Source organism: Chanodichthys erythropterus, chromosome 6 (genome assembly GCF_024489055.1).
Source record: "Chanodichthys erythropterus isolate Z2021 chromosome 6, ASM2448905v1, whole genome shotgun sequence".
NCBI lineage: Eukaryota > Metazoa > Chordata > Actinopteri > Cypriniformes > Xenocyprididae > Chanodichthys > Chanodichthys erythropterus.
The window spans coordinates 31,320,328-31,557,197 of NC_090226.1; the positions used below are offsets into that span (position 1 = coordinate 31,320,328).

General features: G+C 36.9%; 8 protein-coding genes across 17 annotated transcripts; 6 read left to right on the forward strand and 2 right to left on the reverse strand.

Annotated features, from left to right (window-relative positions):
• The first annotated feature begins 6,050 nt into the window (after positions 1–6,050).
• camk2n1 (calcium/calmodulin dependent protein kinase II inhibitor 1) lies at positions 6,051–7,747 on the forward strand. The gene is made up of 2 exons (XM_067387491.1): positions 6,051–6,462; positions 6,799–7,747. Exons 1-2 carry the CDS (start codon positions 6,294–6,296, stop codon positions 6,861–6,863), a joined length of 234 nt encoding a protein of 77 aa, XP_067243592.1. The 5' UTR covers positions 6,051–6,293; the 3' UTR covers positions 6,864–7,747.
• Positions 7,748–21,745: 13,998 nt separating this feature from the next.
• ddx19b (DEAD-box helicase 19b) lies at positions 21,746–36,190 on the forward strand. Its single transcript, XM_067387492.1, has 12 exons — positions 21,746–21,974; positions 22,179–22,233; positions 22,349–22,396; positions 22,509–22,644; positions 26,057–26,149; positions 26,236–26,338; positions 26,426–26,540; positions 26,986–27,163; positions 30,379–30,616; positions 31,796–31,958; positions 32,047–32,238; positions 34,162–36,190. The coding sequence occupies exons 1-12, from the start codon at positions 21,918–21,920 to the stop codon at positions 34,221–34,223; spliced, it is 1,440 nt and encodes a 479-aa protein (XP_067243593.1). The 5' UTR covers positions 21,746–21,917; the 3' UTR covers positions 34,224–36,190.
• A 3,978-nt stretch (positions 36,191–40,168) lies between these two features.
• On the reverse strand, positions 40,169–67,792 carry pusl1 (pseudouridine synthase like 1). 2 transcript variants are annotated; one of them, XM_067387494.1, is made up of 7 exons: positions 67,567–67,792; positions 67,407–67,464; positions 64,958–65,145; positions 55,254–55,403; positions 51,999–52,169; positions 40,487–40,518; positions 40,169–40,308 (listed from the first exon to the last, which is right to left on the reverse strand). In XM_067387494.1, the coding sequence occupies exons 1-7, from the start codon at positions 67,623–67,625 to the stop codon at positions 40,265–40,267; spliced, it is 702 nt and encodes a 233-aa protein (XP_067243595.1). In that variant the 5' UTR covers positions 67,626–67,792; the 3' UTR covers positions 40,169–40,264. The 2 variants fall into 2 exon arrangements, with proteins under 2 accessions (XP_067243595.1, XP_067243594.1); XM_067387493.1 differs by having other exon boundaries at positions 40,237–40,518.
• A 4,053-nt stretch (positions 67,793–71,845) lies between these two features.
• acap3b (ArfGAP with coiled-coil, ankyrin repeat and PH domains 3b) lies at positions 71,846–176,309 on the forward strand. The gene is made up of 24 exons (XM_067388616.1): positions 71,846–72,011; positions 122,686–122,743; positions 127,339–127,458; positions 127,570–127,623; positions 141,213–141,271; positions 141,381–141,564; positions 144,691–144,735; positions 144,817–144,912; positions 146,638–146,712; positions 147,861–147,872; positions 161,269–161,381; positions 161,462–161,513; positions 161,979–162,079; positions 162,157–162,268; positions 163,682–163,890; positions 167,393–167,462; positions 168,414–168,508; positions 168,665–168,879; positions 169,002–169,097; positions 169,959–170,051; positions 170,135–170,355; positions 171,565–171,674; positions 173,542–173,652; positions 173,762–176,309. Exons 1-24 carry the CDS (start codon positions 71,965–71,967, stop codon positions 173,907–173,909), a joined length of 2,496 nt encoding a protein of 831 aa, XP_067244717.1. The 5' UTR covers positions 71,846–71,964; the 3' UTR covers positions 173,910–176,309.
• Positions 176,310–186,000: 9,691 nt separating this feature from the next.
• Positions 186,001–193,193, forward strand: LOC137021229 (ubiquitin-conjugating enzyme E2 J2-like). Of its 2 annotated transcripts, XM_067387495.1 has the most exons (7): positions 186,001–186,110; positions 186,358–186,488; positions 186,694–186,734; positions 186,862–186,964; positions 187,056–187,194; positions 190,756–190,836; positions 190,917–193,193. In XM_067387495.1, the coding sequence occupies exons 2-7, from the start codon at positions 186,358–186,360 to the stop codon at positions 191,193–191,195; spliced, it is 774 nt and encodes a 257-aa protein (XP_067243596.1). In that variant the 5' UTR covers positions 186,001–186,110; the 3' UTR covers positions 191,196–193,193. The 2 variants fall into 2 exon arrangements, with proteins under 2 accessions (XP_067243596.1, XP_067243597.1); XM_067387496.1 differs by lacking the exon at positions 190,756–190,836.
• A 2,796-nt stretch (positions 193,194–195,989) lies between these two features.
• hipk1b (homeodomain interacting protein kinase 1b) lies at positions 195,990–213,900 on the forward strand. 7 transcript variants are annotated; one of them, XM_067388619.1, is made up of 17 exons: positions 196,745–196,827; positions 199,829–199,891; positions 200,682–201,321; positions 202,475–202,848; positions 203,006–203,129; positions 204,692–204,811; positions 204,927–205,013; positions 205,097–205,281; positions 205,367–205,704; positions 206,799–206,917; positions 207,168–207,302; positions 208,516–208,676; positions 210,063–210,215; positions 210,444–210,587; positions 211,305–211,516; positions 211,707–211,840; positions 212,423–213,900. In XM_067388619.1, the coding sequence occupies exons 2-17, from the start codon at positions 199,887–199,889 to the stop codon at positions 212,816–212,818; spliced, it is 3,327 nt and encodes a 1,108-aa protein (XP_067244720.1). In that variant the 5' UTR covers positions 196,745–196,827; positions 199,829–199,886; the 3' UTR covers positions 212,819–213,900. The 7 variants fall into 7 exon arrangements, with proteins under 7 accessions (XP_067244718.1, XP_067244722.1, XP_067244719.1 ...); XM_067388617.1 differs by lacking the exons at positions 196,745–196,827; positions 199,829–199,891 and adding an exon at positions 195,990–196,297 and having other exon boundaries at positions 200,633–201,321; XM_067388621.1 differs by lacking the exons at positions 196,745–196,827; positions 199,829–199,891 and adding an exon at positions 195,990–196,297 and having other exon boundaries at positions 200,633–201,321; positions 211,377–211,516.
• A 6,833-nt stretch (positions 213,901–220,733) lies between these two features.
• Positions 220,734–226,801, forward strand: b3galt6 (UDP-Gal:betaGal beta 1,3-galactosyltransferase polypeptide 6). 2 transcript variants are annotated; one of them, XM_067387497.1, is made up of 2 exons: positions 220,734–220,999; positions 225,153–226,801. In XM_067387497.1, exon 2 carries the CDS (start codon positions 225,160–225,162, stop codon positions 226,162–226,164), a length of 1,005 nt encoding a protein of 334 aa, XP_067243598.1. In that variant the 5' UTR covers positions 220,734–220,999; positions 225,153–225,159; the 3' UTR covers positions 226,165–226,801. The 2 variants fall into 2 exon arrangements, with proteins under 2 accessions (XP_067243598.1, XP_067243599.1); XM_067387498.1 differs by lacking the exon at positions 220,734–220,999 and adding an exon at positions 223,054–224,015.
• Positions 226,802–229,937: 3,136 nt separating this feature from the next.
• Positions 229,938–233,601, reverse strand: si:ch211-160o17.6 (protein FAM107B). Its single transcript, XM_067387561.1, has 4 exons — positions 233,577–233,601; positions 233,323–233,467; positions 230,745–230,889; positions 229,938–230,039 (listed from the first exon to the last, which is right to left on the reverse strand). The coding sequence occupies exons 1-4, from the start codon at positions 233,599–233,601 to the stop codon at positions 229,938–229,940; spliced, it is 417 nt and encodes a 138-aa protein (XP_067243662.1).
• Between the last annotated feature and the right edge of the window lie 3,269 nt (positions 233,602–236,870).

The window sequence follows — 236,870 nt, forward strand, 5'->3', positions numbered from 1 at the left end:
TATATATATATATATATATATATATATATATATATATATATGTATATATATATATATATATATATATATATATATATATATATATATATATATATATATTGATATATATATATATATATATTGATATATATATTGATAATATATATATATATATTGATATATATATATATATATATTGATATATATATATATATATATATATATTGATATAGTTTGGGTTTTTTACTGTTTGTTCAGTTTAAAACATGTAATAATTAATGTTTTTTTTATGGATTTACATATTTTAATATTGAACGTATAGGGCTGGGACAAGAGTCAAATAAATCATTACATAAAAAAAAAAAAACTTTCTATTCATCAAATAATCCTAAATGAAAAGTATCACAGTTTCCACAAAAGTGTTAAGCAGCACAGCTGTTTTCAACATTGATAATAATCAGAAATGTTTCTTGGGCAGCAAATGAAAATTAAATTAGAATGATTTCTGAAGGAACATGTGACACTGAAGACTGGAGTAATGATGCTGAAAATTCATCTTTGATCAGTAATAAATTACATTTTTTACAATATATTCAAATACAAAACAGTAATTGATGTAACGGTAATTGAAATTGTAATAATATTTCACAAAACTGTTTTATTGCATTTTTGATAAAACACTCAAAAAAATTATTGTTGGATTTTCTTAAAAAAGCAGTGTCGTGTGGTTTCACACAGCTATATTGAGTAATTTGTACAAATAACAATTTAGTTGTATGAACAAAATAAATTTAAGTAAAGCTGACAAAATGTATTTGTTTATTTGAATTCGTCACTGTTACATAATATTTATATGTGCAGTTTACTTAATACATAAGATGAACACATTTATTATTTTGATTTATATATATTAGCTATTTGCTCTACAAAATGCACTCAAATATGACTCATTGAACAAACTCAATTTAATTGAGAGCAAACATTTCAATTTCCAACATAACAACATCTTTCCCTTTAGTGAAAAACACATAAAATAACTTTTTAATCCCTAAATTTACTCTCCTAATGCAAAGTATGCTGGGAACTATGGATCCACTGCCCAGTTAGTTATGTCAACATTAATTTGTGCGTTTCACTCAGCAATGTTAAGTTGACTGAACAAACACTTAAGTATAGCTGACAATACTCATTTTTAGTAGAAACAACTCAAGTTAAATTAAGTTCATGTAGTTACATGAGTTTTTAAGTATTGTTTGAGTGAAACTAACAACAGTGAAAGTTCATTTTTTGAGTGAATAAATGGTGCTTTAGTAAGCAGAGACTTCTTTCAAAAACAATAACAAATCTTACCGACCCCAAATTTTTAAATAGTAGTATAAAGTTGAAAAAACACTCATAAATGGAAGCAAATTAATCTAAATGTAATGTGAAGGCCTCTTAAAACTACTACAAACACAGTTCCTATCATTATGAGTGTTGTAAAAAACTTGTGATGTTGTGAAAACTGATCAGTACCTTTGAATATCAGCTAGTCCCTCTTTAAAATGCTTATTTGCTTGGGATTTATCCCAAAACGTTTCACCAAAAGATATTAAATGCAGAAAAATTGCCTTTGTTTAGCTCAAATGTTGTGAACAGGAAGCTATAAAAGGTTTTGACGTTGTACTGTACACGCAACAAAGGATGTTTGCACATTTAATAGGACCGGGTGTGTCCGCAATTTCTCTTCTCTGGAGGTTGCATTAGTTCCAGGAGCTTTTGGTTTCACTGCCTGCACATGACACCACATGTAAGATGATCACCGCATGACAGGCCCCATGTGAACCACACACAATCATCCACAGCAGTTATCTGTGTATCATATGAATGCATCCAAATGCTCAGTTTCATAATAATAACTTTTATGGATCTGGGGGCATCATTCATTACTTACATAATTAAAAACAATAGGTAACATTAAGCGTAAAGGTTAAACCAACCAACAATAAGGTCATATGGGAAGAGTGATGTTATTGAAGGGGCTGCTAACATGTTTGGCATAAAATGAATAGTGTTTCATGGGAAATAACGTGCAGAACAGCACGTTCCCACAGGGGAAAGCATATGCCACACAAAAATGAGCAAATACTAAAGAACAATGGGTAATTTCACGTGTCAGACTCCATCTGATAAAATATTTAGCATGTGCAGAACTTGTGACTGATGTGATAATTATTGAATATGACTTTTTCTTATAAGCTGACCAATATTAATTTTATTATGTGCAATGTACCATAAAAATATTTTGGGTCTACGGTTGTGATGGTTTTTTTATTATTATTATTATCAATATAAAGTTATTTGAAATCTTTCTGTGATGGACTGGCCATCTGTCCAGGGTGCTTTCCCCTGCCTCTTTCCTAGGAAACTGGGATAGGCTCCAGCCCTATAACTTAGAAGGTCGTATAAGGAATAAAGAGAGAAGATATATTTCAAATCTTAATGTGGTTATTGAGGTTTACATTGGTAACACTTCATTTCGATAGTCCACATTCTAACTACAAGTAACTTTGCAACTACATTTATAAATACATTAGTGTATTAGTAGACTGTCTGCTTAAATGTTAGTTCACCCAAAAATGAAAATTCGGTAACACTTTAGAATACTGATCCTTCATTAATGAATAACTACACAGGAACAAATGAGTAATGCATTATTAACACTCTAGTAAACTACTATTAACTAACAAGAAACTCTGATTAATGAATTAGTAAGTAATAGTGCTCAGTTGAACATGGTAGTTCATTATTAGCTAAACAGTAATACTGTTTTTCATTCCTCCCAGAGAGGATCATAATTAACATGAATGATGCATAATGTATAATTAATTCTTAAGAAAAGGTCATGGTTAACCACTAGTAATGACTGAAGTATTACCAAATCATTTAGAAGGAATTCTTTGGATCAGTATTCTGAAGTGAGAAACATGATAATTCTCTAGTAACTGCTGGAGTCATTGTAAACTTTTGAGGTTTTTGTACAGTAATTCCTTATGATATATTTAGTAACACTTAAGTAATTACTAATGGGTTACCACGATCTTCACTTTAGAATACTGATCCAAATAATTAGTGGTTCCTTTAGAATGATGTAGTAACACTTGAGTCATCACTATCCAGTACTTTACAAAAACCTCAAAGGTTTACAATGACTCCAGCAGTTATTAGAGAGTTATCATGTTTCTCACTTCAGAATACTGATCCAAATAATTAGTAATTCCTTCTGAAGGATTTGATAATACTTCAGTCATTACTAGTGGGTTACCATGATCTTCACTTTAGAATTAATTATACATTATGCATTATTCACATTAATTATGAACCTGTTTATAGTAGTTCTTAATAGTTCTCTGGGAGGTATGAAAAAACAGTAGTTACTGATTAGTTAATAGTGAACCACTGCACCTTCAACTGAAGCACTATCACTTACTAATTCATTCATCAGAGTTTCTTGTTAGTTAATAGTAGTTACTAGAGTGTTAATAATGTATTACTCGTTTGTTCCTGTGCAGTGAAGGATCAGTTACCGAAAATGCTGTCATTTATTACTCAACCTCATGTTGTTCCGCACCCGTAACACCTTCGTTCATCTTCAGAACACAAATTAAGATATTTTTGCTGAAATCCGATGGCTCAGTGAGGCCTGCATTGACAGCAATAACACTCCCTTTTTCAATGCCCAGAAAGCTACTAAAGACATATTTAAAACAGTTCATGTGACTACAATGGTTCAACTTTTATATTATAAAGCGACAAGAATTCTGTGCACCAAAAAAACAAAATAACGACTTTATTCAACAATATCTAGTGATGGGCGATTTCAAAACACTGCTTCATGAAGCTTCAAAGCTTTACGAATCTTTGTTTCGAATCAGTGGTTCAGAGCGCCAAAATCACATGATTTCAGTAAACGAGGCTTCGAGTGAAGCAGTGTTTTGAACTCACTCATCACTAGATATTGTCGAATAAAGTCATTATTTTGTTTTTGAAGATGTTCATCAAGGTCTTACGGGTGTGGAACGTCATGAGGGTGAGTAATTAATGACAGAATTTTCATTTTTATGTGACCTAAAACACTTTAATATCTGCTGACACTTTATTTTGATGCTTCCCAACAGACATTATACTGACTGTAACTTTCTAACTATATGTCAACTTACCCTAACAGTCTACTAATACTCTGAGAGTTAGTTGACATGTAGTTACTGCAGTACTAAGGATATTGCAGTATTTCTTCTAAATGATTTATCCATGTACATCAATATTGTTTTTAAATGAATGTGCCTCGTGATCTTTAATCAAAGTAACTTCCCTTCCCTCTTGCAGCGTCATCTCTTCTGTTCTCTGATGATGTGTTTACTGGCATGAGGGCGGGGCAACCTGTCACTCACATCTGATCCACCAATACCACAACCACCCAATCAATTCCCCATGAACAAAATCAAGTCCCATCCTACATTTTTCTTGTTCGAGAAGGCGTTTCACTTACAATAGGGAAGAAAAGACCAGCGCAACTTCCGTTTCATGCCGACTTTAAAAGGGAATATGAGATGCATCCTGCATCTTTTGATACTGACGTCACAGACTGCGATTCCAGTCACAATCTAAGAACCAGTTGAGAATCACAGCTGTAGTCTGTCAACACATCATTTCCAAGCACACTAAGCCTGTCTTCTTCATCTTTCCTCTTGATATTGAACTATATGAAGCCTAAGCGTTCAAATGACCTCTCTGGAAAGAAATAGGCTGGTTTTAGAAAACCAAGAACTGAACTGTGTTCACCATTTCAGCTTTTCAGATCAGACAGAACAGAACAAAATGGCCTCTCATTCACAGATGGGAGGAAGCAGTGCATCTCGCTTCCATCCTGCTGGATGGATATTTCTGCAGTGGTCTGACAATGAAGCTGCTCAATCCTGGAAAGGTTATGACTGTGCCCAGTGCAGAAGATTATACTCTCAAAATCTTGGACAGAGGAACAAACCCCCTCAGCTCATATCCAGATTGTGCCAGTATGACTGCAGCATCATTCCAGCTTCTGATATTACAAAATAAAAACTTATGCACAGAGGGGGGAAAAACATCCCACATTGCTTTCTCTTGTGATTTGCAGACGTTTTAATATTATATTCTGTTTATTCAGGCTTTGACCGAAAAGCGTGTAATAAGGATGAAATAAGAACAGGCTCTTTCTACAACTAAGATATGAGGTCTTACAAAATGTAGATGACTCGCAATGCTATTAAACGGAGTCATTTAATCCCACTGGTGATTGATTTACACAATCATGTGCCTTAACCCTTTAACGGTTTTCTTAACATTTTGGTAGCAGATTAAAAATGTGAAACACTGTCAATCAGGCCTATCATAGATAGATAGATAGATAGATAGATAGATAGATAGATAGATAGATAGATAGATAGATAGATAGATAGATAGATAGATAGATAGATAGATAGATAGATAGATTTTTTTCCCTAATCTTGGTGGCTCTTGACTTTATTCTGAGGGTGTTTTTTTTGTCCATGATATATTAAGTTTTTGTTTTTAGCAGTTTTGTTATTCTATTCAAAATTCATTCATAAAAACATTATATTTGGGAAACATATGTTTGAAAAAGTTGATGATGATGATTTTGGTATTCAAGGTGAGAGTTATTTGATGGTTACGCCACATGACAATTTTAGAGTCATTATTACATCAGCAATTTTGTAAAGATCATTTTCTATAAACTTTGTCTCAAAATGTAAAATCAACATAGAAATATTCTAGTAAACTAGAATTAAATAATAAAAGATCATCTTTATTTGTCAGTGACACGTTGGAGGCATCTTGTTCCATGGACAAATAGCTTGGAAATTTCCCAAGATTAACATTGGCGATAGCTGCACTGAAAGAGCTGGAGAGGAAGCCCGCGCCTCAGTGACGTTCATTCTCCATCAGGGATCTTTGTTTTGCATCGTTTCCCAATTTGCATTTGTTTCTCAGGTTTTCCATACGACGCTCCAGCCGCCGAAAAGCCCCGAGCGCGCAAAGGCGCATTCCTCCGCGAGCGTCCACTCACATTTCGAGAATTCCAACATTGGGAAATTTGGGATAGTTGAAGCGGGCGCGAGCTGAAAGGAGGAAATTACATGTATTCGCCCCGCGTCCCAGACATCCACTCGCGGAGACACGTGCGATAGAGGTAAACAGCCGAAGGATTCGCTCGACAAAATTCACCTCGCGCTATCGATTCGGCTGAACATACAGTAGCCGCGGTTAGTTCATACAGCATGTCGGATGTGTTACCGTATAACGAGGATAAAATGACTCATTATGGCAACGACGGGGACGAGGAACACCTTTCCTTCACCTGCCGCCTTCAAGACACCAACAACTTTTTCGGTGGCAACCAGAATAAACGACCACCAAAGCTCGGGCAGATCGGGAGAAGCAAAAGAGGTAACGGACAAAGCCTTTGTTTATTACACAAACAAATGGCGCAGATGATGCGAAATTCCATGTTGTGCTTCTCGATTATGCCTTTACGCACGAAATGTGGCGAAAATGATGTGTCAGACGATTTCACGTGCAGTATAATCAGTTTTCTGGCGCTTAAACGCTTCGGTTCTCGATAGACAGCGATTGTGATACAGTGATGTATTGCGCCATTTCTGTTGTATTAAAATTCATGGCAACATGGAATCTCCATCTTTGTGCCAGTGCATAGCGTGAGACAATAGCTGATCTGTGAGTTGGTCTCTCATCATCAACCCTTGTGTCTCTGTTCACTAACAGTCATTGAAGAAGAAAACGATGGCGAAGCACTGGACAAGAGCACAGAGAAATCCTCGTCGGCGTGAACGGACCCAAAGACTCTTAACCTCTCTGATGTGTTTATCCAAAGACATTGTGAAGAGGCTCTCTCTCTCCCATCTGGCGACAAGCACTCCACACATTCTCCTCTCCCTAACTCCATTGTCCAGGGTTTACAGTGTGACGGGGCAGCGGACTGAACCGGTGGTCCGGAAGAATGGCCCAGGGGGGGCTTGAAGGAATACTGTGTTTTCCAAACTATACTCCGAGATATGTGCAATGACAGGGTTTCGGTCTCATTAAAGAGATCGGGCTCTACTTCTTTCTTTCTTTTTGATTCTAATGAAGCAATTCGATAGACTGAGCGAATGGTACCATTAACATCAAACCAGTATCTTCCCGCTTAACCCAGTAGCCTACTGGTGGTGTTAATGGTATACTAGCAATGTCAACCTCTTCTTCCACAGTGGACCTCCAAAGAGGTTTCACTATGTATGTAAAAAAAAAAGAAAAGAAAAAAAAAAGAGAAGCTATTTATTAAATCTTTGGATACATATTTTGCAGTGTTGAAGGTTGAGCAAACGTTTTATATAGTAGACCGATGACGAGAAGTGACTTTTGCTTTGGATAAATGTTTTGTATGTAGCTTAACTGTGATTCTCGTGATCTGCTTCGTTTCATTTCATTCACTTGTTCAATCTGGAATGTCAGTTTCAAGACAGTAACCTTATTATCGTAAAGTATATTTACTGTAGATGTGCCAAATTATCCTGAGAGAAACATATACTTCTGTGCTTTCTTCACGTGCACAGGTTTATTAATATTCGGTGGTCATGTTTACAGGGCTCTTTCATACTTGTGATGTATTCTAGTCATGCATGACGAACCTCAAGACCTTAAGAACGTCTTCTTGAATATAACGTATTTATCTCACAGAACATTTCTACAAAATATCTGTTATAATAAAGATTTTGAGAAACATTCAAAGAGACACCGTTTTTTTTTCCCCCTGACACATATCTAATGCTCCGTTTAGCACACTGAATTTTGTGCGTGTGCACAAATCCAGGGGACGTGACATTTCCGCCTCTGTCACAAGCTTTAAATGATTCATGGTTCGGGATTAGCATTGTCAAAGCGCACCATCTAAAAATCCAGTCCGCTGAGATCAGGAGGAATCACGTGGCGTGTCAGAGCAAATATTATCTGCAAACTGTACGAGTGAGTTTCCCAGAGCTTCTCCTGCCAGTCTGGAGGTAACGCTGTTAAAAACACTGGCTGGATGGGCTGCCATGGCAACTGATTCACCTCCCCTGAAATTTCCATTGTGTCCACTAGGGAAACCACAGCAGAGGATCTGACAGTGTGGATGAATATTACATCAGTCCATATGAATTGTTTGGCTGCATTCATAAGTTGTTTTGTATGTGGCACGATTTAAAACAAAAGTAAGTTACCTGGTTGCCTTCGAATTTTGAGTTCATTGAAATTAAAAAATAGAGTTAATACAATGAAGGCGATTGGTTTAATCAACAGAAACTCAAAATATCATGTTATCTGAACTACATTAACTAGTTGATTTGACAAAAGAACATCATTTACAAGTGCCTTTTACCTATTCAGCACGTTATGCCAAAATTATAAACCATCCTAAAAAAAAGGCATTCAGCTGGAGATAGAGACATTTCCTCAAAAGCAAACAGCAGTCTGAGGTTCTGCTATGAATTGGTGCGTTCAGATTGTGACATCATCATGCGTTCCAAAAAAAAAGGTGCCAAGCACCAGGGAACACCGTAGCATGAGGATCTCAGCCGAATAACGTTAGCTCACGTCAGAACGCATTATGTAATTCACAAGGGAGGTTGGCAGTGTGCGGTGACACAGTCTGCTGGTGCTGTGTTTGGTAGAGACATGCAAATAATCTGGCTCCTGCTGCAATTTGCATTTGGCTTCTATGTTTTGCTTTTGTTTCAACGGGGGCTTCGGCTTTGGGTTTCGTGGGAGCGCCCCGGATGAAGACAGTATGACTGCAGAGGGCTACATGATCAGAACAGGGAAATTTTGTGGTGGGATTGGAAATGAACTACGGAAGGTTTCTGGAATTCCAAGACTCGGTTGCTGTAATTAGTCGAGCATGAAAATAACTATTTGGAATGTTTGTTTTGCTGACGTAGTTTTTTCTGAGGGTGAAACCGAATTTCTCTCTTTTTTTTTTTTCATGCTAATGGAAGTATTTTATTTACCTTGTTTGTTGTCCGTTGCCGTGGCGCTGACCAGTGCTAATCAGTCAGTGTCTAACCACTACAGTCAAAGTCCTCAAAATAAAATAATGACATTAATAAATTATTTATTAAAACAATAATTTAATAAAAACAACTAATTTGGAAATAATTGAATGAATAAATGATAAAATAAGTGAATAATTGCACGTAATTTTACACACACACATATACAGATATATGTACAGTGCTCAGCGTAAATGAGTACACCCCCTTTGAAAAGTAACATTTTAAACAATATCTCAATGAACACAAAAACAATTTCCAAAATGTTGACAAGACTAAGTTTAATATAACATCTATTTAACTTATACACTGCAAAAAATGCTGTTCTTACTTAGAATTTTTGTCTTGTTTTTAGTCAAAATATCTTAAATCAAAATTGAGTACTTTTTTCCTTAAAACAAGCAAAATAATCTGCCAATGGGGTAAGCAAAATAATCTTTGTCCAAACTGAAAACAAGATTATATAGCTTATTCTTGGTTTTAAATGATTATTTTGCTTACCCCATTGGCAGATTATTTTACTTGTTTTAAGGAAAGACTTACTTAATTTTGACTTATTTTTCCTGAAAACAAGACATAATTTTTACTTGTCAAGAAAATGCGTCTTGATTTAAGAACTTTAAGATATTTTGACTAGAAACAAAACAAAAAATCTAAGAACAGCATTTTTTGCAGTGTAACATGAAGGTAAGGTTAATAATATAACTTAGATTACACATTTTTCAGTTTTACTCAAATTAGGGTGATGCAAAAATGAGTACACCCCACTTCAAAAACTACTACATCTAGTACTTTGTACGGCCTCCATGATTTTCAATGGCAGCACCAAGTCTTCTAGACATGGAATGAACAAGTTGGCGACATTTTGCAACATCTATCTTTTTCCATTCTTCAAGAATGACTTCTTTTAGAGACTGGATGCTGGATGTAGAGTGATGCTCCACTTGTCTCTTCAGAATTCCCAATAGGTGTTCGATTGGGTTCAGATCAGGAGCCACTGAAGCACTTTCACACGGTTCTTCTTCAGAAATCCAACTGTGGCCTTAGATGTGTGTTTAGGATCACTGTCATGTTGGAAGTGCACGACGACCAAGGACAGAGTGATGGTAGCATCTTCTCTTTCAGTATAGAGCAGTACATGTGTGAATTCATGAAGCCGTCAATGAAATGCAGCTCCCCGACACCAGCAGCACTCGTGCAGCCCCACATAAGGACACTGACACCACCATGGTTCACTGTAGGCAGCATGCATTTTTCTTTGTATTCCTCACCTTTGCAATGCCATACAGTTTTGAAGCCATCAGTTGCTAAAAGCTTTATCTTGGTCTCATCACTCCAGAGTATAGAGTCCCAGTAGTCTTCATCTTTGTCAGCATGGGCCCTGGCAAACTCTAGGCGGGCTTTTTTGTGCCTGGGCTTTAGGAGAGGCTTCTTTCATGGACGGCACCCATACATGCCATTCCTCTGCAGTGTACGCCGTATTGTGTCATGGGAAATAGTCACCCCAGTTTGGCTTTCTGCTTCTTTAGATAACTGCAGTGAACTTGCATGCCGATTTTCTTCAACCCTGCTCATCAGAAGACGCTTCTGTCGTGGTGTTAACTTCCATGGACGACCTGGGCGTCTCTGTGAGATGGTTGCAGTTCCATCTTTTTAAAATTTTTGTACCACTTTTGCTACAGTATTCTGACTGATAAGTAAAGCTTTGCTGATCTTCTTGTAGCTTTCACCATTCTGGTGTAAAGAAATTATTTTCTTTCTCAGGTCTTGTGACATTTCTCTTCCATGTGGTGCCATTGCTGACAGCATGAAATGGGAAGGGGTTTTAACACCCTTTTATAGTCAACTGACTGCTGGACACCTGTGTAATGAATAATTAGACTCACCTGTGGTTGAATTCTTGTTAAATTAGACATTTGTAGTCTAAAATTTAGCTTTGCTGCAGAGACTTTCAGTGGAGTGTACTCATTTTTGCACCACCCTAATTTGAGTAAAACTGAACATTTTGTTCTCTAAGTTATATTATTAACCCTACTTTCATGTTATAAGATAAACAGATGTTATATTAAACTTAGTCTTGTCAACATTTTGGAAATTGTTTTTGTGTTCATTGAGATTTTGTTTAAAATGTTACTTTTCAAAGGGGGTGTACTCATTTACGCTGAGCACTGTATGTGTATGTGTATGTGTATGTGTGTGTGGTACATACATGCTGTTTTAACCATTTCATGTTTTAACCATTTCATAATATTACCTAATACTGCATTTACATCATTGTTATATCATTAAATCATACAATATATTATACTTGTTAAATGACTGACATCATTAGCCGTGTGCAGTCTGTCTTATCAAACTGATCAAGACGATCTGCTGGTTTTAACTGTAGATCAGTGGTACTGGAAGTTGCAGTGGATTGTTTGGAGGATGGTTGTTATTTTGTTGGGAGTCTGAGTCAGAGAGGCTCACTCAGTATGTACACCATGAACACCAGAAGGCTACATACACTGTTGGCTGACTGGACTGTTTCCATGGTTACCATTACAGGTTTTTGCTCTCTTTGCTACTGCAAAGTCGTCAGTGGGAAGTGTACGAGAATGTTTCAGAGAGTGATTTTTGGTGCAGAGGCTTCAAAAGAAAGCATTCGGATGGCTTTGTAACAATTGAAGTACGCAGTATTTTCGAATATGAATAAAGCCCTTAGCCCTCTGTGGAAATCTTTCGGTCTTGGCAACCGACAGTCTCTGGAAATGAAAATATGATGGCTAATATGATGTAACGGAGCTACAGCTGCTAATTAAAGTATCAAAAATCATACTGCGTTCCACTGATTGGCTTTCCATGGAGGATGATGTAACCCTATAGTTCAGAGGTTCTGAGGGAAACAATTTCAAATGCACCAGCTAAACGCACACCATTAACAAACAGAAGCAGAAGCAAAGCCTCTCGATACTAGAGGTCACTTCACAAGCTATTACGTGGAGATCGTTTTCAGGATGGAACAGAGTGGCTGCTTTGTCTCTGGGTGGCATGGAGCGACTGTGTAAAAGCCCTGGGCAACATGGCTGGTAACTGTGTAAGTCAAGCTCTTGAATAAAATATGTTGGCCCAGATGGAAATCCACCATTGGTCACTGGATTAGACCAACAAGTCTAAAAGACTTTGTCCCAAACAAACTGTTAGGACATTGATTAATTCACGTCCTGGTGGCAGGATTTGAAATAAAGCACCTGAAGCATTAAAACTTCATTTAGGATGGTGAATCAAAGCACAAAGCCCCTTCTGTTGTATTACTTCCCCTCATATTGAGTCCTTCAAATAAAAAACATTTCAGATTATCATGTTTATACTGTAGATAAGGTAAATCATTCCCGTACATCTTTTTTTTCTAGATGAAAGGGCACCAAATAGCTATTGAGTATCAGTAGGCCTATTATAAAGAAACTAATGTATTATTAAGAATGTAATAAGGCAGTACTGGGAACATGTTATTGGAGAATGATTGCCGGTCTACAAACACAATAAAGTACTCACCTTTGGTCATTCCAGTCAGAGCTCTGTACATGATGTTTGCCTCACTTACACTGGCAAAACGAGTCAATGTCTGCATATCAATGTTCTTTTTGCAGTTTTATTCAACTAGCACGGCTGTTAGACATGTCCCTTTAGGGGCTCCGCAAAAACATGGTGATGGAAAAATATGAGATGGGAGGAACTATATTTCAATGCTCACAAACATTTTGCATTCCCCTGAGAAACTCGCAGAATTTTGCATTCGCTCGCAGTTTCTTGGGGGAACACAAACATTTTGAGAGAGAGCAAAAGCATTGAAATATAATTTTTCCTTCACAATGTCCCTTTAGAGGCTCGATACTTTCTTTAGAATGACACGTCAAAAGTTAAGGCTTATGCTTTTTGCTGCAGGGATCATTTGGATGTATGTGTTGGCACTATAAGTGCCAAGTTAAGGCCTGTTCACACCAAGAAAGATAACTATATTAGCGTTCACACCAATGCACAATAACTTTCGTGATTATTATAAGATTGCACAGCGGTTATGTCATCTGTCACTTTAATTGCTCAAGCTCAGTAAAGCAGGACGGATTCTGATTGGCTGTCAGTATTTCTATCGTTCATCAGCTGCAAAAGATTGCTGTGAAAGTGATGCAACGATATCTGTGTCATTATCATTATAGTTGTGTTGTAGACTGTGACGAGCAGGGCGGGCGAGAGCCGTGAGGGAACGGCGCGAGGCCGGTGACGCGAGTGATAATGAGCGTCACCTGCGAGGCGTGCCGGCCTCGAGTCTCTCACGGAGGAGCTCCGGAGGCATAAAAGGAGGAGCGACATCAGTGAAGGACGAGAGAGGACCAGGCCTGGACTTTATTTTATGTTTTATTATGTTTATGTGGCCGGCAGACGTCCGCGAGGGTCTGCCGGCATTACTTTCGTTTTGTTTGTTTATTTTATATTAAAGTTTTGTTGAATGTTCGCCGGTTCCCGCCTCCTTCTTCCCACATCTACTAACCTTGTTACATAGACATATTCTCATAGAATTGGCCCTTCTCCAGGAGTTTGATTGACAGGCCATCTAACCAGTCATAACGCCGAATCCGCCATTTTGTCTGACAAAGCAGTCAGGGGAGTTAGGAGATTAACTTAGGTGGACTTGAACTTGAAAAATGGTGTGTACTGATGTCTTTTCGCAATTTAAACAACATTCCTTATTATGTTCATTCATGTTTATTTGATGCTATAAATTAACTAATAGGAAGAGTGTTTTTGCAAGCTTAGGCAAGCTTTGGGACATACTACTTGCGTCTGTCACTGTTTAAATTGCCCTGTCAATCATCTTGTCACAGTTAAAATCCTCCACATTCCACATTTAATTTAATTTAATACCATTTCGGAGAGAAATGTATGTTGATCTGTCAGTTGTGGGTCTTTCATGCTCTCCTCATGTGTTTGCACTTTTGGCTAAAGTTGGCTAATGTATCTTTACATGAGTTTACAATGTTGTTGCAGATGAAATATAATGTGGATAACATTGACTAAATATCTTTTTGCCAGGTTAGATACTGACTATTAACAGAGTCCCTTTCAGGTAAGTCATTTCTCTCAGCGGCCATCTTTGAAACGCCTCTCCGGCAGCTATTCTCCTAAGGTCCTCACCAAGCTTAAGATTAAAAAATTGAAATCACCAATGAAATGTGACAACTGTATTATAAATGTGGTTTCTTATGCTTACATACAAATTTTTCAGGTTGGAGCAGCCAATACGCAGTCCTAAGTGTGCGTCTCAGAACAGTTTCTATAGCAACCGGAGCTTCTAATGGCAGCTGCAGTGATGCGATGACTTTACCAAACAGCAATTGGCTCTTTTATTTAAAAGGCGGTACTTATTGCATGCTGCACTTTCTTCCATTCATAATAATACGAGTGCATCATCTTTAAAATAATAATTTCAACATACTTTTGATTTGGGACATACTAATTCTAATTTTGAATACTATTTAGGACGGATAGCATGCGATGCAGCATTAGTCACCTGTTCACTGATTGAAGATAGGGAGATGGGGTGAGCAGGGATGATGTTTTTTTGTTGTTGTTGACCACAAAACCTTATAACATCAAGAAATATCAGTCTGTGCAATAAAGGAAAGCAATCAAAGTCCCTGTCTTAGTCTCTCAGCGGCTTTTAGCAAGGACAGCTTAGCTATAATAGTTTATCGTTAAAGTTACCGTCCTTGTTGTGAAAAGCTCTTTATTCCATAAAATAAAATTGCATCCCACCTATTACATGGCTACTCAAATAAATATGCGGACATGAAATATTGATTTGAGTTTATCACAAAACATTCACTATTAATAAAAGTCCAGTACAGCATAGGATACAAAGTAATCAGTACAATAGTAACAATACAAATACTGCAACAATTTTACAGTAAAATAATATTATAAAGTCATTTTCACAACCATACAGCTATACTGTCGCAGCTATGTTTCTATCCAAAGTTGCAAATTTAACTTGTGAAAATAGATAATAAATTAATATTAAAAAATTATATAATTAGGCTACTACAACATATCCAGTCACACTTTTTGAAAAATCTTGAAGATTTTGTTGATGTTTTCCATGAAGAATTGAAGTCACTTCCTATTCAAAAATGATGTTTAAAAATTTTGCATCATCCATCCAAACACATGCCCTTTTTTGAGCCATTTATATAATTACATTATAGGCCCTATTTTAACGATCTAAGCTCATGGTCTGAAGCGCATGGCGCAGGTGCGCTTAGGGTGTGTCCGAATCTACTTTTGCTAGTTTAATGGTGGGAAAAATGGTCGGCTCGACCGGCGCATGGTCTAAAAGGGTTGTCCCTATTCTCTTAATGAGTCAAGGGTGTGTTTTGGGTGTAACATGAAATAATCCAATCAGAGTCTCATCTCCCATTCCCTTTAAAAGCCAGTTGCGCTCATGCTATGGTGGATTTGCTATTTATGTGGCAGAATTTGCAAGCAGAAAAACTGAAAGCTTCTCTAGCGAGAAAACGCAAGGCGTGCGAACAGACCATCTACGGGACAAGCTGGATTCCACCAAATCATTTTATCTTTATGCACACAATAATAATCTTTTACATTGTAATCCTTTTATTTTTAATATTTGGCATGTTTGTGTGTGTAACAGCAGAGCGTACACACGTTGTGCACCCGCCTCTAGGCGCATAGTAACACATTTTTGTTGGTCAATGGTGCAGTCGTTTTCAGTTGCCTCAAAATAGCAACACGCCAACAATGCACCTGAACACACCTCGTTTTCAGACCAGCACACCCATGGGTGCACAGATGGGCGTGAGTGCATTTGCTATTTAAACAACGTGGTGCAGGACATGAAAATGAAAACTGCCTCAGGCTGAAACTAGCAGAAACACTTGCATCGCGCTTGGCGCCGCATTGCACCAGGTGTATGATAGGGCCCTATCTTTTGAGGCAAATTCACATCTAAATATGTGGGGGGGAACATCACTTGTGACAAAAGTGATGGTCACCACCTGCAGTTGTATTGCTGCATTCATACCATGTCTTAATTACCGTAATTTCAAGACATCACATGACGTTCTGCTCGGAGCTGTTCATGCCCTTGGACTTAGAATTATGCATTTCTATGGCAACACTATCAATGCGTAAATGAACCTGGTCAGGTGGTATACGTCAAGGCTTTCAGAAATTTCCCAGTTTACAAGTTGTAATTACGAATTCTATGAGGGCGTGAACGCTTTTTACAAGTTGGAATCTCGTAATTACAGTAAATAGGACATGGCATGAATGCACCTTATGTTTCAGTTACTCAGATAAGCGAATTGATATACAGCACAACTATGAACACAGGCGAATATTAGGAATTATCTGTATAAACAAGTAAAAAATCTATAAAGTTATAAACAAATATAAAACATTCCATGTTATCTTAGGGTGTTTTAAAGTGGATGTCACCATGGAAAATGGTTGAGCATTTCAGCTTGCTAGGAAGAAAAGGTGAAAATAGAAACTTAAAGATTGTGTATTGCTGTTGTAGCGTATGTTCAGTTTTCTCTACTGTTCATGTTTTACCTGCATGCCTGAGTTCTTATTTACTTTCCTTGATTGTTATTAGTCCCTCACAACTCTTTCTGTTCAGTTTGATTATGTTCCCCATGTATTTAAGCCCTGTGTTTCAATCCTTTGTCCGGTATCGTTGATGTTTATGTGGTTGTGTATCTTTACTCCTTGTGATTCTCCTAAATGGATTTTGATTAAAGACTGTGGATATTCCTTTCATTGTGCACTTCATTACAGCCACATCCATGACAGCTGTATACATGTTGTCAACTGTATCTGAGAACAATTATATTTTTGGTGAACTGAATACTATGTCTGTAGTGAAGGTGCATTTTGTAATCTTTCTATCTTTAGTTGCCATGGACACTTGCAAAGTTCGTCATTATGAATAGCAAAGATGAAGGTTTTCCCTCTTTCCTACAGTTACGAATACTTTTGGGAGGAAAAAGATGCCTCGTGACACAAACTGATGTAATCTTCAGACACAAGCAGAGCAGCCCTCAGTCAGCCTATTCAACAAGAGAACAAACCAGAATCAATTACTCATTAAACTAACAAGAGATCCAGACCACAGTTAAAAGCTGACGGTCACAGTCTTGATAGTGAAACAGTGAAATAGCCAATAATCAATATGAGAGCTTGTATGTGTAGATCCAGATAAATAAATAAAATTACATATTTTTAAAATTGCATCACAGTAATAACGCTGCATAAATTTGGTTTCAATTATTAGATGATCAGTGGTTTCCATTTATTTGAGTGAATAAAATATTAAATTTTAAATAAAATTTAATTTTTTGTGCTTTTTAGTAATATTTTACAACAATGTTAGCAATAAATGTGTAAATACAGTAAATGGAGTGAATAAATAGCCTATATTTTTGTTTCTCATGAAATGTTTGAACACATAATTACACTGAAGAAATGATTTTTGCCGCTTGTTCAAATTACTTGATTAAAATGAGCTAAAGCAACACAGTTGCTACATATTGTTTGATTGTGTTCAAATTGAAGTTTACTTAATCTGTTTGTGTTGGGATTACATGAATAATTTGTGTTGCATTAACTGAAACTGTGCTTGTTGGTTACCAGCATGCTTTGCATATGACTGAATCAAGAGAGAGTAAATGTTGAAATTAAGTGTTGTGTTTTTGAGCAAGATGAGAAAAGGGGAGACTTGATAATGTGTAATCGTGTTTAATATTATGTTGTAATTATTAGAACCATTTAAATTACAATTATATTGTGGAGAAGAGTGGAGCATTTGCTTAGGCTGTGGACTGCACAGCTCCTGTCATGACAGCTTTGTTGAGGCAGCATTAAATTCTTAGAATTTAAAATGATAACGTGTGCTAATACTAACTAAAAGTTTGTTTAGCTAGTACAGTCCTAAAATTTGGTTGTGAAACAAAAATAAATTAAATTTGGTGAATGAATATGTGAAATTGAATTACTGAGTAATGTCATGGAACAGATTATGTTTGTTTAACTTAATTGAATTATGTGGGAAAGATTAAGTCATGTAAATCCAACACACCCTTTTCAGTGTAGAGCCTCATCACTTGAATTCATAGTCTAGATATTCATCTTTTGTGCTCTACAGAAGAAAGTCTAACAGACAGAGCAGAACAATAGACAGTCCCCCCACCCCCTTTTATTAAAAAAATGTGTGTGTGTGTGTGTGTGTGTGTGTGTGTGTATATATATATATATATATATATATATATATATATATATATATATATATATATAAATAATGTCTCATTTTGTACTTTTCTTCTGTCACTGAGAACTGGCTGTATGTGAGAATGTTTCAGAGGTGTGGGGCAGCATCTACAGGCAACATAGAGAATTACTGATACCAAAACTTGCTCTTGTATTGCAACATTTGGGAGACGGATCTAAAGAACACACTGTAATTTAAAAATATACAGGTCTTCACAGCAATATATAAAAAAGAGACATTTAAATATAAAATAAAATATTAAAATAGTGAATTTTCATACTGCTATTTCATGCATTCTGACTTATTTACACTGTTAAAGAGTTACATTCTCATGCTAAACATGGCCAAAGTTTCAAAGTGTTGGACGTATGACGGAGTATTTCTGTGCCAAATACACTCCTTCCAGATTTGGATAAGTTTTGGAAAGTTTTTTCCAAGTATGGCCCTTTATTATGTAATAAAGGGCGGAACACCTTGTACGGGCACTTCTCCTTGATAAGCGTGCACACACACATCACCCAGACAAGAGCAAGAGCACGCCCATCAACGCGCTTCGTTTGGATTACGGAAGCCAAGAGAGTTTTCAACAATGTTTTTGGTTGTTAGGGAAAAATGAAAATGAAAATTCTGTCATTTATTACTCACCCTCATGTCATTCCACACCCGTAAGACCTTTGTTCATCTACAGATTTTAGTTGAAATCCGATGGCTCCGTGAGGCCTGCATAGGGAGCAATGCCATTTCCTCTCTCAAGATTCATTAATGTACTAAAAACATATTTAAATCAGTTCATGTGAGGTCAGTAGTTCAACATTAATATAAAGTGACGAGAATATTTTTGGTGCGCCAAAAAAAACCAAAATAACGACTTATATAGTGATGGCCGATTTCAAAACAATGAAACAGCTGATCATATCTGTACAGGGCGAGGTTTTATTTCTCATCTCCATAATTATATCTAGTAGTAAAGCTAATGCAAGGGCTAGAAATCAATTAATCCTTTGCTAATACTTCCTCATCATTGTGGAGAGCACAGTTCATGGTTGCATAGCAACAACAGATGCCACGGGAGCGCAAGTGCTTGTGGAAAGGAGGAGAAAGCCACGCAGCCGCGCTTTCCACACGTTTTTAGACGTTACATGTGAATGGACCCAGAGTCCCTTTATGTCAAGTCATTTCACTCGGCGGCCATCTTTGAAACGCCTTTCGGGCATCCGAGAGCAGCTTCTATCTCTTTGAATGGGGAAACATCAAAATCTCCAAAGCTGTTTGCCAAGCTTTCGATTAAATTTCATATTTGAAATCATTAATGAAATCAGAAAACAACTGTCTCATAAATTTTGTTTCTAAATGCTCGAATCATGACAAAAAAACAAACAAAAAAACAAACTGTATTATTCAGGCTGGATCAAGCTAATGCGCATGCGCAGTCCTAAATGTGCGTCTCTTGTGTCTCGTTTCAGAGGCTCGCGTCTGACTGTTTCTATACACGGCAAAATTCCCAGAGTTAAATCAACTCTGCTCAGAGTATATATGGTCCCTCTCTAAATAGTGTTAAAGTAACACTGAAGCAGAGTTAAAGTAATGAGATAATTAAGCAGTTAGTAGGGCTGTGACTTTCACGAGTTCGTTTCCTCATAAAATCTTTAAGCTAATAAGGTTAAGCGTATTTGGCTTACTGTCCGCCGTGGAGGGGTTCGTGGAGGGGTGTTCATTACTAATGCACAATCATTACTTAATCATTGCTTAATTATCTTATTAAATTTAACCCTGCTTCAGTGTTATTTTAACTCTATTTAGAGAGGGACCATATATACTCTGAGCAGAGTTGATTTAACTCTGGGGATTTTGCTGTGTAGGAACCAGAGCTTCTAACGGCTGCTGAAGTGGTTCAATGACTTTACCAATCAGTGATTGGCTCTTATTTAGAAGGTGGGACTTATTCAAAACAATACGAGTGACGCGTCTTGTGTTATTCTATAGTCTTTGACAGACCCTAAAACATGTCAAAACTCCACAAAGTACAACAAGCGTATCAATGAGAACACTAGTTTGAACAACATACACACCGGGGCATTTGACTTTTATCACATTTTTGACATTGTTTGCAATCGTAATGCAACAAGCCGGTCTATGGGACATAGATTAAGCCTTAAATAAAAGGGTTATTGAGCTGTTTCTGTCATTTACAATAAAAGAACCCACACAGTAAGAGGAAATAAAAAAGAATAAAAAATCATTTACAATAAATCATTAATCATTTATACTAAATACTGCATTGTTTATGAGGAAAAAAAAAGAATTGTCCAAAGGTGTAGTTTGATGACGCCATGTTTGAGCGTGGAATCTTGGGACAAGTGATCTTCATCTCAACGGACGGTGCAAAAGAATCAGGATAGGACTCGGGAAGAAATCATGTTCATGGATGAGATTATTAATGTTACTGTAGTATGAAGCAGAGCAGGGCGAGTGTTGTGGAGCTGAACGAGGAGCTGGAGCGATTGCACAACACATGCCTCATAAGCAGCTGAACTTTTATTATGCCATAGTCGCCGGCGCCGCTTCCGCTTTTCTGGTCATGAGTATGAGGTAAAGCAGCTCTGTTTATCATATTAGATACATTTGAGTGTGTTGAAAATGTTATAACGTTACTCTGTGCGTTCACTCGGTGGCTGCTGTGAGACACTGTTACACACTGCAGTAAGAAACATAGATTTTAGAATATCATATTAAATACTGGATGTCTTGTGTTGATAAATGGCATGCAGCCTACAACTGTTAACAAAAATAAAGCTGCATCTGATTATGCTGTGTTAACTACTTGACAAAATAGTGTTTTTCTCTGAGGCATGGTAAAGCATGGTACTCGCAAAAAAACAAGAAAACGGATTTAAAGAATAAGACAACAATTAGTTTTCTCTCTAGAAATATATCAAAACTCTTTCCTTGTCCCCTTGTCTATTTAAACCCTTGTTCCATTGTCTATTAAAACGTGTAACATTTTAAATCGCCTTTGGTGTTTCTATGGTTTCTACAAAATAAAACTGGAAACTGAGGGTAACGCCGGTATGATGCAATTGACAGGCGACTCCTCACACGTCCCGGAGCCTTGGTTAAAATTGCAATTTTATCACCATTTTCAAATTATTAGAAACATTTGGGATACTGTAAGAACTCAAGTGAACAAAATATATAACACTGTCCTAATGGTTTTTGGATATTTTACTGCCTAAATATTACATATTGCACCTTTAACCGTACAAGCGGAACGTTTAATAGGAACCAAGTACACACGAGCCAGTTTCCGCCCGGAGGTGTGAGTGTCGCACCCCATAAGAAGCAAGTGCCGCCACACGCCATTGTATGAATTTGTTGCGTTCAATACTTTTTGTTTAGTTTTATAAAGGATTTATATAGTTAGATTTAACAGTCCACTGTTAAATCATTAGCTCCCGCTTTTAAGAAAAAACATTTTATTTACAAGTAAGGACATGGCAACAGATTCGTGGGCCCAGGCTGTCGATGAACAAGAAGCCGCAGCGGAGTCGGTGGGTTTAAACCTCAAACTGACAGACTAATGATAAGAAACTGAATACTTTAATCAAAGATTTTACGAAGCACAATAATTCACTCGGTTGTTTAACACTGACGTTATATTTTTGATCCTTCAACTTTAAATCTGTTGTGTCGCAGTAACCGTTCAAAGCTTGCTAATTTGCTATTCTAAAAAGTCATATCACTTTAATTTACAGATAAGCAACCTGCAAATAAATGAAAAAGATGAAAAGCCGAAAGCTGAGGCAAATGGTGAGAATGCTTAAAGTCTTGTAACAGTTATACGTTAAGTGTGATTTGTGTGTATTGCGGTTGCTGATTCCTATGATGAATGTTGTTGTTTTTCCTCCTTTCCTTTATTAATAAGGGGCAAAGACAGAAGGAAACGGCAATAAGACAGAGGAGGATGATAAAGGTGAAGATTTACGACATATTACACATCTCATGGCCACAGTCTGTTTTCACAGTGGTTTGAGCATGTATGCATTCTCTGCATGAGAGTTGACTGAAACTGATCTGAATTGCAGAGGACAAGGCAGCACAGTCACTGCTGAATAAACTGATCCGCAGTAATCTAGTCAACACGACCAATCAAGTTGAAGTCCTCCAGAGGGATCCGAGCTCTCCGCTATACTCCGTCAAGTCATTTGAAGAGCTACGATTGTGAGTTTCAGTTTTTACACCTTCCTGATTGTATTATAGCTTTAATGTGTGTCAGACTCAGGTAATATAATAACTATATATAATATTTATTGAACAAAGATATTTTTGGAAAAACACAGATCTACTCTAAGGGTGTGTACACACTTGTAGTTCGCTTCTCTTGATTCTTTTGGTCTGGTCCAAAAACAGAAAATGATACATTTTAGGGATACTAATGGTTATTTGACGATCGATTAAAGGGTTAGTTCACCCAAAAATTAAATTCTGTCATTAATTACTCACACCTGTAAGACCTTTGTTCATTTTCAGAACACAAATTAAGATATTTTTGATGAAATCCGAGAGCTCTCGGTCTCCTCCATAGACAGCAATTTAAAGGGTTGGCTTACCCAAAAATGAATTTCTGTCATTAATTACTCACCCTCGTGTCGTTCCAGACCTTCATATGACCTTCGTTCATCTTCGAAATACAAATTAAGATATTTGATGAAATTCAAGGTTTTGTTTTATCCCCATAGAAAGCAATGTAATTATCACATTCAAGGTCCAGAAAGGTAGAAAAGACTAGGGCTTCACTATTAATAAAAAAAAAAAATCACAATATCTATTCATATACACATGCGATCTTTCTAAATGACGGTGATTCCCTTGCATGTATTTCCCTATGTTCAGATCACGCTGCATTCACGTGTTCACTTATTTACTCTACAACAATCCAAGATGCTATATCAGTCAAATTTATTGGTCACACTCACACAGTGTAAAACAAAACGCGTATTAATTCACCTATCAGGACAGAGATTAGCGAATGATTCAGTCATAAATCCCAATCACTTCTTTCCTCTTCCTCATTTACTGCGTTACGCTGTTACTCACATCCTTGTTTCCTTTTGTTTTGAGAAGCTGAGGTAAATAATTGTTGCTTTCAGTATGGCTCTAAAAGGCACACAAAATTATATTCAAACTCACATTAACCTTTATAGGGTCTTTGGGGTCTTTTTAGACCCCAAACGACGTTTGTTCAAATAAAAAAAAAAAATTCTCTTTGTCCAAATGACATGAAACGTTGTACCGTTGTTAACACTTTCTAGATCTACAAAGAAAAAAAAAATCGGAGTGATAGCTTGTTTTTATGTTAGTGTAAAAAACACTCAGGGTCTTCGGGGTCTCCACAGACCCCAGGCAATAAAATGTAATTTTGTTATAAAATAACTGATTTTTAAAAAACAATTTTACTGTTTATTAATGTTTTTACTTCATATTTGTGCAGTTTTTGGAGGATTTCTCGTATCTTTTAAATTTATATAAATAAATAAATACATATTTTTACAAAAACAGCTTTTTATGTAAAATTCACTTTATAAAAGACCCACATTTCTAACTTTCATTCATGGGGATAACATGGATAATTTGACATGGTTTAGTGTAAGATTTTTGCCCATCTTTTGGAAAATGCAGTTTTAAAAGTAAAAAAAATCACTTTTACCAGTAGATGGCTGCAGAGCTCCACTATTTGCTATGTTATTTGACTAACTGAAAGACATCTTTTCATAAGTTTTTTTTGTTGTTGTTGTTGTTGGAAATCACAATTATAACAATAAAAATTACTTTTTTGTCAAAGTTTAGCATTTTTTGTACTGAAAAAAATAAATTTTTCCAAAATGTTGATTTTGAGGATGAATTCTCAGTCTCATCATAATGTAACAATATTGAAAAATTATTTTTTTCATTACAAAAAATACTAAACTTTGACAAAGTACCCTTTATTGATATAATTGTGATTTCATAATATTTAGATATGAATCCAACTGAAAAAAACTTGAAAATATGTCTTTCAGTCAGTCAGATAGCACATAGCATATAGTGGAGCTCTGCAGCCATCTACTGGTAAAAATGAGTTTTTTTTTACTTTTAAAACTGCATTTTCCAAGAGATGGACAAAAATACTTCACTTGTATCAAAATATTCACATAAAAACAAATCCTATGTGCATAAATGTGTTTTGTTGTACCACCGCTGGTGGTAGCAGTTAGTCACGCTAACCAGTACAGCACCTATGCACCGTAGTTACGTTTTTGAACATTTTACTTTAGTTGACAATATTAATTGCAAGATTTGTGATTGTTTTAAAATACAACAAAGAGCACCATTTATCAAATGATCATAATCACATTGATTCATTTTATAATCCTGCTAGCCGTTTATTTACATGTAAACTAAAACAAACCCTTTTCATTCGGATGAGAAAGCTGGTGTTTTGAGCATTTGCACATACTGTCATACTGGTGACTGTCATTGCAGTATATGCATCTTGCAATATTAAGGTTAATGATTAATCGTTAAATTTATCGTTAATTAAAACAACGATCGTTCATGGGAATGATCGTAAATTGAAATCCCTCATACATTTAGTCCTGATTCGCATTTAGTAATTTTTAACACCAAGCCTAAAGATACAAAAAAAGTTTTATGATGTATATTTTGCGATTAAAGGCAGGAACACACCAAGCGGACGGTCGGCCGTCAGGCAGTTTTCTCAGTGTGTTCTGCACCGTCATCTGAAGTTGGTCCTCGTCTGCTTTTTTCGGCCGATTCGACATGTTGAATTGGCGTCTGAGCTCATCCGTCAGTCAGGCCATCTGATCATTCTGATTGGCTGTTCAGCTGCTGCCACCTGCTGGTACGGAAAGGCATTTCATCTTACGCAGGCGCAGAACGGACGTGCTACTTGGCCGTCGGCTGTCGAGTGTCCGTTTGGTGTGTCAGGGCAACTTTGGAGCCAGAACCTGCAGATGTGAGCCAACCCCACAGTCTGCTTTCGTCGACATCGGCTTGGTGTGTTCCTGCCTTAACATCCAAAGCAATGCTGTGCTCGGCTAAATTTGCGTTAATATGATTGTATTTTTACCTGGTGAGAATTAATGAAGAGCTTAGAAAATGTGTAAAGGAAGGAGTCAAAATTGGGCGATCGGCTGCAAGATGATTGTTTCCAATGCCTGTACTGAACTGTAATAGGCTATGTAACTCCAATGATAAGAACCATGTATTCTCGGGCATTCTGTCCTTTTTAGGGTCTCATCTTGTGACATCACGTCATTTTTTTTTTTGTTTGTTTTGATGTCTTTGGTACGTGTACATATTTCAGTCAAACCTCACCAGAGTTTGCTTGAAAGAGGACAGAGACCCACATTTTCAGGGCTCTCAGTCCGCTTGTTGGTGCACAGCAGGGTTCGGATGACGGTGTTCACACTGGTTCAAATGAATCGCACTAACAGAGCATTTGCATCAGAATTTGTTTTAATCAAACCAATCTTCCAAGTGTGAACATCTATGGGTGGTGCGTTTGTCTTGTTTGGCCTGCCCGTTCAATTTATTATTGTATTTTTAACGTTTTCCTTGCTTTGTTTCCCAGGAAACCTCAGCTGTTGCAAGGAGTGTATGCCATGGGTTTCAACAGACCCTCCAAAATCCAGGAGACTGCATTGCCCATGATGCTTGCAGAACCGTAAGCTCTTCATTTACTCTTTTCCTTCCATGTAAATCCATTCTAATGAGAGCAGAGATTGAACACAACACATTCATCTCCTCCAGTCCACAGAATCTCATCGCTCAGTCTCAGTCAGGCACGGGTAAAACGGCTGCCTTTGTGCTGGCAATGTTAAGTCACGTGGACCCTGAAAACAAATGGCCTCAGGTATGAAATGCATCAGAATCTGTGGATGAAATGCATGCTAATAATTGTGCTGTTTTAGTGTTAATATCACGGTTTCTCTTTGCCCAGTGTCTGTGTGTGTCCCCCACATATGAGCTGGCCCTGCAGACCGGCAAGGTCATTGAGCAGATGGGGAAATTTTACCCTGAAGTCCAATTAGTGTATGCCATCAGAGGAAACAAATGTAAGTGCTTTTGTTTTAGGAATTAAGGTTTCTCTTTAATATCACTTTATCTGGATTATGTACACTACTTCATATTTTCTACAAATTGTCACATTACACATTGTCCTACAAGGATTTTGCACTAACAATCCTCAATGTAAAAGTAATATTATTAAAAAAAATTTATGCAAATGCCCCCCCCCCAAAATCCATGATTCATTCTTTCCAAATATATTCAAATCATTTAGCTGAAAAGTCCTGTGTCTTAAGAGATATATATATATATATATATATAACAAAATAAAATATTGCATTTTTCTTCAATATCATGCAGCCCTACTCCATGATGTCACTGTCAAAGGATAACTACATATTTATTACTTTAGATTAGCATGTAATGGTTAATATAGGCAGGTGTGACTGTGTAATTGTGCATGTTGTTGAGCCGTGTGTTTGTTTGGTCCAGTGGAGCGGGGAACAAAACTACAGGAACAGATTGTGATTGGCACGCCTGGTACTGTTTTGGATTGGTGCCAAAAGCTTAAATTCATCGACCCCAAGAAGATCAAGGTTTTTGTCCTGGATGAGGCTGATGTCATGATTGCTACACAGGGCCATCAAGACCAGAGCATTCGTATCCAGAGGTACGTGATTTTCCCTCCAGTTGGGAAGGGAGCAGAAGCAGTGCCGCATTGTTTCGGCGCTGGGTCTATTTTTGCTGTGCTGCTAACGCTCAATTAACATGAAAGCACACTTTTGATAAACAAAATAAATATGATTTCACATAAAAAGTGCTCAAAATGTACAGAATAAGCCTGTCTAGTGTGTTTTAACAATTTGAGTATGTCAGAAAAGAAAATTAAGAATCAAAAATATTTATAGATTTAAGCATTTAATTGGTATAATTATTCAGTTTGGGTTGAAGTATGGTGTATTATAAAAAACTAAAACTAAACTAGCTGGAAAATGATATATAAACATTTTTTTAGTTAGAGACAGATAGGCTATATAGGCAGCGATACCCAAATCAAACACAAGTTTGTGGTCTTTTTTTCGCAGAGTTTGCCATCTTGTAAATGTGTACACGTGGCAGATGTAAACCCAAAGCTTACCTCATTCATGTGCAGCAATATGACACAAGGCTTCTTGTTTGTTCGTTTTATTTATTTACGTTTACATGAGAATGTTGTACACCTCCACATGTTAATAAACTTTCAAGACTATAAAGTTTATAAATGACCAACTTATAAATACATATTTATAGCTGTCTTTGGAAACAAATGCTCACTTTGTTGCTTGGAGCTGCTGCTGTGGCATTGTACAAACGCTTCCAGTGTGAATATTCGCGCGTCGCAGCAGCTGCAGTTCAGGCTTTAGTTGCGCTCACACATGCGGTGTAAAACCGGCGTGAGACTACACTGACTTTCTTCAACCCTCTATGCACACATTGGCAATATAATCACCATTGGCTGATAAGATTGAACTGACGTACTGAAATCAAAATGCAAAAGTCTAAAATGATGAGTAGTTCCAAAAGAACATCATTATGCTTACGCATTGTGTATTAAGCCTGTGTATTCTGTCCAGTCAAATGGTCGTGTTCTAGTGTAAAGCAATTAAAGTGTTAGAAACATTCTTAGCTTTTACTTTAGTCACTGGTGAGTGAAATCTAACAATTTATTAGCCAATGGTTAATGGCATTAAGTTGCAAATTCAGGTGATTTACTCAATACATTTTATTTTCAGCCAATTTGTAATTTTTAAAGATGTATGCTGTTTGTGATACTCGCACATCAGCATGTCTCAACAGGCTACTTTCAATAAAAGGTCCAAATATCAGGAATACTTTTGCTACATGTCATGAGTAAGCAACTGAGTAACTAATGCTGTATAGAGTGAACACAACCATCCAACGTATCTGCACCGGATGCATTTTTTGACATGTGCCACAAGTTTGAGTCTGTCTACACTGGACACATCAAAGTAAACTCTATAAACTGATACATTTGTTTTATCTGAATGGGTGCATGATGACGATGATGTTGAAGTGTCCAATGTAGTGCGTTGCCTCACAATGCCCGTTTACTTTGACGTGTTTGGCTTGTTTGATCTGTGAAGCTCTAAATGCAGTGAATTTTGGCTTGCACTTCAGTAAACCTGAAGCTTAATGTCTTTTCCCATATATCATGTCATTCATTTCTCACAGTGGCTAAACGCCCTCTGGCTCCACTTGCTACGGTAGCTAATCCCCAAACTTGTTATCCACCTTATGCCTGACAAGAATGCAGTGTTTTGAATAATGGCTGGCACTTCCGGTTTAGGCAACTTCAATTCAAAACGAATTAAATCACTTCAAATCATAAGGTTGCAAATAAAGCTTATGTCAATTTTCTTATGTTTTATTTTCAGACATCTTGAGAATAAATGTAACACTTGGTGTTTTAACGTGACGTTATAACAAGAATATCTATGGCAAGAGCTCTTTTCAGCCGCTGCTTTCTTTTCCTCATGATTTTTTTTTTTTCGCCTTTGCATTCTGCTATAATAGTATGAAAAAGGACAACATACTGCACATTTATGGTCTGTTCTCTCAATTTAATTTACGATTATCCCATTAATAACTGGAATGCACGAAGAATCTCTAATTTTCCTCCTCAAATCCTCGCATCTCTTTCTAGGTTTGTTTTCATGGGTAAATATTATCTGTCAAAATAATGGAAAATACTTTGAAATAGTATCACGCAATGCTGAAGTTAATGAACATTTTTGACTGAGGCAACGTATGTTACATAATACAGATATATATATATATATATATATATATATATATATATATATATATATATATATATATATATATATATATATATATATATATATATATATATATATATATATATATATATATATATATATATATATATATATATATATATATATATATATATATTATATATGTTACTGCTGTGGAAAGAATCGTGCTTTTGGGGTTATTCATGGTCTGTTGAAAGTACCTTGTTGATGCTTTACACTTTTAAATGTCCTTTTAATGTTTGATGGTTGAAGGGTGAGCAGAAGATTGTCATCTCATTGTACCCAGTTTTAAAAAACCCATTGCATTCATAGAGCGAGCCTTTCACTGATTGTAACCGAAGTTACACCCATAATTTGCCCAAAGCATCCTGGGTAGTGCTGCCAATTTAGCGATTTTTTTTGTCACTAGATTTAGCGAATTCCCCGCCCCTTTTTTGAGTTTTTTTTTTTAAATTTATTTATTTTTTATTCAAAAGCCTAGTGACAAATCAAGTAACTTATCTAGATTCCGCGACTCGCCCACTGATCTATATTTAATATAGATCAGTGGACTCGCCAGTATGACGTCATCTAGCAACATTTAGCGACCAGTTTTAGCTACTTTCATCTGAAAGCAATTGGCAGCACTGGTCAGGGGGCGTAGGAATAAGGTGGATTGGTTGATAGAGATTGACGGATTGCAGTGGGCTGCTTTCAATGATTATATGGTGCCTGGGAGGCTCAGTGTTTACACTTTTGGGGAGATAAACCCATGATTGGCATACTAATAGTCAATGAACAATAAACTGTGTAAAATGAATGTATTTTTACATTTTATTTTTTTTACAAATGTCACCTTTTTAATTCATAGTATTTCATAAGGTGCCTGACTTCTCGTCTCCGCTGTAAATATTATTTAACAGATTGAATTTGTCAACTAAGGATGTTGTTTTTTCTATATATATTTTTCATTTTCTACACTTTATCTTCCAATTGTTCAGAGCATTAGGTAAGAAATTTGTTTTTTAAACTGCATTAAGTGTTACAACCTCTTTTATTTTTATAGGATGCTTCCTAAAACTTGCCAGATGCTCCTGTTCTCCGCTACATTTGAAGAAACTGTGTGGAATTTTGCGAAGAGGATTGTTCCTGACCCCAACATCATTAAACTTAAGCGTGAAGAGGAGACTCTGGACACTATCAAGCAATACTATGTCATTTGCAACAGCAAGGAGGAGAAATTCCAGGCTTTGTGCAACATCTACGGAGCCATTACTATTGCACAGGCCATGATCTTCTGCCATGTAAGTACAATATCATTTGCAGATATTGGGGCTTTAACTTATTTTTAAAGCACAGAAAGCAGGCCTAACTAACGTACTACATAGTAGGGGTGTGATGAGATCTCGCAAGACTAAAATGTGATGAGATTTCTCGTCGAGGCGAAAAGTAGTCTCGTGATATTGCCATGACAGAGTGTTAGGATGATTAGGAAAGAATATGCCACCGCTACATTTACATTACATCTTCACTGTCATTTTACTTTGTATTTAAATAAATCATTTAATTCAGTTGGATAACTGTCGCCACACTCCATATTCACAGAGTACGCGCAATCGCGAAAGTGAAAGTAAACGCAAGCGCATTCAAATGTGATTTCAATACCCCGCATTTTGAAAGCGGCTCCCTGATGAATACAGATATCTCTCAATATGAAAGCTATTTCAGGCTCAGTGTAGTTGTAACCATCTCTTAGCTCTGTATGAAAGAAAAATTTGGTCTTATTTGCACTTTGAATATTGAGAGAGTGCGATTATGGTTGCACTTAGTTTTCTCTTAATCTTAAGCGCAAACAATAAGGTTTCATTTGTTAACATTAGTTAATGCACTGTGAACTATCATGAACTAACAATGAATGACTATTTTTATTAACTAACATAAACAAAGATTAATAAATACTGTAGCAAATATATTGCTGTTAGTTGATGTTGGTTAATACATTAATGTTAATAAATGAGACCTTATTGTAAAGTGTTACCATTTTTATTCATACTGTTTTTATTTCTATGATCAGTTTGTGGAAAGGAGTTCAGTTAGGAGGTCAAAAGTTGTAGAAGCTCATAAATCATGTACAGTAAGGTCTGAAGAGACTGAAATCATACAGAAGAGAAGTCAGTCAGTTGAGTTCGTGGCAAAACCTTTTACAGTACTTGAGTATTGTTTTCTTTTACTGCATATGATATTTCATACTCAAAGTAGAACTGAAATGACATTCATTACAAGATGATTAGTTAAAACTTTTCAAATACACCTAGTCATGTCATGTATTTCGCCATTGAGAATTTCTTAAACATAGTGTGTAAAAATCTTGCCTCGTCTAGTGAACTCAATCTCGAGTCTCGTCTCGTCTTGTGAGATGCCCATCTCTTCACACCACTACTACATAGTATTTCTGAGTTTAACCATGTGATTTGCCATCACAGACCAGGAAAACAGCTGGATGGCTGGCAGGAGAACTGTCCAGAGAAGGCCACCAGGTGGCGCTGCTCAGCGGAGAGATGCAGGTGGAACAGAGGGCAGCGGTCATCGAACGTTTCCGTGATGGCAAGGAGAAAGTCCTTGTTACCACTAATGTCTGTGCTAGAGGTGAATGTCGTTTTACCCATTATACAATGCCCAGCTCATCTTTAGTTCAAGTTTAGCAGATTTTGCCTAATTGCTTCTTTTCTACTAGGTATCGACGTGGAGCAAGTTTCAGTTGTCATCAACTTCGATCTGCCAGTGGACAAGGATGGCAACCCTGACAATGAAACATATTTACACAGAATCGGGCGTACTGGGAGATTCGGCAAGAGGGGGTTGGCGATCAACATGGTGGACAGCAGGTTTAGCATGAACATCCTCAACCGCATCCAGGAGCACTTCAGTAAGTGAACCTTCACTTCCCATGAGTTACCAATCCAAGAAATGTCCAGGACTAAGTGTTATCGGCAGAGTCTGGGACATTCGGTTGATGTCCCTCACTTTGTAAAATACAAAAATCATGTTTTTAATAATTCATAATGGGTTAGTCTGTGTATGAGGCAAGCCAATGGAATAAATTAAAAACATACTTGTTTTTGAAAGTATAGCCAAAACACGTTCTACACATTAACACAAGCCTGATATCATAGTCCCTTACTAACCTGACGTTGTATCCAAATTTTTTGTAAATATTTTCTTTATGAAATGTTTTAATATTAATTTAACAGTATCGATTAACAAAAATGAGCTGCAAAGTTGTTTTTAGAAGCTGTTAAGCATAGTGATCGACCGATATTGATTTTTTTTTTTATTACCGATACCGATTATTTGCATGTTTATGTACCCGATAACCGATATGCAGAACCGATATTTATTTACTGTTATACTTCTGTTTTTGACAATTATTACAACACAAATGAGCTGAATAAACCATTTTATTTATAACAATCACTCCCTCCTTGCATACAAAAAAAAAAAAAAACTTTACTGAATAATATTAGCTGGAATATATAACATTGTCAGGAAAGTAACAAACAAAACAGCATACATCATTGCATTTTCCAACTAGTGTTATGTTTTGTCAGTCTAGATCATGAAATGCTTTCTGACAAAGTGCTGTAACTTATCTATGCATTTACACAAAACTATAACCGCGATCGCGTGTGGAGATAGTAAATAATTTCCACAGAGCTGCATTTATTTAGATTTGTATTAACTAAATAATGGTTATGTAGTAAATCAAAGATTATATAATCTAATAAAGTTAAACAGCACTTGTCAGTTGGCATTTTATGATCTAAATTTAATCTAACGTTAAATCATGAAATGCCAACTGACAAAGTGCTGTTTGACTATAACTTAATCAACCGCGATCGCACATGGAGATAATAAATAATTAATTTCCACAAAGCGGTAGGCTATATTTATGTGTATTAGCGAAATAATTATGTAGTAAATGATAATATAATCTAGAGTACTTAAACAAGATAATCTTGTCAAAAGTTTCATTCAGTGGCCGTGCTTAATACAACAGATAGAGAATTAAATTCAAGGCTTTTATTTTCAACATGCACTCATTCATGTCTGTTTTATTTAATTCATGTAAAGTTACGTCTTTATTGGGGCAGGACATGACGAATTACACTACGTGACTCAATGAGTTCGTCTCAATTGTTTAGAAACAAGCTGCATAAATTAACTATATCAGGAATTTATGTCTCAGATCTCATTTGTGCATGTCTGTTATGTTAAATAAAGTTGATTCATTAAAGCAAACCAAGTAGAACATATACTTTACCTTTACCATAGTTGTTGTTGACTGATCTCCTCAGACGGAGGAAGTCTCAAAACGGCCACAAGATGGTGCCGTAAATTGGCGAATCCGATATTACAAAACCGATACCCGATTATGGAAAAATGCTTAAATATCGGGAAAAATATCGGTAAACCGATACATCGGTCGATCACTAGTTAAGCAAGGAAGCATTGCATTGATCAGAAGTGACAGATTTATTGTATTATAAAAGATTTCTATTTCAAATAAATGCTGTTCTTTTGAACAAAAAAATCACTTGCTTTTCCCCCAACATTGATGATGATGATCAATGTTTCTTGAGCACCAAATCAGCATTTTAGAATGATTTCAGCTTTGCCATCACATGAATAAAACACATTTTTACAATATATTAAAATAGAAAAGTTTGCATTCATATTCATTTGTATGCTGATAACTTTTGGCTCAGGACCTTTCCATTCATGAATTTATATCCGTGCTTTTATATATTGCCATGTTCTCATGGTTGATTTCGAATATCTTTTATTACAGATAAGAAAATCGAGAAGCTGGACACAGATGATTTGGATGAAATTGAGAAAATCGCTAACTGAGCGGCCGTCTTTGTTCTTCTAAAAGGACTGTGCTCACTCACGCTACATTTTAATTCAGAGGCTGGAATCAGAGCTGTGCCAGAGAGGATGTTTACATGTGCAGCAGTTTTATCTCAGATGGTGTTTTTAATTGTTTCACTCTTTGTACTTCTTAATAAAGTCTGAATGTGTAGTCTTAACGTCACGTGTAGGAGAATGCTACAGCAGCGATCTGGGATTGACACAAGGAATATGCCTTTCAATATTAACAATTTCATCATGCACCTTTTAAATTGACTTTTAAACAGCTTGCCTTCACACCAAGTGTGCAAGAAATTACATTGACTGTTATATTGATTCTTAATGGGGGATTCCAAACCAAGGACTCATTTGCTGATGGATTTTTTTTTTTTTTTTCTTTAAAATGAAAGTATGCATGGTTCTATATGTCATGAAAAACGAGCATTTTCGGTCAAGTATATTTGTTTTATGAAACTGGGTGCAGCTACATTTGATTTTGTGACACTCCAAACTAGGAGTCAAAATGCAGGGTTTATTTAATAATATGAGAGATTGCTGTTATTGTGTTGTTCATCAATACTCAATACCTCACGAAGTAAAACATTTCTACTGAAAGGATGCTGGCTGTTATTGGCTTTGAATTAAAAAGAAATAAGTTGCCAAAGTCCTTTTATTAGTATAAAATCATGTAAAAGCCAAAGATTTGTGCCTCTATTGGATTCGTCAGTACTCGATTTAACGTGGAATAATGCAAACTGGTCTATTCATTGTATTGAAATAATGCCATGTATATTTAATAAGTACAAAGAGTGAAATAGTATATTCAACAGATGCAGTGTAATGAAAGCAGATATGTCATGGCAGAAGCGTTATTTGTGTTCCCAGTAACAGACTGTACTGAATTGTAAAAACGATCAGGTTTAAGTACACAAATGCAACTGAATTTGTAACCGCAGAAGGCTGTGCCACATTCCCATTTGCAGCCGCCTTAAAAATGTAAAAGGCAGATGTGAACGCATCTACAATCTCACTGTATTCTTCAGGGTATCCATAGCAAATGATCATTTTATATTATGGAACATTTTAATTTAACCACTCTAAACTCAACCGACACTGCACTCAGCTCCATTATATATGCATTATATACGTATATTTTATTCGTTGGCATGAGGTTGGGGTAAAGTGTGTCAGTCGAACCCTATCTTTGAAGGGAAGACGTTTAGATGATAAAATACTGGATCAATCAATACATCTTCTGATGCCTTGTTCATTTGTCTGTTTGGTTCAAGCTGTCAATCATACTTGACCTGTTACAATAATGCTAAATAGAGGATTTTATTTTTTTGGCACTTGTTCTTGTAAACCACGTTGATGTGAAGTCTGATTAAATGAAAGGACTGTGTAGAAAACTATAATTGATCTGGTGTTGCATCAGATAATAAATGGACTTGTCTATTATCAAACACATTCCTGCATAATCATTGCTACTTTCTTTTAAGTAACTGAAATACCCATAATGCTTGAGGACAATTCATTGATGATGTTTCCAACCTCATCACCACAAAGCTGGTCACAGTGATTTGTGTCATTCACCTCAATGAAGATGTTTTTGTAACATTCATTTAGTATCATTTGTCATTCTGTCTGTTATTACATGAAAAATGTTTCTAAGATATTTTTGGTTTTCAACAAACATGCACTTACAGCTGACAAATCAGCCATTTGAAATGATTAATTTCCGTATTTCACCTTAACTGAATGTTGATGACAAAAAAGTATGTATCGCTTTGGAAGTTTAGGAACTCTGTGTTTGGAGCAGATCAGTGACTGTCTGGATGTTACAGGATGAGGAATGCTTGCTGCGGATCTTGATAAAACTGTTTAACAAATCCAGCAACACTCGGGTTTGCTGCATTTGTGCTGATGCTGATGTTTGAATGATGTGTTGTACAATAAAAATATCAATCTAAGCATCTTTGACTTTTTATAATTTGTTTTATTTTATATATGTATGTATGTATACATATATATATATATATATATATACATACATACATATATAAAGGATAACATTTGTTATATATTTATAATATAGAGCCATAAAGATATATTGAAGAAGAAAACAAACTGTTTTGGTTGCCATCAACTTTGTATGAACAAAAAAAATACAGAGACATTTCTCAAATTATCTTTTTTGTTCCACAGAAGAAAGTCAGTCATATGGGTTTGACACAACATGTGGTAGAGTAAATGATGACATAATTTTCCTTTTTGTGTGAACGTACCATTTAATACCCATGTAAAACCCATTAATGTCATGGCATTATTTAATTGTAATTGCAGTGTAAATGCATTGATGCCTCTGAGCTGCAATAAATGGTCTGTAAAAATATCAATATAAAAATACAAATACCCAATCAGATGCAACTTATGAAAAAATGAAAAGAAATTGTAGCCTTAAAGTTTGTGAAATCAAATTCTGTTAATTCATCAAATAAAACATTTCTAAAGCTACTTTTTGCTTTTTGTAAATTTGCTTTTCTTATTTGACAATAATGACTGTAAATTGTCTTTTGGGGGTATTTTCCCTGTCAAATTTGATGCAATATATGTGTGTGTATATATATATATATATGGTCAGTCTAATCTAAAGACCTTTGTGACGTTAAATTGCGAAGATCTAGAGTTTTCACTGAAGGGCGTGTCCGTGGCGGCCTGACAAATTTTGATGTTTTCGCCATGAAAAAGGAAGTTGTTGTAACTCAGACAAACAATGTCGGATCTGCCCCAAACTTCACATGCTTTATTAGAGTCCTGACCTGAAGACATCTACATAACAATATTCAGTTACAGTCATAGCGCCACCTGCAGGCAACAGGAAATGACATGTTTTACACTGTGATTAACTCCTCATAGAGATTTAACCAGATCAACATCAAATGTTGTCAGTCTAATCTCAAGACCTTAGCGAATCAAATAAATATCAAAGATCTTGAGGTAATTCAGCAAGTGAACATTTTGTCATCAAAGTTGATGTGTTAGAAGCAGGAAAAATGGGCAAGTGCAACGTTTTTAAGTGAGTTTGACAAGGGCCAAATTGTGATGCTAGACGACTGGGTCAGAGCATCTCCAAAACTGCAGCTCTTGTGGGGTGTTCCTGGTCTGCAGTGGTCAGTATTTATCAAAAGTGGTCCAAGGAAGGAACAGTGGTGAGCTGGTGACAGGGGCGGCACATGGGGAGTGAAGGCTGGGCCATGTGGTCCGATCTATCAGACGAGCTACTGTAGCTCAAATTGTTGTTAATGCTGGTTCTGTTAATGCTGGATGCTGCTGAGACCAGTCAATGGAAGGGAAGCGAGGTCACAGATTTAATTAATATTTGGGGTGACAGCTCTATTCAGGCCAAACTCGAGGGCTCTTATCGGAACCGGGCGGTTTAAGAAAACATTTCCAGCGAAATGGCCGAGCGTGGTTACAGACGATCCTGGCTCCAATGCCAGCGAAAAATAAAAAGCCTCCGAGCCAAATAAAAGGAGGTTAAAGCCTGGAACAAACGAAGTGGCCGTCTACTTCCGCAAACAACGAGTGACATCGTTGACCGTTGCGTACTCTTCTGCGCATGCGGGTCACTTTTGGGTCATTTCACGTTCACACAGGAGATCACAAAAGGTCGCATTTAATTGAAAATGTGAACGGCCTTGCAAAAAAATCGAATTTTTTCAAAAAATCGGAATTGAGCATTAAGCCCTGCAGTGTGAACGTAGCGTCAGTGTCAGCTTGTATAACAGTGTAAATCAGCTGTCACCTCAAAATAACTCAACACACAGCCATTAATGTCTAAACCGCTGGCAACAAAACACCCCTATGTGAAAATGTCCAAATTGGGCCCAAATAGCCATTTCCTCCCCCCGGTGTCATGTGACTCATTAGTGTTACAAGGTCTCAGGTGTGAATGGGGAGCAGGTGTGTTAAATTTGGTGTTATCGCTCTCACTCTCTCATACTGGTCACTGGAAGTTCAACATGGCACCTCATGGCAAAGAACCCTCTGAGGATCTGAAAAAAAGAACTGTTGCTCTACATAAAGATGGAGTAGGCTATAAGAAGGTTTCCAAGACCCTGAAACTGAGCTGCAGCACGGTGGCCAAGACCATACAGCGGTTTAACAGGACAGGTTCCACTCAGAACAGGCCTCGCTATGGTCGACCAAAGAAGACGAGTGCACATGCTCAGCGTCATATCCAGAGGTTGTGTTTGGGAAATAGACATATGAGTGCTGCCAGCATTGCTGCAGAGGTTGAAGGGCTGGGGTTCAGCCTGTCAGGGCTCAGACCATACACCGCACACTGCATGGCTGTCGTCCCAGAAGGAAGCCTCTTCTAAAGATGATGCACAAGAAAGCCTGCAAACAGTTTGCAGAGGACAAGCAGACTTACAGAAAAAGCAGGATTACTGGAACCATGTCCTGTGGTCTGATGAGACCAAGATAAACTTATTTGGTTTAGATGGTGTCAAGCGTGTGTGGCGGCAACCAGGTGAGGAGTACAAAGACAAGTATGTCTTGCCTACAGTCAAGCATGGTGGTGGGAGTGTCATGGTCTGGGCCTACATGAGTGCTGCCGGCACTGGGAGCTACAGTTCATTGGGGGAACCATGAATGCCAACATGTACTGTGAGATACTGAAGCACAGCATGATCCCCTCCCTTCAGAGACTGGGCCGCAGGGCAGTATTCCAACATGATAATGACCCCAAACACACCTCCAAGACGACCACTGCCTTGCTAAAGAAGCTGAGAGTAAAAGTGATGGACTGGCCAAGCATGTCTCCAGACCTAAACCCTATTGAGGGTGAACTCCATGCCCAAGAGGGTCAAGGCAGTGCTGGAAATAATGGCCACATAAAATATTGACACTTTGAGCCCAATATGGACATTTTCACATAGGGGTTTACTCACTTTTGTGACCAGTGGTTTAGACATTAATGGCTGTGTGTTGAATTATTTTGAGGGGACAGGAAATTTACACTGTTATACAAGCTGTACACTCACTACTTTACATTGTAGCAAAGTGTAATTTCTTCAGTGTACTCACTTATGTGAGATACTGTATATATATGTGTGTGTGTGCGTTTCATATCTTTCCATCACTCACATCATATATGTTTCACTTCAATCCCTTCATCCAGGAATGTATAACTATGAATGTATGTATAACTTTAACAGGTTTTAAACAGGCAAGTGTTGGAGAAAAGTAATAAAAACAATACTTTAATACTTTTATTAATTTTTTTTTTATTTAAATAATTTTATTACTGTTCAGCCATCCAAGATCTGTAAGAAAAAAAGTATACACACATTTAATACTGATGTACAATACAGGATCTTGTGAAGGAAATGAATACTGTCAGAATGCGTGTGGTGCATACTGCACGCTATACACTGTATACTGTTTAAAAATAGTACTAAATATACTATATTATACTACTATTTATATATAGTATATAAAAAAAGCATGCAACAATATACATTTCAAACAGCAGTATGCTACACTGGTCACATGACATCATGTTGCATGTTTAATTTAGAGAGTGCAGTCCACATATCTTCACAGAATAAAATAAAAACATTATTTTGCATTTTTAATTCAATTTGATGTAAAAATGTCTTAACTTTCTTCAGTTTGATCAAATCATGAGTCACAAAAGTTATTGAAAATAAAAAAAAATGAGATTAAAAAAAGTACATTAGTCCTATGTATAAAATTAGTTGACCTTTTCAACACCCTTGGTTCCAGAAGAACTGGTTGAATAGTTCCGGGTAGTCTAAAATTTGCATACTATGCTCAATTTACATATATACATACTACACAAAGATTGAGTAGTGTGGTTGTCAAACATTATATATGTATAATGCCAGTTCTTACCTGTTTCTCTGTACTGTACATTGGTCAGAAACAGGCCGTGGGCTGGGGCGGTCAGGTTATTTGGGAATGCCAATGAATCACGTGCCTTTAGAAGCTCTTGAATCTGACTAACAGACAGTCTACCCTGACCAACAGCAACCAGCGCCCCAGTCATCCTCCGCACCTGTGAGGGGAAACGTCACATTTTTCATCATCAGACACATTCTTTCAAACTGGTTAAATAAAATAGTGCAGAGTTACACATTTAACACTAGGAGGCAGACATCCCATAAAGCAACATAACCATCATGTTCATGGGGAAACAAAGCCAGTACTTACTTGTCTGTATAAAAAAGACCTACTTTTAAAGGTGAGCTCCCAGAACTGAATATCTCTGAAAGAAAACAGACAAAAATAAAAAATGTTTTGCATTTTCAACATTCTTTAGTGTGTAATGTTGCTGTTTCAGCATGAAAAAGGTCTGTGATATTACAAAGCACAAAGTCCTTCATATATATCAGTAAGCGCTGTTACTTTAAGCTTTTTTTAAACCACTCTATCTACATATGGCTACACAAGATGCCTCCACAACATGAACAAATTTCCATGTGTGCAGTCAAAGAACAACACATTCATGGGTGAAGACTAAAGACGTGACCTCTTTTGGGTTGTCTCCCTCACTCAAGGAATTATTTCTGTTTAGTTGTTACAGTATTTCTCCCATTTAATGTGACTGCTATTTTGCCAAGCTGCCTGTAACAAAAAAACAACTGGAGATGCAGCAGGAGCACTGGAGCGGTCAGGCTAGATAACATCTCAAGCAGAGCAGCCAATATTTACTGCTGGGGAGGTTAAATGTTACATACTGGCTTTTTTAACAGGAAAAAAAATTATAGTGGAAAATTCACGATGAGATTTGTTTGGAATGACTTCATAGAAATGCTGAATGAGGTCGTCTGGCTCTCATTTAATCACGGCTTTGAATGAACAAACAGGCAGCGTGCGTTACATGAACAGAGATAAGCATACGACACCAACGCAAACCTCAAAGGAAGCACATGTGAGTCTAATATATAAGCTTGCATTTCTAAACAAGGACTGTGCTCAGTAGAATAAAAGCTAACTGATTACTATACTGCACTACATTTTTGAAATGATGTATGTGAAACAGTATGCAATGATAAACATGGCATCACATTTTTAAAGAATTTCCATTGACTCTTCCAGTTGTGTGACGACTGAACGATATAAAAAATTACTTTAGAAATTACACTCATAAAAATGAGTTCAGAACCGAAATTAAAGTGAACAACGTCTTCTTTAACACTGTAGTTGTAGCTGAGGCCTGGAAGTAGGGATGGGAGAAAAGAAGCTTTTCAAAGCTTTGAATCAATTGAACCAATTGCTTTGCAAAACGATTTACTGGGCCCTATCATACACCTGGCGCAATGCGGCACCAGGCGTGACACAAGTGTTTTTTGCTAGTTTCAGCCTGCCGCAGTTATCATTTTCACGTTCTGCACCACATTGTTTAAACAGCAAATGCATTTGCACCAATTTGTGTGGCCATGAAAACGCTGGTCTGAAAACGAGGTGTGTTGAGGTGCATTGTTGGCATGTTGCTATTTTGAGACAACTGAAAACGACTGCAAAATTTTTTTGCAGAATTTATTTATTTTTGTTATTTAAAGGGTGCGTTAGTACTATGCACCTATAGGCAGGTGCACAACGCGCATAAACTCTGCTTATTACACACACGCAGGGATGCACAGCAGCACACAACCATGCCAAATATTAAAAATAAAAGGATTACAAAAAGATTGTAAGAATGTAAAAGATTATTATTGTGTTCATAAAGATAAAAATGCTTTGGTGGAATCCGGCTTGTCCCGCAGATGGTCTGCTCGCATGGTTTAACCTCGCGCACGAGCAGATCCATTTCCTCGCTAGTGAAGCGTTAAGTTTTTCCGCTTGCAAATTCCGCCATGTAAAAAGCAAATCCGCCACGCCATGGCACGAATGCAACTGGCTTTTAAAGGGAATAGGAGATGAGACTCTGATTGGTTTATTGTCCGTTATGCCCAAAACACACCCATGACTCATTAAGAGAATAGGTACAACCCTTTTAGACCATCCGCCGAGCACGCCGATCATTTTTCTCGTCGTCAAACTAGCAAAAATGGATTTGGACATGCCCTAAGTGCATTTAGATCGTTAAAATAGGGTCCACTGTTTTGAAGCGTTGGAAACACGCTGGTGACGCCTGCTGGTCAAAGTGTAAATGCAACAAAAACTCAAGCCAAAAATGCGTAAAAAAGCTTTTACAAAACCATTGCAAATGTTTTATTTAAAGTATAATCTATCTGATGCAATTAACTAATCATCTAATACCATTAAATATTAAGGGCCCTATTTTAACGATCTGAAACGCAAGTGTCAAAGCGCGAAGCGCAAGTTACTTTGTGGGCGGGTCTCGGCGCTGTTGCTATTTTCCCGGCGGGATAAATGGCTCTTGCGCCCGGCGCAAATCTAAAATGGGTTGGTCTGAAGTAGCTTCATTATTCATAGGTGTGGTTTGGGCGTAACGTGAAATAAACCAATCAGAGCGTCATCCAACATTCCCTTTAAAAGCAGGTGCGCAAGTTCCATTATGGATTGCTATTATTATGGCGTATTTACCAGGCGCACGCCAGGAGCGGTTCACAGCCGAGGAGACTGATGTTCTTGTAAGAGCAGTGAAAGACAGAGAAGTTGTGTTGTATGGGGATGGGAGAAACCCACCCACAATAGCGTCGGTTAAACAGGTTTTTTCACATCTTCGTGGCACACCACAATGATTTCCGTCATCTCATGTGTTAATTTTTTTTAGTGTAACAATTTATGATTTGCAAAAATAACTGTTGCATCTGTGTAGATTACATGAGCAAAGTGTATGCGCGTTGTGCACACTATACATTGTGGTCAAGCATGCGCCCTTAAAATAGCATAATGAACAACGCGCAACGCGCCACTGACTTTAGACTAGGTTTTTTCTGGTCAGTGGCGCAATTGTTTAATGGAACCGCAAAATAGCACCAGGGATTGTTTGCGCCGGAACACGCCTCCTTTTTTGCGCTGAACCGCCCAGGGAGCACAAGTTCATTCACTAGTTTAGCGACGTGCTTCTGTGGAGGGAAAAGAGCGCTTTGCGCGGGTGGAAAATAGGAATGACACATGCGTCAGTGTACAAAGTCAATTGTGCTGGGTGCAAGATAGGGCCCTTAGTGTCTATATAATATGTATTTTATCAATTTTCAGGGGTTGTTTTATGGATGGTTCAGCTAAACAGACTATAAACTACTATTATTCCTTTTAATTCTACAAATACCTTATAAAAACATCTACAAATGTATAAAACTAATCAGAGATCAGATAATAGACACTAAAAACACTTAATACTCGTGATAGACACTTGTTCAATGATTCGCCGCTGGAGGGCGATCTCAGTCAATCCGCATGATTCATGGGTTCACAGAAATCGCCTCCAGTGGTGAACCATTGAAATTTAGAAACGTTTCGAAACAATTATGATGTAACAAAGCTTCGTTTACTGAAATCACGAGACTTTAAAAGTTTGAAACACGATTCAAACCACTGCTTTGAACAAAAGATTCGTAAAGGTTTCGAAGCTTCATGAATCAGTGTTTTGAAAGCGCTCATCATGCACTTCTAAAGGATGAGGACTGGCTTAAATTGATACAGCAAAACTGACGTCATTGCCGTATACAAGTGCTGAGGAAGCAGAAATTCAGATATGATAATGGGTGTTTGGTTTCCGATACACGCTGAAGCAGTTGACTAATCACAACAGCCTAGTCTGACCAATCAGAGCAGAGGAAGCTCTCGGAAAGGAGGGGTTTAGAGAGACCTAATCCTTTATCAAACAGTTTCAAACACTGAGAAATGCTGATGCTGTATTGGATATTATGAGAAAATTAATTTTTTATTTATTTATTTTTTACCTTGGATGCATGTAAACCTATTATAGGAGGCTAAATGGCCCGTGTGAACAAGCCAGACCTTGACCACTTGAATTTAATTAAACATATAAACATATCTTGTTTCACACACAATAAACCTTTTATGTTACCTTATTAGCTTATCGTCTTTGCCTTATAATCAATCTGCACAATGGATCGACTTTCAATGGCTATGTGGCTTTTAATGCCATTCAATATGACCCCTATTGTAGAGGAATAACTTCTGATTTCATTAACTTAGTGATTGTACAAACATTTCATTTCCAATGATTTTCTAAAAAGGCGAACCTGGACATCTAAGCTTATTTGCTATCCATTTAGTAATTAATTAATCTTCATATGACATCACAGATGTATCTGAAGACCACATGTGGTTATATTCATGATGTTTCTATATTCATGATGCTCATCTGTGTGAAGTCCTTGATCTCAATTAAATATGAAACAAATGGATATGACATTAAATTATAAATGTATAGTTTAACTGCATCACTTTTAAGTTACTGTGTCTTCATTTACTGGTTTAATTTAGGATCTAGTTGTCAGGAGAACTACCGGATTCTGACTTTTTCTTGTAGCTGTGATTAGACTGAAATATTAATAAACATTCTCTCTCATTCTCTCTCTCTCTCTCTCTCTCACACACATACACACACACACACATACACAGAGCTATAAATGAAGAGGCTTTTGTAAGCGCTTAAAACAAGGTAAAGGTAAAAAAAAGGTAAAGTTAATTGAAAAACATTCTTCAGAGTACCAAAAAGGAGATATTTTAAAGACACCACATGATGCTATTTTAAAAAGATATTATTTTGTTTACTGGGTATAATAGAACATGTTAACAAGACTTCATGTTCAAAACACATTATTTTTCTCACATACTGTACATTATTGGAGTACCTCTCCTCCCAGTCTGTCTGAAACGCTCTGATTAGGTTCCAGTTTCTAAAACCCGAATTCTGGAAAAGTTGGGACGTTTTTTAAATTTGAATAAAATGAAAACTAAAAGAATTTCAAATCACATGAGCCATTATTTTATTCACAATAGAACATAGATAACATAACAAATGTTTAAACAGAGAAATTTTACAATTGTATGCACAAAATTTGCTCATTTCAAATTTGATGCCTGCTACAGGTCTCAAAATAGTTGGGGCGGGGGCATGTTTACCATAGTGTAAACTACGTTGTCTGGAAAGCTTTATATACCTTTCAGCATTCATAGTGCCTTTCAAAACATGCAAGCTGCCCATCCCGTATGCACTTATGCACCCCCATATCATCAGAGATGCTGGCTTTTGAACTGAACGCTGATGAAAGGTCTCCCTCCTCTTTAGCCCGGAGGACACAGCGTCTGTGATTTCCAACAAGAATGTCAAATTTGAACTTGTCTGACCATAGAACACTTTTCCACTTTGAAACAGTCCATTTTAAATGAGCCCTGGCCCACAGGACATGACGGCGCTTCTGGACCTTGTTCACATATGGCTTCCTTTTTGCATGATAGAGCTTTAGTTGGCATCTGCAGATGGCACGGCGGATTGTGTTTACCGACAGTGGTTTCTGGAAGTGTTCCTGGGCCCATTTAGTAATGTCATTGATACAATCATGCCGATTAGTGATGCAGTGTCGTCTGATGGCCCAAAAACCACAGGCATCCAATAAATGTCTTCAACCTTGTCCCTTACACACAGAGATTTCTCTGAATCTTTTGATGATGTTATGCACTGTAGATGATGAGATTTGCAATGCCTTTGCAATTTGACATTGAAAAACATTGTTTTCCACCTTTTTGCACACTCTTTCACAGATTGGAGAGCCTCTGGCCATCTTCATCCCTTTTATAGCTAACCATGTTACAGACCTGATATCAATTCACTTAATTCGCTGCTAGATGTTCTCCCAGCTTAATTTTTTCAAAATTTCTTGCTTTTTCAGCCATTTGTCACCCCTGTGCCAAATTTTTTAAGACCTGTAGCAGGCCTCAAATTTTAAATGAGCTCATTTAGTGAATAAAAGTGTAAAACATTCTCAGTTTAAACATTTGTTATGTTATCTATGTTTTATTGTGAATAAAATATTAGCTCATGCGATTTATAAAAGTCTTTTATTTTAAAAATTTTTCAAATTTAAAAAATGTCCCAACATTTCTGGATTTCAGGTTGTTCAAAGCCCCTCCATCCGAAAAGCCCAGAATGCTCTGATTGGCCAGCTGACCAAGTGCGTTGTGATTGGCCAAGCACCTCAAGAATGTTTCGGAAATGTAATGCCCCTTACAATAATCGTGAGCTTCAGCTTCCAAGGCTTCTAAAGCAATTGTAAACACAAACTGTTAATAATGTCTTTGGTTTTACCGGATCAGTTTGATTACAAAAATAAGGGTGATCAAACAAATCGGTCGGAAACCCCATCGGAACACCATGACATGGCGACAACACTACAATTCACTAAAGTCTGGTCTTCTCTCTTTGCGTATGCCTTTGGCTGGGTATTATTCTAAAATTTTACATTGTGACGTTTGCGGAAGTAATATATAGACTTCGATCAAGGGGTTTTAGGCAGGTCTGGGTCAGTGCTCTCTTAGATAGAATAAATCCCTTTTGTGGGAGACTTTGTAACTTTGCAGATCTTATAATTGCACAAAAAACATCATGGTCTCTTTAAAGTGTTCACACTGTTGTTAATGACATGGCATGCAATGACAAAATTGTCCTTTTTTGAAGAACTGTCCCATTAAAAGCAGCTAAAGTCTATCTTTTGAGAGAAAAAAACACTTCTGTGTGCATTTCTTGGGCTGTGCAGCAAAATGCCTTGATCTGGATTTAATGCAGTCATTCAGTTACATGTATAAGTGACATATGAGTGTGTGAGTGTGTGTGTAGATGATAAAAGCAGTTGATCCCCTGCAGATCTTGACATTTGTGTGAAACAGAGCAGATGGTGTGTGTGTGTGTCCTGACTGCTTTCTCCCAGCTGAGAGCTGCACGTGAGGAACCCAAAATGACCCACCGAAGGGATTCCAGTGTGAGCTGGTTTTAAACATATGTGAGCAAATGGCTTCTGAGGGGGACAGCGATAATCTTTATGGCTCTGTATGCACGAGTAGTTTTATAGATAAAACAGATTGTGATTATCTTAAAAACTTGAAGGAAAAATCCAATGGTGTGAGTTTGGGCAGGGCTATTTGTTTGCACTGATATTTATTCTAGGGCTGGGAAAATACATCGATTCTCGATTTGCAATGCAAAGAATCTGGAGCGGTTCTAATATTTTCTGATGTACTGCTATTCTCTCTCAAATCGATTCTGAGCGTAGTTTTTAACAGCAGATGGCACTACGTGAATTAGAAACAGATGTTCTCTTCTTTCTTCCAATTACTTTACACACACCACTTAAACCTAAAATAATCATTCGTTATGTTCGAAAAGGTTGAAGTGAATTACAAGGGAGTTCGCAGTGGGCTGAGTTGAGGTGCAAGTATATTAAACCACTTACATGAATGCATGATCACTCTCCAGCACTCTTCTTTGTGAGCATTTGAGTGTGCAGTTAAAACTAGCCTTGAGAGCCACCTACTGTTAAATCTAAGCTCAGAATCGATTCAAGAGAGAAAATATCTGAATCGATCCAGAATCATTGCATCACAAATCAATGTATTTTCTGAGCCCTAGTTTTTTCAATGTACTTCTTGCTTATTTTCTGTAGTAAATGACAACATGCCACAGATGTTGCCCACAGATATTAATCAACTCAAACCAGAATATTCCTTTAAATTGTGGCAAACTATGGTTCAAAAGTTTGGTGAGGTTATTTAATGTTTTTAAAAGTAGACTGTTTTGCTTACAGAGGCTGCATTTATTTGATCCAAAATACAGAAAAAACAGTAATACAGTAAAATATTATTTCAATTTAAAATAGCTTTTTCCTATGTGAGTATATTGTAAAATGTAATTTATTCCTGTGATCAAAGCTGAATTTTCAGCATCACTACTGCAGTCTTCAGTCATATGATCCTTCAGAAATCAATCTAATATGCTGATTTGCTGCTTTCTTTTTTATTACCAATGCTGAAAACAGTTGTGCTGCCAATTTTTTTTTTTTTTTTTTTGAAAACAGGATTTTGTTCATGGATTCTTTGATGAATAGAAAATTCAAAAGAACAGCATTTATTTAAAATAGACATTTTTTGTACTATTGTAAATGTCTATACTGTCACTTTTGATCAATGTAATGCATCATTGCTGAAAAACAAAAACAATATATATATATATATATATATATATATATATATATATAAACAGTCAAGAGTTTGGAAACATTACTATTTTTAATGTTTTTGAACTAAGTCTTTTATGCTCATTAAAGCTGCATTTATTTCATAATAAACACAGAAAAACAACAATATTGTGAAATATTATTACAATTTAAATGTATGGTTTTCTTTTTTAATATACGTTAAAATATAATTTATTCCTGTGATCAAAGCTGAATTTTCAGCATCATTACTCCAGTCTTCAGACTCCAGAGCATAAGAGACTTCGTTCAAAAACATGTTTCCAAACTTTTGACTGGTAGTGTGTGTGTGTGTATATATATATATATATATATATATATATATATATATATATATATATATATATATATATATATATATATATATATATATATATATATATATATATATACACCTTGAACATTTCATTCATTAAAGGTGCCCTAGAATCAAAAATTGAATTTATCTTGGCGTAGTTGAATAACAAGAGTTCAGTACATGGAAATGACATACAGTGAGTCTCAAACTCCATTGTTTCCTCCTTCTTATATAAATCTCATTTGTTTAAAAGACCTCCGAAGAACAGGCGAATCTCAACATAACACCAACTGTTACGTAACAGTTATATTAGCTTATATTAGGGTTATATTAGCTGTGTGAACTTTGTGTCCGCTGTATTATAAAGGGGCCGCATAGTCGGCGCATAGTTAATGATGCCCCAAAATAGGCAGTTAAAAAAATTCATAAAAAAAAAAAATCTATGGGGTATTTTGAGCTGAAACTTCACAGACACATTCAGGGGACACCTTAGACTTATATTACATCTTGTGAAAGAACGTTCTAGGTAGGGCTGGGCGATAAAACAATAACGATATGTATCGCGATAGACACGTGTTCGATATCAATAAAAAATGTGTTCGATAAAACGTTCAATATTTTTTATTCTTCGTCGGAAGAAAACAAGTTTGGTTGCATTAACAAAGTCACTTGCTCTCTGGTAACCTAGCAACGTAGGGAGTGACACGTAACAGCCAATCATGTATCAGTATCAATTTTGGTCGCACCATATCGTTGTCTCGTGCTGGATTCCTCTTCAGTAACCGGCGACTGATAAGCAGAATATGAGTGCGGCAGCGAGCGAGGAAATTGTAAATAAGAGGAAAAGTATTCATTGTGACTTTAGACTAGGGTGACCACCTGACTATTGATCTGTTGCAGGACAGTAGATGTGATTTTGCGGGACAATGTGGGACACATGAGACAGATAAATTTACAACTATTAATCTATGTAAATTTTGATTTACATTTGTTGGCAAACTTGGCATATGCGCCAAATAATGTTTCTGCCGGTGGGTGCCCACACTATAATGTTGCGCTTATGGCAACATTAAATCCTGGAGAGAAGACAATTCTAGATTCACGGCTGCACATGCAGGAGGACAAAAGTTTGAGCGCACAGATGTGAAATCTGAGCGAGAGCGCGCATGCGTCCAATTTTGTGCAAGTGAATCCGCCTGTGAGTGGAGAGATTGCTCGTGCATTTGATGCGCGCTTGACATTTTTCAATATAATAACGCCATAAAACCCGCATTAAATGAAATATTAACGTGAGAAGAAAGTCGTGTCTGAATTTCACAATTTTGTATTGGTTAAAACAAATGGAGAATATCTAATTTTTCTGTAGGTGCTCGACCATTTCCGTGTGTGGCGCTTGATCGCTGCCGTTCGTTGGAAATATTTAACATCAGGATGGATGATTACATGCTTTAAATCATCGATTTGGGCAGATTTGAGCAGCTCTTGAGGTTCTTATCCAGTATGGAAGATGAAATCCTTGCTGGTGTTGTTGTGTTGACCGACTTTGAGGCCTGCTCTTTGCGCTATCCACTCAGTTGTCATCAGCGGGAAAACCTCTCTCTATGATTGTGTTGGTTGGTTATTTTCATGGCTAGAATATGACGGCTGCACAAATAGATTTTTAAATGCTCACAGTTTTTATTATATTTCTTACTGTGGTATTGTAATTTCAGGGATGAAAAAAATTACAAATGCAATGAAATGCGGGACACTACTTAAGTCTTGCAGGAAAAAGCTCCTAATTTTATGTTTACATTTTACTTATTTGAGTTTTCCATGGTTGTTGACATTTCTTTCTTAATAACTGAGGGGACTATGATCAGAGGAAGGTTAAGTTTAAAATAAAAATGTTTAAATGTAATATATTTTTCCTCCTGGTCCTTATTTTAAATGGGTCATAAACAATATCAATAATTATCGATATCGACCGATATGAAACACTGATATCGTGATACAGTTTTCAGCCATATCGCCCAGCCCTAGTTCTAGGGCACCTTTAATACAGTTTATTCACTATAGTCTAAAAGGGTAGTAAAATATGACAAGATCTCAGAGTGTAACTGTGTCAGAAACAAATTATCTTAATTTTGTCAGATAACACTTAAGTAAAATATGGTCAGGTCAAAGTGTCTGAATAATGTTTGGTTACAAATTTTTATTAATTTTACTGGTAGTCCACTGTATGAAGAATTTTTAAATGAGTACAGCAGTACAGTAAGGATATTATGAAAATGTTCTTCACTGTATCTGACAGGCTACAGTCTGTGTCTGTCCCTCAGCTCATTACAGCAAGAGTGAGCAGCCAGTCTGCTTTTGTCAGCATCGTGCTTTAGTCCAACATCTGTTGCCTAGCAACAGTCTCATCTCACATGCCTAACTCAAGAGCCGACTGATGAAAAACCAGCTTCAAAGACTGGCCATCCTCTGTTGTATAAAGCAGCTTTGCCTTTCATACTGTGTTGAGCATTTCTAACACTATATTTAACAATGTAAACATTGCTTTAGCTTGGAGCCGATAATGACCAGTGGTTGAAAAACATGTTACTGACTATATAAAATCATAATTGGGGTTATTAATGCACAAATTAATTAGGTCTAGGAGGGTTTATGGCTGAAGAATAAATTTGCATTAGCGACTATTGGCAGCATGTTGTAATTTCCGATCCACTAACCGTGGATTAGTTGACCTTTAGCCTTAATGTTCAGCTATATTATCTTTCTAGGAAATCAGAAGCTGTTCACGTGCTTCAGTGCCAAATGACATTTCCACATCTGCACAATTAATCCCTCTACACATGCTGTTGAAAAGTGGCTATTAAAATAAATCACCAAGATTTCAACTGCATCACCCAAATGACAGAATTAAATATGGCAATTTGTAAGAAAAGCTGCACTTAATTGCATTTTGAGAACACTGGAATATATTATTGGTTTGTGGCAGACCATTATATATCAGTTCTAAAATCTACCGACAGCCTTGCCAGCTGATTATATATATATATATATATATATAGGTATATATTAAGTAAAATAAATATGATGAAGATTGTAAATGAATAATGAATTAAAAATTCAATCTAGTATCATATGTTTTCAGATGACAATAAGGGATATTGTGCACAACAAGATATTCGGGCATTTTATCATCACAACACTAACCAAACTAAGCTTCCTCCAATCTCTTGCTTTGCAGCTCTTTACCTGGACAGAAGAGAGTCCTACCTGTGAAAGTGCCTCTGACAGAACGAGACCCCGGGCTCCAGTCGGGCCAACTCTAGGGTCTTCACTGGGTTCTTAAAGGGGGTCTCTGAGTTCAAGGCACGGAAGGTGCTGAAGTCATGGGTTCCTATCAGCAGTGCAGAAGCCTCTTGCATTGCATCGATATTTAGCCTCCTATGGGAGAATGATGTGATGGACAGCATCAAATTCTGTTTTATTACAGACTGTGTGGTGACTGCGATCAACAGTATTTTATTACTGCATTTAATTATTTCAGAAAATTATTTTCTCAGGACTGGGCGTTATAGATACTGATGATATATCACTATATAATAGACTTCAGTTCAAAGGTTTGGGTTCAGTAAGACTTTTTAATGTAGGTGAAAGAAAGTTAATGTCTCTAAAACTCAGCATAGCTACATTTACTTGATCCAAAATACAGTAAAAGAGAAATATTGCTGAAAAATTAAATAACTTTCTATTTGAATATATTATGAAATGTACTTTATTCCTGTGATCAAAGCTGAATTTTCAGCATCATTACTCCAGTCTTCAGTGTCACATGATCCTTCAGAAATCATTCTAATATGCTGATTTGCTGCTCAAAAAACATTTATTTTTGTCAATATTAAAAACAGTTGTGCTGCTTCATACGCAATCTGGTACGGTCATCCGCCGGAAGCTAGTTATTTTAATTTATAATGTTTAAATATGGATATTTTCATACAAAACACACCCCTTTGCTTCAAAAGGCCAATTTTAACCATCTGGAGTTGTATGGATTCTTTTTTTTTTATGGATGGATGCATTTTTTTTTTTTTTAATTTGTGTTCCCATTCACAACCATTATAAACCTTGGAGGACTAAGAATATTTTTAAATATATCTCAGATTGTGTTTGTTTGAAAAAAGATTGTCATATAGACCTTATGCGCTAGAGAAACAAGCGCGTTGCCCTCTTTACAAAATTGTCTTTGAACTTCCGTTTTTGCGGCATGCCTATACATTTCTGGCATCGCTGTCAAAGAATAATTAGCTGGTGAAGTGGATTTACTTGTTGTAGAGTTAATGAAAGTTATCATGAGCATTATTATGCTTAAAGCAGATGTCTTAACAAATGTCAGTAGACTGGGAAGATTTTAAAACGAGCAGTTCATTCATAAATACGTAAGATCGCTGTGGAAATACAAACCGGAAGTCAAAAGACAACGAGCGCAGCGCTGAAAAGGGGCGGAGCTACATAAGGTCTATACACCTAGGATGGCTTGAAGATGAGTAAATTATGGGATAATTTTCATTTTTGGGTAAACTATCCCTTTAAGAGACTAAGTACAACCCTTTTGGACCATGCACCTGGTGCGCTGACCATTTTTTCCGTCGCTAAACTAGCAAAAGTGGATTTGGACACGCCCTAAATGCACCTGTGCCGTGTGCTGCAGACCATCCCTGCGTTCCATTCGGAAGGGCTCATCCCTATGCCCTAATCCCTTCAAAGGGTTTACCCTCCGGAGTGAGAACTTCGAAGGGATGAAGGGTGTAGGGGTCAAAAAAACTCTTCTTTTGGAACGCACTTCTGAGTCATCTTAGCGAGACAATCGAGGAGGAGTAGATTGTGCAAGCTGCGCCCTTTGTTTAACGTTAGTTAATTTATTTATTTATTTTAGGTTTATCGCATGTAGGCTATATTGTATCTATGTATTTTAAACATTTGAATGGACTGATAAAGGGAGCTGTAAAGTATTTTTGTTAAAGTACAATGTCGTTTTGACCATAATAATGTACCAAATCTAACTCGTATAAATATTACAGTAGCCTAGAACAGAAAAATATTATACATATCTTTATAGTTAAAATCGAACTCTGAGCCTCATGTACCCATTCTGTGACGTTAAACAACTTCCCTGTGCAAAGGATCATGGGGGCCTGAAGTGTTCATCAGTTGTTCCCTTCAAAATCCTTCATTCTGAAGGGCCCTTTGAAGTGGCCAGTTTTGAGCACTTCGGTTTGGAACGACCCTTCAACATGGTGGCCATGATTATTTTCACTCCGAAGTGCCCTTCGAAGGGCGATATATCCCATTTGGAACGCACCGCATGTTCTTAGATTGTTAAAATATTGCCCAATGACTCATTTAGACATTTACCACCACCTACTGGCAGATTTAGTTTCTTATTTAGAGCATCATTTCATAAAAAAAAAAGATATTTTTAAATTATTTTATAAATTTACATTTCTCTTTATTTATATTCCCCTCATGTCATTTCAAAACTGTATGACTTTCTTTTGTGGAACATAAAAGAAGATATTTTGAAGAATGTTGGTAACCAAACTGTTTTGGTTTATAAATCTATCTAAATATCAATTCATTTGCAGCTTCTGGAAAAGCAAAAAATATATATATATTATCCGTTGTAGCAGAGATGCTATTAAAACATCTCGGTCTTAATGTTCTTGTGTTCACGAGTAACAAGATCACAAAAAAATCTTAAGGCAAAGTCTTCAGGAATCTTCATTGTCAATAAACAAAAAAACATAAAAATGATCAAACTGGCCAGTTACAATTTTGCTTAATGCTTGTATTTCCAGCAAAAGCAGCTTAAATATTTCATTATTATTTGATATATATCACCCAGCCCTAGCGGAGAGGGGTAAATATTCTCAGTTTTTCAAATCTCAAATTCTCAAGAGATTAAATTAAATTAAAAGACACACAGGTCAAAGAACGTTCAGATGAGCACAACCTCGACAGACATCCATTTTAAAGGACTTAATCAAGTTTACATGTCAGGAATGGCAGTTCTTATGAATGAGATGGAAAGCCAGATGGGATGTGTGTGTTCAGACGACAGTGGGTGTTGTTCTGCGTCACTACAAGCCTGAAGCTTATCTTGGCCTACTTTCTCGCTAAAAAAGAAGACAGTGGAAAAAATAGCATTAATGTTCACGCGTCACCCTTGGAGACGAGCCTCTCGCTCCGACGTGGGCTTCAAAAAGACATCTGAGGCATGCACTGCTGAAACAATGCATACTTTCCTCATCTGCGTTCTTTGGTTTCAGTGTTGGCCTAGATAACCGGTAATCATTCACTTGCCCTTACGATGGGTCTTGTTTGCGAGTGTGTATAATTCATGTGCAGTTTTTTCCACTGCATGTTCCTATTCCTCTTTGAGAGGATTTAGCTTCTGTGACACGGGCGTAGTGATGCGGTTTAAGACAGAGGCCCTCGGAGCACGTGCAGAAGAGTGGGGGTGGCACTCACGTGTCTCGTAATGCCCAGCATAGATCCCTCTCCGTTACTGGCATTTCTGTGTGATGTCTGAGACCCAAAGCAAAGCGGTACACATATGTCCGTGATATGGCCTGATAGCGTGCGTGGAAGTCGCTGTGGACACGGTAAGCACTGGTGATTCTGGGAAAAAAAGACAGAAAAGCAGACACTGATTCAAAATCTGGTAATGCAAAAACTTGTGTTTGTTTTGCAAACTCACCTGCCAATTTCCACTGAAAAAGATTCAAGTTAGTCCAGAGTAATCAAAACACTGGAGGAAATATCCTAACACTGAGAAAAACAATAGTCTCACGAAATTCAAATGCATCTTAATTTAATAACAAACAAATCTGGTTTATACTCATGGTTGAGGACAGAACACAAGAGCAACATGGAAATATGTTTCTTTATCTACTCAACACGACATATTCAAGTAAAGCAACATTTGATGTACTGCTGAAATTATTTAATTGTCTTTGCCAAAAATTTCCCACAGACACAGAGTTCTTAACTTTTTTGACTCCAAGCATCAAAGACAACATTTGAAGGACCCTCAAGATATTTATGACACTTCTGCTACAATGTCAAAACTGCCTATTTTCAAATTTTTATCAAGCTAGGAGTGGAAAAAATGTTAAAATAATTACATTTGTCATTTAAATAATACAATTTTGTAAGCCCAATAACTAAAAAAAAAAAATAAAAAATTAAATTGATTTACACACAAATATATATACAGGTGCTGGTCATATAATTAGAATATCATCAAAAAGTTGATTTATTTCACTAATTCCATTCAGAAAGTGAAACTTGTATATTATATTTATTCATTACACACAGACTGATATATTTCAAATGTTTATTTCTTTTAATTTTGATGATTATAACTGACAACTAAGGTTTCAGATTCAGTATCTCAGAAAATTAGAATATTGTGAAAAGGTTCAATATTGAAGACACCTGGTGCCACACTGTAATCAGCTAATTAACTCAAAACACCTGCAAAGGCCTTTACATGGTCTCTCAGTCTAGTTCTGTAGGCTACACAATCATGGGGAAGACTGCTGACTTGACAGTTGTCCAAAAGACGACCATTGACAGCTTGCACAAGGAGGGCAAGACACAAAAGGTCATTGCAAAAGAGGCTGGCTGTTCACAGAGCTCTGTCTCCAAACACATTAATAGAGAGGCGAAGGGAAGGAAAAGATGTGGTACAAAAAAGTGTACAAGCAATAGGGATAACCGCACCCTGGAGAGGATTGTGAAACAAAACCCATTCAAAAGTGAAGGGGAGATTCACAAAGAGTGGACTGCAGCTGGAGTCAGTGCTTCAAGAACCACTACGCACAGACGTATGCAAGACATGGGTTTCAGATGTCGCATTCCTTGAGTCAAGCCACTCTTGAACAACAGACAGCGTCAGAAGTGGCTAAAGACAAAAAGGACTGGACTGCTGCTGAGTGGTCCAAAGTTATGTTCTCTGATGAAAGTAAATTTTGCATTTCCTTTGGAAATCAGGGTCCCAGAGTCGGGAGGAAGAGAGGAGAGGCACACAATCCACGTTGCCTGAGGTCCAGTGTAAAGTTTCCACAGTCAGTGATGGTTTGATGTGCCATGTCATCTGCTGGTGTTGGTCCACTGTGTTTTCTGAGGTCCAAGGTCAATGCAGCCGTATACCAGGAAGTTTTAGAGCACTTCATGCTTCCTGCTGCTGACCAACTTTATGGAGATGCAGATTTCATTTTCCAACAGGACTTGGCACCTTCACACAGTGCCAAAGCTACCAGTACCTGGTTTAAGGACCATGGTATCCCTGTTCTTAATTGGCCAGCAAACTCGGCTGACCTTAACCCCATAGAAAATCTATGGGGTATTGTGAAGAGGAAGATGCGATATGCCAGATCCAACAATGCAGAAGAGCTGAAGGCCACTATCAGAGCAACCTGGGCTCTCATAACACCTGAGCAGTGCCACAGACTGATCGACTCCATGCCATGCCACATTGCTGCAGTAATTCAGGCAAAAAGGAGCCCTAACTAAGTATTGAGTGCTCTACATACTTTTTATGTTCATACTTTTCAGTTGGCCAAAATTTCTAAAAATCCTTTCTTTGTATTGGTCTTTAGTAATATTCCAATTTTCTGAGATACTGAATTTGGGATTTTCCTTAGTTGTCAGTTATAATCATCAAAATTAAAAGAAATAAACATTTGAAATATATCAGTCTGTGTTTAATGAATGAATATAATATACAAGTTTCACTTTTTGAATGGAACTAAATTGTTTGTTTGTGTTTTTTATTTATTTGATTGAGTATTGTTTGCTTATGTTTATGTCTTTTATAATGGCTATTATTATTGTTAATTTAAATTTTGTTGTTCAATAAATATTTTATATAATATGCCATATTTGGTATTGAAAAAGGGTCCGTCAATAGTATCAGTGAAAGTTACATTATTAAGCCATTAGATGCTGAAAACACTCTCTTTATGAGTGAGTCAGAAAAAGGAAGTTGTTTTAGCGTTGTGGGAAAACCCCTTAACTTTTAAAAGGACAAAGATGCTTTCCTCAGCGGATATTCAAACTGATTTTTTATAATATTATGGACAACCTGAAGAATGAATGCTATATCAGATGCAGGTTATACACTCGTTTGGTCGATCTCTCTCATAATACCGTAATACTCTACTCTACATAATATAAATACTCAACGTTCCTTTGTTACTAGTTATAAAGTGACGTTTATATTTTGTAACGGAGGCTTGGGCTCAACTGTTAAACTGTCAACTTTAGATTTGTATCCATGGCAGAAGGAAGTAGTTCTGCATAAAAGAGGGTTTTTAAAGACACTGTTGTTGTTCTTATTTACTTACACACTTATACCGTCAAACTGTTGTAAAAACGCAAAATCACACTTGTAGCCATGCGACATGGCTGTATATCAACACGCTGTGATTGATTGCGGCCTCGTGCCTATGGCTGAATCACAGCCGTGATGATATACAGCCATATCGCACGGCTATGAGTGTGATATTGCTCATATAAATTCATAAAAAAATTAAATGTATTTAAGATTTTATTAATTTCCATGACTTTTCCAGGTCTAGAAATCACACTTAAAATTCACTCATACAGTATGACTGTCGGAGATCATGCAAACCATGGTTCTTGAATAAAAATGTAAGTTGTTAAAAGGACAAATAATATATAAGATTTTAAGCCATTCTGCGGCCCCCTTGGAAGTGTGCTGAGGCCCTCTAGTTGGTCCTGGCCCCCTTTACTGAGAATCACTGCCATAGATATACTTTGACGAAAGAACCAAACCATTTCTAGAAACCTGTTTATCACAGCAACCACTTAGCAACGCACTAAAAACCTCTCAGAACACCTTAGAAACCGCACAGCCTTGAGAACTGCCCATATCAACACCCTAGTAGCAGGACAGCAAATATTGCACAGGCAAACACCTCACATTTTCTTCAGAACACATTAAAATCTAGTTTAAATATTCAATATATATATTTATAGTAATTAGTTGAATAACAGTGAAACATACAACACTATTCACAACATCTGTAAATGCGATGCTAGATACGGCTCCAAACACTGTCACCTGCTGTGATGGTGGTCTTCATCTGACTAAGTGCTCTTATGGATTAAACTGGTGGTCTTGAATCCCCATGAGTTCTGGGTTGACTCACAAAAAGCTTCAACTCTTCATTAAACATTCATGCAATAAAGTCCCATGAGGCCTTTCGAGAGGACCAGTCTCACCATCAGACCTCCCTAAAGCACGTGACAGAGGGCTTCATTACTATTCATGAGAAGACAGTATGGATATTCTGAGAGTATACTCGTGAGTTTAATGGTAATGTGACAAAACGACAAAACGATCAAGTTCAAAAGTCACGGAACCTGTTGACATTCAACACACTTACTGTGATGAGGTCATATGAGTCGAATGAAGATTGTTTATGTTGTGTTATGTTACCAGAAATGGGACTTTTCCACAGAACTGTTAATAGATGTGGGATAAACTGCTACTGTTCTGCTAACCACGTTACAAAAATATAGCAAAATTATACTAATGATGCCCTTTCTGTAAATATAAATACAAATATATATATTTGTATCTGCATTTATAAAAAATGAAAGAAATTACATCAGTATCAAAACATGTGATATTAATGAAGGTGATATTTCACATACCGGAACTGATTTTCAGATGCATATTTTACTTTTGTGAGAACATATTTTTATAAAGAAATAATTTAATTAATTGAAACGATCAGTAAAGTGCCAAACCTATAATTATATATAATTATGCATAATTAAATTATAGGAATTTAATAGAAAATTTGTACAAATATTGTACAAAGATTCCAAAGAAAAAATAAAGTTTTTTTTTTTTTTTTTTACCCCCGCATTTAAAATATCCGGGACAATTTGGTCTCGTTTTGTGGCAATTTTGTGAAATCACATGCTTTAAATAAAATAAGGCAGAATAAACTGGAGAAATCTCTGTGCGTAAGGGCCCTCAAACGACACTGCATCATCATCAGCATCATTGTGTCAATGGCATTACTAAATGTCCCAGGAACACTTCCAGAAACCACTGTCGGTAAACACAATCTGCCGTGCCATCTGCAGATGCCAATTAAATCTCTATCATGCAAAAAGGAAGCCATATGTGAACATTGTCCAGAAGCGCTGTCGCGTCCTGTGGGCCAAGGCTCACTTAAAATGGACTGTTTTAAAGTGGAAAAGTATTCTATGGTCAGACGAGTCCAAATTTGATATAAATCACGGACGCCGTGTCCTCCGGGGGGAGAGGAGGGAGACCTTCCAGTGTGTTATCAGCACTCAGTTCAAAAGCCAGCATCTCTGATGGTATGGGGGTGCATAAGTGCATACGGTATGGGCAGCTTGCATGTTTTGGAAGGCACTATGAATGCTGAAAGATATATAAAGGTTTTAGAGAAACATTAAACGAAAAATACATCACAAACTCTTCAGCAGCTGGAAACCTATATCAGGCAAGTATGGGAATTTAAACACCAAAACTCCAGAAACCTATAACCTCAATGCTGATGATGATGCTGAAAATTCAGCTTTGATCACAGTAATAAATTACATTTTACTATATACTATATACATTTACTTTTTAAACTGTAAAAAAGCGTAAGAGCTGAGCATAAGAGACTTCTTCTTCACATTTACATTTATGCATTTGGCAGACGCTTTTATCCAAAGCGACTTACATTGCATTATACTATACATTTGTATCTGAGTATGTGCAATCCCTGGGATCGAACCCATGACCTTGGCATTGCTAGTGCCATGCTCTAACCACTGAGCTACAGGAATTCTTCAAAAAAAATTACACTATTACTGAAGTTATACTATTTTTATTAGCGATCATTAAGTGTCTATGTGGATTCAGTTTCAGTGACCAGTGAGTTGTAAACACAGAAAAGAGCACAGCTGCCAGCAGTGTCTCCGGCTAAAAGCACCATTACACTGACCGCATCTCTGCAGGGTTGCTGGGGCGTTTTAGGGGCAATTTCCACCAGTTTGCTCCTCCACTCACAACACCAAATAAAGAAGATGACATGCTCAGGCTCCCAGAGGAGTCTGTCAGTGGGTATTAATGATTTACCAGCAGTCGCTAATCGCTGCTAACAGGAACATGGAATAAAACACAAACCGACCTGACATGAGCACTGTGTGCCCTCAGTTTTAAATAGTTTTTGTGACATAGGGCAAATGTAAAATGAAAATAGCACTGAAGCAGTTACTAAATTAATAAATTCCGTTAGCATTCCAAGACAATCCCAGGCATCAGTGCATGATGACCATTAATGACATACTGCAGAGACAGAGCTTGATGTGAACTGTTCCTGAGCTTCCCCAACTCCCAACAACTAAAATATTCATCACTGCTCGTCCCACCTGCCAACTACACAAACTTATACAATTTGGATTGAAATAGCAAATAAAAAAATATGAATTTAATTCACCCAAAAATGAAATTTCTGTTATTATTTACTCACCCTCATGTTGTTCCAAACCCATAAGACTTCCATTTAATTCTTAAAACAAATTAAGATCTTTTAATGAAATTTGAGAGATTTTTCCTCCTTTAACAGTCTACTCAACTACTACTTTGACACTTCAAAAAAATCCCCTCAGAAAATTTGGACTAAACCGCTCAATTCATATGGATTAGTTTTACGATATCTTAATGAACTTTTTGAAGCTGTCAATCTCTTAGATTTCATTAAAAATATCTTATTTTGTGTTTTAAAGATGAACAGAAGTCGTACGGGTGTAGAACAACATGAGGGTGAGTAATTAATGACAGAATTCTCTTTTTTGATTGAACTAACCCTTTAAAAAAGTAGAGAATTCAAAGAAATTAAATTCAACTATTTTTTTTTAAATAACAATAAATTGAATTTTTCAGTATGAATTACACATCAACATCATACACTACTGTTATCATACAATTAAAGTCTTTTAAGCTTATCAAGCCTGCATTTATTTGATAAAATACAGTAAGAACAGTAATATTGTGAAATATTATTACAAATTTAAAATAACTAAATAAAATGTAATTTATTTCTGTGATCAAAGCTGAATTTTCAGCATCATTACTCCAGTCTTCAGTGTCACATGATTCTTCAGAAATCATTCTAAAACATTTATTATTATTATCAATGTTGAAAACAGTTGTGCTGCTTCGTGTTTTTGTGGAAACTGTGATATATACATATACTGTGTACATACATAACATATATATTTTTCAACAATGTAATGAATTCTTTAACAACGTAAATGTCACTTTTGATCGTTTTAATAGGCCCTTGCTGAATACCTTGTATGTAAATCTTATATTTAATAAATAAACATGTCATAAACCATGACGGAATAACACGTAATTTCCCAGAATGCTCAAATTTACACAGAAAGATCTGTGTTGACAATGAATAATAACATAATATTTTTGAATTGCAATTCCAGAAGAGGACGGAGCTTTAACAGCTTGCGCTTCAGTTGCTCAACAATAACAAAGCTGGAGAATCTCACGCAGCCAAAATGAGGATTGTCAGTAACGGTGTTCAGCTTTACATTGTTCAAACCAGAGTTGGACACCGATGGAGAGACTCAGGAAGAACTTACAACTTTTAGAATGAAGCTGGATGTTTCTGAATGGTTAAGTGGATATATTTATGTAGTTGCTGTGGAGTTGATTCAACTCATCGACTAGCATGTGTCGTCATGTTCATCTTTTGTGCAAATCCAGTGTTGAATTGATCCTCGTTTGTGAAACAGTCCGGCGTAAAATGACAACATGGCAAACTCTGTGAATGTTCTCGGAGGCGGGGTTTATGTAAATTTTAGGGCTAGTGATGTCATTAACCTGAGAAGAAGCTTGTTGTAGTTCCTACCAACCATTTGTTGTAGTTCTTAAACAGAGAATTCCTTAAAAGACAATATCTCCCTTTGCATTGAACTTTGAGCGTTGTAACTTTGCAGATGTTGTTTATGCAGCAACATTACACACTAACTAAAGTTAACAAAATTAAATTATGATCAACCACCACTTTAAGGGATTCACTTGGTCACTAACTGCAAAGCAACATATCAGCACACTAAAGAAGTCAAGGTGACTTTGTAAAAGCAATTTACAGAACATTTAATACAAGGATGGTCTGCCTAGAGCAATATGGGATTATATCCCTTTCACAATAGCGACTGGGGATCCTAGTAATTCCCATGAATTCCCCCTTCAGGGGTTTGAATCTCCAGATAACTGGCCCTGATCTTTCACATCTAAGCAACCTCCAAAGACTACAGCAGATCTGAATTAGCCATGTTTTGACCTGTCTGACTCTACACAGAGTGTGACATTGTTTAAAAGCCTTTTAAAAGAAACACTTTGAGAAGTTAATGCTTTATTGCTCCCTTAGAGGGACTTTGACTGAAATATGAACGCAACACAGAATGAAAACATCTAAACGAAACCAAAAACAGGACGTGATGTCATAAGATGCAATGATAAAAGGACAGAATGCTTAAGCATACCTGGTTTTTCTCATCATCAACGCCGTCTTCTTGCAGCAGATCTATGTTTGTGTGCGTATAAAGAGGAATTCTTGCCTCTGTTTTGACTCCTCTACACATTTCATAAGCTCTTCATGACTTCTCAGCTAGTAAAAATACCATCACATGTACGCATGTACAACGAGCGCATTGTTTTGGATGTTTGGTAAGTTCAGTCGCAAAATGTATATCATGAAATCTGTCTAATCAGGTTGTAATCTTATCCTTATATTCCTTTAATTTTGTATCTTTAAGTTCAGTGTTAAAAATGAGTGTGTGAACTCTAAGCAAACCAGGACTAAATGTATCATTTTCTTTTTCAGGACAGGCCAAACGAACCAAGAGAAATGTGAACACACCCTAAATCTGTTTGTCTGAGCAAACCTGTTTAAAACATTCTGTAGTTTTGCAATGCTTTCTATTTAAATATATGACAATATGTAGTGTTCAGGTCAGAAATTATTCTAATATGCCGATTTGGTGCTCAAGAACATTCTTATTATTATCAAAGGTGCCCAAGAACCAGTTTTTACAAGATGTAGTATAAGGCTAAGGTGTCCCCTGAATGTGTCTGTGAAGTTTCAGCTCAAAATACCCCATAAATTTTTTTAAATTATTTTTTTAACTGCCTATTTTGAAGCATCATTGACTATGCACCGATTAAGCGTGTGCGGCCCCTTTAAATCCTTGCGCTCCCCGCCCCCGGGCTCTCGACTATTACACTATTACAAAGTTCACACAGCTAATATAACCCTCAAATGGATCTTTACCAAATTGTCATCATGCATACTGCATGCATGCATTGGATCATGTAAGTATGGTATTTATTTGGATGTTTACATTTGATTCTGAATGAATTTGAGGCTGTGATCTGTGGCTAATGGCTAATGCTACACTGTTGGAGAGATTTATAAAGAATGTTGTGTAAAGAAGTATAAATGTATAAAGAAAGTATAAAGAAAGTTGTGTTTATGAATTATACAGACCGCAAGTGTTTAAAAATGAAAATAGCGACGGCTCTCTTGTCTCCGTGAATACAGTAAGAAACGATGGTAACTAAACAAAACATTTAGAAAGAGAATTTACAAATATCACTAAAAATATCATGATATCATGGATCATGTCAGTTATTATCGCTCCATCTGCCATTTTTCGCTATTGTTCTTGCTTGCTTACCTAGTCTGATGATTCAGCTGTGCACAGATCCAGACGTTCATACTGGCTGCCCTTGTGTAATGCCTTGAACATGAGCTGGCATATGCAAATATTGGGGTCGTACATATTAATGATCCCAACTGTTACGTAACAGTCGGTGTTATGTTGAGATTCGCCTGTTCTTCTGAGGTCTTTTAAACAAATGAGATTTACACAAGAAGGAGGAAACAATGGAGTTTGAAACTCACTGCATGTCATTCCATGTACTGAACTCTTGTTATTCAACTATGCCAAGATAAATTCAATTTTTCATTCAATGGCACCTTCAATGTTGAAAACAGTTGTGCTGCTTAATATTTTAGTGGAAACTGTGATACAATTTTTTATACAAACATAAAACATACAGCTTTTTAAATCCCTTTAAAAACTCCTACCTTATAGGTTCTGCTTTCAAGTGGAAGTTTAAGGCATCCACCAGGGTTTGCTCCAGCAGTGGTGGTTTGTCTGCTCTCCGCTGGATATCCACATGTGCAGAGTTACACAAGGCATGCACACCAGTGTCTGTTCTACTGGAGATGGACACTGACACCTCATTGACCGGCTTTAGCTTCTGCACCGCATTCTACACAGTAAAAAACAAAACAAAACAAACAGTAGCGATGAAATTCATGGTATTCAGACACTTAATATTCAGTAATATTTTTTATGTGACTGCACTGACACTATTGGATGAGAACAAAACTTGAACAATGATGACACCCACTGTTTTCTGCACAGCAAGTTTGACTTTGTTTCATAACTGACAAATTTCGTTAATGAACTGAATTGAGCTGAATAACAACACTATCGTCTTCTGTAGAGCTGCTTATAGCTGTACTGAACTCATTTCATAATTGATGAACTTTACAGTTATTGATCTGAACTGAATCAACACTGAACTGACTTGAGCTGAATAATGGCCTCATTCCAAATGGCACACTTCATGTGCGCCTGCAGTCTTGTGGACTTACAATGGCCGCTGCGTGTGTGTGTCAGTTAAGTCCACAAGACCGTAAGCCCTGTCCCAAATGGCACCCTAAACCCTCACGGTCTTCCTCTGAGTCTGCACTTTCACAACGTAATGCCGCTTTGACTGCCAGGTAAAGTCCTCTGTGTAGCTCACAGTCTTGCGGGCTCAGCAGAAGTGCGCATCGAGGGCGCAAAGGAGGCGCTCACAAGCAGCCTTCTTTAAGCTTAAATGACGAATGGGACACCCTACAGTCTTGTGGACTTAACAGACAATGTACATCGAGTACAGTATTGGGACGGAGGCACCAGAACTGCAGCTGATAGAATGTGTGCAGTAAAAATCAAGCTGTCATTTCATGTGCTCTTGGGGGCCCCCTGGTGGCCACGGGGGCCCTAAGCAGCCGCTTAGTTCGCTTATGCCATGGGCCGGCTCTGTTAGCAGGCTAATGTTAGCATTTCCCAGATCACCTACTGCACCTTTAATATTGCAATGCTTTATTTTTTCAAATTTCTTCAAAAAAGTTTTACTTTCTGGTTTATATAATATTCTAAATCCCATATTCTCAATGTTTTCAGCCACTGAACAATTATAAAGAGAATTGATCAAGCTACAGATATAGCATAACTTAAAGGATTAGTTCACTTTCAAATTAAAGTTTCCTGATAATTTACTCACCCCCATGTCATCCAAGATGTTCATGTCTTTCTTCAGTCAAAAAGAAATTAAGGTTTTTGATGAAAACATTCCAGGATTTTTGTCCATATAGTGGACTTCAATGAAGTCCAAACGGTTAAAAGTCAACATTACAGTTTCAGTGCAGCTTCAAAGGGCTTTAAACAATACCAGATGAGGAATAAGGGTCTTATCGAGAGAAACCATTGGCCATTTTCCCAAAAAAAAATATATGTTATATATACGTTTTAACCATAAATGCTCATCTTGAACTAGCTCTCTTTTTCTTCTTCTCTATTACTGCCTTCCACAGGTCAAAGTTTGAACTAATTGTTATATACTTGCACTAGCATATTGAATATGACAATTTGACCTGTGGAGGGCAGTAATACACTTAGCAGTGTCTATACTGCTGGAATTCATATAGAGAAGAAGAAGAGAGCTAGTTCAAGATGAACATTTATGGTTAAAACATATAAAAAGTTTCTCTAGATAAGACCCTTATAGATAAGACCCTTATTTCTCGTCTGGGATCGTGTAGAATACTTTGAAGCTGCAATGAAACTGTAATTTTGACCTTCAACCGTTTGGAGGCCAATGAAGTCCACTATATGGAGAAAAATCCTGGAATGTTTTCATCAAAAACCTTAATTTCTTTTCGACCTGAACATCTTGGATGACATGGGGGTGAGTAAATTATCGGGAAATTTTAATTCTGAAGTGAACTAATCCTTTAAACTTTGTCAGATGTTTCTAATCTCTTCTAAAAATCTTTCATTAGTAACATTATAATTCAAGGCATGCTAAGATGAATTACACACATAGAATATGATTGTGGTTCTGTAAATGCAGATTAAAATGTGTTGATTCCAATTTTCATAAGTATAACACTGTCAATGTGTGTAAATTAAAAAGCTATCTCTCTTTCCAAATGAACTGCATCACACAGGGATTTTACCTCTAAATATTGCCAAAAGAAATGCAATTTAATGAGCAGACATATTGTTTTGAAGAGGATGGCAGATGTTTTGAGACGAGCACCAGAATGCAGATGAGTAAAATGGTTTGATTTCAGTGACAGATTTATTGTGCCGATTTCAATTGACATTTTAAACACTTTATTACCGAGACAAGAATTAAAAAAATAACAAAACAAACATTTGAGACAGTTAACTGTTTTTGATTGTCAGGCAGAGACTGACCTCTAAATGATTCTCAACCCCCTCTACAGCTTGATCGATTGGTGTTTTCATCACGCCACTGAGGACAGAATGACAAGCAGACATGTAATAATGCATGTGGTGTTATTACAGTTCAATGAGGAAGAAGCGTGACTGTGCTTGTCATGGAGAGGAGACAGACCTGTATTTGGTCCCTGCGTATTGGAAAAATATTAAATAACGTGCGGTGGAGTGTTGCATATTTCCAGGTATATTCGTTTAGTTTGTCAGTACGAGGCGTTAACAGGATTAAAAAAAAGCAGCAACGGATGTAGTACACAGAAGTCAATAGATAAATATTCATTAGATGTCGTATATCCCAAATAATGCACACACAAAACTAGTCATGTTAAAAATTAGAGCCATGTGTGAGCACCTCAAAGGAAAACTTAGCTGCTGTCTTACGTTTAGAAGCCGAAGCGATGCCTGTTTAAAAAAAGGCGTTGAACTGCCAAAAATAACTCAAAACACAGATATTTTCAGTCTTTGGACCTGTTTACCTTACAACGAGTATTTATTTTTATACAATGTTCGGACTGGTTTGAAAATAGTTATTTTGCAGGTGTTGTAAATTTATAGGCGGTATCGAAGGACGACAAAAAATCCTTTCAAAAAAATCCGCGGGAGCAGCAGGGACAAACCTGACGTAGCATTGACGTAGCTTTTTTTAAAACATTGTTTTAAAAGATTTTACACAGATATGGACAGATATGAGTTTTGCGGAATGTTGAAGCAGACCTTTGATCGTTTATTTTTTCATCTGTATTTCTAGTACAATATTCGGAATGATATGGAAGATTCTTAATTATGGATAACATTAATAAAATAATATTTTTATTATTATTGCAAAGCATGCATTGTGTTAAGCTCTTGATATGTTTATTAGGTCTTTGATTTGATTTTATCACACACAATGTTTAATATTTTTTGTACAATAAGCCTATCAAGATATAACCTCTTGAAATAATGGTTTGATTTCAGTGGCAACATTTTAAACATTTTCTTGCCAATCACATGGAAAAACAATGAGACAGTCAAACATGCAGCAACTGTTTGATTGTCAGGTTGTCATATTTGAAATAATGGTAACACATTTCAGTAGGTTTCACATGTTAAAGGTGCTACAGAGGATGTTTTCGACGACTGAGAAACCAAAGACTGTTAGTGAGTTTTTGAAATGAGCACATGCGTAAGAACAACCCCCCTCCTTCACAGCTCATTTCGAGGCTACAGTGTTCTTCTGCAAGATGCATGCAGTTTTATTTATTAACCGCTAGAGCATCAAAAGTTACATAGTGTACCTTTAATAAATGCTGTAAAATTTAGATATTGCTTATTGTTAGTTCTAATTAACTAATGTTAACTAATGGGACCTTTCTGTAAAGTGTTGCCGAAATAAAAATAATTAAAATATTTTATTGATGGAAAAAAATATTGGGTGACCTTAGAAGATATGACCTTATAAGGATGACCTTATAAGGAAAGTTAAAGGGATAGTTCACCCTAATATGAAAATGTAGTCATAAATTACTCACCCTGGTGTCGATCTAATGCCCTTCTTTTTTTTTATAGGCCACAAAAGGAGAATTAAAAAAAAAAAAAAAATGTCCCGCTCATTTTCATTCATAGAGGGTAATGGCAGTGAATAACAACTAGCATCAAGTTTTTCTTTAAGGTATCAAAAAAAAAAAAAAACGATATTCTAAGTATTGTGGGGGTATGTGATATATTATAATATATTTTTTAAAAAAATTCTTGACCTCGGCCGTTGTTCTTCTCTGCACAGCTGCACTTTCGTTCGTGAGACTCCATTAGCACCGCAGTTCACTCTGTGTCACAAGAAAAAAGCACACAAATTGTGAGAAATAAAGATTAACAAAAATGCACCATGAAATACAACCCATGTACCTTCTTCTCTGAGGTGAATATATCCACTGTGTTCGTAACAAGAAGTCATTCTGACTGTCATCAGGGAGTCTGGAGATAATTACCTCAGTGAAGAAAGTACACGGATACTTTTTTTTTGTGATCTCTAGGCGTTGTATTTCATGTTGCATTTTTATTAATCTTGATTTCTCACAACTTGTGTGCTTTTTCTGGGCGAGACAGAGTGATCTGCGGCGTTAATAGTCTCATAAACGAATGCACACATCGTGCACAGAAGATCAATGGCCAAGGTCAAGATAAAAATTTCGGTTTGTTTTTCACTAAACCCTATCGTATACCCCAGGAACACTTGGAATATATGACACGTGTAACATGGGATCATTCTGTGATACTTTTACATCTTTTTTTTTTTTTTTTTTTAAAAAGCTTGATGCTAAGCGCTATTCAATGCCATTATATGGATTAGCATTCTCCTTAGCATTCTCTTATTCTCCTTTTGTGGTCCATAAAAGAAAGAAGGGCATACTACATTAGAACAACACCAGGGTGAGTAGCCTAAATGATGACTTAGAGCCAGTCCACACGGAGACGCGTTTAGCTGTATACGTAAAATATTTGTATCGTATCAGCTTTTCATCCAGATGGATCTGGCGTTTTGGGAGCCTGAAACCGCTATTTTTTTTAAATCCAGAGTGGATAAGTCTGAAAACGACACCTTTGGCGTTTTCGTGTACAGCCAATCGGTATATTTTTTGAAACGATGGTCATCACACCACGTCTCACGTAACAGCAACAACACCGAGGTGTAAAGTATTTGAGTAAATGTAATTAGTTACTTTACTTGAGTATCTTTTTGGCTACTTTGTAGTTGTACTGAGTATCAAAGATATTGACAACTTTTACTCTCTACTTGACTACATTTTTGAGCAAGTAAATGTACTTTTTACTCCACTACATTAAATACATAAATTTTACTTAACATTGTTTTATTTTTCTGCTATATTGACAAGACTGTTTTGAAGGATATTGGTTTACTTATGACCTTTTTGTGCACTTGAGCTCAACTGAGACTTGAGTTTGTTGATGTTTAAAAGGTTGTTGTGTCGACCTTGATTTATTGCAACATTGAGTTGTTCAGTTTTATTTTGATTTTAGAAAATAAACTTGATTTCTCATCTTACAAATCAGTTGTTTCTTATTTTCACTGGCATGTCTCAGTGCATTCAGCATGAGTAAAATACTTAAGTACTGTTAAAATCAGATACTTTTACTCAAGTCGTATTGGAATTTGGTTACTTCTAACTTGTAGTGGAGTCATTTTCGATGTAAATTATCACTACTTTTACTTAAAGGTTCTGTTCTTCGTGATCCCATGTTTCAAACTTTAGTTAGTGTGTAATGTTTTTGTTAGAGTATAAATAAAATCTGTAAAATTTTAAAGCTCAAAGTTCAATGCCAAGCGAGATATTTTATTTAACAGAAGTCGCCTACATCGAACGGCCAGTTTGGACTACATCCCTCTACTTCCTTCTTTAATGACGTCACTAAAACACTTTTTTGACTAACCTCCGCCCACAGGAATACACAAGAGTTGTGTTTGTATAGTGTGTTTGTCGCCATGTCGTCGATTTTCATTCCGCAGTCCAATCACCGGGTCTGATTCCAGCTCAAATTGATAGGGTAAAATTAAAGACATGTTTACAATAACACTGAGCGCGTGCATCTCCACGTTATGGTAAGAGGCGGGACCTTTCCGGGCACAGAGCGCTAAGCTGCTGTCGAATCACAACACAGGAACCGCTGGCACAATCAGAACTCGTTACGTATTTCTGAAGGAGGGACTTCATAGAACAAGGAAGCCATCAGCCCGTTTTTATGACAGTGGAAACAGCGGTATACAGATGAGTAAATTATGTGAAAAATACTGTGTTTTTTTACACGCGAAACATGAACACATGTTATATTGCACACTATAAACATAATCAAAGCTTCAAAAAAACGGGACCTTTAAGTATGGTTTTCAGGTACTCTATACACCTCTGCAACAACAACAACGGCGGACTACATGCTAGTGTCCGTGCCGCAGAAGCTACTGAACCTATTAGCTTTACGAAAGTAAAGATTTGTTTCTAAGCTTTACTAAAGTTTGTGTGCAAGTCAGCGTGCAAGGTTTTTTGCAAGGTTTTTATTCTCCATTTTTAGTGTATCTCTGTGACAGAATTACAGCGTACATACTGATCTAGAATGTGTAAACTATATCGTTTTGAGTCAGTTTCAGTGTGTACTATTTCTAGAGACAACATATTTATTTAGAACAAGGGGAAAAAAAGATTGGATTGTGTGGCCTTATTTTTCATTTTAAGGTAAACTATCCCTTTAAAAACACAGTCAAACCAAATATTCCAAATGTGTACACCAAGTAAACTGTGGGATATTTGAAAGACGCTCCCTTAAAATCTTTTGCCGCATCTTTGACGACGGTCCCTTAGCTCGCACAGTGCTGAAACTGATCCATATAAGATCTGTAACAGTGTGTCACAGTGTCACTGTTTTACCGGGGAAAGGGATATACTTGCGTTTCACATTCAGGCGTATTACAGTCACCGGCAATGCTGTGTTACATTTTTAACTGAAAGACGGAATAACTGCAAATATGACGGTGGATTTTGAGGAATGTATTAAAGATTCACCCCGTTTCAGGTAAGAACACACTCATGTTCCACAGCTGACGCCTGTTTGCATGTGAACGTTCAGATTGTCTTTAAACACACACACACACACACAGTTCATAACATCGATTCTCCTCTGACGTGTTTTCTCTGTGTGTTTATGGTCAGTTGAGGGTTAATTGTAAAATACAAAAGATCCAACGGGATTTTTTTGTTTGAGGATGTGGGTTTATTTTAAAATACGGCGAGTCTTAAAAGCAGGCATTGCTTTTATGTTCTGCATATAACAATGCGGTTTTATACATGTACACCTATTGTGCCTCAAAACAATCATATGCAGCTTTTTAGGGCATCACAGGCGCGTGCTTCAGTGTTGGGCATCATAGGCGCCCAAAAATGCTGTCTCGGTCGGCATCTTACTAGGTTATGAGAACATTCACCGTGTTCATGAGGGACCAGTTGAATGAATGAGGGCTTTTTAAGGACACGGATCCTTGCTGCAGTAGCTCAATTTCGCTGGCTTGTTGTATAATTGTGTTACAGATGTTGGTGGATACTGTGCTGAATCATTTACTGAAATATATGAGATTAATCTGTTCAGCCTAATGCAACAGCATCACATGAACCTAATGCAGTGATGATGTTCAGATGAATTCATGAAGGGGGGCGTTGCTCTGCTGTACACGCCAGATATCATGATTACTAATGCAGAGACACTGGCCATTTACATGCAATTGCATGTTTTTTTAATATATACTCATCTGTTACAATAGCATTAATTATCACAGTTATTGTAATAAGACTGGCATGCATGATGCATATGGATGTTAATATGCCACAGAAAAAATTAATTAGTCATTGAAACTGAGGCTTTTATCCCTTTACCAGGGACAGTCATTTAGTTGTCATTGCAATTAATCATAATAGTCATCAATAGACTTTAAAAATTAACCTCACTACAATAAATAAACTAGCTAAATATTGTTTGCAGATGTTTAAGTCAGAGTCAGAAAGGTTGAGAACCACTGACTTAAAGGGATAGTTCACCCAAAAATGAAAATGGATATTATTTACTGTATTAATATAGCACATTTAAACAGTGATGCTGACCAAAGTGAATTACAACAATTTAATAGGGCTGTCAAACGATTAATCACGTACCGAATAAAAGTTTGATTTTGCATAATATATGTGTGAATACTGTGTAATTATTATGTATATATAAATACACACAAATTAATATTTAAGTATATAAAGTATATTTAAGAGAAATATGTTATGTACAAAATGTTTTTATATATAATATAAATTATATAAAATATAAATAAATGCATATACTTGTAAATATTTCTCAAATATATACATGAATGTGTATTTATATATACATGATAATTACACACGGTACACCCACATATATTAGGCAAACTTATTTTGTATGCGATTAATCGTGATTAATCGTTTGACAGCCCTACAATTTAATATTAAATGCATGACAATGGCATACATATAAATATAATCATGAGCATAATATAAAAAATAAATGTTTAGGTAATTTCAACTTTTTATCTCACAAATTCTTACCTTTTTTTCGCAATTGCGAGTTTACATCTTGCAATTCTGTTTTTCTCACATTTGCATGATATAAACTTGCAATTGCGAGTTATAAAGTCAGGGTTAGGGTTAGATATAAACTCGCAATTCTGAGAAAAGTAAGAATTGTAAGATATGAAATCGCAATTGCAAGAAAAAAAGACTTGCAATAGCTTATTTATTTTATTATTTACATCGCAATTGCGATATTCAACAATTGCGATATTCAACATTTATATCTTGCAATTCAGGCTTTATTTCTCGCAATTGCTAGTTTATATCTCGCAATTCTGACTTTATTTCTCAGAATTGCGAGATATAAATTCAGGCAATTCGGGTTTTATTTCTCGCAATTACTAGTTTATATCTCGCAATTCGGGCTTTATTTCTCGCAATTGCTAGTTTATATCTCACAATTCTGACTTTGTCTCGCAATTGCGAGTTTACATCTCGCAATTCTGACTTTATTTCTCACAATTACTAGTTTATATCTTACAATTCTGGCTTTATTTCTCGCAATTGCTAGTTTATATCTCGTATCTCTTTATATTGCTTGTTTTGTCACAATAATCTTTTAAATTGTTTTATTCTGTGACAGAAACAAGCTTCTATATAAATGTATAAAAACATATGTCAAAAATCCCAAAGAATAAAGATGCGTTTGAGTCTAGATTCAAAAACTGTAAGTGAACATGCAAACAAACCTTGTTTCAAACCTGAGAAATTAGAAATTCTGAAGAATGTCCTGATTGCTCTTTTCCATTTAATTACAATAAATAGGAGCTAAAGTGCTTAAAATCACATAAAATCCTAAAAGTTTCATATAAATGGTTCATATGTTGGTTCAGAAGTCCTCAGGAGTATTCAGTAGCTTTATGTGTCTGAAATATAATAATAATTTGTTATTCAAATCTTCTCTGGATCATTCATAACAATGTGTGTGTACAGTGTTTTCCACGAGACTGTTGACCTATTTCAAAAAACTGATTTGATTCGTTCATAAATCCGACTGATATGTTTCTTATATTTCGGTTTATTGACTAAATCATAATGAATATAGAATTTTAGTCTGTTAATTTTATAACTTCAAAAGGCCGGAATATACTTGTTTGGACTCTTTTTGTTATACTTTTTACCAAGACTTTTTTTTTTAAATGTCTCTTTTTGTGTTCTGTAGAACAAAGAAAGTCTTATGTGTTCTATACTGTTAATGAAGACAGAATTTTTGCCTTTTGATTAACTATTCCTTACATTTTTTATTTAACATTGCAGGAATTATGGCAATATGAACTAATTTAATCTTTAGTGTTGTTGTTCTCAGCACAATGAAAGTCTTGGTTTCAGTAGTTTAGTCAGCACATGAGCAGCTTTCAGCATGAGCACATTCACTTCAGATGATTTCTAATGAGGTGAGTCACAGATTTTGCTTGTCATGTGGTGATCTGTCATCATACATGATTGTTCAGAAGGAAACAGGAGATGCTGAACTTGTTCTCCATCTGTTCAGTTCAGTTCATCTGTTGTCTTCTGCATCAGACATTGAGGCATCATGAATGTCATTCTAAAGCAGTGATGTTAAGTAGTCCATCATGCACATAGATGACGTTTATCCAGCAAACTGTCAGTGATGCTCCGAGCTCTGCCCTCTCTGTGCCTCTGAGGCGTCAAGGACTTTTGAAAGGCAAGCAGCAGGGTCATGGAGATGTGGAGTCTCTGCAAGGAGGGGGGTGATGTTCCGGGCTCACATCCAATATTCCCAGCCATACTCACTAACACTCTCTAGGGACCATACATGAAGAGCCAGACAGCAGATTTGGGTGAAAAATGACTGGTTATCCCCATGATCCTCTAGGACAAGCAGTTTGGAGAATGGATGGATGGATTTAACTTTTAGAAAAGTGTCCTTTACATTCAGTTTTCAGTTCATTTCGTTTTTTTAGCTTCTTTTAGAATGTCGCCTTCTGGCATTTTCAGAGATCTTGTGAAAGTACTTTTTTAAATATTTTTTTTAAAGAAATGATTAGTACTTTTAGAGGCCTTGTAAAGTTGCAGTATTCTACGTAAGAGTCGACCACTGTCATGTTGGCTGCCATTTTGAGGACAAGGTCACATGACCAACACGAATTTCAGACAAAGGCCCTTTCCCAAATGGCACACTTCATGTGAACTTTCAGGCTTGTAGACTTACAATGGCCGCTGCGTGTGCCTGTCCATTAAGTCCACTAGACAGTAGGGTGTCCCATTCATCATTTGGGCCTGTCTGAATATGCACTTGACCACTAGTCTACTTCCATGATGTATTTGCAGTGTTTGGCCCAAGCGTTAAAGGGTTAGTTCACCCAAAAATGAAATTTCATTGTCATTATTTACTCGCCTTAATATTGTTCGAAACCAATAAGACTTTTGTTTATCTCCAGAACACAAATCAAGATATTTTTAATGAAATCTGAAAGATTTCTGTGACTGTTCCTCCATTAAAAGTCAATTCACCCAAAACTCTGACAGTTCAAAGTGTTCATAAAGAGAATGTAAAATAAATCCAAATGATCTGAGCAGTTTAATCAAAGTCTTCTGAAGAGACTCGATCACTTTATATGATGAACCTATTTAATTTAGGCTTTTGTTCACATAGAAACATTGATCAGCAAACATAATCAGTGATGCGTGAGTTCTTGCAGAGGCTCAAATGTGCTGTGTGACACGTAGAAACAAACCTCATTGGTTCTCGAACGTCAAACAAGCATGCTTGAGCTTCCATTTACCAAGTTTGAATGCTGTAAACATTGTTCACTGATCACCACACTGGTTACTAAGCTGAAAAGCTAATCAGATTGATTTGTATCACTGACTGACTGACACCAATTCAACATTCTCAGTCGGCCAAAAAGCTTCCAACATTATCTGACTAGTGCCACCAGCACTTCACAAAAACTGAGCTGGCAGATGCTCAAAGATGGCCAACCATTGGCCTGGTGTGTCGCAGCCTTTAAAGACAATGTTTCTACTTATGACTGCAATAACTCAGCATTTAGGGTACGTTTACACAACAACTACAATGTACTAAAAATGGGAAAGTTTTTTTCTTTGTTCAGATGACGACAGATCTGCGAAAATGAAAACACTGTATAGTTAGTGATGCAACTTTGTAAATGAATCCCGTCCCGTATTCAACCATGACAAATCTGGTCATCCAAAAAGTTATTAATCTGTATGGAAATTCCATGAAATCAGCACCAATGCTAAAAAAAGTAGTTATTATCAATTCTCAAACTGATGGGACCAGATTGTTTATATCCATTGCAGAATAGGCCATTCCTGAAGTTTTTAATACAAGATGAAGATCCACCAAGATGTTCTTTCTGTCAAAACTCTTTATCATTGAAGCATGTTTTATTAGATTGTGCTGGTTTAAACCCCTTGAGAAACCTGTTTTTTACTCAGTTAACTCTTGTGAAGATATTTTTAACAAAGTTAAACCAAATATAGTTTGAGTTTTTAGCAAAAATAAATTGTAAAAACACAATATAGTTTTACCATTATTTTTTCTCGCCATGAAAATAGTCACAGAAGCTGGCATGGGGCTAAAAAACACAAACAAACAAACTCATCTGTCTGGATTAAGTATTACACACTTCCTATAGAGCACAAGAGAGAGACAGAATGGGATTTCTGTCTATAGTTTCCACAATTTCCAGTTAGAAAGCAACTGGAGCATCTACAGAAATGACCAACTACTTGAGGACTACTCTTTCACACTAAACATGATCTTCCACTGAGTCACTCCAGCCAAATTTGGCGGGCCCCACAGTGTGTATGTGGACATGCTGACGGACAGCCGGCTGCTGTTGTGTAACACAGTGAAACTGGGACGTGGAGAGTAGGAGGCAGGAACCAGAATGATCTTCTCAGTCATTCAAGCAGGCTGTCAGCTTTAGGAAAGGTGGAGGCTGTAGATTTGCTGGTTTCTACATGCTTCAACCTGCAGCCAGAATCAGGAAACTTCAGAGTGGAGTATTAGTAGGGAAATCAGGTGTGGTTGCGGTACATACTGCACTGAAGAAGTCACGATCAGTTGATAGACAGGCATCTAGGTGGGACAGTTTTGCATCTGAATTCCTGTACTTTTATAGTATGTCCTGTATTAAATAAAACATCCGTCTAGACCGTTGATGAAGTGTGTTGTGCAGGCATGTAGGTGTGTAATAAAGCTTTTCCGGACATAATATTGACATGTTGCCATTGTTCGTATGTTTTGTTTTGGTTTGTTTTTGACCTGAGGCATGCTAAAACAAACAACCAAAGTAAAAAAAAAAGAAAAGAATGTAACTCTGGTACAATTTAAACATGAGGAACAACTTTCTTTGTATCTGTAGCACAGTGACATTTACTGTTAGCACAAATTTTCGTGGGAGAAATCCACACTATTAGGAATTTTGCACAAGGGTGAAATTTTCCCATGCAGATTCGCCAACAAATTCAAGTTTGCCACTTGGATTCGAAAATGACTTTAGTGTGAGATGATGTGCTTCATATATTGCTATGTTATTGACGATATATGATGGACACTTTTCACCTGTTAATTTTTTTAGAAATTTTGCTAACATTAATTTTTTATTTTATTTTTATGTGACAATAATATAAAATGTGAAGATAAAAAACATAAAAACAACAAAATGGATTAATTTTTTAATTTTTGTTATTTTTATTTATTTTATTTTTTCAGAAATTCTGCGTTGTGTATTTTATTTTTCTGGCAATCAAATAAAGCAGTACAACATTAATTTAACTTATTTTTTTTAATCATGTGACATTAAACAAACTTTTTTTGTCAAACAAAGTGCTGCACAACAGAGCTTTACTGTTAAAATTAAAAATAAATAAAATAAAAATTAATAATTCCTTAAAAAAATAAAGTTTTAATAATAATTTATTATTATTATTATTATTAGTGTTAGTATTTATTATTCCATTGAGACGTAGCTAAATTGTAGTGTAAAACAGTATTTCTGTTACAATTTCTTTAAGTTAAGCCGAACTTTTATTTTGACGGGTTGCCGTGAAGACCTCTGTTTCTGTGTGTTTATGATATGACGATAGTTTTTCTGAAATTAAACCCTAAAATGCCCATGAAGTGACTTTGGAGATGAAGTTCATGCATTCATGTCCTCATATAGTGAGGCGGCAGATGCTGAAAACGCGCGTGTGTGTGAGGTAAATGAAACCGCACGTCTGCTTCATTCATTCATACAGAGACATATTCATATTGAGGATTCATATTCAAATAATCTACTTTTTGTCAGATATTCACAGACACTAGTCTATATCATGATTTGATTTAGGTGTACTGACATACTTTTAATTATCGAAAATTTTACAAATTCCGTGACGTTCCGCATTATACAGTAAATTCCGTTTTTAATGACTGGATTCCGTGATTCCGTCCGTGTTTTCTGCATCCTGGAAATCATAGGCCCCTATTAGTGTTGCCTCAGGTATTAATCTAAGTTGTCATTCTTTATGGTTCGGTTTTTCTTCCAGGTCAATTACTGGAGCAACAGTTTGAAAATAATTTTGCTGAGTAAGTTAGATCATAAGCACATCGCCCCCTTGAGTACGGATGTATGATACCACCAGAGCACATCTATACAGTACAACTTGCGATACAAATTTGACCGTTTAAGAGTGACTGGCCCTCTATTGTGAGGTCTGGTTTTGTGTGTGTGTTTTCAAGAAAGCATTGTCAATGAATGTCAGCGTGACAGCATGTGGCAAACAGTTTTGCACCGCAGCCTTTTCACAAACTGTAAAAGGTAAAGTCATTCGCACACCTGTCACAATACCCTTCATTCTTAACCCTTGAGTGCCAGCGGCCTCTTCTTTGACAATGCAGAAGAACCGGCATCTGACAACTCCTGTCACACCTCCATTTCACAGAAATGTGCATGTTTACATTGGCCAACAAAGGTGAAGGTTTCACTCTGATGTGTGTGGTCGGTTTACATTAAGCCTCATTGCTTCCTCTGTGGATTAAGACAGAGCCGTCAAACAACTAAATCAGTTTTTTCTCAAGAAGTCAAAGAGGGAGAACTGAGTAAACAGTTCTGACAAACTTAATTCACGCTGGTGTTGCATTCGGCGGTACATTCAGCACTGTGTCAAAACAAGTTCCGGAGATGCGGAACAAGCGATGGCCTTTTATGCAGTCTCTCAAATGCTTTCACTAAGCAGCACAATGGTGTATTTTCTGTTTGGTCGCTATAGTTACAGGAAACTACCACTTTTCTCCTGGATCCTACAGTGAAGGAAACAGACAGATATGGGGTCATGACCCTGTAACTCAGCATGTGTTTGTAATGGATGGGTTTCCTAAATCGGCTGACTGGAATGCGTGAGAAGAATGTATGGTTTAAGATGACAAGAAACGCAACCAGAGAACATTATATGAGCTTTGCCATAATGCTTAACCCATCCTTTAGCACACGTCTGTCTTTAGTGCACGGTTAGATGGAAAAAGAAGAATTGCTTTCTTTGAATAATGGCACCACTTTCATTGTATGTATAGTAGAAAGTGGGGAAAAAGCCCTGAGATTCCATGAAGACTCAACAAAAATGTTTCTAAAAAGTTGCAGAAACAATATGCAATACTGTAAGACCTAAATAATATAATAATGTGTGTGCACACGTGTATGCGTGTGCATGTTTGTATGTAAAATATATTTATAAATATGTTCATAAATATGTTTTAGGGCAGCTAATGTTCAAGGCATTACACAAGCCAGTATTAACGTCTGGATCTGTGCACAGCTGAATCATCAGACTAGGTAAGCAAGCGAGAACAATAGCGAAAAATGGCAGATGGAGCAATAATAACTGACATGATCCATGATAACATGATATTTTTAGTGATATTTGTAAACTGTCTTTCCAAATGTTTTGTTAGCATGTTGCTAATGTTCTGTTAAATGTGGTTAAAGTTACCATCGTTTCTTACTGTATTCACGGAGACAAGAGAGCCATCGCTATTTTCATTTTTAAACACTTTCTGCATCTGTATAATTCATAAACACAACTTCATTCTTTATAAATCTCTCCAGCAGTGTAGCATTAGACGTTAGCCACAGATCACAGCCTCAAATTCATTCAGAATCAAATGTAAACATCCAAATAAATACTATACTCACATGATCCGACGCATACATGCAGTATGCGTGAGGAACATTTGGTAAAGATCCATTTGAGGGTTATACTAGCTGTATGAACTTTGTAAATGCACTGTCGAGAGCTCAGGGGGCAGGGAGCGGCGCGATTTAAAGGGGCCGCATCCTGAATCGGTGCATAGGTAATGATGCCCCAAAATAGGCAGTTAAAAAAGTTAATAAAAAAAAAATCTATGGGGTATTGTCATAGAGTATGCCGACTGGGACCAAGAGAGATGATAGGAAGGCATAGGTGAACACCGGGATAATCCAAAAAGTGCTTTTTATTTATGCAAGCAGCAATCAGCTGGGGTGATTTTTACAAATAAGTGAGTAACGCATTAAAAAAAAAACAATAAATGAGCCAAAAAAAACTAACAAAAAAACAAAAAAATTACAAACGCTTTGCACAGCGTACATTTGCTCTAACTTACCAAGAACAAAGTAAATTTGCTTAAACAGCATAAACGTAACCTGCAGTTTAACTCACTGACACCCCTCCTCTCCCAAAGGCTGAGAAGGTCTGGCTTAAATATCTTAAATTCCCGCCAGAATAGTAAGTGGACTATACCACCTCTTTAGCCAGACAACATAAAAAAAAAACAGGTAATAAAAAAAAACAGCAATCTCATGTTTAAAGAAGAGCTGGACAGCCATTGCAACAGAAAACTAACAGAAATAGAAAATACAGTTAATAAACATAACAGTTAAACATGTTTTCTTATTCAGTTCATTTGTCAAAAGAAAACACCTGAAAAAAAAACAATTGGTTCGTTCCAGCCCTTTAAATGCGCAACTTTGAAAGCGCCTCTCCCTTTGGGAAATCCCCGATACGACCAGGAAGTAAGCGGAAGCGTCTAAGCCAGAGCAGACGAAACGGCAATCATCTTTACTCTTCAATCTTACAAATAAACGGTATAGTAACAAAACAAATGTGTCATGTCCTTATTTAATGAAAACTGAACTGATAAATGAAGCGGGTTGTGATGTTCGCTGATATGTGCACCTATCACCGAACATCCACCACGGCGTCCTCAATCCCCCGTTCATGCCATCTTACCCAAAAACATGACAACTGACCACGGTAACTAAACTTTTTAAATATAAACGGTTTTATTGTCTGAGTGTGAAAATAATTTACGTGAATCATGTAAGGACTGTATATCACAAAACCGGTGACGATATAAATACATGATTAAACACATCTCATCGTCACAGGTATTTTGAGCTGAAACTTCACTGACACATTCAGGGGACACCTTAGACTTATATTACATCTTGTGAAAGAACGTTCTAGGGCACCTTTAAGTGATTGTTCACATTGTTCACAAGATGTTTTATTGACATCTTTCCTTGGTCAATAAAACATCTTGTGAATGGACATTATACATTTCGGTAAGTTGTTCTGTATCTTTCAACATACCTTTTGGTGTTCATGCATGTTTTTTCATTCTATAACTTGTATTAAAGTGGAAGAAACTGCTTGAACTGAGGCGCTACAGTGATCTGTCACATATTTAAGAGCATCAAAACGCCATTTATTGTTAGAATTTTGTGATAAAATGGACAATTTCAAAGCTGAGACTGTTTCTTATCAGACGTAACAAAGCACAAAGCTCTTTGCAATAATTGGATGAGAGGCACTACAAATAATGCTTGGTGTAGGGAAAACACGCAGACCTGGCAACCCTGGCTTAAAATATGGGTGATTCAAAGGGTGAAATGTAGCCTACTTTTATGTAGCTATTTTTAAGTGTTAATGTGTTATTGTCGCATTAACTTGCCCTAAACATGAGAGATTTTCTTCACACATAATATGAGCTGACACATTTTTCCGCCCCCTTTTGATTGACAGGATCATTGGCTGTTCAGTGGCTATCATTGGCTATCAATGGCCGATAGTGTTATTGGCTGATACATCAGTTAAGCTACCACATGTTAGCTGTGTGGACATTAGCTCTGGATTGACAATATTAATTTCTAGATTTTAATCGGTAATGATATGGTTGGACATGGAAATCTAAAATCTTTTAGTCTGTGATGTTTCTTATTAATGCATGAACAAGACTTCACTAAACATTTGTGGTCCGTCTGCCATCCAATAATAAAAGCTTTGTGCTTTGTTACTTATAATATGAAGTCTCAAGTCTCAACTTTAAAATTACTCTTTAATACGGCTTGACAGATCGCTGTACCAATCATCTCATCTCCTCTTTACTAAAGCATGAAAGAAGCTAGATTAAAAGATACATTACAACTTACTGAAATGAATCCTGTCTCATGTAATTGCTCCGTTTCAACTAGGGGAAAGAGGTCAATAAAACAGCTTGTAGGCTATAAGATGTCACTAAACGTTACATTTACCTCAAGAAGGCTATTCAGTGTCCATAAACTCATTAGTTAGCTCGAAAAATAACTTTAAAGATGGTTTTACTAAATATTGTCAGGTTTGGCTATAGTAAATCCACAGGAAGGCGTCTTTATTAAACAGAAAACACAAGAGCACACTACACTTCCAACTAAACTTTAGCACTTGACAAGGAATTAAGGAAAACTCAGAGCTTAAATAAAGGGAAGATAATCAACAGAACAGGGAAAAGGTGTGCAACTCAATTAGAAACCATGGGACAAACAAGGAACTAGAACTCAGGCAAATGGGAACAGCGAAAACCAAACTAAAACACAATAAAGCCAAACATAACCTTTACAAATATATGCACTGTATTACATATTCATTATATTTTTACTTAACCTGTTAGTGATGTCTTCATTATTTAATAAATCTGTCATGAAAACAAGTTATTTCAGTTTATTGTTGTTTAAATGTTTATATTTCACCAACAAACTGGAGAAACAATTCTGTTATTAAAAAGTTTATATGTGCAGTTTGATTGTTTGTACAACTCAGTCTTAGCCATTTGAGTGTTGATTATTAAAAAAGTTTGAATATTTGATTATTTATTATAAATTATCATTTTGGTGCATCCCTTATAATGCAATTTTATAGATGTAATATTCTATATTATTACATTTATGTATTATATACTAATGTATTATTGACTGATCATATTCTGTTATTCCAAGTCTAAATCTATCTCTTTCCATGGATAGATGATGATCTACATCACAGACTCCATGATTACTATGCCTGCTACGCTAATCATATAACCTCATTCTATCACAAATGCCAACAGGATGTAATCCGTTGTCTCCAGCATCACCTTTGAGAATAATGAGTACCTCCTCTGCTTCATTATGTGTAAGCCAGTACGAGCTGATATCATTGTCAGTGACTGGCCGCCATGGCAACAGGCTTTTTGGATGTAGGCAGATATCTGCCTTTTTCTGCAGGAGTGGCCTTTACCTATTCCAACATCACACGGTGATGAACCATCATAATCCACGTAAGATAAATGAAAATTCACTCTACATATCCCAGTGACCTTAGTGATTTGCACACATCGATCTCTTGATTTGATTTATTAAATCCCATAACACTATTTCATTAGAAAGGGCAGGACAAAATGGATCGCTATTAACCTGAAACATAAATCTGATTCTCTAATGTTTGAAAAAAGTACTCCGTGAATTGAATTATGATTGCATTCCGGGCCTTAATGCTCTATATCTATTTGGAAACCCGATAAATCCGTTGGGATTATTCTATGAAAACAGAGTATTCATAGAGTACATTTTCAGAGTAGGTATGTTTGCATTAGGTCAATTGTTTGACCAGGATTAAACCTTGAATCTTACCTCTCTACTCAAACAAAAGAGCTTTAGAGAGCATTAACAGGAAATAAAATATGTAGATTTGATGGTAATAGAAAAGCAAACAAACAAACACTGTGGGGAATTCAGTTGCGCTTGTTCTTCTGATTTCACAATGCTTAGTTCTACTTGTACATAAAGTTGCATATATTGGTCAGTGAAATCATCAGAGTGTCCATGATAAAACTAGTTTTAAACACATGTAGCAAGTTCTTAGAAATATACTCTTTGTATTCATTTTGTTTTTGTTTTATTAATCAAATTTCATGTGGTGTAGACATCAAGTAAAAAGTAATATATTGTTGAATACATGTGAGTGTACACATAATATAATATAATATAATATAATATAATATAATATAATATAATATAATATAATATAATATAATATAATATAATATAATATAATATAATATAATATAATATAATATAATATAATATAATCATAAATATTGCTGCCTTTTTGGAGAGTTGCACCACATGACATTTTACAACCTGAACTAATGTGTGCCTTATTATAAAAATGTCAAATCATCTGATCTAAAATCTTGAACTTTGCTGAAATCTTTGAACATACTTTGCTGTTTTGTTTGTTTTCAGCATGTTGGTCATACCACATGACTATGATTTGGCAGACATTTTATGTTCAAACTGTTAATTTTTTTTTTTTTAACTTTTTTTTTCTAAAAAATAATGATTGAAGATTGTGCACTCTTAAAAAAAATGCTTGGTCGAAAATGGACAAACCCAGCGATTGGGTTGTTTTTAACCCAGCAGTTGGGTTAATTGCCAAACATGCTGGGCAGTTTTATTTGACCCAACTATTGAAAATTACTATATGTCTTGCTTAAAATGAACCCAAAATAGGTTGAAATTTAAAAATTATACACACAATTACTAGAGGCAACAGTAATAATCAAAAGGTGAACATTTATTAATAAGCAATTTAATACATTTTTATTGTTTAATTATTGTTAATTAAACCTATTACAGTCTAAAAAATGCTGGATTAAAAACAACCCAAGTTGGGTTGAAAATGGACAAACCCAGCAATTGGGTTGTTTTAACCCAGCAGTAGGGTTAAATGTTTGCCCAACCTGCTGGGTAGTTTTATTTAACTCAACTATTGTTTAAAAATGACTGTATTGCTTAATTAAAATTAACCCAAAGTATGTTAGAAATGAACATTTATTAATGTTCAATGAATAATTATTAAACAATAAACATGTATTAAATTGCTTATTAATACATTTATATAAATAAACTATTAAACTATTCAATTTACATTAATAAAATATTAAAAATAAAACATTCACCTTTTGTCTATTATTGTTGTCTCTAATTGCATCTGGTGTTTAATTTCCCAACAATTTTGGGTTCATTTTAAGCTAGCCATATAGAATTTTTTAAACAATAGTTGGTTTAAATAAAACTACCCAGCAGGTTGGGCAAACATTTAACCCAACCGCTGGGTTAAAACAACCCAATTGCTGGGTTTGTCCATTTTCAACCCAACTTGGGTTGTTTTTAACCCAGCATTTTTAGACTGTAATAATTGTTAATTTACAACATACCTTTTTAAGCAACAGCACAGTAATTGTTAAACAATAGTTGGTTTAAATAAAACTACCCAGCAGGTTGGGCAAACATTTATCTCTACCACTGGGTTAAAACAACCCAATCGCCGGGTTTGTCCATTTTTAACCCAAATTGGGGTGGTTTTTAACCCAGCATTTTCTAGAGCAGGCTTTCTTTTCAGTAATTTCATTCATTTAATGAGGCTTTTCTCCATTATGTGATCAGGACAGTTGTACCATCCTGACAAAAATATCAAAATACAGTTTAATTCAGAGAATAAAAACATGCTCGTCATAGAAGAGCTGCATTTTCTGCATGAATGATATTTTTTTGTTAATAAATTAATAGAACAAACACATTGAGCATCATGTGATTGACTCGTATTGGCCCTCCATATTTTAGTTTCATAATGTCATTTATTTGACAAGCCAACATCAACATCAGCCAACAAGCGTTCACCATAAATCACACCTATGAGGAAGAAAGACTTGTAATAAAGTTACAGCTCAAGGATCTGTTTTTCTTGGGAATACTGTTCCACTCCACTTCAAGCACATGCTGAGAATACCAGGACATCCTCTTTCATGTCAAGATCATACCAGTGCCACTGAAAAACTTCAAAGCAGCATGAGAAACTGAGATGTCACTCTGGTCTGCTGTGTGAAATATTTAGTGGCAGTTACTGAAAGGAATATGTGTGTTTTTTGTAATTTTGTCAGGCTTTGCAATAATGATTGGTGTGTTATGGTCTAGAATTCATGAAATATTTTTCAGAACTGTGGTGAGCAAACTGTCCAACACATTTTCTTCATGTATTTATGTGTCGATGTCTCCAAATGAAGTTCAGTAGTCATTGATCTCCACAATAAGGCCAATGTCCATTTACATAGTCCATACCTGCCTCATCCAGAATAAACATGTTGGGCAATTTGTACTTCATTCCATTGGATTACCCATTTCTTGAACTGTCTACATGCTGTGTCTCGCAGAACACATTTCGGAGATTATTAAAACATGCAGACAGATGAATGGATTTGTTCATTGCACCACGTTTGGACTGTTGTTATCTCTGTCTGTTGATCTGTTGATGACTTCAGTTCAAGCTCAGTGAGTCAGTTAGTCCTTAAAGGGATAGTTCTCAGAAAAATAAATTTATTCACCCTCATGTCATTCCAAACCTGTATGAATGTCTCGGTCCGTACAGTGGAAGTTAATGGATTCCAATGTTGCTTATGTGCACAAAAACATTTGAACATTCTTCAATACATCATCTGTTGTGTTCCATAGAAGATTAAGGGCAAGCAACCAAAGAAATAACAGAAACCAGAATGGTCAGATCCTGAAGACAGTGCGTTGTATTATCAAGATGAAGCATGTGAAGTAATCTCTTGTATCTTCTCAATCTATAGACACAATGAAGGTGTACATTGTCGCTGTTTCAGCGGGAGACTCCTTATCCGGTCCTACACAATGCCAAATTCATGTTCCCTTAGTTGCACATCATATGAGTCTAGTGATTCATAACGGTCATATTTGTTGAAAGAACCCTGTTAATCTTGGTTGTCTACCCATATCTCTACTATAATGGGCTCATTGTAGCTCATTTTGAAGTGTCTGGACAACAAGCCATGTTTAGCTGCTTAGAGTGATTTATAAAATTAGAGTTTGTAAGATCCAGTCAATTCCTGACTAGCCCTGCATTTGTTTTTGGTGTTGTAAATCCCCTTTCACTCAGGAATACGTCACCTTACTGAAGTAAAAAAATAATGCTGGGGTCAGACTATACGATATCAACCCTCAGGTTTGGTGCCCTGGGCAGTCCCGTGCATTAATCCCTGGACGTCCTGACAGAAAGACTAGCATGTTTCATTTTTCCATCACATCTGCAAAACTGACCAATAGGAGAAGCCTCTCAAGAGAAGGCAGGTTATCCCAGTATGTTTTTCTGTTGATATGAAAAATTGGATACATTTAGCAATATAGCAGGTGATTTATGTTATGATGAACTATATGCCTTTCTCCACTGACTTTCTGAGTTGTTTAAAGCTTTTCAAAGGATGCTGACTTTTAGAAGACATGACTGAGATGGCGAATGGGAACATGGTTTGTGTAACATTAACAACACATAATTAGCTGTTTGATAATGTAGTCAAGCAAAAGGCTAATCATATTAATTACCATTATGTGTCTGACGTTTTAGAGAGCGATAGATAAAACACATTACCATTCTGATACATCAACTTGTAGACGAGGCTATATAATTCACTCTTCCACTTCTTATTCGGAATCAGTTTCTGGTTCAAACATATATCGCTGAACTAAACCAGTATTTCCACTTGCCATCGTACAGCGTTTACTACAGTAAAGTTGGCCGACTGGATCAGGTATTCTGAGCTTGTGTGATTTGAGTGGAGGTGGGGCTATCCACATATACTAAATGAAGCAAGGGTGTAGAGTAACATTCAAGCTATTTTAAGGCATGAAGAAATTGGTTTCACAGGAAAAATGTTTAAATATGTCATTTTGGTGACAGTTTTAAAGGGTTAGTTCACCCAAAAATGAAAAATGATGTCATTAATGACTCACCCTCATGTCGTTCCAAACCCGTTCATCTTCGGAACACAGTTTAAGATATTTTAGATTTAGTCCGAGAGCTTTCTGTCCCTCCATTGAAAGTGTATGTGCGGTATACTGTCCATGTCCAGAAAGGTAATAAAAACATCATCAAAGTAGTCCATGTGACATCAGTGGGTTAGTTAGAAGTTTTTGAAGCATCGAAAATACATTTTGGTCCAAAAATAACAAAAACTACAACTTTATTCAGCATTGTATTCTCTTTGGGAATCCTTTCCATTGAATTGATTCCATTGAATCCTTTCATCTGTCTGTGTTGGTAATGCACTTTTACATCGTTGTTTTTGTATAATTAGTACATCCACGACATGCACACTTATGCACCATTTTAAAAAATATAGCAATGCCAAAATACAAACAATGTAGAATAGCTTGAATACAGCGTGCGTCTCCCTCAGACTGTAAACGAAGCTCGGGCGCACCGGATAACATGTCAGCAGCGTCTTGCGTCAACACTGCGGAGTTGTGAACGCGGATTGACAGCAGACCCGGGAGAGAATACAATGCTGAATAAAGTCGTAGTTTTTGTTATTTTTGGACCAAAATGTATTTTCGATGCTTCAAAAACTTCTAACTAACCCACTGATGTCACATGGACTACTTTGATGATGTTTTTATTATCTTTCTGGACATGGACAGTCTACCGTACATACATTTTCAATGGAGGGACAGAAAGCTCTCGGACTAAATCTAAAATATCTTAAACTGTGTTCCGAAGATGAACGGAGGACTAACGGGTTTGGAGCGAAATGAGGGTGAGTCATTCATGACATCATTTTCATTTTTGGGTGAACTAACCCTTTAAGGGATAAAATATTAAAATATGTCCGTGCCATTGTTTTGTTTCAAAATGCACATAATGTTTTTTTAAGGCATGTTTAAAAAAGCTACTTAAATGTCCTAATTTAGCCAAGGCCTAATCCTCGCTTAATCTTAAACCCTGTTTGTGAAACCAGGCCGAGAAGTATTCAAGGTTTTAGCAGTCCAGGTCACCAAGCAACTCTATTATGGCTGATTATTTCCCACAAACCAATGACAAATGTACACATAACTTGATTATCTGTCCCACGAGAACCATGGATGTACTAGTCCTATGTCCTATTTGTGGACAGGAGGAATTTGGATTCCTGCTTTGTATCTTTTTTTTTTTTCTTCTTTTTTTTTAAATGGTTCTGGTGATAATAAACAGCCATCTGTGTCTGGTTTTTTTATTTATTTATTTATTTATTTTTTTATGCAGCTATTGCCAGTTGTATCTTACTTGATTGTTGCTTCTGCTGTGTTTCAATTAGGCTTGTTACAGATTCATTCTGGGTCACTGGATTGTGTGTCCCTCTTGAGCACTTTATGAAAACATGTTTGTGCATACAGCCTCTGATCACTTTCCAGATCAAGCCCTCTGTTCATCCTGCATCTGGGGCTCTTTGCTCTGTGCGAGTGTGTCCAGACATCACTGAGACTGTGTGAAAGATGCTGGTGAAGAATTTAATTTCACATCTTCCTGCTTCCTTTATTTGAAAACTTGTAGCAAAGACATGCATCATTACTACTTTTGCTAATACTTTGGGTTAATTTTTTGAACTAATATCTAAACATAAGTGTAAAACCTACTTTTACTACGCCACGTTGTTCAGAATAGTGGTCAACCGATATGGATTTTTCATTTAGGGATGTCCGATATCTCAAAGTATTCACTCAAAAGACATTAAAAACACCCTAGCAACCACATAGCAAAATTAAGGGGAGGCAGGCAAAAACACTGTTTTTTCAGGCACCTGTGAATTTTGAGATTTTGCACTTTTTGGCTTTTCATAAAGTGTTTTTTCAGACTGGTGTAAAGAAAACATCCAAAATACACTTTTAAGTGTTTATTTTATAGCACTTTATCTTTTTGCATCTATAGATTTCAATTACAGTAAATATCTTTAAAGGCCGTTTTCTCAAAATGAGTTTTTTCTCCTGCTCCGAGTCAGAAATCTCCACTTCAGCCGAACTTACATACACCAAACTTGACAGTTTTATTCCTATCTATATTCTGAAGGTTTTTACAGAGGGATTTGTTGATATATAATTTGCCTGATTTTATACAACATTTTTGCTGGCTATTGATAGTATTTTCTAATTTATGGAGTGATAAAAAGAGATATCCAAAATTCCCTTTTGAATTTAATATGTCCAAAAAATTAAACGAGAACTATGAACCTGACGTTATCCAATATTCAGATTTTTGTTCTAGAAATGTATGCAAATTAGCACATATTTAATTAGATAGTGCCTCATTTGCATATTTAAACATTACATTTTAGAAAACTTGTAAGAGAAATTTTTTTTGCAATTTTTAATTTTCTATTAGTTAATTTTTTACCCTATTCACCTGGGGTGTTTCGCCTTAAAATGAAAACTAAAAAAAACAAAAGCTTGTTAAATTAAAAATAATAAGAACTACTATAACAGTATATATAAATAATACTAAAATAACACTGCCGCAGGTCAGTGACTTGGCCTGTGTAGCAAGGTGTCAGGTTTTAAGTAAAGCCAAAATCTTCATTTTTTTTCTGTGACATCATCCTGCATTATGCAGAAAAGAAGCCATATGGAAAATTAGTCTGACCATACAGGGTTTCAGGGTTTCAAACCAAAACAACTTGCTTTTCACTTAATTCCCTTTAGTATTTCGAAACTGTCACACATGAAAATGTGATGCTGTCTGAAGCAAACCCGCTTTTGAAGCTTTCAAAGATGCAGCTTGTACATTCTTGATTATTGTTTTTGGCCGCAAATGAATCACCGAAATGTAGGAGAAGAAAGTGACATTGGCTTGTAGACATGTCTGATGCAATATTGAGAGTCTGTTTTCCCCCTAACTGTTTGAGCACTTTAAAATAATAATCACAACTGTAGTGGAAAAAAGTAGGCCACTATCTGAGCAATCATTCAGTCTGTTATATATGTATTTATTGTATAAATGTTACATTTTATATTGTGCTCAATAGCAGCAGAAGAGCTAAGAAATGAATGGATTGGTGATCTCACAATGTGTGTGTTTAGATGTTTTGATATAGGAAATGTGGAAAAGTGGACCATGAGATTTCGTGACGATGATGCAAGTTTGTAATGTTTTCCCCAGATAGCAACTCCTCCACATTTAATAATATCAACAAGCGATGGCGGTTGGTTATGATTACTGGCCCACGCATGTATTTAAGTGTCTTGTGTTTTTCTCAGTGATGCTACATCTTAAAGAGTCATTTTTGTTTGCCAAGTTTCCAGCGTTACTGTAAAATACAGTAAAAATTAAGAAAATAATTGAGCCATGTTTTTAATCACAATTTATAACTTTTTTTTTAAAGCATGGATGGTTAATATTTTTGTTATATATGTACCAATTTAAAAATACACAGTAATAAACGGCAATATTTAGGCTACCTTATGTAGCCCCGCCCCTTTTCAGCACTATACTCATTGTGTTTTGTCTTGCAGTTTGTGTTTCCACCACATTAAGGTAAGATATTACAGATTTATGAATAAACCGCTCGTTTTGAAATCTTCTCAGTCTACTGACATTTGTTATGATATCCGCTTCAAACATGACAATACTCATGATAACTTTCGTTAACTCTACAATGAGTAAATCCACTTCACCAGCCAATTACTCTTCGACCATGATGCCATAGAAATATACATGGCTATATCGTTTTCAAACACAGAATTCTATGGATGGCTGCGCACTTGTTTCTCTGGCACATGAGGTCTATATTCAGTAAATTCTGTGAACATTTCAGGAAGAAAATCAGTTGTGGTCATTCCACTCCATGTGTCTTTTTAATCATTTTTCACATTTTTTAGAGATGAAGACACTCTTGTGTGGTCATCTGCTAGGTCAAAGGTCTTCAGCTTATAAAATTCACAACATCTAAATGTGATTTAAAAATGTATTATTTATGGTTTAAACTGCTGATTTGATCCCAGCAAAAAGCCAGTCATGAGCAATCCTCATTGTGCTCTGGAACAAGGACTTGTCCTTGTAATGAGTGTGTACTGTACGTTGCTTTGTCTTGTCTGCCTAAATAGGTATTTACTGACACTTTGAACTAGGGTTGTCACAATACCAATACCAGTATAATTTCGGTGGTTCTCGGTACCAATTTCCAGACAAAATCTGTTGAATTTTAAAATATTTTGTCCTGTTTTTGTCTCTTCCATTTGTTACCACTGTCAGTCATCACAGTTTCTGATTCAATTGACATTCCAGAAACTTTGAAGTGTACTTAGCAGCATGAAAAACTAAACTTGTATTAGGGCTGCACGATTTATCGTGATTAAACCGCATGCTATTTGGCAAAGGCTGTGATTATCATATGCACAGCTTGTCAGAGCTCTACGGCTCTGTCATCAGTAGTAAATGCTTCTCCGTCTGAAAGCCAGAGGGCGCTCTTGCGCCGAAACTCTAAATATGCCCTGCAGCAGAAGTAGATAACACACGTCATGTCGCTGTAGCTGAATAAACAGAAGATTGAAACACTTTGATTGATTAAACGTGTAAGAAGCCTCATCATCTCACAGAGGGATGCTCAACTGTCGTTAAGAAGTGAGTTTGGAGTAAAACATGTTATTAATTGTTGTCTTTTGTTGGACAAGATGTTAATAAATGCTTCTCATGTCTGGAAAGATGTTTGACGTGTGTTGTTATTTCAAATGTACATTATAAGCGACTCAAACTCGCAGTGCTTTCAGATGGATTAGCATTTGGAGCCTTATTTCATTGACAATCGCAGCCTTTGCAATTTCATAATCGCACTAAGAATCACTTTTAAGCGATAATCGCGTTTAAGTTCAATGTTATTTTTTGTATCGTGCGATAAATTGTGCAGCCCAAACTTGTATTCAGATTATTAATGGGTAATAGAGCCCTCCCTTTATAATTCCTAAAGCTATCAAACTCTATAAAGCGCAAGCTCACTGAATTCTGCATTGAAATCACACAAAAAAAAGTTAAAATAAAGAGCTGTCTTAATTGTACAATGAATCTCTTATTTACATCATGTTTACTTTTTGTTGGTTATAATGCAAGGATTCGCAAGTGTGTGGCTCACGTTGAACAAAACCTTGTGCATTCTGACTGACTTACTGACTAGCACATCTCATTGGCCATTGTGTTCATGCACTGAACAGATATGTTTGTGATTGGCTACAGTGATCACACTGTAAATAGAAAACTTTGACAATCAGAGAATGCTCAAACAAACACGAACAAGAGCATCTGAAAGTAGCGTCTATCAGGTACCTATATACCTGGCACTTGGTAGTACTGGTATACTTGACAACCCTATAGTTTGTACACTTAGTTTGTCAATGTACGTTATGGATACATTTCAGGCAGATTTTGTATTTGGTGTAAGTAGACAGATCATAATGGCCTTTGAAACGGTTAACAGTGCAAATTAAATGCCATTTGAGTTTATTACTATGGTAGATTACTGTAATCAGGCTGCATACGCCACAGATGACTTACCCAGTCCTTGCAAAAAAAGAAAAAAGAAAAAGTTAAACACAGTATGAACCTCCACTATGGGAATTTGACAAGAGCAAAAGGATGTAAAGCTGCTCAATAGTCACACATTTTCCAGAGCTTCCAGGGCTGTCAGTTTTAAACAACATGGTTTAAGAGCAGGTCCTGGCGGACCAACAGTGGAAAATTAGAACAGCTGAAACATTGTCGTCCTTCTAATGGATGGTCTCGCAGGTGGGAAGGAAGTAGACGCTCCATATACTGCATGCTCTGGGCGCTCTGGAGCCTCAGTTCAGAACCAGCTCACGTGTCCTTAGAGAGACTGGACTGGACCCGGTATGTAACAGAGGACGACACAGCTTGATTATATCTTGACCTTGGCAGGAAGAGAGAGTGAGAAAAGTGAGTGTATTTCTTGAGGGAAGGAATGAGATACTAAAGTGAAAATTGGCAGTTGGAATGTTGCAGTGAAGTACTTAAAACACTTTTACAGCATTTTATGTTTTCCCTGAAGTCCACTTAAAGGTGCCCAAGAATGCTTTTTCACAAGATGTAATATAAGTCTAAGGTGTCTCCTGAATGTGTCTTTGAAGTTTCAGCTCAAAATACCCAATAGATTTTTTTAAATTAATTTTTTTAACTGCCTATTTTGGGGCATCATTAACAATGCACTGATTTACCCTGGGCGCCACCCCTTTAAATCACGTGCTCCCTGCCACACGAGCTCTCGTCTATAATACAGTGCATTTACAAAGTTCACACAGCTATTATAACCCTCAAATGGATTTTTACAAGATGTTCGTCATGCACGCTTACTGTATGCATGCTTCGAATTATGTGAGTAAAGTGTTTATTTTGATGTTAATGTTTGATTCTGAATGAGTTTGAGGCTATATGCTCCGTGGCTAACAGCTAATGCTACACTGTTGGAGAGATTTATAAAGAATGAAGTTGTGTTTATGAATTATACAGACTGCAAGTGTTTAAAAATGAAAATAGCGACGGCTCTCATTTCCGCGAATACAGTAAGAAAAGATGGTAACTTTAACCACATTTAACAGTACATTAGCAACATGCTAAGGAAACATTTAGAAAGGCAATTTACAAATATCACTAAAAATATCATGCAATCATGGATCATGTCAGTTCTTATTGCTCCATCTGCCATTTTTCGCTATTGTCCTTGCTTGCTTACCTAGTCTGATGATTCAGCTGTGCAGATCCAGACGTTAATACTGGCTGCCCTTGTCTAATGCCTTGAACATGGGCTGGCATATGCAAATATTGGGGGCGTACATATTAATGATCCCGACTGTTACGTAACAGTTGGTGTTATGTTGTGATTCGCCTGTTCTTCTGAGGTCGTTTAAACAAATTAGATTTATATAAGGAAGAAACAATGGAGTTTGAGACTCACTGTATGTCATTTCCATGTACTGAACTCTTGTTATTGAATCTAGGGCACCTTTAATAGTAGTCAAGGTTTTTTGTACCAAAAACAGTTTTGGTACAGAGACATTACACTTTTTTTTTTTTTTTTTTTTTGCCTGGATCTATTAATTAATTGAAAAATTCCATTAAAAATGCAATTCATACATAAATTGATGCATTCTATGATGAGTATGTTTTTAGCGTGGCATAATCTTTATATTTGTTTCATAAAAAAAGTAATGTTACAACCAACATGAAAATAAGATAATAAACAATCTTATCTTAAAATATCAGATCATTTAACATTTTTATGACAAGGCAAGGTTAGTTTAGGCTGTAAAAAATAAAAAACGCCCCTGAAACTTAATGATGTTAATAAATAATAAATAATATTAAAACACTTTTAGGTTGGTTTGCTGCTGTACCTTTAAGACTTCTATAAATGTACTCTTATGTTTGGCTAATAATGGTGACATATTTCATCAAGGGATGGGCCAAGTTGCTGAATACTGAGAGACGTTAATGTAAACATCGACTATCATATCTTACTGTTCTCATGGTTCAGACACCAGTACCATGAAGATTATATGCTGAGCTCAGAGAAAACACATCTTCCTGAATGACATGCTATTGAAAATAATTTAAACAGAATTGCTACAGTTTACCATTCCTAACCTTATGAATGGTGAGCATGTCTTGAACTCCATCCATCTGAGAGCATCCAATGTTTACTGGGACTGGAACACAACCAAGTGTGCTACTATATGCAAACAGATTTTGACACATATTTTCCCTATAGCTCCTAAAGACAGTTACGCACTGTTGTTCTGTCCCTGCTGCTGCACATACATGCATGCGCATCACAATCACACACATACTCACTGTCATATCAGGTTTGTGTGTTCTTCCAGAAACGACAGACCACCCTCGGAGTTTATGTAAACCTTCACGAAAAGAGGACGAACACACTGTGACGTGTTCCCTCATCTCTGGCCCATGAGAACCCAATCCATCTAACATCCTTATAGCATTTCTAATCTCTACTGGAAAAATTAATTTCAATGAACCGATACAGCATGTTTTGGGTGTTCACATTTAATGTGAAGAGAATCACACCAGATTCCAAGTTTTGATTTCAATATGGTGAAAGAAATGAAGTCAAACATTTTGAAATCAATCATATTTATTTAGACTTTTTGCAAAACATTCTGTCTACCACATAGACCAGTTGTTAAAGGTGCCGTAGAATTAAAAATTGAATTTACTTTGGCATAGTTTAATAACAAGAGTTCAGTACATGGAAAAGACACACTCTAAAAAATGCTGGGTTTAAAACAACCCAAGTTGGGTTAAAAATGGACAAACCCAGTGATTGGGTTGTTTTGACCTAGCTGTTGGGTTGAATCTTTAACCCAACTTGCTGGGTAGTTTTATTTAACTCAACTGATGTTTAAAAATTACTTTATTGATCACTCAAAATGAACCCAAAATAGGTTGGAAATTAACATTTATTAATATGTTTAATTAATAATAATTAAATAATAAACATGTATTAAATTGCTTATTAATAAATGTTCATCTTTTGATTATTATTGTTGCCTCTAGTAATTATGTGTCTGATTTTTAATTTCCAACCTATTTTGGGCTCATTTTAAGCCAGACATATAATCATTTTAAAACATAAGTTGAATTAAATAAAACTACCCAGCATGTTGGGCAAACATTTAACCCAACCGCTGGGTCAAAACAACCCAATCACTGGGTTTGTCCATATTCAACCCAACTTGGGTTGTTTTTAACCCAGCATTTTTTAAAGTGCATACACTGAGTTTCAAACTCCATTGTTTCCTCCTCCTTATATAAATCTCATTTGTTTAAAAGACCTCTGAAGAACAGGCGAATCTCAACATAATACCGACAGTCGGGTATTATGCCCATGTTCCCAACATTATGAAAGGCATTAGACAAGGGCAGCCAGTATGAACGTCTGGATCTGCACAGCTGAATCATCAGACTAGGTAAGCAAGCAAGAACAATAGCGAAAAATGGCAGATGGAGCAATGATAACTGACATGATCAATGATATTTTTAGCGATATTTGTAAATCTAAATCTAAATAATGAGCTAAATGTTTCATTAGCATGTTGCTAATGTACTGTTAAATGTGGTTAAAGTTACCATTGTTTCTTACTGTATTCACGGAGACAAGAGAGCCGTCGCTATTTTCATTTTTAAACACTTGCAGTCTGTATAATTCATAAATACAACTTCATTCTTTATAAATCTCTCCAATAGTGTGTAATGTTAGCTTTAGCCACGGAGCACTATCAAACTCATTCAGAATCAAATATAAACACCCAAATAAATACTATACTCACATGACCCGAAGGATGCATGCAGCATACATGATGAACATCTTGTAAAGATCCATTTGAGGGTTATAATAGCTGTGTGAACTTTGTAAATGCACTGTATTATAGAGTCGCGAGCTCGATGGGCAGGGAGCGTGAGATTTAAAGGGGCCGCAGCCTGAATCGGTGCATAGTTAATGATGCCCCAAAATAGGCAGTTAAAAAATCAATTAAAAAAAAATCTATGGGGTATTTTGAGCTGAAACTTCAGACACATTCAGGGGACACCTTAGACTTGTATGACATCTTGTAAAAAAATGTTCAATGGCACCTTTAACGATCTGTTTGTCACAGACTGCGTGACTTCACCACTTCCTGTTCTCGCTGCTAGCGGTTTAAATGTGCCCAGGACAGAAAACGGCACACAGGTGCTGAATTGAGTTCTCTTTCGTGTCTTCTTGCACTTGAATGGTTTAAAGCCACATTAAAATGAGAACACATGAATCGATAAGCGGAATCGAAATCTTAATTTAATAGCAAATATCCCATTCCAGAAGTGGAAATGCTATTTGATTCCCAACCCTTCTCAGAACTCCCGTCGTCCTGAAACACGGGCAATTAAAGCACAAAGAGTTTACAACATTTTATTTACAATAGTGTTCTCATAGATTAGCTCTGCACATTTCACACTTGACTGTATTTTCATGATTTCAGTGATTTCAGCCATCACTGTGCACTTTAGTTTTACTTTAATTCGCCAGTCTGGACGGCATGCTGTCCTAACGCTAACCAATCAGACCTCAGGTGCCACCCCAAAATGCCACAATAACCAATCAGAAAAAAAGATTTTTTTTAATTTTTTTTTTTTAATTTTTTTTAAGTATATGGGTCAATGACGTGACGGGTATGTATTTGGGTCAATGACTGTTCAAAGGCCTTAACAATAATAAAAAACAAAAATATGACATCCAAAGTATGTAAGGTAGTACACCTAGATCTCTTTTATAATCTCTTTTAAATATATTAAAATGTAATAAATGTAAATATTTTTTATTCTAGCATGATTTTATAACTTCATATATCAACATAGTGCAAAATGGTATTAAAATGATGTGTAGAAGACGTTGCTTTGTTATGAGAAAGAATGTCCGTAAAAATGAATTTCATTGATGTCATTCAGAGTAACCAATAAAAAGGCACCATTTTGGATCAAGTCATGCAGTCAGTATCATGTGACAGGATGTGACATCATTCAGACACCTGCAAAGGACCACATGATCATGAAGCAAAGTAACTAACTCTCTTTTAACTATTTGAAAAATGTATGTGTTCACTTGCTCATTCACATGTCCCGAAACATCAGGTCATTCGGTACAACCGCTATAAAACATGGAAAATGTTGTAATATTTTAAAAACTTGCATTAAATATAAATGTTTGATTGTCCTTTTGTTAGCTAGCTAGATTTCAGCCTGTTAGCATTGTTTGAAAATATCATCAATCAAAAGTGTCATTCGGTAAAACCGAAATTTTGGTTAAACTAAATGATTTTTTTTGGTGACAAATTTTGTCCATCTTGTAAAAAAAATGACAAAAGCAGTGTTAATTGATTATAAAAGCCACATAATCTCATTGTTAACACTTAATAAAACTTCAAAATTAATTATCTCCATACATTTTTTTTTACACTTTTAAAAATCTTATTCGTCATAGTAGTTTTATGAAAGTACATAGACACTTAATATAAAGTGCGACCCAACATTTAATTTGAAATAAATTATGAACAAACATTCAACTACTGAATGAGTATAAAATACAATATGTTAGAGAATGGTTTGTTTGTTATTCACAAACAAGCCAGAGAAGGTCTATGAAACGTTTCAGGTTATTAGATGGATTTATATTTGTCGTTCACCATCTATATCACTTCTCTCACTTTCGCTCTTTGGGTGTTTTGGACAGTGCTAAAGACTGCTTCCTCTCGGGGCAGCTCTCCCTGCGAGGAGCAACGTGTCAAGGCTTATCCGTCTGCTCCAGGTCCATGTGCCAAACACAACACCCCACTAAGAGAATTAGTCTCTCGCTTCAGAGTTCTGGCACTGTCCAGTCAGAAAATGTACACGCTGGCCAGTCCTTCTCTCTGAACTTCCTGTGAGTTGTCTGTCTATCCCCAGAGAGCCATCTAATGCTGCATCTATTGCCAATGAGCTGAAACTGATGTTTGGTTTTATTTGTGAAGGAATTGTTCTTGAGGCTCTTTTCTCTTTTTTAGACAGGATATGTCTTCCAAAGCTCAGCTCAGTCGCTGTTTCTCAGGATTAAGACCCAACGCTTGATGTGTGCATTCTTTCAGGCATTCTTTACAGCTTGGGTAATGTGCTCATCTCTGCTGCTTGAATGCGGCGCAGGAATGTACTGTGTTAAAGGTGCAATATGTAGGAATTTATGTCTGCTAGAGGTCGTTAGAGGCCTGTTCAAAACAAAGGCGTAGCTTGATGACGCCAAGTTTGAGCGTGGAATCTTTGGACATGTGGTCTTCACCTCACAGCCGGTGGAAAATAATCGGGATAGGACTCGGGAAGAAATCATGTTCATGGATGAGATTATTAACGTTACTGTAGTATGAAGCAGAGAGACCGAGTGTTGTGGAGCTGAACGAGGCCGCTGGAGCGATTGCACAACACACGCCTCACGAGCAGCGGGACTTTTATTATGACACAGTCGCCGGCGCTGCTTCCGCTTTTCCGGTCATGAGTATGAGGTAACGCAGCTCTGTTTATCATATTAGATACATTTGAGTGTGTTGAAAATGATGTTATAACGTTACTCTTGTTACACACTGCAGTAAGATAGATCGATTTTAGAATATCATATTAATAAATGCTGGATGGCTTGTGTTGATAAATGGCATGCAATTAATTTGCTGTATTACTGTTACTAAAAATAAAGCTGCATCTGATTTTGCTATGTTAGTTACTTCACAAAATAGTGTTTTTCTCTGAGGCATGGTAAAGCATGGTACTCGCAAAAAAATCAAGAATATTAGATTTAAACATTGACTAAACGTGTTGAGCTATATAACAATAATTAGTTTTCTGTCTATAAATATATCAAAACAGTTGTTCACTTGTCTATTAAAAAGTGTAATATATTAAAGCGTCTTTGGTGTTTCCATGGTTTCTACAAAATAAAACCGAGGATAACGCGGGTATGACGCAATTGACAGGTGACTCCTCACACGTCCCGGAGCCTTTGCAATTGCAATTTTCTTACTATTTACAAATAGTTGGAAACATTTGGGATATTGTAAGTACTCAAGTGAACAAAATATTTAACACTGGCCTAGTGGTTTTTGGATATTTTACTGCAAAATTCTTACATATTGCACCTTTAATGTGTAAAATTGTATATTTTCAAAAATTAACTAGTTGGTGGGTTGTTTGAACGACTAGTTAACTAATCTTTCTGTATAATTAGGCAAATTTTCCAGACCCAATCAGATGTAACTTTACAAGTAAAGAAGATGCTTAGATGGTCCACAGTGTCATAGATGGAGCACAACAGAATGGAACATAATTCAGGGAAGCAACAGACAATTAGCCAGGTTTTGTTGGTCAGTGTGTTACCCCTGTTGGTGTTGCTCTCGTTTTCTCAGACTGAAATTTGAATCGTTGTTTGTCAGGTCGTGAAATGTTTGAGAAGTCAAGTACTGTTTATCTGGTCGTCGGTCAGTGCAGTGTGAATTGGCCTTATAGCACAGTTCGCTGTGTGGGGAAGAAGGAGGGAAAACCGGCTGTCTTTTTGGCCAATTTTCAGTCAAATTCCACACAAATAGAAAACAAAATGAGTGGCAGTCGCTTTTCAGCTGACTGCCACAGACAAACATAGAAGAAACAACAGCGTATAGGCCATATGTTAGTGGATCCCTCTCTCCTCTCCTATTATCGAATCCCAAAAATCGAATCAAATTTTCAAGAATCGGTTCTTGATATCCAACCCTAGTCCTGGTGGAGCTCCTCTGTGGGACTTGAGGAATGTGACACAGGTGTCATTCATTAGCACCTGCTCCTTTTCCTATGGTTCTCGACCCTGCCCTACTTGCTACATCATCTTAAAAATGCAAGGGACAACTTAGGTCCCCAAAGTGATTCCACGGGGTGGAAGATCTTTTAATGGGTATTCTATTCAGTGCCTGATTAGAAATTCTACAAAAATCATTTTGTCTATTACGACTATTAACTTTTTTTTTTTTTTTTTATTGTGTTATATGACCAAAAATGTCATCATGTCAAAATGTTTTTTTTTGTTTTTGTTTTGTTTTTTTGTTTTCTGTCATGTGTAACAAATGCCTACATCTCTGGGTACTAGATGGACTCAAGAGCCCATCTGAATTGAATTTGAAATTGGGAGAGTTTCGCTGTGTAAACTATATACCAGATAAAGCATAACATGCTGTTTGCATGCTAATTAAAACATTGTAGGTAAAAAATATCAGCACTAAAATTATAAATGCAAAAAAAAAACTATACTAGTTGATCTAACTAATCTGCAACCAGTCATCTATTGTGCCTCTTAATCATATTCAGAACAGTATTATGAGAAGGCATACTTTTTACTAGCCAGAAGCAAGTTGCCAGGCTGTTCTAAAAGTTAACTTGTTTCTGAAAGTTTGGCACAGCTTAACCTGAGAAAGGATTTTTGTAGAATTGATCATCTGTTGGTGGCGATGCCAAGGAATTCTCCACCCATATGGCAAAACCATACTGTAGCTGGCTTTGTTATGAAATGTCGAGGCGCTTTTTACAAATAATGTATCCTATGGTAATTTTAAAGTTGCGGTTAATGACCATACGCTCCTGGATTGCTTTAAGCAGAGGGTGCTTTTTATTCTAGATGTTTCAGTCTCCCTCTCTGAGATATTTGAGGTTTCTGGAGAGAAATCAAACCACAGTCGTTCTGGCAGGGGTTTGAATCGTCTGGCTGGTGAACATGTTGCATGGGTGGGCCTGAGAACTCCTAGACGTCAATGCATTCTGTCGGCATGTTGATCTGCCATGCGTATTGTTAAGCACCATAAATTGCATCGAAAGTACATTTATGACTTATGATCAGGTGTAATTATTGGTTTGTGGTGCTCCACATCAGCAGACCTAAAGCAAGCAATTGAAAATAAGATTGCATATTGTGTTTAAAGTGGCTAGAAAGCTTCTACCGAAGTTGGGGCTCCATCAGATATGATATGACACGTTAATGTTTTCGGTGGTAGAAAGCATGCCTGGTTTTTAGTTTGATCTCACTTAGTCCCAGACTATGGTTGTTAAAACAAGCCAGTAAAAACACCATTTCCCAACATCCTCTTAAAAAGCGATTCCCATGTAAGGCAGTAGCCGATACGGGAGCAGCTTGATTATTCACCGTGCAGATGAGGCTGTGACATACTCCATTAGTGGTAGAGGATGTGACGAGTCGAGGCTTCAGCGCTGCTCTGAAATTTCTTACTGGGTGACCGCAGGTTATAAGTACCAGGTTGGTTAAGGCAAGTGATGTTCTTTCAAAGAAACCATAAGTAGTTTGCTATATTAATATTTATTAATATTTGACGAAGCTTGTCTGCCATATCAAAGTGCAACCAGTTTGCAGTAAAAAAAAATCATGAAATCATATTATAGGCCCTGTTTACACCAGGATGCATTTTGGTTGATCAGATAACTAGTGGATGACACTAAATACAGGTGTAAACGGGATGTAAAGCGTTTTGAGCTTGTCCACTTTCTACCACTTGACCGCATTTGACCGGATTGCTTTTATAGTGGAAACGCTGATTTGTTCGAATGTATTTGAACAGCCACTAAAGACCTTCTACTCTCCGCCAACTGACCTAATGCATAAACATTGTGGGAAGCGCGGTAGTCAGATGGGATTTAAACTTTATTGGCTGAAGATCTAAGTTTGGTTTGAAGACAAAAAACATACCAATCACAATGTTCTCTCACCATCCCTGATTTCTAACACACACTCACAGAACTTCAGAAGGCCTTTATTAACCCACTGGAGCCGTTTGAATTACTCTTATAATGGATAGATGCATTTTATTTTTGCTTCAAAATGTGGTCCCCCCATTCACAACCATTATAAACCTTGGAGGAGCAAGAATATTTTAAAATATAGCTCTGATTGTGTTCGTCTGAAAGAAGAAAGTCATATACACCTTGTTTTTCAAAACCATATGAAACCAAAATGAATGCAAAAAATACATTTCTAAAAAGGTGTTGTAAACTAGTTTTTAAAAAGATTTTCTTTTTCTTTATCGTAGACACTCTTGCTTGTAATTGACCCTTTTATGATCAACTCGTGTTGTGCTGTATGACTGTATCTTGACATTACAACAAGATTTAAAGGATTAGTTCACTTCAGAATTAAAATTTCCTGATAATTTCCTCACCCCCATGTCATCCAAGATGTTTAAGTCTTTCTTTCTTCAGTCGAAAAGAAATTAAGTTTTTTTTGAGGAAAACATTCCAGGATTATTCTCCATATAGTGGACTTCACTGGGGTTCAACAGGTTGAAGGTTCAAATTGTAGTTTCAGAGCAGCTTCAAAGGACTCTACACAATCCCAGACGAGGAATAAGGGTCTTATCTGGAGAAATGGACATTCGGTCATTTCCTAAAAAAAATAAAGAATTATATACTTTATAACCACAAATGCTTGTCTTGCACTGTTCTGTGATGCACCACGCATTACGAAATCATGTTGGAAAGGTTACACGTGACGTAGACGGAAGTACTGCAGTAGGACTTCAAAATCATCTGACATTGTTGTTTTACCTTTTTTTTTGTAAAGGGCGTATGTCTTAGTCTTTGCAAGTTCGCTTTGTAAACACTTGCTCAGTACTTCTGTGACTTTATGTGATACAAAAAATTTGACCGACCAAACATGCCTGATGCTTTTGTTCAACACATACTCTGTACACAGCATAGGCAGTGAAACAGTGATGTAATATTTGAACATTCAGGAACAGCAATGGTGGATCATAAAACGGTACAAATGTAGTGCTGTATAAACAAGAATACTTGTGTTTTCACTTCAGAACAGATCACGTATTTGGTGCAGAATGTTTTAAGCCTCGTAGTGTTGCCTAATACTTGGCGTAGATCTTTAGCTCTCTTAGGGAAAAGGTGCCATTTGCTCCCCTGCAGTTTGCAGAGGAAAGTTTGATGGCCAAAGTAAACCTAGCCTGGCCAACACTTTTAGTACTTGTTTTTCTCTCACCACAAATGAGGTCTTTGCACTTGGGTTGGTTTTTCTTTGAACCGCCGCTTAAGCAATCTGTCCCGCTCCTGAGGGAACTCTTTGGTAAAACACCTTATGGTTCTGTCACCTTCTCATCTGGTCAGTCTCCTGTTCAGACCACAAAGTGGATGAGGGTGATACTTCTCACAAGAGACACCCTCATGAACCTTGGACTACAGAAGATATTGCTGAAGACGGATGGGAACATCTGGCAACTGCCGATTCTTCTCAACTCTGGATTTTTTCCAACTCCTGTGGCCTGTTTTCCCATGTTCCAAGATTTGGGGATTGGGGACGGCTCACTCCATTAAACACGACGGCTACACACCCTCACTAACAGATGCTGCACAGCTGATGGGCGGCATCTGATCCTGTCATCCAGCGCAGCTGAAGACTCTTCCTCTACATCATCTGAAAGTCATTAGAACGCCATTAACATGCTTCTCCCAGTGCAACCAGTGAAAGAGGTGATAAACAGGGCCATACCTCCGTGTTACAGTTAACATGTTGACGTAGGACACCATGATGTGGGATGCTCTCACGCTCTCTGTGGGTTTGGAGGGTGAGATCCTTATCATTATCTCTCAACGCCGCTCTCTGATTTAGAAGGCGGCGTAATACCAGCGAGATCAAACAAACTCCAGTGATGTGTGGAGGTTAATGCTAGTGAGTCTACATGGCCACCCGCAGGTTCCTTGATCTCACGCATCAAGTGTCTTGGCACTGTAGCTGCGTTACCATTACCCTTCAATTTCCGCAAATTGAAATTGCGAATCGAAAATGCGCCCAATGGAAATGCGGCAATTTCGCAAAAAGTCCCACATATCAGAAAAAAGTTTTTACCCGTGCATCAGGTGGTTTTTCAGGCAATTCGAAAAAGGAATATTTTGTAAAACTGCAATGGAAACATTTACAGGTCACCTGGTGTATGCAAAAGTCAATCATTGTTTAAAGATGGCATGGTACATTTGTACAGAAGATGATACGGAGTTCTTTATTAAACAAGGAAATGCCACAATTGATCAAGACCTCAAAGCAGATATGAGGGAGAAACACCCAGAAACGCCTCATATGTGGCCGCTGGCTTTCCTTGCCATTAAAGCTTGAATAACATGCCCGCGTCTCCTTCGATTAAAAATAATGGCTAGTGCAGTGGCTGCGATGCACTTAAACCTGTTGCCATGATTATTGCCATCATTTTTTATTGACATTTAGAAAATATTGCAAAAGATTTGTCCAAATCTGTAATGGAAACCCGGCTAACCCTATGTACACAAGGGATAATGTACATCCAGCCGTTGTCCTCGCAAAATATATGAGGACACAATGCGGAGGGGTCTTGTATCGCCCTGAAGGGATTTATTTTTCATTATCCCGCATATTACATGGCTGCTTGCCACATAAGCAGATATTTAGACACAAAATATTGATTTGAGTGGAAATATTTTATTAGCTCGATTTAACGCAAAGCTTCCGTGAAGAAAAAACAGTTCCTAGCAAGCAGCTTTGAGCCTAGATGAACGAACAAGTTCAAACAAGACAAATATTTTAAGGGATAATTTACAGTCATATCACTTATTACACAGCTTTTCACCACATGAATAATGACAAGGACATGAAATATTGATTTGAGAAGTTTATTATCTCATAATCCATTACAAGCGTACAACATTTCAGCAATATTACAGTATACTGAAGTCCTCATGTTTCATTTTACAGTAAGTACAGATGGTATCAGCTGCGTTTTTTAATGAAACGAGAGAGCGTGTTATCAGAGATGAAAAAGAAGTGCTGTCCTCAAATAACCGCATGAGCACTCATTATTTAGCATTGCTATTGATGACGATCATTATAAGGGAATAACTGATCTCGGAATGTCACGACTCACCAATCAGAATCAAGTATTATAGAGCGCTGTGTAGGGCTGGGCGATGTATCGAATGCTTTTGTCACGCGCATTTCTTCAGTAAAGCCGGTTCCCTGATTACCGCTAAATCGCCATCACCTGCTTTCAAATGAAGCGGCATTTAATAGACAGAGCCGTAGTTCACTGATAAGACACGCAATATCGCGTTCAATATCGATATGTATCGCCGTCGATATTGAACGCGATATTGCGTGGCTTGTCAGTGAACTACGGTTCTGTCTATTAAATGCCGCTTCATTTGAAAGCAGGTGATGGCGATTTAGCGGTAATCAGGGAACCGGCTTTACTGAAGAAATGCGCGTGACAAAAGCATTCGATACATCGCGCAGCCCTAGCGCTGTGTAATAATTTTAAAACACCTTATCATAGAGTTTTTGATAAAAAAAATTAATGTTAAATTATATGGGGTTAAGAGTACATAACACAATGCACATAAACTCGAACACCACCGCTCAAGCAGCTTTCTCGAAATAAACCTGCGTGTAAACATACTGATTGGTATGCAATCAACAGTTTCATTCCAAAACACAGTGTACTGACTACCTAAACACCGTTTTAAGGGGCGTTTACATGACACCGTTTTCAACTAAAAACAGAAAACTTTTCTGCATTTTGGCTAAGGTTTTGGGGGCCTGAAAACGCAAACTTTTCAAAGTGCAAGTTTTTGAAACCGATAAAGTTATCGTCTCCAAAAACAAGAATTTGTGAAAATTGTGTCATGCGTATTACATGTTCAGTCTATAGGCCTGTAGTGTTTCTTTACAAAGTGACATTGCATTCTGCTGCCAGGCCAGTAGTTGGCAGTGTTTTTAATTGTTTTCGCAGATCCATGTGCATGGGGATCGTTTTGACAATGTTGTCGTCTGTATGCAAAACTTTTCCAAAGTGCAAAGGAAAAACGTTTCCATTTTTAGTACATCATTGTCCTGTAAACATATCTTTGGAAAAGCCTTTACGTGTACATGTTGCTAGAAATGTATAACTGGTCACATACTGCATGCATTGCCATTTAAATATCAACTGTTTACCTTAAAGGGGGCCTATTATGTCCCTTTTCACAAGATGTAATATAACTCTCTGGTGTCCCAGAATGTGTCTGAAGTTTCAGCTCAAAAACCCCACAGATCATTTGTTATATCTTGTCAAATTTGCCCCTATTTGGGTGTGAGCAAAAACATGCTGTTTTTGTATGTGTCCCTTTAAAGGAACACTCCACTTTTTTTTGAAAATAGGCTCATTTTCCAGCTCCCCTAGAGTTAAACAGTTGAGTTTTACCGTTTTCGAATCCATTTAGCCGATCTCCGGTTCTGGCGGTACCACTTTTAGCATAGCTTAGCAAAGTTCATTGAATCTGATTAGACCGTTAGCATTGCCCTTAAAAATGACCAAAGAGTTTTGATATTTTTCCTATTTAAAACTTGACTCTTCTGTAGTTAAATTGTGTACTAAGCAATGATATTACGCAGCGTCTCTCACAAATGTCTCCATGGTTGCAAGGCACGTTCCCTGTGCAAGCAGTGGCTCACAGGCGCTGCGTAATATCATTGCACTGCTGCAGCCATGGAACGGCAGCAAAGTTCCTTGATTATTACTGTAGTGTTCCTTTAAATGCAAATGAGCTGCTGCTCCCGGCCCCCTTTCCAGAAGAGGGCGGAGCTTTAACAGCTTGCGCTTTGGTTGCTCAACAACAACAAAGCTGGAGAATCTCACGCAGCCAAAATGAGGATTGTCAGTAACGGTGTTCAGCCTTACATTGTACAAACCGGAGTCTACACTGATGGAGAGACTCAGGAACTTTTAGAATGAAAAGAGAATGCGTGGCAACAACACTCTACTACAACAACTCTTCCTCTTCTCTAAAGCAGCCCAACATGGCCTCACCCCCTTTGTTGCGTGTTTTCGTGGGCGGGGTTTATGTAAATGTTGGAGTTAGTGATGTCACCAACCCGGGAAGAAGCTTTTTATAGTCCCTACCAGCTGTTGTAGTCCTTAAACAGTGAATTCTTTAAAAGAAAATATCTCCCTTTGCATTCAACTTTGAGCGTCGTAACTTTTCAGATGTTGTTAATGCTCTAACAGCAACATTACACACTAACTAAAGTTAAAAATGTGAAATCATAATCAAGGACCCCTTTAAAAACACACTTATTCATTCATGCATGTTGAGTGAATTAAACATCCTCAGAAATTGTGACAAAATATTTTTATAATGTAGAGAGCAAAAGTTAAATCAAGAATGTTAAGGCATGCATAGTCCTCCCTTTTGCTGAAGGAGTTGTGCACCCGAACCAGCCAGTCTTCCTTCTCGTTGTGAAACCAAACAAATTTGTCTTGTGTCTCCGACTTGAAAAACGTCTCCTCTGTTCTTTCAGTTTCCCCAGATAAAGCGCCTCACATTTGTTGTTTTGGTTGCTTATAAAGTAAAGCCTGTAAATAGCGGACACATGTGGACACAGATTGATACTCAGTGATCCGTTTGCTATGGGCCCTGAAGGCCCCAGTCATTCAGCGGATGAAAACAGCCCCTGTGTTGGCCTATTGAGTTTGTTTGCTAACAGTCCAGGCTTTGTGAGCGGAAACAGCTCAGGGAATGTGCTTAGCTGCGCTAGGACACCGAAGACAGCATGGCATTTTAGTAGACTCGCAGGTGTCTTTATAATTCCCCTCATCTGAGTGCATCCTTCATATACAGAAGATCTATAGCTGCATTGCAGCTGTTAGGGTGTTTCACTCTCCTAGAGATGTGACTCACAGTGAGCTTGTGTTTTTTTTACAGTGAGAATCAGGATCATTTAAACTGAGTGGCAAGATTGAAAACAAAGAACTCTCTCTGATTTGATCAGAGTAAAAAGATTGAATGTGGTTAATGTCTGTTAGTTCTTTGGGAAATAATTAAAGAAAGACAAACAAGCAATAAGATGACAAAAATGTCCTTTTACAACAGTCATATTTTCATCATAAAAAAATTGCTTTTCCTCAAAATTGCTTATCTTGGCCTTCAAATGGAGCAAATAAAGTTTACGGTTTCTCTCTCAGCAAATCATTAAACGTGCAAATACCACCACATCAGCTTAACAGTCTGTGAAATAGAGGATGTTTACAGCCAAGCGAAGAAATTCCAGCAATGAAACTACAGGACATCAACTCAGAAAGAAGGAGACCCAGAATTTTTATTGTTGCCATTCTCACTTTACATGTCAAATTTAGCTGAGCGAACTTGATTTTATTCATCAGGATTTGAGTCATTAAAAGAAGGAAAATGTTAAAACCAGGGGTCATAACCTGAATGTGCCACCATTTTACTATGTTTATATATATTTAAATTTTGATATAATAATAATAATAATAATAATAATAATTATTATTATTATTATTATTATTATTATTATTAATAGTAATTAAAAATAATGAAATAATTAAACATAATTGTAATTTATATTAAAAATAAATTACCAATATAGTTAAAATCATCATTCAGGGCAGGCCAAAATATATATATTTTTACAAGCATATATGTGTGTATTTGTATATATTCACTTCTATGATCAAGAAAAATTGTCATATGCTCACCAAGGCTCCATTTATTTGATGAAAAATACAGTAAAAACAGTAAAATTGTGAAATATTATTACAATTTAGAAGAACTGCTTTCTATTGTAATATATTTTAAAATGTAATTTATTCCTATGATGCAAAGTTGAATTTTCAGCATCATTACTCCAGTCTTCAGTGATCCTTCAGAAATCATTCTAATATGCTGATTTGCTGATTGTTGTTATTATCAATGTTAAAACTGACTAATATTTTTGTGGAAACCCTAATACATGCATATAGGATTCTTTGATGAATAAAAGTTTGAAAGAACTTTATTTGAAAACTAATTTTTTAACATTATAAATGTATTTACTGTGTGTGTGTATATAATATAATATAATATAATATAATATAATATAATATAATATAATTAATATAATATAATATAATATAATATAATATAATTAATATAATATAATATAATATAATTTAATATAATTTAATATAATTAATATAATATAATATAATATAATATAATATAATATAATATAATATAATATAATATAATTAATATAATATAATATAATATAATATAATATAATATAATATAATATAATATAATATAATATAATATAATATAATATATAATAAATTATACACAGCCACCAATATAAAAATGATACATATAAATTATTTTAAGTAAATCAACCTGCATATTATGTTGGAATAAAAGAAAATATTTTAACATGCTTTAAAAAAGTAAGAAGGGTCAGTTCATGGGTGATTTCATGTTGTCTTCAAAATTTTGTGCTGATTTTACAACCATCTGCACATTGAGCAGTGTTACATTGTTATCAATGCTTGTTTGTCTTTAGATCATTGCACCCCGAGGCTGAAAGATATTTTGTGTGTCCACAGTGCTCTTTTGATGTGGAAATCTCCAGGCCTCTGTGTCTCACCTCAGGGCTGATCTGAAATGTCAGGCTGAGAGTTATGAGCAGAGATTCATGTGATGCTTGCGCACATGCATTGTGATGCAGCAGACACACACTCTTGCGTGGGGCTAAGAATAGCTTCTAGATGGATGGGAGGCTGCGCAGCCGAGCTTAAGATGAAAGACACGTGAGACCCTCCCCCACCACCACATCACATCAGTGTCCGCTCACTCATGTGAACAGGGCTGCGGCTACGAAAAAGGGGCAGGGCCAGTCTGAACCACACTAGATAGTGGTCAGAACACAAGGTTAAGTGTCCTTCATCTGAACAGACACATACAAGCAAACACAGCTGGATGTGTGTGATCTTGTATTCTAGGCATCCATCTATCCCTATATAATATAATTATGAAAAATGTATTTTATTTGAATAGCAAAATGTGAAATTTAAACTGCAGTTATCTCAAATAATTGCAATTAGATCAAATAACCTCAGTCAGATGATGAATCAATAATCGTGACAGGCCTATTATATCCATCTCTGTTTCCCTTTTAGAACATTTCCAAGTTATAATAGTGTATTTTTACATGATTTGAAGAATGTTATAAATGATATCAATGTCATTTATTATATTTTCACATTTTGTAATGCATAAAACATTATAGACTGGTGATGTATTGGATCAGTGCACCAGCAGATGGTCTGTAGCTATCCACTTCCTGTAAATGAGAAATGTTGTCACATAAACTGTCATATTATCACATCATCAGCCTCATGGTATCATAGCAACATATTGCACCTTAGACCCTTTGCTAACAAAACCGCACCAGTGTAGTTCTGTGCATCTGCAGCACTGTTCTTCTGAAGTACACTTCAGGGTTTCCTAAACCAAAAACATATCGATTTACTGCGAAATAAATATTTACGAGGCCTGGTGTAGAGCACTTGAATCTGACTTGGGTCATTTCCTGATCCTGCCCTTCTTCTATTTTCTGTCCCTTCAAAAGAGTCTAAAATTAATGGCTTAAAGCTCAAAACTAAAACTAAAATAAATTAACAGAACAAATAATAATAATTTTATTATAATAAATATTTGTATTATTTGTAAATGGTATATAATAATTAATAATAATTTATACAATATTTAATTATATTGTTAAATCTATTTGTTCACTTGTAAATCATATTTAATAAATAAAATATTTATTTATTATATTTTTAATTCTTAAAATTATACATTTTACAATTTTATAAAAAATACAGATTAAAATTAATTTAATTTGTCTTCATAGCATTTATTTATTATTATTATTATTATTATTATTATTATTATTATTATTAAATAGAATTTATAAAGAAGTATCACTTTAAAAAATAAGTTTTTAGTAAACAATTTGTATTTATATGTTTGTATTTTTATTTATATTTATTATATATTTATATTTTATGATTTTTATTATTAAGTCATTTAAATGGTGGAAAATGTAAAAATAAATTGTTTCAAATTCTATTTATTTTTCTATTTTATTTAAAAGTAAAATTATAACTAAAACTGTAATATTTGTAAATATGAATAATAATAATTATTATTATTATTATACATTTCTTATTTGTTATTGTTATTATTAATTAATATAATTTTAAAAGGAACATTTAAAGCTGCAGTCTGTAACTGTTCCGCATAGTTTCAAACAGAGATGGCGACAAAGAGGAAAAATCGCAGACTGCAGCTTTAAAAAAAAGTTTTACCAATTTACACCCTCTCTAAGATTGAAATTTAACAGCTAATTTTGCTGTTCATAAGAAGACTGTACCTTTTATGAATTCTGCATGTAAATACCCTCCTGTTTACTGGTTAATCTCCACTTATAGTTTGAATTGTCGTTCATCAGGGCTGACCAAGTTGGTTTGTACAGAGACATATTGTAATTTTCTTGTGAATTTGACGTCATAATCATGACACTGTCTAAACGAGTCATTTTGTTCTTTTGTTTCATATCAATGGCCTGTGTGGAGGGGGCTTTGCGAGTACAATACATGTGGCTCTTTAATTAAAAAATGCTAAGAAAATTACATTTTTCATGACATCTCCCCCTTACTGTCTGTTAATGACACGCATTTATTCCAGTGGTTGGTGCTAGGATGCTAGCCACAGCTGCCATAGTTTTTTTTTTTTTATAGAGTCAGTACCTAACTCACTGGAAAAGCCCACCTACTAAGGACCTGAAGGACCAGCAGCTCTTCAGTGGATCCAGCGGTCATTCAGCTGTTTCATACATGCTCAGTGTCCTCCTAACAATAGATGACAGGAATGTGGCATCCTCGCAGCTCATCACAGTTGACATGCCGCCCAGTGATCGTGAGTCTGCTTACAAGTTACGGCTGAACAACAAAGCGTGACCTCTTGCCCTTAAGATGAATATAAGGATTTTCTTGTATTACAAATGCACATTGGGATTGTTTTGACAGGTTATTGCACAATCCTGTAGCGGTGCTTAGTCCAAGAGATGCTCTCAGTGATGGTCCACACCTTCTGTAAGAGCCGTTTTGGACAGCAGGACTGAAGTCTCTCCCTCTCCCCTGAGAAAAACCTCAGCCAGGGCTCAGTCTCGGTCCTCTGACGTCGCTGGCATGTTTTAATTTATGGTGGTTTCATATAAACTTTTATATAATTTTTTTTTTAAGTTTGAGCTCTTTCCCTGTTAGCATCAAAGACTTTGTCCGGATCAGATTCAGAACGATGATCAAAACATAGATGAAGTAGATCACGTCCATCAACACCCACAAAGCTTCACAGTCCTGTACCTCTTCCTGGGTCGACATTTCATTCAGTCACGTTAGGCAGTTTTGATTTATATGCTGTTTAATGTTTTGGTGATCGCTTGTTTCTGCTTTTTCTTCACATGTCTTTTGATCCGGACATTTTGTACTCTTTCAGAAGATGTGTAATAGTGCCACCTAACGTATAACACTGAAAACATGGAACATTGCCGGAAAATTCTGAAAATGGCATTGAAGCGTTTATTAAAAATGTCATGAGGTATAACCAACAAGTAATAAGTAATGATAATTTCCTTTAAACTTTTTTTTTTTTTTTTTACATCAGTATCATGTTTTTTGAAAGTTACGCCACATGACATTTTACAATCTGAACTATATCTTAAGAGACTTGAAACCAGAGTTATTATAGTTAGCTACAACTTATCTATAAAATAATGTATTTGACTTAAAATAAACATGATCTGACTTAAAATAAAATATTTTAAAAACAATATTTTATTTCATCTAGTTGCCAAGGAAACATATATCATTTACAATTTAAATTGTTAATCGTAGTGGTGTATTTACATAACTGTATGTATGATTGTCTTTTTAAGTATTAAGTTATTATTTAAGTTTAAAATTCATATCTTGAATCATTTTTTTTATTTTTATATTTTCTGTTTTTATTTTAATTTGAATATTTTAGTAATTCTGTTGTGTTTTTGTCATTATATTTATTTTTAATTATTTTAATGTTTTTATTTTAATTTAAGGTTTTGTTGTGTGTTTGTGGGGGGGATTTTTTTAATGTCTTTATAGTTAATATATAGTTAATAGTTACACTTAATATAGTTTTTATTAATTTTATTTCAATTTTAGTTAATTTTATATATTTTTAAAATTTTATTTCAAGTAATTTTGTTATTTTAGTTTTAGTTAACTGTAATAACCCTGGTTCAATTGGAATGTTTTATGTATTTTTTTTAAAAAAAAAAGAAATGAATCCGGCTCATGTCATTGACCCCCGTTCTCTCCTCACTAGAAACTAAACATTGGCATGTCACAGTTGTCAGTCTGTTCCAGGACTGCGCTCAGCCAGTTGCAGCTGACCTTTCCTGTTTTAAGTGTTTAAAATAGCTTAAAACTGGTCAACAGACCATCCCGGAAGGCTAATGACTGCATCAGAGATGACAGAGGTGTTTAAATGTGTGTGTGTGTGTGTGTGTGTGTGTGTGTCTGTCTGTGTGTGTGGAGTATTGATTGCTCATAACTCCATAACAATATGTCTTGTTAGTACCCCACACAAGCAGAGCAAAAGTCCCCCACTGTGACCTCTGTGCCCCACTTAGCGGTTGCCATGACAACTGACCTTTATGTCTGTGGTCCTTCATTTTTAAGTGTTCAGCGTGTGGGTGCGTTTTGAGCTAATGGTTGTGTGGCCCCGGGAGGCCGGGCTGCATTAGGGACAGAAGCTCTCATGTGGCCGGAGATGGCATAAACGATTAGAGGCTGGCATCACGTTTTCCAAGCAGCACAATGTGACAGTATCTTCCAAAGCAGAAGATAATCAAATTAACCAGAAGAGGCATATCCAGACATATGGGAGTTTTTGTTTTTTTGTTTTTTTGTTTTCAGGCTGTTATATATGTAATGAAGCAATAAGCTGTGACATGCCATGCTTTACTATGATTTTTACTGTAGGAAGTGGTGTTAAGCAGCAGATAGGTGACACAGATGTTCAAATTATTTTCCATTTACTTACTTTATACACGTTCCTCATTTATTTTGCAAGATTTGTTAGTGTATACTTCACCAAACAAAAAGTTTTATCTTTATTTTTTTCCCCCATCAAAATAAAAGTTCCCTCTTTTTGTCTGACAGTGTTTCTGTGAGTCCATTCTGCTATAGAAATGCCGCTTTTCAGAATCCGGTCAATTCTTAATAGATACATACTTTTTTTTATGTACTTTTTCAGCAGTCTTCGTTCTAGAAGTATTTTAAAAATGATAACCATGGTTCAAGCCAACCAGCTACGATGTGAATCACCACATTACAAACTTCAATTTAAAGCAAAAAAATATTTGTGTACTTTGCGGTTTTAATTATGGAAAGAACTACAATCCCATGAAGCTCATTACGCTAATGCATTAGCTTGAATATTAAAATAAAGAATTCTCATGTTTTGTGCAGCTTCGATCACGTACCTTTCTGGTAGCATCCACTATTTTTAAATGCATTTTGTCCAAAGAAATGCATTATTCAGTGCTGTAATCTGTATAAAAAAAAAAAAAAAAAAATGTATGGACATAGTGTCCTTGACGTCACCCGTAGATTTCTGAAGAGCATTTTTTAAACGAAAAAGTGGCCATTGCCATTTTGGTATGTCACTCCCGGATAACTGAAAATGGGCAAAGAGGCGGGATGTGGCTGGAACTGAAGTGCCTGGTTGCTGAAACCACACCCGCCTAGTGCGACGTGATCATGTTATCAGGCTAAGGAGCTATCTATCTATCTTAGACACGGTCTTAAATATTAATAAAGATAACAAGTTATATCATTTGAAAGTTCTAAAGGGTTACTGTCAATCAATGGTGTCTGTTTGTGTCGGGTGTGCAACACGCAAAATCATAGGGACTTCATACCTTTGTAATGAAATAACGATCGCGAGATGAATACAATCCATCGCACTTGGGTGAAATGTCCATGAGCATCCATTGAAAAACAAACAACAACACTTTTTGTCCACAAAAGCATTAAATCCATGAAATATTAATATATTATCCATTGTTTGCATCACATTTCTTCTGAATAATCTGCTCTCCATCATTGTTCTTCAAGAAACATCTGAGTTTATGCGTTTATATTGTAAAACTGTATATGATTGTATACATTAGACTCTCAAACAAATGAGCCCGCGTCCAAAGTATTTTTCGAAATAGTGCAGCAGTTTTAGTTATAATATCCACAGCAGTGCTGTCGGATTTTGTGGTGTCTTGAGAGGCATATTCTCCAGCCATCGTCATTGTAGTAAATCTGGCGGACAAAACTTTTAACCAATGCCAAGACGATCCAACGTGTGTTCTGTTTATCTTCCGCATGTGTGCACATCTACACAGACATAACATTACATCTGTCTCGACCATGGGCACAGCAAGCCGTATTATTTGATAATTGTATGAAATAATCCCGAAAAAAGCACAAACATGGCAGAGATGCCAAGTTTAGCAGCTGGAATTAGCTGAGGCTGTCACTCAAGTGGCCACACCCTTAATTATGCAGAACTTTAAGGCTTAATATAATTTAAACCGACGAGTTATAAGAAAATTCACCCCCTCACAGTTGTCATGAAGGGCAAAATTAGCTGTATAGACCAAAACCACACTCCAGGCTGTAAACACGTTTTTTCCTGCTGTAAAGTTGGCCATTTTAACATGGGACTCAATGAGATTCTGCTCTCTTTCGGAGCCTGTCCCTAGTGGCCAGTTGATGAATTGCAGTTTAAGCTACTTCCATATTGGCTTCAAGAGAAACTGGGGGAGGTTGCCGCTTTGCCGTAATTTTACGCGATTGGCGGAAGTTTTCCATGCATGGTGGGCAGATTGTCAGTGATTTTCATGATCAATTTTATCAATTAGTAGTTGCAGCCCTAGACTCAGTGGCATCGTTTGCAGTGCTTCATCATGGGCGTGGGTGGAGATAACGAGATATTTTGAACCGTTATTCTTGTTTCGACTCTATGGAATTTGTGGAATTTTCTGTACAGCATCATGGGTAATGTAGTTTTTCCGACACAAATTCTGCTGTTAAAGGTGCTCTAAGCAATGTCACACGTTTTTAGGCCAAAACATTTTTTGTCACATACAGCAAACATCTCCTCACTATCCGCTAGCTGCCTGTCCCCCGAACACACTGTAAAAAAACGCAGTCTCTGTAGTCGCCACAAGCTCCAAAAACGGCAATAAACACAAACTGGTGCAGCCTGGACCACTAAACATAATAAACATGCTCCAGCCAATAACCGACAAGAATGATTTTAAATGCGCGTTCATGACTGTTTCAGGAAGCACGGAGGGGAGGGGGAGGAGGAGGAGGGAGGGTCTAGCTAGCCTCTGTTTTGTTCACTTCGAACGTCAACAGGAAGTTACTCCGCCCAGGATCGCTTAGAGCACCTTTAAATATGATTATTTTATAATAAAGTTAAGCTCACAGTTGGTCTGTCTTTAAAGGGATAGTTCACCCAAAAATGAAAATTTGATGTTTATCTGCTTACCCCCAGTACATCCAAGATGTAGATGACTTTTTTTCTTCAGTCGAACGCAAATTATGATTTTTAACTGCAACCGCTGCCGTCTGTCAGTCAAATAATAGCAGTGATTGGGAACTTGAACAATAAGAGTCGAAAAAACTTCCATAGACAAATCCAAATCAAACCCTGCAGCTCGTGACGGCACAATGATGTCCTAAGACACGAAACGATCGGTTTGTGTGAGAAACCGAACAGTATTTATATAATTTTTTACCTCTAATACACTACTATGTCCAACTTCGTTCAGCTTCCGGCTAGTGAGGTCTGATCGCGCTCTGACAACGGAAGTGATGTCTCGCGCTCATTGAAGTATATGGGCGAGACATCACTTCCGTCTTCAGAATGCGTTTTTTGACCTCACCAACAGGAAGCTGAACGAAGTTGGACATAGTGGTGTATTAGAGGTAAAAATTATATAAATAATGTTCGGTTTCTCGCACAAACCGATCGTTTCGTGTCTTAGGACATTGTGTCGTCACGAGCCGCAGGGTTTAATTTGGATTTGTCTAAGCAAGTTTTATTTACTGTTATAGTTGAAGTTCCCATCTACTGCTATTATTTGACTGACAGACGGCAGCGGTTGCAGTTAAAAATCATAATTTGCGTTCGACTGAAGAAAAAAAGTCACCTACATCTTGGATGCACTGGGGGTAAGCAGATAAACATCAAATGTTCATTTTTGGGTGAACTATCCCTTTAAAGGCTTTTGAGATTTTAACCTCCAGAACTCAACTGTTGCGCTTGATGTGGAATTCAATTGAACAGCTTCAAATGAGGCTCACCCAATCAAATTTTAGAGTTGTAACCTATTGTAATGCAAATAGTGGAATAGTAAAGCAAAATGTACTTAAAGGCAGGGTAGGTAAAAAATGTATAAAAACTTTTTTTCAAAATTTGTTTAAACTTTATTTATATATAAATACATAATTAAAATGTAAGTACTCTGAAAAAGAAAGTATAAAAATCGAGTGTCTGTAGACCTCTCACGACAGCTCATTATTTCCATTCACTCCACCCCCTCCCTTCTGGGCTCCTTCCAAAGCCACGCCCCCAAAACGCATGAACGCGCGACTCCGACCACTGAGCTGGAAGACGCATCATTTACCTGAGACGAGCGGAGAGGAAGGAGCACAGTGCATGTAGTGACATCATGTCAGAATCACATGTAATAAAAATAACTTTATAATTATGAAGATAAACAAGATGTATTTTAGTACTCACTATCAAGCTAGCATATTGATATTGGTAAAGTTTAAAATATATATTTTTTGATTCGTTAACGAGCTAGTTATCTATAAGGCAAAGCTAAAAACAGGTTGCATGATGCACGTTTTTCCATTACCATCATTTACACTGTGATGAAGATGAATTTCGTGTAAGATTCATAACATATACGTTGTTCTACAGATAAACAGAGTAACATACACTCAAATATCAACTCACAACTGCATTGCAGACACAAAATAATAACACACACATACAACAAAGTGTGTACGACACACACAGATACAAGATAAAGACATCAGTAAACATAGGTAGAGAATATAAAAACAAAACAAAGGCGAAAAAAACGTGCAGGTAAACTTTCAGGTGAACATGGTAAAAGAGTTAGAGGGTAAATATAGTTCTAAGAAAAGTTCCTAGATGCGGAGTAACGTTAGGCCTACTATCTGTTAAACATGTATTTAGTTATCTAAAGCAAAATTATGCACAATTCAACACTATAGCTATCATCTTGAGCTAGGCCTATAGATTATTTATCGTCTCTACTACGGCTCGCTAAGTAATGTTATGTTAGCTATTTTACGCAGCTACATGTGCTAATGACACATGCTTCATGAAAAAATAAACAATAAAAATATGTATGATCAAAATACAAAAAGAAAGATTTACCTGTCCAGCAGAAATAAAGCCATCAAGGAGTCACTTTTCAGCCCCTTGAGTTCCCTCAGTTGAGAGGGAGTAAAATCTTTGCGTGGCAGGGGGAGCTGCCACTGGACCTGCCACGGTTATGCGCGCCTGCCTCGGGACCTTCCGTGGTTATATGCGCCTGCCTCGGGACCTGCCACTGTTATATGATAAATGCCGATTGATGCATGCGTGCAAACTGTGCACAATCCTGCTCTCAGTTCTCGACATCGCTGGAGAGCCACGCCGATATTAACTCACGTTTTATTTCTTTGTTTATCCAAAGACTTTTTGTTCAGTGCCTTTTCTTGTACTGTTACTGTCTTCCTTTTTTTGCCTGGTTTGCCTTTACTAACTGCATAGGCCGGTACTGTGAATTTTGCTTGCTGTTTCTCTGCCATTGTTTTGGTATTCCTAGGATCGCGTGCCTCTTGAATTCCCCAAATCAAACGTGCGCGCGCAAGTGGGCAGGTCATGTGTGGCAAAAGGGTGGTTGCCATGGTTGCGAGAGAGTGACAGCCAATCCTATGTTTCGTCCCGGATGGAAATAATGAGCTGTGTTTAATACAGATTAAACGGTCTAGAGTCACTCGATTTTTATACTCTTTTTATCAGAGTTCTTACATTTTAATTATGCATGGATATATATAGAAAGTTTAAACAAATTTGGAACACAATTTTTTGCCTACCCTGCCTTTAAATTTCGATTCATCCTGGAGTTTTGTTTATACTTCCTCAAAGATCCTCAATTTTAAGATTTAAAATATACAAACTGTTTTTGAGTGGGTTTTAGCAATGGTTAAACAGATATTTCCTGATAAATGGTTGAAATTTATTACAAAACATGTACTGTAGCAGTACTGTCATGATAATACCATGATACTTCGATATATACCATAGAATAGAAAGATTATCAGGTGGGATGTCACAGATGTATTTGCAAAGCTGCATGTAGAGCCACACATATGCTTCATGCCTGGACTCTTTTCTCGGCTCGGCTTGAGTTTGCTGATGTGATAAATCTAAGTAACAGAGCGTGCTGTGTGGAAGGATGAGCTGTGGAGGGCTGGTGAGGGACTCAACAGTGTTTCTTCAAATATTCACCAACTGTGGTGAGCTGACGAAGAGCAATAGCTTTTAGCTGGAATCTAAACTGGGTTAGGAAGGCTTTTAGAGAGCATGAGATTAGATATATGTATGTCGTCAGGCATTTATGAAATGAATGTTCATATCGGTGTAACCTAATCACAGAGCATGCTTGCTGCAGTGAGAAAGAGTGTGAAGATGTGAATTGATACAATCTTTCTATTGCAAACTGTATTGGGAACAAACTGGCTCTGGGATCAACTATAGGTCAGGACAGTTCATGCAGTCAGTTTTTGTTATTTATTGGGTGGCAAAAAAATAAAAAATCTGAGGGCAATACAACAGTCCTGATATCATGAGGAAAAAACATTTTAATTCTTAAAAATAGCTTGGCATCATCTTTGAATGTTATTTCTTATACAATTTCTCCTTAATGTTTTTTTTTTCTCTTTATGACAAGGCAAGGTTAGTTCTAGTTGTAAAATGTCATGTGGTGTGATTCCCTGAAAACATAATGCTATTTATGGATACATGAGTTGTTACGCAAATCAGCAAAACTTACTGAAATGTAAATGTAAACATCAAAATGGTCATGTGGTGTGAATATCCAATTGTTTTTTTTTTCTCACTTTCCTCACAGATCCTCATTTTAAGACTAAACAAACATGTTTTTGAGTGGTTAAATAGATTTTGTCAGAAAAAGAGGCGAAATTCACTTCAAAAAACTTTTCAACTTGTCATTAAGGTCTTTTTATGAGAAAGCAGGCAAGGTTGGTTCAGGTTGTGAAATGTCCGCCAAAAACTTTTTGTTTGTCCTTTGATATCACCAATCAGAAATGACTGTGATAAATCTATCATCTAATGGATAATGTTTTTCTCTTGTGTCTTTGCAGGGCGAATATCGATGAAGTTGAGACTGATGTTGTGGAAATAGAAGCCAAGCTAGATAAGGTATGCATAAAATCTATTTGAAATCACTTCAGGTGTGAAAAAGAAATGGAAGAACAAATTTCAGATGATACATGGCATGAATCAATCCAAAGAATTTATTCATCCTGTATTAGTCTATAGGTATACGGTTATTCGTTTCAGAATTACAAAAGTACATCACCTCCTCTGGTCTTAGGATAGATTGGCTAAAATCAGAAGTTATCTTGATCCTTCATGATAAAATAACCATAAAAAATCTCACTAGATGGTTAAGTAGTACATAGTGTATAGTTTGTCATTTGCAGTGTCTTTGCCTCATTTAATTGAAATGTAAGTTTGAGGCCTTCTGAACGCTGAGCTAACTAAGAACTAGCGCATGGATAAAACAGCATAATAAATGTGCACCGAGCTAAATCCCAGCTTGTACGCCATACAGGATTAATGGAGATTGAGAAAGAAACCCATTTAGCATTAGGATGCTGAAGATTTACTTCAGGAAACTGCAGTCTTGTAGCTCTTTGCTGCTTCAGGGTATTATTAGAAGCTTTCAAATCTGCATACAAGGGCAACGTTTGCTTATTGTTGCAAGTTTTTTGCAATACAAAAAGCCAGATACTTTTAATTAGCACAAAATTAGTGTAAGATGCTCAAATAAAAGCTAGACCAAAGAGGCGCGTCTGTGTACATACACTAACAATTTAAATGTAGCGCAAACTGAATGCAAGATCACACAGCCCTACAACATTTTATTTGACAAAACTATCATAGCCAATTTTTGAAAAAAAATATCGTTGAAGGCCATTTATTTCAAATTAGTTTTATTACATTTATGCCTAACTATTTATTACATGTCTATACCTGAATACAATCCAGTTAGACTTACTTTATTTGTAACTTTGTTATATTGTATTTATCTATGCTTGTGATTAGTGTATTTGTTCTCATCTTTTACTGACTGTTCACTTGCCTTTAATAATGTTTGAACTTTATTAGATAGGCTAGTTTTTTTGCTGTGGTATCAAAGTACTTAAAGGGTTAGTTCACCCAAAGATGAAAAATCTGTCATTAATTACTCACCCTCATGTCGTTCCACACCCGTAAGACCTTCATTCATCTTCAGAACACAAATTGTGATATTTTTGATGAAATTTGATGGCTCAGTGAGGCCAGCAAGATCATTTCAGTTTTCAGTGCCCAGAAAGTTACTAAAACATATTTAAACAGTTCATGTGACTACAATGGTTTAAATTTAATGTTATGAAGCGACGAGAATACTTTTTGTGCACCCCAAAAAAAAAAAAAAAATAACGACTTTTCAACAATATCTAGTGATGGGTGATTTCCAAACACTGCTTCCAAGCTTTACGAATCTTTTGTTTAGAATCAGTGGTTCGTAGCACCAAAGTTACGTGATTTCGGTAAACAAGGCTTTTGAAATTTCAATAGTTCATGTGACTTTGGCAGTTTGATATGCGATTCGACCTACTGATTTGAAACAAAAGATTTGTAAAGCTTCAAAGCTTCATGAAGCAGTGTTTTGAAATCGCCCATCACTAGAAATTGTTGAAAAAAGTTGTTATTTTGGGGGTTTTTGGCACACAAAAAGTATTCTTGTCACTTTATAACATTAAGGTTGAACCACTGTAGTAGTGTTAATTTCGTCACCTATTTTTAATTTAGTCTTAGCCAAATGTCCTTGTTAGTTTTAGTCATATTTAGTCATTCACATATCTTTTTTTGTTAGTCAAGTTTTAGTCCACTAAACGTCTTGTCATTTTAGTCTAGTTTTAGTCAAAAATTTTAGTCTTTTTTAAAAAAAATAATACATTATTACTGAGATTATTACTGATAAACATTTCAGTAAAAAAAAAGTGTTTCACATATCTCAAACATTGGTTAAATGTCATAATTACCTGACAAAATACACTTGTTGAAAGATTTTTGTTGAATGCAAATGTTAAACGTGTCTGGTTTTCAATTTCTGATTTAGGAGACACATTCACAAATGATTAACCTGTTCTGAAGAGTATTTTATTTTAACCAATACAATTCAAAAGCTAGCATGTCATCGTCGCTCGTCACTCGTGTTCGCTTTGGATGTGTTCAGTGTTCTTTTTTTACAGTCTATGGTTCAGCAGTTTCGTGTTGCAGCCACAGGCGTATGAGACCTGTAAAGCCTCGTTTACACTGCACGCGTGTGCGGCTCGTTACGGCTGCGACGCGGCTACCGGATCTGATAGACGGCCACTCTAGTCAATGCTTGTATTTACACCAGCCGCGCCGCGGTGCGTTTGAGAAGCGTCCCAGAAGCGGCTCGACGCGCCGCTTCTCTAAAGATAGGCGCCTCGCCTCCAAGACGCGCAGCTCAAATACAAAACAAAGTCAAAATAATCACCCTGTGTAAACTCCCGCTCATATTTTACATCACTAGAAACTGACGACAAGAGATTCGAAGTTGAAAAACTTGAAATTTCTTTGAGTTGACATCGCGCAGAGGACGGAACAACACCTTGCTGGAGCCGTAACGAGCCGCACATGCATGCAGTGTAAACAAGGCCTCAACGAGGCTTAACTTGAGCAACAGCGCGAAGCCGCGAACTCGTTCTGAATATTTTAAAGGCGTAACAGCTGATGAAAAAGCAGAGACGATTGTAGACGAAAATGAAGAGAGATTTTATCTTAGTTTTTATTTTATACAAAACATTTTCGTCTCGTCTTTTTTCGTCAACAATAATGCATGTTAATTTAGTCTTAGTCAGCGTTTTTGGACAGTGGTGCAGTCTTGTCATCATCTCGTCTTAGTCATGAAAAAAAGGTCGTTGACGAACATATTTCGTCTCGTCTGACGAAATTAACTCTACACTGTAGTCACATGAACTGTTTAAATATGTCTTTAGCAGCTTTCTGGGCATCTGAAAGTGTTAATAATCTTGCTGTCAATGTAGGCCTCACTGAGCCATCGGATTTCATCAAAAATATCTTAATTTGTGTTCTGAAGACAAACAAAGGTCTTACAGGTGTGGAACGACATGCGGGTGGGTAATTAATGACAAAATTTCCATTTTTGGTGAACTAACCCTTTACAGTGTGCTTTAAATAATAAATGTAAAGCTACATTTTTGTATTTTGTTTTTTGCAAAGTTTGCTGCTTCAGTTGTTGTAGTGATGATTCACATTGTTTCTAAATTATTGTGAAACAAACTTCATTTGGCCAAAAAAAAAAATAAAGTGTCCCAATCAACCTCAATTTACCCCAACTTTATCACAAAAACCCAAATTTCAGTTTCTTTGGCCTTGGCACAAAATGACCAGCTAACACCATATCCTCAGCACATGGGAAAGAGTGAACAAGTACTAGTCTGTCATTCTGATTGGGTTACTGGAGCAGACTGATTGCCACAATGGAGGAAAGAAATGCTTCCAATCACTGTGTCCTTGTGTTAGCTATGGTTACCTCCAAAGAAAGATGCGCAGTCATCATTGCTTTGCATCAAAATGGCCTCACATGCAAGGAAATTGCTGCAAAAAATATTGCACCTGAAAGAACCGGATCATCAAGAACTTGGAGAGAAGAAGAGAAGTTCAACTGCAGTGAAGAAGGCTTCAGGATGTACCAGAGTGTTCATCAAGCGCCAGGATGTCTCCTCCTCAGAACTCGGCTACAGAATTTTATCACCACCAGTGCAGAACTGCACAGTGAGGCCAAGACTTTTGGACAACGGCCTGGTGTCAAGAACGGCAAGAAAGAAGCCACTTCTCTCCAAGAGAACATCAAGAACAGACTGAAATTCTGCAGGTAGTATAAGGATTGGACAGCAGAAGACTGGTGCAAAGTTATTTTCTCTGATGAAGCCCCCTTCCGACTGTTTGGGACATCTGGAATATCGAGTGTCTCGGAGAGGAAAAGGTAGACGCCACCATGAGTCCTGTGTCATGCCAAAAGTGAAGCATCCTGAGACCATCCGTGTATGGAGTTGCTTTTCATCCAAGGCAAAAACACTGCCAGGAATAAAGAATGGCATTAAAACGCCCTGCAAGAGCAACTTCTCCCAACAATCCAGGAGCAATTTGGTGATGATCTGTGCATTTTCCTGCATTATGGAGAACCATGTCACAAGGCAAGAGTCATAATGACGGACTTGGTTAATCCTCAAAAGGCGAGCGGACAAGCAGAAGCCCACAAATTGTGATCAACTCCGAGCACCAGTAAGCAAGAATGCATCGCCATCATTCAGATTATCAGAAGCTGATATCCAGGATGTCAGAGCAAATTATGAAGAAGAAGGGTCAACACTGTAAATCTATTTGCAAATATTGAACCTTTTGCCAATTAAAGACTTTAAAACTTATGATTATCATTGTTTTCTAGTGTACAATAGAAACATGAAAGAAGAATCTACAAATACTGAAGCAGCAAACTTTGTGAAACACAAAATTTACTTCCAAAACTTTTGGCCATGACTATATGCTGATGAAGAAATATATGTTGCATGTACTGTACGCATACCCTAGTGTACGTGTAAAAACTGGGATTTATAATTTGCAAGCTGTTTCACATTGACTTTAAACTGTCTGGTATAACCCTAAACACTGATGTTGTGTTTTCTGTCTATCAGTTGGTGAAGCTATGCAGTGGTATGATCGAAGCGGGTCGTGTGTACGTCAGTGCTAATAAACTCTTTGTCAATGGCATTCGAGACTTGTCTCACCACTGCAAAAAGGAGGAGATGATCTCAGTAAGTTTCCCAGACAAGTATTTATTTCTAAATGATCCAAGTCAAATGACTCGGATAACAGTCAGACCCTCATGAGCTGTGTTGATTTTTCGGTTATTTGCTTCATTTCAGGAATGTCTTGAAAAGTGTGGAGAGAGCCTTCAGGAAATCGTCAACTATCACATGGTAAGACGCATTTCCCCAGGCTTGGCTACATGTCCCATAATAAAACGCACACAAACACGTTTCAGTCAGAGGCCATAATGATTCATCATATGTTACTATAACCTGAACCAGGGCCTGTAGTTCTCTCATGGGTGTTTTTATTACGAAACCATATTACATGTGCCGTGGGGCGTAACTCAACCCGGAGAACGTGGATCTCTTTACACGGGGTGTTTCACATCATATGTGGCTGATTTTTTCCACATGCCACCCAAAAGCCATCTGCAGAGTCATAAAGGGCCTCCTACTTCACAATTTCTGCCCTTTGTGCAACTCTTCTTATTAATAAGAGAGTATAATTAGGACAGGAAATGTTGAGGAACCTTTTAGGTGAAACGGGAATCGGAAATGTTGCAAGTCGGATCTGAACTTGCATTGGTCGCATGAGCACCGCAGCTTAATGTAAAATGTTTTGTACATTTGAAACTATGTCTCGTTCATTCCAGCAAGTGACTAATCACATTTATTGGTTAATCTGAGACAGAATACGTCAGTACTCAAGACTTTTTGGGTGTTTTCCTGTTCTTGAGGATGGTGTAATTGAAAACAGAGAGCATGGCAATCTGTGTGCAAAGTCCTACATGTCTCCTGTTACCACAGCCACCTTCACTTTTGAAGAAAGAGGAAATACCAGGGCTGTGGTATAAAGGACTTGTGGCTTTTTAATTGTCAGCCCAAAGATGGCTGATCCCTTCCTGCTTGTAGCATCAGCAGCATTTGAACAGTCGGACGTTTCCTCTGTTCACAGAGTTTCTTCGACATTCTTGTTGCTTTTATGGTTAATTAGACTGGTTTATTCTTGTGATAAACCGTTTTTGTGAGACATTACTGTGGTGAACACTGAATTCCTGGACTTTGCCAGAAGCACATCTAGGTCAAACCTTCAAAAGAACTTGTTGACTAAAATTTAGTAAAAACTTTTGTCACTTGGCTCGCTTCACTCAGCTGGCATTACAAAACGACCAACAAATAACCCAAAAAATCTGCTTATGTGAAAGACCCCAAATTACCAATAAATTGTCAAGGGCAAGTACAAAGACAATATATTGCAATATAAATAATCATTATATAAATAAAATGTTTTTTTTTTTTTTAAATTAAATTAAAGTCATTTGATTTTGAAGTCACTATAGTTCTACAGCAAGGATTATACATGAACACACAGAACGTGTTTTTGCTACTTTTCCATAGATTTTCTAAGTAAACGTGTCTCTATTATTTCCTATTTTTTTTAACGTGCCCATCTCATACTATTTTAAAGGTCATGTTGTGTGTTGGAGTCTCCTACAATAGGTTTACATGCATCCAAGGTCAAAAAGCACTTTTAATTTTCTCATAATAATCAGTGCACATCACCTCATTTCGAAGATTTAGTCTCTCTAAACCCCTCCTTTCCTTGAGTCTACTCTGCACTTATTGGTCAGACGGCCCAGTCTGTTGTGATTGGTCGACCGCTCACAGCATGTGTCAGAAACAAAACCACCATTACCATATCTGAATTACAGCTCAGGATCTTCCTCAGCACTTGATACACACAATGATACGAACAGTAACGATGACGTTGGTTTTCTCCGTATAAATTCTAGCCTGAGTCCTCATCCTTTTGAATTGCATCAAAGTGGATTCACAGTGGACAAAACAGCATTTTCTTGACATGTCAACAACACAAACCAAACTCTTCCAGTCTTCAGCTACAACTACAGTCAAGTAGATGTTGTTAATGGGTAGCCAGTGATGACCATAGGCTGGCATTATGCTAATATATGTAACATGAAGTGAGAATGGAACTCGTTTCAGCAGTTCAGAATTTATTCTTTGTTTTAGGAGACAATAACTTTATTTGTCGTGCACTTTGATCTTTAAAACTTTGCAGACCTTTAGTATTCACAAACAGCTGTGTTACAAACTGCATGAAAGGTTAGAGGCCCTATCATACACCTGGTGCAATGCAAGTGTTCTTTGCTCATTTCAGCCCAACGCAGTTATCATTTTCACGTCTTGCGCTACATTGTTTGAATAGCAAATTCATTTGCACCCATGGGTGTGCTGGTCTGAAAACTAGGTATTTTCAGGTGCATTGTTGGCGTGTTGCTATTTTGAGGCAACTGAAAATGACTGTGCCACTGACCAACTGAAACCTGGTCTAAAGTCAATGGCGCAATATTTGTTTTGTTATTTAAAGAGCGCGTTAGTAATATGCGTCTATATGCGTGTACACAACGTGCGTACACCCTGCTTATTACACACACAGTGACGCGCAGCAGCACACAAACACACCATGCATTAAAAATAAAAGGATTACAATGTAAAAGACTATAATTGTGTGCATAAAGATAAAAATGCTTGTCCTGTAGATGGTTTCCTCACTGGCGTTAAGTTTTTCCACTTGCAAATTCTGCCATGGTGTGAGCGCAACTGGCTTTTAAAGGGAATGGGAGATAAAAATCTGATTGGTTTATTTAATGTTATGCCCAAAACACACCCATGACTCATTAAGAGAATAGGGACAACCCTTTTATACCATGCACCTAGCCCAAAATAGAGCCCAATATTCGAAAAAGCATAAAGGGGCACTTTAAAGGTGCCCTCGAATGAAAAATTTAATTTACCTTGGCATAGTTGAATAACTAGAGTTCAGTACATGGAAATGACATACAGTGAGTCTCAAACTCCATTGTTTCCTCCTCCTTCTTATATAAATCTCATTTGTTCAAAAGACCTCCGAAGAACAGGCGAATCTCAACATAACACCGACTGTTACGTAACAGTCGGGGTGTACGCCCCCAATATTTGCATATGCCAGCCCATGTTTAAGGCATTAGACAAGGGCAGCCAGTATTAACGTCTGGATCTGCACAGCTGAATCATCAGACTAGGTAAGCAAGCAAGAACAATAGCGAAAAATGGCAGATGGAGCAATAATAACTGACATGATCCATGATTACATGATATTTTTAGTGATATTTGTAAATTGTCTTTCTAAATGTTTCGTTAGCATGTTGCTAATGTACTGTTAAATGTGGTTAAAGTTACCATCGTTTCTTACTGTATTCACGGAGACAAGAGAGCCATCGCTATTTTCATTTTTAAACACTTGCAGTATAATTCATAAACACAACTTCATTCTTTATAAATCTCTCCAATAGTGTAGCATTAGCCGTTAGCCATGGAGCACAGCCTCAAATTCATTCAGAATCAAATGTAAACACTATAACAGTATACAATACTCACATAATCCGACGCATGCATGACGAACACTTTGTAAAGATCCATTTTGAGGGTTATATTAGCTGTGTAAACTTTGTTTATGCACTGTTCAAGGCAAGCGCGAGCTCCGTGGGCGTGGAGCACGAGAATTAAAGGGCCAGTAGCCCTGAATCGGCTCATTTATAATGATGCCCCAAAATAGGCAGTTAAAAAAATTAATTAAAAAAAAAATCTATGGGGTATTTTGAGCTGAAACTTCACAGACACATTCAGGGGACACCTTAGACTTATATTACATCTTTTTTTTTTTTTTTTAAAGTTCTAGGGCACCTTTAAGCCTTTTTAAATAAATTTGTGTGTTGAGTTAAATAGTAAAAAAATAATAATTTTACAAATTTTTTTTTTTAAATAATTTTTACATTTTTAAATAATGAAAAGAGTTAGTAAAAGCTTGTAAAAATTTGTAATAAATAATATATGATGTTGATATCATTTAAATAAATAATAATACAAAATACACTTTCATGGAAGGTAATATTTATCACCAGTAATAAGTGACCGGTGAAGTTAAGTTTGAATACTTGTACATTGTTTGTCTGGCTTGATTCTTAGAGATGTTTATGTTCCAGCACAGGAAGCGGCTCTCCTCTGTTCTCCTCAGTCCACCCAGAACAGCTGTCTGTCTGCGGGAGTAATGACAGATAAAGCCTGTGTGCTGAAAAGAACATTACTTTAATTCACTCTTCTAGTTTCTGCTCTGTCCTGTTTTACCAGGGTCAAAGCAGTTAACCTGCCACTCTATAAATCTGAAGCCTGACCATTTTACTCTGGATCTAATCTGTCTGCCTCATAAATCCAGGACGCCCATCCCTGCCAAGTCCCTGAATGCTGCGAATCACTGTTTGTAGATGGTTGAGGGCAGAATTTTTTTTTTTTTTTTTTAAATATCAAGATTCACATAACACTTGTGTTTTTGTCTCTTCTTCTTAATCCAACAGCTATATGCTTATCGATAAAATTGGTATGTTATTTTAGTTTTTGCCATTTTTCTATTTTTACTTTCATAGTGTCAATGCAGAATGGTGAACACCATTGAAGATTTATTTCACAGTAAGACCTTTAAAGCAAAGAAGGTACAGTGTAGCAACAAATAGTTAGGAAGGTGTAAATTTATAGTAATTTCAGTAACTGACTGTTCCTGTGTGTCTTTTCATCAGACAGTGTGAATAGGTCCCTCTATTACAGCTTATTGAGTTGTTGGAATCCAGGCAGTCATAAATTGAACTAACCTGTCGAAGTGACGCCTCACTACCTCCCAACTGAGTGTAATTACTGATATTATCTATTTGGCAGGGAAGAGTGTTAAAAGAGGCAATAGAAAGAGAAGTAATGAGAAAATGTGATGTGTACTTTGGGATTTTAGAGGTGATAACAGGAGCGTTGTCATACCTGTATAAGCTGTTCTGTTATACTGATCGCCTAACAGATTCATTTCTGGGTAGTCTGGTCTGTGTTAGACACCTTTTTTACATGCGAACATCATACTTGATGCCTCAAGACACATTGCACTAAGTTTGTTGGCTTTTGTGACTCCTGCTCACTGCACTATATTAATGTACTGTAAATAATATTTATTTGGAAGTCCAGCTTTCTTCTGAACCTATCTTGCCAAGTCCAAACTACCAAGGACACAAGTCCAAACTTGCAGTACTTGGTATTGAGAAACGCCTTAGTTTAAAGTTACTTATGACAGATGTAAAGACTTTTAGAAGCTACCACACAAGATTTTATAAGGCCGTAACCTTGAACATTGGGGAGGACCCATTTATGTATGTAAAATAAATATATATAAAGCAAAATATATATATAAAGCAAAACAGAACAGTGAATGAAATTCTAGGTCTAATTCAAGTTGGAAAATAATCTTTTTTGAACTATTTGCAAATAATATTTGCATTAATTTGCATTAAAATATGCACACATGTAGTTTTATTTGTATGCCTAAGATGTTGAAACAGTTATAGTAATATACATAGTAAATTGATATATTTACTGAGATACTGAGATATATATAATATATATAATACTGAGATCTGCAACTAGCATTCAAATTCCCTAATGGTCTAGTGGTAAAATTTTTAAGCGTGTGAAAGGTTCCGTGTTCTAATCCGCCCTAGTATAGGTTTTTTCTTTTTTTCCCTCATCAAAATCAAAGATGTTCATCAATGACAGTATATCAAGAGCATTTTATATTGTGATTTCACCAGAAAGAATAGAGTCGCCACAATGGCATTAAGCGAAAGATTGACATGCTCGTCTGTGTGAAGACGAGCAAGAATGTAAATCCCGCCTACTTTGATTTGATTGGCCATCTCAATCATTTTGACATTGACGTGTGCTGTTAGACCGCTGAGGCAGACCAGACTAAAAATGTTACTTTTAAACCTTTTTGTCAACCTAACAACATAGTGCAGCAAGGTTCAGCAGAGCAGCGCAAGAATTTAAAATATTGGGAGGTACAATTTGGCCATTTCTAATTATTAGGGGCAGCTTGTCAATGTCTCAATTTTACGACCCGTACGTAAAATGTTATGAACATTGTTTCTTTAAAGTATCTAGTTGAGGAATGTGATGATGCAAGCAGTCAACATTGCCAATTTAGCTGTCATACAACTTTTACTGCCATTCCTAGTTTCTTGTGAGAGCTTCAACTTTTTAGTATTTTTCCTGCTAAAATCTCCCAAACCCCCCCTTTTGCTGTATTATATAACTTGCCCATTTCCAGAAGTAAGAATCGGATAATACTTTTTTATATATATATATATATATATATATATATATATATATATATTAGTTTTTTTGTTTCAAGATTTTCAATTTTGCTTTACCACAACTGAAGGTCCCCAGTTTACTTTCTTTCCACTTGAAAGCAACATGGAACCCTTTGACCGGTGTCATTGATCTCGTTCTCTTCCTGCGATGTCCCAGCTTGCTTTCTGCAACACATTTTTCGAATTAAGCTAATTCAACTGTACAGTTCATGAATGGCCCAGTCGTTTGGCAGCCGGGCTCTGTAAAGTGGTCTCGTATGGAACAGTTTTTTTTTTTATGCAGGAAGTCAAAAGCTGAGCTGGCAGTTCAGAGTCACATGCGGACCATTCCAACAGCTTGCAGCCAAGTGCTGAACATGCTGTCTGCCTCCAAAGTGTGTCACTTCCATTACTGCTCCAAAGAAAAGGAGGTTACCATCTGATGTTCCTCATGCCAGTTTGAAACATTTGGTTTGCCTTTCTGTGGACAGCCATTCTCTGCAGCCTTTATTTTGTTTGGGTGTTTCTTCAGTGATGGGCTAGTTTCAAAGCCACTACACAATAAATATTTTCACAACTTTCTCATAATTTGGCAGTTTGCATAATGGCAGAGATGCACAATAAAATGAATGCATTTATTTCCTTGCACAATAGTTCTAGTTCATGTACCTGTTTCCTTTGTTCCCATTTCCCTGCCGCTAGTTAGTTTTCTTGGTTACTGATTGTTACGCACCTGTTTCCGTTTCTTTTGATTAGCCTCCCTTGTGTATTTAACCCCTTTTATTCTTATTTATCCCCTTATTATTTTTTCATCAACCAATTGCCTGGATGTAATAAATAAGAAGCAAATATAGCAGACAATATAATCATGACATGGAGGCGCCGGCACGATCACTTGCAAGTGAACTGGAGCGCATCTTACAGGCTAAATGAACCAAAACTCAGCGTATAGTCTGCTTGCCTCACAGACATGAGAAATATATCTTTATAAAGCTTGAAATGTCTACTTTTAAACAAAATTATTCAAAACGAAAAGAAATCGGCTACTCTCCGATTTATGTAGTCTGAATGAAATGTGCATTCTCTCTAGGTGCGTCCAGTATACGGAGATGATGAGAGTCAGCAATGTCAACTTCATCTTCACAGCCGACACAGAAAACATTATTTCATTAATAAACAATTCAAATGTCTCCTTGCTATTTTTGTCACATTCATAATCATTACTTTTGCCGGTTCTTTATGGCAGGCTTTATGCGTGCGCTTGAGTGCTATATAGCGTAAACGCTCATAATAATGGTATTTAAGAAATTAAATGAATATAAATGTGATTAATCAACTAATGGTTTAAATGAACAACTACTAGTTTACCAGAAAAAAACTTTTCACATATTTTCGATCCAGCATGTCACAAAGGGTAATCTGGTTTGAGATCGCGCTCAGCTCGCATGCTCACAGACACACACAGAGCATTATTATCAGTTTAAAATTATATTTGTGTACGACTAACCTGTACTATTTCTTTACAACAAAACACTTTGTAGGTCTATCATCTCTAGTCACACACCAGTCATCACCAGTCTGCCTATGTGTCCCACCCTAACACACACACCAGAGGAAAAACCTTGCAGGTCCTATGACAGAGAGAGAGACTATTTGAATTATTGAAAATGGAATTCATTTGATTACTTGTTACTAAAAAAATGAACGCCTTTTATTTATAACGCCGTTATTCCATCACAGTAAACCACCCATTCATTGCTTTGGTTTTTTCTCTCATTCACTTATCCTTCATTTATGTTCCACTGCTGAAGGGCTGCAGAATCTCCTCTCTTCTCCATCTCTGATACTGTGATGCGTCACTGACTCTCAAGCTCTCTGTGCTAGTGTCTGGCGCTACATAAAAGGCCTGTGCTTTCTGAAGGGCGCTAGCACACACGTACAACCGGGCTGCAGGCCACGATTAAACCTCATTTCACACACACTCACTCAGGCTCATTCAAATATTCCCCAGTTTCTCTCTCCGCCCACAGTCACTCATCTTCAGAGTCTTGACATTCTCTTGATGTCTTTCTTAGCATGTCACCCGAGGTGATGCTAGCACAGTTCTCCACACTCGCTAGAGACGATCTGAGGTCAAACAAGGATAAAAGATGAAGTGAAGTGAAATGCAATTAAAGAGAGCGCTCACAGTGTAGAGGAAGTGAGAATGTGAAAGAAGAAGGTGTGATGCCAGTGTCAGAAGATATGACCCCAATGTAGAGTCATTAAGGGCTCAGTAAAGCATGATGGTTAATTACCCTGCTGAACAACACAGACGCTGCTCTCTGAACTCTTTAACATCATCTGAAGAAAATCAGTGGTGTTTGCTCATGCGAAACTCAGTGACAGAATGCTACAGTGTTGCCGCATTGTGAAGTTGTGTGGTTGGTACTTCAGCTCTCTATAGATCTGGGATTCTTCACCCATTTTAACGCACACCAGGTAAAAAATGGTGTTGCATACTGTCATTGATGATTCAGTCTTCTCATTGAGTCCAATAAGTCTGATTGTGTATGGTATAGGCTAGCATGCTAATTGTGCTGAGCTTGTAAACCTTAAGGTAACAAAAACACCAAGAACAAGAAGTGTATGACCACAGGCACTCAACACATACGCATTGGAAAGTAGAGCTCCACAATATATCATTTTAGCATCGATATTGTGATGTGCGCATCCGTGATAGTCACATCACAGGATGTGCGATGTCAAGTGGGGATCGTTAATCCGCACGGACCAGACATCACGGTTCAAAACACACGTGTTTTGACAACCATACAATGAAAGTTTATCATTTGAACATGTTTTAGGTCCTGTTAGTTGAAACATTCAAGTGATTTTAAACCATTTGAGCACATGAAAGAGAACTCAGTTCTGAACGTGCGGCTGTTTTATGTGTGCGCACATACACAGAGCCACGCAGATGCATGTGAATAACGAATGCCATTCTCTTCCCATTTATTTGTGCCTGAACGGACACATGCAAAAAAAAAAAAAAACACACAGTTGCTTATGGCTTAGGTTAACTAAACAAATGAGGGGAAAAAAACGGCTGTGTAACAATATTTTGGATCCGCTCATTCAGTGACAGCAGCCTAATAATCCAGCTGCTTTCTGTGTCATGAATGTTAGTCAAACAACATCAAAAAAGAGGAAAAAAAGCACTAATTTGTATTTTTAACACAGATTAATTATATTTAATTTATGTAGTGAGACTATGCAGTGTTATTCTACATTTGATTATTCAATTTCTGTACCTTAATACTGACTTACTTATTTTTCATTTGTATGTTTGCTCTATTATATTTATCTATGCTTGTAATTTGTTTATTATTTTCATATGCATATTCACTCGCCTACAGAATCACCCTAATCATCCTAGAATTTTTTTCATATTGCAATATATATCACAGAAAAACAAAATATTGCAATGTCAGTTTTTTTTATTGTACAACCCTACTAGAAAGGTTTGTCAAGTGTTTGCTCCTTTTTTCTGTAGAAGTTATGAGAAATACTTGTTAAAACTATAGCTGCAGGTACATATCTCTTAAAGGTGCTGTAGAATGGAAAATTGAATTTACCTTGGCATAGTTAAATAATTAGAGTTCAGTACATGGAAATGACATACAGTGAGTCTCAAACTCCATTGTTTCCTCCTCCTTATATAAATCTCATTTGTTTAAAAGACCTCCGAAGAACAGGCGAATCTCAACATACACCGACTGTGACGTAACAGTCGGGATCATTAATATGTACGCCCCCAATATTTGCATATGCCAGCTCATGTTCAAGGCATTACACAAGCCAGTATTAACGTCTGGATCTGTGCACAGCTGAATCATCAGACTAGGTAAGCAAGCAAGAACAATAGCGAAAAACGGCAGATGGAGACATGATCCATGATTACATGATATTTTTTGTGATATTTGTAAATTGTCTTTCTAAATGTTTCGTTAGCATGTTGCTAATGTACTGTTAAATGTGGTTAAATGTACCATCATTTATTACTGTATTCACGGAGACAAGATATTTTCATTATTGAAGACTTGCAGTCTGTATAATTCATAAACACAACTTCATTCTTTATAAATCTCTCCAACAGTGTAGCATTAGCCGTTAGCCACGGAGCACTATAAAACTCATTCAGAATCAAATGTAAACATCCAAATAAATACCATACTTACGCGATTAGACATGCTGCATGATGAACACTTTGTAAAGATCCATTTTGAGGGTTATATTAGCTGTGTGAGCTGGTTAAGGCAATCGCGAGCTCGGGGCGGGGAGCACGAGCATTTAAAGGGGCTGCAGCCTGAATCGGTGCATATTTAATGATGCCCCAAAATAGGCAGTTAAAAAAATTTATTAAAAAAAATCTATGGGGTATTTTGAGCTGAAACTTCAGACACCTTAGACTTATATTACATCTTTTGAAAACATGTTCTACTGTTCTAAAGGCACCATGAAAACAAAATTGGCTTTTTTTATGGAATATTGCAGACATTGCACATCATTATTTTTTAAATTCATGTTCCTCATAATCTTTAATCAAAATAAATTCCCCTCCCTCTTGGAGCGACTTCTCTTCGAAGAGAAGTCTTCTGATGATGAAGGCGGGGCAACCTGTCACTCACATCAGATCCACCAATAGCAAACCACAACCATCCAATCAATTCCTCATAGAGACAGAGCGCATTTAGGCCACGCCCACACCTGGGGAGGGGGAGGGGGGAGGTAAAACAATCCAACCCTCTCCATTGACCTTTTATTGCGTGAAGCTGTCTCCTTGTCATTCCTTGCTTCTAACTAAAGACAGAACAATGCCTAAAAGCTGCTGTGTGACAGGGTGTACAGCAAACAAGATAAAAAAAACAGAACTACTTTTTGTCTAAGTTACTGAACCGTAAAAGCCAGCCTTTAAGGTGAGCGAATTGGATACAGGCTATAAGATGTGAAGCATCAGCAGGAAGAATGGGTAAATTGTGCCACCCTCACACTCTGTATGCCTACATGTGCAGTAAACATTTTGTCACTGGTAAGTCAAATATCCATATGTAAGTTTTATATATTATATTTCCTCTCACCGAATATGTTCCCCTCCAGTGAGTGTAGTTTTCAGAGTAATATGACACGTTGCGTTCGGTCTCAATTGCCTGTATCCACTTTTGTGTCCTTAAACGCTAGTTTTTTGCTCGTCACAATAGGGAAGAAAAGACTAGCGCATGCTGACTTTAACTCACTCACACAAGAGCTCATAAATGCATCTTTAGTAATTGTTTGCTGTTCTGTCTTATCTGTTCCTTTTTCGTGTGTTTGTGATTGCCGGGACAAGTGTTGCCACCTTGTGGCACCTAGTGTGAGGTGAGCATACACAGTACGAGCAGTTACTAGTGCTGCACATTAATTGAAATAAAACTGCAATTGAGATATGTAATACAGATGTATTAGTTCATGTGCATCCACTCTCATTTTCTCTTTAATTTTCATGATCTTTATTAGTTCGTTTGCATACTCTAGCTTTCTTCATAGGCAGTAATGCACAAATGAAATAGGTTATAGTATACACAAACCGGAAATTGTAATGCGTGAGCACGCGATAGTTTCTCGTGCGCATGCGGAACTCTGTCATTTTTATTTTTTGCTAAGGTCCCTTTTGGGGCTGAAATATTACAATAATATTTTTATTTAGTAGTAATAATTGCTGTTATTGTTAATATTTTATAGTCATAGTGATAAATAATTACAAAATTTTTGGCCAAATTGTGCAATTGCACAAATAAGCACAAAACGTTTTTTAAAATCGCAATCACAATTTTTTATCAGAAAAAGCACATTTCGATTTTTTTACGTCAAATCGCGCAGCTCTAGCACGTATAGTATGTGCATACTTGGCTAATGATTAATTTTACGTCATGCACACTGTACGCATACCCTAGTGTACACGTAAAAATTGTAGTATACTGTAGGGGTTTGAGCATTTTTGCTGAACCTTGAGTTCAGAGTATGAGCAGTAGTAATAGTAATGCTTGACTAGCAGCAAGCATCACTAATGAAAGAATTGGGACATTTGAAACGGATGAATAGAAAATTGCTGAATCTAGTCTAGCCCTTTGTAAAATGCAAAGCCTGGGACTTGACTGAACTGTACAAAATGCAAATGTCTAAGCTTGTCTGCTTCCTCTTTCCCCTGCACTCTCTCACATGCCAGCTTTACCCTCAAGACATGTTGCCCTCCTGTTCCATGTGACATACTCTGTCACATGTTCTCTCATTGCAGCTTATCTCTGCCATAAAGCTGCTGCGTTTGTGATTGCAGCGTAAAGATTTTCCACTAGCCCCGTTCTGCTGACATCATGTATGATCCACATTGACAGACCCCGGCACTGACATGCCTCCATTCTCACAACCCTCCATTAGAGGTTTCCCCCAGGGCTCGATTCCATGAGCATGTGCAGATTGTATTCTCACGCGCATGTCACTGTGTTCGCCTGACACGACCTGGAATGACGGCGATGTCTAACTGCCAGCTCCCCGTACTGTGCGATGCACCTGTGACCTATTTAACCCTTGACCCGCAGTCGCTCACCGCGAGACGGTGTGAGATGGGTGTGGGGCTCTGCTGCAGTTTACAGACATAGAGCTGCAACTGCTCTGCCATCTGCTGGTGATATATGAGAATGGCACCCTATATATAAAATGAAATTTTAAATTTCCTGTGATCCATCATTACTCCAGTCTTCAGTGTCACATGATCTTTCAGAAATCATTCTAATATACTGATTTGCTGCTCAAGAAACATTTATTATTATTATCAATGATGAAAACAGTTGTGCTGCTTACATTTTTTGTGGAAATTGATACATTTTTCAGGATTCTTTGATAAATAGGAAGCATCATCAATTTAATGTCATTGCTGAATAAAAGTATTTTATTAATAAATGTATTAAAAATAATAATTTTACTGTTTATATATAGTACAACAGTACTTGTGATGGTGATTTTTGATTCATCCCAGTGACTCGAGTCTTTTGAATCCGTTTACAAAAAAGGTTCTTTTAGATTTTTTCATCTTTTCAGGTTACATTTTATATATGTCAGTCTGTGGTGACAAGCACATTGACTTAAATGAGTCACTGAGTCATTCACAAGATTGAAATGCAAACAAGATTGAATCACAAATTGAACAGCTGAACAATGAGATATCCCAGTTGATTTGATTTATTCACAAACAAGATGCTTCAGTTGATTCAGATTTCAAGTCTCATTTAGTGAAGGGAAAAACTTTAGTGAACGAGTACAATTTGTTCACTTAAGTTTAACTCAAATTCGTTCACAAACGACTCACCACTACATCATATCTAACTAATTATAGAACACCTTGGACAATAAGCCCCGCCCATTTCCGCTGACTCCTATTTTATGCAAAGTACCATTCTTCCCACTCAGTATCTTTCTGTTTGATGCTGATACATTTATGTTCCTTTGATTCTGTTACAGATCCTGTTCGACCAGGCCCAAAGATCCGTAAAGCAACAGTTGCACAATTTTGTGAAGGAGTGAGTCCTTTCTTCTTTCTCCTGCCCTTGTTTCTGATTTCTGTTCCATTTCAACTCTCCCTGTCCTCTGTGATGTGTGCGTCTTACCCTGTAATACGTGTCCACGCAGGGATGTTCGAAAGTTTAAAGAGACGAAGAAGCAGTTCGATAAGGTGCGGGAGGATATGGAAATCGCCCAGGTGAAAAACGCACAGGCGCCTCGCAACAAACCGCATGAGGTGGAGGAGGCCACCAGCACCCTCATCACGACCCGGAAGTGCTTCCGACACCTCGCCCTGGACTATGTACTTCAGGTATTTTGAAATGAATCAAATTTAAAATTGTAAATGTCCAAAATGATGAAAACAAGGAAATGTTAAAGGGATGGTTCACCTAAGAAATTAAAAAATCTGTCATAATTTACTCACCCTCATGTAGTTCCAAAAATTTTGAAGAATGTTTTAACTGTTTTTGTCCATGTAAAGAAATTCAGTAGGGTCCAATGTTGTTTGGACCCCATTGACTTTCATTGTATGGACAAAAAAAAAAAAATCTGAAAAATGTGAGGTTTTCACAAAAAGGAGATCTTTAAGCCCTCATTTAGTGATCCAAATGCTTCAAATAGCAATTAAACATCTAAAAGTATCTTTATTTGTATGTTTTCTGAGAGGAGTACCTTTCCTTTGTCCATGAAAAATTGAGTTTTTCTCTGCTTGCTTCACCACTCGCACTTCCCCTCAGCAAGTTTGGTATCATTTTTAACTTTGTGAATATTCATAGCGAATGTTTGATGGCATGTGTCTGAACCAATGAAATGTGATTTTCAAACTCATGCTGATGTAAACAAATCAATTTGACTTGCGCTGACTGACAGATCCGAAGCGTGCGCACAAAGACGCCTCAGACAGCGCGTTATCCTGATATACACATATAAAAACAATTACAGTGCTTCTTAAATCTTGAAGTAAAATATTGGAAAAATAGTTAAATTAATATAGTTTCCTATTTGGTTTTGACAAGGTGTGTGCCAAATTAGGTGTTATTAACAGGGATTTTAAGATATGGTTGCTAGGTGATTTTGTTTTGGAACCTTCAGAAAACTCTTTGTTGACTCTATCCACTTCAAACAGGTGTAGCTCAGTCATTTTATTTGTCAGATTCCAACAAATCATACATCATTTTGAAGGTCATTTTTTAATAGAGATTGTGCAAACTAATTTTTAAAATATGCTCATTTTGCAAGCACGGTCACATATATATTTACACTCCATTTAGGCCACAAACGTTTAATTTTCCTTCTCCATAAAAGCTGTGCCAGTTTCTGGACTGTCTTGGATGGATGTCTTGAGGGTAATTTTGACTTGGAAACAGCCGGCCAGCATCCAGCCCTCGCGGGAGCAGTCTGACGGATTGGACCTGACCGCTCCTTCCCATCTGCATAAGCATAATCTTTACTCGGCCATCATTAGCTCTCATTTCATAACATAACGCAACCTCCTTTGTACTCTCCCAGCCTTGTGTCCTGTGAAGGCTGTGATTTTATGGTTTTCCCTCATTTTATTTACCGTCCATGTTCTGTTTTTAGGAACTCGGTTTGTTGACAAAGATTGCTGTAATGGCTATACTATTTTGGTTAAGTGACCCAAGACTGTTTTGGATAATTTTTTTGTTTAGTTTTTTTTAAATCCTGGATGCAATTTAATGTGTTTTTCATTTACTATAGAGCAGTGTTTCCCAACCCTGTTCCTGGAGGCACACCAACAGTGTACATTTTGGATGTCTCCCTTATCTGACCCATATATTTCAGGTCTTGGAGTCAAAAATGTGTAGTGTTGGGGTATGTTTATATGACAACGATGTAGTAAAAACAGAAACGCTATTCCTTTGCGTTTTTTGTGTACAATGTTGTCAAAACAATGCTCGTTCACATGGATCCACAAAAACGCTATATTCTGCTGCCAGGCCAGTAGTTGGCAATGTCACTTTGTTATAGAAACATTATGCTCCTGTAGACTAAACATGTGACATGCACACCCATGATGTCACCATTTTCACAAACTAGGGTTTTTGTAGTTAACACGGAGATGATAACCGTATCATTTTCAAAAACGTTTACTTTGAATTCCGTTTTCAAAAGTTTTCAGGCCCCCAAAATGCCGCTGTCATGTTAATAAGTGTCCAAACTACATAAAAAGTTTTTTATTTTTAGTTGAAAATGGTGTCGTGCACTGTAAAAAAAAAAAAATCCCAGTAAAATTTATGGCTGTGGTTGCCAGAACTTTACTGTAAAAAATACAGTAGCAACATAAAAAAAATCTGTTAAATTTACGGTAAAATAACATATTTCATTAACTGATATAATGTTAATTTACCAACCTAATGAAGTACTAATATCTGTTTTGTATCTTTATAATACACTGACAGTCACCAAACACAGTGGTGATAAGAGTCACATGATGAATCAAAGTTCATCACAAGCAGATTTTCCACAAGCTGAGGAGGGCAACACTAACATATAGATGGTGCACACAGTGTCATTCACACACACACTAAACACCATCATGGTAACATGCATGAAATTTAAAAAATGCAATAAACATTAATTTAACAACATTACATGTAACATAAAACCCTAATGTACATAACTGATTAGAAAAAAAATTAGAAAAACTAAGAAGAAACAGAGTTATTTCAACGAAAATATATCAAATGTGAAGCGTCACGCAGGGAATTGTGGGAATGTCAATTTACGGTTTTTCACTGTAAATTTTACAATGAATTGTTATTTTTCACTTCCAAAAACTGTGAATTTAACAGTATTTTACCGTAAAATTACAATAAATGTACGTTAGATCAATTACAGTTATTCACCGTATATAGTACGGAAACTTTCTGTAAACCAATTGACAGTTTTCCACCGCAGCATTTTTACAGTGTTTTACTGTTAAAATCACAGTCATTTTTTACAGTGTGTAAGCAACCCCTTGGTGTGACTCCAGGAACAGGGTTGGGAAACACTGGTCAGCCACCATACTGTGTCATAAGCCCTTTTTCCTTATATCTGATACATTTCTGTTTTATAAGGCTGTTAAATATGTTTAATATGTCCACTAGAGGACAAAAATAGGCTGTAGTGTCCCTAATGACCACTGTGTGGAGCAGGATCATGTGTAATCACATAAAATTAATGAACAAGGCTAAAAATGTGGTGGTTATGAGTTGCAAGTGCCAAGAATGAATTAGATGCCAGTGCCTGGTGGCCCAAAAGTCTAAGGGTGCCAGGTTCTTCACCAGGGTCCTCTGGCCTCATGGGACCATAATTATGCCTTGTCAAAAATGCCTAGTTTGAAGCAAAACGGCCGGCAACCAAAGGTTTTAGGTTTGAATGCTTTGGATAAAAGCACCTGTATAATATGCGCTTCTCTTGATATCTTTCTCAGATCAATGTTCTTCAGGCCAAAAAGAAATTTGAGATTTTGGATTCGGTGAGTGGATTAAAGCACCATATTAAAGCAGCATTCTCCTCCTCTGTAGTTTATGCATTCACGGTTTCCTCTCCTCCACAGATGCTGTCGTTCATGCAGGCTCAGTACAGTCTCTTCCAGCAGGGCTTCAACCTCTTGGACGAGATCGACCCCTACATGAAGAAGCTTGCTGCTGAGGTGAGAGAGATCTACACATCTGCTCCTCCAAGATCAACATCTCATTAACTCCTGCTCATTAGGGCCTGTGTTCACCTGCTGTCCCCCGACACCTGCGCCTAATGCCGACGAGCCCCAGGCTCCGCATTAACACAGGCCTAATGAGTGAAAATGACGGATAATGTCTATCCTTGAGGGTGACAGGCACAATACATCTGTCTGAGACGGGCTTAAAGACAAGCTGAAATTAAAATTCACCCTATTTACTTATTGTGCCTGATAAGACTCATCAGTGCATGTTATTCTGAAGCAAAAAAGGTGTGTGTGTGTGTGTATATATATATATATTTATATATATATATATATATATATATATATATATATATATATATATATATAATTATTTTTATTATTATTATACAGACACCAGTCAGGCATAACATTATGAGCACTGACAGGTGAAGTGAATTATCTCTTTTTGATTATCTCTTCATCACAGCACCTGTTAGTGGGTGGATATATTATTCAGCAAGTGAACATTTTGTCCTCAAAGTTGATGTGTTAGAAGCAGGAAAAAATAGGCAAGCAAAAGGATTTGAGCGCGTTTGATAAGTACCAAATTTTGATGCTAGACGACTGGGTCAGAGCATCTCCAAAACTGCAGCTCTTGTGGGGTGCTCCCGGTCTGCAGCGGTCAGTATCTGTCAAAAGTGGTGAAAGGAAGGAACAGTGGTGAACCAGCCACAGGGTCATGGGCGGCCGAGGCTCATTGATGTGGGGAATGAAGGCTGGCCGGTGTGGTCCGATCCAACAGACGAGCTCCTGTAGCTCAAGCTGCTCAAGAAGTTAATGCTGGTTCTGATAGAAAGGTGTCAGAATACACAGTGCATCAGTTTGTTGCGTATGGAGCTGCAGACCAGTCAGGGTGTCCATGCTGACCCCTGTCCACCACCGAAAGAGCCAACAGTGGACATGTGAGCATCAGAACTGGACCACAGAGCAATGGAAGATGGTGTCCTGGTCTGATGAATCATGTTTTCTTTTTGCATCTCTTACCTGGGGAACACATGGCACCAGGATGCACTCTGGGAAGAAGGCAAGCCGGCATAGGCAGTGTGATGCTTTTTTGTTCTGCTGGGAAACCTTGGGTCCTGCCATCCATGTGGATGTTACTTTGACACGTACCATTTACCTAAGCATTGTTGCAGACCATCTACACCCTTTCATGGAAACGATATTCCCTGGTGGCTGTGGACTCTTTCAGCAGGATAATGCTCCTGCCACAAAGCAAAAATGGTTCAGGAATGGTTTGAGGAGCACAAAGAGTTTGAGGTGTTGACTTGGCCTCCAAATACCCCAGATCTCAATCCAATCGAGCATCTGTGGGATGTGCTGAACAAACAAGTCCGATCCATGGAGGCTCCACCTCACAACTTACAGGACTTAAAGGATCTGCTGCTAACATCTTGGTGCAGATACCACAGCACACCTTCAGGGGTCTAGAGGAGTCCATGCCTCGACGGGTCAGGGCTGTTTTTGCAGCAAAAGGGGGACCAACACAATATTAGGAAGTGATCTGTGTATTTTATATATATATATATATATATATATATATATATATATATATATATATATATATATATATATATATATATATATATATATTCTCTATGATAAAAGTGTTTTATAAATTAAATAAAATTTTAAAAAAGCTTTATAACAATGTCTTTTGTGTTTGTATTTCAGTTGGATCAGCTGGTCATAGATTCAGCCATGGAGAAGAGAGAGATGGAGCACAAACACGCCACCATACAGCAAAGAGTGAGAACATCTGTTTTCTTTACTGCGTCCTTCCTCATTTCCTCATATATTTTCATATCTTCCATCTTTCTTGTCTGCTTGTCTCACTCTCTCTTTTAATTCTTCATTGTTTCTTTCTCCGCTTCTTCTAACTGCCTCTTTCCATCTAATGGGTGATGTGACATTATTTCCAACCATCAAATGATCAAAACAGCTATTTCCTCTCATAATATATGAAACCCACATCCTATACAATCTTCCCTCCTCAGATCCTCAATTTAATTTGACTCGACAGATCTAGGTGACTTCTGAATTATTAATCTTAAAATAAAAAAGTGCTAGAAAGTGGTTTTCTGCTGAGAATCAGGTGTCAGGTGAAGTTATGTCCTCTGAAGCAGCGACACACTTCCTGTCACAATATTGTCATATCACTCGACTCCTTTGCCGTCATGTTTGCGCTTATCTGACAGTTCGCAGAAACGTCAGCGTGTCTGAGGAACTTGGCCGCTAGTGATAATTCTAGAAGAAAAACTCTGCCTTCATGTGTTTGTGTGTGTTTGTGCTTCAGCTACATATGTTCGCCTCCATTTGTGTCGTTTGTTTGTAGCGTCTTTGTTCAAAGTGCTTCATCACCATATCAATAAAGGATGATGTCCTGCCCTGTCCAGATCGCCACGGGAATTTGGCCCTCAAGACACACGCACACTCTCGCTAACATCCATCTGCTAGCACATTGCTAGCCAGCAGGGCATCGCTGCCAACAGATCCGAGCCCTTTTCCGTGTGACCCTGAATCTTTGTCTCAGCTTGTCTTTGTACAGATTCCAGTAGTATTGATAAATAATGACCACATTTCTAGACAAAAGATTTAGAATTAAAATTGATTTGTGTGTTTGAAAGCAGAAACCAATTCTAAAATCGATCTAAACACCTCACAGTGATGGAGAGAACATCAATCATAACAGTTTGCTTTGATCATTGGGATCTGGAAGTGGCAGTTTGGCTCCGGTAATGATCTAATGTCCATCATAGATAATAGATGAGGTTTGTAGAACTGAAGTGAAGTTGTGAATGCATGCATGCAGCGTATGGAAAAATGATTAAATGAATTAATACATTTTCTTTCTCTTTTTCCTCACTGTCTGATCTTACTGTGCCGCCCACATCCAGACTTTGATGCAGGTGAGTCCATTTTTCTTATTTCACAGGATAAATGAATGGTAGCAATGCTCATTTTGAGTCCAAAATGAAAAATCTTCTAGCCACTTGCCAGTAAATTGAGAAAATCTACCAGCCACTAATATGCCGTGTCTACCATAAAACTGTATTTTGGATTATTTTATTAAAAGTATATTTTTGTCCACATGACAAAGGAAGTATATAGCTGTTTGTGACAAACAGATCATTGGTAATCTTTAAAAACACTAATAATTTAATAACACGGTTAAACGTATTCTTAATCAAATTTTAAAAATAATTTTCTTTTTTTTAATGTTTGGACACCTAAATAACTAATTTTAGTTTAGTGTTATATTTTTATTATTTTAGACAAAAATATTTTAGGTTTTATTTAAACAAAATACAATAAAGTTTATTGTCTGTAATTTTATTGGTTCTCTGTAGTTGCTTAATTATCACAAAAACATTAACAGTATTAAATGTAATCTTAAAAAAATTGAATTTTAAAATGTATATCACTCTTTCAATACTAATGTTTTGATGCCTAATAAACAGTAAGAATTTAATAACTCTATTAAATGTAATCTTGGGGTATGTTTACATGACAGTGATGTACTAAACACTAAACTAAACTAAGCAATGGTTTTTTGCATATAGACGACAAAATGTTAACACGATCCCCATTCACACGGATCCACGAAAGCAACTAGAAACGCTGTATTCTGCTGCCAGGCCAGTAGTTGGCGATGTCACTTTGTAAAGAATCACTACAGGCCAATAGACTGAACACATAATACACATGCGCATCACGTCACCATTTTCACAGATTCATTTTTGTAGAGATGATACTGGTATCGTTTTCAAAAACTTTTCAAAAGTTTGCATTTTCAGGCCCCCGAAATGCCATTGTCATGTAAATGAATGGCCAAAATGCATTTTTTTCTTCCATTTTTATTTGAAAACAATGTCGTGTAAATGGCCACATAATCTGTTAAAATGAATATTCCTTTTTTTATGCTGTGACATCTAAATTCACCTGTAGCATTTAAAATGATTGATTTTTTAGTCATATATTTTAAAATATTTTAGACCAAAATACTTTACATTATATTTAAAGCCACAATATGTAAGATATTTGGATTAAAATATCTAAAAATATCGAAATATATATTTTGTTGACTTGTGACATTATCCTAAATGTTTTTAACCAGGATACGCACCTTGTCCGTATTTCAATGACATCATACCCGGGTTACCCTCGCTTTATTTTGTAGAAACCATGGAAATGCACTTTTAATATATTACATGTTTTATTAGACAAGGAAACAACTGTTTGGATACATTTATAGACAGAAAAAAACTAATCATGTTATATAGCTCAACACATTTAGTCTTATTGTTTAAATCTCATTTTCTTGATTTACAGTGAGTACCATGTTTTACCATGCCTAATATCGATCTAGCTTACTGCAGTGTGCACCAAGTAGCCACCGAGCTAACGCACAGAGTAACGTTATAACATCATTTTCAACAGTGGTGTAACTTTGTTTTATAAAGTGGGTGGGACAGGAATGTGTGGTGGGGAGTGTATTGCAATTGTATTATTACAATAATAAATGCACACAATTTATTGACACAGACCTCATGTTTAATATGATAGTTTCATCCTTACATCTAATATAATACAATATATACTTTTAATCTCGAGAGTATTTACATTAGTCAGTGTATATGTGGATCTGTGTTTAGTATTAGATTGTCCTGATGGACTAGTGGTAACATTTTTTGTTCAGCGTGTCAGAGGTTCTGGGTTCTAATCCGCCCTTGTATAATTTATTTTATTTTTTTCTCATTAAAACTAAAGATGTCCATCAGTGATTGTATATCAAAAGCAGGGAGGGGCACATTTATGTGCATATTGTTTTGTGATTTTGTGAGTTTATGTGAAGCACTTGTCCATATGAAGACTGCGCAGTGTGCACAAGCGCTTTTTTTTGCATTTGCATTAACACAGTACATTTTGCATTTTTGCATTTTGTAGATGCTTTTATCCATTTTATTACAGTGTATTTAGGTTATACATTTCCCCGGGTATCAAACCCCATGACCTTGCTAGCATCAGGTTCTAGCGGCTACAACAGAAACTGATGATGTTTTCCTTCTCGGGTCTCTGTGTTTGTATAAGGTAGTTCAGTCAGCCTTTGGGATGCTTTGATTCATGAACTATAAAGAATTGCTTTATGGCAGTCACATGCCCTGTGTGGTTTAATTGGTGTGAGCAGGATGTGGGAGACGGTGACATCATAAATTACATGGACAGCACAACGTTTATCCCATTCAGGGTGTTTCATTCCTTGTAGTGACAATCAAACAAGAACTTTTCCCTGGAAAAGACCTCTTTAGAGTAGCCCATTTCTAGTTGTTTATACCAATTAAAATCTTAGTAAACTATACTGTTTTATTATAAGCAAATGATAATAATAACGAAAATAGCAAGTATGCAAAAATGTAAAATATCACAAAATTAAAAAAAAAAAAAAAAAAAAGTTTCTCGTGAATGTTTTGATATCGTTCTGTCAAACACACGTGTTAACTTCACATGCCCACATTTCCCGCTCTCTCTCTCAGTAATTCTCGCTCACTTTCAGTCTCACTTTCTGAACGAATCAATGCACGGCACGTTCACTCTTCGTGTGTCTGCTGTTCTCACGAGAGCTGCCATGATGATTTCAGATGTGTGCTGTTATGAATAGAATCTAGGATAGTTTGTTTGTGAATAGAAGACATGAATGTACATACAAATACACATTTAAATGTACCTACAATGACTTGACTACATTATTTTATGAGGAACAATTTTAAATTTTTGGGGGGCATGAAGTGACCAATGACTAGATATCAAAATGAAGAGAAAAGGCTTCATCACCATGCAATGCATTACCACCTGCATACGATTTTTGCATTCCCGTGTCCATTTTAACTTGAAGCTGCAGTCCACAACTTTTTTTGTGTTAAAAATGTACAAAAATTATATAAGGAGAATATACAACAGGAATCCATTTTCCAAACTGTGTTTTTGTCTTATCCTGAATCATTATGGTACACTTATAATAAGTGTTTATATTCAGACTATTTCAGACCAGACTGGCCGCAGAGTATCACAGTAACCGCGTGACTCGCCATAGACATACACAGAGAAAAGTAGCTCCGGCTAGAATGTTCCTCCGCAAGACGTGTGCAGTTCTGTTTATTAACCGCTAGAGGGCCAAAAATCGCAGACAGCAGCTTTAACTTAGTATTTTTCAACAAAAACCATACTTTATCTGATCAATAACTTCTCATTAATGAGTGACTGTGCAAAAATGTCAAAGTTTTAAATGTTTACTACACTTACCCCATTTTTATTAACCCTCTGGTGCTCTTTAGTCATTTTACTTTTTTTTTTTTTTTACACTTCATCAGAATGGTACGAAACTTGGTAAAAGTTTTGGCACTTGCTTTGTGCAAACACAAAATCATGGAAATGATTCGAAAAGGTTAAATGGTTCCGAAAAAAAAAAAGTCACACTTGTAATGTTCGCAGTCAAAAAAGACTGCATTGGAAATGAATAGGAAGCGAATTTCATTTAGTGGAAACATTTGGTACTGCACCCAAACAAAATCTTACTGAAAGCTCATTTTTTGAGATATCAACCTCAAATCGCTTTGAACTCCTTGTAGAGTAAACCATGTTTTGGAAAATATATATTTCATATAAAATTTACAAATTGTGCTTTTGTGCATTTTTCATAATAATAAACTTTTTTTTTTTTTTTTTTTTTTTTTTTTAATTTCAGCAATAATCTGCCAAGTGTTTTCTTTAAAAAGAGACCAAACTTAATCTGTGCTCCAAAGCATTCAAGATTTATGACAGTTTGAGTTAGAAACTTCATTTTCAGGTCTATGCTCAAAAGGTTATTAACAGGTAATACATTGATCATACCTATTCCATAAATATAATTCAGTACCATAAAATCCCCTAAAAATTCAAAATATTATTTAGTTACTCCTCATCTCCATGCAAGCAGCACCAGAGGGTTAATTTAAAAAAAAAAATCAGAATTTCTTTGAGATTTCACATATTACATTAACTATTGAATTTTTTTTAATTCATAAGAAATGTTATATGAATGTATCATTATATGAAATTTATAAGAACATATAATCTGACAATAACCAGAACAACCACTGAAAACTATAGATAATAGCGGACAATAACTCGTATACATTTTTTCAATTTTATTCATCTTTATTGACAAAATTAAGTTTCAAAAGTGTGTGTGAGATATGGAAAACGAAGCTAAATAATTATTTTACAACAGGATAAATCTAACTAATAGATCAAAACAAAGTCTTCATAACATCATGTGTAAAGTTTCACTTGATACTCGGTCAAAATGGACCCAAATGCAAAAGGTGTAACATTTTTTGAATGGTCATATTTCTTAAACTTTTTTTTTTTTTTAAATCTGTATTTTCATAGTCTTGACACATTTCCAGTGTTAAGTTATGTATCCCTTCCGGGTCAAAATGGATCTGAATGTATTATGAGGTTTTAAAATAATAACATTCTTAACAAGAACACTCTTATAAAGTAGTTTGACACAATCTTGTATTTGTGACAATGTTGTTAATATATTAAAAGTACTTAAACTAAATTCATGCGGTGCAACTAACATGCAGCTCCAGGTGTGTCTGTGTTGAGACTCTCGAGTCAGCCGAGGTCTGGAAGTGTCTCCGTGAGCACTTTGCCTACTTCTGCCCTGGCCAACACCGCTAAACATAGCAGATGGCAGAGACCCGATGCTTAGGGAGGGCAAGAGGTGGCGCGCCAAAAACATGGACAAATTAGTGCCACCAACTGTCCCGAACAGGCGGAGCTTGATTCAAGAGCGCTGCACATACAAGTGCACACGTGTGAGTGTGATTGTCTGCAGGGCAAGACTGTTATTTAGAACATGATTGCAGATGAATTGAACCTCCTGTTTCTGTAACAACAACAACAACAAGATTTTAGAGGGCAACATGAGGTAAACATTTACATGACAAAATCTGTTAGAAGCCTCAGCAAAGCATTTTAATGTGGCATCCTGTTTTTGTCCACTTCCTAGATGCTTTTGCTAGCAATAAAAGCATATAGACTAATTTAGTCTTCTATGTGTGAGGAAAATACTAGAATAGCCTTATATAAAGCATAATAAAAGTCCTTATACATGGTTAAAGTTCTTATTCATCTTCCCCTCCGTCTAAGCTGTCAAATCTTTTTTCGTACTTTCGCATATTCAAACGTCCTTCACGACTAAATAAATGACATTTGACGTGATTTATTATTATATATATAAAAAAAATAAATGTTTTTACCAGTCGTGACATAATTTGTGCATGGAACTTACATTTTTAGGTGATCTTTCACTTTAAAAGTGACACTGTTGCACAAATATTTATAGAAAAAGAATTGGAAATTTTGCCCCCAACACCATTGTTTTACACACACACACGCACACACACCGTATTTTTACTGTATTTTTGATCAAAAAAACATAAACTCTTACTAACCCCAAACTTTTGTACAGTAGTGTATGTGTAATAATGGTTTGAGATAAAAGGAAACGCAGACTTTAGAGACAGCCAGAGTACAGGGACAAAAATAACTGAGTAACAAAAAAAAAGGAATTTGAATTACAAAGAAAAGTAGGTTACTAAACTGCTAAAGAAAAGAATGAGGAACATTTGTGAGAAACTAATTTAGGAGAAAGAGAACAGCTAAAGTCAGTAATAAGCTTAAAGCGTGCAGCATGGCATTCAGTACGTTTCGTCCTGTATGTTCTGCACACTTCCACAAAACAGCATGTTGTCCAGTGACCTGTTGACCCCGAGGGGTGATTAACATCTCTACCAAGTTCAGTCACACAGCCCGTGAGAAACAGTTCATAACAGTGTTATTTATTTTAGTGCCATTGAGATACTATTAAAGTTTCAGTAATTTTGTTTTTGTCATTTTCATTAGTTAATGTTTATTATTTTTTCTTTATTTTTATTTCAGTTTTATTTCAAGTAATGGTTTTAGTTAACTATCACAATCCTGAACAGAGAGGATATTCGATGTCACAGACCCTGGACCATTGCCAGAACATATAGGCCTGCTTTCATAGACAGGGTTTAGATTAAACCAGGATTAAAACTTAGTTAGGACATTTAAATAGGATGATCTGAGAAACAGAAATTCACCAAAACCATAACAACCCATATTTATTATAACTGAAAAAATCTATATTAAAGGTGCCATCAAACGTTTTTTTAAAGATGTAATATAATTCTAATGTGTCCCCTGAATGTGTCTGTGAAGTTGCAGCTCAAAATACCTTTTAATAAATTTTTTTAACTGCCTATTTTGAGGCATAATTAGAAATGCGCCGATTCAGACTGTGGCCCCTTTAAATGCTCGCACTCTCCGCCCCCTCCCGAGCTCTCGACTCTATCACTGCATAAACAAAGTTCACACAGCTAATATAACCCTCAAAATGGATCTTTACAAAGTGTTCGTCATGCAGTATGTCTAATTGCGCAAGTATGGTATTTATTTGGATGTTTACATTTGATTCTGAATGAGTTTGAGGCTATGCTCCGTGGCTAACTGCTAATGCTACACTGTTGGAGAGATTTATAAAGAATGAAGTTGTGTTTATGAATTATACAGACTGCAAGTGTTTAAAAATGAAAATAGCGACGGCTCTTGTCTCTGTGAATACAGTAATAAACGATGGTAACTTTAACCACATTTAACAGTACATTAGCAACATGCTAACGAAACATTTATAAAGACAATTTACAAATATCACTAAAAATATCATGTTATCATGGATCATGTCAGTTATTTGGCAGTTATCTGCCATTTTTCGCTATTGTTCTTGCTTGCTTAGCTAGTCTGATGATTCAGCTGTGCACAGATCCAGATGTTAATACTGACTGCCCTTGTCTAATGCCTTGAACATGGGCTGGCATATGCAAATATTGGGGGCGTACATATTAATGATCCCGACTGTTACGTAATAGTCGGTGTTATGTTGAGATTCGCCTGTTCTTCTGAGGTCTTTTAAACAAATGAGATTTAAATAAGAAGGAGGAAACAATGGAGTTTGAGACTCACTGTATGTCATTTCCATGTACTGAACTCTTGATATTCAACTATGCCGAGGTAAATTCAATTTTCAATTCGATGGCACCTTTAAAGCAACACTGAAACACCAAAACCCATTTCCAGTATGTCTTTTCACTTCATAAACATGAGTCACAAAACGTCTTCAATTCCACCAACAACACAATACTAATAAAACAATACATACATACCAAATAGCAATAAAAATATGTAGCCTATGTCTGTAGTATATTGAAGTGTACCAAAGCAAAGCCTTCTGCCTTCAAGCCATCTCTGAGTTATAGTCATTTATAAATATAATATAATTAAGTTCTGTTTTGTGTAATAATGCATTAAATATGAATTTAGGCAGTGGGTGAACCAACTCCAAGGTAAGGCTTCCCTTTTAAAACACATTTAAGTGGATTTCTTAGGTTATGTTTCACCGCACAAACCTACACATCCTAACTTAAATGCTCCTGATATATTATTTGTTATTAAAGCGTCTATGTTCACAAACCACTGTTCATTTTAACAGAAAAGCAAGCAATTTTTGCAGGATTTGCCATGGCAGAAAGAGCGCTCCCTTTATAATCATTAAAAAGCTGTCACTCTTCATCGCAATTTCACAAAGTTCTTTTATAATCAGTGAAGCTGACTGCACAATGTATCTCTATTAGTGGTGCTTGCCGTAAGGCGAAGCACACTGTTATCTCATGTGTTTCTTCTTATTCCGTTCTTATTCCACCATTTGTCATAAACCCATGAATGAGGTGTCAAATCTTGTGAGCATTGTTCTAGAAACATGTTAATCATGTTAGCAACATAGTCAGACTGACACTGTGTATTTGGGCACGGCAAGCACCATTCACATTTTCTTCAGAAAATGTACATATCTAGTTTACTTATGTTTATGATTGCTAAATGCATTGTAAATAGATGACATTCTGCAGAGCGCGAACACAGATACGCACTGTGGGCCGTTTGCCAAATAAGTTTCACCAAAACGCTATTATTATTGTGGAGAAAACTGATTCTAGACCAGCAGCTATGGGCAGCTTTTCCCTCTAAAAGCAATCAGAAGCAGCAGCAGCAGTCAGTGGTTTGAGTGAGAAATTTCCATGCTATCTGAAGTCTATGGCCAGAGGAAAGTAAGCCTTTCACAGCCTTGCACTCCAAATTTCTGAGGAAAATGCACAGACCCCTCCCAAGCCCAAAACTTGGGCTCTACTGACCTAGGCCAGTACTACCTAGTTCCTACCTATAGAAAAATGCTAAAAACCAGTCAGAACACCTTAGCATCTGACAACCACCAGCAAGATCCTGCCATTGAATCTTCAGAAAATGTAAACCTCTATATATCCAAAACATTTTCTTTATAAATGACTTTATAAACAGACAGTGAATGCGGCCAGCTGCAATTCCTGAGCGAAGCCGTGGGCGGAAGCATCCTGTTGATTTATCAAATGATTTATCTGCGGAGATGCCTGAACTGTGTCTCTCTCCCTCCGGTGACAGAGTTACGATCTCTCTGGCCGTCCCACCACCTCACCGTTTTACTACCTCCTCATGTTGCATCTGTCACTCCTAACACATGCACACACACTAACTCACTCCTCTCACACTGGTCTTTTATTCACATGCAACCCTCTTGTGGTACCCTTGGGGTTTCCCTTTCACAGAGCTACGGTATTTCGCAGACTCAGCTGCACTAGGTTGGGTGTATGAGCATGCGGTGCTAACATAGAACATAAAACATGGCGAATAAAAGACTGTGAACCAGATTAGATTTGTTTATTTCGCAATTATATTGCAAGCTATACGGGAACGTGAGCAATTTTGTTCCTTTGTGTTGAAGGATTTGGCAAATAATTGTACTCGCAGTTTCAGATTGATCTCAAACCATGTTTGAGATGATGAAAAGAAGTCTTTTCAAAATCTTCTTGAAAACACATGTGCCAAGTTCTTAGAAGTGTAATCTTATTGATTATGTTTTCATACATTCATACAGAAAAAGTTTATACTGTTTTCAACAAACTCATACACTTTAGTATAGGGAACACATATAAACTATAAACTATGACTTTAACTATGACATGCCTAGAAGACTTGGTGCTGCCATTGAAAATCATGGAGGCCGTACAAAGTACTAGATGTAGTAGTTTTTGTTGTGGGGTGTACTCATTGCATCACCCTAATTTGAATAAAACTGATAAATGTGTTCTCTAAGTTATATTATTAACCTTACTTTCATGTTATAAGTTAAACAGATGTTATATTAAACTTGTGTTCATTGAGATATTGTTTAAAATGTTACTTTTCAAAGGGGGTGTACTGTATGTGCTTACTAAGTACTAATAAATAGTCAATATTCTAGTAATATGCATGCTAATAAGCAACTAGTTTAAAGACCTTAAAATAGTGTTACCGAAAAAAAGTATTAAAATATTTTTCACTATTTATCGTTACTTTTATTTTACTATTTACTATTATATTATTATTTTATTATTCATTTTAAATGTAATTAAAAATATAAAAGATTTTCAGTTATTCCATTTGATGTGAAAAGATCAAAATATCACATTTTCCAACAACCTTTTATATAATAATTTTATATAATAATAATAACAATAACTAAGTTTATTATATTATTATATAATACTTATTACAAATATATTATTAGATATATAATTTTACAATACATGTGTAATATTTTGTAATGCATTACTTTCTGAATTGAATGCTCTACAAATGTTATAAAAAAAAAATTAAAGGCCAAAATCATTTTGCTTAGAAGCCATGTTATGAATATAAATTGGTCTTACACTCTAAAAAAAATGCAGGGTTAAAAATAACCCAATTTGGGTTGAAATTGGACAAACACAAACCCAGCAAACCCAGTTGTTGGGTTAAATGCTGGGTAGTTTTATTTAACTCAACTATTGTTTGAAATTACTGTATTGAACCCAAAGTATGTTGTAAATGAACATTTTATTAATAAGTTTAATAAATAATAATTAAACAATAAATTGCTTATTAATAAATGTTCACTTTTGATTATTATTGTTGCCTCTAGTAATTGTCTGATTTTTAATTTCCAATATTTTTTCGGTTCATTGCCATTTAGTCATTTTTGAACAATAGTTGAGTTAAATAAAACTACCCAGCATGTTGGGCAAACATTTAACCCAACAGCTGGGTTAAAACAATCCGATCGCTGGGTTTGTCCATTTTAAACCCAACTTGGGTTGTTTTTAACCCAGCATTTTTTAGAGTGTACTAATTACGGTTCATGCAGTTTAGCCAGAGTAACTTGTCATTGTAGAATCAATAAGGGCATTTTATCTTACATTTAGATTATCAATAATTATTGATTATCTGTTTTGGTCTGTTTCATAATAGAAAGATTGAAATCCTTAACAAGTGGAATATCTCATGTAATCCACTTGTTAGAGAGAGTGAGAGCTGGAAGAAAAAGAGGGCTTTATGGGGCAATAACGCTCGCTTGATTAAACAGCAATGATCCTGCGCGCTGTCAGACAGATGGACGGGACAATTTAAAACGTGATCGTGGAGCGCGCATGAGTCTAAAGGAGAGCACCTCGCGCTCGTAAATCCGTGAATGACGCGGCGCTTCTGTACGTGGCAGTGAAATAATGTTTGCGGTCGGCTCTCTGACTTAGGTCAGGGGCCAAAGCGAAGAGCAGGGCACATAAATCGACAGCTGTATGCTAATCATGTGAATATTGAGCGGTAGAGGCTTGATGCGCATTCTCGCCGGTGGCATTCGCGTGTCGCTCGTGCTTGAGTGAGGAGTGCACACGAGATCGATGAAGCGCGTGCCTTTGACTTTGACGTGAGATGACTTCACTTTAGGGAAACGAGACTAAGCTCTTAGGGAAAGTGTTTGTTGCTCTATTATTACTGATGCTTCTGGATAAACATTTTTTAAAGATGAAGATATTCGGGAGATTGAAGTATACCCTGGTGAGTTAGAATAAATGATTTGTGTTGAGATATTATTTGTTGCATGTTCTGTATATCATTTTAACTTAAATAGTTGGTATATGTCATGTATTATTAAGTTACTGTTTATTTAGTATTTTACTTATTAATTTTGCCAGTACATAATGTATTTATGTGCATAGTGCAGAGGTCTTTAATCTTTTACAAAGCAAGGAAGTCTTAGTGGATAGAGAGACTATACTATAACTATACTATACATTTGAGTGTTGCATTTTAAATATAACCTATAAAACATTTTTATAGCACCATATTAACGCTGTAAAGTCTGATATGAAATAACAGGCTGATATTTTGAAATGTAACCCTTAGACAAAACATTTTTAAAAATATGCATATATGCTTGAGTTTGAGTATCATATTTTAATACATCAGGCTTTTATGGCTCATATACTATGATATAGGAGAATAATGGAGCTCATATTGAGGAGGCATTTTTATTCCCAGAGACTGTGAAAAAGTATGCTATTTGGTGCAGTTATTAATTTGTCCAAAAAAGTTTGTAATGTAAATCAGTATGAGATCTGTATGACAGTATTTCAGACTACTTACATAAAAAGCATATAAATATTAGTTGTCACTCTATATCTGCCAATGATATGTCTTAGTTTTATGATCCGAGCTTTATAGTTTTTATAGTGTGGGACAAACGTGTAATGCAATGCAATACAATTATGATTGAGAGATATAATAAATGTTCCTCAAAAGCCTACATATTTAAGCATATTTGAACATGGTCTTTCTAAAAAAAAAAAAAAAAAAAAAAAAAAAAACTAAGATCTATGGATATTAAAGTAAACCTAAATTGCTTCAGTCCAGCAAGTGTTCATGTTTAAATATTACTAACAATATTAAAGTTATTCTTATGTTTACTTTATAAATATCATTAAAGATTTCACTTGTGTACCATGACCTGTGGGTGGACAGATTTACAATTATACTAAAAGGCCTTTTACAAAAAAAAAAAAAAAAGTATAAACTATCAATCAGATGACAGAAGGAATGAATTACATTGTGTGCAACAGCTTTAGAGGCCTTAGAAATTTGTGTATTAAATATAATACAGTAGGATAGTAAAACCTGAGATCACCTACATTATGGGGACCAGCCAGCAGTCCCCATGGGGGAAATGGATTAATAAACATAATACATGATGTTTTTTTTTGTTTGTTTTTTTTTTGAAAATGTAAAAATGCAGACAGTTTTCTGTGATGGGTAGGTTTAGGGGATAGAATATACAGTTTGTACAGTATAAAAACCATTACATCTATGTAGAGTCCCTACTAGGATAGTGAACCAGACGTGTGTGTGTGTGTGTGTGTACCTGGTAAACCCTACATTGTGCAAACCAAATGTCCCCATGAGGATAATACTAACAGAAATTTTTGGCCTTTTGGGTAAATTTTTTTGGTCCCTGTGAAGAAAACAGCTTATAAATCATGCTAAATTATGTTTTTTGAAAATGTAAAAATGCAGAAAGTTTTCTGTGATGGGTAAGTTTAGGGTTAGGGGATAGAAAATGTCATGCTCAGCTCAGTGTAAAAACCATTACGCCTATGGAATGTCCTCATAATGATGTGCAGGTTTGGCTATCCAAGTAAAGTCCAAATGTCCTCAATTATATAGTGAAATGTTATATGACAACTGACTAGTTAGGGCATTTTACTGGTCCTCACTAGTTAAAAAGGCTTATCAATCATCAAAAGCATGTTATTTAAATCTAGAGTTTTGCACGTGTTTCTGTGATCGGTAGGTTTAGGGGTAGGGGTTGGGTTAGGCCATTAGCCTGACATAAAATCAATGGAAGTCCATTCGATGTCCTTACTAATATAGTGAAACAAACGTGTGTTTGTGGTTAGAGCACAAAACTTGAAACAGGCATTGGAATTTCAGTGTCATTGATGTTGGAGGAGGAGAATCATTCATTGAGCATTTTGGAAAACATTTCTAACATCATCTCAATCGCAGCACAGTTGGTATATAGATCGAGCAATACGTCAAAGTCAGAGGCTGCCGGTCATTATTGATTGAAATGAGAGGGATTAGATATGGCTGCTGCGGACATGGGGATTAAGTTTTGTCTTTTGTCTGTCTCGCAGAAGACTTAACAGAACCATAAGGGTCCTAAGTGCTGACTGACAAGATCCCGTTTCTGTGACCTGCCTGAATCACTTAGAGCTGCTCTGTTTTGCATTACGACAGGATTTTGCTTACGATGACTCCAAAGTGGAATTCAATGTGGATGCTCCTAATGGCGTCGTGATGGAGGGATACCTGTTCAAGAGGGCAAGCAATGCTTTCAAGACGTGGAACAGGTCAGAACAGGCTCTAAATGTACGGTTCCCCATGAATTTTGTGGAGAAAATCTTGACAGTGTGTTTTCTTCTCATACCAGGCGATGGTTTTCGATACAGAACAGTCAACTAGTTTATCAGAAGAGACTAAAAGTAGGTGGTTTAACTTGCATTCATATATATATATATATATAATATATATATATATATTATATATATATATATATATATATATATATATATATATATATATATATATATATATATATATATATATATATAATAGAACCTTATAACCTATATCGAACCCTATATAGACCTATAAAGGGTTTTGTCAGGTGCTTAATACATTAGAACCTTGTAGTTCATGTTATGGATTTATTTTAATTTTTTATTTTGATTACATTTTATGAAACAGCTTATAAACATACTTTATCACTAGAAAAACCTGTTAACCTGTTAAACATAAACGTATTATGCAATAATTTAAGACATTTCTCCTTAAGTCGAGAACTCTAGGGTTCTATAGAACCCCACTTAAGTGTAGAGTGTAGTATTCATATATTAACTTCTACAAATGATTATTGGGACCTGACATTGCAATCTGCCCTGTCTCAGGACGCTTTGACTGTGGTTGTGGAGGACCTACGGCTTTGCTCTGTGAAACCTTGTGAGGACATTGAGAGAAGGTTCTGTTTTGAAGTGGTGTCACCTACGAAGTGAGTACTGTGTCATATGTGTGTGTGAATGTGTGTGAGTATGTACAGTATCTAATATACGAATCAACCCCCATCAGGAGCTGTATGCTGCAGGCTGAATCTGAGAAGCTCCGTCAAGCTTGGATTCAGGCGGTACAGGCGAGCATTGCTTCTGCCTACAGGGAGATCTCTGAAAACTATTACATAGAGGTCAGTCTGTCTTACTAACAAGTATTGTGTCAGTGTCATAATATGCATGGCATTACACATCACTATGAACTGTAAAACTGGTGAAAAGTAATTTTATAATTCAGATCAAAGTTTGGAATTAAGTATAATATAAATTGAGTGTCTAATATAAAGAAAAAGAAAAATCTTGTAAAAATCGAGATTAAATCCTCATTTACATTTCTATAATTATTAACCCAGAACCATCTTTTACAATCTGAACTAATTTGCCTATTGTCATAAAAAGGTCAAATAATGTCATTTCCTGTTCTATGATTCTCTTTTCTGTTGGTCACACCACATGCCAGGACAAAGGTTTTTCAAATATTAATAAGCAGTGAAGCACTTATGCTCCCCAAAAATACACGCAAGCCTACCCGTCTTAATTACTTTCCAAAAAAAAAGTAAAGTATTTTTAAAAGTAAAGTTTTTATTTATAAATATCATAAATTAATAATTAATAAATATCATTAGACACCACATGACATTTTACAACCTGAACTAACTTTGCCTTGTCATAAGAACATCAAATTATCAGATATTTTAAGATACATATTGACCTTGACATTCAGTTATGAGGATCTTCATAGGCCCTTTCTGTGATGTCATTTCCTGTTTTATCATTCTTTTTTTTCTGTTAGTCTTAAGTATTTTCCAAAAAGATTGAAAATATATTTTTTAAAGATATTTAGATATCCTTAGGTAGAAGTAGAAGTATCTTTAGATAGATAGAAGTATTATAAATTATTTATTCATATAATATTACTTTTGGGAGAGTTGCACCACATGACATTATATGATCTGAACTAACGTTGCTTTGTCATAATAAGATCTAATTATTGTAAGAGGCTTATTGGCCTTGACACACACTTGTGAGGGGTCTTCTCTGTGATGTCATTTCCTGACGTTTTTCTGGATGTTGGTTGCACCACATGACAGGATCAGCAGATATATAATATATATAATATATATGTATATGTATATGTATGTATATATATGTATATGTATATGTATGTATATATATGTATATGTATATGTATGTATATATATGTATATGTATATGTATGTATATATATGTATATGTATATGTATGTATATATATGTATATGTATATGTATGTATATATATGTATATGTATATGTATGTATATATATGTATATGTGTATATGTGTATATATATGTGTGTATATATATATATATATAATGTGTGTGTGTGTATATATGTGTATATGTATATATATAAAATATATATCTATATATATATATCTGCTGATCCTGTCATGTGGTGCAACCAACATCCAGAAAAACGTCAGGAAATGACATCACATTTTATGACATCACATTTTATCTAAAGTTCATTTTACAAAGTTTGAAACTCTTTCTACTACTTGACAGCGTTTGGACAGGACAGCATCTCCCTCCACGAGCAGTATAGACTCTGCCAGCGAGCCGCGGGAGCGTGTTGTTAGAGGAGAGAGTATCCTACAGCGCGTCCAGTCTCTGCCAGGAAATGAGATCTGCTGCGACTGTGGCCAGGCCGACCCACGCTGGGCCAGCATCAACCTCGGCATTCTGCTCTGTATTGAGTGCTCTGGCATTCACAGGTGAGAGCTTGCTTTGTTTTTTGGATAATAAGTAATACATAAACACAACGCAATAAAAAAACAGGTCATTGTTATTTCATGCACACTCCAGACATCTTACAGCCAAGTTACATTGCGAATTCCAAATGGCGATTTTGCGCCCTTGAAGTGCACTTAGGGAATGGGAACCATTTGTAGGAGGCAAGGGAGGCAGTGCCTCCTCAAAATATTTTATGAGAAAATCCATTTAAATCCATATAACAAAGAAAAATCCATATAACAAAGATAAAAACGGTTTAATATTTCAAAATCTTATATTAAAACATGTATAAATCACTTGTTTTTTTCTAAAGTAACACTGTCTAACAGTAACACAAGCAGGTGAAGTTACAACAGGAGTCCTCTCTTGCCTCCTCTGAGCCCACTGAATTTTAACAGACTCCCTAAAGCATGTGGTTGGTTTGGTGAGGGGAAACTGAGAATGAATGGGGGAAAGTCATGTGAGAGGAGGCAATGCCTCCGTCGTGAGAGATATGATTGGTTATGGTTGGATATGACTCATTGGTGCGCTAAATCCCGCCTCTTGTTTTCATGCCCATTCGCAAATCTGTCTGTCTGCAAATTCCTGTTGTAATAGCAGTTAATGGGGTGATAGAAACAACACTGAATTGCCATGGTAAAGTTCCAGGTGAAGATAATGAGGAAATTGTTGCTCCCTTCACCAAGTGTGTTCCTAACGGTTACGTTATGTCACGCTCAGACAGACCTGTAGAAGGGCTGAACGTAAGTGGAATAAGGATAGATTACAAGTTTCTTATGAAATCCTAAAGGACTCTCTCTCTGCATTTCAGCGAGCTGCTAATGCTGCAAAGCGTAAATATTTCTCTGAGGTAATTTTAAGTAACACTACTAGGCCTAAAGCCTTATTCACAATAATTGATTCTGCTCTCAATCCCACTATTAATCGCTTTCCTGTGACATCTGTTTCTCTTTGTGAGGATTTTGCCAGTTATTTTAATGATAAAATCTCACAGATTAAATCTCTATTGCCTTTGTCAGCCTATACACCAATTGATGTTCCTTTCTGCTCTTCTACATGGTCTGTCTTTGAGTCTTATCACCTTGGACTCTCTTAAAGTGATTATTGCTGGTTTAAAATCTACTAGCTGCCCTCAGGATGTGATTCCCACACATTTTCTTAAGCAAGTTTTTCAAGCTATTGGCCCTGATTTGTTGTTTGTCATCAACAAATGTCTTTCCACTGGGACTGTACCTGAATGCCTTAAACATGCCTCTGTTCTGCCTCATCTTAAAAAAACAAATTTGAATCCTACTCTTTTGAGTAATTTCCGACCAATTTCAAATTTACCTTTTCTATCAAAAATTTTAGAAAAAGTGGTCTTGAGCCAACTTTTGCCTTTTTTGAATGATAACAATATTCATGAGAAATTTCAATCTGGTTTTAAAGCTCATCACAGCACTGAATCGGCCCTTTTAAGAGTTATGAATGATGTAATGCTTACCACCGATACTGGGCAGTCTGTGGCTTTGGTCTTGCTAGACCTTAGATCTGCTTTTGACCTGGTTGACCACAACATTCTCTTATTACGTTTAGAAAAATGTGTGGGCCTTCGGGGTACGGTGCTCCAATGGTTTCGCTCATATTTAACAAATAGGAGTTACTCTGTCAGCCTTGGGCACCATTCTTCCTCTAGTAAACAGTTAAGTTCTGGTGTCCCTCAGGGCTCTATTCTTGGCCCGGTACTGTTTAATCTTTATATGTTACCTTTGGGTTCTATTTTATCTAAATATGGTGTATCTTTTCATCTGTACGCTGACAACACACAAATTTATCTGCCTAAAAGAGTGATGATAAGCTTGCCTTTAAGCCAATATTTGACTGCTTAGATGAATTGAAACTCTGGCTTGCTAGTAATTTCTTATGTCTTAACGAGAGCAAGACTGAAATTATCTTGTTTGGTTCAAATGATCGCAGCATTTATGATGTTGATCTCGATACTATGTTACCTTACAGTACCACCTGTGTTCGGAATCTGGGGGTTTTGCTTGATAACAGTCTTAAATTTGATAAGCAGATAGGTTCTGTGGTTAGGTCTTGTTTCTATCATCTTCATCTTTTAGCAAAGGTTAAGCCCTTTTTGTCTGGTAAGAATCTTGAAACTGTCATGCATGCATTTGTGACGTCTTGCCTAGACTATTGTAATTCCTTGTATATTGGTGCCTCTCAGTCTTGTGTTACACGCTTACAGTTAGTCCAAAATGCTGCAGCCCGGCTCCTTAAAGGGAAGCGTAAAAATGATCACATTACACCAGTTCTGATTTCGCTTCACTGGTTACCGGTCAAATACAGAATTGACTTCAAAGTCTTGTTATTTGTTTTTAAGTCTTTGCGGAACCAAGCGCCACAGTACATATCTGAATTACTGCTTCCATCCTCTCAGTCCAGATCACTTAGATCTAGGAACTCTGAATTACTTCATGTTCCTAGAACCAGACTTAAAAACAGGGGTGATCGCGCATTTGCGGCCATCGGCCCCAAGTTATGGAATAGTCTTCCAGCCTACATCAGATCTGCCCAAACCTTGTCAACTTTTAAATCTGCCCTGAAAACTTACTATTTTTCCATGGCTTTCAATATCCCGTGACTCATATTGCCCCTAAATTGTTTTTGTAACTAGCTGTTCTCTTTTATTTTTATTCTTTTCTCTTTTATTGTTTCTCTAGTGCTTAAATTTTGTTGTTATTGTCGACTTTTTTGCCTTGTAAAGCACTTTGGTCAACACCAGTTGTTTTTAAATGTGCTATATAAATAAACTTGTATTGTATTGTATTATAAGTGCCCTGTTCCCTCCAAAGTCCCCACTTCAAGGGCCCTCCGGCGTGAGAGAAGCATAAGTTTGCTTACTTCTGATTGGACTTTGCCCACAGACTCTCTAAAGATCTGAGAAGCCATCTGCTTCCATATTGTTTTGACTGAAGATAGACAGGCCTTAAAGCCACCTGCGTCAGTGCATTTATCCCGACTACATCACCCATGACAGATTGAACCCAACAGCAGAATGGCTTTACATCCCTGTGACGCTCGCGTACACACTGCGTCATACCCTCAGGGCGAAGCACCTTTTCTGCTCCATCAGTTACTCTGCAGATTACCGGCGCCAGCCTGCTAATCAGATTAAATCTCTCCTACCTCGTCAAAGATGGGCGTCCATGACTGCACTCAAGATAGAAGTCTTATAACACACAGAGGCATTAGATTTGATTTGCTCAGACAAACAGATGGAGATCTGACAAATTCTGATGGGTTTCTACAGGAGGCTGGCACAAATGTGTACTGCCATTGTTCGACTTTGACTAGTGAAAAATGTATTTTTAATCAGGTTATGTCACAGCTAAATATAAACAAATGTATAAAATGTATGTGTGCCTAAATCAGAATAATGCCATGTTGAAGATTCTTGAATATAGGGTAAATGTTATGATCTTTATTCTGTCTCTGCAGGAGTTTGGGTGTCCACTGCTCTAAAGTTCGCTCTTTAACACTCGACACATGGGAGCCAGAGCTTATAAAGGTAAGACCTGAGTGAAGAAGTGAGATCTGTAAGGGTCAATTTCAGCCCAAACAAAAAGTAGAAGTAAAAAAAAAAATATATATATATATATATATATATATATATATATATATATATATATATATATATATATATATATATATATATATATATATATATATATATATAAATATATATATATATATATATAATCCTAAAGATGTATTACAATCTGAAGATATATTATTTAAAGATAAAGACATATTATTTAAATTGTAAAGTATTCATGTACCATTGTAGTATTTGTTTTACTACCTTTAATTTGGTTATGGGGGATCCTTATTTATGAAAATAGTCTTCATTGTCTTTATGACATTATAATTTATTTTAAAGTAACGTAAAGTAACACATTACTTTTAATTCTACAACAATATATCTGAGTTACTTTTTCAATAAATGTTTTCCCATTTATTGACTGATACCTGCTCTATCCCCATTTTGAGTGAAATCATGAGTAAGTGCAGAGGCGGTGCGCGCTGTGTGAACGTGATGCTTATTGTAGTTCTAGATAAATGTGAGCATTTATTTATTCATCTTACATCTCACAAAAACAGATTCGGTATTCCTCAAAATGAATAAAAACAGTCAAATGCAAACTCAGAATATGATGTAAACCTGCAATAATTAAATGTTAAATAACACAAGTATACTTTATGTATTTAATCTCACTTTATTAACCACTGTCTTTGCTACTGTCACTCGCTGATGCACTTAAACCATACCACTTTTTCAAAAGTAACTTTCCCCAACACTGCACTTTGTATAGTTTCATATAATCCTATACCGTAGTTTACTCTACTTACATTTAGTCATATGCATCAGTTTAAGATATGCTTATTACATGGTTTTGGTTATAATATTTTTTGACTTTTATTGATTGAATAATGCTTTATATATATGTTTTCTCTCTAGTTAATGTGTGAGCTTGGCAACACTGTAATCAACCAGATTTATGAAGGTGCATGTGAGGAACAAGGACTCAAGAAACCCAGTCCCAACAGCTCAAGGTCAGTGTGTGGCCAAATCTCTGCCATTGCATTGTATAAATTGCCAGAATCTATAACTTAGATCATCATTTTTTTCCTTTTGATGACAATATATTTTCATATGCTGAATGTTTCATTAATAGAAGCTCCCGTTTCTGCTTCTGATGTTTCATTTAGGCAGGAGAAAGAAGCTTGGATCAAAGCGAAATACGTGGAGAGGAAGTTTCTGAAGAAGATGTGTGGCTCTGAGGCCCTGGTGGAGGGGAGCAGAAAACCACATCACTGGAGCGTGAAGAAGTGCAGGAGACACAACAGCTCCATCAGAGCCCCTAAAACACGCCGGAAATACAGGCACGACGCCGGGATCGTATCGCCAGCCAATCTATCCGCTGGTAATTGCTTGGTCATTTTTGAACATGTTTGTTCTACTCACCTAAGTGAGAATTGGACAAGTTGGTCTTATGTCCAATCATCTCAAGTTGACATAATGTCCTTCTGTTTTTGTCATCCTCAGCTGCAGCAGCTGCAAAGTTTCGGAGAGAATCTTTGTTTTGTCCCGACGAGCTTGATTCACTCTTCTCTTACTTTGACACAGGCTCAGGGCCTCGCAGTAAGTTCCTTATGAGACTTTATCTTCTAAAGACCCTGAGACAACCATGTCCGCCGCATATATCTCCTTCTGTCGGTGTTGGGGAAATGTACTTAAAATATTGCATTACTCCCTAAAAAACGAACTGGCTACTTTTACACTTTTACATTACCTTTTATGTTGCATAAACAGAACAGACCGGAACGCATGCAAGCTACAGCAACAATGGAGTCCTACATAGACAAGAGATTGTTCGAAGAGGTTAGAAAGTACCCGCATTTGTACAACTCTAGCATGAAATAATACAGAGATGTTTACATGGGTTGTAACTCATGGCTAGAGATTGCTCAAAACTGCACATGCGTCGAACACCTGTGTATGCGTACGAGTCAAATGAAGTATACTTTCCAAGGCTGTGCGTTCGACTGTGCACGTACAAGTCATTTTTGCTTATTAGTATGTTTGCAAGGTCAGCGGAAAAGACATTGGTTAATAAAGTGAGATTAAATGCATAAAGTATATTTGTATTATTTAACATTTAAATATTGCAGGTTTGCTTAATGTTCTGAGTTTGCATTTGACAGTTTTTGTTCATTTTGAGGAATAACGAACAGAAAAAAAGTAACAGATATTTTGTGATAAATTTAAAAGGAATGTTACTTTACTAGTTACTTAAAAAGTAATCTGATTACTTAACTCGTAATCGACATCAATTTACCCCCTGCCTGCTGTTTAGTTCAGAAAGAGTTGATTTTGGTGACTACAGTAACATGCGTCTGCACGTCTGTTTCAGAAAAATTTTCTGAAAGTTTAGCACTGAATGTTTGAGAGGGTCATGGTGTGAGTAACGTGTCCCTCGCTTGGCTCTTGTTGGCCCCGCAGGTCTCAGCAGTGACAGCGGGCTTGGCGGCAGTACTGACGGCAGCACGGACATACTCGTTTTCGGCTCAGTGGTGGACAGTGTCACTGAGGAAGGTGAGAAGACATCCTACTTTGGTATATCTGTCTGTTGTGTGTATCACCTTGTTTATCTTCCATGTCTTTCTGTTTCATTGCAGAGTGTGGGGACTCCGATGAATCCAGTGGAGAGGTTGATATTGAGCAGGAAGCATCAGATCCAGAAGATGGACGGGAGCTTGAGCCGAGCGCGCTGCTTCATAAGGCATCACGGGCCAGGAACCTCCCGATCATGGCGGAAGCGCTCGCACACGGTGCAGATGTTAACTCCGTCAACGAGGAGGACGAAAGCAAGAGTCCATTAATACAAGCCGTTACAGGGGTAAGACTTTGTGTACTGAAAAAGAAAATTGGTGTAGGATTCATGTTGAAACCATTTAAATGGTTAAATGGAAAATATTTACAGAAAAATGGCAAGTAACACATTGAAATATAGCTGTAAGCTGCAATTATCGGTGTTCAAGCACTTCAAGGCCTTTAATCCATAAAAAGGTATTATGTTTTAATTTGCAAGCCTGTAACTATCTCGATCATAGATGGAAAAGGCTATTAACAGTAAATACAGGCAATTTACCGTAGGAAATATATGGCTTTTAAAGCTTTTTAACAGTTATCGAGGTTGAGCCAAAAACCTAGGACTAGTTCGCCAAAGTTGGTTTTTGAAATAATCTCCAATATATAACGAAAAATTCGACGGACAGAGGCAGTGCTAGAGGCAAAGTTTCTCAGAATGAAGAGTTCTTCTATTCGGTATGAATGTTGTGGGCATGTGCGAAAAATCTCTGAAAATGTCTGAAAAACGTGAAGGCGCCTCCCCCTGGTGGCTGATTTCTAACATGTATTTAGGACAGTGAGTCAAAAAGGCCGAGCAAGTGTCGATTTGTTTGATCAGCCTCCGGCAACCTCGTCTAATAGCTGCTCAAAATTCATTGGCCAATGGCGGACATGTTTTTTGTGATGCGTCAGTTGCCTCATAGACAATCATGGCACATCGGACAAAGACACTGCATGCCAATTTTCAAGTCAAATGGATTAACGGTGAGGTAGTTATAGCCATTTTCTTGTTTTTTTTTCTGTTATAGCACCACCAAGTGGCCGCATACTTTTTCACGGGACCACAGAATGAGCTATTACATAGGTGCGCTGAGTTTGGTGAAAATATCTCATTCCGTTCACAAGTTATAGCCATTTTAGTAAAAAGTGACTCCACCCACTTCAAATAGTTTGGCGGCCCTTAGGGACCGTGAATTGAAATTTCAACTTTTTCAAATAATTTTTGACAATCAGACTCCAGAGAATCTCGCTGCACTGGTTTGGTTCGGATGAGGGAAAAAACTTAGAACTAGTTCGCAAAAGTATGTTTAAAAAAGTCTGTCTTAAGCCAAGGATTCCAAAGAAATAAGACCCTTGAGGCTACGCCTAATGGTTCAGGAGTTATGAGCCATTTCATACTTTTCACAGCTAATAGTGTAAATTATCAGTGTTTACTCAATGTTTCTACTAATGTTTGATATCTCCGTCACTCTCATAGGGCTCTCTGATAGCCTGCGAGTTCCTGCTGCAGAATGGAGCAGATGTCAATCAGAGAGACGTACGAGGACGGGCACCTCTCCACCACGCCACGTGCCTGGGTCACACGGGGTAAGAAATTACTCCAGGGTGTCACAACCGTGCATTAAAGTTTTGTTCACGAAACCTAGGGATCTGCCAATCCAGATAGTTTGGTACCAAAATTCACACGCTCAGCACCAAGGTTGTTCAAACAGTATGAAGCAAAACTCGCCTCCACAATGCTAGGGGACTGCGGGAGGTTTGCTAGGGCTTAGATATGCAGGTGCTAAGGGACGATATATTTCACATGAAATTAAGGAATGTATCGTTTCAGTCAAAATCAGACCACAACAAAGTTGGTTTCAGGAGTGTGAAATAGCTTTCCGAAAAAGTATCGAACCTTCGAACTATCATTGGTTTGTGGTGATTAGATAATTCTCTGAGGCTCCACCTTCTTTGAAGTGGTAATCTTCTCCAGTTAATTTCTTCTGTTCAGTCAGTCGTGGTCAGATGTCATATATATTGTGCTATATATTGGCTGTAACTATACATGTATTCGTCCCGAACCATGTGGTATGGACGTCACATTTCAAATACATTCACAGGTGATCCACACTCCAATCTAAAAGGGGGCGCCTGCGGCAATGCAACACTGTTTGCTAACCGCCACAACAGGAAAAAGTGCAGAACAACAACAACAGATAATCTAGATACGCATGTAATATCTCAACTGGTGTTTCAACTGTGGAAAAACATCAATAAAACAGCTTGAAAATCAGTTTGCGCATTTAAGGTAAAACAAACTTGAAACTGATGCGAAATCCACATGGGGGATTTTTTCACCTCACTTGTCCCTCATGCAAAATTCCAGATTGTGCTGATTCCTATTCAGATGACTGTATTTCACCCCCAGAAATTAGTTTTTTCAACCATTTTGTCTGTCGCCAGATGAAAGTCTCAAGTCTGATTGACTAAATAAGTAATAGCATTCCTTAGTTAAACAAGCTGCGCAATTTAAGTTTTCATTATTGTTTTTGGCACAAATTATGTGTGTAATTTACACAGTGAAATTTTAATTAAAGTTAATCATGCTGATTTATATATCTTGATTTGACCAAAAAACAAAATGCTTTCGACAAGCTCTATTTTCGACAGACTTATATTGCAGTGGCAACCGTTGTATTGTTATTATGGAAAATGATTGATGAAAAATAGTTAAATGTACTACTTCAGTGCACTGTCAGTGCTGGGTTGCATCATGATGGAAAAAAACTCTGGCAAATGGCCGTTCGGATCATTTCGCTGTGAAAGAGACTTAAATGGACTATTTTTCCCAATATTTGTGTATGTATCTTTCTTTTACAGTTTATGCCTACTTGAGTATCATCAAAGATTTTATGTATAGGAAGATGGTGCACTCCTAGCACTTACGATTGGGAGAAAATGCAACACCCAATATGGCGAATAAGCCCCGCCTTCTAAGTGAAAGAGCCAATCGTTGATTCGTAAAGTCATTGCGTCACTTCAGCTGCCATTAGAAGCTCCAGTTGCTATAGAAACATTCTCAGACTCGTGTTCATGACTAGCATGAAAAACAAGGTTTTTTAAACGCTATTTGAACATAAGAAACAAGCTTTATGAGACAGTCGTTGTCAGATTTCATTGGTGTTTTCAAATATGAAATTTAACCGTAAGCTTAGTGAACAGTTTTGGAGAATTTGATGTTTCCCTATTCAAAAAGATAGGAGCTGCACTTGGATGCCTGAGAGGTGTTTCAAAGATGGCCGTCGAGTGAAATGACTTGTCTTAAATGGACTTTGGTATTGTGTTGTTAGCCTAGTAGCATGCTAACATCAAACCGTATAGTCAATCTGAATCTAGTTTGTTCTGATACGCAGATCCTCCTCTGAATAACTCCTCATTTAAGCAATTGTGTGTTGTTTGTTTGTGTCCACAGACAGGTGTGTTTGTTCCTGAAGCGAGGAGCCTCTCAGGTGGAGGTCGATGAAGACGGGCAGGACCCTCTCAATATCGCTGTTCAGGCAGCCAACGCAGACATCGTCACACTGTGAGTCGAGTACTTCACTTCTCTTGTAGATTCTCCCAGAGAGCCTCTGCACACGAAACCCATGTTTTTGTTCTCTCTCTCTCTCTCTTTCTCTCTCTCTCTCGGTTAGATTGCGGTTAGCTCGGATGAATGAAGAGATGCGGGAAGCGGACGGCCCCTTCGGACAGCCAGGTCAATACCCCAGCAGCAGTCCCACAGAGCAGCAGTATAGAAAGTGTATTCAGGAGTTTATCTGCCTCACGATTGACGAATGCTAGGGGGCGCTCTTGAGCGCTGACAGACCGTGAGGAGGACTACATACTAAGTTTGTAGCTCGTAACAGGAATAGCTTTAGCAAGGATCGAGCGGTATCCTCAACTTCCTCCTCACCTGACCAAGTAGTTTACACGTTGTGTTCGTATGTATGTGGTTAACACAAAATATTGAAATGGAACGACTATTTACAGCATGTGACAGCTAGAGCAGTCATTCAAACGTGGCGTTAATCGCAATGTAATAATAAATCGATGGATTAACGGCCTCGTGTCACTGAATTAGAATTCATTAGCAATTCAAAACAGCATTTCCAAGTGTTTTTGAGTCAGTATGTGCAAAATATGACTGTGCGCACTTTTCCTACCGACAGTATTTGTTTTTTTGTTTTTTTTACAACTGAGTTCTTTTCATTTTATATGCTATTTTGCGTCATGTTAATGTTGTTTGTTGTGCTTTTTATTTATGTTCCGTCCTGAGGATTAGTGCAATGATAACTAGAGTGCAGAAAATATGTATCCATGTACATTTTTCTTGTTTGGTAAAGAAAAGGAGGTGTTTACGTTTGACTAACTAGACTTTTGTTGTCTTTCGCATTTCAAAAACACATCAGACCCCCTCATATGCTAACAAAACGGGTGTTTTGACCCCTTTAAAGTTTTAAAAAGATGTCAGCTATTCGAAATTATTTATAAAACGTATCGCAGCTGTCTGTTTTATATATTTGTACTTGTATTGCCAAGCTCCCAAATGACTGTTATGTGATTTTTAATGAGAAATGCTTGTCTAGAGCAAAGCAGTCAGTATTTGCATGCGTTTACTCGCTCGCATACCAAGGCAAAAGTGCCTGTCTGCATTAGCAAGCATGGTTCCTTATTTTAGCCACCTGATTCTGTCATTATGTAAAAATGCATGACTGCAGATGACATCTGCTCTGTGTTGTCCATTTTTTGCCCACGTTTGGTTCAGATGATCCCAGTTCTAAAAATACGCCATCGGAATCCTATCTCCCTTTCTAATGCCTGATTAAAAAAATGTAGCCAATTAAAACAGCGTATATTAAGCCGTTAGCACAATGCTAAAGTTGTAGGCTAAGCTGTTAGCTTGCTAACTAAAGGCTAACAGAAATGGTCGTTTAATATGACCATTTTTAGCTTTGACATTTTTAAGAATAAATACACTGTGAGTGATTTGATATAATTTTCTAAAAAAGGCAATTATTGGTATAAAAAAAAAATGGGATTAAAGTACCCATAAAAAATTTGATTTGGGGTGTAAGTGGGATAGGATTCTGCGTGAAGCTGGCATTCGTGGCTGGATTTTTGCAAGTAAAGGTGAAGTGTGTAAAAGAAATGACTGTTGTCAAACTGAACATTCTCTCAGACTGCCATTGGTCAACAAACAAATAGTCTCACCCCCAAAATCACGCCATTGGCTGTTCCACTGTTGCTACACAGCAAAATCCCCAGAGTTAAATCAACTCTGCTCAGAGTACATATGGTCCCTCTCTAAATAGTGTTAAAATAACACTGAAGCAGAGTTTAAATTTAATAAGATGCAAGTAATGATTGTGCATTAGTGATGAACGCCTGCTGTTAACAAGCAGAATCACTGACGAAATAAGAAAAAACACAATAACTACAAGTGACTTAAGTCACAGCCTTATTAATTGCTTAATTATCTCATTAACTTTAACTCTGGGCCATATGTACTCTGAACAGAGTTGATTTAACTCTGGGGATTTTGCTGTGTATGTCAGATGGGTCAGATTCTCAAACAAACAGAGTTTTGATAGTTCCACGGAGCATTTAAGCCTACAAATGGTTTACTTATAGTTTCTGACATAGAAAACATTGTAACATTGAAAAATTACACACTTCACCTTTAAACAGGTAGGCTAACAGAAAATGCAAAAGCATATTAATTGAAAAAAATAATGCATCTCAATGGAAATAGCTTGAAGAAAGGAAAATGTCATTTTGTTTTACAGAAACATTCTGTGAACTGAAATTTAGTTTTTAATATCTGGAAATAGAGAGTGTATAGAATAGATATTCGCCAACAAGGGACCAGTTCAGTCGTTGTGTCTGGATGTGTTTTAAACAAAGTTTAGCTGAAAAAGGCTTCTTAACTACTGTGCTGTGAATATGCTTTGACCTTTGAACTCTTTTCGACTGCTTGCTCTCTCTCTTGGTTGAGCTGTGGATCTTGCATTCGGACCTTTAACTCGTTTTCTCTCGCAACATTCGGTACAATCTGTTTTCACACTGTTAGATGACGTTCTGTGTTTGGAGACATTCTTGTATTGTTTGTACAATTGTTTGTTATTGTTTGTATGACAGAAATCTATAAAAAGAAGCTTGTCTTTTGAAACACTGACAAACAATAAAACAGACAAAGTCTTGAGCTCATTTTTCTGCTGTGCTCTTTCTTTCTTACGACACGTTCTGCATAAGTCTGCGATTCCTCACGAACAGCTGTGTTGGTTTAAGGAATTACGGCTTTTGCAGACAGTGAGGTGTAGGGGTGGGGATTTTTTTCTCTTGGTGACACCCGTAATACAGTAGTCCCATGTAAGGCATGCTTTCTGTGTTTTTGTTGTCTTTTATATTGTGATTTTAACATTGTCTTACCTCTTTTAGAACCCAGTATACCTGAGAGTCCACTGAGGGTAACGCGCAAGAGTTCACGAGTGAGTGATGTTACAGACTGTTCACTACTGGGTTTGGGTCTTTCACGTAGTATGGTCATCACTTTATGGGTCTCTTAGCTCATTTACAAGGGTTCTGTGCTTACACTTGTGTGCTAATATGTACTTTCTCAAAAACATCATAAATATATCTTTGAAAATGCTGCTCACCAATATGGTCTCTGAGCTCTCTTCCTGAAAAAACATCTGTTTTTCTTGTTTTCTCTTCACTCAAATCACACTTGTGCTTCACAAATGGGGAGGTTGACAAATTTCATATCATTTTTTTTTTCAACACTAAGATTTCAGTTTCACATTTAAATTGCGTATGTATTTACACTGATGAGCCAAAACATTATGACCAGTCATAGGTGAAATGAATATTGTTGATCATCTCCTAACAAGGTCACATATTAAAGGGTTAGTTCGCCCAAAAATAAAATTTTCGTCATTAATTACTCACCCATATGTCGTTCCAAACCCATAAAACCTTTGTTCATCTTCAGAACACAAATTCAGATATTTTTGATGAAATCCAAGAGGTTTTTTATCCCCAAAAGAAAGCGAAGAAATTACCACATTCAAGGTCCAGAAATGTACAGTAGTAAAAACATCGTTTATTAATTGTACATGAATAAATGTGTAAAGTTGCATAAAATGGAAATACTCAAAGTCGGCTAACGACGTAACCTCAGACATAAGACATATAAGACAATACAACATTTACTGTAGGAGCCATACAATTTACTGGTGACTTAATTTAAAAAACTGAAATTGGCCGATTATGGGTGCGTAAGATGTGAAGGATTCTATGGTCCAGTTAGTATTTTCACCCCATAATGGCGGCCGTGCTACCGGAGCGCCATCTAGTGGCTGTTACCCAAAAAGTATCAGAGTGTCGCCTCTTGGGTTCTGTACTCTTTGCGAGCTAACAGCACAAAACAGCATTATAACACGATAATACCGGAAAATGAGGAAGAGGAGGTGAGGAACTTAAATACGCAATGGTGATGAACATAATGACAAACAGATGTGATGATTAATGAGTGTCCATGGAAACTTGAACAAAGGAAATAGGGAACTTATGAATACAAACTAAAAGTCCATGACAATGAATCTAACAGAACATAATTGTGACACTAGGTAGATTAGATGGTAAGCAAACTATCAGTTCTCATAATCAGAGCTTTGGATTCAGGAGGAATAGGGAGGAATAAAGATCTGAGCAACTTTGAGGACCATATATGACAAGGCGACTGGGTCTGAGTTTCTCTGAAACGGCAAGGCTTGTGTGTTTCTCCTGGTTAACAGTGGTGAGAATTTACCAACAATGGTCAGAGGAGGAACAAACCACAAACCGGCAACATCGATGCACGAGGACAATGAAGGCCATCCCGTCTGATGGGGGAAGGTCTACTGTGGCACAAGTAACACAAAAATTTAATGATGGTTATAGGAGGAATGTGTCACAACACACTGCGTATGGGGCTGTGTAGCCACAGACTAATCAGACTGTCTGTGATGACCCCTGACAACTTCCAAAGTGCATGGCTACAATGGGCACTCGAGCATCGGAACTGGACCGTGGGGCTGTGGTAGAAGGTCACCTGGTCTGATGATTCCCGTTTTCTTATACATCATGTGGATGGCCGGGTGTTTGAGCCATTTACTTGGAGACGTGATGGCAGCAGGATGAACTGGGGGACGACGACAAGCCAGTGGAGGGAGTGTGATGCTCTGGACAATGTTCTGCTGGGAAACCCTGGGACCAGCCATTCATGTTAACTTAAATTTGACATGTGCCACTTACACTTAAAAAAAAAAAGAAAAAGGGGGAGTTATATAACACTAAAAGTGGTTCTTGGTTCGTATTTATAGGGGAACTAATTTCAGTGCTATGTAGCATCATATCTTTGCTCTACAGCACCTTTGTCAAATGGTGCTATTTAGAACCCGTAAGAGGTGCCATAACACATTTTATTTCTTCAACAAAAATGGTCCTATGCAGCCAACAGTGGTTCTTTGGCTCATAAAGAACCTTTAAAGGGGCTTAACAGGTTCTTTGTATGGCAGTGGTGCTTTAAAGCACCTTAACCACCCAAAAGAACTGCTGAAGAACCATACAGGGGCTTCACAGGTTCTGTATGCAGTAGCGGTGCTATATAGCACTTCAGTCATCCCAAAGAATCACTGAAGAACCACTGAAGCACCAAGATATGGTGCTATACAGCACTCAAAGTGATTCCCCTATGATTACGAGCCAAATAACCACTTTTAGTACTACATTTTTTTATAGAGTATACTTAAACATTGTTGCAGACCAGGTCCACCCCTTCATGACAATGGTGTTCCCTGGTGGAAGTTGCTCTTTCAGCAGGAGAATGCACATTTAAACACCAAACACATTGTTCAGGAATGGCTTAAGGAACATGATGAAGAATTCAAGGTGTTCCCCTGGCCTCCAAATTCCCCAGATCTCAATCTGTGGGATGTTTTGGAGAAACAAGTTCGATCCACAGCGGCTCTACCTTGCAACCTACAGGACTTGAAGGATCTGCTGCTAACATCTTGTGCCAGAAACAACAGGACACCTTCAGGGCTCTTGTAGAGTCCACGCCCTGTGGTCAGGGCTGTTTTGACGGAGGACTAACAGCATATTAGGCGGGTGGTCATAATGTTTGAGCTCATCGGTGTATCTTGAAAATGCTGCTCATCAGTCACTGAACTCTCTTCTTGAAGAAACATCTCTTTTCTCACATTTTCTCTTCACAAAAATCATACTTGTGCTTCAAAAAAAAAATCACATGGTAGTTTAAAAATGTCTAAAATATCTAGATTTTAGTATTCTATATACAATTGTATGTATATACAGTACCTATCAAATGTTTGGGGTCTGTAAGATTTTTTTTAATGTTCAGAAAATACAGTAATATTTTTAAACTTAAATAACTGTTTTTGTTTTTTTTTGTTGTTGTTGTTGTTTGGTTGGTTATATTTTAAAATATAATTTATTCCTGTGAATTTTCAGCATCATTACTCTAGTCTTCAGTGTCACATGATCCTTCAGAAATCATTCTAATAGGCAGAAACCATGGTATTTTCTTTAAGGATTCTTTGATTAATATACAGTTCAAAAGAGCATTTATTTTTGAATAGAAACCTTTTGTAACATTATAAATGCCTTTACTGTCAATTTAATGCATTCATGCGGAATAAAATTATTTGACCCCAAAACTTTAAATGGTAGTGTATGTATATATTACATATTGCATTAATTAATAATATAAAATTGTATTATTATTGTGCAAGCTAAATGTATATTTTAGATTCTGTTTTACAGGTTATTATTTATTTTAATTCTTCACCATGTTTAATCACCTTGCTTCTGTTTAATAGTATGAGTTAAGTATACTGTGTGATAAATTATTTTTTGTTAAGTACCAATATTAGTCTCTCATTTAATGTAAAGACATAACTCCATTTATAATAATTCAAATAAAATTAAAAAGTTTTAGATTAAGTATATTATAGAAATACTGTCACTGCTCGACATTTCACGTCAGCTAACCATTTATTGATTATTTATAAGGGGAAGTTTAGATATGATATATGATATGACATGATATATGATATAGGTCACTCCCTGTCAGTACAGTGTGATTGGAGAATGCTAACTCGTTTCCTTTTGCAGACGTCACCACGTGCGCTGTCGTCTTTCGGGAGTTTCCGCACATGGCTTTACACACCTCCAAAACACTAAGCAGCTGACACTGAGGCCCTCGGAGACATGAATGCCTATGATGAAGGGTGTCTTCAAGATTTTACTCATCAAAGAATAATATATGAAAATGTTGAAATTAGAGCTTATGTGTGGGTGATCGGTTTTAATTACATTGTTTTTAGATTTGGTCCTCTCCTAAGGCCCTGTATGGGATTTTAAGCTTTTATAGTTCTGGGGTTTGTCATTTTAAAAGTTCACATCCCTTTTGTGGTCTGAAGGGAGATTTATACAGTGTTTCTTATGTTTGTGTTATCTGTTTTTAATTATTTTAAATAAAATTTGTAATTCACATGTAACTATTCTGTATTAAATCAGTGAAGACAGTGACATCTAGTGAACACATTCTACAGAAGAATGTATTAAATAGTATAATAAATGAACATTATTATGTTCCTTGTTTTCTGAAATTGCTTTGGGGTAACTTAGATTCTTATTTAAAGGCACGAAATGTAAGATTTCTAGATTAAAATATTCAAAAACCACTAGAACAGTGTTATAAATTTTGTTGACTTGTGTACTCCCAAATGCTTCCAAGAATGTTTAAATCCAGAGAAATAAGCAATTTTAACCAGGACACGGACCATGTCAGTCCGTTGCCTACCAATGATATCATACCCACGTTACCCTCGATTGCTGGTTTTAATTTATAGAAACCATGGAAACACCAAAGATGCTTTAAAGGTGCCCTAGAACTTAAAAAAAAAAGATGTAATATAAGTCTAAGGTGTCCCCTGAATTTGTCTGAAGTTTCAGCTCAAAATACCCCATTTTTTAATAAATTTTTTAAGTGCCTATTTTGGGACATCATCATAAATGAGCCAATTCAGGGCTACTGGCCCTTTAATTCTCGTGCTCCACACCCACGGAGCTCACGCTTGCCTTAAACAGTGCATAAACAAAGTTCACACAGCTAATATAACCCTCAAATGGATCTTTACAAAGTGCTCGTCATGTATGCGTCGGATTATGTGAGTATTGTATACTGTTGTTTATATTGATTCTGAATGGGTTTGATAGTGCTCCGTGGCTAACGGCTAATGCTACACTGTTGGAGAGATTTATAAAGAATGAAGTTGTGTTTATGAATTATACAGACTGCAAGTGTTTAAAAAATGAAAATAACGACAGTCTTGTCTCCGTGAATACAGTAAGAAACGATGGTAAATTTAACCACATTTAACAGTACATTAGCAACATGCTAACGAAACATTTAGAAAGACAATTTACAAATATCACTAAAAATATCATATCATGGATCATGTCAGTTATTATTGCTCCATCTGCCATTTTTCGCTGTCGTTCTTGCTTGCTTACCTAGTCTGATGATTCAGCTGTGCAGATCCAGACGTTAATACTGACTTGTCTAATGCCTTGAACATGGGCTGGCATATGCAAATATTGGGGGCGTACATATTAATGATCCCGACTGTTACGTAACAGTCGGTGTTATGTTGAGATTCGCCTGTTCTTCGGAGGTCTTTTAAACAAATGAGATTTATATAAGAAGGAGGAAACAATGGAGTCTGAGACTCACTGTATGTCATTTCCATGTACTGAACTCTAGTTATTCAACTATGCCGAGGTAAATTAAATTTTTCATTCGAGGGCACCTTTAATATATTCTGTGTTTTATTAGACAGGTGAGCATCTGTTTGGATACATTCATTGACAGAAATCTAATCATGTTATATAGCTCACCACAGTAAGTCTTATTGTTTAATCTCGTTTTTTTGATTTACTGCAAGTACCATTTTTTACCATGCCTAATATCGATCTAGCTTACTGCAGTGTGCTACAAGCAGCCACCGAGTGAACGCAGAGTAGCAGTATAACAACTTTCAACACACAAATATATCTAATATGATAAACAGCGCTGTGTTACCTCTCATATGCTAGACCACGAGAAGCAGCGACTGCGGCATAATAAAAGTTCTGCTGCTCTCGAGGCTTGTGTCACGCTCGTCTCTCATTATCAATCGCTCCAGTGGCCTTGTTTCAGCTCCCACAACACTCGGTCCTGCTCTGCTTCATACTACAGTAACGTTAATAATCTCATCCATGAATATGATTTCTGCCTGAGTCCCATCCCCATTCTTTTTCACTGGTGTGGTGAGAAATTGAGTCGCCCAGGAATTGGGTCTCCTTTAGGACCCAGAGTGATCCCATAGAGTACCTCAGGGATGACGTGTTTTTGTAGGCAAAACCCAGAAGCGAGTTAGCATTTTAGGACTTCCAGTTCCATCGCCCTGAAGTCTGTTTTTTTTTTTATGGGTTTTTGCTAAATCGCCTGAAATAAGGTCTGTGGTTAACAAAGCCTCTAAATATTCTCACGTTTTGATCTATGACATAAAACACACCAGTTATATCCTGCTTGTGATTTTTTTTTAAAACCTTTATTGTGTCTTAAAAACGGCGGTTGCTAACAAGTTGCTAAAAGGGACTTCCTTTGGCGGGGACTTTAGACGTCATCATTAAAAACGGGACATTTGGACAGCATTTCTTATGAAAAAGTGGATAAGTATTCATACAGGATGTTTTTAAATAAAGTTTGAGGAAGCTTGGTGGTGACGTTGATCCGTGACCATGGTGTGCTGTAGTCCGTTTATAGCCTACTGTTAGCTTTATCTGACGACTTTATTTAGGCTTCAAAATGTTGTGTTAACTTATAAAGATTATCTTGATGGACAAAACGTGTAAGTGTCATAACCCTTTGTTAAACACAGAGCTTATTTTTTGCGATTTTCCAAAAGTCTATGGGAAAAACACATAGGCTTTCGATCGAGGGAACCCGTGCGCCGCTAACTTCCGGGTTGGCCTACAAAAACACATCATCCCTGAGGTACTCTATTGGGTCAACAGACTTTTAATAGATAGTATTTTTAGTGCCTTATTACAATTCCTGCAAAATCACATTATGATTTATATTGTTTAAATGTGTTATAATTACAATTATGTCTTTTAAATTACATGGTTCATATACTAGTATATAACTGAAGCTATAGGTTGTTTCTCATTTTTACTGTTTTTTAGTTAGCTTATGTTCTAGCATAGCATACATCTACCCGATTAGCCTTCTAGCTTAGCTTATATATAGGTATGTTTTTTGCTTACTGTACCACATTGCCATTATTGTATAAAATTAATATTAAATTACTTTGTGTGTGCAACAAGCCTTTTCCTTCTATATTAAAAAAAAATAGGCATGTGTTTCCAGTTTGTTTTATTATGCAATACATAAACATTCATTTTATATTTCAAGCATGTTGTTTGTGCACTTCATGTAATAAACACCATACAATAGTTAAATAGGTTATAATTAGTCAAGACATCACAATAACAACGTTTGATCAGACATTTCCACCTGGGTCCTAAAGGAGAACCAATTCCTGGGGGTACTTGATTTCTCATGACCGGCTGTAGACGTGAAAACAACACCTCTTGTGATTCCGCAAAATCAAGGCGGCATCAGGCTACACCTTTGTTTTGTACAGAAGAGGATTAGGGCCAAGCAAAAATAAAACCATCTTGAGATTAAAGTTGTTAAATTTCGAGAAAAAAAAATCGAGATAAAATGTTGAGAATAAACTCATTAAATTACGAGGAAAAAAAATGTTAAATTTCAAGAAAAAAGTCTAGATAAAATGTTGAGGATAAAGTCATTAAATTTCGAGAAAAAAGTTGTTAAATTATGAGAACAAATTCATTAAATTATGAGAAAAATGTTAAATTTAGAAAAAAGTCGAGATAAAATGTTGAGAATAAAGTCATTAAATTAATGAATTTATTCTTGTAATTTAACGAATTTGTTCTTGTAATTTAATGAGTTTATTCTCAACATTTTATCTTGAATTTTTTCTCATAATTTAACGAGTTTTTTTCTCGTAATTTAACGAGTTTATTCTCAACATTTTATCTAGGTTTTTTTCTCGTAATTTAACGAGTTTTTTTGTCATAATTTAACGAGTTTATTCTCAATATTTTATCTCGACTTTTTTCTCGTAATTTAACGAGTTTTTTTCTCGTAATTTAATCAGTTTATTCTCAACATTTTATCTTGACTTTTTTCTCATAATTTAACGAGTTTTTTTCTCGTAATTTAACGAGTTTATTCTCAACATTTTATCTAGGTTTTTTTCTCGTAATTTAACGAGTTTTTTTCTCATAATTTAATGAGTATTTTTTCTCGTAATTTAACGAGTTTATTCTCAACATTTTATCTCGACTTTTTTCTCGTAATTTAACAAGTTTTTTTCTCATAATTTAATGAGTTTTTTTTCTCGTAATTTAACAAGTTTATTCTCAACATTTTATCTCGACTTTTTTCTCGTAATTTAACGAGTTTATTCTCAACATTTTATCTAGGTTTTTTTCTCGTAATTTAACGAGTTTTTTCTCATAATTTAATGAGGTTTTTTTCTCGTAATTTAACGAGTTTATTCTCAACATTTTATCTCGACTTTTTTCTCGTAATTTAACGAGTTTTTTTCTCATAATTTAATTATTTTTTTTCTCGTAATTTAACGAGTTTATTCTCAACATTTTATCTCGACTTTTTTCTCGTAATTTAACGAGTTTATTCTCAACATTTTATCTAGGTTTTTTTCTCGTAATTTAACGAGTTTATTCTCAACATTTTATCTCGACTTTTTTCTCGTAATTTAACGAGGTTTTTTCTCGTAATTTAACGGGTTTATTCTCAACATTTTATCTCGACTTTTTTCTCGTAATTTAACGAGGTTTTTTCTCGTAATTTAACGAGTTTATTCTCAACATTTTATCTCGACTTTTTTCTCGTAATTTAACGAGGTTTTTTCTCGTAATTTAACAGGTTTATTCTCAACATTTTATCTAGGTTTTTTTCTCGTAATTTAACGAGTTTATTCTCAACATTTTATCTCGACTTTTTTCTTGAAATTTAACAAGTTTTTTCTTGTAATTTAATAACTTTAATCTCAAGATGGTTTTATTTTTTTATTATTGCTTGGCCCTAATCCTCTTCCGTAGTTTTGAATAAGCGACCTCTAGTGGCGAAAATTTACATAGTGTGCCTTTAAAGGGTTACAATATACATTGATGATTTTGGTTTTAGAAATTTGACTTTCTGAAACATTTTTAGACTTCAACCATTGAACCTTAAAAAAAAAAAAGCATCCAAAATAAAAGGCAACTAAATTTTAAGATTATCACCTTCCTTTCAACTTTTACATTAAAATAGACCCTTTCCACATTTCCTCAGTTCTCAGAAGCGAAAATCATCAGTAAACTTCTATAGCAAAAGCAAATATAATTTTTGTATTCCTATTTGCTCCAATAGAAAAAAAAAATCCTTGATAGCTTTTCCAAGACTCTCCGAAAGCAATACAGAGAAAAACAGCATACATATACAGCCGTCACAAGAGAGAAAGATGTGAAATCCACCCAATGGTGGAAAAGTGGCTATAGTCTAAATCAGTCATTTTTCTTTCTCTACAAAACCAAAAATGTTATTTGGTGTATTTTCATAGGGCAAAGCTTCCCTCTGATTAAAAAAAAAGGAATGTTAGCCTAGTACCACCCATTATTAAATCAAAAGTGAAAGCAGACAGAAATGAGGTTACCTTCATTTTCTCTTTCTCTGAAGTCAATACGTCAATGTGCTTTTCATGTTGACACATGAAAACTGACCGATTTACAGAAACTGGACATACTTAATTTCATACTCTTCACGCTTTCATCTGCTCTGCATTGACTGGAGAGGTGAGTGTGTCATATATTTATATATATATATTGTAGTGTGCATTTTGGCACTTTTTATTTAGAAAACAAAACAATTCTGTCTACAAAGTTGAATGAAATACAGAAACTTTGAAGCTCAATATCTGCTCAGAATGCAGACAGAACCTTATAATTCCAAGGGGACGAATATAAGAATCACTTTTACAGTGTACTGTTTTGTTTTGGGTTTTTTTCATGCCGATTTTAACATTAAGTAAAACGATTTCAGATGAGTGGAGGTGGTAACAGGAAACCCCCTTCAACAGCAACACAGCGCCTGAAGCAGGATTACCTCAGGATTAGGAAAGACCCTGTGCCTTACATCTGTGCTGAACCTCTGCCCTCCAATATACTGGAATGGTACGAATGTGTCTGATTTATACAATGAAACCATAATGTCACGTCACTGGTTTTGGCACTGATATAAAAACAAGTAGACATGAACGTAATACATCTATTTGCTGTACGGTCTTGAACAAAAATATTGTGAAATGAACCTTTTTCCTGAAAGTTCATGTCTTGAAATGTTTGTTGATGGCCTCGCTCATGATAAAATGTTTCCCAGGCATTTTGTTGTTCGTGGACCGGAGAAATCCCCTTATGAGGGTAGGCATGAATACTTTCACTTGAATGAACCTGATCTTAAAGGGTTTTTTATATATATTATAGGCCTATTGTTTGTGCTTATTTCTTCTTCTTTTTTGTAATTAATGTTTTTTAATGCTTATTTAAGGTGGCTACTATCATGGCAAATTGATATTTCCCCAAGAATTTCCTTTTAAACCTCCTAGTATTTATATGATAACCCCTAATGGGAGATTCAATTGCAACACAAGGTGAGGTCAATAACAGCTTATCTTCGTAAGCATACAGTTATAATGTCAAGTCACTGCGGCTCATTTCAAGTATCTTCTACCATCCCTGTAGGCTATGCCTGTCCATAAGTGACTTTCACCCTGACACCTGGAATCCTGCATGGTCAGTCTCTACTATACTCACTGGACTGCTGAGCTTCATGATGGAAAATATTCCCACGTTGGGAAGCATTGAGACATCTGACTTCACTGTATGTACACTGAAAGAACAATCAAGTTTTTTGCTGAAAGTATAGGCTATATACTACAGATGGTGATAGGAGAAAATATGAGATGAGAGGAAAAAAGCATTTGAGTTCTCTCAACAAAACATTGCATTCCCTTAAAGCTGCAGTCTGTAACTTTGTTTTTTTTTTGGTAAAAAAATTATCCAAAATCAATTTTGGAGCAAGTACATAACCATCTCCTTACCTTAGCCCTATTCACAACAGTAAGCTTGTAATAATGTTTTCTAATTCGGGTGGTACTGGTGGGTTTCTGCGAGAAATTCAAGCATACAGCTGTTCGTCTTTGTGTCATTACGTCACGTCTGTTTACATAAAGAACGATAGCCAGATAGTAGGCTATATCATGTGAGGATGCTGCAGGTGACGGATCATTTATAGCCTTTTCTCATGGCAGCTGGAATACTTAAACTTATTTTGATGGCGGATTGAGTGGTAAGACGAATTAACACCAATACACACTAAATACACATAGTCACGCAGTGCTGATGGTGTTAACATTAACAATTTGAGAACAAAGTATAACAATAATAATAATTTGCACGGTTTGACGTAATATGAGCTAAGCAATCATTAGATCTAATCACCATTGGTAGCGCGAGTTATTGTAATGCTTTTTTTTTTTCCTCAGTTGGTCAGAACAAAAGTGGTAGACATGTTACTTACTTGTTCAGATGACATTTTCCAATGAAAATTCTTGTTTTGGTTGTACTTCCAAGACATAATCTGTGATTCTGAAGTACAGTTTATCCACCAGTGCGGTGACTGACAGCCACACATCCTCAAATAACTGCAATTGTAGATTTTGAACAGAGATGGCGACAAAGAGGACAAACTTACAAACAAACAACGGAGTTCCTCCTAGAATGTTTTGCGTTCCACAAAAAATTTTGCATTCTCTCACAAAAGTATTGCATTCCCCCAGTGAATTTTGTATTCGCTCACAAACTACAGTGTTCCGCTCTCGAAATAGTTTTTCCTCCCAACTCATATTATTTCCATGGCAAAAGTTTTGCAAGCGGACACAAAGATTATCGGGGAATGCAAATGTTAGAGAGATAATGCAGAAGCATTTAAAGCTGATTTTGCCTCCTAACTAATTTTACCATCACCAAGCATACGTAAGCATTTTTATGAGGTGGCTATTTTGTGTAAACTCGAAAAAAGTAAGCATGAAAATCCACCCCTAAACATTACCAGTGTTGGGGAAAGTTACTTTAAAAATTAATGCATTACAATATTGCGTTACTCCCTAAAAAAGTAATTGCATAACTTAGTTGCTTTTTTTCACTTGGGCTGGGCATGTTTGTTTGTTTTTTTTTTTCAAAAAAAAAAAAAAAAAAAAATATATATATATATATATATAATATATATATATATATATATATATATATATATATATATATATATATACACATATATACATATACAGGTGCTGGTCAGATAATTAGAATATTGTGAAAAAGTTATTAATTATTTTTTTAAAAAATGAAACTTTCATATATTCTAGATTCCCTACATGTAAAGTAAAACATTTCAAAAGTTTTTTTTTTTTTTAATTTGTTGATTAGAGCGTACAGCTAATGAAAGTCCAAAATCCAGTATCTCAAAATATTAGAATATTTACATTTGAGTTTCATTAAATGACCATCCCTACAGTATAAATTCTGGGTATCTCTTGTTCTTTGAAACCACACTAATGGGGAAGACTGCTGACTGCAATCATTGACACCCTCCACAAAGAAAGTAAGTCACAGATGGTCATTACTGAATGTGGTGGCTGTTTACAGAGTGATTTATCAAAGCATATTAAATGCAAAGTTGACTAGAAGGAAGAAGTTGGGTAGGCAAAGGTGCACAAGCAACAGGGATGACCACAAGCTTGAGAATACTGTCAAGTAAAGCCGATTCAGACACTTGGGAGAGCTTCACAATGAGTCAAATGAAGCCGGAGTCAGCGCATCAAGAGTCACCACACTCAGACATCTTCAGGAAAAGGACTACCAAGCCACTTCTGAAACAGAAACAACATCAGAAGCATCTTACCTGGGCTAATGAGAAAAATAACTGGACAGTGAACAGTGGTCGAAAGTCCTCTTTTCAGATAAAAGTAATTTTGCATTTCATGTTGAAATCATGGTCCCAGAGTCTGAAGGAAGACTGGAGAGGCACCTGTATCCAAGCTGCTTGAAGTCTAGTGGGAAGTTTCTGAAGTTAGTAATGATTTGGGGGGCCATGATGTCTGCTGGTGTTGGTCCATTGTGTTTTATCAAGTGCAAAGTCAATGCAGCCATCTTCCAGGAGATTTTGGAGCACTTTATGCTTCCATCTGCTGACAAGCTTTATGGAGATGCTTATTTCCTTTTCCAGCAGGACTTTAGCATCTGCCCACAGTGCAAAAACCACTTCCAAGTGGTTTGCTGACCATGATATTACTGTGTTTTATTGGCCAGCCAACATGCCTGACCCCTGAATCTATGGGATATTTTCAATAGAAAGATGAGAAACAGTCGATCCAACAATATACAGATGATCTGAAGGCTCAATAGTGCCTCAGCAGTGCCTCAGGCTGATCATTTCCATGCCACACTTCACTGATGCTGTAATTTGTGCTAGGAGCAAGTCATTTGCTGTAATATGTGCTGCCGACCAAGTATTGAGTGTACAAATGAACATACTTTAAAGAACTTGAACTTTACTGTTTTGAAAATCCATTTTTTGATTGATCTTAGGAAATATTCTAATATTTTGACGTACTGAATTTTGGACTTTCATGAGCTGTATGCTGTAATCATCAAAATTCAAAAAAAAAAAAATTTTACTTTACATGTAGGGAATCTAGAATATATGAAAGTTTCATTTTTAAAAATAATTTACAATAAAAAAATGAACTTTTTCACAATATTCTAATTATATGACCAGCACCTGTATATTTTTTTGGCAAATGTAAAGGCCATTTCACACTGGAAGTGAAATATGCCTCAGACTAAAGGAAATGCAAATTCACCTGTACTGTTAATAAAGTGAGATTAAATGCATAAAGTATATGCACTATTTATTATATTTTATTACTGCAGGTTTGCGTAATACTTTGAGTTTGCATTGTTTTTATTCATTTTGAGCAATACTGAAAACACCTTACTCATGATTTGAAAACAAAGTAACTTGCGTTACTTACTTTGAAAAGTTCCTCAGATATTGTGCTGTACATTTAAAAGTAATGCATTACTGTACTAGTTACTTGGAAAAAAAAGTCATTTGATTATGTAACTTGCATTACTTGTAATGTGTTACCCCAACACTGCACATAACCATCACTGGAGTGTAATTTGGTTGAGCTCCACCCCTCAGATCCACAGAGGTGGAGCTGGACTAGGTCCAGCTCCACCCGTTTGGCTCTGCAGTGAGCATCACTTGAAATAGTTTTGAATTGCCATGAGATTGTGTTGGTAATATTTATGCTCAGAGTATGGTAAAAATAATTGGTTATCATTCATTCTCTTATTCATTTTTATATTTGCCTGTCAGAAAAGACAGCTGTCTGCGCAGAGCTTGGAATACAACCTGAAGGACAGACTTTTCTGTGCACTTTTTCCTGAGGTTGTGGAGGTAAACCTGACTCGGAAATAAGTTTGTGAATTAAACGCGTGTTACATACTAATGTTTTTTTTTTTTTTTTCTCTTTATAGGAGATCAAGATGAAGCAAAGGACTCAAAGAGATTTAAGTGTGCAACTCCAGCCTCTATATATTCCAGATATGAGGTCTAATAGAGATGAAGACCTCTTTGGTGCTCCTCCACATAATGGTCATGCGGTCAATTGGGAGGCAGTGGCCCGACAACCACCTGCACCCCGCCAGCCAGATCGAAAGCTCGGGGGAGCGCTTACAAACTTGTGTGTTATAGCTGGCTTTGTTGTCTGTGTCTACACAGTCAGGTTTGTGCTACACAATATAGGCCAGGATTGATAACAAACTATACAGATGTAATCTGAAAGCACTTTCTTAGGAACTGAGCTTCCGTTCAGAACACTATCTCAAATAACTTGACACAGACTTGTGGTATTGCATCGAAACAATGTGTTTTTTCTGAAGTTCATGGAATTAGGCTTTGGGTGAAAGCCACGTCAAAATGAAACCAACTTCTCTGATGTTACAAAAGAGAATACCGGTTTTTATTATGTTCGTGACTGAACTGGCCACTACAGACCAGATGGATGGAAGAATGAGCACTTCTATTTAGCCTCTCAATATCAGCTGTGACAGTTTTATCCTTGTGCTGTTTTTCCTTTCAGGCCAAATTCCTCTTTCAAAATATTTTCCCATGGTTTGGTTAATGGGAAAGGATTTTTTTTTTTTGCATAGTTCATTTGTTTGAAGGATTCGACATGGTGGTGAACGTAGAATCCAAATGCAAGAAGTTTATTAAAAATCAGCGAACAAATTCAAAACATAAGGCAGAGACGTAGCTGATGAAGCATGCAAGGTATTCAGTGACAAACAAATCAGTCCAACCAGGCAAACAAAGCAAAAACAGTAATCTAGCTATCAGTAATCAGTAATCCAACAAGAAAAGTAAACTGGTCATAGCAGAAAGGCAACGGAAAAGCACTTGGTAAGGCAGTGAAATGACTGGTAATACTTATTGTTATTATTACATAATAATGCTTATTAGCATGCATATTACTAGAATATTGGTTGTTTATTAGTACTTAGTAAGCACATATTAATGCATGACCTAATTCTACATTCTTAATCCTACCCAATACCTAAACTTAAAGGGATAGTTCACCCAAAAATGAAAATTTGATGTTTATCTGCTTACCCCCAGTGCATCCAAGATGTAGAAGTCTTTGTTTCTTCAGTAGAACACAAATGATGATTTTTAACTGCAACCATTGCAGTCTGTCAGTGGTATAATGCAAGTCAGCGGGAACTTGGACTATAAGAGTAAATAAAACCGGACAGACAAGTCCAAATTAAACCCTGCGGCCCGTTACGACACATTGATGTCCTAACACATGAAACGATCGGTTTGTGCGAGAAACCGAACAGTATTTATATCATTTTTTACCTCTAATACACCACTATGTCCAATGGCATTCATCACTCGATTCGTGAGGTCTGATCACGCTCCGACAACGGCAGTGATGTCTCGCGCATATACTTCAATGAGCGCGAAATAAACATAAAATTTTCATTTTTTGGTGAACTATCTGTAACACGGTTCGTAAATATGGGAAGAAGGAGGCGGGAACCGGCGAACATTCAAAGTAACTTTAATGCAAAATAAACAAAGAACAAAACGAAAGTAATGCCGGCAGACCCTCGCGGACGTCTGCCGGCCACACAAACATAAAAAAAAACATAACATAAAGTCCAGGCCTGGTCCTCTCTCGTCCTTCATTGTAGTCGCTCCTCCTTTTATGCCTCCGGAGCTCCTCCGTGAGAGACTCGAGGCCGGCACGCCTCGCAGGTGACGCTCATTATCACTCGCGTCACCGGCCTCGCGCCGTTCCCTCACGGCTCTCGCCCGCCCTGCTCGTCACACTATCCCTTTAACAACTACCTTACTAACTATTAATAAGCAGTAAATTAAGAGTTTATTGAGGGAAAAGTCGTAGTTAAAAGTGAATATGTTTTCCCTATACTAAAGTGTTACTGCAAATATTTAAGTTTAAGCCCAAAGTATAGGCCTACTTCAGTTTTGACACGAACACTTAGCCTGTGCGTACAGTCGAATGCACAGCCTTTCAAAATGCACTCCAATTGCATGCACAGGTGGTCGACAATGAGCACTAAAACGTTTTATTGTTGTCCAGTTTGAACTAAAAAGTTTCAGCTTTGTCCTAGGGATAGCATTTTTCAAAAAAAAAATTATTTGAATTTTATTTGAACATTTGTGCTCATAAAATATAAATATATATATATATAAATATGTGTGTGTAATTCTTTTTTTAATTTAAATGAGTAAGTCTCAACTTGTGTTGCTTAATATTTTTTTGGAAATTGTTATACTTTTTTCAGGATTCATTGATGAATAAAAGGTTAAAAAGATATATATTGTTTTCTAACAATATAAATCTTTACTATCACTTTTTATCAATTTAACACATCCGTGCTGAATAAAAGTATTAATTTCTTTTAAAAAAAAAGATGAAAGATAAAAAATTACTGACCCCAAACTTTTGAACGGCAGTGTATATTGTTACAAAACATTTCTATTTTAAATAAATGCTGATATTTTTTTACTTTTTATTCATCAAAGAATCCTGAAAAAGTATCACAGGTTTTAAAATAATAATATAAATACTATAATATAATACTGTTTCCAACATTGATAATAAATCAGCATAGTGATTTCTGAAGGATCATGTGACACTGAAGACTGCAGTAATGATGCTGAAAATTCAGCTTTGATCACAGGAATAAATTTCATTTTTAAGTATATTGAAATAGAAAACCATAATTTTAAATTGTAATAATATTTCACAATTTTACTGTTTTTTATGTATTTATTATGAAATAAATGCAGCCTTAATGAGCATAAGAGACTTTGTTCAAAAACATTAAAAATAGTAATGTTTCCAAACTTTTGACTGGTAGTGTGTGTTACATACTATATGAAAGGTAATTTTCAAAATCCATAATAGGGGCACTTTAACCCAGCTGTTCATATTTCTGTTTGAGTCCTTTGTGAAGCCTTACTTTCAGATGTATTTAAATATGTGATTGTTTTCTTATTCCTAATTTAAACTGTTGAATGACTATGAGATTTTGAATAATGTTAATAAAATAATGTAATGAAAAGTAATAATAATGTTTAAAAAAAATAATGTTTTACTTCACCCAAAAATATTAATTCAGTCATCATTTAATCATCCTCATGTTGTTCCAAACCCGTATTACTTTCTTTATTCTGTGGAAATTTTAGAGAAAATAAACAGTTTTGGTTTCCACTGACTTCCATTATATGGACATGAAATACACTGGAAGTCAATTGGAACCAAAACTGTTTGTTACCAACATTCTTCAAAATGTTCTTTTATGTTCCACAGAAGAGAGAAAGTCATAGAGGTTTGGAACAACATGAAGGTGAGTAAATTATGACCATTTTAATTTTTGGGTGAACTATCCCTTTAAGTCATCAAACCATCTGTATGATCAGCCATTCATGTTCTCTTGGTGTTTGTCGAGATGTCCACGCTTAGTGTTTTTATAGTCTGCATTGAAATGTTTTTTCTTCCTTTCATCAGGTCATCTAGCAAGTCTTTGGCAGCAAATCCTGTGTTTTTCCTCAGCATCAACATCTTATTCCCCTTTAATTAATTGTACTTTTTCTTCCATGCCCTGGATGTTTTGCTATAGTATGGATTTTAAACATACGACGATGTCATCTGTGTCTCTATAGGAACGTTTAATGTCTTGGAAATGTTCTTGAAGCCATAGCCTTTTTTGATGTAATATAAAAAACGTCTTCTCTTAGCTTCTGTGAGAGCTCTTTTGTCTCGGCCATATTCAACTTCAGTAAATGTATAAGCTCAATTTATCCGTGTGTCACAACTAAAGCTAATTAAAGGGTTAGTTCACCCAAAAATGAAAATAATGTCATTTATTACTAACCCTCTTGTCGTTCCACACCCGTAAGACCTTCATTCATCTTCAGAACACAAATTAAGATATTTTTGTTGAAATCCAATGGCTCAGTGAGGCCTGCATAGGGAACAATGACATTTCCTCCCTCAAGATACATTAATGTACTAAAAACATATCTAAATACATCTAAAGATGAGAATTTTTTGGTGCGCCAAAAAAAATAAAATAACGACTTATATAGTCATGCCAAATTAAAAACACTGCTTCAGGAAACTTCGGAGCATTATGAATCTTTTGTGTCGAATCATGATTCAGATTGTGTGTCAAAGCGCCAAACTGCTGAAATCATGTGACTTTGGCGCTCCGAACCACTGATTCGACACGCTCCGAAGCTTCCTGAAGCAGTGTTTTGAAATCGGCCATCACTAAATAAGTCGTTATTTTGTTTTTTTGGCGCACCAAAAATATTCTTGTCGCTTTATAATATTAATATTGAACCACTGTACTCACATGAACTGATTTAAATATGTTTTTAGTACATTTATGGATCTTGAGAGAGGAAAGTCATTGCTCCCTATTTCATCAAAAATATCTTAATTTGTGTTCCGAAGATTAAAGAAGCTCTTACGGGTGTGGAACGACATGAGGGTGAGTAATAAATTACAGAATTTTCGTTTTTGGGTGAACTAACCCTTTAAGGGTTGTTATAAAGGCTTATAATACACATAATTCTGTAAAAGCAGCAATGTTGAATAACTATGACTTAACTGTTTTATAAAATAAAAAATAAATTGACATTTCCACTTTTAATATGCTTAAAGCTTTAAATATCATGTTTTTGTTTGTTTTTTAAACAGCTTTGGATTTGAAAGTTTTGTAAATTGTTACAATTTCTGTGGGGTTAAATAATTTGGTGTATATTGCACACTTACATATGAAAATTATTGTAAATTTCGTTGATGATACATTATAAAAATGACAAATAGTCCATTTACAGTTGACGTAAATGATCCGTGTACGTCAATGACGTGTTTCCAGTAGAAACGGGAAACATGCTGAGCAGCGCATGGTATTTTCCCATCATCAACAGTTGCACAATTGCTAATCTCAGTGCGTGTTACAAAACGTGTAAAGCCGTGTGCGCATGCGCAGTCCTGAGCCTGTGGACAGGAAACCTGACTGAAGCAGCTGATAATCAGGCTTTGGATGTTCCGGGGAGCACAACAGCCTCTTTCTGCCTGGATTTTAATGAGGTTTATTTTTAGTACAAGGACAGAAATCGACGATTTTATGAGCAGTGGCACCGGTCACGCTTGACAGTGACTGATGGAGCTGTATTTTTATACCGATCGCTGTATATTTTCGAGTTAACTGTTGGGCCGGAGGAGCTCTGTAACAATGAAGGCCTAGAATCCAGATCCGAGGGATTTAAAGCTCTCCTCTGTCCCAGACACAAGGATCAACAACACGCTCAGGTATTAATATAGCAATACGCATCCATAATATGTGTGTATATATATCTGCAGAGTGTCTTTAATGACACTAATGTTGACATTTAATGCGTTTGAACGTGCTTTTGTCAAGGGGATTGGATTTGCTGAGCCCTGGTCATTTTCCCAATTATTTTTTTCATTTATTGTGAGTCATTGTGGTACTTTAATTTTAGTTTTGCATTTAATATGTAAAATTGTAACACTAACTTTAACGATTAATTGCTTGTCAGCCGACAGATGATAAAATGTAGCAAACTTACAACGTCTGCAGATTCGAGGATATCGGCAACAATGTCACTAAATTCATCGGCTGCGATATTAATGTTCACATATTAAGGAGCAAATGTAGTGTCTTTTGAGTTAATTTTGTATTTTCTATTTTTATGCTTCGCCACAATAGCGCAGTTTTCTGGAAAAGGGTGGAGTCGTTTGGTGCTTGTAAACATACAGCGGGTTGCTATCACTGTGAAACTCGATTATAAGACAATTTATGACTTGCAACTGTGCAACTCGTGGGTAATCTTCGATATTTCGGTTCTGTTTGGATGTTATTTGATTTAAATGTTTAGATACGATGCTCCCCTGCCTGCAGTAGCTCTCTGTAAATGTGCTTGTGTGAGTCAGGGGATTTCAGCCCAGACAGACTGACAGAAAGAGAGAGAGACCCTCAGTCCAGATTCTTGGTCAGCCAAGTATTTACCAATTAAAAAAAAAAGAAATATATATATATATATATAATTAATAATAATAATAATAATAATAATAATAATAATAATAATAATATCTCTTGTTGAAACCCCTGGGTGTAGGTATTACACAGATATCTAGGATAAAAGTGCATTAGTTTTTCAAGTGGCAACATCTCTATAAAATTATTTAGCGAGTCACAGATTTTTCTCTTTATTTTATTATTACATTAATTCACTACCCCCAAAACAGCTTGTTTTGAGACAATAGCTCAGTACTGAATAAAAAAAAAATAATACATTACACTTGAGAAAAACGAAAACCATGGATTCATAAAGAAAGGAAACCCTACACATTTTTGCACAGGTTGCACATCCCTACCACTTGTCATATCATGTTATGAAACCTAAAGGATTAACAGCATTGCAGGCTCTGTTTTATAATTTTTTTTTGTGCATAATTTTTTGTATGCCTGCTCTGTCATGAATTTAGAAATTGTTTGCAATTTTTAGGTATATTTTAAGTATGTTCCTGTAGTAACCAGCTACACCAGAAAAAAACTAATTATGACTACTGAATTTAATATTAAAATATGGATATTTGATCATCGCTACGATTGTCGCGGTACCAAAATTCCAGTAGTCGGCATACCAGTGAAATTCAATGGTTCTCTACCAATTTCGGTAGCAATTTTTAAAAAAAATATTTAATTATTTGAAAAAAAAAAAAAAATAATAATGTAATAATGTAAAAATAAAAACATGATAATACTTAAAAGTAAATAATGCATATAAACATGTAGCCTTCAAATGTTTATATGTAAACATTCTTTATAAAAATATCAAGTGAAAATTTTGAAATAAAATTAAGGAAAAAGAAAGACGTTAAATAGAACAAGTGGCGGGTCTGTGCATTGTCTTAAGGCCCATTGACACCAAGGACGATAAATATAAAGAGATGCTTCTAAAGATCGTTCTAAATATAAAAGAATAGCAGAGTCCATAACTATAATGGCACATAGAAACAATATATTTAGAATCACTTTCAGAATTATTATTTTTTTCCATCTAATGAACAATAAAAACATTGAAAGCTGTCCAGAATCCATCCTGGAGGACGACAAAAAATGCAGTGCGCTTACAATAAACAGAACAATATCATCCTCTGGTGTGGACGCTAAAATAGTTGTTATATTTATCTTAATAGTTATCATTTTTGGTATGAACGGGTCTTTAGACTGTAAATGCAAACATTTATTTTGACATAAGCTGTGTCTGAAACCGCTCCCTATCCACTATATAGTCCACTATATCGGGTGTCGGCCATTTTGTAGTGGTGTCCGAATTCTGAGTGAACGACTTCATTCCCTACATTCGTTCACTACTTTATACCCACAATTCTCTCTGATTTCGAGTGTACATTCGATGTACACTTGCTGAAGCACTATTTCCCAAAATCCAATTGTTTTTAACCTTTTTTTTTTTTTTTATGAATCACTACTTAAATAAAACCTACTAAAATGTAGGGGGATATTATTATATAGATGAATTTAAAAAAAAATTAAATTATATTAATAAAAATATTATTTTTATTATTAAAATATTATGTAGGCATTAAATCAATTTAATGTGTTTTTACTAACAGCAATGTGTTTTAATAATTTGTGGCACTGTTAACTCATTAAACTTTAAAAGATGATAATTTAGTGGATGATTTAAAAAAAAATTGTTAATCATAGATAGCGTATTCAAACATAACGGTCGCCTGAGGGCGCTCAAAGACCACGTCATCTGTGAAAGTGAGCGTTTCTAACAACTTTATTAAAAAGGATAAATACATGAAATTATATACACTTGTTAATGTGTTTATTTTTGTTTGCAGTATTTTATAGTATTAAATGATTATGAACACAGCATGACAAAAAAATATACATCGATTAAACTACAAAGCTGGCACAGAGGCATGTATGATTACAAAATAAAGTCATTATGATTGTTATTGTTATTAACATTGTTTTATAATGTAAATAACATGTAGGATAAAATAGTTTTATCGTGTGTCGAGCAGTTTCTGAGACCGATATCTCCGACACACAGTGTATACGTCAGCGTCCGAATTCACTCACTTCATTTCGTTCACTCCATACAGATATAGTGCACTCAAATGCCATACACTATATAGGGATTAGTGAATGAGTGAACGAGTGAGTGGTTTCGGACACAGCTATAGTGTCAGATTGTTGTGTCTCATCCGTTGCTATGGTTATATCACAGTTTCGTTTTCAATCATGTATTTAAATAGTGTAAACCTAGAAACTTTGCAACTTACTGAGCAGAATGAAAAACAAAACTTTTATTAAAAATTGGATTTGGGTTATAAACAGAAAGCGTGCAAAGAGCGCTCCCTTTATAATCACTAAAGCTGTCAATCATTTCAGTTCAGCGTAAGGCTGCACAATTAATCAAAATGAAACTGAAATCTCAATTTGGCAAAGACTGACAGCTTGTCAGTGAATCGTGGCTCTGTGATCAGTAGGAAACGCTGCTCCTTCCAAAAGCCAGAGGGCGCTCTTGCACAACTCCAAATAGTAAGATAATCTCGTCAATCTAGGAAATCCCTGTGGGCATCATACTATCTCTGTAGCTGAATAAACAGAAGGTTGAAATGTTTTGATTAAACATGACTAATAGACACACAACTACGACGATATATGGTTTATCGGAGTTCCTTCTCAGATGTTTTCATGATGAAGTATATTTATAATGCAGTGCTAATCAATGTAGATACAATACTATGAAATGTTTTGTGTGCTTTATTCTGTGTAAGAACTAAGAAGCCACATCGTCTCACAGAAGGATGTTATTTCAAACACTCAACTGACATTATGAAGTGAGTTTATTGTATCGCGATTCGTGGATCGATTTTCAGAATGCATTGCGATTCTCTCTCGGATCGATTCTGAGCTTAGTTTTTAACAGCATATGGCACTCGGCTATTTTTTAACCTCAAGCTCAAATGCTCACGAAGAAGAGGGCTCATGCATTTGACTGAGTCTGAGAATGTATTTGCACCTCAGAATGCTTTTATGATGTGAGATTAATGTAAACAGTCCACTGAAAACACCCTTGTAATTCACTTCAACCTTTTCGAACTTTATGAATGATTATTTTATAAAAGGTTCAAGTGGAGTGTGTAAGGAATTGGCTGTTTCTAAAGTGCGCAGTGCCATCTGCTGTTAAAAACTAAGCTCAGGATTGATTGGAGAGAAAATCGCAATGCATTGGGAAAATCTCAGAATGGATTCAGAATAATTTCTCGATTCGCAATGCATCAATTTATTGTCCCATCCCTACTGGTCACATTTTTAAATTTAAACTCTAATCATCACTGTAAAGGTATTGACATTTCACTCGATGGACCTGGAAATAAGTTTGATACCATTCTGAGGTCCCAATTAATTAATTCATTCATTTCAGGTGAATGCTAGATGTGTCAGTATTTATAATAAATATTAAACAGATTTTTGTTTGTGACTGTTCACTCGTGTTGATATCAGTGTTGCCATTTAAAAGTGCTTTTTGTTCTTTCTATTTTCAACAATGCCAAATCTTATTTATTCAATATTCACAGGCATGGCTTCACAGCTGCAGGTTTTCTCCCCTCCATCTGTGTCTTCCAGTGCCTTCTGCAGGGTGAAAAAAATGAAGGTGGAGAGCTGTGCTTGGGATGCTTCCAATGAAGCGTATAGTTCTGTGGGCCAGTACAGCTTCAACCCCGCAGCGGGCCTCCCTTTCGGAGCCTCCGGCCTGGTCTTTCCCCCAGCGTCCCGGGGACAGGTTGTGGTCCGTGCCGCAGACAGCACCGGGAGCCTCCCGCGCGGGTCCAGTCGCAGGACCTCCCACAACACCCACCACTCGGAGTCCCACTCCTCTCGCGGGCACAGGTATGGCGTGAAGAGGAAGAATGAGGAAGTGGAGAGTTCCGGAGGAGGTGGAAGTGGGAGCGGCAGCGTTCAGATTCTAGAGGAGCTCTCAGCTCCTGCCTTCTCTGCACGTACGGGAGGAGCAGGGACCACCGCCCAGTCTATCCCCCACTCGGCCCCCACCACCAAAAGCAGCAGCTCCAACGGGGAAGGGGACTACCAGCTGGTCCAACATGAGATCCTCTGCTCCGTCTCCAACAGCTATGAAGTTCTTGAGTTTCTCGGTCGGGGAACATTTGGGCAGGTGGCCAAGTGCTGGAAAAGAGGAACTAATGAGATTGTGGCCATCAAAATCCTAAAGAACCATCCATCATATGCACGACAGGGCCAGATCGAGGTATGTTATGATGGTGTTTCTGTAGTGGGTTATTATTTGCAATCTTTGGTTGTTACTATTGCTTATCAAGATTTTTATTTTACTGCAAAGACCCTAGTAAGGATGGGAATAACCAGAGGCCCCACGATGCAATGATATCACAAGTCTTAAGCCACAATAAAATATTGCGATTTTAAACGTTTTGCGATTATGCTGAGTTTCGCAATAAAAATACTGCAATATTACATTGTTTTTTGTTTTGTTTGTCTGTTTTTGTTTTTACTGCAAATGTCCCCAAAAGAGAACTTTGTCCACATGTTTTTATCTAGTGAGATTAAGTTCCCAGTCTGTACATTTCAGATCTTTGTCCATCTTCATCCCTTCCTTTCTTGAATTTCAGACATTTTTTTTAATAGAAATTACTAGGGGTGTTACAATACATTGTAATATTGAGATATTGCTAAATAAAAATGCGAATATATATATATATATATATATATATATAATATATATATATATATATATATATAAAAATATGAGTTTGTTTTATCAAAGACTCAGCTTACTGTATTTATAATTCACCCAAAAATATAAATACCCACTCTCATGTCGTTGTTTCAGACCTATACGATTTTTGTTTAACTTCCAAACACAAATGAAGATTTTTTTTTTTTTTATGAAACCTGACCGATTTCAGTCTCTCCATTTAAAGTCAATTCCTCTAAAATTTAAAAGATCCAAAAAATGTCATAAAGGCACTTTATGCAGCAAGTCGTCTTACTCATTCGATCCGATCCATGTGCTTGTGGTACTGACAACAAGACAAATGCATTTTGAACGTTCGCTTTAAAATGTCCAAGGACGTGATGGTGTTGCAGAATGTTAGCCTATTTTCTTTTGCAAAGAGTTACAAGTTTCAGCTTGTAAATCCCCAGATGTTCTCCGAAAGCCCTCTAGGGGGCAGTACAGTAAAATGCTACTTTACATACAACTCACTGCGTGTGCGAGAGAGGCAATAGTGCTGATTTATACGTGAAAATGCGGTCTTTTTTCCACCCCTAGAATACAAAGATTACATTTCTAAGAACGTTGCATATATTTTAAACTAAATTAAGAAGTTGTTTTCCCCTTTTCTTAATTGTGGACACTTAGTTGTCATTGATCCTCCTTCTAGGTGAGCATTTTAAACCGGCTCAGTGCGGAGAATGCTGACGAGTTCAACTTTGTGCGCTCCTACGAGTGTTTCCAACACAAGGGCCACACATGCTTGGTGTTTGAAATGCTGGAGCAGAACCTTTACGACTTCCTGAAGCACAGTAAGTTCAGCCCACTGCCTCTGAGGCACATCCGCCCCATCCTGCAGCAGGTGGCCACCGCCCTGATGAAGCTGAAGAGCCTGGGTCTCATCCATGCTGATCTGAAGCCTGAGAACATCATGCTTGTGGACCCCATCAGACAGCCCTATAGGGTAAAGGTTATCGACTTCGGATCAGCCAGCCACGTCTCCAAAGCCGTCTGCTCGACTTACCTCCAGTCTCGTTACTACAGGTGAGGAGGGATTATCTGCAATCTGTTGTTTAACCATCAGGCGTCCCTGTAGTAGAGATTACCAGATGGAATCCTAAATTAAGTGATGAGAAATACAGCCTATATGCATAGATTATGATATTGAAATGGAGTATTTTTTTCCTCTTTCTGTTCTCAGAGCCCCCGAGATCATCCTTGGTCTGCCATTCTGTGAAGCCATTGACATGTGGTCGCTGGGCTGTGTGATTGCAGAGCTCTTTCTGGGTTGGCCGCTGTATCCAGGAGCTTCAGAATATGACCAGGTCACATAAATTATGTTGTTGTTATTAGGAAAAAAAAATTATTAGTCTGTTAGTTGCAGGAAAATAACTCCAGAGGAAGTGACAAAGTCACACAGTCCACAAGAGACAGATCGTTAACGTCGGGTCCTTTTGGAAATGAGTTAACCTAGATAAATGTGCACTGTTATTAAGCGCATATCCAAATGTTTGTGCGGAGTGTGGAAGATGAAGCATAGCGTGCTTACTGTATGACATGAAGACGCCGGCGCGATCACTTGCATTTTTTTCAGCAGAAACAACATTTTTGGTCATATTGATGAGTATTACATCATTTGAAACTATAAACTATACTTTTGTGTAAACTCACAATAACAAGAAACAGTCAGTACAGTCAGATCAATAATATTGTTGAATATTAAGTGTCCAAAACCAAGCAAGCCAGAGGAACCCAAGCAAGGAACCCAAACTCCATCAAGTGACAGAATGGAGAGGAAAATAAAACTTGCGAGAAACCAGGCTCAGTTGGGTGTGTCATTATGATTCAGGCTGCATCACAAGTCAGAATTCAGATCAGGATCGGTAGCATTCAAATATTCATCCAGTTCCTTTTGCTTGAAGATCGATTCATCACGCTGGTATGGAGCCAAAGTTGGCCATAGGGTCTGTACGGAGGACCTGTCTGGTTCTTGTGGTCTTTGCTGAGGATCTGTGCTGATGGCTGTCGTGTCGACGTGGCCTTCTCAGGGGATTGTCTAGTAGACACGGTCTCTGCTGACATTCAGGGCTGCGTTGTGGTCGTGTCTGATCTGATCTGGATATGGACCGGATCCGGCTGACTATGGTAACTTCGGGATGACGATGAGATAAGACTAAAATTAGCGTAGTTGGCATTCTTCTTACGATGTAACAAGTACATCGGGTGTTCTAGGAAGCCGGTTCTGGTTGACCTAATTTATGCAGCCTAATCATTTAACTGATTTGAATAATAGAAATTGATAATATGTTATGTGTATGCCAGGTTAAAGAGATGTGTTTTTAATCTAAACTGTTTGTCTGCTTTCTGAAGGAGGCGAGGAAGACTATTCCAGAGTATGGGGACTAAATAGGAAAAGGATCTACCGCCTGTAGTTGACTTAGATATTCTAGGTGTTATAAACTGGCCAGAATTTTGAGATCGCAATAGATGTGTAGGACTATAATTTGTTAAGAGCTCGCTCAAGTATTGAGGAGCTAAACCATTTAGGGCTTTGTAAGTAATTAGTAAGGTTTAAAATTTGTGTGATGTTTGTTTAATAGGGAGCCAATGCAGTGTTGACAGAACCAGGCTAATATGGTCATACTACCTTGCTCTAGATGTGTGGTTTATTAAAATTGTAGGGGTAAAAAGTAAATTAAAATTGTGACGGATGTGAAGGGGGAGGAGAATTCATACATGTGTCAGGTTTTCATACGTGACTCATGGTGCAATTAGAGAATTGAGATGTCCTTCAAAATGGCTTGATTTGATTGGTTTTCGGGTCCTTTATGTTTGAATCTTCCCTAGGCTTTGTGCTAGACTTAACCTTTCCTTTTTTCCTCTGCAGATTCGGTACATTTCTCAGACACAGGGATTGCCTCCAGAGTATCTCTTGAGTGCTGGCACAAAGACAAGCCGCTTCTTCAACAGAGGACCAGACTCCAGCTATCCACTGTGGAGGTTAAAGGTCAGCACTCACCGTTTTGTTTTTTCAGGGGGTTAAAACATAACTAACGCCAAATGACAGACCGGTTACTCTTTAGTTAATATTTTACTAAGCTGACACTTCTGTATTTTTCCAGACCCCATCTGAACATGAGTCCGAAATGGGCATCAAGTCCAAAGAAGCGAGAAAATACATCTTCAATTGTTTAGATGACATGATGCAGGTAATTAGAAATGCATGTCTAGCATGGAACAAGTCAATACTAGATGTATTATACTAAATCTTATTTTGTTGATCGGTTTCCAGGTCAATCTGCCTACTCATTTAGAAGGTACAGACATGTTGGCGGAGAAGGCGGACCGACGGGAGTTGATTGACCTGCTGAAGAGGATGCTGAGACTGGACGCTGATAAAAGAATCACGCCCACAAAGACCCTGGCACATCCGTTTGTGACCATGAGCCACTTGCTGAACTTCCCGCACAGCTCTCAGTACGTCCTTTTGAAGAGGACATGTACTAGCTTTTGTTAATTTTGCGAGCAATGTTTTAAATTAGTTGTCATATGATTTTTGCAGTGTGAAGTCATGCTTCCAGAACATGGATATCTGCAAGAGAAGGAACAGTAGCTTTGACAGTGGAAAGGCCCTGTTTGCTGCTAATGCTGTTCCTGGAACTGCAGGAAACCTGACTGTGACCTTCAGCAGCCAGCTTAATCAGCACAGCCAGGTTCCGTCTGCTGGTGGAGCTGTTCCTCTCCTCAACTACCAGCCAGCCCTTTACCAGCAGGCTACCATAAACATCCCAGGCCTGGCCCAACCCAGCATCCCCATGCAGACCCGTCCCACACAGCTGTGTGCTCAGACTGAACCTTTCCAACAAACCCTCATCGTCTGCCCCCCGACCACTATCCAAGGTGAGCTGGAGCAGGGTGCATTATGGGTGTCTAAGCTAGATTCTATGGAAAGTTTAGGCAGCTGACTTGTTGCCTTGCCACCCTATCGGGCTTTCCCTCTTTAAACTGATTTTAGACGGGCTTCTGAGGCAGCATAATGGTTGAATGATCTACAACAAAACAGAGGGAGTCTGTAACTAAGCGAATATTTACAACTGCAATGCTACTTTCTTGCTAGAAAAATTCAGAGGTTAAACAAAAAAACACAAACTGACCACTAAATTTTAACTTTAAGATGCCATCTTTAAACAAATGTTCAGTTTACTTAAAGGGTTAGTTCACCCAAAAATGAAAATGTCATTTATTACTCGCCCTCATGTCGTTCCACACCCGTAAGACCTTCGTTAATCTTCGGAGCACAAATTAAGATTTTTTTTTTTTTGAAATTCGATGGATCAATGAGGCCTGCATAGCCAGCAAAGACATTTCCTCTCTCAAGATCAATAAAGGTACTAAAACATATTTAAATCAGTTCATGTGAGTACAGTGGTTCAATATTAATATTATAAAGCAACGAGAATATTTTTTGGAGTGCCAAAAAACCAAAATAACGGATTATATAGTGATGGCCGATTTCAAAACACTGCTTCAGGAAGCTTCGGAGCGTTATGAATCAGCGTGTTGAATCGGCTGTTCGGAGCACCAAAGTCACGTGATTTCAGCAGTTTGGCGGTTTGACACACGATCCGAATCATGATTCAACACAAAAGATTCATAACGCTCCAAAGCTTCCTGAAGCAGTGTTTTGAAATCGGCCATCACTATATAAGTCGTTATTTTGTTTTTTTTGGCGCACCAAAAATATTCCCGTCACTCTTGTCATTCTCATCAGGGTTCGGAGGGCAGCGTTCACACATTCAAATGAACCGCACTAACGGAGCAATCGCACCAGGGTTCGTTTTAATCGCACCAAACATGACAAGTGTGAACGCCCTCAGAGACGTCGCATTGCAAAATTAAAATGGCTTCTTTTTAGGGTGTTTTTTTTTTTTTTTAACATTTTTATTTGTTGAAATGGTTCCAAACACTAAGATACTCGTTTATTTTTCCCAAAGGGCTTCCATCTTCTAATAAAACCTCTAGCTATCCTGTCAGGATGGATAACAGTGTTCCTGTTGTCCAGCAGAACCAGTCCACACAACCCCTTCAGATTCAGCCCAGCATGCTGACACAGGTAAGACATGCAGCACATCCGTCTCTCTGTGTATAATATCTAACAACTCATCACTGCAACTGCAAATGAATCCAGTTGGAGAGGAAACATCCTTTCTTAAAGTCTGCATGGACACCCGTTCCTCTACTGGCAAGTGCCGGTAAATGGCACGTGAGATCACAGCCTTGTACCCTTGACCTGACTCTGACCTTTTGTCTAATCTTTCCATGCTTTTTGCCCCTTTCCCTCCCATGGTGCCCCTCCTCCATAGGGCTCCTGTACGCCTCTGATGGTGGCCACACTGCACCCCCACACAGCGGGAGTGGCATCCCAGTACCCGCTGCCCCTGGCACTGGGCTGTGGGGCAGGAAGGCCTGCCCTACTGGAGCAGACAGCCACAGTGCTGGTAAAGAGAGACCCACCCAGCGCTCTACCACTAACATCACTTCTCATTGCCCCTCTTTCCAAAATCCTCCTTGAATTCATCTTTCCTTCTGGTTCTCTGTACTTCTTGCCAAACACTCTTTGATCTTACCCTTCTTACTGATATCTTTTCTCTCTCCTTTTTCTGATCTCTCTTTGGTAATTCTGGACCCCCTGTGATCTCGTTGATCTTTACTTGCCCTTTTTTTTTAATTACTTTCTTCTTTTTTCCTTGTCTTTCTGATTGCCTTTTTTTCTTCTCCTGATGTCTGCATTTATTTCTAAATGATTTTTCTATTCTTTCTGATCACTACCCCCATTTCTCTTCCCTCTCAGTCCCTCCCGCATCATTCTTTCTCAGTGCAGGTCTGCTACAGGCATGGGGAGGCATGTGCTGACTCTTCTGTGCTTTGCTTGCAGCTTCTTGTTGTGTGATATATGTTCCTTCTCTGACCTCCCACCCCTCCTTCCCCAGCCCCACCGTCTGTTTGGCCCTCCGTCTTCTCTCAGGGGAGGAAACTGACCTTGTCTACAGCTCAAAAACATCCATGTTCCTCTCCCTCTCATAGCAATGTCTGTCCGCAGGTCCTCTAGTGCTGCCCGTACCAGCATGGCAGATCTTTTGGCCAGTTTTGCTCTGTGGAAACACTCATTGTTTTCTGACTATTTAACAGCCATGATTCTTCCCAACAGGTTGCCGGACTACTGTCTTTCACCCCCCATCTTATTTTTTAACACTTGTGTGCGGTTGTTGCATGCTGTGCTTGTCTTGGCTTTTAAAATCATATGAAATGGCTGTGCTACATCTAAAGCTGCCTTATTTTCCGGGAGAGAATTGCAGAATTTTTTTGCATTGATTATTTCCTTCCTTCGTTCATTTGTTTATTGGGGCGTTCACTTTAATTGTGTGCAGTGATGCCACACTGCGTGTTTCATCAGCATGTTAGATGAGGTTCTTCACCATTCTAGCATGACACACATGATGTATAAATTCAGATTTAAATGGCCATATATGCATCGGAGTCACTCATTGTGTGGTGTAGGCTTGGTCATAGCTGTTTTACCCTCTATTCATTTGCCATTGAAACTTGTTTTTAAATTTGATTGAAAATCAGTGGTACGCTTTGACTTGTTTAAGCTTTTTTTTTTTTTTTTTGTACTAGTGTCATTAAGGCAGATATTTTGTGATCCTTTAGCAGACCTGGCCAGCGGGTACCCAGCAGATCCTCATACCCTCTGCGTGGCAGCAGGTGCCTGGCATGACCATCCACAACTCCAGCCATCAGTCTGTAGTGACCGAATCACCTCTGGAGGCCCTACTGTCTGAGAACTCTACACAGCAAACATCAAGCTGGAGGTAGAGCTACACGATCAATCGTTAAAAGATCATAATCTCAATTCAAAAAAACCACACGGTCTTATTCCTAAATGAGTGATTCAGCTATGTCTTTTAAAACTGCCTCTCTGGCAGTTGTCATGTATAGGTATGACACCGCTTCACAAACAGTCTTTTCAACTACATATTTCTGTTAGAATAATTCAGATTATCACAGAAGTACTGGGCATAAAAGTTTGGATAAGACCTACTGATGTCTACTGTAGTGATCACTTCAAATAAAGATTGTCAATTACAATGTTACACCAGTAGGTGGTGAATTTAAAAAAATGTATTTGTCATTGAATCGTTCTTTGAAGATATGTTCAAAAACAAGGATACGAGTGAAGTCATTGAATCATTCATTGAAACTATATTCTTCCTCCAGTTCGACGGTCATTTACTTTCATATATTTCGGGAGCAGTGAATGAATTTACGCGTTGTAAATCCAACAGATCTGATTATCTAAATTGCTGCACAAACTAACAAGGCATCGCCCATCACGTTATAGATTGACTAATAAGATCATTATAAAGGTGTTTAAACAACAAAACATATTAATTTACACACATTTGAGAATCGTAAGTAAGCAATAGGGTACGAGAGGCTGTGCTGTATCGTGAATAAGTCACAGCTGAAGGGCGTTGTTCCTGCAACCCCTTCAACCGTGACTTATTCATGATACAGCACTAGCCTCGAGTACCTTATTGCTTTTATAAAACGGTTACCACACGATACAAATATTAAAGCTAAAAAGATGCAACTTTCATGAAGTAAACTTATTCCTGAAGTAAAAATTATTCCTTCCGCCGGACAAAATAGTCCCTGACCAGGAACAGCAACAGAAGTTACATTATTACGCCGTTAGATGGCGGCAAAGACTGTCTTTATGAGTGTATCACTCAGAAGCGAAGAATTTTACAATGAAAAGACTGAATTGTTGTGAACAAGAAGCAACTGAGAAACGCTTTGACTAGCTCTGTCAGTCACGGGAAAACCCCTTAACTGTTAAAAGGACAAGATAATACATCTGACTTTTAAGCAGATTTTTTATTATGAACATAGGACTGACCTGAAGGAAAATGCTAAATCTGAATGCAGGTAATAAACTCGCTCACTCGATCTCTTTCTCACAATACTTTTCTACATAATACAGTAAGCTTCAGTGAAAAATATCAATTGAGAACAAACAGTCAGTCATTCAGTGCTATTGTGGCTGCAGGGTGTCAGGTGACAGGCATGACGTGTCGCCATTGAAATAAGGCAATACGTTCTAAAATAAGTCTCCTTAAACTGGGGGCCCAGCTAGAATTGATAAAACATACATGTGAAAAGGTTAATACTGATTGGTTGGTTGTGTCCTGCAGGGCGTCTCAGAGCGGTCAGCACAACGGTGTTGTCCAGCAGAACCCACACATCCTTGGCGGCCTCAGTTCCACTCAATCCCTCAGTCGAGGAACCTCTACGGTCACGCGGTCCCAGAACAAGAGGAGCAGGATCTGTTGCGACACTGGCAGCAGGTATTGGGCCATTTACTTTTGACACTCAGATATTTCAATAGTTTAAATAAAGTGACATTAACAGTAACTTTTGTCATATTGCTTGTAAAGCTTATGCTATATTTAGAAGAAAAATAAGCCAAAACATGATTTAATAAACCATGTAATGCATGTACTTGCATTAGTGTAAGTGTCTACTGTATGTAGGGAGATCTTTAGTTTACCATCTGACTGTTTCTGTATTCACAGCAGTGCTCTGGTGAGCTCTCAGTCGTACAGTGCTATTCTCACTCAGCCCATCATTATCTCCGACACCCCAAGCCCTGCTGTCAGCGTCATCACCATACACAGTGACTCTGATGATGAGGACGAAAGGAAGTTCCACCCTGCTAGGTGAGGTCACTACCTGGTTTTATATATATATATATATAATATACGCACAGTTTTATGAGAAATTTTATATTCATCAAGGACACATTAAATTGATAAAGTTGACTATAAAGACATTTATAATGCTATGATAGATTTCGGTTTTAAATAAAGGCTTTTGTTTTTCTATTGAAAGAATTTTGGAAAGTATCACATCAGTATTAAGCTGTTTTCAACATTAATGATAATAACAGGTTTTTTTTAGCCATAAATCAGCATATTAGAATGATTTCTGAAGGATCTCATGACACTGAAGACCGGAGTAATTCAGCTTTTCCATAACGGGAATAAATAACATATTTTAAAATATATTATAATAGAAAAGTTATTGTAAATTGATTCACAATATTACTGTTTTAGTGTATTTTTGATCAAAATAAATTTGCCTTTGTGAGCAGAAGAGACATTCATTAAAAAAAAATATTACAAAATCTTTTGAACAGCATTTAATACGTTACATGATATACAAATTCTGACAATGTCTTTTACCTCCTTTCACAAACAAAGTAGCTCAATCTAAAACACAGTGAAGTGTTTGTTAAAAACTTTGCTAAATGTGATAAATGTTACCAATGAAAATGTAGTGCTTGTTTTCCCACATTTATTTTCTTTTAATCCATGTGAAAATCCATAGATTTTGAAAAAACAGCATTTTTTTTAATTATTATTATTATTTGACAGCTTTGGCCCCAGCCACAGGACTAATGTGATCAGCTGTCTAACCGTTCATGATTCTGACTCCTCCACCGCCAGTCCTCTAACTCCCAAGCCCCAGAACAGTCATGTGGGTGTCCAGTCCTCACGACTGTCCAAATCCCTGGCAGTGGTGGCTCCATCTGTGAAAGCACAGCCTGTGGAAAGCTCAATATCGGCCAAAATCCCACCTGCTGTAGGTGAGTATCAACTTTGGTTGTGTTTTTTATTCCGTATTGCTTGGTCAACAGCTTTTATAAAAGTATTATTATCATTATTGTTGTTGTTGTTGTTGTTGTTGTTATATTTATTATTTTTTATTATTATTATTATTATTTATTTTTTTTATTTTTTTTTAAATAAAAACTACATTGACTGTGTTTGTTTTAGGTCTTACTCAGAATTACTACATGAAGCCTAAGAGGGCCGCCGTTGCCGCCACAAGGCAGCCGAGCAGCTCAGGAGAGAGCGTCACTGACCCCCAACAGGAGCCCAGCAGATCTCAACCACTTAACCTCAGTCAGGTGACCACATCTCTCAATGCTCAACTTAGCAAGCAGTGCATGCCAGTTAGAAATGTAAAACTCGCCGACGCTAGGGGTGTGAATCGTCACTGGTCTCATAATTTCTGCTGTACACAAAGGAAGATATCTAGAAGAATGTTTGTAACCGAGCAGATCTCGCCCCCCATTGACTGCTATGGTACTCAATATGGAGTGAGATCTGTTTGGTTACAAACATTCTTCCAAATATTTTGTTCAACCGAACAAAGAAATCCATACAGGTTTGGAACCACTTGAGCTGGAGTAAATGATGACAGAATTTTAATTTTTGGGTGAACTATCCCTTTAAAATAGTTTTGCTTATAAAATAGGCTGTTGAACTTAATTTTTGCACTGTATTAAGCAGTACATAAAGTACTAAATAAAAAGCATTTGCTTCATGAAAATGTTTGACATAGTGCATCTAATCCACTTCACCGGTGATAAAGTACGCAAACTCTGTGAAAAGCAGAGACCGCAAGTATCAAATCTTGCCGATCGGTTAAATCTGCCTAATGTACGGTAAGAAACGTGTGCTTCAATTTCCTTTTTTCCTTTTTCCAGACCACTGTCTCCTCATCCCAAGGACCATCTGGTGGCTCCCTGCGTCGACAGCACACGTACCCTCCAGCCTCCGCCCATTACTGTCTCCAGGAGGCCCCCTCGTTCACCAGCACCCCCAGCCTGTACACCTACCCCACCCCCGCATCCCACATGGAGCACCTGCTCGTCCAGGGCTCCTCCCCCTCCATTCATGTCCCGCCCACTAGTCACTATGCAGCCAGTCTTATCCCAAAGGACTCCATTGGGGGTGTGGTCCACAGACTCTCCACCCACTACCAGCAACATTACCCCGCCCATCCTTACGTAACCACGAGCACCAGCACCACTAGAGGAAGCGGGGCGTACAACAGCTATCAGCTCAGCCCGCGGAGGGTCCCTCAGTACCCCTACATATGAGACGCACAGACCGCGTCACCTTTTAACGACCGACAGACCTGCCGTCAACTGCTGCAACTGTTTTTATCTATCCTATTTATGTTTTAGAACGTTGTTAATATTTAGAAATATAATATTTGCATTTGTTCGCGGAGAAATCCAGTGTCTGGTTAGGTAAGTTTATTTTCTTAGCTCAAGGAACGCTGATGTGTTTTTAATTCGCAAGCAATAGCGGAATAATGCTGACATAAAGGAACGGGATCGTGATGGCGTAATATTGTCTGTTCAACTAAAATCCTTACACTAATCCTTGACTTGTTTTATACTCCATTTTGATTCAGTGTCGTGTTTTTGTTGTCGTAGGATCTCTTCGGTTTTTAAATTATGTTTGATTGTGAAGCTGACTGGTTCTCAACCACTTTACTGTTAGGTCAACAAGTGGGTGGAAAGGGGAAAAAAAATGTATGTGCCCTGGTCGTATTATTTAAGTTAGCTCTTTATGTTATTCAAATCAAAGTCCTTGTAGAATCATAGTGTATGTTGTGAGGAATATCAGTGGATAAGAAGTAACATCAACTTCCTGTTTTTTTTTGTTTTTTATGCTAAAATTCTTTAATCGTGTCAATGCTTATGAATTTTCCCTGGAGAAACAAGGTTAGGAAATTTAGCAGAAGAGATGGGATGTCAAAGCCAATGAAAATGTGATGCTACTATGGAAACCATAATCACACACCGGCGAGTGATTTTCTGACATTACGTGTGTTTTTTTTGCAGCGTTTACGAGTAGTCTGCTTTTCAAACTAGAGTACACCAAAAATGTTGCTGACCCTTGATCTCTGTTTGTGGTCTTAGTGACGGACAGCTAATGTGATCCTTGAAATTCTGCTCAAAATGACACTGTGACTGACCCCTGCGGTCCTCTTTGTTCTGGTCTCAATAACATGACGTGCCTTGACATTCTCTCGAACATGTTTGGCTGTGTTTTTGAGTGGAGAACATTTAGCATCAACTAAGAAAGTACTGTACACCATTTTGTAATGTCAAACAATGACAGAAAAAAACACCTCCATTGTAATGCCATCAAATAAACAAACATCAAATCAGTTTTCTATCTGCTTGAATTTTTAAAGGACTGGTTGATTATGATCTTTAGTTAGTGTGATGTTGCTGTTAGAGCATAAACATCTGCAAAGTTCAATGCAAAGGGAGATATTTTCTTTTAAAGAATTCTGTTTAAAGGAACACCACTTTTTTTGAAAATAGGCTCATTTTCCAACTCCCCTAGAGTTAAACAGTTGAGTTTTACCGTTTTCGAATCCATTCAGCCGATCTCCGGTTCTGGCGGTACCACTTTTAACATAGCTTAGCATAGTTCATTGAATCTGATTAGACTGTTAGCATCACGCTTAAAAATGACCAAAGAGTTTTGATATTTTTCCTATTTAAAACTTGACTCTTCTGCATAATATCATTGCACTGATGCAGCCATGATACGGCAGCAAAGTTCCTTGATTATTACGCCTGAATGTATAGGAGAGTATAGTTCCTAGCCATATCAGCCTAGAAAATCGCAACTTTTCATTTTTTTTGTCTTAGTACACGATTTAACTGCAGAAGAGTCAAGTTTTAAATAGGAAAAATATCAAAACTCTTTGGTCATTTTTAAGCGTGATGCTAACAGTCTAATCAGATTCAATGAACTATGCTAAGCTATGCTAAAAGTGATACCGCCAGAACCGGAGATCGGCTGAATGGATTCGAAAACGGTAAAACTCAACTGTTTAGGCTCATTTTCCAACTCCCCTAAAGTGGGGCAAATTTGACAAGCATAATAAATGATTTGTGGGGGATTTTGAGCTGAAACTTTACAGACACATTCTGGGACACCAGAGACTTTTAAAAGGGGCATTATAGGTCCCCTTCAAGCTTTTAATTTTAGTGTTTGTTTTCTGGTAACTTTTTTTTCAGTTGTTAGCCTGTGTAATCACTGTAAAAAAATATATATATCTTGTTTGTATTTTGTAAACGTACCCTAAATCTATGTACTAAAAATGGAAAAGTATTTTTCTTTGCGTTTTTTGTGTACAGACAACAGCTATGTCATCCCAAAACCATAATGGACAAATTACCCATAATGCACTGTGAGTGGCACGCTGTGCGCCAAATAAATTCCCATGTCTGACCAGAAGATGACGCCAGAGCAGTTGAATATTCCATCCATCCACTTCCCAATGTGGCTACAGTGACGGGTTTCCATGCAACGTCATCACAGAGATGCGGGCACAACTAGGGATTGTCTTGCCATAAGGGGATGTTCTAAAACGCTTAACGTGGCTTACTTTACTAAGACAGATCTTTTAATATCACTATCTTTTAATATTAGAAGGCTACATTAAGCTTTTTCTTTATAACGGTTTTCCAGGGGAGGAAAACACAACGTGTTATTAAACGAATTGCGTTCATATTCTGGGCTCAACTGCTTTTCTATACATGCACGTGACATCACCGTCGACCGTTAGGACTGCGGTCACGCGCGCTGAGTGGCAAAAGACTGAGCAGCAGCATTGGTTTCCATTAGCCTGGGTGCCAGCCCGAACCCCGCCCACAACATTTTTTGGACGGGAAGTTCGGTCTGGACTCAATCCATTGTGGAGTTATGCTGCGTTCACGTCACCTCGTATTTACCGGATTCTTGAAATGACAACACGTGACGTTATATTCGGAGCTGTTCACGTCCTCGGACTGGGAATTATGCGTTTCCATGGCACCACTATCAACGCCTAAATGAATCTACAGCGGTCAGGTGGTACAGCGGCCACGTGGTACATGCTGTAAATAATACGAGCTCTACGAGGACGTGAATGCTTTTTACAAGCTAGAATCTCGTAACTACAGGAATTACGAGGCTGCGTGAACCTTAATTATGCTCGGCTCCCAGAAGGCCGAGCCAATCAAATTGCTAGGGCGGGCTTTAATCGATGATGGACAGGCTATCTGCGGTTACGTAACCACCCACGTCATCAAAGAGCGCTTGGGTTGAATTGGTTTTCACCAACGATGACTGCAGATGGAGAAGTAAGATGTTTAGATTCTGCTATGACGTCTGCAATAAAAGAAATCGACAGCGCATTAATTTTAAAAGACGAACAAAGAACCGCAATCAAGGCATTTGTCGATGGGAAAGATGTGTTTGCCGTCCTTCCAACGGGATGCGGCAAAAGTTTAAGTACAAGTTCAACATACGTCACTTACTGCGTTGCTCTGATTGGTTGTAGGTCTATCCAATTGAGTGCAGAGTTGTTGTTTTTTTTACTGGTTCGGTTAAGACACGCCCCATAATTCAAGTGCAATGGAGCAGTATCAGACTCACATTCTGCCTAGAATATGAGTATGACGAAATACGGGAAAGAGCTTTGCGGCTGACTGTACAAATAGATTTGACACAAACCCTGAGGTATATATTTAAAAACTAAAGAAAGCAACAGAAAAAGAAGCAAATGGATCATTGCAATTCACAGAAACAGCTCGACTCCAGCAGAGAAACATGGATTTGCATTTATCATTTTGTGTCGAATTGTTGGATTTTGAGGTAAAACCATACCTTATTTGTATTGTTATATATTATGTTGATGACTCATCAATTAAATATTTTCCATCTGATATTCTGCATAATTGGGTGTTTTTAAATAAACAACACCGTCAAAAACTATACTATAAAACTATATATGTTTAAGGGCTGGACAATATGATGATATAACATTGATAAAGCAGATTTAAACCTACCAATATTGTAGTTATATAAAATATTCAAAGCCAGATTTGCTTTATGTATTTCCCCTGCGTCAAATCAGGCACATATAAATGTCAGGAAACACGACTCCTGGCTGCATGTCAATATCCATGGATTAGGTTTATTTGACAAGTTGTAAGAAACACTTTCGAGTCCAATCTTTAGGGTAATTCGTTAGTTTTACTCGCGTTTTCGCCATTTCTCCTATTAATCCAATTACGCAGCAGGTTCTTTTGCCACTCAGTCCAGCTGAGGGAGCGCGCTTTCGGCGGGAAAGTGACGTCGATGCATATCTATACTTCCTTGGCAGGACTGGTCCTTCAAGTCACTTCCTTCAGAGGCTAGGCGAGGCTCCTCTTTAGCATTCGGAGAACACATAAATGGAACAGACTAGCAAGTGCACGTCATTGCGTCATTACGTCAGTGAAAAGGTAAAAGAAATGCTGGTGATGGCAACCAAGCTAACAATTTTTAAAGGACGGTCCGGTTCAGTTAGCCATCAATAACGTAATTTGTATTTGTATAATTTATAATATCAATAAGTAATTTGTACTGGCATTTTAAAAGTTAAACTTTATTTATCTGACATATTTACTACAGTTATAACAAATGTTTGGTAACGTAAATTACATTTGAAAGCATATTGCCCGCTAACGTCCGACATTTATTTATTTATTTTTTTAACAAGATCGCAAAGCTGCACGCATAGGATTGTGGGTGATTTTAGAGCGCGAAGGCTACACATATGCATCCTTTCCTGTATATGGGATATTTTTCGAACAAAGGACTCAGTCCTTGTTTGAAATTCTGAGGATCCTCGACATTGGAACAGTCCTTTCAGGGATGTCGATGACGTAGCATCCTCGAAATTCTGGCTTCCGAGGATCCTTCCTTGACATTGAGAAACCCCGCATCTTAGCTCCTCCCCATTAGGATGCGGGGGAAGGATACACCTGTGGCTGCATTCCACTCCAGTTTTAGACGAACTTCCCTAAGCACTTCCTCTCAGCTAAATACTAATCCCTGCCACCATTTGAAGTGCATTCTTCGTGAAGTGGACGAGGGAAGTTTAGATGGACAGACCCTCGATCCTCGACTTTAACCCTAATGTTGTGTTCGGGTCATTTTGACCCGAAGAGAATTTTCTTTTACCTATATTAGTTAATGTTACTGCATTGGACTGAAACTTACTGACTTTGTTCACACAGACTATGGGTGCGTTCACACTTGTCATGTTTGGTTCGATTAAAACGAACCCTGGTGCGATTGCTCGGTTAGTGCGGTTCATTTGAACATGTGTGAACGCTGCCATCCGAACTCTGGTGCGCATCAAAAAAGGACCGAGACCGCTGAAAAGATGGGTTTCGGTCCACTTCCAAACAAACTCTGGTGCGGTTCGAATGATATATGAACGCAACACGGACCAAAGACATGTAACCGAACCAAAAGCAGGAAGACGAGACCCTAAAAAGGACATGTCGGTTTTTCTCGTCATAGACGCGAGTTTTGGATGTTCGGTAAGTTCCGTCTCAAAATAGGCAATACGTCATAAAATCCGACCAATCACGTTGTGAATGTATCCCTATACTTTAGGTTCGGTATCTTTTGGTTCGGTGATAAAATTGCCAATCTGAACGCTAACCGGACCAGGACTAAATGTTTTTTTTTTTCTTCTTGGTCCGGACCAAATGAACCAAACGAACCGAACTACAAGTGTGAACGCACCCTATAGAGAATGAGAATTACGTCACTCCGCGTTGCATTTCAGGAAGGCGCCGCCATATTAGCAGGGTACGCTATCCTTTGCCATGGTTACTTTGACAGCAAGATCGAGAGAAAGAGCGACAGAGAGATAGAGAAAATTAATTTAATAAATCAATTTTTCGATACAGCGCAGTTTATAGGAAGAAATGGAGAAGGGGAAAGTGAAAGGAGAGGGGTTGTATCGAGAGAAACTAAATAACACCGCTAAGCAGCGTTATTTAGAGAAACTGTTTGACATTAACACCATCGACCCGTACGACCTGCCAGTTACAGAATGGACGAAAAACCCAGAAGCACTACCACCTTTCACATACCCTGACATCGTCAATTACCTGGTTTATGGTATCAGTGCCTACTCAATGCAACAGTTCAGAGGCTTTAAGTCATTGGAAGCTTATCAACAATTTTGCTGCGGCTGGGTGCAAGATTTACAAACCCACAAACCTGTAAACTGCGAGAGCTCAGTCATACTTGTCAAGGTTACACTCCACTTTTATTAATGGTTTTGACAGTTCTAGTGCTCATAATTGTAAAAATTTAAATTGTTTAAAATGATAATATAACTATAATAATTTCAATGTAAAAATAAAAAAATATGTTATATTAGTTATATACGCGAATTACTATAAACATTGTGCGGTTACATTTTTCTGGCGCGGCGCACATCCTTTTACAGACTTCAGATGCAATAGCCTCTAGGTGCCGTTTGAAATTTTCTTCTAAATTGTGCATTTTTATCAAGCTTGTATGTTTAGGTTCAGTAATTTCACTTTAATGGCAATTAATAGGTCCTTTTCATTGCCATTAAAGTGAATTAACTGAACGTAAACATGCTAGCTTGATAAAAATGCATAATTTAGAAGAAAATTTCAGACGGCACTTAGAGGCTTTTGCATCTGAACTCTTCAGTTTTACAGCAGTGACTATTATTCTTAAGATCCACATTTTCACACTGATAATGTAGAGAATGTACTGTCATCGAATGAGAAATCTTTTCAAAAGTTAAGTCCTTTCTTCTCACAGCTGCTACCCAAGCCATCCGGCGTCATCTTGTCACATCAGCAACATATATGCTCTCCTTCATGCCTTTTCCAGGTCGGAAATTTGAAAAACCGAATACAACTGTGTATTTTAATCCCACGAAAGTTGTGTGGCCTGCTATGACAGTTTTCCACACAACAGCAATTTCCAGGCATCGCGAAAAGAAAATTAATTGAACTCCACAGCAACGCAAATCCAACGGAATCCTGCTAAGATGGCAGCTGCGTCTATTGTCCTATGTGCCGTGACGTCACATTCTCATCCTCTATAACAACTTTTCTTTGATTATTTTTGTCCATTTTTTCACCATGTTACAGTCAAAAATGACCAGCCTACAGAAAATATCTTATAAATCACTCATCTATTTGTTAACTTGTTTTCTTTCAATTAGGACTGATTTATGTTTCTTTTTCAAACTAGGGCTCTTTGATCTGAGCTTATGCACCTCAGTTTTTGAGTGAAAAAAAATCATTATTTGTGAATAATTTTGGCATTATTAAATAAAATATGAACAAAAATGCAGTTGATCACACTTAATCTACTTTAATGTTTAGTAAGTTTGAGTTGAAATGCTTTTGTTTTGTATAAAAAGGCACTCTGCATAATCTGCATAAAGATATTGAGTTTTTTTTAATGCAACACTCAAGATGATGTTTTTTTCACAATTGCTTTGGTCAATAACTTTTTTTCTTGTTATAATTTTCCCTCCAGATTCAGAAATTTCATCAACTTAATAAAATGCATTATGCCTGTAAAATAAATGGAATAAAAATCATCAAATGAAGAGCTTTTGACTAGATCGCACTGGGGTGGGAGCCTGGGAGGATGGGTTCTTGAATCCACTTCAATGTCTATCCTTTGAGTGGTTCATTAATCAATATTTACTATATCAAGTGCTTCTCTCTTAGTTTGTGAGAGAAGCAACCTACATTTTTTTTTTCCGATGGCAGCCTTGCATCTCCTGGTTTGCAAAACTATTGTTTTAATAATGTCGTTTTAAAGGGGTTTTCTTTTACATATTTCTGAGGTACATATTTGTTTCCATGTAGCCATTAATTACTTTATCATTCATTTTAAGTTGTTATATATCACTATCATTGATTGCATCTATCAGCATATATTTTTATAATCAGCTGCTTTTTTGTTTTCATTTCTTCATGGTAGTAAAAACTGGAGAACTACCTTGGTGACAGAAGATGCTGCAGTACTTTGAGAAATCATTATTTTATTATTTTACGAACATTATTGAAACTGTACTTTCATCCCGTCCTGTAGGTGGCGCAGGTCGTCAACGTTTCTGTCTGAGCATCAGTATTTCAAACTGTGGTTGCGAACGGGAAGTACAGTGTGTGTGTTTGCATTTGAGCTGAACTGAAGAAATAATGACGCGTTCAAACTCCACACTTTCCACTGTAGTCTAACCTTTTTAGTCGTTGCGGTTTGTGCGTTTGCTGTGTGTAAATGTTGTACGTGTTGTCTGGAGAGGCAGAAGACGGACAGCTGTGATACATCAGCTGCTACTGCAAAACAAAACCGACTCTTGTAATAAAGATGCACAGGATGAGCCATAAACACAGTAAATGATCATTTTGGCGAGAATCTACCAGGTAATGTGATGAATCTTTAGTGGCTCTGTGTGGTATATATGAAGATGATTTGGTTTTGTAATCTGTTTCCACAAAATATTTTTTTTATTCTTTTATGATTGTAAATGTAGTTGACATGCTATACTTCATTTAAAATGGTTTTATTTTAGTATTATTATCCATTATTAGTTAAAGGTGCAATATGTAAGATTTTTGCAGTAAAATATCCAGAAACCACTAGGCCAGTGTTATATATTTTGTTCACTTGAGTCCCAAATGTTTCCAACTATTTGTAAATCGTGAGAAAAATTGCTATTTTAACCAAGGCTCCGGGACGTGTGAGGAGTCGCCTGTCAATTGCGTCATACCCACGTTATCCTCGATTTCCGGTTTTATTATGTAGAAACCATGGAAACACCAAAGACGCTTTAATACATTACACGTTTTAATAGACGAGAACAACTGTTTTGATATATTTATAGACAGAAAACTAATTGTTGTTATATAGCTCAACACGTTTAGTGTTATTGTTTAAATGTAATTTTCTTGATTTTTTTGCGAGTAACATGCTTTACCACGCCTCAGAGAAAAACTTTATTTTGTGAAGTAGCTAACATAGCATAATCAGATGCAACTTTATTTTTAGTAACAGTAATACTGCATTTTCTCCAGCATACAATACGTTTTAAAATTAATTGCATGCCATTTAATCAACACAAGCCATCCAGCATTTATTAATATGATATTCTAAAATCGATCTAGTTCACTGCAGTGTGTAACCGTGTCTCACAGCAGCCGCCGAGCGAACGCACAGAGTAACGTTATAACATAATTTTCAACACTCTCAAATGTATCTAATATGATAAACAGAGCTGCGTTACCTCATTCTCTTGACTGGAAAAGCGGAAGCGGCGCCTACGACTGCGGCATAATAAAAGTCCCACTGCTTGTGAGGCGTGTGTTGCGCAATCGCTCCAGCGGCCTCATTCAGCTCCCACAACACTCGGTCTCTCTGCTTCATACTACAGTAACGTTAATAATCTCATCCATGAACATGATTTCTTCCCTAGTCCTATCTCGATTATTTCCACCGGCTGTAATGAGAAGACCACATGTCCCATGACTCTGTGCTCAAACTTGCCATCTTCAAGCTACGCCTTTGTTTTGAATAGGCCTCTAGCGACCTCTAGTGGACCAAATTTTTACAAATTGCACCTTTAAGGATATTGTGGGGGGGAAATTCTACTGACTGCAGCTTTAAAAATCAAGGTCAATTTAAATTAACTAGTGAACTAAAGCAAAAAGGTGTAGGAAAAATGTTAACAAAAACAAAAAAGTTCATGGGCCTGTACTGTATCTCATACCCTAAGGGCCTGTTCACACCAACACAAATGTTCAGCATGAAATTCGCTATGATTTTTGCATGTGATTTGTCTATTTAGACGTAAACAGGCTGAATAAGAATGCAGATTCGACAGTAGGTGGCGCTTATAGAAAAGCAGAAATACAGTGGTTACTACGGTGCACAAAGCAGAGCAGCGTTCTGCATTCAAACAGGACGTCGGCATCATCACTTGACAGAGGGCGTGTCTAAAGCTTGGTGCTGATGCGACCATCATAGTGACAACAGCCAATCATATTACTTTCCGGTGTTGCATGAACAAAAGATTGATATAAACGGAGTTGCCAGGTTTTTACCACAATCACATGACTGTCGTGGAGCAAAACAGCCTTGTAACTGTAGCACAAGTCTGTCAATTTTCCATCTTAAAAACAACAATTATGTGAACAAGATGCAAGTTTTGGGCACTTGTGATCCATATGCAGCACCTGCAGTGATTTCAGTTACTAAAAAAAGTGGGTTACTAAAAATTAAGCAAAGTTTAACACTAATCAAGGATTTGTTGATCTGGGATTTATTTTAAATCGAGTTGGGTTGCACCACTTAATTTTAAACACAGATTAATTACGCAGAAAGACCGTTAATTAAAGGGCTGATCAAGCAGCGTAGGCGGAGGGTGAACCGACACCAGGCTGAGGAATCCTTACTGAAACCCACTCTTAAAGTGCCTTAATGTACTAAAACAGTGATATTAAAAGATAAAATTCAGTTTAACCATTTTTTTAAATGAAGCGTACTATATACAGGCAAGTAGATGAGTCCAGAATATGATCGCAAAGCGTTTTCTTTATATTGGTTTTAGGTGGAAAAAAGCGCTTAACGAGAAACCTCGTGTTACATTATTATTCTGTGTTCATTTATTTGCCTGTACAAAGTATGCATAATCATTAAGGTGTATATTGAATTTGGTCTTTTAATATCAATATCTTCAGCTCTTACTACAAACCTGGTAAAAATGACTGGTAGGCAATGGAGGAAAGCATTGTTTTGCTCGCCAGGGGGCGTTCCCCTCAGAGCGTGACGTCACATGAAAACTATCAATTGCTTCTCAAAACTATGAACGCATGAATACTGATATGACTGTTCACACTGTGGTCGCTTTACAAAACATCTGACCTGAATCGGGTTTAGTACCACATATGGAAGTGGCACAAATCTCAGTTACCATGTGGTTTGCACCGTTCACACTGTCATGGGGAAAACGGATATGAGTCTCACGTGGGCAAAAAAAAACAAGATTTGGGCCACATTTACCTGCAGTGTGAACATAGTCTTTTTCGTTCTTCGTTTAGGGGTAAAATTAAGTTTTATACGTAAGAAATACGCAAGCACTGAGTTCACTACATATGACAATGGCTCAAAATGTTAATATCTTTGTTTTATTTTGCGCACGAAAAGAATTCTCGACGCTTCATAACATTAGGGTTGAACCACTGTAGTCACATTGTATATTTTAATTATGTTTTTACCAATTTTTTTGGGACCTCAAAAGGTACAATGACGTTGCTGACTGTGAGTGGATCAGATACCCTCGGATTTCATCAAAAATATCTTAATTTGGGTTCTGAAGATGAACGAAGGTCTAATGGGTTTGGAACGACACAAGGATGAGTAATGACAGAAATGTCATTTTAGGTGAACTAACCCTTTAATTCAAGAGATTCGTTCAATGTGGTCTTTATGAGCCAGTCATTGAATCATTCATTCAAAACAATTTTTAAAAAATTCAAATGAGTTATAATTTTTAAATAGACATTTAATCATTGCCTCTAGTAAATGTCATGTCATTTTGTTTAGTTGTCTATTCAGAATCGTGGGAGGATCGAGAGCTCTATTAACCCTTTGATGCACAAGCTATGAAAACCCCTTCTAATGCGTAACATGGGTCAAAAATGACCCGTATTCATTTCCTATGTAAGAAAGAAAAAATAAACATAATTATTTGTAGAAAATCAAAAACAAGATATTTAAGTTATACCTGAAATAAATAAATGATAAAATACATTTCTTTCAAAGATTCAGCGAAGAAACACTTAGTCATGACTGAAATTACATAGGAAATGAATACGGGTAATTTTTGACCCATGTGTGTAAAATTGATGTAGCCAAACAAAAACTGTGTTTGTTTAAAAAGTAAGAAAGAAAAAATGAACATAATGATTTTTGTCAATCAAAAACAAGATATTTGAGGAATACCTGGAATAAATGAATGATAAAATACATTTCTTTTAAAGATTCAGCAAAGAAACACTCAACCGTTATTGAAATTACATAGGAAATGAATACGGGTCATTTTTGACCCATGTTGCGCATTAGAAGGGTAGTGATACAAAAATGATTTTTATTAAAAAAGTAAGAAAGAAAAAATGAAAATGAGGATTTGTGATGATCAAAAACAAGTTAATTGAGGAATACCTGGAATACTGAATGATGAAATTAATTTCTTGCAAAGATATAGAAAATAAAAACTCAGCCGGGTCATTTTTGACCCATGTTGTGCATCAAAGGGTTAAACAAAAAAGTTGTGATTCTCAATTTTTCCAGTCTTTGGGTACATGATCAGAAGCACAAATCTTGTTGATTGGCCAGTGCAATGGAAAAGAGATTAGAATACCTCTCTGTAACACATCGTATGACATGCATTAACAAATTAAAATGTTTATCGCTCTAAATTTTCACACTGAACATCTTGGTGTGAACAGGCCTTAATGTTGCACACATTTTAAGTAAGGCTTGTTTTCAAAAGTGGTACGATTTCTTTCTGTTCCTCAGTGACATCATGAATTTGGTCCGTCTTGTGTGTCGTCATAAGACAGCCCTGGCACTTTGTGTCCTCTTCCTATTTGCTGTCGTCCTTTTATTCCTCGCCAAATGTACGTCTGAGACGCTGAAACCAGCCGAGTCCCCAGGGGTGGCGCCGCGGGCCGAGTCACGTCAAAAGCAGCCGGCAGGACCTCCCCATGCCAGAGAGCTCTCTGCGTTCCTGGTCGTTCTCATCACCACGGGGCCAAAGTACACAGAGCGTCGCAGCATTATCCGGAGCACCTGGCTGACCAAGCAGGATCCCGAAGTGCTCTACTGGTTTGTCATTGGCACCGAGGGTTTGCCTGCCGAAGACCTCCAGAACCTCGGAACCGAGCAGGTCCGTCACCATGACCTCCTCTTGCTCTCAGACCTCCGGGATTCGTACGAGAACCTCACGCAGAAACTGCTTCACATGTACTCGTGGTTGGACCAAAACGTGGACTTTAAATTCGTTCTGAAGGCAGATGATGACACCTTTGCCCGCTTGGATCTCCTCAAAGAGGAGTTGAAGACCAAGGAGCCCAGTCGCCTCTACTGGGGCTTCTTCTCTGGCCGTGGCAGAGTGAAAACAGCCGGGAAATGGAAAGAAAGTACTTGGGATCTGTGCGACTACTACTTACCATATGCTCTAGGTGGGGGCTATGTGCTATCCGCTGACCTCGTGCACTACGTGCATCTAAATGTGGGCTTTCTAAAGATCTGGCAGAGTGAGGACGTATCCTTGGGTGCGTGGTTGGCCCCCGTGGACGTGAAGCGGCTTCACGATCCACGCTTCGACACGGAGTACAAGTCGCGCGGCTGCAGCAATAAGTATCTGGTCACACACAAGCAGAGTTTAGAGGACATGTTGGAGAAACATCAGACACTACAGCGAGATGGACACCTGTGCAAAGAGGAAGTCAAACTAAGGCTGTCCTATATTTACGACTGGAGCGTCCCACCTTCCCAGTGTTGCCAGCGGAAGGATGGCATCCCCTGACTTTTTGACATCCGAGTTCTTGTGCAGTTTTTCCACTTGCTATTTATTTATTTATTTATTATCAATGTTGTGAGTCGACCTGGAATAAGTTACTTAACTTTTTGAAAAGGCTTTTTAAATGAGAAATGTGGGTGATGATACAGAAAAGCTGCTCTTCTGGAATTTAAAAGGATGCTTTTCCCTTATAAGGCTGATTCAGCAGGGAGTCAGTTTGTGCAGAGAGCCTGGGGGACTCAAGGAAAAGTGATCTTTGCGATCAGATGTTTCTGCTGTATTTGCTGCATACACCTTCTGAACTTGATGTCCACCGATTAAAATGTTCCATTTATAATCTTGAGAAGTTTATAGTGGATGTGTTGTAATAAATCTACATAAATAAGAAATGTGAACCAGACAAACAGTTTATTAACAGGAAAGAAACTTGAAGATAAATGATAAATTAACCTAATGTATTATTTCCATCATGATAGAGAACCTTTCTTTGAGTTTTTCTCACAAATTTGCCATATGATGATAAACCTCTCTTGAGGACTTGGAACCTGGCCACCAGGTTTGGCAGTATTTTTAGTATTTTATGTGATGTTACTGAGCTGTAAATAATGTACCTCAGATTTTATTAAACATTTGTTTGTTCTGTTTTTACACCACATATGTTGCCTTTTATGGATGGCGATGCTGTCACATCACCTTAGTAAGTTGAAATCCCCCTGACGAAATGCAGTCATCTCAATCAGAATCTGTGCAATCTGTAATTCCATAGTGGAACATTTCCCCACATTTCACATCAGATTCAATTTGTTAAACTTTTAACACAAAAATTTGCAGCGTTGATCAATGAGCACGTTTACATGCACACCAGTACGCGATAACTCGCAAAAAAAATCAGCTTATTGAAATAACCTGTTGTCCGGAGTTACATGCATACCAATAACCCGACAATGTTAATATCAAACTACTTAACTTGGAAGAGACATCTGATCATGCATTGCTACACTAATGATAAATGGACAATGGAATTCTTGGATCTTTTAATCAATGGAATTTTGCTAATGTGATCACACTGTTGTATGAAAAGGCTTGGGCTGCATTCCACTCCACTTTTAGACACACACTCGTGAACTTCCCTAAGGAACGTGTATCAAACTGGCAAAGTCACGCCACCCAGTGGTAAACCATTGAAATTTCAAAACACTTATGGCGTAACGAAGCCTCGTTTACTGAAATCACGTGACTTTGGTGCTCCGAACCACTGATTGCAAACAAAAGATTCATAAAGTTTTGAAGCTTCATGAAGCAGTGTTTTGAAATCGCTCACCACTAGATATTGTTGAATAAAGTCGTTATTTTGTTTTTTGGGGCACAAAAAGTATTCTCGTCGCTTCATAACATTAAGGTTGAACCACTGTAGTCACATGACCTGTTTTAAATATGTCTTTAGTAGCTTTCTGGGCATTGAAAGTTAATTATCTTGCTGGCAATGAAGGCCTCACTGAGCCATCGGATTTTATCAAAAATATCTTAATTTGTTGTGTTCTGGATGCGACAGGTAATCTGGTTCCGGGAATTCCGGTTGGAGATGGTTGGAAATTGAAATCCATGGCATAGTGAGGATGTCAAAACCATAATGACATATTAATAATTAGTTAATAGTCATGTGCCTCAACAAGTAAAGTCATAACATCATGATACATTTGCAAATCCTTAGCTAATGATTAATTAAAGCATACAATTTGAAGTTGAAATACATGGCTTCAAACCATTGTGGTAATTAACACATTAATTTACATTAATTTACATATTTTGTTCACTTGAGTTCTTACAATATCCCAAATGTTTCCCACTATTTGTAAATCGTGAGAAAATTGCAATTTTAACCAAGGCTCCGGGACGTGTGAGGAGTCACTTGTCAATAGAGTGCCCCAGAGATGACGCATTTTTGTAGGCCAACCCGGAAGTTAGCGATGCACGGGTTCCCTCGGTTGAAAGCCTATGCATTTTTCCCATAGACTTTTGGAAAATCGCAGAAAATAAGCTCTGTGTTTAACAAAGGGTTATGACACTTACACGTTTTGTCTCTCAAGATAATCTTTACAAGTTAACACAACATTTATAGATTTTGAAGCCTAAATAAAGTGGTCAGATATAAAAGGCTAACAGTAGGCTATAAACGAACTACAGCACACCATGGTCACGGATCAACGTCACCACCAAGCGTCCTCAAACTTTATTTAAAAAACAACTCTATTTAAAAACATGCTCACTGATTATGATCTGTGCTGTGATACTTTTTCATGAGAAATGCTGTCCAAATGTCCCATTTTTAATGATGACGTCTGAAGTCCCCGCCAAAGGAAGTAGTCCCTTTTAGCAACTTGTTAGCAACCACCGATTTTAAGACACAGTAAAAGTTTTAAAAATCACAAGTGGGTTATAACTGGTGTGTTTTATGTCATAGATCAAAACGTGAAAGTATTTAGAGGCTTTGTTAACCACAGACCTTATTTCAGGCGATTTCGCAAAAACCCATTAAAAAAAAAAACATAGACTTTATGGCGTTGGAACCGAAAGTCCTAAAATGCTAACTCGCTTCCAGGTTTTGCCTACAAAAATGCGTCATCCCTGGGGCACTCTATTGCGTCATACCTGCGTTATTCTCCCATGGATAACCATGGAAACACCAAAAACGCTTTAATATATTACATGTTTTAATAGACAAGTGAACAACTGTTTTGATATATTTATAGACAGAAAACTAATTGTTGTTATATAGCTCAAAACGTTTAGTGTTATTGTTTAAATCAAATTTTCTTGATTTTTTGCGAGTACCATGCTTTACCACGCCTCAGAGAAAAACACTATTTTGTCAAGTAGCTAACATAGCATAATCAGATGCAGCTTTATTTTTAGTAACAGTAATACTGCATTTTCTCCATCATACAATGTTTTAAAATGAATTGCATGCCATTTAATCAACACAAGCCATCCAGTATTTAATATGATATTGTAAAATCAATCTATCTTGCAGTCTCACAGCAGTCGCCTAGCGAACGCACAGAGTAACGTTATAACATCATTTTCAACACACTCAAATGTATCTAATATGATAAACAGAGCTGCGTTACCTCATACTCATGACCGGAAAAGCAGAAGCAGCGCCGGCGACTGTGGCATAATAACAGTTCTGCTGCTCATGAGGCGTGTGTTGCTACAGCGGCCTCGTTCAGCTCCCACAACACTCGGCCCTGCTCTGCTTCATATTACAGTAACGTTAATAATCTCATCCATGAACATGATTTCTTCCCGAGTCCTATCCCTATTATTTTCCATCGGCTGTGAGGTGGAGACCACATGTCCAAAATTCCATGCTCAAACTTGCCGTCATCAAGCTACGCCTTTGTTTTGAATAGGCTTCTAGCGACCTCTAGCAGACAGAAATCCTACATACGACACCTTTAAGCTTGAAATAATGCATATTAGTGCACCTGTATTGTAAAGTGTCACCAATATGTCTACAGAATACAGTATTGTTAAATCCATTTTAAATGCAATTTAAGAATTGACCAGTAAAAATATGACTGGCTGGAAAAAGACCCAGAATGGTGATACAAAAGGTCATTTGTGCTCTTTGAAAGCCAAAGTGAAGGACTGCATATGGACTGAAGGTGAGAGGGCACAATGCAAAATGACTATTGATTAATATTCATGATAACGATTGCATCTGATTGCAACAAAACCAGTTTCTTCTGTAAGAATTTTGTTCTTCCGTTGTTGGATCAGTAGCCTGTGATGGTGACGTGTCTCAGGTTTTCCCGCACGCGAACAAACTCTGGAATGTTTCGTATGTTTTCTCTGTGCCTCAGCTCTTCCTGCTCGTACTGTAAGGAGAGAATCACAGATCCAGTGAGCATCCTTAATAGTAATAATATAGAACTGAAATCTCTACTTTTTCAAAAGGTTTTAATGGTGCACCACTGTTCAAAAGTGCATGAAAAAAACAAGGCTATCAAGGCCCTATTTATTTGATACAGTAATTTATTAAATGCAGATATTTATTAAATACAGTAAAAACAGTAATATTGTGAAATATTATTAAAATTTATTAACTTTTCTGTTTTGAATACATTTTAAAATGTAATTTATTCATGTGATGAAAGCTGAATTTTCAGCATCATTACTTCCGTCTTCAGTGTCATGTGATCCTCCAGAAAGAGTGCATCAGCGCCTGCCCATTTTTTCTAGAGGTGGTGGTTCCAGACGTATTTTTTTCCATTAATTTTTCCCATAGGGATTTCAGAAAAGTCTTCATTAAAGCGTTGTAAGCCGACTGGGTCAGAGCAGTTTAATATTATTGTGACAAATCTTTTTGTAACAAAATAAAAGTCCTTAAAACATTTTTGATTAATTTAATGCATTAATTAAAAAAAAAAAATCTTAAATCTTACTGACCCCAAACTTCTGAACAGTAGTGTACATTAGTTTTTTGCTATTGTCATAATAGTCTTCATGTCAGGATTCACTGACAGTAGCAGTGAACACCTTTGGTTGAACTGACGTCCTCGCGTGCACCAGTGAACACGTACCGCCACGAGTTTCTGCCGTCTCTTGTGCAGCTCTTGCTCCAGGTCTGACGGCGGCTGTGAGGCTTGTTCTCTCTCTCTGTGCTGCTCCAGTCTCCTCTGTTCCAGCACCCGCTTGAGCTCCGGCTTCTCTTCAGGCAGGAGACCGCTGCAAACAATAAGAGCTGGCCTGTTTTGTACTGGTAAGAAACAGTCAATCATTCTAGTGATTCATGTGGACATATTAATTACTTGAAAAGTACAAACGTATTTATTTCTGTCTCTATCCTGATTGGGTGTCACTATAGGCCCTAATAAGAATATAAAATATTTAAAGGGTCAGTTCACGCAAAAATTAAACTTTGTTCATTAATTACTCACCCTCATGTCGTTCCACACCCGTCAGACCTTCGTTCATCTTCAGAACACAAATTAGTGAAGTTCTTAAACGTAATTTAGGGAGGAGCGAGCCCATCTAATCTTCCAATCAACAGCCAGAGTATATAAGCAGCTGCTTACCTCTCTTCAGTCTCAGCTGTTCCAGCATCCCTCCACCTCCCCAAACTCCCTCTTCATCTCAGGTACCTCGCCCTATGTAAGCATATCCTATATTTATTCACTGGGGGGGTGTATCAGAGCTCGAGTTGAAGATGCTTCATCGAGCCCCTCCTCAGTGGACAGCAAGCCAAATTAGCTAAACTAATACCCTAAAGATTATACGGGCAAACGATCCGATGGCTCAGTAAGGCCTGCATTGACAGCAAGATAATTAACACTTTCAATGCCCAGAAAGCTACTAAAGACATATTTAAAACAGGTCATGTGACTACAGTGGTTCAACCTTAATGTTATGAAGCGACGAGAATACTTTTTGTGTGGCAAAAAACAAAATAACGACTAATCGAAAATATCTAGTGATGGGCGATTTCAAAACACTGCTTCATGAAGCTTCAAAGCTTTACGAATCATTTGTTTCGAATCAGTGGTTCGGAGCGTGAAAGTCACGTGATTTCAGTTAACGAGGCTTCATTACGTCATAAGTGTTTCGAAATTTCAATGGTTCACCACTGGGGGGCGTGACTTTGGCAGATTGATATGTGCTCTGAACCACTGATTTGAAACAAAGCTTCAAAGCTTCATGAAGCAGTGTTTTGAAATCGTCCATCACTAGATATTGTTGAATAAAGTCGTTATTTAGTTTTTTGGCGCACAAAAAGTATTCTCATCACTTCATAATATTAAGGTTGAACCATCGTAAACATCTCTGATTGGCCGTTGTTTTCACGGCTCATCGGATATGTCTGTGATAGGCTTCAATGATCAACGCTGTAAAAACGTTGTAAATAGTCACCAGTTAATCTCTTCACTAAGCGCTTACACAGATACACACGGGAGCGTTTGAAAGCAGGCGTCTATCGCGGATCGGTCCACTGTTAGACGCCTGCTTTCAATCACTCGCACTCCCACTTTCAAAACACTTTCAAATTCAAACACTTCCGTTTGCTTTCAAATGCTCCCACGCGCTGATCATTGTAGCCAATCACAGGCATATCCGATGAGTGCGTCAACACAATGGCCAATCAGTGAAGTTTACGAATCCGTTTAACAGTGCTCAAAGCATCACGTTTTTAAAAAATTTCAGTACCGATAGGTACCGCAGTCGGTACTTTTGACAACACTAAGTCACATGAACTGTTTTAAATACGTCTTTAGAAGCTTTCTGGGCATCTGAAAGTGTAAATTATCTTGCTGTCAATGAAGGCCTCACTAGGCCATTGAATTTTATCAAAAATATCTTAATTTGTGTTCCGAAGATGAAGGTCTTATAGGTGTGGAACGACATGAGAGTGAGTAATTAATGACAGAATTTTCATTTTTGGGTGAACTAACCCTTTATATAATTATAAATATATATTAAAAAAATATAGATGTAAATAAGTGTAACTTAAAGTATTTTACTTTTATTTCAGCTTTTTATGGCCTCAAACTCAAATTAATTATTGAATGTCCCCCAAAAGTCAACATGAAATCAAAATGGACATTTTTAATGGAATATTGCTGTTTATTTAATCATTTATCAGGGCATATATTTTTTATTATCAATCACATGTCCTCATCTTTAATCAAAATAACATCTCTTCTCTTATCTGATGATGAGGGCGGGGCAACCTGTCACTCACATGAGATCCACCAATAGCAAACCACAACCATCCAATCAGTTTCCAATGGACAAAATCAAGTTCTGCCATTTTTTCGTGTTCCAGAAGCCGTTTCACTCAGATATACGTCACAAATTCACAATAGGGAAGCAAATCTATCGCAACCTTCATTTCAGGTCGACTTTAAAATACATAAAATAGTATCCTGTCACAGTGCTGCTAAAATACAAATAATGCTGTCAACCAGCTGTGATTTTACGAGCTCACACACACTTGCAAGCACGTCAGCTTTGTTTTCTAACTGTAGGTCAGATATATCCCTTTTCCCAGGAGCTCAGTCTGTGGTGATCTGTTCAGACGGCATAGGCCGTGCCCTTAGTAAGAGGCTCACTCACTTCATTTGAGAAACCATCTGGCTTTATAAAAGAACGATTATAGCTCACCATCTGTGGCTGACGAGCAGTTCACGATGTAACCTTCTACGACAAGAACATTCCAAAACAGGGTTGGACAGTTTCTTAGGACGGATAAGATCGTCCTGGCCTTCAGTAGTCTTCTGAGGTGCAGCAGTCTCACAGCTGGAGCTTTCTGATGGACAGAGAGGTTGTGTGTAATGCAAAAGGCAATCAAAGATTTTTTTTGTGTTCAAGAAATCATAAATGTTTGAAAAAATAATTATAAAGGACTGAAAAAATACCTGTTTTCAGATTCTTTTGTACCATTCTGTGTGAAATAACCTAATGCAGAAACAAAACAACAACAACAAACTAGATGATTCAGGTGTTAATAAATTGTATTATTTCCAACACAATCTCATGTTTTATTTATTTATATAACGATATAATATTTTATAAATTAGATTGAAGAAATAATTTAAATTAGAAACAAACAAACAAAAAACTGCTGCTACTAATAATATCAACATTATTACTATTATACAGTGATTTAATTAAAAGTACATGACAGCCATGTAAAAAAGTGATAACTCATTTCCTTTATAAAATTAGTGTCAAATTCACATCTTTTCCTAAGAAAAACTTGTTGTCCCTTACATACAGTAAAGTTATGAAGTCTGTAAGCAGGTTAAATCTTACCTGTGTTTTGTAATATAGCAGCATACTGAACCAAAGGTATCAGGAGGTGACGCACACAAAAACCAACTGAAGTGCACAGCACAGTTTTAAAGGCAGAGCTGGTTGCTTCACAGCTTGATGCAATAATGAATGAGATTACCTGCGTAATACATCTCAGGTAGGAGGAACGACTGGACAGAATGATGCCCAACACAGAACAGATGGTGGATTACGCACAGGTTCAATCCCCCTTAGAAGTAACCTGCTTTGTTGTAGTGTTAATTTCGTTAACAACATCTATGATGCAAAATGTTTGCTGACAAACTTTTTTTCCCATGACTTTGATGTGATGATATCATGTCATTAAAGGTAGGGTAGGCAATTTTTTTTATAACACTTTTTTGTTATACTGGTTGAACCTCACAGCGATTGGCTGCGTTTTTCATTTGATATTTGCAGTTGAGAGAACTGCCCAACCATATGACATTCTTCCGGTCCGCTGTCAATCCCACAATGCAATGCGCGAGTGTGAAGCTTAACTTCTGAATGAATTGAAGCGAGTATTTAATCGAGCTTATGCTGCGTTCACGCCATGTCATAACCGTAATTACGAGGTAACCACCCGTTCTACCCGGAGCTGTTCACGTCTTCAGACTCGGATGCGTTACTATGTCAACACTATCAATGCCGAAATTAATCTGCAGCAGTCAGGTGGTACAAGTCAGAGCTCTGTAAGTTGCAGAGGTGGAAGTAACGAATTACAACTACTCACGTTACTGTAATTTAGTAGTTTTTTCGGGTTTTTGTACTTTTTTGAGTACATTTTTTAATCTGTAATTTTACTTGTACTTAAGTACAAATTAAGCTTAGAAATCTACTTCGCTACTTGTAAAATCACATTCCATTACTGAGTACGCCAACAATTTGAATTAATATTGAAACCATATGGCTCTGCTTTGACCAGCATATCGGTAGCCAATAAAGTTATCCGATCGTAAACGGACCAATGAAAACCCTGAAATTTTACCAGCGGCGCGTTCTCATCTCTCATATCCCCGACGCCTCCTTCTCCTGTCACTCGTTTCAGTTACAGCGCAGGATTGCAGGTATTGCGCATAATTTTAATCATACCCGCAGGTTTGTGGAGAGCGCATTATTGTAATGCGAGAACACATTCATGTAATGGCCGAAAACGACACGAGCTCTCAAATAAACAAGTGAACTGCCTCTCCACTGAGCGCGCGCTCTGTGTAGTGTGCAATCGCAAATCTCTCCGTGCTCTTAAAATAAACGTCGTCAAAAGTTATCAAACAATCATAATAGACTTCCATGCCTGGCCGATGAAAATGCTACAGTCTCAACAAACAAAAGTGGATCTTTAATTTCTTTACAATGTAGCCTAGATGTATGTTTCAGAATGGGGCATTTATATGATTTTTACATAATAAATAACCTAGTCTGTGTAACTGCATCACTATACAAACATTATAGGTCAAACCATTCTGATGCTTTTTATCTAAATAACATTATATGGCTCTTAAAAGGGTTAGTTTAACCAAAAAATGAAATTTTTGTCATTAATTACTCATCCTCATGTCATTTCAAACCCGTAAGACCTTCATTCATCTTCAGAACACAAATGAAGATATTTTTGATAAAATCCGCTTTCTGACCCCAGACTGCAATGCAATTGCCACTTTTGCTGGCCCAGAAAGATAGTAAAGACATTGTTAAAATAGCCCATGTGACTACAGTGGTTCAACCTTAATGTTATAAAGTGACCAGAATACTTTTTGTGTGCAAAAAAACTAAAATAACGACTTTATTAAACAATTTACTCCCTCCGTGTCACTCTCTGACAGTGTTCGTGTGAGCACCACAGCGCATGCATGTGATGCTGACACAGAATCCGGCCAATAAAATGAGCTGACTGTGATTACTACGTCAACAGTGTCAGAGACTTACATGGAAGAGAATAAATTGTTGAATAAAGTCGTTTTTTTTGTTTATTTTGTGCTCAAAAAGAATTCCGGTCGCTTCATAACATTAGGGTTGACCCATTGTTGTCACATGACTGTTTTAACTATGTCTTTACTACCTTTCTGGGCCATAAAAAGTGGTAATAACGTTGCAGTCTATGGAGGGTCAGAAAGAGCTCAGATTTCATCAAAAAGATCTGAATTTGTGTTCTGAAGATGAACGAAGGTCTTATGAATTTGGAACAACACGAGAGTGAGTAATTAATGACAGAATTTTCATTTTTGGGTGAACTAAACCTTTAAGATACAGGGCATATAAAAAGTCAGTGTTGTTATATTTCATATACCCCAACTGAATTGAGGTAATTTGTTTTTGTTCCTATTTTATTACTGACTGTTTTCTTGTCTTTTTTTGTAAATTCAATTCAGTTTGAAATCAAGCTTTCTTGTGCTGCATGTGAGCTACTGCAACAAAGTTACCCGACTGTAAAGACACAAATACACAGAGTGAGCAAATATTTAAGTGAGATTATTGTAACGGTAATTGATCAATGTTATTGGTATTTAAAATGATACTGAATATTGATCATTTGTATTGTATTGAAGTTAGAAATTCCAGTATTGTGACCACTAATTCATGCACTTCATGAATAAGGTGAAAGTGCTTTGTTAAAAAGCAGCTACTTTCTACTGATTGATTGAATATTGTTTGGCAATTCATTAAATATCGCCGGCTAAAAAGTAACTAGTAATTTTAGTACTTTGAGTAGTTTTTGAGAAGAGTAATTTGTACTTTTACTCGAGTACTTTTTTGACACCAGTACTTTAACTTGTAATTGAGTATTATTTCAGCAATGTAACAGTACTTGTACTTGAGTACAAATTTTTAGTACTCTTTCCACCACTGGTAAGTTGTTTACATTCATTATTACTGCAATG

Excerpts from the sequence above, each read along its gene's own strand:
- camk2n1 (XM_067387491.1), top strand. The coding sequence starts at position 6,294 with ATGTCGGATGTGTTACCGTATAACGAGGATAAAATGACTCATTATGGC. Across the intron at positions 6,463-6,798 it reads GATCGGGAGAAGCAAAAGAG|TCATTGAAGAAGAAAACGAT; the intron begins GTAACGGACAAA and ends GTTCACTAACAG.
- ddx19b (XM_067387492.1), top strand. The coding sequence starts at position 21,918 with ATGGCAACAGATTCGTGGGCCCAGGCTGTCGATGAACAAGAAGCCGCA. Across the intron at positions 21,975-22,178 it reads AAGAAGCCGCAGCGGAGTCG|ATAAGCAACCTGCAAATAAA; the intron begins GTGGGTTTAAAC and ends TTTAATTTACAG. Across the intron at positions 31,959-32,046 it reads CACTAATGTCTGTGCTAGAG|GTATCGACGTGGAGCAAGTT; the intron begins GTGAATGTCGTT and ends CTTTTCTACTAG.
- pusl1 (XM_067387493.1), bottom strand. The coding sequence starts at position 67,625 with ATGCAACACTCCACCGCACGTTATTTAATATTTTTCCAATACGCAGGG. Across the intron at positions 67,465-67,566 it reads TACGCAGGGACCAAATACAG|TGGCGTGATGAAAACACCAA; the intron begins GTCTGTCTCCTC and ends TTCTGTCCTCAG. Across the intron at positions 55,404-64,957 it reads TTGAAAGCAGAACCTATAAG|AATCACCAGTGCTTACCGTG; the intron begins GTAGGAGTTTTT and ends TTTTTTTCCCAG.
- acap3b (XM_067388616.1), top strand. The coding sequence starts at position 71,965 with ATGACGGTGGATTTTGAGGAATGTATTAAAGATTCACCCCGTTTCAG. Across the intron at positions 127,459-127,569 it reads AAAAGGAGGAGATGATCTCA|GAATGTCTTGAAAAGTGTGG; the intron begins GTAAGTTTCCCA and ends GCTTCATTTCAG. Across the intron at positions 163,891-167,392 it reads GAGTGCTCTGGCATTCACAG|GAGTTTGGGTGTCCACTGCT; the intron begins GTGAGAGCTTGC and ends CTGTCTCTGCAG.
- LOC137021229 (XM_067387495.1), top strand. The coding sequence starts at position 186,358 with ATGAGTGGAGGTGGTAACAGGAAACCCCCTTCAACAGCAACACAGCGC. Across the intron at positions 186,735-186,861 it reads GGAGAAATCCCCTTATGAGG|GTGGCTACTATCATGGCAAA; the intron begins GTAGGCATGAAT and ends TGCTTATTTAAG. Across the intron at positions 186,965-187,055 it reads AGATTCAATTGCAACACAAG|GCTATGCCTGTCCATAAGTG; the intron begins GTGAGGTCAATA and ends CCATCCCTGTAG.
- hipk1b (XM_067388617.1), top strand. The coding sequence starts at position 200,635 with ATGGCTTCACAGCTGCAGGTTTTCTCCCCTCCATCTGTGTCTTCCAGT. Across the intron at positions 208,677-210,062 it reads CAGCAAACATCAAGCTGGAG|GGCGTCTCAGAGCGGTCAGC; the intron begins GTAGAGCTACAC and ends TGTGTCCTGCAG. Across the intron at positions 211,517-211,706 it reads CAAAATCCCACCTGCTGTAG|GTCTTACTCAGAATTACTAC; the intron begins GTGAGTATCAAC and ends TGTTTGTTTTAG.
- b3galt6 (XM_067387497.1), top strand. The coding sequence starts at position 225,160 with ATGAATTTGGTCCGTCTTGTGTGTCGTCATAAGACAGCCCTGGCACTT.
- si:ch211-160o17.6 (XM_067387561.1), bottom strand. The coding sequence starts at position 233,601 with ATGGTACAAAAGAATCTGAAAACAG. Across the intron at positions 230,890-233,322 it reads CTGCTCGTCAGCCACAGATG|CGGTCTCCTGCCTGAAGAGA; the intron begins GTGAGCTATAAT and ends TATTGTTTGCAG. Across the intron at positions 230,040-230,744 it reads GACGGCAGAAACTCGTGGCG|TACGAGCAGGAAGAGCTGAG; the intron begins GTACGTGTTCAC and ends CTCTCCTTACAG.